The following is a 269,540-nucleotide window of genomic DNA, read 5'->3' on the forward strand; positions in this document are numbered from 1 at the left end:
TTCAAATATGTCATCTTTACCATAATGTGGAAGTCCAGTTCAGACCAGCACCGTTATTTACAAGATTTACTTGTTTTTGCTTCTGGGTGGATGATATGAGACAGTAACAACCCATATTGTGTTTGTGGGTCTTAGGGATACTCCTCTGGAGCTGAATGTGAAGAATCCTAGCCTTTAGTTTCCACTAGTGAGCTACTGTGGCTCATCAACCTTCAACGATAATGTGGAGCACAAAATGTCATAATTGCTCCATGAAAGCTAGTCCTCATGAGGATGTTGTCAGGAAGAGGAAATACGATGCATATCATTCTGAATCTCTATTCACATTCAAATTAGAGTGAGAGACCATTGGCTTAATAAGCTCAATTATTGACCTGCACAATCCTTTGAGCAGAATTCATGAATTCTTTGTGTTGAACAATCTGCCGGAATCAACTTCAATGCTAAATCATCCTTTACATTTGTTTCATTATTTTGTTTTTTAATCAGATTCTCAAGTAAATCTGTATGCACGAACTGTCTTCCTGAACTGCTACAGTCCTTGGAGTGTCAGTGCACTCACAATGCTGTTATGGAAGGAATTCCAACCTTTTGACTCAGTGACAGTGAAGGGAAAGGGATGTACTTGTAAGTCAGGATGGCTTGTGGCTTGGAGGAGGATTTCCATGTTGTGGTATTTCCATGCATCTGCTGTCCTTGATCTTCTAGGTTGTAGAGGTCACAGGTTTGGAGCTGCTGTCAAAGCAGCCTTGGTGAGTTATTGCGGTAAATCTCATAATTAGTACACACAACTGCCACATTGCACTGATGGGAAAGAGAGCAAATGTTGAGACTAGTAGATGGTGAGCCAATCAGGTGAGCTTCTTGAGTATTGTTAAAGCTGCATTTGTTTGGCAAGCGGAGAATATTTCATCACACCTCTGGGTTCTGCCTTGAAGATGGGTGGTCAGGCATTGATGAGACTGGATTTTTTTGTCCCCATTGGCAACTACTTAGAGTCATAGAGTCGTACAGCACGGAAACAGACCCTTTGGTGCAACCCATCCATGTCAACCATGTTTCCCAAACTAAACTAAACCCACTTGCCTGTGTTTGGCCCATATCCCTCAAAATCCTTGCCTATTCATTTACTTGTCCAATTGTCTTTTAAATATTGTAATTGGATCTGCATCTACCACTTCCTCTGCCAGTTCATTCCACATACGAACCATGTTCTGCTGAAAAAGTTGTGCCTCAGGTCCCCTTTAAATATTTCCCCTGTCATCTTAAAAATATGCCCCCTAGTTTTGAACCCCCTTAACCAAGGGAAAAGATCTTTGCTATTCACCCTATCTATGCCCCTCATGATTTTTAAACCTCTATAAGGTCGCGTCTCAACTTCCTATGCTCCAGTGAAAACATCACAGCCTATCCAGCCTCTCTTTATCACTGAAACCTTCCAAACCAGCAACATCCTGGTAAATCCATTCTGAATCCTCTCCAGCTTAATAATATCCTTCCAACAGCTGGGCGACCACAACTGTACACAGTACTCCAAAAGTAGCCTTATCAATGTCCTATACAACTGCAACATGACATCCCAACTCCGATATTCAAGGGTCGGAGCAATGAATGCAAGCATGCTAAACAGCTTCTTAACCACCCAGCCTTCATGTAATGCAAATTTTACCCCTAGGTCTCTCTGTTCTACAACATTACCCAGGGTCCTGCCATTAATTGTATAAGTCCTGCCCTTATTTGTTTTACCAAAATGCAATAGCTCGAATTAAGCTTCATCTGTCACTCCTCAGCCCATTGGCTCAATTGATCAAGAATCTAGATTAGAGTGGTGCTGGAAAAGCACAGCTGGTCAAGCAGCATCCAAAGAGCAGGAAACTTGACATTTTGGACAAAAGCCCTTCATCAAGAATGGAGGCAGGGGGGAGAGGAAATGCGGAAACTGGTGAAGTCCACATTGATGCCCTGGGTTTGAAGTGTTCTGAGGTAGAAGATGAGGCGTTTTCTTCCAGGCGTCAGGTGGTGGAGGCCCAGGACCTGCATGTCCTCGGCAGAGTGGGAGGGGGAGTTGAAATGTTGGGCCACGGGGCGGTGGGGTTGATTGGTGCAGGTGTCCCAGAGATGTTCCCTAAGGTGCTCTGTGAGGAGGCATCCAGCCTCCCCAATGTAGAGGAGACCGCATCAGGAGCAATGGATACAATAAAGGACATTGGTGGATGTGCAGGTGAAACTTTGATGGATGTGGAAAGCTCCTTTGGGGCCTTGGACGGAGGTGAGGGAGGAAGTGTGGACACAGGTTTTGCAATTCCTGCAGTGGCAGGGGAAGGCATCTCAGAACACTTCAATGCCAGGGCATCAATGTGGACTTCACCAGTTTCCGCATTTCCTCTCCCCCCACTTTACCTCAGTTCCAAACTTCCAGCTTAGCACCATTCTCATGACCTGTCCTACCTGCCAATTTCATTCCCACCTCCGATCCACCCTCCTCTCTGACCTATCACCTTCATTCCCCCACCCCCATCCACCCATTGTACTCTTTGCTACCTTCTCCCCAGCCCCACTCCCTCCCCATCCCCTCCTCCCATTTATCTCTCCACCCTGGAGGCTCCCTGCCTCCATTCCTGATGGAGTACTCACTTTTGCTCAATTGATCAAGATCCCATTGTAATCTTAAATAACCTTCTTCACTGTCAACTATGCTACCAATTTTTGGCATCGGCAAGCTTACTAACCATGCCTCCTAAATTTTCATCCAAATCATTATGTAAATGACAAACAACAGTGGATCCAGCACCAATCCCTGCAGAACACTGCTTGTCACACCCTCCGTCACCACCCTCTGTCTCCTACCATCAAGCCAATCTTGTACCCAATTGACAAGTTCTCCCTGAATCCCATGTGATCTAACCCTACTGACCAAATTAACAAATGAAATCTTGTCAAAGGCTTTACTAAAGCCCATGTAAAACAACATCTGCTGCTAATCCCTCATCTATCCTTTTGGTCATGTCCTCAAAAAAAACTAATTTGTGAGATACAACTTGCCTCAACATAACTATGCTAAGTATTCCTAATCAGTCCTTATCTCACTAAATGCATGTAATCCTGTCCCCCAGAATCACCACAGACAATTTATCTGCCAATGACATCAAACTCTGGTTCTGAGACAGTGATCTGTTATTATAAGCACAATATTTATTTGGCTGACCTATTCCATTTCTGGTCAACATTTAAAGTCCGGGTGTTGATAGAGGGGGATTCAATAATGGTATGAAGGTTGAATATCAAGGGGAAATGGTTAGATTCTCTTATTGTAAATGGTTATTGCCTGACACTTGTATGGCACAAATGTTACTTATCAGTTATCGGCTCAAGCCTGAATGTTGCAACTGTATTTATGTGGCTAGTTTAGTTTCTCATTAAGGTGATCATACACCCCCTTTTCCCCTCAACCCCACCCCAGGACGTTGATAGCTAACATTGAATATTAAGGCACATTGATTAGATTCTTCCTTATTGGAGATGGTCATTACTTGGCATTTGTGTAACATAAATGCTTCTTGCCACTTTTCTGCCCAAGCCTGGATATTGTGCAGGTCTTTTTGCATTTGGATATGCACTGCTTCAGTATTTTCAGAGTCACAAATTATGCTGAACTTTGTACAATCATCAGCAAACATTCCAATTCAGACCTTATGATGGATGGAAGTGCACTGATAAAGCAGCTGACGAGGGTAGTGTCTAGGATACTAAAGAGAGGAACTCCTGCAGAGATGACCTGGAGCTGAGATGATTGACTTTCAGCAATAACAACCATGTTCCTATGTGCCAGGTATGACTCTAGCCAGTGGAGAGTTTTCTCTCCTTCCCATTACTCTAGCTTTGCTAGAGCTCCTCGAGACCACCTTGATCAAATATGTCCTCGACATCGATGGCAGCCATTCTCACCTAATGTAGCTCTTTTGTCCATGTTTGAGGTCAGGAACTGACCAAGGCTGTATTGAGGTCAGGAACTGAGTAGCCCTGGCAGAAACCAAACTGTTCATCAATAAGCAAGTGCTAAGCAACGGCACTGTTGATGACAGTTACCTCATTTTACTAAGAATAGATTGATGGGGTCATAACTGGCTGAGTTGACTTTCTCCTTTTTGTGTACAGGGCATACCCGGGCAATTTTCCACATAGTTGGGCAGATGCCAGTGTTGCAGTTGTACTGGAACAGCTTGGCTACAGGTGAGGCAAGCTCTGAAGCACACGTCTTCAGTTCAATTACGGGAACGTTTGTCATGGCCCAAAGCTTTTGCCTTATCCCCTGCCTTCAGTCATTCCTTGATATCACGTGGAGTGAATCAAACTGGATGAAAACTAATATCTGTGATGCTGCAGAGCTCTGGAGGAGGCCAGGGCTAGTCATCCACTTGGCACTTCTGGCTGAAGGTTGTGAATGCTTCCGTCTTATCTTTAGTAGGTTCTCCATGAACAGGTTAGTTAGCTGCCATGGTGAGCCAAGTCCAACACCGTCAGGGTGTGCTGGAGAGGTGCATACACATGCACTCCATCGCCCAAACATTTGTCCTCAGATTAGAAGGCATGACAACAAGGGCACGGGGAGGTGCCCTTTCACAAAAGGACTCAGAAAGTGTGAATTGTTGCTTGTCACTGTAGGCAGTGTCCTTGCAGCAGTCTGTCAATGTTAGCTGCTAGTCTGCCCTGCAATGCAAATTCCTGTGCATCCTGCAGGTGGATGGGATTGGTGCCATGTTGACGTGTCGTGTGAAATGCCAATGTCAGTGGATGTGGAGTGCGAGCAGCTAGTGCCTATGGGTCATGCCCTGTGATGTTGTTTGATCCTGAGAGAAGCAGAGGCTCCTTGCAGTCAGCGGCGAGCTAGAGTCGCCAGGTACCTGACTTCCATTCGCAACATTTAGTTTGTTCAACACATTTGCAAAGATAGGAATCTGAATATTAATGAGGCTTGTCGAGCCATTAATGAGGCATTTAATAAGCTATAATCCTCTTAATTAGCAGCTCTTTGCTGCCTAATGGGAACCTCATATCATTGTGGGCAGTTGCATAAAAGATCTAATGAGTTACCCTTGGTGTTGAGATAGGCTTCACCTGATTTCCTGTGCAAATCCCAAGAATAGACCACATTGTTCAGGCCCCTACATGATTTCAGTGGCAGTGTCCAAAAGGTTTTACTTCACATGTTCAAGATGATTGATTAATCATTGTCTTCATCTAGCTATCATTAATCTTAATAATACAACAATCATACTAGTCCTCTACTGGAACCATTCTATGATATTTCATTCCATTGATGGCAATAGAACTGAATTGCACTCACATGATATAACAGTGAGGACATTTGATAACATTTACTGTGTACCACTGTTTGCAACAAATTTCCACCATGTATAATTGAAGTGTGTAGAATGGAACAATATGTAAATGTAGACAGCCACTATACTTTTTCAAGAATCCCTGACCACAGTTAATGCTAACGCCACTTTCTTCTTCCGTGCCAAGCTTATTTAATTATGGAGGATGAATGGATCTATTAGATCGTGGCAACTGTTCTGGGGCTACAAAGTGACTAGGTCAAGGCATATTATGCAGATCAGATATGCAAACAGCCATTTAAAAATGACACCAGCTCTTCTCGTTCACTTTCAACTATTACATGGTTTGACACATTGCTTTGCAGTCCTGTTCCTTGAGGAGACATTTGGTGTTAGACTAACAGGTTTCCTTAGCTGCAAAATTGCTGACTGCAGAAATAAAAAGCAGAACAATTAGTCATAGAGATGTACAGCATGGAAACAGTCGGTCCAACTCGTCCATGCTGACCAGATATCCTAAATTAATCCAGTCCCATTCACCAGCATTTGGTCCAAATCCCTCTAAACCCATAAATTCATATACCCATCCATATGCCTTTTAAATAATGTAATTGTACCAGCCTCCACCACTTGCTCTGGCAGCTCATTCCATACATGCACCACCCTCCGCATGAAAAAGTTGCCCCTTAGATCGGTTTTAAATCTTTCTCCTCTTACCCTAAATCTATGCCCTCTGGTTTTGGACTCCCCCATCCCACGGAAAAGACCTTATCTATTTAGCCTATCCATGCTGCACATTATGTTATAAACCTCTATGAGGTCACCCCTTAGCCTCGGAAGCTCCAGGAAAACAGCTCCAGCCTATTCAACCTCTCTCTATAGGTCAAACCCTCCAACCCTGGCAAAATCGTTGTAAATCTTTTCCGAACACTTTCAAGTTTCACAACATCCTTCCTACAGGAGGGAGACCAGAACTGTACACAATATTCCAAAAATGGCCTAATCAATGTCCTGTTCAGCGGCAACAAGACCTCCCAACTCCTATAAGCAATGCTCTGACCAATAAAGGAATTCCTTACTTTCTTAGTTCAATGCAGTCATAAAGGAATATTATGCTGTCAAAGGTGCCGCCTTTCAGAAGAGATATTAAATTAAGTTACTATTTTATCTCTCACAAGGGGCCGATAGAGGCCCATCAAGTCTGCACTGACCCTCCAAAGAGCCTTTCTTTCTTTTATGTAATTGTCTGACTTAGCAGCTCACAAACTGTGATTCAAACTGACATTTCATGCAAGTGTGTCCAGAGCAGGAAGGATCTTACTGGCATTTTTCCAAAGATCAAAAAGGAAGGAAGTAGGACAAATGCACGTTTTGGTGCTTTAATAAGGCTGAGAATTGTTGGTCAATATCCAACTAGGCTGAGCACATAATGGCACAAACTGATGTGGGGAACCAACACAATGTGCATTTTGTGCATCGGGGGAGGTGTGCTATATGGGGGGCTGTTGTATCTGATGATCTCAGCAGTAATGCCCTTCAATCATCAAGTTTCAGAAACAGTAGAAAACAATATTCAAATCAAAAGAAAATAAATTTCAGATGTTGGAAATATTCATTTTATTTGGCTTCTTTTTTATATTAATGGACAAATTTACTTGTGTCTTCTAGAGCTTGCAGACAGGAAGCTAAGGGACAGTGAGACCAGGTCCCATGACTGAGCCTCCCAGTTCCTTATTCATCATTCAACTGAATTTTCCTGTGTAGATTTGAAGTTCCTTCCTGCCAGCTTTCCTGTGTTAAGTCAAAATGAAACAACCTGAAAGAGCATGGAAATGTTACAATCAAAGCTGTAATGAAGAATGACTGCATAACTTTCAGCAAGCTATAATTCACAATTCATAAGGATTGAAAGACCCTTCTGATTGAGACTATTTCTAATGAATTGCTGGCTTGCGATATGTTAAAGGAGTTATGATTGGGACCATTAATAGTCCAGAGCAACGATTAAACTAGATTGCATTCCTTTGATATAGATAAATGCATACATTATTCCACATTGAATTGAAGACATCTGGAATAATAATGCAGTATACATTATCCCCATTTTGTGTTTCTTTAATTGGTTTTATAATTGTTGTCAACTCATGGTAGTGGAATCAGTGCCTAATGCAGAGGTTCCATGCAACTGATTACAACTTGGTAGTAAATCTGCTGTGAGTTTGCTGAGGCCAATGGCTATGAAGACCAACTAACACAGGCCCCTTAGCACAATTTACTGGCCTGAGTTGAAAATAGCCAAGAGACCTCTACTAATGGCAAGCCTGAAGGTTTAGCTTCTATTATCACTCTTTTCATGTTCAATTGAGTTAGTTGATGTCTTGTAGGACTGCCTGCTGATGTGTGGACACTAGGATAGGTGCACCTGGGCTTAGGAAGAATAAAAAATGTCAGAAGTCAGACAACCCCAGGTTATAGTCCAGTTTATTTGAATTCACAAGCTTTTGGAGCATTGTGATTGGAAATAAACTTGTTGGACTCTAACCTCATTTTGTCTGACTTCTGACCTTGTCCACCCCAATCCAACACTGGCACCTCTACACCAATAAAAAAAAAGAAACCTGCCTTGTTTGTTGGCCAATGCTTGAAAGTGTGAACACGTCAGCATCAAGTCAGTATGGGATCAGGACCAACTCTGGTGCCTTCTGTGATTAAATAGCCTGCCAACACTCAGGGTTAGGCTTCTACATGAGGAACTGGTGCTTGGATGAGACACCTGGGGCTTAACAGACTCTAGAATTCACCCATAAGTGCTTTACCACCTTCAAGAGAGGGGGAATAATTGGGGAAACATATAAAGGATGTAGAAAATCTGTTGTCTACAGAATTATATTAGTGGACATTTCTGAAGAGACTTTCTAAATCTTGATACACAGGCAGGAACAACACAGCACACTGTGCTAAATTCTGTGAATTCCTTTCTGAGTAGCAAAGGTGATTGCAACTACTTTAAACCATTCATTAAGGTCTGCATTCATTTGGTCAGGCCAACACAGCGCAGAGATAAATTCGCACTCCCTTCAATACAATGAAGCAAGATTTATTGACTCTGACATGCGAAGGAGTGGTAATTTTGTTCGGAGCAGAATCTCCTTCATTTCCTGTAGAGGGTGCTCTCAACCATCTTAATCCAGCCAACAGAAATTAAATAACAACAGAATTAATTCCCCTACAATGTGATGTCTGGTTTTCAGGAGTGCAGCATACTCTAAGTTTAGAATATGTTGAAAATTAAAAACAAATCATTTGAGTGTTCTGTCAGATTTTGAAAATTATGTCAAAGAATTGAAGACGATGAGCATGGCAATGTCGAAGGAATGTTACAGCACAGGCTTAGCACCATTCCAAATAATTCTCCATAAAACCAGAACAATTTCCCTAGGTTAGATTGAGTTACCAATTCTCATTGAGCTGCCAGTTATAGACATTACTAAATAAGGTTTGCCAGTAGACATTGTATTGCTGAGCGCCTTTAAAGGACTGCAGCATCAGCAGTATAAAGTGAGGTTTTCTACAGTCAAATAGGCGCAACCATTTGTATGCATTTTCTCCTGCCATTATATAATTGTGAACAAATAATAACAGCCCCCAGCTTTGCAGATAGCAATGGGGAAAGGTTTGTTTAGCACCACAGTACATCAAACCCAGAGGCAAACAATTCAGGGCACCTGGGATGATATATGCAACATCCAGAGAATTGTTCACCATGTAAGGACAAAGGTTTCAGGCTTGAAAATATCAACTAAGACAATGCTACAATGAGTAATTTATATCAAATAGATAAAGTATGTATGACACAAAATGTTGCATTTTATTATATTGCATGTAGTTGTCCCATACAATGCTTAGAATCTTATTTATTTCTTAACAGACCTGCTCATGATGCAAGTCTGTTGCAGTTTATAGTTGAAACACAAGCCTGGACTAATTAAAATGGCATCACGCACAAAATAACCTTCTAACAAAAGCAAACTGCCCATTATGATTGGGTAGTTCAGATTAGCACTGCTGCCTCACAGCGCCAGAGACCCGGGTTCAATTCCCGCCTCAGGTGACTAACTGTGTGGAGTTTGCACGTTCTCCCTGTGTCTGCGTGGGTTTCCTCCGGGTGCTCCGGTTTCCTCCCACAGTCCAAAGATGTGCAGGTCAGGTGAATTGGTCATGCTAAAAATTGCCCGTAGTGTTAGGTAAGGGGTAGATGTAGGGGTATGGGTGGGTTGCGCTTCGGCGGGGCGGTGTGGACTTGTTGGGCCGAAGGGCCTGTTTCCACACTGTAAGTAATCTAATCTAATCTAATCATGAAGACAATTGTATCCTTCTCATCTGTATTGTGGGCGGCACGGTGGCACAGTGGTTAGCACTGCTGCCTCACAGCGCCAGAGACCCGGGTTCAATTCCCGCCTCAGGCGACTGACTGTGTGGAGTTTGCACGTTCTCCCCGTGTCTGCGTGGGTTTCCTCCGGGTGCTCCGGTTTCCTCCCACAGTCCAAAAGATGTGCAGGTCAGGTGAATTGGCCATTGCTAAAATTGCCCATAGTGTTAGGTTAGGGGTAGGGGTAGGGGTAGGGGTAGGGGTATGGGTGGGTTACGCTTCGGCGGGGCGGTGTGGACTTGTTGGGCCGAAGGGCCTGTTTCCACACTGTAAGTAATCTAATCTAATCTAATCTAATCTAATTATCTTCAAATTGCCATGTTCTTGTCCAATCACTCAGTCTGTCCAAATCCTAGAATCACAGAAGTGCTTTGGTGTAGAAGGAAGTCATTTGGCCAATTGTGCCTGCACTGGCTGGTCAAGTGAGCATCATTACTGAGTGCCAGTCTCCTGCTTATTCCCCATACCCTGACATACTATTTCTATCCAAATGAACATCCAATGCCTCAATTGAACCAGCCTCCACCACATTTCCAGGCAGTGCTTTGCATACCCAAACAACTTATTGAGTGAAAAGATTTTCCTCACTTCACCTTTACTTCTTTTGCCGAACACTTTAAATCTATGCCCTCTGCCCTTGTTCTTTTTATGAGTGGAAAACATTTCTCCCTATCTATTCAGTCAAGCTCATTCATGGCTTTGAAACTCTCTGTTAAATCTCCCCTTCAGCTTCTGTCCAAGGCAAACAGTGCCAACTTCTTCGATCCATCTCCATAATTGTAGTTCCTCATTTCTGGAACCATTTTTGGAAACCACTTGTGGACTCTCTCATTAATTTTATTTATGCTGATGGGATATGGACTAGAATTATTGTTTTGTACACTTCTGAAATCTAACACTTTTGCAAAAGGTAGAGACAGTGAATTTTGTCTTAACTCAGGCAGTTTCTGTTTCTTTGGGATGGTGTACATTGCTCAGGGGATTTGATGAAGAAACGTCCAGATGAAAAGTCACTTCTGTCCGCGTGTTTGCACAATTCTTGGCATTTTTACTGCTTTTTGTGCAATTTTTATGTTTTATAAGTTTCAAGGCAAGTAGATTTTTTTTACAAGAAAAGAGAAGATTAATGAATTCAGATGATTTGTCATCAGTTTTCTTTCTGTGCTGTTCTTACTGACGTATGCGTTGCTGCTTACATTCCATGTCAACTGAGGTCTTTGAGACCTTTGATGATACAAATTAGAGTTTCCAAAACAGTTTTATTTTGATGGCTTTGGTTGCTTTTGATGCCTTAAGAACGCGAGAAAGAGAAGCAGGAGTGGGCCATTTAGCCTATTGAGTTCACACAGTGTGAGATCATGGTTAGCATTCAACTTTTAACACCATTTTTCAGCAATATCACCATATCCTTGACTTTTAAAAAATATTTTAAAATCTATTCATCTTGAACAGACTCGATGACAACCCTTTGAAGCAGAAAATTCCAAAGATCCACCACTCTTTTAGCATCAAAATGCCTCCTCAACTCATTTTTAAGTGGCCAGCACCATTCGGAGACTGTAACCCTTGGTTCGTGAAACCAGTCAGGCAAAACATTCTTCCTGCATTTACCCCATCAGTGTTCTCTGTAAGAATTTTACATGTCTGAATGAGATCGCTTCTCATCCTTCTAAGTTCCAGAGAACACAGGCCCAGTTTATTGAATCTTATGTCATAGGACAAATTCTCAGGAATTAGATTAGTAAGCCATCATTGCACTCTCTCTCTATGGCAAATGTAACTTTCTATAGGTAAGGAGATTGAAGTGGTACACAATATGGTAAAAACAAGGACTGCAGTTGCTGGAAACCAGAGTTTAGATCAGTGTGGTGCTGGAAAAGCACAGCAGGTCAGGCAGCAGCCAAGGAGCAGGAAAAATCGACGTTTTGGGCAAAAGCCCTTCGTCGGGAATAGAGGCAGGGTGCCTGCGAGAGAGGAAGAAAACTTCTTCAAGGCAGGCATCCTTGCAAGACGATTCACAGTAGGGTTAAAATCAACTAGGTAAAAACAAGGACTGCAGATGCTGCCTGACCTGCTGTGCTTTTCCAGCACCACTCTGATCTAGACTCTGGTTTCCAGCATCTGCAGTCCTTGTTATTACCTAGTTGATTTTAACCCTACTGCGAATCCTCTTGCAAGGATGCCTCCCTTGAAGAAGTTTTCCTCCTCTCTCTCTCAGGCACCCTGTCTCTACTCCTGATGAAGGGCTTTTGCCCGAAACGTTGATTTTCCTGCTCCTCGGACGCTGCCTGACCTGCTGTGCTTTTCCAGCACCACACTGATCTAAACTCTGGTTTCCAGCAACTGCAGTCCTTGTTTTTACCATATTGTGTACCACTTCAATCTCCTTACCTATAGCATGAGTCTGGGTTACTAGAATACTAGTAGTGACATTACCACTATCCCACCATCGTTCTTTAAGCTGTTATGATCGATTTCATTCAAATGTTACATTTCTTCTGTTGAATTCATTGTAATATTTTTAAGAGTTAGAGGTAGACAAGTTTTGTTAGACAAGGGAATTAAAAGAGATCAGGAATAATTAGGGATATGAATTTCAAAATACAAACAGGCCAGACATGATCTTATTGAATGGCAGGGTCTGCTCAGGGAGAGAATAGTTTACATCTGCTCCTATTTCACGTGGACAGAAGTTCATTGGAAAGCATTTGCCATGGAGCTTCTGAGTCGCGCTGACAATAACTGCAATGTTGTCTGTAATCTAAAGAGTTTCCCCACACCCCACTGCTCCCATTTTCCAAAGTACTTATGTTAAGCTATGATTTTCCCTTCCCATCATTAAACAGCTTGGAGCTTCATTTACTATCCAGTCTCACAATCAGACTATTGGAGGAGATTCTGGATTAATGGTGCTGGAAAAGCACAGCAGTTCAGGCAGCATCCGGGGAGTCTCGAATGCTGCCTCAACTGCTGTGCTTTTCCAGCACCACTAATCCAGAATCTGGTTTCCAGCATCTTCAGTCATTGTTTTTTACTTATTGGAGGAGATGCCTAATCTCCCATCCCTCAGTGTAAACCACCACTTTCTTGGGAAGACATAATAAACAGACAATTAAATAGCAAACATTATCCATTTATAGGGAAATAAAAAGGATTGTCCAAATTGTTAGCTGATAAACACTTAGACCAGAAGCTTCACTATTTAATTCCTAGTCTGTGTGAAAGTTTCAGCTTTCATCCCAGATGAAAGTAAAAACTCTACAATTGATGTGTGTTAGAGTCATTATTGACAACAGTGCCAAAGGTTATGGTGTTGCAGAAAGACAAGTAGACTGGGGGCCACAATCCAATGAGCCATGATTGCAAGAAACAGCAAGGATTTGAGGAACTGAAGAGCCTACTCCTGTTTCTAAATCCTTCTGGCCTTACTAGTCTTTGGACAAAATGAGGAGGTTCCAGTCTTGATTGCAATCTAGTGATCCTTATTACAAAGTGCTGACGCGTGACTGTTTTATCTTGTCCGTGCAATTAAACCTTATTTAATCTTTGAGGGCTCTTGTGGTGCAGTGGTAATGTCTGTCTTTCTGAGCCAGAAGGCCTGTGTTCAAGTCACACCTGCTCCAGAAGAGTATAATAACATCTCTGAACAGTTGCTACAGTTTAAAACCTCTTCTACATCAAGAGCTGTGAGTGACTGGTGCCAAATAAAAATGATTTAGAGATAATGTATACTGTGGCACTGAAATACCCATGCTTCTCAATGCTGATGTTGAACACCATCAGTGTTTTTAGAAGATCAGAGGGGTACCTGTTGAGCAAATGGCTTTGTTGAGCCATTTCCCCCTCCTGAACGCATTGTCACCCTACATTAATTAAAGAAGACAGTGGAAAAAAAAAATCAGTTCAGGTGACTTTCGGCCTTTCTTATGTTGCTGTGTTGTTATCATCAACGGACGCTAATGCATTTCTTCCTCAACTTCATACACGTGGAATATGTGTACATGGGGTGGCACGGTGGCTCAGTGGTTAGCACTGCTGCCTCACAGCACTGGAAACTGGGTCCAATTCCCACCTCGAGCAACCGTCTGTGTGGAGTTTGCACATTCTCCCAGTGTCTGAGTGGGTTTCCTCCGGGTGCTCCAGTTTCCTCCCACAGTCCAAAGATATGCACGTTAGGTGAATTGGCTATGCTAAATTGCCTGTAGTGTTAGGTGCATTAGTCAGGGGTGAACGTAGGGGAATGGGTCTGGGTGGGTTGCTCTTTGGAGAGTCGGTGTGGACTTGTTGGGCCAAAGGGCCTGCTTCCACACTGTAGGGGATCTAATCTAATCAAATTGATACACTTACCGATTATCATAAACACTGCAGACTAGTTTCATGAATACAGTTTGCCAGTTGCCCTCAGCTTTACATTAATGTGAGAAAGTGATCTGGATTTTATGTAAATTTGTGCTAAACAAAAAAAAAGGTCTAAATAAGTCATAATTTCACCAGTACTTTATCTCCACATTTAAGTATAAAGTGGAATCTGAATAAATTTGAAGGAAAGGTTCACTTCTTGTGCCTGGGTGATTTGGTTGCCTTGGTGCTATTTACCAGCAGATGTACAACTGGTGTGAATGTTCAGGAGCACATTCTGCTTCTCATTCACTCTCTTCCTTATTACTGTGCAGCAGAGGAGACGGTGCCAGAGTGAAATGGTCGAAATCAAAGCATCAGGACTGTGGATCATGTCCCGGTGATCATCCAAATGATGCATGAAAATAAGTGACCTGAAATTGGATTCAGCCAATTTTGTTCAGATGTCTCTGACATCAGCCTAAAACAAGTTTCAGAGCTGAGATTTTTGTCCATGTGAGTGAAAATGGGAGCAAGTGCACTTTGCAAATAGCCTTGACATGTGCTGATGTTTTCAAAGTATGGCTGGTCATGTAGGGCAAGGGGAATATGGGAGTCTATGTACCTCCAGTTAACTGCCAATTAGTGTCTTAAGTGTGGTAATAGGGTGACAAGTCTAAAAGCAATTTTCCAATCAGTGATTGGCAAATCCAATCTGGTTTTTCTATCACATCAGGTAAAGTATGGTGAGCCATCAGGCAATTCTCTCTCTGAGGGAAATGTTTTAGCAAGGAAAATCGTTGGCTGGATCGGGTGTCTTTGTGTTGGCTTCTTGGCCAGTCCACAATGGGGTCAGGTTGCTGGTCTTCTCCATTCTCCAAGGCAGTGATGTGCCCCATCATGGCTGCCACCTGCCTTTGAGGATGAGCTCAGCTGTCAGCTGCTACCTCCCAGCTGAGTTCAGCACCAGTTAGTGGGAACTGACCTCTCTGCCAACCCAATCAGAGCAGCTCCGCATGAAGATAGGTTCACATGAGCAACATAGACACCGTATGGAAATGGCACCTGGACATTTTACTCACATCGATTTCATGATCCCAGATTGACAATGAAGCCTTGGGTCAATTGTATCTCTCAATGAGGAGCTTAATCTGCTACAGGCATTTCTCCGTGAAATTCCGATGAGCAGACTAGGCATCAGGCTTACTTTGGTTAGGATTCTGTAGCACAGCACCCATCAACCAGAAATAAATTTCCTTGATTTTAATTTGTACAGAGACCATCCTGTGACACCAGCAAAAGCAAGAGTTAACGGTCATTTTGATGACTCCTGACTATAGCCATCATCGTGTGCTCTCTCTCTCCACAGATGCTGCCAGACCTGCTGAGTTTCTCTAGCACTCTCTGTTTGTTTTTACTGTTGATGTTCACTATCTGCACCTCCACCAGCTCCCCCACTACAGGAACATACCTTCGGCCTACAATCAAAGGACAGCAGCCTGACATTTTACACCTGTTCAAAGTTGCCGTGGAGGTATACCAGCCACTGGTCCCTCAGGTGTAAAATATGTTCCAAGGTCCAGTTTTGTGCTGGTCTTGGGCTTTCTTGCTAGGCAACCATTGAGTTGTAATTTAATGATGGAGTCTCGAGCATCTTTATGTGACGGAGCAGGCACAGCGTGTGAGAGCTGCAAGTGAAGAACATTCTGAAGGAGAGTCATACTGGATTCAAAACATTACGTCTGTTTCTCTCTCCATAGATGCTACCAGACCTGCTGAGTTTCTCCGTCACTCTGTCTTTGTTTCAGATTTCCAGCATCTGCAATATTTTGCTTTTCTTATATTATGGAATCATACAGCACAGAAACAGGCGCTTCGGTACAACCAGTCCATGCCCAACATAATCCCAAACAAAATTAGTCCCACCTGGCTGCTCCTGGCCCATAACCCTCCAAACGTTTTCTACTTATGTACTTATCTCAGTGTTTTTTAAACATTGTAACTGTGCCTGCATCCATCACGTCCTCAGGAAGTTCATTCCACGCCTGAACCACTCTCTGTGTGAAAAAGTTGCTCCTCATGTGTTATTTAAATCTCTCTCCTCTCACCTTAAAAATATATGCCCTCTAGTCCTGAAATCCTCCATCCGAAGGAAAGGATACCTACCATTAACTCTACCTATTTTCCTCATGATTTTATAACCCTCTGTAAGGTCATCTCTCAACCTCATACACTCCAGTATAAAATGTCCCAGCCTATCCAGCTTTTCTCTATCACTCAAACCTTCCATACCTGGCAACAATCTGGTAAATCTCTTCTGAACCCTCTCCAACTTAATAATTTTTTCCTATAACAGGATGACCAGAACTGGACACAGTACTCCAGAAGAGGCCTTGTCAATGTCGTTTATAACCTTAACATGACTTCCCAACTCCTCTACTCAAAAGGTGTGAGCAATGAAGACAAGTGTGCAAAACCACCCTGTCTATATGTGACACAACCTTCAAAGAATTGTGTACCTGAACCCATATGCCCCTCTGTTCTACAACACTACCCAAGGTACCACTGATTGTATGAGTCCTGTCTGTTTGTTGTACCCAAAATGCAATACCTAATATTTATCCAGACTGAACTCCATCAGCCCATTTTTAAAAAAACTGATACAGTAATTTTACTGCCTTAGCACTCAACTTTCATTCAAGTGGGCAAGATATTGATGTGCATTGATGGCATTAGACGAGGAACCCACAGAAGCATCCTAATACCCTGAGCATATGAGTTCAAATCCTACCAGGTCAGCTCGTGAAACTTACATTCAACCAACAGCATGGAATTAAAAGCTAATTTCTATGATTGTAATTATCATTTTAACTAGAATTAATTGCCTGAAAACCCTTCTGCCTTTTGAATCCTCTGTAAGCAGTGAAAACTGCCATCTTTACCTCATCTACTCAACATAGAATTCCTGACCCACAGGAACAGGATTCCCTCTCAAATGGCCAAACAAGGCATTCTGCTTAATTTGGGACAGGCCACAAGTGGTGGTTTTTCCAGTGACACCAACATCCCAAGTAAAAATATGTTTCAAAAGTTCCAACAGTAGAGCAAAAGGTGTAAAAGTTGAAGTTCTAAATTGGAGAAAGACCAATTTTGATGGTATTAGGCAAGAACTTTCAAAAGCTGATTGGGGACAGATGTTCGCAGGTAAAGGGATGGCTGGAAAATGGGAAGCCTTCAGAAATGAGATAACGAGAGTCCAGAGAAAGTACATTCCTGTTAGGGTGAAAGGAAAGGCTGGTAGGTATAGGGAATGCTGGATGACTAAAGAAATTGAGGGTTTGGTTAAGAAAAAGAAGGAAGCATATGTCAGGTATAGACAAGACAGATCGAGTAAATCCTAAGAAGACTATAAAAGCAGTAAGAGTATATATTTAAGAGGGAAATCAGGAGGGCAAAAAGGGGATGTGAGATAACTTTGACAAAGGAGAGACCAAAGGTTTTTTACAAATACATAAAGGACAAAAGGGTAACTAGGGAGAGCATAGGGCCCCATAATGATCAGTAAGGCGGCCTTTGTGTGGAGCCGCAGGAGATGGGGGAAGATACTAAACGAGTATTTGGCATCCTACTTACTGTGGAAAAGGACATGGAAGATATAGAATGTTGGGAAATAGATGGTGACATCTTGAAAAATGCCCATATTACAAAGGAGGAAGTGCTGAATGGCTTGAAACGCATAAAAGTGGATAAATCCCCAGGACCTGATCATGTTTACTCTAAAACTCTGTGGGAAGCTAGAGAAGTGATTGCTGGGCCTCTGACTGAGATATTTGTATAATCGATAGTCACAGGTGAAGTGCCAGAAGACTGGAGGTTGGCAAACGTGGTGCCACTGTTTAAGAAGGGCAGTAAAGACAATCCAGGGAACTATAGACCAGTGAGCCTGACCTCGGTGGTGGGCAAGTTGTTGGAGGGAATCCTGAGGGACAGGATGTACATGTATTTGGAAAGGCAAGGAGTGATTAGGGATAGTCAACATGGCTTTGTGCATGGGAAATCATATCTCACAAATTGATTGAGTTTTTTGAAAAAATAGCAAAGGGAATTGATGAGGGCAGAGCAGTAGATGTGATCTATATGGACTTCAATAAGGCGTTCGACAAGGTTCCCCATGGGAGACTGGTGAGATCTCATGGAATACAGGGAGAACTAGCCATTTGGATACAGAACTGGCTCAAAGGTAGAAGACAGAGGGTGGTGGTGGAGGGCTGTTTTTCAGACTGGAGACCTGTGACTAGTGAAGTACCACAAGGGTCGGTGCTGGGTCCACTACTTTTTATCATTTATATAAATGATTTGGATGTGAGCATACGAGGTATAGTTAGTAAGTTTGCAGATGACACCAAAATTGGAGGTGTAGTGGACAGCGAAGAAAGTTACCTCAGATTACAACAGGATCTGGACCAGATGGGCCAATGGGCTGAGAGGTGGCAGATGGAGTTTTAATTCAGATAAATGCGAGGTGCTGCATTTTGGGAAAACAAATCTTAGCAGGACTTCTACACTTAATGGTAAGGTCCTAGGGAGTGTTGCTGAACAAAGAGACCTTGAAATGCAGGTTCATAGCTCCTTGAAAGAAGAGTTGCAGGTAGATAGGATAGTGAAGAAGACGTTTGGTATGCTTTCCTTTATTGGTCAGATTATGGAGTACAGCAGTTGGAAAGTCATGTTGCAGCTGTACAGGATATTGGTTAGGTCACTGTTGGAATATTGTGTGCAATTCTGGTCTCCTTCCTATCGGAAAGATGTTGTGAAACTTGAAAGGGTTCAGAAAGATTTACAAGGTTGCCAGGGTTGGAGGATTTGAGCTGTAAGGAGAGGTTGAATAGGCTGGGGCTGTTTTCCCTGGAGTGTCGGAGGCTGATGGGTGACCTTACATTGGTTTACAAAATTATGAGGGGCATGGATAGGGTAAATAGGCAAAGTCTTTTCCCTGGGGTTGGGGAGTCCAGAATTAGGGGGCATAGGTTTAGGGTGAGAGGGGAAAGACATAAAAGAGACCTAAGGATAGGCAACTTATTCACGCAGCGGTTGGTATGCATATGAAATGAGCTGCCAGAGGAAGTGTTGGAGGCTAGTATGATTGCAACATTGAAAAGGCATCTAGATGGGTATATGAATAGGAAGGGTTTGGAGGGATATGGGCCGGCTGCTGGCAGGTGAGACTAGATTGGGTTGGGATATTGGGTCGGCATGAACAAGTTGGACCGAAGGGTCTGGTTCTGTGCTGTACATCTCTATGATTCTCTGAATCTATAACAGCAGCTCTGATATGACTTTGATTTGACAAATTTATGTTTTTATTTCATTCAATATATTTGCTTGAGATTGTGCAAAAGAGAATTTCTTTTAATCCCCAGCCTCTGAGTTGTGATGAGGAAATGTGTTTTTCCCATGGGCAGATTGATAATGGCACTAGTTTACTCCATATTCAACTAATAGCTGGAATGTGTTCCACAGTTTTAAGTGTAAATTGCACACAGCAACTGAATGGTGACGGATTTAATTGAATTGGTAATTAGTGCAGATTGAATCAAAACCAACAGGCTCTCTTTGTATCTCAGCTCATTGATTGCAAGTCTTTCTGCTTCACGTTTAATAAATGCAGATGAATAATAGCCCCAGCTGCAAAGGATGTACAATCGACAATCTCCAAGGCAGAATAACAACAACACTCGCCTGTTCAGATACCCAGGAGCAAGTCACAAGACTAAAATCTGATTGATGGACTCAGCCTTTTTGAAAAATATTAAAAGCAAAGTTTAAGTGGTTCATTACTGAGCTCCAAGATTATGGCAACAACCTTTTTGCTTCCTCCCTCATATTTGAGATAATAAAATGTCCTGGGGCTGCTATTTCTTAGCGGTCATGATTAAAATTAAATTGTAGATGTGAATCAGTTGTCAAATAAGCATATTTCTTTGAAATAAGTTTTTAATCAACCTGTTCAGGAAGGTTATGACACATCTCCAGTGCAAATGGGACTTGAACAAATGCCTGTGGGACTACAGGTACGGAAACAAACACTGCAACAAGACATTTACACATGTTTTAATACTCATAATCGAATTTAATTATGAGAATTGCATTCTTTGATCCTGTCCCGTTTTCTAGAAAATACTGAAGAAATAGTCATTGTAAGACATTCACTTTATTTCTAGACAAAATTGGGTACTGCAGATGCTGGAGATCAGAGCGGTGCTAGAAAAGCACAGCAGGTCAGGGAGCATCTAAGGAGCAGGAAAATCAATGTTTTGGCCAAAGCCCTTCATCAGGAATGAAGCTGGGAGCCTCGGGATTGGAGAAATAAATGGGAGGGGGTGGGGCTGGGGAGAAGGTAGCTGTGAGTGTGATAGGTGGATGGAGGTGGGGGTAAAGGTGCTCCGTTGGAGAGGAGGGTGGAGTGGACAGGTGGGAAGGAAGATTGACAGGTGGGACAGGTCATGAGGATAGTGCTGAGCTGGAAGATTGGAGCTGGGGTAAGGTGGGGGGGAGGGGAAATGAGGAAACTGATGAAGTCCACATTGATGCCCTGGGGTTGAAGGGTTCTGTGGCAGAAGATGAGGCGTTCACTTTATTTCTGATTGTCTTGCTGACCTTGCCACAGTCTTTTGATAATAGTGTTATTTGTTCCTTCTCTGACTTCCCATTTCCAATGGCATGGGAGATGCGTGTTTGTTTGTGTGACAGGTATGTGTATGTGTGTGTCTATGTGTGGGGAGGAGGGTATGTGTGTGTTTGTGTGCATGTGTGATGCGTGTGTGAGAGAGGTATGTATGAGCTCTTTATCTGGGTGTGTGTATATGTGTGGAGTCTGTTTCTGAAGCGTTTATGCACTGTTCAATCTAACACAACTTTTAGCTGCATTTTTCATTTACTAAATCATGGCATCTAAACCGATACAGCGTATAAGTCATCCCTATTTTATGACTTCAGAATCATGGTTTTGCGTGTACTCAGTATACAACTTGACTTTACTCACATGAGCGGTTATCTTCAACTTTTCAGCTACAAATGCAACAATTGCTAATATTTTAAACTTACTAATAAATACTTTCTAATCGGGTGCAAGGGATCATGTAATCACAATATGGGTTGCATTTCGAAGAGACAGCTCACTGCTTTGTTTAAGACAAGCATTGAATACTGAAAGCAATTCAGAATGGCAACTATGTTAGCAGTTCAATTTCATATTCAATATATAAACCCAACTGCATTTTCCAAGGGATTCTTCTAAGCATAAAGGTCAACTAATGCCTGAAGAATCATGGTATATCAAAGTTAGCAATCAAATATGAGAAAGTAAGTATGAATAAACCAAGACATAAATTGTAGCAATATAGCACAAATGGAATAAAAAAACAATCAAAATAAATCCTTAGGAAAAAGAAAGATAGAATCTGGAGGAAAACAGGAATTAAAATCAAGACATAGAATACTGTGCACAGTCTTTGTGATTCCAACACCCAACTAGACCCATGTTCAAACTAATTTGTGACATTGTTATCTTCAGTCAGAGGTGCAGGTGATCCTTCTTTAGCTCCTCATGATGTCTCCAGCACCATTGGTAGTAATTTTCATGACATTTGATTCACTCCGTGTGACATCAAGACACAGTTGAAGACACTGGTTAATGTAAAGGTTATAGGCCCTGACAACATCCCAGCGATACTCATGAAGACTTGAGCTCCAGAGCTGCCCATGCCCTTTGACAAGCTGTCCCACCACAACTACAACACTGGCATCTACTGGACAAAGTGGAGAATTGTTGAGGTCCAGTCACAGCAGGACAACTCCAGTCTGGCCAATTACCGACCTATCAGCCACCCTTTGCTCATCTGGAAAATGATGGATGGGAGGTTGCTCACAAATGCCTGTCTCTCCAGTAATACCCACACCTCAGGAAGGACAAGGAAATGAACTATCCGTGCACACAGCCCCAATGACACTGGCATCATATCCAAAACCGAACTGTACCAACAAGCAGAAGTGAAAAGCAGAGCCATCACACCATTCTATTTTTGAACAACAGGGACAAATTGGCATAATAGTTTGGACTTAGCATTATTTGAATTTTCTTGGATGACGTGGGAGCCACTGGCATTTATAGCCTAACACTAATAACCCTGGAGAGGATAGCGAACAGCCTTCCTACACCACAGCAGTCCTTGGGCTGTTACAAATGGAGTTCCCAGCTTTTGACCCTGCAGCAGTGCAGGAGCAGCAATATTGTTTGGTGTGTAGATTGAAGAGGAGCTTTTAGGTTATTTATGTTCACGCACTAGTGCTCTTGATCTTTTCGATGGTGGAGGTCTCGGGCTTGGACAGTACCTTTGAAGGATCTTGAGTGAGTTGCTGCAGTGCGTATTGTAAGTGGTACACACATGGCGTCGAACAATGTGCAATCATCAGTGAACATCTCCACTTCTTATGATGAAGGAAGGGACATTGATGAAGCTTTCTTCAGCACACTGAGGAACTCCTGCAATAATGTCGCCGGGACTGATGATTGTTCTCCAACAACCACAACCGTCTTCCTTTATACCAAATGTGACACCATCCAGTGGAGGACTTTCCTTTTGAGTCCAGTCTTGCCAGGGCTCCTTGATGCCATACTTTGCCAAATGCTGCCTGGATGTCAAGGGCAGTCACTTTCAGCTCAGCTCTGAATTTCAGCCCTTCTGTCCATGTAGGGCTGATGATGGAATGATATTGGGGTACCAACAATGAAAAGACTGACCATATAACCTATTTTTGATTGTACCAATTGGGAAGTAAGTTTTGGGCAAGATGCTGAGGTAGCTCCCCCCCCAATCCCGTTTCACAATATGGCCTCATTCATGTCCACCTAAGATGCAGACAAGACTTCTGTTTATCATCTCCCTTGATGCATCTCTGATCCAGCAAAACCTGCTCAGTCTTCTTCTTGACCAGAATCCATACATTGTGAAGGCAGGCCCACACTGACTCTCCGAAAAGCATCCTACCCAGACCCACCTCATCCCTGTAACCCATGGCTAATCCACCTAGCCTGCACATCCCTGGACATTATGGGCAATTTAGCATGGCCAATCCATCTAATCTGCACATCCTTGGACTGTGGGAGGAAACCACCCAGAGGAAACCCATGCAGACACGGGGAGAAAGTGCAAACTCCCCACAGATAGTCTCCCGAGGTTGGAATCAAACCCGCATTCCTGGTGCGTGGGGTAACAGTGGTAATCACTTAACCACTGTGCCACTGGATCATGGCTGACGCCCTGCCACTTTGACTTGGTGGGTCCTGAGAAAAAGTGGTTAAGAAGGTATATGGGATACTTTCCTTTATTAGTCAAGGCACTGAATTCAAGAGCAGGGTGATTATGATAGCGCTGTATACAACTTTAGGCCACAGCTTTAGGCCGTGTGCGACTCTGGTCATCACATTATAGGAAGGATATGATTGCAGTAGAGAGGGTGCAGAGGGAATTCAAAAGGATGCAACCTGGCTGGAGAGATTCAGCAATGGAGACAGTCTAGATAGGGTAGGATTGTTTTCCTTAGAACAGAGACACCTGAGAGGTGCACAAAGTTATGAGGGGAATAGATGGGATGAATAGGGAGAAACTATTCCCCTTAATAGATGGGTTAATAATTGGACAGAGAGTGTACAGTTTTAAGATAAGGAGCAGTGGGTTTGGAGGGGATTGCAAGAACCTTGTTCCCCCAGAGGGTCGACTGCATCTGGGACTCACTGCCTGAAAGGATGATCAAGGACACTCAAGATATTTAAGAAGTATTTAAATGAGCAGTTGAAATGCCACAGCAGACAAAGCTATGAATTTAAATGGGATCAAGATAGAATGTTTGAAGATTGGTATGGACTCAAAGGACTGAAGGACATCCTTCTGCGCTATGAAAGCTCTCTGAGTTTTTGACTCTGTGGCTGATAAGTCCAATGCATGGCCAGCAGACTCTGCCAGATGCCAGGCAAGTGGTTCTTGGAGAGTTGTGTTATTTGGAGCTTGGTATACTCTGACTCCTTGACTCCACCTTTTCCTGTTCTTGGTGGGTTCAACCTGAAGGAATATTCTTCATGAGCTGGTAGGGATGTTGGCCTCCTTCTGGGGTGCTTTGACAACCTCCATAAAGTATTTCTACTCCCCTCCAGGGAGACTTACATCGTAATCAAATTCTAAGCATAGCAGAAGTCTACTGTTAGACATATGAACATGTCCTGTACTGTGGCACTGGATTTGAATGACTAATGCCTCAGTGCTTTTGAGAGGATACTGCTGTTAGACTGCTCGTCTTGCCACCAGATTTGGATGAGACTGTGGAGGCATTGCTAGAATACCTCACAAGTGCTTTGAGTTGCTGCTGTTCATTGTTCAGTTATCTAAAGCATGTTCAGGTACTTAAGGGCTCTTGCTGAGGTCTGCTTTCAAGTCCCAGCAATGTGTAGTAGCATAGAATCCCTACAGTGTGGAAACAGGCCCTTTGGCTCAACAAGTCCACAGCGACCCTCTAAAGAGTAACCCACCCAGCCTCATATACCCCAGACTAATGCATCTAACCCACACATCCATGAAGACCATGGGTAATTAAGCATGGCCATTTCACTTAACCTGCACATCTTTGGACTGTGGCAGGAAACCGGAGCACCCGGAGGAAACCCACGCAGACATGGAGGGGATTGTGCAAACTCCACACAGTCAGTCAGTCACCCGAGGCTGGAATCAAACCCAGGTCCCTGGTGCTGTGAGGCAACAGTGCTAACCACTGAGCCACCGTGCATATCTGGTCATTAATTAGAACATATCTATCCAGGATCTCACACTCAAGATAAAAGCAAAATATTGTGGATGCTGGAGACCGGAAAAGAAAATAAACTAGCAATATTTGTGAAGAGAGAAGCAGAGCTGAGGATTCAAGTCCAAAATGATTCTTTGAGACTGAAGAGAGATGGAAACATTATACGTGTTATACTTTTGAGAAGGAGGGGCAGGCAAGTGGACCAGAAGGACAGGCTAGGGAAAGGTTAGGGGACATTGAACATCAACAACAGCTCATTAAGCAATGATGTTGTGAAGACAAGGCATAAACCCAGCATAGATGCTAATAACAGAAAACAAAACCATGAAAAATAATGCGATACAAACACCAGTGGAGGGCTAGGAGATGGGAGGGTGCAGAGAAGATGAAGAAAAAAGTATCAAATTGAAGGACAGAATTCATGGTCTGAAAAGTTTGAACTCAGTGTTGAAGCAAGAAGGCTACGTCTTTCAGTCAGAGCTTTTGGCTTTCAGATGAATCCAATATAGTTAATATCAGATGAACCCAACCACCTGTGGGCAGTTAGCCCTGCTTCCCTCTCATCCAGGCAAAAGTGAGGAAACCAGAGTCTAGATTGGAGTGGTGCTGGAAAAGCACAACAGGTCAGGCAGCGTCCGAGGAGCAGGAAAATCAACGTTTCGGGCAAAAGCTGACTTTTGCCCGAAACATTGATTTTCCTGCTCCTCAGATGCCGCCTGACTTGCTGTGCTTTTCCAGCACCCTTCCCTCTCATCCATCTCTGCAAAACTGACCTGGCATTGAGATAGAGCAGCTCACTGGCCCTTTTTTCAGCACCCACCTCTTTCCTGAGCATTCACAATCCTGCCCACACTCCCCATCTCCGGAAACAGATTTCATCTTGCTGCCCAGTTGACTTCAACTGTCTACAAATAGATTGACTAATTAAAAGTTTGTTAGAGACAGGCTATTAAAGAATTGCTTCAACCTCTGCATTCAAACCAGAAAATGCTAACCGTTTCAGAAAGAAAGAAAGAATTATCTGTAAGTACTCGCCCTTATCCTCATGCTTGTATTCAGTTTTATCCTTGCTCACACTCACTCTGTATCCTTTTTTTTAAAACGACTGCATCATCTCACTGATGATCATTTATATCATATTTCCCTTTTCCATTAAGTGGTTTGCAGGTGATTTAATGCACCCACACTCTTTGACTGGCGAGTCTATCAGTTCTCTTCCCACTCTTTTTACTCTTTATCATTTCTGACCTTACGAAAATGCCTGTCTGTCTTTCAGTCTTTCTCAAAACCTTAACCTGTCTTAGTTGTCACTGCTGTGTATTTTCTTGTATTTGGATTTCCAGTGCTTGGCAGCTTTTCTCCTTGACTTGACCGGCTTTTTTTTAAGAAAGCAATTTCATTGTTTCATTCCATGTTCATGGTTGTTTATAAGTTCCATCTTATTTTTTATGGGCTACAGTGAATCATTACACCTACTGCTGTTTATTTAGTGGCATGTATCTGACCTTTGACCTGTTATTTTTTCCCTATCTTGAGTGGTTTCTGCTCTATCAGTTCATCAGCTGTACTCTCCTACAATTACAGGGGATGGTGGAAATGCAGCATTTGCCTTTCATTAAACTGATGACAGCACAAAATCATCTCATCAAGGGTGGGTCGAAATTAATTATTTTAATGTGAAGTTGATGACCTTTCTCTGGCTTAGGCACCTCTGATGTAAGATGAGCAATGGATAAATGAATGTGTAGGGTAGAAAGGCAGGAAATTAGCCCAGGAAAAAGAAAGGATAAAAATATCTTCTCCTTACCAGGTCTAACAAGCCTACGTATTTTGCGCAGTCTCACTCAAGTTTCTGATGGGATCTGCACAAAAACACTGCACCAATGAGACATATTGCTGAAGATTTTCAGACCATCAGGACAAGTTCAAGAATATGAAATTTCAATTGACCACAACAATTTTTACCTCAGCAGGAAAAGGTGCTTATTGGTTTTGTGTTTGTCATGATGAGTGTAAGATGTTTGGCTTTTAGTAAGATGTCTCTCTTTTCATCTTTTTTAAATTGATGGTTACTAAATTGGTCATCTGAATTGCAGTGTGCAAAGGTGGCCATTTTGGAAAATAGAAATACCACAGGCTGCATTTTCAATCTGGGTTTAGGAACCTGGGTCATTTCCAAACAGTAACTGCCACAACCCTACCCATGCCAGTGAGGTGCGATCTTTATATATAAAGGCTCCAGCTGAGTTGGTGAGCTCAGCACTCAATTAATAGGATTAAGTACTGCTTGAAGGCTGAAGCTGGCTCTGCAAGGGGATTTGCAAAGGTGGACAAGCCATGACTGGTCTGCCACTGTCTTAAGGAATGGAGGACGCTGAAGAGTAGAGAGTCTGCAGTTCCATGGTCCTAACCAGTGCTCCTTCATGAAGTACTTACTGTGCTCTGATTAAGTGATGTCAATTTAGTACCAACATTTGCAGCACTTAAACTTAACTAGCCTTTCTTTACAAGATGCTAAAGCAGCAGCCGTAAAGTGTAATGGTTGTCTGTTAATGCTCCTAATAGCTACACACCAAGTGACCCAAATGGTTTGCTCTTCCCATTCTTATCTTCGACAATATGATTCTCCCACTCTCCAGCCCATTTACAAGTTTTTTGATAAGCTTAAAAGTAGCTTAATTTGGAGGTATACAAGTTGCTGTTGTCTCCTCATCTTTTTTTATAGCAGATGCCAATAAAAATGAAGACAGGTGTTATTTTCAAAATGTGCCCAAATCCACCCTCGCCCTCACAAACTACTGAAAATCCAGCCCCACCTCCCATAACTGAAGGTTTTTGGTGAAAGTTTGGGGCTATGGTGAACTTGAGTGAAACACAGATACATTTTACCTTCAACATAAAAAAAACGCAGAATCTAGAAATCAAAAACAAAAGCAGACAATGCTGGAAAACTTAACTGGTCTGGCAGCATCTGTGGAGAGAAAACAGAACTAATATTCATATCCAGTGATCCTTCTTCAGAAACTTGTTTTGTTTCACATTTTACCTTGCGTGTGCTCTGCTTGTTTGGTACATGCTTGATGCATGTACCCTCTACTGTGATCATAAAAATAAACCATCAGTAAGCTGCCAGAAGAAGTGGTAAAGGCTTGCACAATTATACACTTAAAAGACATTTGGACAGGTACTTGAATAGGAAAGGTTTAGAGGGATATGGGCCAAACACAGGCAAATGGGACTAGTTCAGTTAGGAATTCTGGTCAGCATGGATGAGTTGGGCCGAAGATTCTGTTTCCATGCTGTGCGACTCCATGACTCTATAATTTGAAAACAAAAATAACAGTTCAATGCTATCATATTTTACACTTGGAAATCCATTCTTGAGATTGTTCTCTTAAAGTGATCAAATTTGATTATAAAACTAGAAACCAGCTGGTAATATGTTCTGGTAATCATTCAGTGATCACTTCACTATTGCTTCCTGTGATCATATTGGAGCCAGTTTCCCCCACTGTTAGACGCCAGTTGTCCCAATTGTAAGGTTATCCATTTGCATTTCATGTATCTCAGTAATGGCATGAGAATGCTAGCCAGCAATAGTCCTTTAAGGATATCTTATAATTCTATCCAAGGATAACATTGTTGAACAGTGCTTCTCTGTGTTACGTTGCTAAGCAGTGGCCCATTCCAAAATGGAGAATTTTAGTTTGAGAGCACCAAATAATAGCACTAATGAATGATCCTTTTGTAAGTGCTAACATGCTGAGCAGCACGTTGTAGAGGCGAGGTTGAGCTGCTTGTTAACAACCTGCTTGAAGTTCCACTGACTGCTGAGCAGCATTGCTCAGTCATGGAGGAACAACATGGGAACATCAGCTAATCAATAGTACATAACAGGGGTCATTATTCTCTGACCTAATGATCATTTGGGAAATTATTCAAATCGACCAGTACAGTCAGGTGCCAATTTAATAACAATGTATAATAAATTAAACATACATAGCAACTATTTTCACATGGGATGTAGTGCCTTGAACATTTTGACATGGAGCCAAGAAAGCAATATTAGGAAAATGACCAAAACTCTTAGTCAAAAAAAAGACCGTTAAAGGAGGAGAGGGACATGGAGAGGGAGAGAGACTCAGTGAGGGATTTCTATAATTTAGGAGCTGGAAGCTGTAGCTACAACTTATCAAGGCATGGCCAATCCCAACAGAAAAGTGAAGATCTACAAGAAGGCAGGGAAGGAAGATCACAAAACTTTCCAAGGCTTGTAGTAGCTTACAGAGATAGGAAAGAAGACTGATATCATTTGAACACAAGGATAAACATTTTATATTTGAGGTGCCAATACTGACCAATAAGCATAGGAGTGTTGCATGTGTGGGACACTTTGCAGGGTATGATATCTAAAGCAGAGATGTGGTTGAGTTAATGAAGCTTGGAAGATGGGAGGTGTTCATGGAACATTGAATTAGTCAATTCTGGAAATTTCTGGTTTCAGGGGACAACTTGAATTTCCATTAATCACCGAGTTATTTCAAGGTTTCCTGAAATAGGGATTGGGCCTGCAAGGGTGGCACGGTGGCTCAGTAGTTAGCGTGCTGCTTCACAGCTCCAGGGACCCAGATTCAATTCCAGTCTCGGAAGACTGTCTGCATGTGTTTCCTCTGGGTGCTCCCGCTTCCTCCCACATTTCAAAAATGTATAGGTTTGGTGGAGTGTTCAGGAATGTGCAGGCTAGGCAGATTAGCCTGGGAAATGTGGGGTTATGAAGCTAGGGAAGGAGTTCTGGGAAGGTTTCTTTACAGAAAGTTGGTGCAGAAATGATAGGTTGAAAGGTCTCTTTCTGCACTGTAGGAATTCAATGAAGTGGGTTTTCAAGCTGAAATTTTGGGATCTTGAGCTTCAAACTCTCCATCCATCCTCACTCTAGTCAGTCTCCCCTCCCCTCAGCCCACTGTTACTGAGATGATGGGGCAACTTTGAAGCCTCAGGGTACAACTTTAATTTCCATTAATCACAGAGTTATTTCAAGGCTTCCTCAAGTGGGGATTGGGACTGCAAGGGTGGCATGGTGGCTCAGTGGCTAGCACTGCTGCCTCACAATACCAGGTATCTCTGGCGACTGTCTGTGTGGGTTTCTTTCGGGTGCTCCTGTTTCCTCCAACAGTCCAAAGATGTGCAGGTTAGGTGGATTAGCCATGGGAAATACAGGGTTACAGGGATAGGGTAGGGGGTGGGTTGGGGTGGGATGCTGTTTAGAGAATTGGTGTGGATTCAAAGGACTGAATGGTCTGCTTCCACAGTGTAGATATTCTATGAAATGGGGTCACGTTGTGAAAATGTTTGGAAAGCGCCGCAATAGTGCTCTAAATGAAATTGCATAAATTCCAAAATCTGATTGTGATTGTCACTTGCCAAACCAATGTCTCCTTTCTGTATTTGTTCCATGATCTTGACATTGACAATGAACTGTAAAGAATTTGTCTGCTCAAGGATCTGTGAACATCATTTAGAAGGATTGAAATTATTCTGGAATGATGCTTAATTTTAAAAGTGAGTCAGAATCATCTGATACTGTAATATTAAAAACAATACTGTAATATTACTAACCCCAAAGCGATGTGATTGACCTGTTATGTTAAGTATAGATCTGCTGTTCTTAATCAATGCCTGGCACTCTTCTGCAAAATTATCACATGCAGTTTGTTACCAAACTTGAACTAACAGCCAATGACCTGACAAAGCAGTGCTTTCTTGCTATAAAGAACATCATGTACCAATGCACAAGTGACAGTATTTCTATTTTTAGAAAGAATGTTTAGCAAATGTTTTGTAATGTCAGTACTCCACTCAGCATATAACAAGAGCAAAACGGTGTAATATTTTATCCTGCATACAATTTTATCCTTCATCAAATTAAAGGTTTGTTGCCTTGTCTTCTTCTCTATCCCATTTTCTCAACCCTGCAAAAATGTGACACTATTTACTTCTTGCAGATCCTTATTTATTTTGCTTTTGATGTTAACTGCGTTTTCATTATGCAAATCTCTCCCAATTTCTTTCACCGTGATGATGTTGTCTCCTGTGGATCTCAGCCCTTCACCTAGACCTGGCAATATACAAAATAATCAAAAGATGAAAAAGTTAAGTCTAGAATTTTAAAAGTAGAATGATTTGTTCAATAGCCATTCTTCGCAATACCACATTTGATATAAAATGAACGAATCACTTTTCAGAGCAACCTATGGACACTCAAATCCAAGAATCAAGTTCACCCCAAAGCCACCCGAACTCCAATATTTTGCTGTTTTTTTAAGATGATGCTGAACATACTGCCTTGTAATTCAAACTCTAATTAAAAATTACTTTAATGATTCTATATTGACCTCAGTCTCTGTTAACTGGTCTTCCATGGTCTGAAGAAAGGATTTGAACTGCCTTAATGTTGTTGTATTAACCATACAGGGGAAATGCTGCTGCAGAATTGCAATTAGGTAACAGCTTTAGCACAGTTATCAACTGTTCACCATCATCTCAGTTCTGGGGAGAAGCACTTTTAAATAATACTTTGATAACAACAAAGGTAAGGGAATTCAGTGATTGGCAACACAACAGCAATTAAGAACCATGTGTTGCCACTATACACGTGCAAATCCTTTATAGGTTGCAGCAACAGTAAGCAAGCAATACATTGACTGAAACAAGAGGATGCAAAAAAAACAAATGCAACTCATCTATTGCCATATAATTTTGCTTGCATATTTGAATAATAGGAAAGAGCTGAACTACATGTTCCCTGCAGCCATTATAATCATCTGACTAATGGCCATTAATTAGTAAATTCAAGATAAGTGGACAATTTGGCTATAAATACTAATTGAAATGAATTACAAACAGTTGCAGTTACCTAAATTATAATTAAGGAAAGAACAATACTTAAATTGTAAACACAGAATAGCATGAATTAACAGGAGCCATCATTTGGTAAAAATGTTGCAGGACATTGTACCAAGCTATAAATGGAGGAACACAATGGTATGATTGCTAGCACCTTATTAACTATGCTGCTGGAAATGTATTAAGAACCATTGTCAAGTCTGTGTGTTGGCAAACAGCTGAGGCCAACACAGCAAAGCATGAGTGGACATTTTGAAAATAATATTTTCAGGGAACCCTGTGTTAATATTCAGCCTGTCTCCCTAACCTTGAAATGAGGTAATAGCTATTTTCCCTTTCTTTTTTTTTCTTTTACTCTTTCTTTCTCACAGTCACTTATCTGTTTTCCTTTTCTCCCTTACAGTTTCACCACCATTATGTCCTACTCTGCTTTTCTCTTACCATGCCACTTGTGCAATTCCTCCACCACATGGCAATTTCTAAGTATCTAGTTTTATTTCTTTCGAGACATCAATAAATCTCTCTTGACAGTCAAAGTCAGTGGACACGCAGTCTCACTAGGATGGCACCATGCTCTGTAACCCACAGTTCCTACCTTTTCATAATTTGGAGACACCGGTGTTGAACTGGGGTATATACCAGGTTATAGCCCAACAGGTTTATTTGGAAACACTAGCTTTTGGAACACTGCTCCTTCATCAGGTGGTTGTAAAACACAGAATTTATAGCAAAAGTTTACAGTGTGATGTAACTGAAATTATCTATTGAATATATATATAATATATATATAGTTTCCAGGTCTTTTTCAATACATAATTTCAGTTACATTACACTGTAAACTTTTGCTATAAATTCTGTGTCTTACAATCTTATTCTCCAAAATCACCTGATGAAGGAGCAGCGCTCCGAAAGCTAGTGTTTCCAAATAAATCTGTTGGACTTTAATCTTGTGTTGTGTGATTTTTAACTTTGTACCTTTTCATAAACCTTCTGAAAATCTGTATCCACCAAAACAACCATGTTTCCTTTAAGTATAGTCATTTCTTCAAAATGTAACTTGTCTGTCACAATTCTGCAAATTAATTACCTTAATTATTCCATGCTTCTCGAATTACTCATTAATTTATCCTGAATTCTGGATTCTTAGAGTTTTCCTATGGTTGGTATTAGACTAATGGATTTCTCATTACCTTGTTTATTGTCTTTCTCTTCCACAAAGATGCTTACATTATGACAAAGTAATTTCATTGTGAAAATAAACTGAGATAGACAGAAGATGGCAAGCTATATGCATACTTTTCTTAATGTTCATAGAAAACTCCAGAAATTTAATTTGATTGAGTTCTTTATTACAAACTAATGCATTACTTTCTCTGTCTTCAAAAACAACCACTATAATTTTATGGAGCAAGAAATTAGCCTCCTTAAAACCACCTCAAAATGACAACATAGCTCCTTTAACCCAGCGAGCACTGATTTTATTATGCACTTTGAAGACATTAACAGAATCCCTTTGTTTCATAGCAACAAGAATGCTATTCTGTAAATTAAAATGGATATAAAATAATCAAAACAAATATTTTTAATGGAATAGAAATATCATGTATTTAACCTTCTGCATATGGCAAAAAATACTACTTGGACTTCAAAGAGTTTTGTATAAAGATAGCCTTGTATAGAATACAATTTTTTTACAGACATTTAAGCAAGGAATCTCGCAAATATATTAACATGCAAGTAGAATTATGACATTGAGACAATGTACTTTTTCTTCCCTGCAGCCTGGAGGGAATGTCCTCTACCTCTCACATTTATATCAGATGAACATAACTCAAAACATATTAAAAATATGTTACATTTTACATTCAACTGTCTTTTATATCATGAAAGAATTCTTTGTATTGTTTCTCCTACAGTGCTTAGTACCTTTCAAAGCAATTCTGCCTTGTTTGTTTATATTCTTTTCATATCAACTGGGTAAGCAGAAAATACCACATACATCTTTTGGTTTCGAGGTGCAATCTCTCCACAATGTAGGTTCCACGAGGCAATTTGCTGAACAGCCTCTCAGGATTACCACAGATTTACTGTCAAATAAACACCAGCATTTCACATTCATCCAACCCTGGCTCTTTGGATCCAGTTAGCCCATTTATAATTTATTCCTAGAATACAGAACATGGAACAGGCCCTTTGACCCACCCTGTCTGTTCCAACGATGATGCCATTCTGAGCTGTTTCCATCTGCCTGCAAAAGGCCCATATCCCTCTATTCCTTGCCTGTCCATGTGTCTAAATGCCTCAGCAGCAATGCGCAAAGTTCAGCTGCTCTGTCTACATTGCCTATAATAGCAAGATCCCCTTGAATACCAGCTAATATGCAAACCAGATGAATGAAACCAAACTGAACCTCACTGTGGGATGGGTTCATCTGTGGTAGATATACATTACCAGGGTTTTAGTTATCAAGTAGGTTCAAAATAAACAGATAATCTAAGTCCCCCTGAGATTTATATTTTTCCTGATTTAGCTTTCAATAGTTTTATTTGTCTGGGTATCAACATATGCAATTCCTGCTTTTTTTCATTTTGTCTTCCCTGTCCTTCATCTCTTTACAGTCTTCTGGCACCACTTGTGAACCAAGCCAAGCAGATGACCTGATTTCAAAGTTCGACAAACATTGTTTTGTACCCACTCAGCAAGAATAGTGTGGACTGAATTGTCTTCCTGTGTTACTTCCCTCCCTGTGGGTAAAAGGTACCCCATACTTTGGCATATCTGCCTGATTGGAACTGAGCTATGACTCTTGGCCTACCTCTCCATGCCAGTGCAAATTGGTACAAGACTCCACTGCAAAGCACCAGCTCACTTCCAAATTTTTTTTAACTTTAAATATAATTGTTTGCAGAGATCTGTCGAGATATAAGAGGTGAAACAAAGTATTTGTTCAGTTTCTGTCAATTAACCTGTTCTTTGAAGTAGGTTCTCAAATTCTTTGAATAATAATGCTGAAAAGGGCTTTAACTGAATGTTAATTACTTCCATCATGGTGTACTTTATTTTTGTGGTGGTTTGTAGGCAGGCGGATGAGTCAAACTTTGACTCGCTCAGTTCCTTGTCATAGAGTCATGGAGATGTGCAGCATGGAAACAGACCCTTCGGTCCATGCCGACCAGATATCCCAACCCAACCTGGCCCATATCCCTCCAAACCCTTCCTATTCATATACCCATCCAAATGCCTCTTAAATGTTGCAATAGTACCAGCCTCCACCACATTCTCTGGCAGCTCATTCCATACACGTACCACCCTCTAAGTGAAAAAGTTGCACCTTAGGTCTCTTTTATATCTTTCCCCTTTCACCCTAAACCTATGCCTTCTAGTTCTGGACTCCCTGACCCCAGGGAAAAGACTTTGCCTATTTACCCTATCCATGCCTCTCATAATTTTGTAAAACTCTATAAGGTCACCCCTCAGCCTCCGACATTCCAGGGAAAACAGCCCCAGCCTGTTCAGCCTCTTCCTATAGCTCAGATCCTTCAACCCTGGCAACATCCTTGTGAATCTTTTCTGAACCCTTTCAAATTTCACAACATCTTTCCGATAGGAAGGAGACCAGAATTGCACGCCATATTCCAACCAATGTCCTGTATAGCTGCAACATGACCTCCCAACTTCTGTACTCAATACTCTGACCAATAAAGGAAAGCATACCAAACGCCTTCTTCACTATCCTATCTACCTGCGACTCCACTTTCAAGGAGCTATGAACCTGCACTCCAAGGTCTCTTTGTTCAGCAACACTCCTTAGGACCTTACCATGAAGTGTATAAGCCCTGCTAAGATTTGCTTTCCCAAAATGCAGCACCTCGCATTGGGATTCCATTGCTTTCAAATCTGACCATGATGAACACACAACAAATTGTAAACTGGCACATGCACTGCGGAAAGTCAATCCTGAAACTAAGCAATCCATAAGCCCAGATAATCATTTTAGCATTCACTTTCCTAAATGTGTCATTTGTTTAATAGTTAGAAGTAGAACACAAATAAGGAAATTTAATCCAAACCACAAGGCTTATTTGCAAGCTATTATCTGGGCCTCTAATCAATACTCAATTCTTGATCTCAAGATATGCATTCATCGCCCATGCTTGTAGAGTTCAGCTCCATCAAATCCTCCTTAGAACTCAAGCCAGAAACAGCAGATAATGGGAAACACTGTTTAGAGCTTGGTGAGTTAAATATGGAGTGGCTAGGATTGGGAATAACTGAGAAGGATTGACAAATGTTTAGAGAGGTGGTCTCAGGCTGATAAGGTGTAGGAATGATTGAAATCAGTGGGCTGGGGGTTGGCGAGATTTGAACAGAATGCACAGAGTTTGAAGAGTTGTGAACAGGCTGCACGGAGCTTGAAGTTCGCAAAGCAGATAGATTCGCACCCGCAGTAATCAGAGGAGAGGTACTGGCACTTATAGATGGACAGAGAGAATGACAAGGGCTTGGCGACGTTGAAAGGTTGAGATTCTGGGATGCTAATGTAGGCTGCCCAGAAGGAGAAGCAGCAATGGAGCAACCACTGTTCCGTGAGACCGATCGAGCAACATTTGGAGAGCCTGCTACAGCTTGAGTAGGAACTCGATTCAAGTCTGAGTGATGCACTGGGCTCTTCCCCTGATCACCTGGAGGTATTTGATAATGAAATGACGCCACAGGACTTGAGACTGTGTGGAAACAGTTGACCGTTGGATGGTGAAGTTCTACATCCGCAGTCCTTTGGCATGATACAGTTGCCCTCACAGAACTCCCTGGATAGCATGCTGCAGTTGAAGGATTGCTGAAGTTCCAGGAGCTGGGAGTCCTTGTGTTTTGGCTGTGCTGAGTCCCAGTGATTGGGCCAGGCTGTGCATGTAGAGCAGATGGCTGTAAAGCATATGAGCATCTTGGTTGCCATTCAACCCCAGTGCTGTTTACAGAAGGAGTTGAGGATGAAACCATGGAGACAACATAGGGGGAGCAGTTCATTGTAGGGGTGTACTGTGGAGCAGCCAATTGCCTTTGAAGAAGGTGCATCATATGATGAAGCTCTTTGGCAAGCTGAGATACTTCCTGATTCAGATCATTCATCTGTAAATAGACAAGACAGATTCTTAGCAGCTGAATGATTTTTGTTGCGTTACTTTCAGAAGATAGCATTCTAATTCCTGCAGTAACAGGTGTTATTGAAATATTAATGCAGATTTAGCATTTGAACAAAATGCCAAAGTAAAATTAAAGTGGCTAATAGATCTCTTGAGCATTATAGGAATGCTGAAGGCATAAGTACAGGTCTGGAGAATTACATCTTTCGAGGTTTTTAAAACTTTGTGAAGTCTGTACCAGTAGTGTGCCATAGAGTATTTATTCCACAAAAAACAGCAAATTCAGAAGAAGTCACTACATCAGTCAATTTTTATATGACTTCATTTATTTCCTTCATATTCACATTTTTGACTTTCACCAAGAAACAAAACTACAGTGACAAGGAATGGAAAGCATGAAAGCTTTCAGCAACACCATAGCTGCTGTTCTTAGATTAGACATATGGGGAAAGATTTAATTCACACTCTTTTCCGCAGGGTACAAAGCATCATTGCTTGAGTGACTTAACTCTGTTCTGCAAAATAACATGTGGCCAATTAGAACAGGCAACAGACTGACAGTGCTCAAATACCAGGCATGCACAATAAAAATAGCTGCCAAGGGTGTGAATTCCTCTGGGGCAGTGCCACAGAAGAAGGGGATATCCTCAGGAGGGGGATGAAAGAAAATTGGCAAGAAAACTTGATGAGACTGGAACATTTCTGACATTACATATAAAATAGATGCCTTTTATGAAAGCAACAAAATAGTAGAGACATCATCCAGAGATTAGGAAACATCTGGGAATAATCTTCTTGCTACACACAAACTGGAATACAATGAACTCTAATTCCCACGTATATTTTGTGGAATTCAGCAAGCCTCCACCTAAGCACACTTTTCTGCATAAATGCTACTAATGATATCTCCACAGGACTTCAAATGTAGAGCTGCTATCAAACAAATGGGAAATGTCAAGTTTTCAAGTTGTTTTCTCTGTGTGGGTGTAATTGTTAAATGTAATTAGTGCAGTGAGTTAGATACTAGAGGATATTGCTTACTTAAATTCTTTTTACCTTTTGCCTTCAAGACATTCTGACTTTTCACATCACCTTGAGTGACCAATTTTTTGGGAGGCAAGCTGGAATACAGACGAGGCACCTTATCACAAAGAATGTGGTCGTCCCTCAGAACAAACATGACGCTTTGCTCTTGCCAAGAACCTGCAGTGAAGTCTTTTAACATTGGAAGGCTGCTGTGCTACCATATAGTTCTAGCTGAGCAGAAATCTCTCCCAACCTTACTGCCTGCCATAATGTTATGGACTAGACCAAACCCCCTCAATATATTTTAAGAAGGTAGCCCAGACCTGAACTTTTCTTTATTTTAAAGGTAGATGTGAAATGCCGTGTTCCAGATGCTATGTGACTGATCAAACTATTCGACGTTAAGCAAAACAAAATGTATTTAAACATTATAGTTAGAATACAAACAAATAAGAGGAATTTACAGTAACTTAATGATTGGACACCTTAACCGAATAATAGATACAGTCACTATTACTAATTAACTGTTCCAGTATAGTAATATCTCATAAACACATCCCTGGGCAACAAGGCAGATTCAGGCACAGTTTCTCTCATGCAGTTCTCCAATCCAGGAGGTAAAAACCATCAAGAGAAGATTCAGAGAGAATGGCAGCTAAGAGACATTATCTGAAGTTTCCAACTCTTTTGAGGCCCCAAATCGCTTCTGCTCAAAACGAAATCTAAAAACTAAAAAAAAAATGAGAAAATCTGGTCTGTCAGAGCTGGCCACACCCAGGCTGCTTCCATTGTTCCAACTTTAAAAAAAACCTTACAAATTGTTTACTTTCTTAGAGACAGCTTGATATCTCTGCCTTACAACCTCCCTTCAAATTAAAAGTCAAAATAACCTCTTAAAGTGACAGCATCATCACAATAGCAGTATAACTATGTGTGTCTGAACCTGGGGTGGTGGGAGAGAAATCTGTATAATAACCCTCTGACTCAAGGACTCAGACCTTAGGAAGAATAACCTGCACTTCTTTTCTAGGATAAAGTGAGGACTGCAGATGCTGGAGGTGATAATCAAAAAGTGTGGTGCTGGAAAAGCACAGCTGGTCAGGCAGCATCTGAGGAGCAGGAGAGTCAATGTTTTGAGCATGAGCTCTTCATCAGGAATGTTCCTGATGAATGGTTTATGCTCAAAACATCGACTCTCCTGTTCCTCAGATGCTGCCTGACTGGCTGCGCTTTTCCAGCACCACACTTTTCGACTCTGTCCTTCTTTTCTGAAGAGCAGTTTGAATTTTTGGGCCACTTATAGTGATGTTTAGTTTTAGTTTCCGTGAGTCTTGAAGTTGCAAAGACAACAACATTGTGGGGGGGGGGGGGGGGGGGGCAACTATCCTATTTGAAGTGGCACGGTGAACAATCTATTACAGACAATTCAGCTGTAACAAAAATCAGAAAGTTGTCAGAGTTTTCCACATACTTTACCTCCTGGTTAAGTCTGCAGATGTTCCGTTTTATTTCTTGTGCCTCAGCTGCCGCAGCTGGATTCACCTGAGATGCAGCTGTCAACAAAAGATAGAATCATTAAGGGAATATGGGGACAGAAAGGAAAGGGTTTAGAAAGGAGGCCTGAAGATATTGCATGATTAAGTCTGAGAGAACTGGATGTTTTCATTTTATCTTTAAATTTTAACTTCCAGATTGGTGTCATTATTTATAGAGAGAAAGATGTTTTGGATGTAAGTTTGCTCGCTGAGCTGGAAGGTTTGTTTTCAGAAGTTTCGCTACCATACTAGGTAACATCAGAAATGAGCCTCCTGTGAAAGTACTGGTGTTATGTCTCATTTTCTATTTGTTTCTTAGGGTGGGTGATAACACTTCCAGTTCCTCTTCTCAAAGGATGGTAGATGGGGTCCAAATCAATGCGTTTATTAACGGAGTTCTGGTTAGGCTGCCAGGCTTGTCCCACTCGAAGTGGTGTCCTTCTTCGTCTGTATGTAAGGATACTAGTGATAGTGGGTCATGTGTTTTGGTGGCTAGTTGGTGTTCATGTATCCTGGTGGCGAGTTTCCTGCCCGTCTGTTTAATGTAATGTTTGCTATAGTCCTTGCATGGCATCTTGTAAATGGCATTTGTTTTGCTGGTTGTTTCTATTGGACCCTTTAGGTTCATAGCCGATGTTTTAGTGTGTTGGTAGGCTTGTGGGCTACTATGATGCCAAGGGGTCTGAGTAGTCTGGAATTCATTTCACAGAAGTCTTTAATGTTGGGTAATGAGGCTAAAGTTTCTGGGCACATTCTGTTTGCTTGTTTGGATTTGTTGTCAAGAAATTGGCAGACTGTGTTTATTGGGTACCCGTTCTTCTTGAAGGGACAGCCAGGACTGTAGCAAACAATGCATCGGACAGATGGGCAGGAAACTAGCCATCAGGATACATGAGCACCAACGAGACACCAAAAGAGATGACCCACTATCACTATGTCCTTACATACAGATGAAGAAGGACATCACTTCAACTGGAATAACACATCCATCCCCGGACAGGCTAAACAAAGACACATATGGGAATTCATGGAGGCCTAGCATTCTAAGCAGAACTTCATCAATAAATACATCGACTTGGACCCCATCTACCATCCTCTGAGAAAAAGAACCAGAAGTGATATCATCCACCCGAAGAAACAAAGACACATAAATAAAAAGTGGGACATAACACTAGCGTTTCACAGGGGGCTTACTGATGATATTACCTAGTATGGTGACGAAACATCTGAAAATGAACCTTCCAGCTCAGCGAGCAACTTATATCTAGTATCTCAACCTGAGCTATAAATCTTCTCAAAGGAAGATCTTTGTTGGCCGAATTGTTTCCATATGCACCACTGCAGGTGGATTACGACACTCCAAATGGCTCCATATTCCATTGAGTCATGTAGATATGCCTCAATAATTGGAAATTATTAATTAAAAGTAATTGATACTTTCTCCAAATGTTTTTCAAAAAAGAATAATAAGAGTTTGAAATGGCAATACAGCCCCCATTTCAAAAACCAGAAGCAGATGTATCCTGGATCATGTGGCTGGTTAAAGCATAAGAGACAAGACAGAACTGGCCAGGGACCTGGTGAATTATGCTGTCCATCAAAGGACCACAAAGTGAGCATAGTCCAATCTTGTCCACCCAGATAATACTCCAGAACTGTTGCCATGGCCACAGAACTGCACATCTCTGGGAATTAACAAGAAGTTGGAAACATGGAAATAAGGGCTTATAAATCTCTATTGATGTTACTCCAAAATATAATGCATTGTATGAAATTGTTCTGTCTGCTGTTTAATGCCACTAATGCTGACACTTCTACTGAAGTCATGGACTTACAGATGCATTACACGTTTTTCCATGACTACCTTCGCCAGTAACTTCCAGACTAAAATTCTGAAGCGCACACTTCAATATAATTTGTCTTTTGGATTATAGCATCAGGAAGTTTCTTATAAACAGGTTTTAAGAGGTGCATCTGAAGCATTGTTATGGATTTGGGGTTGTTAAACTGCAACTCATTTACTACAGTTCAGCCTTCAACACTATTATCCCCTCAAGACTGATTATTAAACTTAGTGATCTCGGACTAAGCCCTACTCTTTGCAACTGGATCCTCAGTTTCCTGACCCACGGGCCACAATCAGTGAAGACTGGGGACAATATTACATCCTCACTAACACTCAACACTAGAGCTCTGCCCAGGGATGTGTACTCAGCCCCCGACTGTACTCACTGTATACCCATGACTGCGTCGCAAAATACCAGACTAATGTCATTTACAAGTTCGCTGATGACACCACCACAGTCAGTCAAATCTCAGATGGTGATGAAACAGATCACAGACGGGAGGTAGAAGACCTGGAAACATGGTGCACTGAGAACGACCTCGCTCTCAATGCCAGCAAAACCAAGGAACTCATTATTGACTTTCAGCGGGATGTTACTCATGCCTCCTACACATTAAGAGCACAGAGGCAGAACGAGTGGAGAGTGTCAAGCTCCTGGGAGTAGTCATCCACAACAAGCTTTCTTGGACTCTTCATGTGGATGCACTGGTTACAAAGGCCCAACAATGTCTCCTTCCTCAGGCAGCTGAGGAAATTTGGCATGACGGCGAATACCCTTGCCAACTTTTATGGGTGGCAGTCGAGAACATTCTGTCTGGATGTATCACTACCTGGTATGGCAACTGTACCATTCAAGATCAGAGACAGTTATAGAGAGTGGTGAACTCGGCCCAGACATTCACAAAGGCCAACCTCCCATCTATAGAATCTATCTACCAGGCCCACTGTCAAGGAAAGGCTGCCAGCATTCTCAAAGATCCATCCCATCCTGGCAATGTTTTACTACAACTCTACTATCGGGAGAAGGTACAGAAGCCTGAACACACCCACCAGTCAGTTTCGCAACAGTTTCTACCCTACTGTTGTTAGAATACTGAATGGACTCTCAAACTCTTAAAATTCGCCGCCGTTTACCTGTCATTTACTATCTCTGCTACTTAACTCTGTGATCTGCCTGTATTGCTCACAAGACAAAGTTTTTCACTGTGCCTCGGTACACATGACAATTAATTCAATTCAATTCAATTTAAGATTTACGGAAAAATAATTATCCAGCCAAGCACAAGAAGAAGATATTCTCCTCAAGTTCGGTTGTTATAATGGCATAATTATAATGATTATACGGATCTGATATAATGGCAGCAGTAATTCTAAAGTATTGGCATTTTAAATTATCTGGAAAGCAGGTGGATGTCTTACTAGACAGGAACTAGACAAAGTGGATACCAGGATGATATTTCCACTGAATTATCTAGACCTGAGCAGCCACAATATTTGAATTATGGTTTGACTATTTAGGACTAATAAGAAGAATATTTTTTCACTCATTGTGTCATGAATCTTGTACCTCAAGAACCTATTAACGCTCAGTCATTAAACATATTCCAAGACCGAGATCAAAGGAATTTTGGACATTTGGGAAGTTGGGGAACTAATTAGCTCAGATGGTTAGAGTGTGGTGAAGATAACTATCAACAGCAAGGGTTTAATTCTGCACTGATATACAGCATAATGATATCCTGAACAATTAGTTGCTGTATAGAGAGAGGAGGGATATACTGCAGGAAGGCGAAAGCAGATTTTCCTGTTCCTTGATGTTACCTGACCTACTGTGCTTTCCCAGCACCACACTCTCGACTCTATACTGCTGGAATGTAGAGTTGAGGTAGAATACCAAATATGATAGGCTCAAAGGGTCAATTGGCTTACTCCAGTTCTTATATCCTAGGTTTATAAGTCTGTTCATCAGAGCAAGCAGTTGTAGCTTTACAGGACTTCATATTAAGTGGAAGAAATTTCAAATTCAATAGATGCAGTCTGCTGGCAGATTGCAAAGCTGTTTCGGAAGCCACAACAGAGATGTTTCTATCATCACCAGCTGGGAGACTTAATAGAGAAACAACAATGTGGGCAAAACCCAATCAATAACTGCTCACGGTTAGGCCCAACATGGTTAAGCAGTGATAGGGCCAAGCAAGACAGAAACATTGAAAAAAGTCAACACAAAAAGCCCTATTTATTGACCTGGCAGTTGAGCATGTGGTGGAGCATAAAATTGAAAGGTTATGCTGAGGAGAAAGGTAATGCAAATGCAAGTATAAAGTGAATGGGCTGAATTGCCTCTTCAAGTGTTGCCTGTTCTGTTATTGCTGGAGGGGTGGGAGATGTTGGCTCTGCCTTTTTGTTCTGGGTGTGACATGTGCTTCTGCTGTAAAGAAAGCGACAGCAACCTCACAAATTGGAAATTTAGACTTTTTTTTTCCCCTCTAGAGCACTTCACTTCTGTGAAATGTTGTTTTCAGAATTATTCAAATATAAAAGCTAATAATCTCACAAGAAACAAAACATTGAAGATCAGCCACAACTGAATCAGGTATATATTGAATGACATGTTATTCCTCCAGTCTTTTGTTTACATCCCATTTTAATGCTAATAACACTTCAGGTTGCAACTGCACTGTAGCTTGGGCTCATGCACATGAGACAAATGAATGGGTTTGTTTAATTCCTGGAAGATGAAGCAAGAACACAATGTAAAGTAATAGGTGATGCATTATATATCACTCATCACTCCTGTGACTACAATAGAACTGCCTTCAGAAAACAATATGATCTGCATTCTCACTACAAATAATTTTCTTTCAATCATTATATTCATAGCATTGTACAAACTGTTCTTCGAGAGTATATTATGAGGCCTTGACTTATATCATGGTTTTTAATAAGCCAATGAATCACTATTGTTCATTGCTATTATTTGGTTACATTATAGCAATTTTATTATTGAGCAAGTACATTTTTAATTAATGGTTGATGAGCTAGAGCAAGATTTCCGTGACTGGAATTGTACGAAAGCTAACCCAATGGGAGAATATGGGGGTGTGGAGGTGTAATATGGGGCGGGGGGGAGCTTGTCTGTTGACTTTCAAGTATTGGGATTTTACCACTGGCATGGAAAAGGTGGCGGATTTCTGCACATCCCAGGTCAATTGAGGTCCACTACAATGATGTTTTAACAGCATTGAATGGTGACTTATTCACACCTTCAATTCACCAGCACACCCTGGGAATGTTCCTGTGGGCTCAGGAGGTGGGCCTCCTGAAAGAGCATCCTGTGACCCACAGAGGACCTCCTGAGTGCCAAAGGCTTCCTTAGCTGGAAGACCCCTTTTCTCACTCTGACCGAATGGTGGACACATCTCAATTGCCAGGGCTTTACAATTAGGCTCCACTGAGCTGTGATCTGGGGTTCCTGGGTTGGTGGATGTTCTGGGACTTGTTGCACTCCCGACAGGCACTGAGGTTCTACCCATCCCTGGTGTTGCAAAGGGCGGGACTGGCTTTGGCATCATGGAATACTCCAAATAGTTAGAGCATTCTGTGTGACTTGACCTTTGTGGAAATACTTGCAAGGAAAATTTGACCACAGGTCCATCAGGAAGTGGTCAGTTCACAATGTCCTTGAGAGCCTGCAGTAAAAGAAGAGGGACGATCCAATCACTGAGCAGACCGTCAAAGTCATTGGGCAGGATGCCTCATCACCAGAACCTTCCAACAAGCACCAAAGCATCGCTTGGTTAGTGATGAGAAGGGCACGACTTGTGAGGTCTTTCATGTATACCCGTGCTCTGTGTGCCATGCACGCTGTCCTCAAAGCAGCATTGGACCACTGAAGTGGCCCAATGAACAGTCTCAAAATGACAGTTTGGGCTGGTATTTGCCTACACTGTTTGCTTGGAATCAAAAATTTGCTGTTCTCCTCCGAGACTTCAGCACAGCAATCCAATATAATGTTGTTGCCAGTCTGCTTACTTATACACTATATGAAGAGCTTTGAAGTCTCCTAATTTGAGGAAGGATATCCTGGCTATGAAGAGAGTACAATAGAGATTTACCAGAGTGATTGGTTAGGACTATGTTCACTGGAGTTTTAGGGGGATGGAGGGGGATCTCATAGATGTCAATAAGATTCTAAGAAGACTTGACAGGGTAAATGCAAGAAGGATGTTCCCAATGACCAGGGAGTCCAGAACCAGAGGTTACTGTTTAAGGAACCACATAGTCCACTTAGGACTAAGATGAGGAGAAACTTCTTTTCCCAAAGAGTGGTGAGCCTGTGCAATTCTCTGCCAGAAATCCATTGAGGTCGAAACATTGAATGTCTTCAAGAAGGCATTAGAGATAGATCAGACGGCTAAAGAGATCAAGAGATAAGGGGAGAATGCAGGAACAGGGCACTGAGTTGGATGATCAGCCATGATTATGTTGAAGGGGAGAGCAGGCATGAAAGGCCAATAATTCCCTCCTACTCTGATATTCTATCTTTTTATGTTTTGGAATGGATTCTGACAGTAATATATGCAATTACAAGGTCTTTGGTTGACAGCTTTATGAGAAGGTCAGAGGACAGTGTAATCCAACAATTGTGGAATTTTTTTTTAATTCTTTCTGGAGACTACAGATCTCCAGAGTTCATGATTTCTCTGAGAAACTGCAAACCAAACTCACGAATGGATCCAACCTGACTCTATCAAACTTGCCAGAGAGGGTTTAAAATGGCCACGCCTTGCCAAGGCTAGGAACACTGCGTGGAAAGGGATGTGGATAACGAGTGTTAATGCTTAAGATCATCTCAATCTTCCAACTCAGGACTTCAAACATAACGAGCAATGCTTGATTTGCATTCATGAATAAGCTATTTTGAATTCCTTGCTGCACTGAGCAGCCAAACCCCTTGGTCCTGCAATTTTTTGTCCATCGAACCAAGGAGTTTGACCATTCAGTGCAACAAGGAATTCAAAATAGCTTCTTCATGAACGCATTTCAAGCATTGCACATCATGTTTGAAGTCCCAAATTGGAAGATTGAGGTAATCTTAAGCATTAACACTCATTATCCACACCCATTTCCCATGATGTCTAAGAATGTCAAGAACAGGAATGGAGACAGGAATCTTGGAAATGACTCCCACCTCCCATTTTTAAAGGTTGGCCAGCTTGGTGAAAGTCACAGATCAGGATCATCAGATTGGGATCAGGTTTCTGTAATATTAACAGGTTTTGCATTAATTTATGTGGAAATCACTTTGCATCAACGCAAAATGGCAATACAGCAGTAAATTGAGCCAAGCATTTGTTTGTATTTTTGGTTTATCCATTTTAAAAACAATGGATTAAAAATTTATGAACTTCTCAGAGAGACAACACCAAAACCTTTCGACATTTCAAAATGCAATTGAATATGCCCAAATCTTTTTGATCTCTCCTGTAGCAGCCAATTAACTTAAAGGAAAGCACTGGTTTAAAATAATTTCTGCTTTATACACAAGCCAATCATCCACTATCTGTTTCCCAGTAGTAAATTAAACTAATCAAATTCATTAAGACAATGTTAACAATGTTCAAAGTGGATGCTTCCGTCTCACTGACGAGCCATCTATTCTTACAACAAATTAGGCAAGAGATTATTCGCAGCTCCTTTTGTTGCAATGTCTATCTTTTTATTCCTGTTACACATAAATCTAGAAGTCCTGCAATTTGTCCATCAAACCAAGGAGGTTGGCTGTCCAGTACAGAAAGAAATTCAAAATAGCTTCTTCACGAATGCATTTAATGCTTTGCACATTATAGTTGAAGTCCCGAATTGGGAGATTGAGGTGTTTTAAGCATTAATCTCTCCCTAAAGTCAATTTATTATTTACATTTTGTAACTAACTAAATTAGTGTTCAAAAGGAGAAAAGCTACTGTTTCAAATAATTAAGTTTCTTCCATGATTTCTCTCTCAAAGCTGGTGTAACTAGTCAGTAAGCTAAGTTGCTCCAACAGATGTCTCTGCTTTAGCTGAGTGGAGTAGTGGTTTTTTTCGGAATATAAATACCTCCAGGCAAAAAGATTCAAGTTCAAGTCCAATCTTCCCTATCAGGCGTGTCATAACCTGTCTGGAGAGGTTGATTTAAGACAATTATAGATATAAATGTGGTTTCTGTGGCACAGTGGTAGTGTGCCTGTGTCTGGGTTCAAGTCTCACCTTCCCCAGGGATGTGTCATAGCATGTTTGAACAGGTCAATTTAAATCTATAAATGCAAGTGCCTCTCAGTGCTTGCTGTCTGCCCAGACTGTCAAAATGAGAGTTTGAGTTATAACATTGAAATATGATGCAACATTGAAAAAAAGTTAGTTAACATAATAAAGAAGGCAGGATTGATTGTTGTGTTAAAGTTGCAGTGTTTGCCCATGATAATCCATAGCAACCACATCAGTGATAAGTGTTGCTGCTTTAGCTTGGAGGTTTTTGAGCTGGAGGCTGAGCTACAAACATTGCAACATATCAAAGAGGGGCACTATTAGCTGGATGTTTTGTTCCAAAATGCAGTCGCACCCCTTGGTGGGAGTTGTTTGCAGGACACTGAACAGCAGTGATAATGTGAATTACAATATGAGTCAAAAAAATTAGAAATGGACATGACAAAGGTAATACAGTATTCATAAGGCACTCCAATTGAAATACAAACTTAGTAAACCTAATTAGCATAAATGTTGTGAATGACAGATGCTTGGTTTTGTTGAGCAGGGTTTTGAGAAACCTACTAAGCAACAAATAATCTTAGACCTAATACTGTGCAATGAAAAGGGCTAATTAATAATCTTGTTGCAAAGGATCCATTAAGGCAGAGTGGTCTCACTTTCTGATACCATTCAATATGACGTTTGAAGTGGTGTAGTTCAATTAGAAACCAGGGTCTTAAATCCAAACAAAGAAAACTTTAAAGTTCAGAGAGACAAATTAGTTATGCTGATTTGGGAAACTGTACTAAAACATATGACAGTAGGCAGGCAATCAATGGCATTTAAAGAGATGGTACATAGCATACAACAAAAATACATTCCTTTCAAGCAAGGAAGCTGTTCCAACTGCAACTAACAAATGAAACCAAAGAGTCTTAGAGCAAAGGAAAGAGCCTATAAAGTTGCCAAAAATATTAGCACTCCAGATTTTGAAGACTTTAGAATTCTTCAAAGGAAAACCAAGAAAAAGGCTAAGAATGGGAGAATAGAATGAGAGTAAACAAGTGTGAAACATTTTTTAAAATGTAAAAGCTTCTATAGGTATGTAAAAAGGAAAAGATTTGCAAAAGCAAATCTGGCTCCATTATAAGCAGAATGAGGAGAGTTTACAATGGGGAATAAAGAAATGACAGAGAAATTAAATAAATGCTTCGTGTCTGCTTCCACACAAAAAAAACTCCCATGATTAATTGAGAATTTAGGGATTAGTGTAAGCAAAGAACTGCAAAGTATTAGTAGAAAAGTAGTACCAGAGACAATAATGGGAGCTAAAGTGGATAAATCCTCAAGACCTAATGATTAACATCCCGCAGTGTTGAAGGAGATACTCTTATGAATATGTTCATAAGAAGATGCGATGACAATTTAACAGGATTTCTGAAGAGGCTAATAGATTTATAAAAAAATTGCAGATGGAATACAACATAAAGTAATGTGAGGCTCTGGAATTTGGTCAGGAGTTTGGAAATGCAGATTATTTCTTAAATGATAAGAGGTTATAAAGCATTGAACTTTAAAGGGTGTCATTGTTCATGAGACTCTGAAGGTTAACATGACCGTACAACAAGTAATTAAGAAGGCAGTTGGAATGTTGGCCATAATTACAAGAGAATTTGAGTACAGGAGTAGAGATGTCTTACCGTTATATCCTTCACCAAGTGGAGAAAGACCACCATCAAAAGTCTTTTGACCAAAGTATTGTGGGGGGCCTGTTCAGTTATCAAACCCTCCCGGTGCCTCGATTATATGTAAATACCATCTTGCATAAGAAAGAATTGCCTTCAGGTTTATTCGAACTGATGGGAAAGTTAAACTCCAATGTTTGTTTGTTCTCCATATGCAAAGACTGTACAGAACGAAACTGTTTTCATGACTTTATTGATAAAAATATCTTTATATATGTAAAGATATATATCTTTATATATTTTTGAAATTTAAAAAAAACATGCTGCACTAAGACATAGCTTGGCTGGTGGTGAGAAGGGCACTACCTGTGAGATCCTTCATTACATCTGGACTCTCTCCGCTACCGCACACTGCCCTCACAGTGGCTGTGGGGTGGGGGTACAGACTGTCACCCAACCCTTCTGGAATGTGCCTTTGTAAAGAAGGGCTGGACAAAGATGCAGCGGTTTTTGACGAGGGTTGTCCCAAGTAGCTCCGTGACATGGAACTCTGTGCTCTACGGTCTGTTTCCCAGGACATATGTCAAGCCAAATATTGACTGCGCCGGGAGGACCATTAACTCAATGAAAGGGGAATGACATTCTTTGAATCTGTCCAAACACCTGTTCGTCTTCCAGATCAAAGAGTTGACCTCAACAGAGTGTTACAGACTGGCATACTCCAAGGCCTAGGACTTCAGCAATATGGGGGAAAAAAAACACTGTCTACTGTCTTTTCTCCACAGTAAAATGGGGGCACATTCAGCAGTCAGACCGTCAGACCCTCTCATTTCCTCTAGTGTATATGTACATAAATAGTACAAAAGTAAGAACTGTCTTCGGCCTTTGCAAATGCAGAAATCGTCATATCCAAGGTTTGTTTCTCTTAATATGCAAACACTAAAGAGAACTGTTCTCGTACCTGCGTATGTATATGAAAATATTTTTCTGAATAAAGCATATTTTTATGATAAAAAATTATACAGTGCCTTTGTGAGACTGCACATGGAATATTGTGCACAATTTTGGTCTCTATGCTGAAGAAAAGATATATCTACCATAGGGCAGTGCAACAAAGGTTTATCAAAATAATTCTGAGGATGGAGGGATTGTCCAGTGAGGAAACGTTAAGTAGACTTGGCCCATATTCTCTGCCACTTAGAAGAATGAGAGGTGACTTCATCCAAATATACAAAGTTCTTACGTGCGATCAACTGGATAGATGCAGGAAGGATATTTTTTCCTGGATGGAGGATCTATATCCAGGGACAGAGTCTCGGAATAAGGAGCAAACCATATAGGACTGAGATCAAGAGGAATTTCTCAGGGGGAGTTCTCTGCCCCAGAGGACGTGAAGCTCAGTCATTAAGTCTTTCTAAGATAGATGTCAATTGATTTCTGCATATTAAAACAGCAAGGATATCGGGATACTGCAAGAAAATGGTGTTCGTGTAGAAGCTCTGTCATTATTTCACTGAATGGAAGACCTTCTTCTGCTCCTACTTGTTATGGTCTTCAACAGAATCTTCCAGCATAGAAGAAAGCAATTTGATTGTTCATGCATATGTTGGCACCGTGAAAAAACTAGCCGATTAATCCTACACCCTTACTCTTTCTTCAGAGAAAGCCTGGAAACCTTTTCCTTTTCAAGCCTATATGCAATGTGTGATTGAAAAGATTTATTGAAACTGAATTCACTTCTCTTTCAGGAAGCTCATCCCAGATTATAACAACTCACCATGTTAAAAACAAACTTTCACTTTTCTTCTTCTCTGGTTCTTTTTGTTTTAATGTTTGCCTACAGTTTAAACACGCAACTTATTTTTTCCCAGCTACTTTCCACTTGAGTGAGTCAAGGTCTGGGACTCTCTCAGTGCCTCAACAACCAGCTACAATAATTTATTACACTTAAGTCCCACTCAGTTTTATGTCTTCTACAGACTTGGATAATAGATTAGATTCCCTACAGTATGGAAACAGGCCCTTCAGCCCAACAAGTCCATCCTGATCCTCCGAAGGGAAATCCACCCAGACCCATTCCCTCATTTACCCCGACTAATGCACCCAACACTATTGACAATTTAGCATGGCGAACTCACCTAACATGTACATCTTTGGATTGTGGGAGGAAACCAGAGCAAACCCACACAGACACAGGGAGAATGTACAAACTCCACACAGTCAACCCTGGCACTGTAAGGCAGCAGTGCTAACCACTGAGCCACCATACTGCCCTAAATTCCACATCCAAATCATTAATATAGGTTGTAAATATCTGGAGCCCAAAGACTGATTCTTGTGATGTCCCTATATTCACAGCCTGCCAACCTGAAAGTGACCCATTTATTCTTACTGTCTGTTTTCTGTTTGTTAACCAGTTGTCAATCCATACCAGGATATCTTCTCAATCCCATGTGCTCTAATTTTATTTATCAGTCTCCTATTGATAGTCTTCTGAAGCTCTAAATATATTATGCCCACTAGTTCTCCCATATCTGTTCTGCTAGTTACATTCTTAAAAAAAACACCAACCGCTTTATCAAAGGAGGTCTCAAAAACACGCACATGATTGATTCTTTAATGACTGGCAAGGACTCTATTTTTACAAATCCTGTTTTTAAAAAGAAATTGCCTTCCAATGTCAACATTTCCAACTTCTCCATGTTGCTCCCAGTTCCACATAGAATCCATCTGGGACTAGTGGAGATCATTTCAATGGAGTTTAATCATTTCCTACACTACTTCCATCTGATATCACTGAACTATTTCGGAATCTTGGCTCATTATTTCTCCCCAGACCAAGTGATGGAAGCAAATTCTGAGTAGGGGCAGGCAGGAAAGTGAAAGGACCTCAATCAGGTCAGTCATGACCTGATCGAGTTGGTCAAGGGGGTGAAATGACCTACTCCTTCTCTATGTCTCCAGCGCTATCTAGTTTGATAGCAGCTGAACAATTCAGACAAGAAAATCAATTCATTTTAAACACAGTACAATACATCTGGCAAAAAAAGCCTGAGGACTAATTGTATTTAGCAAAGTTTCCTCTCTGGACACCATTTGTGTGAAAATTAATCTCCTTTTCTGAAACAATGACAATGAATGGAGAGCAGAAGGTTAAATATTACACTTCTATAAACAGAAACACTTACATTTAGACAATGACCCAAGATCACAAAGGCATCTTGACATTTTGAAACATTTAGTAGCCCATGCAGTGCCGTACAGAACATTCGAATGTAGTTAATGTTGTAATGTAGGAAATATGGCAGCCAATTTACACAAAGCAAGCTCCTTTGGACAGCAATGTGATAATGACTGGATGATTATTTCAGTAATGTTGATTGATGATAAATACTGACTGAAATCCCCCCCTGCACTTTCTTGAAGATCACCTGAGAGGGCTGACAGGATCTCAGTCGATTATTTCATTCAAACTTACAAAAAGAAAAATTAATAAAACTAATTTGGAGCCTGCAATTTCATTTTAATTTCAAGTTTCATTTCGCCACATCATTAAAAATTCCAAATAAGCCTTGGTACAGTCATTACATTTCTCAAATCTCTGTTGCCACAAGAAGCAAAGAGCTCATTATATTTATTGGCAAAGATTTCTCATTTACCACATTTGTTTTTATTTCAAAACAGCTTTAATATTCGAAAACATCTGTTTTCATTTTGTGTAAAGTTACATTATATTTGTTGCCAAAAATGTGGGTCCTGTTTAAGCTTTGTTTAGTGAAGAAATAATAGTTTTGTAAATCGAAATAATAGATTCACATCATGTAGAGCAGCAGATGGCTCAGTGGTTAGTACTGCTGCCTGACAGTGCTAGGGACCTGGGTTCGATTCCAACCTTGGGCTACTGTCCGTGTGGAGTTTGCACATTCTCCCTGTGTGGGCTTCCTCTGGGTGTTCTGGTTTCCTCCCACATTTCAAAAATGTGCAAGTTAGGTGAATTGGTCAAGCTAAATTGCCCATAGTATTCAGGAATGTGAGGGTTGGTTGCATTAGTCAGGAGTAAATATAGGTTAGGGGGAATGGGTCTGGATACGTTACTCTTCAGTGTGTTGGTGTGGACTTGCTGGGTCAAAGGGCCTGTTTCCGCACTGAGGGGATTCTAAAAGTAGTGAAATTAAATGTGCAAAGGAACTCAACAGGATAGTTACAGAAAAAGCATTTTCACAGGTGGGAAACCCAATGGGGCATAATCTTAAAATGATAGTTTGGCCATGCAGAAACAAAATAAGGAAGCACTGTTCTAGCAATGGCACCAGTGCCAATCCTCGGTCAGTGGGAATTTTTGGAGAGGTACATTAGAATCCATATTGTAACAAACAAGGCTCATGAAGAGCCTTGGTAAAGGCAGTTGAAGGAGGACACTGGGATTTTCTAGTTGGCCTCCAACTTCCCAAAGCAAAGGAATGAATGGACTTTAAGTGCCTGGTTGTGCCAGCCTGGGGAGCCTGGGCTCTGGCTAGGTCTAACTCTGCCCGGATGCTAGTGCAGCTAAAAGCTGCCCTCTAGATTCAAGAGACCACACTTCATTGTGCAGGGAACCTATACCGGAGGTAGAGCAGCTTGGTAAAAATCCTAAAGAGTGACTATTTGCCCGTTTGTGATTGAGTTTGTAATGCAGAAACAGTCCAGCACCTTTGAAGGAAGATTGTTCATAACTCCTGGAATTGCTGTCATTGCAACCTAGAAACCATTAAAAATCAGAGACAAATCATCTCAGAAGTAAGTCCTGCTCATAGGAAAGTACTGCTATTTTTTTCATCAAGCTAGATTACACTGCACAATAAAGGCAACATGAGGATTGCGTCTGGTCAATATGATATGCTTCAGAGACATGACAGACATTCATTGAGATCGGGTTGAGCCAGTCAATGGAAAATGCCAATTAGTGAATGAGATTGTAGGTGTAGAAGCTGGCCACTCAGCCCATTGAGTCTGCTATATTACTCAATGATATCGTAGCTGATCTGATGATCCTCAATCCCCCAATACCTGTGTTATCCCCACTATACTTAGTCCCCTTATTGATTAAATAGGTTGAGCTCAGCCTTGAATACACTGAACATCCCACCCTCGATAGCACTCTGTGGCAAAGAATTCCACAAATTCACTACCTTCTGAGAGAAGAAATTCCTCATCTCTGTCTTAAGTGAATGAGCCCTTGCTCTGAGATTATGTCCTCCAAACCTAAACGCCTGCACAAGGAGACACATCTTTCCACAACTACTCTGTCAAGTTCCTTAGGAATATTACATGTTTCAAAAAGGTTGCCTCTAATTCTTTTAAACTCAAATGAGTACAGGCCCATCCTACTCACCCTCATAAGACCATCCCTCCACATCTGGAATCTACCTAGTGAACCTTCTCTGGATTACAATAGACAATAGACTATAGACAATAGACAATAGATGCAGGAGTAGGCCATTCAGCCCTTCGAGCCTGCACCGCCATTCAATATGATCATGGCTGATCATTCCCAATCAGTATCCTGTTCCAGCCTTATCTCCATAACCCTTGACTCCACTATCTTTAAGAGCTCTATCCAATTCTTTCTTAAATGAATCCAGAGACTGGGCCTCCACTGCCCTCTGGGGCAGAGCATTCCACACAGCCACCACTCTCTGGGTGAAGTAGTTTCTCCTCATCTCTGTCCTAAATGGTCTACCCCGTATTTTTAAGTTGTGTCCTCTGGTTCGGCACTCCCCCATCAGCAGAAATATGTTTCCTCCTGCCAGAGTGTCCAATCCTTTCATAATCCTATACATTTCAATCAGATCCCCTCTCAGTCTTCTAAACTCAAGGGTATACAAGCCCAGTCGCTTCAGTCTTTCCGTGTAAGGCAATACCTCCAATGTCATTATATTTTTCCTTACATAAGGAGACCACACGTGCAATACATGCTGACTTCCCACATTCAGGAATGAACGTCATTCCTATTGGCATGATGAAAGCATTGCTCCATGATGGGTTGGAAATACACTGACCATATGGCAGTGGTATAACAATGATCTCCACACACCTCCAATCCTTTTCTTTCTCACCCCTTCTATCCTTGTGCCATGAATTGGATAAGAGTGATTTCTGCTTACATGTACTGGACTTAACTTTTCTTTTTAGATTACTTACAGTGTGGAAACAGGCCCTTCTGCCCAACAAGTCCACACCGACCTACCAAAGCGCAACCCATCCAGACCCATTCCCCTACATTTACCCCTTCACCTAACACTATGGGCAATTTAGCATGGCCAATTCACCTAACCTGCACATTTTTGGATTGTGGGAGGAAACTGGAGCACCCAGAGGAAACCCACGCAGACATGAGGAGAATGTGCAAACTCCACACAGAGTCGCGTGAGGCAGGAATTGAGCCTGGGTCTCTGGCGCTTTGAGGCAGCAGTGCTAACCACTGTGCTACCGTGCCGCCCAACTTCTTCGAAGGTGTGTCAGAATGGACAAATTGTTTTAAATAAGTATCCTCGAGAGGGTATTGGATGATTATTTGGATAGAAATAATGTGCAAAGTTAGGTGGGAAAGCAGGAGAGTAGCAGGAGGTGATGATGCTCAACTGAAGAGCTGGTGCAGCCACGTTGGGCTGAATGACCTCCTTCTGCATCAGAATAACTCCATGAATTTAAGCTGCTTTATTCCAAAGTACAGGGAAACATAAAACTGGGCACAGGAACTCATCACTTCATCAGGAAAGAGCCATAAACCAGTAATCCTGTCGCAACATCTTTCATCTGCTGATTTGCATTGGAAAGACTAGCAGTCACTGAAAGGAGTACAGTTTTTGGTGTTGGCAGGAGGGGAGGGGATCAGAAATGCCACTTGGTGAAGTAGCCTGGTTTCTGAGGTGCTGCCTTATGCAAATTTAACCGTACATCACAGCAACCTGCTGAACATAAATCTTCTCACTTTCTTCAGTGGTGTTACACAGAAACCTTAACACCCATGCTGCTTGCAGCTGCGCAAGTCAGAAAAATACGTTGGAATTCTGACAATTTCTCAACAGGACATTTTTAAAATACCCACCTCACCCCTTGAAATCATGACTACAAAGGGTTTCTTTCAAGGACTTTGCAGCTTGTGAGGATTAGAATTGCCTCAGATCCCCAGGCAAATGGGCAGGATCAGAGGCAGGGACTCACTGTGCCATGAGGTGGGCTCTACTTGTTGGATTAATGGCAGGGAGTACCATTAAGAAAAAAGTGATTGGGGATTTTCGTGGTTTTGCATGAGGCTCGTTTCAGGAACCTGGTCAAAGATGACTAATCTATGCTGGTGGATCGCAGGATTCTGAACCACAGAATAGAAGATTTAGGTGATTCATTGTAGAGCATTCATTGTAGGAGACTGAGGTGGATGAAGAGTTAGCCATGGTCCACCACCAATAGTGGGCATCATTGCCCGTTAGAAAGGGACCGCAGTTATCCCACTTCAGTGGCACGACTTTACATCAAGCATGGGTCACGACAAGGAAAGAAGTTTCCATGAACTTCTACAGTCAATATAGGGCTTGAACTTAGTCGATCAGAATCGTTCTACATCAAGCCAACAGAGCCCCCCCTCACCCTCGCCCCCCTCACCCTCACTCAACCCCCCTCACCCTCACCCCCACTCAATCCCCCAGGGCAAATGTGGACACCGGAGAAGGGCCTTAACTTGAGCCCAGCCAATGATCCCAGCAAATTCTGGTGGTAGAAGGTACTAGTAAGTATATCAATGCAATATTATATCATCCAGTAGTCTCTACATGTTGTTTAGAATATTCCTTTTGATCCATCTGTTTAATTAACTCAACTCTGGTGCAAACTTCCCTAAATACTCCCGGTTTGGATCAACCTTCCAAATGTTGAAAAACAGTCAGGCAGTCAATTACCTTTCTTTGGAGAAATTTTGGTCAGCTTCTGAAAATTCTGATCCACGTTAAAGTGAAATGTTGGTGTTTCATATGTCTTGCCATCATCTTCAATCCCATCAACAATTCTGCAAAATAAAATGTGAGAGATTAAATGTGAACTGCTTGCTCATGTGCTGACTATCAAGCTCATGTTTCACCCAGTTGGTGACTGCACCATTTCCAACTCACACTCGATCAGGAGCTGACTCGAGTGAATGTTACTGACTGACACCTCGACACACAGTAAGTAACAGATTCACCTTCAGAGCCGCATTTGATTCTACAGCCCCTGATAAGCTATCACATACCCTGTCACTTCACAACCACAGGTCTGCAGTGCCCGGCACTCAGTTTCTGATAACTTCAAATATAAAAATTATGACTGGAACACTTTCCTTAAAATGTATCAACCAGATGGAAATGTAATTTGTGACTTACATTGCCTTACACTGGTGGAAGGATCGAGCACTAAAAGTCACTGATTTAATGTAAACAGCAAAAGAAGTAATGACTGTATAAGGTTTTTATTCTTGCACAGCGAGAGGGTAAGATTTGGAGTCCACTGCTCGAGAGTATTCTAGCGGCAGATTCAATCAAAGCTTTTAGAAGATAATTGGCTATATAGCTGAACAGAAAATATTCACACAGTTATAGGGACAAGATAATGCAAGGTGGGACTCGGGTGTATTTCTCTTCAAGTGCTGATTGGCTTCCTGGACTATAATCATTCGATGATTTCAGAAGAGAGTGTGAGGAAGTGAACAAGAGAAATAAAATGAGAGGGATTTTTGGAGCCCAGAATGCTCCAATGGCTATACAGCCAATGTACTTCTGATATAAGATGACAAACAGCAGTTAACTAATTCCTGATGAAGGGCTTATGCCCGAAACGTTGATCCTCCTCCTCTTTGGATGCTGCCTGACCTGCTGTGCTTTTCCAGCACCACACACTCGGCACTGCAAGTTCCCTCAAACACCATGAAACCAATTGTATATTTTTGTAATTGTATACTATTTTAGCCACATTGTATATTTTAGTAATGTTGGCTGATGGCTAAACATTCTTCTTTACAATGATACCACCTCAGAAAGCTGGTGGAGCCTCTGCTTAACATTTTATTTCAGAGACAGCGCCTGCAACACCGCAGCACTAGCCTGTCTCACGTCTTCAGGCCTCTTGACTTGGACTTGAACGAAGACCATCCAACTCCAAAGAGAAGGCACTGTCCTTCTTGAGCTAAGAATTACATTTAAGAAGCAGAGGGAATTATAAAACTGGAATGACAGGATCATCATCAAGAGCAACAACAGAAAGGGAGGCAATGACAGAATGGCACAAGGAGAAAGTGGTAATCACTAAAGCTTTTGCAGTAAACCTGTCAGTAAATAGTAATGCTGTGAGCTTTCAATAAAAATTCTATTTACTTTATTGCAAATACTGATGTATTTCTCTCAGTCCCAATTTGCTCTTGTTGCAAATTGTGCTGAAGGGGAGAAACTCTACATTGAGGATAAATTCAGTGATTGCAAAATCATTGAGAAGTGGATACTTTGAGTACACAAATCCTGTACAGCAGCACCCTGGAGCTGACCATGCAGAGGCTGCACCGTGTAGCGGGAGTGGGGAATGACACCCATATTTCTGCAATCACTCTGGCAGCTGTATATGGCTACACCTTCACCTGGTTCTCAGCTCCTGACCTCTATTTTCCTCAATTTCTCTTTTCCTAAATTTCTACCACTAGGCTCTCCATTCTTTCAATAATATCTTCCCCTCACCATGAAAGATTCCACAGGTATACTTTTCCTCCTCTTTATGCTGCCTGGTTTCTAGGATCCACAGCTTCTCAAAGCGCACAGAGATGTCCCAGTCATCCAATGCCCCATATCCAGAGCTGCTGTTTCCCTGTGCCCCTCCAAAATCTCCCAGTTGACATTTCACTGAATGAATTCAGTGGTAATTAGTTTGTGTAATCCAGTGCAATCTCTTGTTGATTAGGTTTGTGCTGATTAAAATTTCAGATCTGAATCAGAGGAAAACAAATATTACCAATGCTGAAATAAAAATCAATGCTTTCTACAAGTACATGCATATAAATCTAACAAAAATGTTTAAATGGCTTTCTATTATATTTAAGGCTGTAATAGATTGATTCTTGAGCAGTCCAGGAATCAAGGGTTATGGGGAAAGGGCAGGAAAGTGGATTTGAGGAATTTTGAATCAGCCACAATCCTATTAAATGGTGAGCCAGGCTCAAGGGACCAAATGGCCTACTTCCTGTCTTATTTCTTATAGTCTTGTGGTTTTATTCAGAAAGAGTTAATCTCCAGCATGGAGGCTGGCTTGCCCTCTTATTACCAGCTAACGCTGCCTTTGACTGTAGTCTAGCTGCTGGGGAGTCTGGGCTCACTGAACTTATCAGGTTGTTCCATACATGGGAGGTTGTGCTGCCCCCAGTTGTAGATAAACCCTCTCATACAAACAAAGCTCATTTAGTGAAGCTCAAATGAGATTAGTGTATTCAAGTGATTGAGTTCAGGTTTGAAGATTAGCATCCAAGTGCGGTATAACTCATATCTCTTGCAATTGCCCAGGTGTAGAGGGTATTGATTTGCGAAGCCAAAAATGAACTTTCATCTCTATTTCTTTATTTTCTACTCATACCTAAGAAGGTCTGCAATGTGTAACCTTTAATTTTATTTCCTATGTTATGCTATAATTACTGCACTGTTTAACTTTTGACTTTGTTCTGTTTTTCTGCCTTGTTCTTAGGATTGTGTATCTTCTACCTTGTACAGAGGTAGCACTTTTTGTGGTGACATTGTACACGTTTCACTATACTCATGCACTTTTGTACTTGAGTAAGCATGACAATAAAATCAAAACCAAATCAAATCAAAATTCAAAAGCTGACATGGGAAATCAATGTTTCAGAAGGTGGATAGATTTAGCTTCACCCTGATATTATGGTGACCTTCAATTTAGATAAAAGGTTAATAGCGAATTTAAAGGTTTTTTTTACACCCCAGTTCCATTTTTGTTTCAGCTTTTTGGCATTATGATGTACTATTTACATTCCTGTTCAGCCAGTCTCCCACTAAATTTAATTCCTTTTCTGTCCTCTCCCAACTGCACACTTCTCTTGTCCAGATCCTCCCCACACCTCCATTTATATCCACAGTTGCTTTAACTCTTTCACATTCCAACTTTCATTTGGCATTATTCTCTCTCAATTATGCCATTCTCCATCAGCCACTGGGTGGAAACGAGCTTGCTCAGGTTGGGTGTGCACATGGCTGGTTGTAAATGGCCAGCAGTTAAACCATTCAAAACTCTTCCAATAGATTTTTATACCATTTCTTTTTACAACCAGAATCAAACCTTACTGGTGCAGCATGAAGGCACTCTGAAGTGTCTAGAAAGATAACAAAGCAAAAACACTCTTAAGTTCACACCTATACATCAGTAATTGTACTTTAGCATTCTTTGTCTGTAATGTCACCTAAGTTTTCCTTGCAACTTTAGCACCAGATAATTAAATATAATTAGCAGCTCATTTATTTTATTTTTCCACCCTCCCTTGACAATGACTCATGCAGTTTTCTAACCCACATTCCATGCTATATTCAGGATTAGCAAATAAAAATGCCAAAGGGTTTTATAAAGTATTGCCTCCTTCCATCCCATTCTTTTTTGCAAAAGCTCTGATGCACTTCAACTCTTTCTTCAGTATGAGGCGTTGCAGGAATATACAGTTCCTGTGTTGGATTGTAACTCAAAATGCAAGTTATTTTTGTTATTTTTAGACCTGACAGCATTGATACCTGATCAATTAAAGTGATACAGATCACAATAGCGATTAAATAAAATCAAGCTGTGCTTGATGTGTGTCAAAATAAGTATAGTAATGAGCAACTGTCACTTTGGTTGAGCATCAGGTAGTGGAGTTTGTACAATCCTAAAAACGCTTTAGACCTACAGTCCTTGTTCATGCTCCATTTTTCTTACTGTACAGAAAATAACTCATAATAGTGAAGAATATCAATAAATCATTAAAATCATTGATCATTCTGCTGCAGGAAATTTATTTCTCTTAACTGAGCAACAATTGTTCATTCTGACAGAGACACTGGACGGAAAGTCAATTCTGTTTCTCTTCCAGACCTGCTGAGTTTCTCCAGAACTTTCTGTGTTTCAGAACTCCAGTTCTTTGCTTTATTTTGTTTCAATTCTTAATGTTTGTTAACATTTACTTCAAAATACCTGTGACACAGGCAATTGGACACAACGTGCCTCATGAAACAAGTAGACAACCCTCAGGTAGCAAAATTATCAACACAAGGTCAGCTTTAAAAAGCTTGGCCAGGGTTTTCAGGCACGGTCAGTAGTGTCCCTTTCTCAGAGCCGGATGTTCACGGTTCAAATCCAATCCTGTTCAGGTGGTTTGTCATAACATAGAGTCATAGAGATTTACAGCATGGAAACAGACCCTTCGGCCCTACCCGTCCATGCCGACCAGATATCCCAACCCAAACTAGTCCCACCTGCCAGCACCGAGCCCATATCTCTCCAAACCCTTCCTATTCATATACCCATCCAAATGCCTTTTAAATGTTGCATTGTATCAGCCTCCACCACTTCCTCTAGCAGCTCATTCCATACACATACCACCCTCTGCATGAAAAATTTGCCCCTTAGGTCTCTTTTATATCTTTCCCCTCTCACCCTATACCTATGCCCTCTAGTTCTGGACTCCCTGACCCCAGGGAAAAGACTTTGTCTATTTATCCTATCCATGCCACCGATAATTTTGGAAATCTCTAGAAGGTCACCCCTCGGCCTCCGACACTCCAGGGAAAACAGCCCCAGCCTGTTCAGCCTCTCCTTATAGCTCAAATCCTCCAACCCTGGCAACACCTTGTAAATCTTTTCTGAACCGTTTCAAGTTTCACAACATCTTTCCAATAGGAAGGAGACCAGAATTGCACGCAATATTCCAACAGTGTCCTAACCAATGTCCTGTACAGCTTCAAGATGACTTCCCAACTCCTGTACTCAATACTCTGACCAATAAAAGAAAGCATTCCAAATGCCTTCTTCACTATCCTAACTACCTGCGACTCCACTTTCAAGGAGCTATGAACTTGCACTCCAAGGTCTCTTTGTTCAGCAACACTCCCTAGGACCTTACCATTAAGTGTAGAAGTCCTGCTAAGATTTGCTTTCCCAAAATGCAGCACCTCACATTTATCTGAATTAAACGCCATCTGCCACTTCTTAGCCCATTGGCCCATCTGATCAAGATCCTGTTTTAATCTGTGGTAACCCTCTTCGCTGTCCACTACACCTCCAATTTTGGTGTCGTCTGCAAACTTACTAACTATACCTCTTATGCTCACATCCAAATCATTTATATAAATGACAAAAAGAAGAGAACCCAGCACTGATCCTTGCGGCTCCCCATTGGTCACAGGCCTCCATTCTGAAAAGCAATCGTCCACCACCACTCTCTGTCTTCTACCTTTGAGCCAGTTCTGTATCCAAATGGCTAGTTCTCCCTGTATTCCATGAGATCTAACCTTGCTAACCAGACTCCCATGGGAAAACCTTTTCGAATGCCTTACTGAAGTTCATATAAGTCACATGTAACGCTCTGCCCTCATCAATTCCCTTTGTTACTTCCTCAAAAAACTCAATCAAGTTTGTGAGACATGATTTCCCATGCACAAAGCCATGTTGACTATCCTTTACCAGTCCTTGCCTTTCCAAATATATGTACATCCTCTCCCTCAGGATTCCTTCCAACAACTTGCCCACCACCGTCATCAGGCTCACTGGTCTATAGTTCCTCGGCTTGTCCTTACTGCCCTTCTTCAACAGTGGCACCATGTTAGCCAACCTCCAGACTTCCAGCACCTCACCTGTGACTATTGATGATACAAATATCTCAGCAAGAGGCCCAGCAATCACTTATCTAACTTCCCACAGAGTTCTAGGGTACACCTGATCAGGTCCTGGGGATTTATCCACCTTTATGCATTTCAAGACATCCAACACTTCCTCCTTTGTAATCTGGACATTTTCCAAGATGCCACCATCTATTTCCTGACATTCTATATCTTCCATGTCCTTTTCCACAGTAAATACTGATGCAAAATACTTGTTTAGTATCTCCCCCATTTTCTGTGGCTCCACACAAAGGCCACCTTGCTGATCTTTGAGGGGCCATATTCTCTCCTTGGTTACCCTTTTGTTCTTAACATATTTGTAAAAACCCTTTGGATTCTCCTTAATTCTATTTGTCAAAACTATCTCATGTCCCCGTTTTGCCCTCCTGATTTCCCTCTTAAGAAAACTCCTACTGCCTTTATACTCTAAGGATTCACTTGATCTATCCTATCTATACCTGACATATGCTTCCTTCGTTTTCTTAACCAAGCCTGAACAGATTGATTAAAGAAAATGATTTAAAAAGCATAGTCAGTCTGAAGTGGGATCAAACTGGTGGTGGGAGTAAAGTTTCATGGAATCATAGAATCCTTGTCATTTTTTAAAAGGGAGATGTTAATCAAGAACCCAGACAATCTCTCCTCTGTTTCTGAAGGCATGATTCAGTGGCTGGGAGGGAGCAGTGAGTTAGCTTCCTTCCTCCCCCTCCCAGTCAGTTGTGCTTTCTTTTTTACTGAAGTGTCCAATAACATGACTGTTCTGAGCTATGGAACGCTGCCATGCAGGTTCATATGACCTATGCTTCACCACACAGCAAACTCCTGGGGCCAAAAATATTCATGGTTCCCAAACCTGCCTCCAGGGAAATAGTTGTCTGAAGAACATAAGAACCAGGATCAGGAGTAGGCCATCTGGCCCTTCGAGCCTGCTCTGCCATTCAATAAGGTCATGGCTAATCTTTTCATGGCCTCAGCTCCACCTACTCACTGTCTCACCATAACCCTTAACTCCTTTACTGTTCAAAACATTATCTATCTTAGCTTCAAAAACGTTCAATGAGGAAGCCTCAGCTACTTCACTGGGCAGGGGATTCCACAGATTCACAACCCTCCAGATGAAGAAGTTCCTCCTCAATTCAGTCCTAAATCTGCTCCCCCTAATTTTGAGGCTAAGCCCTCTTGTTCTAGTTTCACCTACCAGTGGAAACATCCTCCCTACTTCTATCTTATCTTATCTATTCCTTTCATAATCTTATATGTTTCTAGAAGATCCCACCCCATTCTTCTAAATTCCAATGAATATAATCTCAGTCTACTCAGTGTCTCCTCGAGCCAACCCTCTCAACTCTGGAATCAAGCTAGTGAACCTCCTCTGCACCCCCTCCAGTGTCAGTACATCCTTTCCCAAGTAAGGAGACCAAAACTGTATATAGTACACTAGTTTATGGCCTCATCAGCACCCTATGCAGCTGAAGCATAACCTCCCTCCTGGGACCTGGGATTTTGATTGAGACTCCCTCTCAATTAGCACAGTGATTGGTTCCCTCGCCAATGAATGTGGGAATGAGCTCACAAATCTGGATGGCCAATCAAAAGCCGTTCAGCTTCAGCCAAGCACTTGACTCCACTACAAAGTAGGTCAATGAGAAATGACATCATCATGAAGGTACCCTCCCAACTACTTGTTAAAACTAATTTCAAGAACAGGTGCAATGATGGTGTCATGGCAATGTCACTGGCCTAGTAATCCAGCATGCCAGGCTAACTTCCCAAGCCTTCGGGTTCACACCTCAATATGGCAGTTAATGAATTCGATAAAAATGTTGAATTAAAAAGCTAGCCTAATGGTGAGTTACATTACTACAAACCCGTTGTTGATTGTCATAATCAAAGGCAAATTTGGCTCACTAATGTTCTTTAGGGAAGATATCTGTCACTCTTACCTGGTCTCACCTATTTGTGAATCCAGACCCACAGTAATTTGGTTGACTCTTAACTGCCCTCCAGGTAATTAGGGACAAGCAATAAATGCTGACCTAGTTAGTGACATCCACATTCCATGAATGATGTTTTTTTGAAAAATGCAGTCAGGTCACCTTTTGGGGAGAGGTGGGAGCCTTGATATGAGGTGTTTTTTTGCTGCACTATCACCAGGGATAAAGCAAGGGCATGCAGACCTGCCTACAGCCTGGCATCCTCACCTGCACTGGGTATCTGCCTCCAAGCAGTTGAGCTGCCCGGTACTGCCAACAGGGAGCTGAGAATCTGTTGACCCTTTCAGTCAGTCCCTGAGTTATTCTCAGCTACTGTGTGCATGTGTACGTGTGTGTGTGTACGTGTGTACGTGTGTGTGTGTGTGTGTGTGTGTGTGTGTGAGAGAGTCAGCACAGTTCATACCTTCAATGGGAATGGGTGAGTGAAGACTACATAAAGTAAGGCACTGTATCTTGGTACTTGTGTTGACTTCAGAACTTTAATAACTGTTCATAGATTGAAAGAAGCAGCAATAACTCTGTCTGGAATAAATTATTGGAGGACAAAGACAAATATTACAGAAATTGAAAGGAATTAGCCAAGCCTGAGAAATGAACAAGTTTGAGGTTACGGAAACAAAACTGTGGGTTCGGTGCATTGGGCAGGGGTAATGTAGAGTGGTACGGGAGTGGGTCTGGGCGGGTTACTCTTTGGAAGGTTATTGTGTACTTAGTGGGCCAAATGGCCTGTTTCCATACTGTAGGGATTTTGTGAAATTTCTATGAAAGGCTGGTTGTAATGATTTACTGACAACATTGGACTTGTAACATGAAGATCTGGACTAATGATCTACAGATGAGAATAGCCTAGGAAGTTAGTCCGTTATATTTAAGAAGGCAACTGGACCTTTCTCAAGGTCTTTTAGAGACAGGCAATAAATCCTGGTCTAGCCAGAAATGCCTATAAACTGCAGATGAATATAAAAAAGCCCTCTCACAATCATGCCCACTTGAACTGAATAAATAGGGAAAAAATGTTCACATTTGTGAAAGCATTGCAAAAGAGAGGGTAGAGATTTAAATTAGCAGAAGAAATAATAGTGATATGAGGAAAAACATTTCTACACAACATGTGCATAAGGTCTGAAATGCACTGCTTGACAGTGTGATGGAGCAGGTACATTCAATGCTTCCAATGGGGAATTAGACAGCTATTTGAAAAGGAATAATGTGCATCATTGTAGTGAACAGACAGGAGAATGGCATTGAGTGAGATGTTAATTTGGAGAGCTGGTGCAGATAGGGTTAGGTTTATGATGTAGAATTATAGAATCCCATTTGGCCCATCCAGTCCACACTGACTCTCCAAAGAGCATCCCAGTCAGACCCAGCCCCCTATCCTATCCCTGTAACCCTGAATTTCCTAATCTGCATATCCCTGGACACAAAGAGCAATTTAGCATGGCCAATCCACCTAACCTGTACATCTTTGGACTGTGGGAGGAAACTAGAGCACACAGAGTAAACTCATGTAGATAGTTGCCTGAGGGTTGAATCGAATCCAGGTCCCTGGCGCTATGATGGGCCAAATTACCTTATTTTGCGTTGTATAAATTCTGAGTGCTTCACCAAAACTGCACCCAGTCAGGTATCTGTTTCATCTCCTTTAAGCGGGTTCATATGATGATAGCCAGCTGTTAAGATCTAAATTATGTGCTGAATCCAAATATTCGAACATGCATATTTTATTAGTGCAGCATCTATTCAGCACTGGTTTCTATTCTCTCATCAAAATGAATCCTTTACATGGAGCCTTTTCCATTCTTATGAAGCAGAGTGAATCACAAGACAGTACCACGGAGCTATTACCACAATATTATAGAAAATTAAAGTTTATTTTCTAGCCAAGAAAGTAAAATGCAGTCAAGGACAGTCTGATGACTTATGAATCTCAGATTTGTTTGTTAAGATAATTAAAATTGAAAATATCAGTGTGGAAAATTATCCTGCATTTACTTCTTTACTTGGACAAGATACCTATAATAACACTGGTCACTGCCTTACAACTGAAAGACACAATAATCAACCTAACTGAATCCACAGTGACATTCCTCTTTTGAAGGGGAACAAAGGATTTTTTTTTCCTTTCTATTGGTGACTCACAAATGAAATTTCATCAAAATTGTACTTTTTGAAACTGGGCTTTGTTACAATTCTATTTATGACCCTGAATTATGGAGATTAGTCTCCTTTTTCTTAAAATGAAAAATTACACTCTCAAATGTCTGCATTTATTCTTAAACATTCTCTGATATCCTTTGTATGTGGAAAGAATATCCAGCTAAGACAGCCAGAAACAAAACTGGCCGAGTCATTTTTGGATTTGTTTCCGTTACTCAACAATCCTAGATATCATTTTAGACCTTCCTGGCATTCGGTTGAGAAGATTATCTGCAGAATTTTCTTTAAGTGCAGGCTATAATCCTAATGACGACAAAATAAAATAATTCATAACATTTGTATTATTATTCAGTATGAGCTGATCAACACCCAAATTTACTGTTAAATGTATGGTCCTGCATAAATATGACTGAGTGAAGTACAGTGGTTCAATAAGTTGTCAACCTGCGTAATATATATTGAGTAATCACATTGTCATCATATTTGGTTTGAAACATACCTCGGACTTAAATCAGGAGGTCCACAGCAGTTTAGGGATGGTAGAAGTAGTTTTGATGGTTTTCGTGCATTACTATTTCCATTACTCGATGCAGTCTCTTCCTTCTTATATTGGGGGCTTCCACCCCTCCTGCACTTAGCTGGTGAACGACTGCCAAGTCTTATCGTTGAGTAATGCTTAAGGTCATCTCCAAGCAGGCTCCCGAGCGACCCTCGCCGGATTGGGCTGTTCAAACCGGGCAAGGTGAGCTTCCTCCGGGTCTTTGTTGCTGGTGAGAGATGAGAATATTCACCTGGTTCATCCTCAGTTTCCAAAATGGAGGGAAGCTTCTTGTTGGAATTGTCACCACTCTCCAAGTGGTTCTAAAACAAAAAAAAAGACAAATACAGTGGTCTCATCAGACTGCTTTTTAAGTGAGGGGTACAGGGTCTCACTCTTTCATTTTTAATGAAATTGGCCAACCGATTCTCCTACTATTGGAGGTTTGTATGTTGTTATTTCATTTTCTGCAAAGCCGCGTGTCACATTGAATGGAATGCGTCTCTCCCAATATATTCCAGTCAATATAACTTTTCTCCTATTTCAATGTAAGAAAAACAACCACATTTCTGGCATTTGATTTAAGGTGGAAAGATTATTTGTTAAAGACTTTGCAGTGAGTTATCTATTAACACCTACTTTCACATCCCCTCTTTGCTTAGAGTTTCTAACTGATGCCAAGGATTTATTCTTCAAATGGCGGTATCTCAGAAAATGGCCATTATTCATGTGGACCTCTGGATAGAGTATGGAAAGACTTTACTTGAGTGTGAGCTCTACTCTTTTGTGACCCAACCTTCATATGTGTCTACATTTCTGATTTCCACCCTCCCTGTTTCAGATTCTACAGCGTCGTCGGCTGAGATTGGTTACCTCCACTGAGAAGAAGAATGGAACATAGGGAGTTGCTCACCTTTCAAAAAAAAACCATTGCAGATCTGGATAATTAGCAGCTGGAGTAAAAGTTAGTTGAATTAACTGAGCCAATTACTGGGAACATTCAGCTGTTATACACACAAATAAACCTCACTTATTGTATATGAGAAACATGTACATGAAAGCAAAAATGCAATGGGGAGAGAAAAGGCCCCTGAAAAAAATCAATGAGGTCATCTATGTGCTGAATCACAGGAGATAGGAGAGATACTAAATGTACTGTGGAGAAAGATGTGGAAACTAGGGAACTTGAGGAAATAAATATTGATGTCATGAAAACAGTTCACATTACAAAAGAGGAGGTGCTGAAGGCCTTAAAACACAAATGTGAATAAATCTCTGGGACGTGGTCAAGTGCAAAAAGCTAGGGGAGAGATTGCAAGCCCCTAACAGAGATATTTGTATCATCTACAGCCATGGGTGCGGTTCTGGAGGGCTGGAGGATGGCCCGTATTTGTTAAAGGTTGTAAAGAGAACACTGAGAACTATGGACCAGTGAGTCTGACATTGGTGGTGGGTAAGTTGTTGGAGGTGAGTCTGAAAGATGGATTTACATGCATATGGAGAGGCCAGGACTGATTAGGGATAGTCAACATGGTTTTGTGCATGGGAAGTTGTGTCTCACAAATTTGGTTGAGTTTTTTTGGGAAGTAACCAAGAAGATAGATGAGGCCAGAGTGGTGTTGTCTGCATGGACTTTAATAAAGCCTTTAACAAGATTCCACATAGTAGACTAATCAGTAAATCACATGGGATTCAGGGACAGCTTACCATTTAGATCCAAAATTTTGTCAGAGACTGGTGGTGGAGGATTGCTTTTTGGACTGGAAGCCTGTGACCAGCGATGTTCCATACGGATCGGTGCTGGGTCCACTGTCATTTGTCATTTATATAGGTGATTTGGATGAGAATTTAGGAGGCATGGTTAGTATGTTTGCGGACAAAACCAAAATTGATGGTAAAGTCAATAGTGAAGAAGATTACCTAAGATTACAAAATGATCTTGATCAATTGGGCCAATAGCCTAAGGAGTGGGGGATACCATTTAATTTGGACAAATGCAAGGTATTGCATTTTAGTAAAATAAACAAGGGCAGGACTTATATAGTTAGTGGTAGGTCCATGGATAGCATTATGAAATAGAGACCCAGGGGTTCAGGTGCATAGTTCTTTGAAAGTTATGTCACAGGTGGACAGGATCGTTAAGAAGGTGTTTAGCACACTTGCCTTTAATGCTCAGACTGAGTACAGGAGCTAGGATGCCATGTTGAGGTTGTTCGGGAAGCTGGTGAGGCCTGTTCTGGAAAACTGAGTGCTGTTCTGGTCATCCTACTACAGGAAGGATATTATTAAATTGGAGAGGTTTCAGAAAATATTTACCAGAATGTTGAGGACTGGGGGAGTTTGAGTTATAAGCAGAGGTTAAATAGGCTGGGACTTTTTTCAGTAGAACGTAGGTGGTTGAGGTTTATAAATTCAGAACGGGCATAGATAAGGTAAATAGCTAAAATCTTTTCTCTAGGGTGGGAGGGTTCAAAACTAAGGGGTATGTTTTTTAAGGTGAGAGGAGAAAGATTTAAAATGGAGCTGAGAGGCAACTTTTTCACACAGACGATGGTTCGTATGTGGAATGAATTGCCAGAGGAAGTGTGGATGCAGGTACAGATGCAACATTTAAAAGACATTTGGACAGGTATGTGAATAGGAAAGGTTTGGAGGTATATGGGCCAAACACAGGCAAGTGGGACTAGTTTAGTTTGGGAAACTTGGTTGGCATGAATGAGTTGGGCGGCACGGTGGCACAGTGGTTAGCACTGCTGCCTCACAGCGCCGGAGACCCGGGTTCAATTCCCGCCTCAGGTGACTGACTGTGGAGTTTGCACGTTCTCCCCGTGTCTGCGTGGGTTTCCTCTGGGTGCTCCGGTTTCCTCCCACAGTCCAAAAATGTGCAGGTCAGGTGAATTGGCTATGCTAAATCGCCCGTAGTGTTAGGTAAGGGGTAGATGTAGATGTAGATGTAGGGGTATGGGTGGGTTACGCTTCGGCGGGGCGGTGTGGACTTGTTGGGCCGAAGGGCCTGTTTCCACACTGTAAGTAATCTAAATCTAAAAGGGTTCGTTTCTGTGCTGTATGACTCTGTGATTCTACGAGAAGGTAATCGATTAATGCAAACATGATAGAATACAAAGGGTCAAATCATCAAATTCTTTTTCTTTTACATATGGAATAATGTTCCTTTCCAAGTTTAGTGGTTTCAGAAAAAAATACAACATTTATGAATTTCTGGACAGAGGTGAATTGAGATGTTTTGTTACAAACCTACTCAGGAAAAATGCTCATTCTTTTCAAGTTAGATATCCTAGACTGTCCACCACAATGGTATTTCAGTGTCGTGGTCTCTATTGGGGAGCCATAAACCAAAGGAGCCAGATTTGTCCATTGATCCCCAAATGAAGAAATTACTAACAAGATTTTACTTTTTGCAACTTTTAAATGATCATGAATCAGAACACTGCATAATAAAACATGAATTATACTTTAAATAGAAAGTTACATTTCACTTTAAAACGTTGACACATCAAATTTGCATCTAATATGACTGTAAGTATTTGCGTAATTCCACACAGACAATCCAACAGTACACTGTTCTTTATTCATGTAAGCTAGGTCTGACAACAGTTTTTATCTTCTGAGTTTCGTGGGTATGATTGGAACCCACAGGCGCATTTCCATGACGCCTCCTCTCCCTCCATTCATGGCAGCCCTGTTAATATAGCTTTCTGGATTTCCTTCTCAACCAACCAACCAATAACATCCCAGTTCACAGTTTGACCACTTTTGGCAAAAGCCCCAACCTTTAGCATCTCAGGAATTAGTGAAGATGGCCTTAAACCAACATATGGTTTATCACTTAATGGTGTACAACTCCAGTGTCCTGTCAAATTTGAAATGTAAATAGTTGAGTGAACCGCCTAAAGCTGCTGAGAGCTGACAAGGTCTTTGTTACATACTAACGGAGTGAATTAATGCTAATTTGTGTATTCTGCATTGCTTTGTACATATATGAAGCCACAAATGTTAAGAATAGGCTCCAAGGTAAAATTACAATTGCAGCCGTACTAATGAGACAATTCGATAACTGCCAGTTTAGATCAATAGCTCCACCACAAATACAGAACAAGCTTATCTAGAAGTTCCTTAGGATTGTCAACCAATTCTGTTTTTTCCAGTTTGTTTTATTGCTCATCATCGCCCTCATTTACACTACATGGTACGCACGAGAATATAACAGCCAACATACCTGGGAAAGTCTGGGGGATTTAGCGAACTTTGAGAATCCCTGTGAAAACAATAGATGCAATTAAGATTGTGCAATCAACTAGAACAGATCAGCAATCATCACAAGAGTGATCTATATCTGAATTTACATTTAGAGAATCTCGTAATGATTATCAAATCCAGGTAGCAACCATAATATCTGAAGAAAATGGTACTGGGATTGTACTTAAAACTTATTGTGGCAGACAGAAATATAATGGGTTTGTTCGGGTAATCACTGATGTTAACTGGTTAAAAACTGAATGACAATATCGACCTTAACCAACAAGGCATTGACCCATGCTGCACCCAGAATAATGGAAAGAAGGCATTCTTTAGATGCTAGACATTAATTAACATCAAGGTAAAAACAATGACTGCAGATGCTGGAAACCAGATTCTGGATTAGTGGTGCTGGAAGAGCACAGCAGTTCAGGCAGCATCCAAGGAGCTTCGAAATCGACGTTTCGGGCAAAGGGCTTTTGCCCGAAATGTCGATTTTGAAGCGCCTTGGATGCTGCCTGAACTGCTGTGCTCTTCCAGCACCACTAATCCAGAAATTAATTAACATCAATCTGAGCAGACCCAAGCTAAATTCTGAGAGGGTGGGCTTGCAGGACAAATGTGCCCTGGTATCAGCTGAAATAACAGTGACTCCAGTACAGAGTAAGCATGGCTATTGTGAGAAATGGGAATGCCTCAGTGAGCCACACAAATCCCCATGACAGCATTATTTTGAGAGGAGAAGGCACTAAAACCAATCCACCTCTGATCTATCTATAAAAGGAAAATACTGTCTCAATTACATTGTGTGCAAGCATCTTATGGTCACAACTGTCCTGTAAATTGCAGCATCCTAATGAGAAAAATCATCTCTCAGCATGTTTGACATCATCTATCAGAATCTGGGAAGGGTGGGTAGGGTTTAACATTTGCAGAGACATCTTGATGGATCTCATCAGAACTATTTCCTGACAATAGTTAAGTTATCTATTTGCATATTAACATTGTTCACTTTGTATATTAAGGTATCCTAGACAATCATTATTTTAAGAGTGATTGTTCCTGGAAAACAGATCGGGAGTTCCATTTTGATCAGTAATTATCTCAAAACAGGACAGATTCATTTATCACAAACATTACAGCCACAGCGCACAGAGAAAACTAAACGGTTCAATTCCTTCTACTTATTAGCAACTCTAACATGTTTATAAGTTATTGATTTTACAACACTGTGTGAGAAAAGCTGCTTTTTAAGCACTACATTTTTTTAGCATGAAAAGTCATGACCAGGGGCAACTTTTCCCTTCCTGTGTCTGATTAATATAATCTTCCCAGGAGTTGCTAACTGTTTCCTGTAGGCATTCGAGGAATTCTGACACTTGGTAATCCCACCAAAACAAAATGTGTTATTGATACCAAGCGTGGAATTTATTTTTGTTGAATCCTCCAATTTGTAAACCTCCTTTGTAGCATCAAGCTAACCGACATTCTGAATGCTTGAGAGCAACAAGTCTGCAGAGTGCAACTTTGGAATTAGTGAACAGCAGGCTGGGTTAATCTCCGACTAGAAGGCAATCATAAATTTGCACAAAGTGCAACATTTGACATGGAACATTGCTGCTATCTTTTGCAACAGCATGCAGCAAATGCGCACTTGCATTTGGTGTGCATGGCAAGATTCCAGCTTACACGTACTTTTAACATTCCAAGGAACCCGAGACGAGATAGCACATTGAATCTGCTCCATGCTACTGGATTGCTAACTCAGACCATGGTGAAAATTAAAGGGGGACAGAATTCCACAACTCTCTCTGCTGCTTACGTCAGCCAGGGTTTGTTTCATACTGGAATGTATGATACCACATAAGGCAAGGTGGTCCTTTCTGTACAAAACCTAATACTTGCACTTTGTTATTGTTATTATTGCCACACTCTAACTGCAATAAAAACCTCAATGGTTCAAGAAAGGTCAGGTAAGTTCTCAGATGCATTAAACATTTTGACTGTGATAGAGATTCCCCAAAATTTTGCACACAGTTGAGAAAATAGCCCAATTGTTAAAATGGTGTTTCTTGGGATTGAACAAAAATGTGAACAGATCTGTAGGGATTACACATGCAACACTGTCATCATTGGTGTGGGTTTTGAATGACTGGCATTACACATTAATGATTAACAAAATAATAAGTAATAATAAGGTAATATATAAAAATCCCGTGGGACAATGATGCAATGGTCATGTGACTGGATAAGTCATTCGGAGTTCTGAACTGACAATATATAACTGATTTGATGATTTTAAAGCCTTCTTAGATGCAATAATATGAATTACGTAACCGAGTATGCAAACACACTTTCAAATATACACACAATTGCATCCACCCATGCGTTCAGTCCTAAACATGCATTCAACCCTAGACACACACACACCTTTCAATTTTTTTGATAGTCAAGCCAAGTCTTCAAATCGTAAAATGATGAATTTTAAGCTATCATTGTAACTGGAATAAAATCTTTGTGGATTGAGTTTAGCAATTACATTTACATTCAAAAAAATTCAACTAGATTAGATCTTGAGAGCTGTTTTTACATGGAACAAAAACATCAGCCCAACCTTCTTACCCTGCATGCACTCTCAGTGCCTGTCATCATAACAAATGTTAGAGCACAGATATCTGGATTGTATTCCAGATTAGAATGCCCATGAGGTGACTCCTACATAAAAATAGTGTCCCATGTGATATGTTCTGAATCTGATTTCTGCTGTTGATTAAGTAGGGCACAATGTGATACATTAATAAACAGCTGGCTCTCAAAAGAAGTCACTGAAAAATGTGTTGCTGGAAAAGCGCAGCAGGTCAGGCAGCATCCAAGGAGCAGGAGCATAAGCCCTTCTTCAAAAGAAGTCCACAACACCACATGCCCTAAAAAGGATTTTTATAAGCATCTAGATGTGACAAAGTTTCAAGTCATCACTTTTTGTGCAAGTGGGCAAAATGGGTTTATTGCTGTGAAAGATAGCAATGGTCAATACTGTTATTGCATCCAGTCAAATTTCCTGCTAAAACAATACGTTTCCCATCCAGAAGCAGATAACACTTGTGTTCCAAATGGACATGTGTTTGTACATCCTGCACTAAACATGTTGTTTTCTTCAAACTGTGTTTTAATATACAGCAGATGATATTACTATGTCCAAACGTTATTGAAAAAGCAAACCAATTTGTCCACAGCACAAAAGGTAGACCACCACCATTAATATCAAAAATAAGCCATAAATATCAAACAACAATCTATAAAGATAACTGCAGTAGGTGATGGAAAGGCTTTGTATTGGTTCAATAGGGTTCCTCTTTGAAGGTGGACATTGCAGAGATAAAGTTGAGGGTATTTGCTGTAGTTAACTCGCTGCCAAGGAAACTGCTAGTGGACATCAAGAAAAGCTGGAGTTGCATTAGAATCCAGTCCAATGATATTTAATGCTTAATGAAGCCTTTACATTTTGCTGGTTTAAGAAGGCAGGCTCAATTCTATTCATGTTGCTTTTAGACCTTCTTTGATATTGTCCTCAGTTAATGCAGGGTTCTGGAGCACAGTTTTCATGTTCATGAAGCTGTCAGTCCCAGGACCCTTTCTCCCTACTGCTGTTACTCAGGTTGATCTCTCACCATTTATGCCTTCCTGTTGCTGGTCACGTTTCAAACATGCTTTGGTACAAGCCGCTAAATTGCTAGTTTATAGCTACTGTTTGTTAGTGGTTTTGCACTATGATTGATAAGGATGGAGAAATTGGAAAGGGAAGAAAAGATCTGCATGTATATAGTGTGTATATAATATATTTATGTATATATACATAAAATACGTGAATATTTTCACCAACCACCAGACCTCTCAAAGTGCTTTACGGCCAATGAAGTAGTCAGAAGGTGCTTCAGTTATACAGAAGCAAAACTTTGTTTTAAAATGACTGATAAGTGTTTCTGTGCTTAGTACTGTCAGGCAGACAAAGAAAACTTAATGGTAAGGTCCTAGGGAGTGTTGCTGAATAGGGAGACCTTGGAGTGCAGGTTCATAGCTCCTTGAAAGTGGAGTCGCAGGTAGATAGGATAGTGAAGAAGGCGTTTGGTATACTTTCCTTTATTAGCCAGAATATTGAGTACAGGAGTTGGGAGATCATGTTGCGGCTGAACAGGACATTGGTTAGGCCACTGTTGGAATATTGTGTGCAATTCTGGTCTCCTTCCTATGGGAAAGATGTTGGTGAAACTTGAAAGGGTTCAGAAAAGATTTACAAGGATGTCGCCAAGGTTGGAGGATTTGAGCTATAGGGAGAGGCTGAACAGGCTGGGGCTGTTTTCCCTGGAGCATCAGAGGCTGAGGGGTGACCTTATAGAGGTTTATAAAATTATGAGGGGCATGGATAGAATAAATAGACAAAGTCTTTTCCCTGGGTTGGGGGAGTCCAGAACCAGAGGGCATAGGTTTAGGGTGAGAGGGGAAAGATATAAAAGAGACCTAAGGGGAAACCTTTTCACACAGAGAGTGGTACGTGTATGGACTAAGCTGCCAGAGGATGTGGTGGAGGCTGGTACAATTGCAACACTTAAGAGGCATTTGGATGGGTATATGAATAGGAAGGGTTTGGAGGGATATGGGCTGGGTGCTGGCAGGTGGGACTAGATTGGGTTGGGATATCTGATCGCAATGGACAGGTTGGATCGAAGGGTCTGTTTCCATGCTGTACATCTCTATGACTCTATGACTCTAACATGCTTGCCTCTGTTTCCTTTGTGTAGATATGCATTACAGACACACATGGTCGAGAGGAGTTAAAGGTAGGAAACTGATCGCTGTATACAACATTGCCATAAAGCTGACATTACTGCAGTTGTTGGGTACCCTCGTGATTTAGCAATCTTTTAAGACTGTCATTAACTTGAGCTCAGACAATGTAACTTTTTTCTCTTTGTTATTGATCACATGGTTCTTCTTTAACATCAAACAGCTACAGCTGGATTTTTATTTATCATATCATTGAAAGTTCATTCTTCATATCTCTGCCCACTCACTCAAAAGAGAAGAATGGCCCTGAGGCTACATCAATCAGAAATTTACCTGTACCTCTATCAATGTCATCCACTGCACCCATTGCACCCGATGTGGTCTCCTCTACATTGGGGAGACAGGACACCTTCTTGCGGATCGTTTCAGAGAACATTTCTGGGACACCCGCACCAACCAACCCCACTACCCAGTGGATGAACACTTCAACTCCCCCTCCCACTCCATCAAGAACATGCAGGTCCTGGGCCTTCTCCACCTCCAAACCCTTACCTTCCTGGAGGAAGAACACCTCATATTCCATCTTGGGATAAATATGGATTGCACTAGCTTCCTCATTTCCCCTCCTCCCACATTATCCTAGTCTCAAGCCTCCAACTGGGTACTACCATCCAGACCTGTCCATCACTCCTGCTCCCCCCCCCCGACCTATCACCTTCTCCCTCATCTTCATCCACCTATTGCTTTCTCAGCTACCTTCCTCCCCAGTCCCACCCTCTCCCATTTATCTCTCAGCCCCGGCCCATAAGCCTCATTCCTGATGAAGGACTTTTGCCCGAAATGTCGATTCTCCTGCTCCTCGGATGCTACTTGACCAGCTGTGCTTTCCCAGCTTCACACTCTCGACCCCCAACATCAGTCAGTTGTCTGGCAAAAAGTTTTTGCATAGAAATTGATACAGATTGCAAGTAGTTCAAAGATTCTTGATGCTGAACTCTTAGGTATTGAATGATACATTAAATGCAGATTTATACTAGTGCCTTGTGGGTAATACACCAGGCCAGATTAGGATGGCTTTCAGCAAGATAAGACTTTGATAAATTGCCTAGTTACAAGGAAGTCCATGAGAAATGGGAATTTCAATGAGATGGTGAGGTAAGAATTGCTTACAAACTGAACCCCAGACAGAGTGATTTTAATAAAGGCTGCATCATGATAATGGGGTCATCTCATTCATCGATCTTTGGATTTCTTTCCCAATCTTGTTCTTGATAAGTTCCTTTCCTCAGGATTAAATTGACTGGATAATTCAGTAAATACAGGACAAAGATTTCTATAAGAAAAACTGCAAATGTGATGGTTTCTTTTTTGGGTGAAAGGATAATTTATTGAACCTGATGTGCAGTCACATAACAGCACAAGGCCGAAACGTCGATTCTCCTGCTCCTTGGCTGCTGCCTGACCTGCTGCGCTTTTCCAACAACACATTTTTCAGCTCTGATCTCCAGCATCTGCAGTCCTCACTTTCTCCTACAAGGCAGATACAGTAAAGGAAGACCATTGGACCATTCTTGGCTCATCCATCCAGATTCATCTTACAGTTTTTTTTGCATCTCATCTTCCATGAGCCCTTTGTAAAGACCATGTGTTTTTATTTTTCGTGTTTTTTAAAACTGTAGACTAAATGGGGAAATAACTGTTGTGAAACCCAGGGATTTACTCGGATGGCTGAAAGTTTTGAAAGCAAGAAACTTGATGATGCTCGTGAACCCTGTATAACTGTTGGCTCCAGAAGTGTGTAGATGAACAGGAGCTGCTGGGTTGTGTAAAAGTGAAGCTGAGTGGTTTGTTGACTGATTGTACAGCTAGGACTGTGAGCAAGACAGTGAGAAACTATTTCAGTCCATAAGAGAAACCAGCAGACCTGCAGAAGTCAAAAAGCTATTAGTTCTCTGCGGTAAGCCACTTTAAAGTTAAAGAAAGTCAACCCTTCTTTCCTTCAGCAGATACCACAAGTTGTAACATTGAATTGGATAATTCAGAGACCTTTCATAGTGAATCAGCCAAGTGTGCCTTTTGCAAACCAGGGGAAGCATTTGGAAAAAGGAAGGCCAAAGTAAACCTCTGCATCAGACAGAATCACCCAACAATTCTTGTGAACAAAGACCAGGGAATGGTTTTCACAGTTTCCACCCATGTGTTCTTTTTCCCTTGTTTATTTTAGCTCATCTCTGTGTGTAAAGGGAGTTTAAATAGGAGTTTAGAGTTTTAGTTATAGAGCTTACTTCATTTGGTTTGTTTGTTTGCCTGTAGCTAGAATCTAATGACATGTAATAAATAGTGATTTCTTGTTCATGACAGAAACTTGGTCCATGCTTTCTATCAACCTGGCTCTGACGACTTCAGGAATGGCAGGGTTTGATTTCCAGTCAGCTAGCCCAGTGAGTTGTGACACAATAAAAAAATCCCATTCTGGGCAGTGTTCACATTGTTAGAAAGAAACTGTTGTAAAAAGAATGCTACCATTATCCAACCAGATCATGGAGCTGCTCTCTCATTAGAGAGAGATAATTGATAGGCAAGTGGAGAGATTGAGTTGGTCACCTCAGCAGGAATTGAACACAGTCTGCATCATAACCCAGCCATCCAGCCAACAGAGCTAAGTGACTCCTTGTTGCTATCAGCTCTTAAGTGATCTTTTACTTCTTTAGTTACAGCTGTGAGCTGTAGATGCTGGTATTGGACTGAGGTGGACAAAATCAGAAGTCACCTGATAACGGAGCAGCGTTCTGAAAGCTTGTGATTTTAAATAAACCTGTTGGATTATAACCTGGTGTCATCTGACTTCTAGGTATAGCTGTATTCTGAGTTTAACTTGCTTTACCTGGCCATACTGTTTATTGTTTTAACTTCTAAGTCATACTATGAATCACTATAAGGTAATATAACTTTTCTTTTATTTCTCTATTTTGTATCTAAGAATGGTACCTACATATTTTGTACCTGTGATGGCGTTGTGAGGGGCAACATTGTAAACTTTTCATTGTACTCCTGTACCTGGGTACACATGACAATAAACCTAATGCTAATTCTAATTCAATGGCCCATGATTCTCCACAATGAGTGTTTGGGCCAGAATTGTTGAAGAAATTATCAAGATCCAATGATGTACTGTTTTCAAAATTATTTAGTTGCAGGCAGCTTTATGATGGATTAATTTGAAATTTGATACTTAATTCAAAGTGCCTGACACAAACTTTGAGTCAGATAGTGAAATGAGTGGATTAATACACATGGAGTGACACATTCATTGATGACGCACTCTGATAGATAACTTTAATCACTCATTATTGTTCAATCTTTGTTTTGTCTTTATGCTCTTTAGTCTAGGTTGGATTCTAATCAGCTTTCTTGGAAAAAAACAGTTGCTATTAATAATTATATTCATTCTTTGAAATGCACTGTGCTGATATACATTGGCAAAGGTTTATTCCATGAGTGTTACCCAGAATTTAGACCTGGAAGTGCAATCATATCAAGTTTTAGATTATATTAGATTCACTACAGTGTGGAAACAGGCCCTTCGGCCCAACAAGTCCACACCGACCCTCCGAAGAGCAATCCAGCCAGACCCATTCCCCTATATTCACCCCTGACTAATGCACCTAACACTACGAACAATTTAGCAAGGCCAATTCACCTGACCTGCACATCCTTGGACTGTGGGAGGAAACCAGAGCACCCAGAGGAAACCCACGTAGACACAGGGAGAATGTGCAAACTCCACACAGACAGTTGCCCAAGGTGGGAATTGAACCCGGATCCCTGGTGCTGTGAGGCAGCAGTGGTAACCACTGAGCCACCATGCATTTTATTCGATGTATACTGCCAATCCCATTAGAAGGTGCCCAAACTTGAAATGTAAAATGAGTGAAATCTCCTGATACCTGGACAAATACTCAGGAAACAACAAAAAGATACCATATTGTTTTTGAAATATAAAAATGTAAGTTTCAATTTTTTTCAGCCACCCATTCATGCACATCATACAGAACATACTAACAAATCTATGATCTTCAAATTTTAACATAGTTAACATTTTTATGCCACACAATACATTACAATACAATCAAAGAAACAAAGAATGTAGGACCATAATCAGAAATTGCTGGAAAAATTCAGCAGGTCTGACAGCATCTGTAAAGAGAAAGAATGGTTCACATTTTGGGTCTCATCACCCTACTTCAGAACTAGAAAAAGGTTGGTATATATTTTGAAGATGGAGTGGGGGTTTGGTGAAGGAGTAAACAATAGGTGGAGATGGAACCCAGAGAGAGAGAAAAACAATGGACAGACAAAGAAATGGGAAAGGCCAGCCTGGAAGAATCAATTGCTGCTAATGGGGACTATTAATGGCTGCCAATGGGTTGGTTATGGTAGCAGCCCATGTAAGGGCTAGTGTGGAGGGGGGTTTGGGTAAGGACATGGGAGAAGGAGAAAGTGTTCAGTCCCTAAAATTGTTGAACTCCATATTGAGTCCTGAATGTTGCAGGGTTCCCAAGTGGAAAATGAGATGTTGTTCAGCTTGCACAAACAAAGAATGTAGAATAGGTCTTGGGGGGTATTGAAAAAAAAATCAAAACGTTCCAACAATCTGGCAGGAAAAAAAAACACAATTGGAGATGTGATTTGGGTTGGGGTTACAGCTAGTCATGTGGTCACTGAACAATTTGGATGGAGGGTTTAATGGACAGCAGTAAAAGAGCAAGTAGATTCAGGAGCATTGTGACAATAAGAGAACTTGGGGTGGCAGGGTGGCTCAGTGGTTAGCACTGCTGACTCACAGCACCAGTGACCAGGGTCTGATTCCAGCCTCGGATGTCTGTGTGAAGTTTACACGTTCTCCCCATGTCTGCGTGGGCTTCCTTCAGGTGCCCTGGTTTCCTCTCACTGTTCTAAGATGCGCAGTTTTGGTGAATTGCCCATGCTAAATTGCCCATTGTGTTCAGGGGTGTGTAGGTTAGGTGCATTAGTTAGGGGAATGGGTCTGGGTGGGTTACTCTTCGGAGGTTTGATGTGGACTTGCTAGTCCAAACAGCCTGTTTCCACACAATAGGGATTCTATGACAATTTTGAACTCAATAATTTGCATTTAGATTATATAGGTTCTGGCTGAGCTGCAGATATATCTTCCAAACATCATGTCTGAACTTGAACATACCCAAAGAAGGCAACTGTGTTTCAAACATGATATTTCTAAAAAGTCAAATATTTTCAAAGATTTGCTCTTACCAATGCTTCACGCCCTTCTTCAAGGTTGAAGGTCAGGTCATGGTGAATGTCAGCGAGGAATTTGCTTGAATATTCAGGATAAAGTTGCAATACCTCACTCAGGCCTCGCAAACTAATGTATTGCAGGTCACAATAAGTTAATGCTTTAACATCTGCATTGGTTTTAATCACCTTGCCCTTGGTTGAAAGGTCTGCACCGATCAGATCTCCTTTACCTGTAATGGAAAACAGTGCAGAACATCTTTCAGTATCTGAAGGCATCAATTAAGTCGAAATACAAATCTTTCTTGTGGGTAGGAATTGGGGAAAATGATCATGCACAGAGGTAACCTGACTTATGTTGAGACCTAAAACAGGAGCGAAGACAGAACCACGATCAAAAGGTTGTCTAAAAATAGTTAAAGAGTATCAGGTGAGAAAGACTTGTACAAGGTTTAAACAGTTGGGCTAAATAACTTGCTTCTGTGCTGTAAATTCTATGCATGTAAACAATATTTATGTAGCATCCCTGCCTGTGAACCAGAAGGATTAGGTTCAAGCCCCACTCCAGAATTTGATGGCCAAGGAAGATGCATTTCATAATACAATCAAACAAGTTGAGTAACATACTGAAAATCCTTCTACACCAATGGCAGGCAGCACAGACAGTAAGATTCCTGGGCAGTCATGTGCTGGAAAGAACATTGGAGCATTTACTATCATAATCCTTAGCTTCAGAATGCATTGTGCATCCGCAAGTACATGTTGCCACAACAACTGACTCTTCCTCACTGAACGGTAACACACTACCACCAAATAAAAAAAATACAAACATTTCCACCAAATAATTATTAAAGAAAGTGAGACCAAGATATGATGCTTCAAAAAATCCATGTCTACCGTTACCAGTACAATTCAATCAAAACTCAAATTTAATATTTCCGCTTTGTCAAAAATGCTAAGATGGGGCAGAATAAAAGCACCGATGTTTGCAGTAACCATATGTGTCCTGGTCATCTTCCCATTTGGTGAAATCCCAGTCTTTGTCATGCTGTTATTTTGAGAGGTGACACAATCCTTCCTCACAGTGAACCAAGTTCTTCTTACATTTAACCAAAACTCCTCAACATTATATAATGTAGCTAACAATGGCCAGTCAGAAAATACCACCATTAAAACCTGATATTGGAAAATTGGATGGAAGATCTCAAGTAGGAGGCTTGAAACTTTCATAGAAAATGGAGCTTAATTTGGAAAATTACAACGTGTTTCGTGTTTGAGGCTTGTTAGCTCAGTTGGCTGGGAGGTTGATGAGTTGTGCAAACAATACAGATTCAATCCCTGCACTGGCTGTAGTTACCATAAAGTATTCTCCTTCTCAATCTTTCTCCTTGCCTGAGGCATGGGGAGTCTCAGATTAAACCACCATTAATCCTTTGTCTCTGTAAGAGAGCAGCCCTATGGTCCAGTAGAACTACAGTGACTACCTTTTTATTTGTAAATGTAGACTGGAAAAATCAATTTTTAGCTTATCCCACACTCGACTGCCCACTAATAATGCTTTGACTTTTTTCAAGACAATCATGAAAACTTGACTCTCAGACAAGTACCTCCAGTTTTTTTTTCACACTTTGTTGTTTGAGCTTGCACAAACATATTGTTTCCTCAGTATGGTTTGACTATTCAAGATCATCATTTTATTTTGTCTATATATATTTGATCAATGAACTGACTGAACTGCAAATGATCATTCAATTTAAAAATACATATCTTTGAAACAAGGATTTCTTCAGAAACTCTTTCAATTGACCATTAGTTTACACTAGCATTGCTTCACAATGGAGGTTGATTTTGAAAGCAGGCTGGAGACATTGAAAGGGTTCTCCATCTGTGAGCTATGAGGATCCTGCTTTATATGAGTTTCAAAGTCTTTTTTTTTAACCACTTCCTAAAGGTTACAATTTGGACTTTCAGAAAGCTTTTGATAAAGTCCCACACAAGAGGTTAGTGAGTAAAATTAGGGTGCACGGTATTGGGGGCAAAGTACTAGATTGGATAGAGAATTGGTTGGCTAATAGGAAACAAAGGGTAGTGATAAATGGCTCCATTTCGGAATGGCAGGCAGTGACCAGTGGGGTACCGCACGGATCCGTGCTGGGACCGCAGCTTTTTACAATATATGTAAATGATATAGAAGATGGTATCAGCAATAACATTAGCAAATTTGCTGATGATACAAAGCTGGGTGGTAGGGTGAAATGTGATGAGGATGTTAGGAGATTGTACAGGGTGACCTGGACAAGTTAGGTGAGTGGGCAGATGCATGGCAGATGCAGTTTAATGTGGATAAATGTCTGGTTATCCACTTTGGTGGCAAGAACAGGAAGGCAGATTACTACCTCAATGGTATCAAATTAGGTAAAGGGGCTGTTCAGAGAGATCTGGGTGTTCTTGTCCACCAGTCAATGAAGGCAAGCATGCAGGTACAGCAGGTCGTGAAGAAGGCTAATAGCATGCTGGCCTTCATAACAAGAGGAATTGAGTATAGAAGCAAAGAGGTGCTTCTGCAGCTGTACAGGGCCCTGGTGAGACCACACCTGGAGTACTGTGTACAGTTCTGGTCTCCAAATTTGAGGAAAGACATTCTGGCTATTGAGGGAGTGCAGCGTAGGTTCACGAGGTCAATTCCTGGAATGACGGGATTACCTTACGCTGAAAGACTGAAGCGACTGGGCTTGTATACCCTTGAGTTTAGAAGACTGAGAGGGGATCTGATTGAAACGTATAGGATTATGAAAGGATTGGACACTCTGGCAGGAGGAAACATATTTCTGCTGATGGGGGAGTGCCGAACCAGAGGACACAACTTAAAAATACGGGGTAGACCATTTAGGACAGAGATGAGGAGAAACTACTTCACCCAGAGAGTGGTGGCTGTGTGGAATGCTCTGCCCCAGAGGGCAGTGGAGGCCCAGTCTCTGGATTCATTTAAGAAAGAATTGGATAGAGCTCTTAAAGATAGTGGAGTCAAGGGTTATGGAGATAAGGCTGGAACAGGATACTGATTGGGAATGATCAGCCATGATCATATTGAATGGCGGTGCAGGCTCGAAGGGCTGAATGGCCTACTCCTGCATCTATTGTCTATTGTCTATTGTCAATTTTATGTCACCAGAACTGGTTGACAACTGCTATTTCAACATTTGTCATTTTGAGAGTTGAAAAATGTAACAAAATACATCAAGTTCAGTGAGAAGAATAAAATTGACGGTTTTATGATTTCAAAATCAGCATTTTTATTAGCATATTTGAAATTGTTAATTTATGTAAATACATTGCTTTCATCAATCCAATTCTTACTTTTACAGTTACGAATCATTTAAGTTGTTTGTCTAAACAGGCCAATTTAACATTGTATTAGTTTCTACTGAAGGTGTTGTATTTTGAGTTCCTTTGGGCTCTCTTTTCATTATAAGTAGCAAGCATTTTTTTTGTGAATCAATTTGTTATTGTTAGAATCTAGAGACGCCAAGTACCCAGGAGGATATTGTGAAGATGTGATGAACTAGTCTGTTTCTAATAAACTTGATTGAACCAAACAGAAAATCCCAAGATCCACATGAGTTGCAAAGAAAATTATGTCTCACTTCAGTCTTTTTTTATGAGTGCTGCAAAATCACGCAGCGCTGACAGGATTTGCTGCCCGCCTAATGTAGCTTTTGAATCATTAAGTCTTCTTCAGAACAATTTCCTCACTCACAGAAAGTACTGCAGAATCCCATTATAATCAGCTGCTGTGTCAGTCATTTCAGTAATGATGGGGAGGATAAAAGGGGAGTGTAGTTATTGTAACAAGGTCAGCCAGGTAGACCTCGTAGAATGTGAATTCACTGACTGGGGCTGCTAAACTGGTCCAATCAGGGAGCCATGGCTGACAGATTAAAAAAACGAGTTTCAGAGGTTTCTGTTCACTCTGAGAGCTGGCTCTGAGGGAGCTGGAGTAGTGTCAAGGACTCCCCATGTGTAAATAAAGGGTGGCACGGTGACGGGATACCAGCTTCTGTGGAGTTATTTCAGAGAGAACAAGGCAAATTGTTTAATATTTGAATAGGAACTAGAGAAGGGGTTTGCAAATAAAAAAAATTGGCAACAGTTCCTGTTTCTGCAGTACCTATTATACACAGAACCTCAACGAAAGTACTCTCTCCTACTCATATTATATAAATCTGTAGCTTAGCAACAGCAGAAATATTGATGCGGGTTTTCAGCACATAAACAAAATAAACTGATTGGTGCTTTGACAGAAATTTAACCTATTCCAGGGTCACTGTTGCTGAAATGAGGCAGCATTATTTTAAGGAGACTACATTTGGAATCTGATATAAAGAAAAACCACGACGGTTGAAAATTTATAAAACAGCCATCAGCTTTCTCACTGTGCTTATCCAATTGTTTTATATATAAATTCCGTCCAGTCAAGCGATCTAGTGGACTTTAATTTTAATGCTGAAATGATAATCATTTGCTTCATCCTTTCCTCACACTCTACACTTGTCAGCTTGGTGTAGCGTTGGCATTTTGGAATTGAAGGTTTGTGGGTTTAAGACCCACATTGGGATTTATGCATATAATCCAGGTTCACACATTACTGAAGAAATGGTACATTGTTAGGAATTATATGCCATTGTTTACATTGATGGGAATTGATACATTGTTGGGAATTATAAACCATTCAAGGGATATTTGATGGCTAAGTAAGGAACTTCTTTAGAATTCTATGTTTCAATTGTTTGTTCATTTCGCTTGCTATTTGTGGTGCAGTTTAGCTGCACATATAATGATGACTACACTTCCAAAAAAATACTGTAATTAATTGGATGTGAAACAAGTTGCACCATCCAAACTGAATTGTTTTGGCAGCTGGCACTGTAATTGAGCCATATTTTCTCTCAATCCACAGTAGTAAAGTGGCAAAGTTAATGCATGGAGCGTTCTGCTCTTTGCAAGTCCAAATCCTTCCTGTTTGCCAATAGCATAACAATAACAGAAATGCTGCATATATTGTTAATTTATAACATTGATGTTAAAATGAAACATTGAATTAAGGCATACAAAATAGGGTCCAAGTTTCTTTAGTGTATAGCCCAGCTATATTAAATAGGCTAAACTATATGCTTGAAATGAGACACCCTTGCCATAGCCAATCAGACGAGCAGTTAGCTGACAACAACAACCACCAAGCTTCCTATCGAAAACCAGTGGACACCAAGACACCATTTTTTGTACTTGTTTGTTCATGAGATGTGGCTGTCATTGGTTGGACCAGTATTTACTGCCCATTCCTAAAGATCATTTCAGAGCTTAGATAAACAAAAATGTTGTTGCAGATCTGGAGTCAGGTGTAGGCCAGACCAGGTAGCCTAAAGGAAAGAATAGACCGGCATTTATCTTCAGATTTTCATTGCATTTAAATTTCATCATGGTGGGATTCAGTCCTTCATTCCCAAAACACTGACTTGGGATTTTACATTCCAATCCAGTGACAACACCACAATGCTACTGCCTCCCCACAAACTACTAGTCAAACCAGCCAGTCCTCGCAATCCATCTGAGGTGAAATAGTGACATTTGGTTTCTCAGGTTACTGAAACACTGGAGGGAGTTTAAAAAAACAGTTAAGAGAAACTGGAAGTGAAGGTACAGGTGTTTCATTTTCATGGATACAAGATGAGTCGGACCAGTATGTATCAATACTAAGTTTCACCAATTTCTTTCCTTCTGTAACAGGGAAACTAACAGCAGGAAGGCAGTAACAGAAGCAAGAAAATCAAAGGAGGAGGAGAGGCATTGGTGTCATTTGTATCTTGGAATCATCAGGAGCGATTAATGCAGTTGAAAAAGAATGGGAGAAGTGGTAGAGGTAGCAATAAGAAGCATTAGATGCACCAAAAGTCAGCTGTATCAATTATCACACATTCTCCCCCAACTAACTGTGAATCACTGTTGTGTTGCCTCATCACTAACTACACATTCTCTGCTGTGTCTCTTGCTGTACAGTTTGTCAGTTTGGCGCAGGAGAGGAATTCTATTAGGTGGGAGCTTGAGGCATATAAAAAGACTCATAACAATCAAAAATAAATTTTTCTTCTAAAATATTTAAGTGGGTTCATTCTCTGTATCTGTGTGTCCTTCCAATCGCACCTTGCGAAGTCTTAGTTGTAATAGACTCTTTTCTCCCATTATTCCCTCAGTTCACAGAATCAATCTTTATCTGGTCCTGTTTGCTGCCACTTTGCTGAGAAATTTCATTCCGTCTGTTTGTCAAAATCAAACTGTTCTTGAAAGAAAATCAGGTCAAAAAGCAAATATTCAAAGTAATGGGCAGCGAGAATGGGAAATCAATGAGTGTAGGCAGCTCTTGTGGAGAAGATAGATGAATGAACTATGTTCACCCCATAATTTCTTAAATTCAATGCCAGGATGCAAAATTCCAACTATTGAAAACCAGGTCCACTGCATGAAAATCAGTGATCCAATAGCATTTCAGTTACCACGCATAGTTCCACACAAAGATCCAAGATGAAACAGCAGTCAACAGGGGACAATGACAACTGGAATAGGATGGACCATCCTTATAGTATTGAATTAGCTTTAGAACATAGAACATAGAACATAGAACAATACAGCACAGAACAGGCCCTTCGGCCCACGATGTTGTGCCGAACTTCTATCCTAGATTAAGCACCCATCCATGTACCTATCCAAATGCCGCTTAAAGGTCGCCAATGAATCTGACTCTACCACTCCCACGGGCAGCGCATTCCATGCCCCCACCACTCTCTGGGTGAAGAACCCACCCCTGACATCTCCCCTATACCTTCCACCCTTCACCTTAAATTTATGTCCCCTTGTAACACTCTGTTGTACCCGTGGAAAAAGTTTCTGACTGTCTACTCTATCTATTCCTCTGATCATCTTATAAACCTCTATCAAGTCACCCCTCATCCTTCGCCGTTCCAACGAGAAAAGGCCGAGAACTCTCAACCTATCCTCGTATGACCTACTCTCCATTCCAGGCAACATCCTGGTAAATCTTCTCTGCACCCTCTCCAAAGCTTCCACATCTTTCCTAAAGTGAGGCGACCAGAACTGCACACAGTACTCCAAATGTGGCCTAACCAAAGTCCTGTACAGCTGCAACATCACCTCACGACTCTTGAATTCAATCCCTCTGCTAATGAACGATAATACTCCATAGGCCTTCTTACAAACTCTATCCACCTGAGTGGCAACCTTCAAAGATCTATGTACATAGACCCCAAGATCCCTCTGTTCCTCCACCTGACCAAGAACCCTACCATTAACCCTGTATTCCGCATTCTTATTTGTTCTTCCAAAATGGACAACTTCACACTTGGCAGGGTTGAACTCCATCTGCCACTCCTCAGCCCAGCTCTGCATCATATCTAAGTCCCTCTGCAGCCGACAACAGCCCTCCTCACTGTCCACAACTCCACCTATCTTTGTATCATCTGCAAATTTACTGACCCACCCTTCGACTCCCTCATCTAAGTCATTAATAAAAATTACAAACAGCAGAGGGCCCAGAACTGATCCCTGCGGAACTCCACTTGTAACTGGACTCCATGCTGAATATTTACCATCTACCACCACTCTCTGACTTCGACCGGTTAGCCAGTTTTCTATCCAATTGGCCAAATTTCCCTCTATCCCATGCCTCCTGACTTTCCGCATAAGCCTACCATGGGGAACCTTATCAAATGCCTTACTAAAATCCATGTACACTACATCCACTGCTCTACCCTCATCCACATGCTTGGTCACCTCCTCGAAGAATTCAATAAGACTTGTAAGGCAAGACCTACCCTTCACAAATCCGTGCTGGCTGTCCCTAATCAAGCAGTGCCGTTCCAGATACTCGTAAATCCTATCCCTCAGTACCCTTTCCATTACTTTGCCTACCACAGAAGTAAGACTAACTGGCCTGTAATTCCCGGGGTTATCCCTATTCCCTTTTTTGAACAGGGGCACAACATTCGCTACTCTCCAGTCCCCTGGTACCACCCCCGTTGCCAGTGAAGACGAGAAGATCATTGCCAACGGTACTGCAATTTCCTCTCTTGCTTCCCACATAATCCTAGGATATATCCCGTCAGGCCCGGGGGACTTGTCTATCCTCAAGTTGTTCAAAATGTCCAACACATCTTCCTTCCTAACAGATATCTCTTCTAGCTTATCAGTCCGTTTCACACTCTCCTCTTCAACAATACAGTCCCTCTCGTTCGTAAATACTGAAGAGAAGTACTTGTTCAAGACCTCTCCTATCTCTTCCGACTCAATACACAGTCTCCCACCACTGTCCTTGATCGGACCTACCCTCGTTCTCGTCATTCTCAGGTTTCTCACATACGCATAGAATGCCTTGGGGTTATCCTTGATCCTATCCGCCAGGGATTTTTCATGCCCTCTCTTAGCTCTCCTAATCCCTTTCTTCAGGTCCCTTCTGGCTATCCTGTATCCCTCCACTGCTCTGTCTGAACCTTGTTTCCTCAACCTTATGTAAGCCTCCTTCTTCCTCTTTACTAGACATTCAACCTCCCTCGTCAACCAAGGCTCCCTCACACGACCATTTCTTTCCTGCCTGATCGGTACATACATATCAAGGACACGTCGTATCTGCTCCTTGAAAAAGTCCCACATTTCCACCACATCCTTCCCTGACAGCCTATGCTCCCAACGTATGCTCCTCAAATCCTGTCTTACAGCATCGTAATTTCCCTTCCCCCAATTGTAAAAACTTCCTTGTTGTGTGCACCTATCCCTCTCCATAACCAAGGTGAAAGTGACAGAATTGTGGTCGCCATCACCAAAATGTTCACCCACTAACAAGCCCACCACTTGTCCCGGTTCGTTACCGAGTACCAAATCCAATATGGCCTCCCCTCTGGTTGGACAATCTACATACTGCGTTAGAAAAGCTTCCTGGACACACTGCACAAACACCGCCCCATCCAATCTACTTGATCTAAAGAGCTTCCAATCAATATTTGGGAAGTTGAAGTCGCCCATGACTACGACCCTGTGGCTTCTGCACCTTTCCAAAATCTGTTTCCCAATCTGTTTCTCCACATCTTTGCTGCTATTGGGGGGCCTATAATAAACACCCAACAAGGTGACTGCACCTTTCCTATTTCTGACTTCAGCCCATACTACCTCCAGAGGCAGATCTCCCTCAAACTTCCTTTCTGCAGCCGTTATACCATTTGTTGTCATATGTACTCAAATGAGTACAGTGAAATGTTTACAGTCACCGCGTTATAGCACCATCTTAGGTTCAAAGGTGCCTAGGTACAGATACTTAAGATCAAATTCTCAGGAAAGTAAAATAAATTGGAAAAGTAAAGAAATAAATAGTCCAGTAATTAGTGAAATTTAAATTCCTAGCATTACAAGGAATGATGCCAGGTGTTGAACATTGTATGTCTACCCAAAATGAGATAAATTGACACAAATGCCACATTGGTTTAAGTGATGGCTTGCTGAAGTTGCTTAAAACGGACACACTGAGAATTGCAAAACTGATCTCTACACTAAAGAACACCTGCATTTAACAAGCCAAAATTAGGTCAAAGAAACGTCTTCTATTCTCTAACTGTACACAAGTACTGACTGTGCTGTTAGCTGCAGGGGGCTCTAGAATTCCCACCTTAAACTACTCTACTTCTCTCTTTTCCTTTATACAGGCCTTTTTGAACAATCTTTTGGTCACCTAATGACCACATTCAACTGAAGAATTTTGCAAGATACGTCAAATGGAATGTGAAAGAAAATGCCAACAGCTAAGTGCAAACTCTACTAGCTCTTACCAAGAATGGCCAGTACCATGTTGTCTTTGAGAACTTCCATTGAACCTGAACACACGAAGTAATTTGCCTGCAAGGCATCACCCTGTCTGATGAGGTACTCTCCTGGGGCACAGAAAGATGTTTTGATGTGGAGAGACAATGATCTCAGGCACCCACGACTGGCCGATACAAACAGGGGTAACTGCAGAATCTCCTTGTTCAGATGCATAGCAATGTCTGCGCGTAGCTCATCCGGGAAATCTCGTAAAAGCTGCAAAACATGAAGTGAAGATTTGAATTTCAAACCCAACATGTGTTTTCATACATTCCATACAAAGGAGTTAAGATAGAATTCTTAGGGCTAAAGAGATCAAAGGGTATGAGGCAAAAGGGTACTATGTAGTATGATCAGCCATATCATAGTGAATGATGGAACAGGCCTGAATGACCAAATAGCCTACTCCTGGTCTTTTATTCTTTAACAAGCTCAGAGATATTATATATAGCTCTGGAGAAGGATAGCCAAAGAACACAACAGATTCTACAATGCTACATCCAGTTTACACTACTAACCTGGAATATCACTGAGTAAAGTGATTCAGGTTATGTTTATAATTCCTGCTTTCTCAGTCACACTACTCTGAACAAGCATCAAATCTACATGCTACCACCTATGGGTACCTCACAGAGGCTGGTTCAGCAATTACATTAGTGCAATGGAATGAGCAAGTTAAACTGCATGTCCTATGAGCTAGAGTTGCTGCATGGCCTTAAGGTATTATACAATAAGTGTATCACTATATCAAAAATAACTAATTTGATTATGGCGGTTTCAATAAATTTAATCATGCCAAGAAAAAGAGATGCAAGATTCTTTAACATGTTTACAAGGATGTGCCAGGGATGGAGGATCTGAGCTACAGGGAGAGGCTGAACAGGCTGGGGCTGTTTTCCCTGGAGTGTCGGAAGCTGAGGGGTGACCTTATAGAGGTTTACAAAATTATGAGGGGCATTGATAGGATAAATAGGCAAAGTCTTTTCCCTGGAGTCGGGGAGTCCAGAACTAGAGGGCATAGGTATAGGGTGAGAGGGGAAAAATATAAAAGAGACCTATGGGGCAAATTTTTCATGCAGAGGGTGGTATGTGTATGGAATGAGCTGCCAGAGGATGTGGTGGAGGCTGGTACAATTGCAACATTTAAGAGGCATTTGGATGGGTATATGAATAGGAAGGGTTTGGAGGGATATGGGCCGGGTGCTGGCAGGTGGGACTAGATTAGGTTGGGATATCTGGTCGGCATGGATGGGTTGGACCAAAGGGTCTGTTTCCATGCTGTACATCTCTATGACTCTATGATCTCAAAATGGTGGATTTTTCCAATTCACATCTCTATGTTACAATACCAACACAATTAGCCAGGCCCAAAGTCAACCATTGATGCATCATTTTGGATCAACATTCATTCACTTCAAATCTTATCCAGCCTCAACAAAGATTTTCTTGTCTAGAGAAGCTATTTAATTTCTCAGAACAAGTGATTGGACAACTAACCTTCACTGAATTCTTTCAATACTTTGAAGCCCCTGCAATTTCTTATATTCAATCTCAGTCTCCAAAACTGCAATGAGAAAGTGAGATGTACTGGGGCAGTAGGTAGCACTAGTCTAAATTCAAGTTTTCGTTTGGAGGATAGAGTTAGTCTGAGTTCAAGTATTAGTGCAGTAAATATGACTCATCACCAGATTTGGCTGGACCATGATAAGTACTAATATCTCCAAAAACAAATCTCTTTTCTAGTTTCCATGGGTGTAATTTTTTTTCACTCCCTGGAGGTGGTGAGGGATGTAATGAGAAAGAGAAATAATGTGGTGAGTTAATCCTATTGTGAGTTAATCCTCATTCTCACCACCTCAACAATGAATATAATGAGTGACAAATTCCATTGGTGACTTTTTGGACTTGCTACCAATTAATGACCTTTAATGGCCTCATCTCACCATCTCCCTGGTTAGCTGCTTCCTCAGTGAATGTGATAGGTGAGTGGTGTTCTGACTGAGAAACCACAGTGACAGTCTGTTGAGTTGGGAGACAGCGGGGAGATCCCAATAGCCTTAATCTAGGGCAATCAGAGTTATCGGTAGGGTGCAAGCAGATGGCCTCTGAATGCCAGCCCCTGCTCTCACCTCAGACCCTCTTCTTCCAAGGAACCGCAGCCTGTGAGCAGAAGAAAATCCAAAAACTCATCTTCTCACTACTGGATCCCCCAAGGGGCAGGCCTGGAGGGACAGACTTTAGAATCCAGAAGCTACTGACCTTTTATTGGTGTCTGTATCGAGGCCTGTGATTTGGTGAGATGTTCACCCTCACTTGCCAGTCGGTTCTTAATGTTTATCTCATATTTTAAAAACATTTGGGAACATTCTCACCAATGTGTGTAACAGGGTTTTATTCCCAGCACTTTATAATTGCTTACTTAAAACTGCTACTTTGGGAGGAAAACCAGAAATGAAGAGCATTTCCTAAGTGTTGAGAAATGGACTGGGAGCTGTTGATGTCCATGGTACCTGGGTGTCCATGTTCATAAGTCATTGAAAGCTAACATGCAGATGCAAGAAGTAATTAGAAATGAAATTGGCATGTTGGCCTATATTACAAGATGATTGGCATACAGGAGTAAAGACATCTTGCTGCAGTTGTATAAAGTCTTGGAGACACCACACCCTGAAATATTCTGTGCAGTTCTGGTTTCCTTAACTAAGAAAGCTTATAGAGGGAGCGCTGTGAATGTTTACCAAACTGATTCCTGGGATGGCAGGATTTTCCAATGAGGAGGAATTGTGGACATGAAGCCTGTATTCTCTAGACTTCAGAAGAATGAGGGATGATCTCATAGAGGCAAATAGAATTCTTATAAGGGTCAACAGCATTACAGTTGCAGAAAGGATGTTTGGGGACTCGTCAACTGAGGTAGTATGGACTGAAGTTAAAAACAGGAAAGGAGAGGTCACCCTATTGGGAGTTTTCTATAGGCCTCTGAATAGTTCCAGAGATATAGAGGAAAGGATAGCAACGATATTTCTCAATAGGAGTGAGAGAGACAGGGTAGTTGTCATGGGGGACTTCAACTTTCCAAATATCGAATGGGAACACTATAATACGAGTACTATAGATGGGTCAGTTTTTGTCCAGTGTGTGCAGGAGGGCTTCCTGACACAGTATGTAGACAGGCCAACAAGGGGCGAAGCCACAGTAGATTTGGTACTGGGTAATGAGCCCGGCCAGGTGTTAGACTTGGAAGTAGGTGAGCGCTTTGGTAATAGCGATCACAATTTTGTTATGTTTACTTTAGTTATAGAAAGGGATAGGTGTTTACCACTGGGCAAGAGTTACAGCTGGGGGAAAGGCAATTATGATGCGATTAGGCAAGATTTAGGAAGCATAGGATGGGGAAGGAAACTGCAGGGGGTAGGCACTTTAGAAATGTGGAGCTTATTCAAGGAAAAGCTACGTGTGTCCTAGATAAATATGTACCTGTCAGGCAGGGAGGAAGCTGTGGAATGCGGGAGCCATGGTTTACGAAGGAAGTGGAATCTCTGGTCAAGAGGAAGAAGAAGGCTTATGTTAGGATGAGATGTGAAGGCTCAGTTAGGGCTTTTGAGGGTTGCAAGGTAGCCAGGAAAGACCTAAAGAGAGAGCTCAGAAGAGCCAGGAGGAGACATGAGAAGTTGTTGGCGGATAGGATCAGGCTAAACCCTAAGGCTTCCTATAGGTATATAAGGAATAAATGATGAGAGTAAGATTAGGGAAAATCAAGGATAGTAGTGGGAAGTTGTGTATGGAGTCAGAGGAGATAGGGGAAGCTCTAAATGAATATTTTTCAACAGTATTCACTCTAGAAAATGACAATGTTGTCGAGGAGATTACTGCGATACAGGCTACTAGACTAGGTATGATTGAGGTTCACAAGGAGGAGGTATTAGAAATCCTGCAGAGTGTGAAAATAGATAAGTCCCCTGGGCCGGATGGGATTTATCCTGGGATCCTCTGGGAAGCCAGAGAGGAGATTGCCGAGCCTTTGGCATTGATCTTTAAATAGTCATTGTCTACAGGAATAGTGCCAGAAGACTGGAGGATAGCAAATGTGGTTCCCCTGTTCAAGAAGGGGTGTAGAGACAATCCCGGTAATTACAGACCAACGAGCCTTGCTTCAGTTGTTGGCAAAGTGTTGGAAACGGTTATAAGAGGTAGGATCTAGAAAAGAATAATTTGATTAGGGATAGTCAGCAAGGTTTTGTGAAGGGTAGGTCATTCCTCACAAACCTTATTGAGTTCTTTGAGAAGGTGACCAAACAGGTAGATGAGAGTAAACCAGTTGATGTGGTGTATATGAATTTCAGCAAGGCGTTCGATAAGGTTCCCCACAGTAGGCTATTGTATAAAATGTGGAGGAATTGGATTGTGGGAGATATAGCAGTTTGGATCAGTAATTGGCTTGCTGAAAGAAGACAGAGGGTGGTGGTTGATGGGAAATGTTCATCCTGGAGTCCAGTTACTAGTGGTGTACCGCAAGGGTCGGTGTTGGGTCCACTGCTGTTCGTCATTTTTATAAACAACCTGGATGAGGGTGTAGAAGGGTGGGTTAGTAAATTTGCAGACAACACTAAGTTCGGTGGAGTTGTGGATAGTGACGAAGGATATTGTAGGTTACAGAGAGGCATAGATAAATTGCAGAGCTGGGCTGAGAGGTGGCCAATGGAGTTTAATGCGGACAAGTGTGAAGTGATTCACTTTGGTCGGAGTAACCGGAATGCAAAGTACTGGGCTAATGGTAAGATTCTTGGTAGTGTAGATGAGCAGAGAGACCTCGGTATCCACGTACACAGATCCTTGAAAGTTGCCAGAGTTGTTAAGAAGGCATACAGTGTTTTAGCTTTTATTAATAGAGGGATCGAGTTCTGGAACCATGAGATTATGCTACAGCTGTACAAAACTCTGGTGTGGCCGCACATGGAGTATTGTGTACAATTCTGGTCACCGCATTATAAGAAGGATGTGGAAGCTTTGGAAAGGGTGCAGAGGAGATCTACTAGGATGTTGCCTGGTATGAAGGGAAGGTCTTACAAGGAAAGGCTGAGGGACTTGAGGCTGTTTTCGTCAGAGAGAAGAAGGTTGAGAGGTGACTTAATAGAGACATATAAGATAATCAGAGGGTTAGATAGGGTGGACAGGGAGAGCCTTTTTCCAAGAATGGTGATGACGAGCACAAGGGGGCATAGCTTTAAATTGAGGGGTGATAGATATAGGACAGATGTCAGAGGTAATTTCTTTGCTCAGAGAGTAGTAAGGGTATGTAATGCTTTGCCTGCAATGGTAGTAGATTCGCCAACTTTAAGTACATTTAAGTCGTCATTGGACAAGCATATCGACGTACATGGAATAGTGTAAGTTAGATGAGCTTCAGGTTGGTATGACAGGTCAGCGCAACATCGAGGGCTGAAGGACCTATACTGACCTGTAATGTTCTATGTTCTATGTTATATAACAGGTGAGACACAGAAACACTATTTCCCTTGGCTGGGGAACTGAGATAAGGAGGAATTAAGGCTGGTTAATCTTTGGAATTCCCAATCCAAAAGAACTGTGGAAAATGAATTATTGAGTTTATTCATGATGGAGATCAATAGATTTCCACATATTTGGGATAACAAGGAATAGAGGGATAGTGCAGGAAATAGTAATGAGGCAGATCAACCATGGTTAAATGGCACACCAAATCCTGCTCATATTCCATACATTCCTCTGCTTCTAGTTCTCACAGCCAAATCTTTCTATGGCTTATTTATGTTTCTCTAAATCCACACCTGGGCTGAAGCAATCAAGCACAGTGAGCGTCGACATTAAACAGACTCACATAATCAAACATAGAACAACTGAACACCAGACTCAGCAAATGGACTGCTGGCTACGTTAAAGGTTCAACACTCAATGAATGCAAGAGCAGAATTCCAGGGCGTTTTACCTCGTTGGCATCAATCCCATTATTCACTGACCACGTCGTCTGGAAATACTCCAGCATTCGCTGTTTGAGCTGTCGAGGAAGGTGGTGAACTCGAATAAAGTCTTTCAGGTCCTTCATTCGGGTGTGATAGAGGGAGCGCCTTGAGTACATGCGCTGGATGATGGCGGTAACATTCCCAAAAACAACGGCATGCATTAGAGCTAGAAGGAAAGATGGAATAGACAAAGCTGTGAAAAGAAGTTAAATTCTGATTTATAATGGAGGGAAGAAAAACCAACTCACTTGAGAGTTCTTTTCCCCAACATTTTTACAAGCCGTTAGGTTTAATGGCCAGTTCAACAGCTGAACCACTTAACTGATGTGATATAGTCATCCATTATGATTACTATGTCAGCCTATGTTTTACATTGGTTTCAGTCAGAAAGCGCAGAAGTTTCTGTGGCCGGTTGATGGTTTTAGCCTATCATGAATAATCATATAAATTAATCATTGTCTTATCCTTGTGACAGAATGTCTATAATAACAACTTGCAAGCATGTATCCCCTGTACCATAGCAAAATGTCTTGAGGGGATCATGCATCATGGGAATGTAACCAAACAGAACAATACTGACCCAAAGGAGATAATAGGAGCTGTCACTGGAAGATTGGTGAAAGTGTGACCAATTGGATGTTGACTCATAGCACACCTTCACAAAGCAGCAAGATCAGTTCTTATTGGGGATAGGGACCACACTAAGTGATAAATGAATAGATAAGCAATCAATACATCTGTCAATGTAGTTTCCTAATCACTTGCTCAGCTCAGAGAGGAATTTCCCAGAGCTTTATGTTCTCCATCCAGACCATATCTCCCCATTGTCACTGGGGTTTTCTCTCTCCTAGTAGATCGTACAGCTGTGGACATGGGGCCGGGGCAAACAGAGTATAGCGGCTATCTTGTCAGGATACTTTACCTGTGAAATATGTGAAATTGGTTTGAAGAACTGAAAGATTTTTCCTGCTTGTTATCTTCAGATACTTGAATAGGAGAAAAATATGACTGGAACAAAGTTACCTACCTCCAATAAGCATTGTGCAGATTGAAAATATCTTCTCTGCATCTGTATTTGCTGAAACATTTCCAAAGCCGACGCTGGTTAAGCTGCTCAGGGTGAAGTAGAGGGCAGCAATATAGGCACTTCTGACAGATGGACCACCAATTGAGTTGTTTGTGTATGGCATCTCTAACCGTTTTCCAAGCTCATTTAACCAACCTGGTGAAAGGATAATTAGAAATTCAAAAAGTCACAAAATGCACTAAATCTCACGTGGGCAAAACATACACACAAACCTGCATTTAGACCTCCAAAAAAGCCTAACACTCAGGCATTCAGTAGGCTGTGACACCTAAAGAAGGAAGCAAGACATTAGGTGTTGGGAATAGCTTTGGACTGGTTCCTGGAAAATGAAAGAGACTTAAGAGACAGCGTGTTACTATGCTGGGGACTTTTAGTAATTTTTAAAAATTAACTAAGAAACATGTTTTCTTTTATTTAGAGTTGCCTCCTAAAATAGTGTTTAGTCAATGTCGCTTCTAATTTATTTATGACAATAAAAATCATCAAACTTGAAATCTTCTCACATGGTCTTTCTAATCCATCAGTGGAAATTTGAATAAAATGTTTAAAAGTGATTGCTCTCTACAGGCCCCATAACACATATTACAAGTAAAACTGAGAATATTGAAGTACAGACTACTAAAAACAAAAAAGTGGAAATCCCCATAGGCTACTTTCTCATTGGAAAGGAACAGCTGGTGTTGACATGAAGTTGAGGATCACAACATCTCAGGCCTGGGTAAGATTAAGGAGGTGAAGCTTTAATGGTGATCTCAATCAGGATGAGAATTGCAAACCATCCAACTGAACTAACCAACTCCCCAGTTACAAAGACCAAACCGTACCTGGGAAGGCTTTCAAAATACATTGGAATATAACTAATGCAATCAGTACGTGAAGAGATAAGAATTAGAAGAAGATACAAAACTTTGGTGGGAATGCATTACTGATTTACAACATAAGAACTTAATAATGGGTAGATGCATGTACAGATCAGGAAGGTTTCTATGAACAAAAGGAACACAAATACTCATTGTTAAACAGCTTGTTGATTAAAGAAGCCTGTCCGCTACTTCAAAGAAAGGACAATTTGGATCATAGCTCAAGGATTTATATTTCTTGCTTTTACTGCCTGTTTCCAAAATGAGTCAAAAGTTACTGGATTGACATTCTAAAGCTTGTGTGTGTTTTATTGTTTGTAAAGAGTTTAGAGTCATAGAGTCATACAGCATGGAAACAGACCCTTTGGTCCATGCCAACCTGACCTCCCAATCTGACCTTGTCCCATTGTAAGCATTTGGCCCACATCCCTCTAAACCCTTCCTATTCGTATTCCCATCCAAATGCCTTTGAAATGTTGTAATTATAGCCACCCCCACCACTACTCTGGCAGTTAATTCCATACATGCATCACTTTCTGCATGAAAAAGGTACCCCTCAGGTCCTTGTTAAATCTTTCTCCTCTCAACTTAAACCTATGCTCCCTAGTTTTGGACCCCACCACACCATGCTAGGAAAAAGACCTTGGCTATTCACCCTATCTATGCCCCTCATGATTTTATAAATCTCTATAAAGTCACCCCTCAGTCTCCGATGCTCCAGAGAAACATGCCCCAGCCTATTCAGATTCTCCCATTAACTCAAACCCTCCATCCCAGCAACATCATTGTAAATGTTTTCTGCACCCTCTCAAGTTTAACAATATCCTTCCTTTAGAAGGGTGACCAGAATTGCACACATTATTCTAAAAGTGGTCTCACCAATGTCCTGTACAGCCACAACATGACATCCCAACTCCTATACCCAATGTTGTGACCAATGAAGGCGAACATGCCAAATGCCTTCTTCACCACCCTGTCTACCTGCGACTCCACTTTCAGGGAACTGTGCACCTGCACCCCTAGGACTCTTTGTCTCCAGGACCTTATCATTAACTGTTCATGTCTTGGTTTGCAGTTTATCTTATAATTCAGATATTGTACCAACAGTTTCCTGCTGCTTTTGCCTGCATCTATATAGTTACAGATTTTTTTACAGATTACATTACAGTGTGGAAACAGGCCTTTCGGCCCAAGAAGACCACACCGACCCGCAACCCACCCGTACCCCTACATTTACCCCTTACCTAACACTACGGGCAATTTAGCATGGCCAATTCACCTGATCTGCACATCTTTGGACTGTGGGAGGAAACCGGAGCACCCGGAGGAAACCCACGCAGACACGGGGAGAACGTGCAAACTCCACACAGTCAGTCGCCTGAGGTGGGAAGTTATGCTACTTGTAAGTCAACTAATCCATTATTTTTATGCTGAATCTATAAGTTCAACAGTGAGAAACTGGAGATATCAGGACATGAGGTTTGTGGGTAGCACTGAGTGGCAAGTGCAGCAAAGAAAGCACAGAACAAGTGAATCTTGGAGATGGTGAATGAAGGTATAAGATAAATATGACATCTGGATTGTAATGTATGTGGCCTAGAAACAATCTTTAATACATTAAATTTGCAGTATCTGCTTCACTTTATTGTGCAATTCCGTTCCGTGACACAGAAGTCATAGAATCTAGAAATATCTGGAACTTAAAATTATGAATTGGTACAAAAACTCAATTAGTTCATTAAGGTCCCTTAGGGGGGGATCCTACCTCCTTACACAACAATGAAATAGATCAGTGAGCCCCTCACGTCTATTCTGCTGCCAACCTGATGATCTATTTGTGTTTTGCATTCCACATTTCCTTCCATCCCTGATAGCGTTTACTTCTCTTGCCTAGTAAGAATAAGCCCTGAGCCCCTCCACCCAGTACCTGTCCACCAGATGCAAGTAACAAGTCAGAAGTATAATGGAACAGCCTGAACGAGTGTGAGTTCAATAATACTCAAGGAACTCGACATCAACAAGGATAAAGAAATTTGCTTGATTGGAAACAAAAACAGAAATTGCTGGAGAAGGTCAGGAGATTTGGCAGCATTTGTGGAGTGAAAGCAGAGTCAATGCTTCGTGTCCAGCGATCCTTCTTCAGAACTGGTGATTGCTACCTCATCCACCAGCTTAACCATTCACTTTGTCCATTGGTCAGGTTGTTTTGCCTGCGTTGAATATAATCAGTCAACTAAGGCAGTTAACAGTTACTGCTATGTCCCCATGCTGACCAGAGTCCAATCAATCAGCACCACCTTCTTATGCTACATCACTTCTAAAGTTGGTTTTCTATGTGCTTTAGTTCTGATAAGTGTAAGATGAGAATCTTTGAATCTTTTTAGCAATGTCTAACTTCTGCAGTACTGACCAACATGATTGTTATTTTACTTTAAGTTCACTCTCTCATTATGTCCTCATAATTCTAATGCCCTTGCTGCCCAAAAATGTATCACTAAAACAAAGACTTAGCATTAACTGGGATTGAGAATTCCAAAATTCTATCACCCTCTGAGTGAAAAAAATCTTTTCCTCTGTTAGGTGATTAGTTAAAACAATGAACAGGTATATCTTTAAATACATAGGAACAGTCCAACTAATGATCCTTAGAATAAGTGTGGGTGTTTTCAATGAACACAAAAAATATTTATTGTAAAAGACAATGTTGGCTACAGTTAATTGGTTATTGTGAAAATTTGTCATCCATCAACAGGTACTGTCTTAAAAAAATGTGTTTTCCCTACACATTACTGTGCATGGGCCGTGCCTATTTAGCTATTGTGAGAAGACTACCTATTCCAATGGCACACACAAATATGGAATACTCAGAAAATCAAACAGTGAGAATTATTTTGTGTAACTTGCTTCAGTATCTCAGATCCAGTCTGGCAACATTTCCTGTCGAGTTAACATAGCTGAGCAAATATATTTCATGTTTTGAATTCAATTTAATGAAATTTTAATGGTGTTAAAAGGGATGTGATGCTTTTCACAATATGACATAAGGACTTAATTGACAATCATTGTCAGAAGGAACATTTTGGCTTAATTTATTGCTTCAGTGTTTTATGCCCAATCAATTTTTATTTCTCTGATTTGAAATTTGATTGCTGCAGGAGATAGACTGTAGCTAACAGACTTGGCAGCATTATGCTATGTCTTTGAATAGGTTCAATATGACAGTTGGATCATCACCATTCTATTGCTTTCTCAGAATCATAATATTAACCCTTGGCAAGACAACAAAGCCATTGAGATAAATAATTGAAAAAAATGGCAGTGTGCTGTTGTGTTGGCTCAGTGGCACTTTGGTAATGAATAAGAATGTCGTACATGCCTAGATTTTCCAACTGCTATAATTTCAATCTGTTCGATATAAATATGTTGTTACTGATGTTGAGTTAACACCAATAGGAAAATATGGGCATTGGCACCAACAGTACAAAGACAGATGCCACATGAACAAAATTTCTGTGTCACAATTTTCTTCTAAGTAAAGACAGTCAATTTTATTGCCAATTGGCTCTTGTTAAAAACCTTTAATTGACCTCAGAAAGACACAGCAACTGTTGGTGTTAAAGGTTACATACAATTTCATTTTAACATTATTATGTCAAACACAGCATAGCACTCATGGATTTCTAAATAAAGAGTACCCTCAGATCTGCAATAAGTCACAAATTAATTATCTATTATGATCTAGTTTTCTTCCAATTGACTAAATTGGACCCAATATTCAAGACATTTTTAAACAAGAATGCACCCAGAGTGGTTTATGCTCAGCTGCCAGTGAACAATTACTTGTTAAGTTTCAAGATTTACAGGTGTAAGTCAAATATTTGTCTAATCTTACCAATGTCCCATGTGTGTGGATCATTCATTTCCATCTCCCTCCTGCCAATCACATACCAAATGCAGGCCATCCAGTGAGCGAGCAGTGCAAACATTGACATTAGAAGTGTGAGGACCATAGCACTGTATTGGGAGTACCGGTCAAGCTTTTGTAATAAACGCAGCAACCGCAACAGACGCACAGTCTTCAACAAGTGAACCAGAGAGGTCTGGAAAAAAAATTAGAACAATTCCTGTCATGTTCTTTTTCTGATGTAATTGATTTTTTTTGATTGTGAGGGCTAGGTTTAAGCTGACACTTCATTAGACTTACTTTGAGTAAATGAATTATCAATAACCAAAACTTCTAAGTGTGTGTCCCAGGCACATATATCCAAAACAGAACAAACAGGATAGGGGGAGATTTCCTCTGTGCATGATATTTAACAAAGTCAGAGGGAGGTTTTAATGAAGAAGTACTTTTGTGTCACTACCAGTACACCAAGAGGCAAATAAGCCAATATCTCGACCACAACCAATCTCTGCGTAAATTGTAATTATGAGTCCGTTTGTTCTACCGTTAATGTGTGTCTGAAACTACTGTCCTGGATTTAATGTAGACTGTTCTCTATAAACATGGTTACAATTTTGTTGAAAGTATCACATGGATAACATCTTTTTTCATTTGAACAGTACACATCCTGGGTCATAAATGCAACAGGAATTAATTGTTGGCAGGGAACATTACTGAGTTACTTAAGTTTTTATTTTTCCATTAACTATTTTGTTTTCTAAATTAACTGGGGAACCAGGATCTTTAAATTCAAATTAACTAAAAGCAAACTAAAAATATTATTAGGAGGAATGTTGTTAAGACAACATAGTAAAGCTAAAAGCATCCAAAATTTATGGAGATATGATTAAGAAGATTAATTTACTGTTAGGAATTGGATTTTCTGGTCATTAGACTTCTTGTGTTACAATATACCTTCTTCCTTTTTATGAATCTTCTTGCCCTAAAACTCCATTAATTCAAGGAATCTGGTTTTCAACTTAACTTCAGGAACTTGACCATATTTGAATTTGTTGCAATCTGCAAGAACATGAGTGAACATGAACCCATGCGCTTTGATTTCCACTTTTATTTGAGAAATCAAGGCAATATTGATACTGCAACATGGTAGAAATAGTGGAAATAGGGTGTAGCACGTTGCTACATCTCATTCTATGCTACCAGAAGATGAATAATAATTACTTCTGCAACTCAAGGCAGTGGGAGGTTCCTTTTGTAAATACTATATTTGAATCTCAAAAACTAATTTCAGGATTTCAATAAAACAAGACATGGAGATAAGGTATTAGGAGAACTGATTACTTTGTGGCAAAGATGAGGATTCTGATCTCATTCATAGAATATTTTTAATGATATGGATTGTTTAACTTAGACTGTCATTGGTAGTCTCAGTTGTTATGGTGAAATTTGTCACACCAATCAAAATGTGATCAGAGTTTTCTGAACAGCTTGTTGGAAATAAATTACTCTGACGCCTCCTCAGAAAGATGGAAGCTCTTAATTCAAACATTTATTTCTTTGGCCTTGTAATTACATTATATCATCCAGGCAAGGAAAAGCCTCAAGGGAATGTGTGAAATAATAACAAGGTTGAGTTAGCACAAAATGTTACAGGTATTGTCCTCTACTGAGTTTCACCTACTCTTCCTATTGTAACTCTTCTTTTAAGACAAACATATATTTGGGCAAGATTTCACAATTTCCACATACTAATCTTGCTGAGGTGCAGTATTCTAAAAGACCAACTGTCCAGTCTTTCAACCATGTTTAACATTCATTTGCAGCCCAGCCAATGAAGGTTAGTGGACTATTTACTGTCAAAGTATCAATTTAAACTCATTCTTGCCATTGTCCAAGTGTATGTGAAATATTCTTGAACTTTGCTTTCCCCATTTCTTGCTCAGGGTTGTTAACAAGTCCCAAAGACTGCATGATCTGATATGCAAGATTTGGAGGTGCTGGTGTTGGACAGGGGTGGACGAAGTTAAAAATCACACCATACTAGGTTATAGTCCAACAGGTTTATTTGAAAGCACTAGCTTTCAGAGCGCCACTCCTTCGTCAGGTGGTGAAAGAGCAGCGCTCAGAAAGCTAGTGCTTCCAAATAAACCCGTTGGACTATAACCTGGTGTTGTGTGATTTTTAACTTTGATCTGATACCAGCCAATTCAGCAAAAATAATTGCAGTACTATAACTAGTGGTACCTTTAACTCCCAAAACCAGTCAATTAATTCAATGTTGAGAGAGATTTGAGACGTAAAACAGTTTTTTCTGCAATTTGTATCATGTCTATTTGAGTTGAATAGCCTTTCCACAGAATTGAAGTTTACCAATTTAACAGATTGGTAACAATCAAGACAGATCCAATCATATAGAATTACTTTATACTTTACAGATGGAACTCAGATCAGGTATTCTTACCTCATTTGTAAACCAAATGTAAACCAAAAACCATATAATTTATTTCTCCTTATAAACACAATAGAAAGTCAATGGTAGAAACTGCAAATTGTTGACATTTTATCATGTAAATTTTGCAAGTCCAAGAAAAGCTGAATACAAGAAATAGTATCTTTGCAAAATGCATTTGTGAAAATTAATGGTTTTGACTTATTTTTCTGCTTTTATAACAATATGTTAACCATTGCTGTGTTAACATATTAGATAGTTGTGTCGGGTAATATAGTAGAAGGTCATGAGGGCAGACATATCAAATTAGTCAATAATCACTTAGGGCAAACTTGTCACTCAATATGTGTTTTGTGTCCAACTTTCATATAACATTTCAGTGAAGAAAGAAGACATATGATCAGGCACAGCCAATACAAAGCTTTTATTCTCAACAACAAATACACAATGTTTAATGCAAGTAAAGCAATGTCTAGACATATAAGTCAGGTACACATTTTCATCTCTGCTGATAGTGAAAAAGTTGCCCCAATTGCATATTTGGGACTTTAAAGGTATTGAAAAATGAAATAAATTATCATTTGAGCAGTTAAATTTGGTGCATGATATTTTAGCGTGAAATATGCGATAAATGAATTATTTAGAACATTTGAACTTTATTTAAAGGGCAAGTTAAATCAGTGTATTAAATTTCAAAATATAAACTGAATACTCTTTAAATTGACTTGTGATGCTGTAAGACATGATGTTATTAAACCAGTAATACTTCCATTCACAAATTCAAATATTTATGTTTGAAACGTCAGACGGAGAATCTTCAATTAAGATGTTCCACATGATGATCTTTATGACAGAGGTACACATTTACCTCTGCTACCAAACGGTTCCCCAAACTCTCCTGAGGAAGGTCTTCAGCTGACTGATAGTTTTCCAATGGAGTGATGAATGGGTTTTGTACATTACAATAATGCGTACAGCACATCAAGCAGGGAAAAACAATAACCAGGATAATGCAAACAATAACCAGTTCCCAGGATAATGCAAAATGGTTTGTTTTCTATTTGTTTCCCTTTGGTTCTGATTGAACCAACTTGCATCTTGTTCTTGATTATAACTTTAAAGTATGTCTAAAGCATGAGGAACGTTCCTTTTGCACCTCAGGGTATGATAGAAGGGATTAAAGGACACAAATAAATGGTTGTGTTTGCATCATAAAGGATGTCCTTCCTGATAGAGTGGTCGTTCACAGCCTACACATTCACTGCATCTTTATAACTATGCCTCTCTGTTGTACCACACTCTTCATACTGGGTAGATGATCTTGTCAGCAGACCAAAAGATTGCTGTTGAAACATAAGGATGAGTTTGTTAAAATCAAATCAGGCTGTACATAAATTGAAGAACAATATCATAATAAGATTACAAAGAAACTGATCATCAAAGATAAAGGTATTCATTTTTTCGGCAAGGATGTAATAATGGGTGAAAATATATCTTGTGCCTATGGTTGAAACTAACCCAGAAAGATAAAAGTAGAAAATGAGGCATTGGCATCAAAACATTAACACTTTCTTTCCACAAATGCTGCCAGACCTGCTGAGCTTCTGTTTCTATTTTTACGAAGCCAAGACAGATATTTGACAGCACGCTCTCTCTGCTCAAGTTAGTCACTGTTCCTAAGAATCCCACTCAGCAAGGCAATGATATTATTCACATAGGAATTGAAAAACCTGGTCCATTATAAATGGCATATTAAAAAGAGGCAATAAAATAAGGCATAAAATTCTCCCAAGAGATTAACTATGAGCAAAGAGTGTGTGAAATTTAATGCATCTAGCCATTCCATACCTGTCACTGTGGTGCTTAGCATAGAAGTTGAATGAATTTATAAAATGGGAAAATGATCTGTTTTCGCGAGCTGCCATCCTTATGCCAATGCTCATTAAATTCAGCAAAACCAACATTTGACTTTACATAAAAACATCTGCTTATGGGCAAGATAAATTTAAATATTTTACTCAGAGCCCATGTAAATTATAATAATGCACATTTTATGCAATATTGAATGATAATAACTACAATTTTAGCATATATCTTGACAGAATAATGTTACACTCACCAAGATCCATGGTCAGAAAGGAGCTGTCTTTCCACATGGTGAATCATTTGGACTATCTTCATTTCCCAAAACTGAATTAGTTCACATTGACGAGTTTGAAGTACCACATTCCAACCTTGTTTAAGCTTCTGTTTTTGCCTGACGATACACTGTGAGCCATTGACATGCTTTCAACAATCCTTAAGTGGCTCCTCTAGTTTATCTCTCCACGCTTCAGGCTCACTGCCTTTATTCCTGATGAAGGGCTTTTGCCCGAAACGTCGATTTCGAAGCTCCTCGGATGCTGCCTGAACTGCTGTGCTCTTCCAGCACCACTAATCCAGAATCTGGTTTCCAGCATCTGCAGTCATTGTTTTTACCTCCATTTTTAGTCATGTTCTACCCTTTCTCTCGCTCTCCATTGTTGTCTTATAGCACCTAAAAATAAGCTTTGGAATTCTGTAAATTAGTTCACAAAACTAATTTACCTCAGAGCCCCATTTTTCCTGCACCTCACTGTCTGCATAAAATAGGGAAAAGTCAAAGTATTTATGCAATATTTAATGATAATAACTACAATTTTAGCATATATCTTGATAGAATAGTGCTACACTCATTCCTGGTCATAAATTTGTTGAAAAATTAAGCAGATCTGGCTCTTCATCAGAAGACTTCAAAAGAAGGGTTTCCGGACCCAAAATGTTAACTCTGATTTCTCTCCACAGATGCTGACAGACCTGCTGAGTTTTTCAGGAATTTCTGTTTTAGTTTTTGATTTCTAACATCTGCAGTTTGTTTTTATTTCCTTTTCGTTTATTTCCAATAGTGAGCATAGTTGTAACTGATGAAAACAACTGCCACAAGAATATGAGAGAATAGGAGATCTTATCTAATGTCGTTCCAACACAGCATGTTGAATTTTATCATAGAATCCTTACAGTGCAAAATGAGGCTATTTAGCTAATCAAATCTGCACTGACCCAGACCTGCACCCCTCCCCCGTGTCCACACATGAACCTAACCCATCTTTTCAACAACCCTATACACTATGGAGCAACATTTTTTAAGCATGGCCAATCCACCTAACCTGTACACCTTTGGACTGTGGGAGGAAACCGGAGCACCTGGAGGAAACCCATGCAGCCACAGGGAGAATCCATACAGACAGTCACCCAAGCTGGGATTGGCACTGAGAGGCAGCTGTGCTAACCACTGGGCCACCATGCCACCCATTTTCTACCATTCTAGCTGGCAATTTATTCCAAGAATTTCTAACACTGGGTTTACATTTATTAAATTAAATTCCAGAAAATAGCCTGGACCAGCTATATATAAATAATGTGGTTATATAAACATTTAGTGGCCAGTAACTCACTTCCTGACTTCCCAGTACCATTCGTATCTCTAAGGCACAAGTCAGGAGTGTCATGGAATACATCCTACTTGCCTGGATGAGCGCAGCTCCAACAACACTTCAGAAGCTCAGCAATATCCAGGATAAAAGAGTCCACTTGACTGGCACCAGATCTACCACCTTCAGATTTCACTCCCTCCACCACCCACTCACAGAGACAGCAACATAGGGCATCTACAACAACACCATTCTGGACTGAGAAGCCCAGGTTACTGGAACTCATTCAAGCTTTTCAACAGATTCACCACCCAGAGTTAGGCCACACCGGACCACAGAATCACAGAATTCTAGACAAGCCACCATTTAACCTTGGACTTTTAGGCTGAGGTGGACAACACTATACACTGCACAATGAAACAGAGAGAGGAGGTATCATAGATCCATTGCATTCTTTACTGAAGATCCCAAGAAGGCCAATGGCCTTATTGAACCTAATGAATGTCTGCCTGCTCCCCTATCAAAACACTCATCTTAAAGAATCCCTACATGGCAGAAAGAGGCCATTCAATCCATTGAGTTTGCATTGATGCTCTGAAGAGCATCCCATCCAGACCTAGCCCCCGATCCTATCCTGGTAACAACACATTTCCCATGGCTAATCCACCTCGCCTGCACATCCTCTGGACACAATGGGGCAATTTAGCATGGCCAATCCACTTAATCTGCACATCTTTGGACTGTGGGAGGAAATCAAAGCAAACTCACGCAGATACAGGGAGAAGATGTAAACTCCAAACTGAGGGGCTGCCATGGTTGGAATTGAGTGCAGGTCCCTGGTCCTGTGTGACAGCAGTGCTAAGCACCATGCCACTCCATTTTCACAATTAGAGATGCCCCAGGACTCTATACTGTAGCACAAAAACATGAGAAAACACACCCAACTGCATTGATATAATGATGGACTCATCTGAAGATAGCACATTAAGGAGAAAAACACTATTTAATTTTTTCACACTTAACTCCCAATATTTTTCAATACTTTCTTACTGTGAAAGTCCAGGCCACAGTAAGGTGTGAACAAATTGGAAATAAAGGATTTTTCACATTTTCGCTGCTTCACTATTTTTAATTGCAATTTAATTTTGACGTAGTGGGCAAATTTGGTCACATAGGGATCACCTTGCCTTTCTTGAAACTCTCCTTAACACAGATTTTTGGATCGATCGCCTCTGTGAATGTGCTACAGTTCTTTCTACAGTGTCTAGAGGCCCTGTTTTCTTCTCACACTTCTGTTATGCTGGCAATCCTTCAGGACTGACCTTTCGAAATTGAACATGAATCTTGGTAACATTGCTCTGAATGTCCAGGGCGAAACTACATGGAGCATTAACTAAAAAGGGTTTTTTTCTTTATCTCAACCGTTTGGTGCATTGGTTGTAAAACATATTGGAAACTGGATTTTTGATTGAGCGTCAACAATCATTCAACGGAATAGTGAAAGATACGTTTGTTGCCCAATTGCAGGTGGACATGTTGGTCAATGGGAGATGGGGGCAGCAGGTCATGTGAAGAGCTCTCCTTTGAGCTCTATGAGAACTTGTTCTTGGATCAGCATTTTGAATCATTCTGAAAATTGTCCAAAGCTGAAAGTAATAACAAGAGGTTGATGTCCTCCATGTGTGCCTTTTTATGAGCCGTTTTAAAGTATCCTACTTTATCTCCTCTACATCGGTGAGACTAGATGCCAACTTGCGAAGTGTTTCAGGGAACACCTCTGGGACACCAAACAGCTCCACCACTCTGTGGCCAACCACTTCAACTCCCCTGCCCACTCCTCTAAGTACATGCAAATCCTGGGCCTCATCCACCTCCAAATCCAAGCCACCTGACAAGTGGAGGAAGAATGCCTCATCTTCGGCCTTGGAACACTTCAACCACATGGCATCACCACTGACTTCACTAGTTTCCAAATCTTTCCTCCCCCTACCCCATCCCAGGTCCAACCCTCCAACTCGGCACCACTCTCTTGACGTGTCCCACCTATCCATCTTCCTTCCCACCTATCTGCTCCACCTTCCCCACTAAACTATCACAACTACTCCCCATCTGCATCCACCTTCCCAGCCACCAGCCCCCCAACTCCATCCCCATCCTCCTATTTATTTCTCAGCAGCACACCCCACATTCCTGATAAAGGGCTTATGCCCAAAATGTCGACTCTCCTGCTCCTCATGGGCTGCCTGACCTGTTGTGCATTTCCAGCGTACTGTAGTAATTGTCTTCTCCCAGACAATCCTTTGAAACTGAACAAAGCCACAGTGTTCAGAGATGGAACATCTGTGTTTGAAATTGTGTTAAAAACCTGAAGGATTACTGAGTTTTCACCACTTCAGAAAAGGCACATATTTGTTTGGTAGAATGCCAAAACTCTCAAGCCCATATGAAAATGGGAGGATAAGGAACCATTGCCAAGAATTCCACTCAACTAACAGAAACTGACTGATGTAGAAGTTTGCACGGGATGGGGTATATTGGCCTAAGACATATATCAATTGGATACAAAACAGTCAGTATGTGACCATGACACCTCTCCAGAATTACAGTCTTTAAGCAAAAGTTGTTCAAAGCTGAAAGTAATATCAAGAGATTGATAAAACTTTGCTTCCAACTGGAAGGAAGGAATAATGTTTTGAACAACAATCAATGACTCTCTGAGACAATGTATTTTGTGTAGTATAATGAGAAAGTATATGGTGAAATGGTGATATATATCATGATGCAGCAGTGACTTCAGCAGTCAACTGAAGAAAGAATGGAATCATCTATATGCATGAGACACGTATTTACAGGGAATAGGGTTATGTACAATAGTGTAAAAGAGCTTGCAGAACCAATAGTGTCAGGTAGCAATCATTGATGAGTAAGGGGCAACCATTACAGGCCACGAACTACCAACAGAAATAGTTATGTGTGCAGAAGGGAATCCCCGAGCCCACTGCAATGATTTTAATGAGGTCAGCCAGATGGACCTCATAAAATATGGGTTCCCTGATTGCGGCTTTTAATCTAGTCCAATCAGGTATACCTGGCTGACAGATACAACTAGAAGTGCCAGAGCTTTTTTTCATTCTGAGAGCTGGCTCTGAGGGAGCTGAATTAGTGTCAAGTACCATGAACATGTAAATAAAGGGTGACTTGGTGACAGGATACCTGCCTCTGTGGAGTTATTTCACCCACAGCCTCATGACAATACAAATCATTTAGCTCACTTCATATTTCAAGCAATCTATAGTTTACTATTGGAACCAGAATAAGTAGACTAAAATGTTCAACACCACACTAACCACAGAACAATGATTTAAGAATTTTAAAAATTACAGGAGGTAAATAGACACAATTTCATACTTAGCCTTTGGAGCAGCCTGAATAAACAGGAAAGCAGACACATAACAGAGTGTAGACAAATGCCAGAGGCATAGTTAAAAGGCAATTGAATTGTTTGCATTTATACAACGCATTTAACACCCCAGTACACTTTACAGAGATTCAAAGTGAAATAGATGTGGAAGTAGAGAACTATAAGCTAGGAACAGTGACAGAGAATTTAAGCAAAGACTTGGATTTTTAACAAGATTTACAGAACAAATTCAAACATTTAGAGCATGGATGAATAAAGGCATAAATCACCAATGGTTGTGCAATAAGCTGCAGTCAAGTGATTCGGAAAGTATTGTAGGGCTAGACGATGTAAGAGATAGAGAGACACTAGACCATGGAGCAATTTAAAGAAACGGAAGAGAACTTAAAATTTGTAAAAGTTGGGGACACCGCAAGATTCTTTGGGGACTCTACAGGTCAATGTGGATAGGTTGTTTCCTCATGTGGGCAAAAGTGAGGACTGCAGAGGCTGGAAACCAGAATTTAGATTAGAGTGGTGCTGGAAAAGTACAGCAGGTCAGGCAGCATCCGAGGAGTAGGAAAATTGATGTTTTGGGCAAAAGCCCTTCATCGGTCATGTGGGAGAGTCTAGGACCCAAAGCATAACCTTAGAGTAAAGGGTTGTACGTTTAAGACAGAGATGAGGAGGAATATTTTTTCTTTGGAGGGTAGTGAATTTGTGGAATTCCTTACTGCAGAGGCTTGGCGAGGTTGGATCATTAAATATATTTAAGTATGATATAGATAGAGTCTTAATCAGTAAGGGGATCAAGAGTTTATGGGGGAAAGGCAGGAAATTGGATTTTTAGGATTATCAGATCAGCTATGATCTCAATGAATGGTGCAACAGAATCAGTGGGCTGAATGGTGTCCATCTGTTCCTACATCTTATCAAGGTCAGAGATGATGTTTGCCAGTTGGTTATGGGTGAACTGAATTCTATGCTGATGAGATGATAGTGCACTATCCAGGTGTGAAAAGTAATCAAGTCTGGAGATGCCAAAAACCAATTAAGGACTCCAGTACCAAATGTGAGGTAGGCATGGCAATAAGACTAAGGTGGAAGTAGGTGATACTTGTGACTGATGGTATAGCTGTCAGTTCACAATTAAATTGTCGGCCAATGTTTAGATTGACCTGGAAGGCAAGTAATTTTCCATAACAGTCAGACTGTCTGAAATGCTGGTAAAAATGATGGCCATCCAATGCTGGAGATTGGACAAATGGGCTGATTGTACAGTTTGGTCAAGAGGCAACTGTGTATCATCAACATACATGTGGAAACTGACTTAGTAGTTGCAGATACAGTGACCAAGAGATGGCAAAGTGACGAGGAACAGTCAAATATTAAGAATGGATAATCAAGGAATTGCTGTAGCAACTGTGTGGGTGTTATTGCTGGAGATGATCTAATTGAACACAGGTCAAGTTGAAAACAAGCCATGGCTAACCCACTGAACTGAATACTGGATTAGTGGTGCTGGAAGAGCACAGCAGTTCAGGCAGCATCCAATGAGCAGCGAAATCCAGCACCACTAATCCAGTATTTGGTTTTCAGCATCTGCAGTCATTGTTTTTACCACTGAACTGAATAGCAGAGTAGGGGACTTTCGGGATGATAGCAGCGGAAAGGTTAAGGTGAATGTAGAGGGAATGCTTCATTATCACAGTTGGATTAGATGCAAAATAAACCAGGTGGTTCCATAATGGATGCAGATGGGTCATACACCACTTGACCTAACTGACTGACTGGTGTAAGTGGTACGAAAGTTCAGGATTATATCTGTTTGTTAAAACAGACACAGTAAAATAACCATCAGAAAGTAAAAGGGCAATATTAACTTTCATTGTGGCTGGTGACTGAAGAGAAAAATACACTTTCTTGTCGACTTTGATGACTGCTGTTCAGTCCTGTGGGAGGATATCAACCCTTCCTCGAAGGATTCCGAGACTGAGTTACAATTCAAGAAAGGAGGAACACAGATCACAAATAACTGAACACTAGGAAACCTGCATGTCCTAGTCATCTAACAGTGTAATGGTTGTTTAAAAATGAAATAGCCATTTAATCTGTGTGCATGATCAATTATATAGGCCAAAGTAATCTTCAACTACAGATAATTTAGTTAAGGCCTGTTGTAGCCATTTTATGTTCAGGCCCAGCAGGTTATTCAGTAAAGGCAGGAATTCACCAAGACTCTGCGTGAATTATGGCAATTACCCTGACCCAGGAAATTCTGCTGGTGTCAGACACCTTCTGTAGATTGCTCCAAGCTCCCACCCAAAAATGAAAATCTTGGTCTCTGTCATTTTGGTAGATGTTCTGCTGTACTGATAAAAAAAAGTAATTCATAGCATTAATTGACTTGCTACTTACTCTACTAATGAAAAAAAAACTTTTTTTCATAATGAAGTCAGAAACTGCTGCAGAAACTCAGCTGGTCTGACAGCATTTGTGGGAAGAAAGCAGACTTAATGTTTTGAGGCCAGACCAGAATCATTAACTTTGCTTTCTTCCCACAGATGCTACCAGGCCTGCTGAGCTTTTCCAGCAATTTCTGTTTTGGTTTCAGATCCCCAGCATCTGCAGTTATTTGGTTTATTTTATTTATTCATACTTGTTGTTAGAACACCAACTTGCTAAATAGGCACCGAGGCTCGCAGAACATTGAAAAACAACACAGGCTTCTCTATTAATCGTGATTAAGTCACTACAGAATTATTATATTGCAAATTTGTTAATTAACATTTTGGTTTCATAACAGTCAATTCCATTGTCTCATGACTGAAGCAATCCAATTGGGTATCAATTGCCAGAGTTACAGATGAATCAGACAAATTCAAGTTTGATTAAAGAGATGAATCAGTTTTCTACCATGGAATTAGAGAAACTTGAAACACCATAGAACATATAAGAATTTAATGGAATCTTAGTAAATAAGGTATTTCTTATTTGGCACAAGTAGCATTGGGCACCTGAACAAACATCTTGCAGGCCAAAATGGATGGTGATGCTCACTCATATATACTTGTAGCAAAATGGTAAAAGCTTAAACTTGTCTTGATATGAAATCTGGATTAGTGCTTGATGTATCTGCTGACTGTTATTTCACAAGGCAATCATCACTCTGAGTTACACATTGATGTTATATTGCAGAAGTATCTGCTCTCAGGAACTTTGCACAATGCTTTTACTTTACTGCTGCCTTCTGTTCCCTTTTCTTCTGTCCTACCTCCCCTCTGCAAAGGCAAAAATCTGAAAAGAGTTATGTGTAAAAGATAGATTCACAAAAAAGATGTGCATTCGTACAGTGCTTTTCACAACCACAGGTCATTCCCAAAGCACTTTACAATCAATGAAAGGCTTGTAAGATGTTGTCACATTGGAAACATGGCAATCAATCTACAAACAGTAAACTTGAATAAACAGCAATGCAATGAGCAGCCACTGTAATATTGACTGAGAAATAAATATCAACGAGGACTCCGGAGATAACTTTTCTTCGAAAGAGGGAGACCACACAAGGTTCTAGTATAACATCTCATCTGAAACTTTGTACTTCAGGCAGTGCAGCACTCCCTCAGTGCCTCACTGATTTTAGTGCTCAGGTCCTGGTGCAGGACTTGAACCCATAAACTCCTAACTCAAAGGTAAGGGTGCTATCAACCTATACTGTTACATAAACTGGGATAAGAAATGTTAGTGAACATCAAATCTCTCCATTCAGAAAGATCTGAGTCCCTCATTTTAGAATTGAATGTTGTCCATGAAGCTTGCCAACAGATTAGCATTGGCCATGTTAACAGGGATATTATGTTCAGTGCTTACTTACCACAGTGATGTTAAAGGCATAAAGAAGATCAAATGGCAATGCAGCAATTAGATCCACAATAAACCATGTGGTTCCATAATGAATGCAGATGGATCGTGCATCATACACCACTTGACCTGACTGACTGACGTACGTGGTACGAAAGTTCAGGATTATATCTGTGGGTTAAAAAAAACAGAGAAATAAGCATCAGGAAGTAAAAGGGAAAAATTAACTTTCATTATGGCTGGTGATTTGATAGAACAATACACTTTATTGCTGACATTTTAAGTAGAGAATAAATATCCTGTGGAGAGAATTACTTAACGATGTTGCCTCCTGCCAGCTAGTGTTGGTACAGGCATACATGAGTGTGGTATAAACTCATACAGGTCAGAGAGAACCTGGGCAGATCCTGATCTGTCCTGAGTTTGTTAATCTGCGCTTGAGCACAATATCACTAGGTCCTGGAGTGACACTAGAAACAGGTAGATTTCCTACTACTGATTGCTCTTCATTATCCTATTAAAACAACAAAACAAAAATGATATCAGCTCAAAATTTATTTGACAAATAGAACTGGCAGTTGATTTGAGCACAGTCTTCAATTTTTTTGATTCATTCACAGGGTGAGAGCACCACTGGATTGGCCAGCATTTATTGCCCATCCCTAGTTGCCCAGAGGGCAATTAAAATAAACCATACTGCTGTTGGTCTGAAGTTATGCATAGGCTAGACTAGCTAAGAATACCTGCTTCCTTCTCTCAAAGACATTAGTGAATCACTAGTGAATTTTAATATGGTGTTTTTCCTGTCGGCTATAGTCCTATCAACATCACAGGTTTGTTTTGTTTTAAGGATTAAACAGTAAAACTGTTTGCAAAACAATAAAGGGCATGTTTCAAATTCACAAGTGTAGCTCCAATTAAGAATGTCATCACATTAATTTGTTCAAGCAATTCTCATGAAACAGAATCAATGTTAAAGAAATTAGCTTGAGATTGGAAGATTATTGAGTAAAAGTGTTTCAGTTTCCTGATGATGACGGTGATATGTAACTGGAGGCTACAGACTAAAAGTTCAACTGTCAGCCTAAACCAAGTTCATTGCTCAGAAGCATAGTGCTGATATTTTCTAGATATCCTGTTCAGACATGCTATGTTTGACGTCTGGAGCAGGTAGGACTTGAACCCAGGCCTTCTGGCTCAGAGATAGGGGCACTACCACTACACCAAAAAAGCCCAGAGATACGGTTACCAGGTTGGCATGGTGACTCAGTGGTTAGCACTGCTGCCTCACGACACCAGGACCAGGGTTTGACTCCAACCTTAGACGACTATCAGTGTAGAGTTTGCATGTTTTCCCCGTGTCTGTGTGGGTTTTCTCTGGGTGCTCTGGTTACCTTCCACAATCCAAAGATGTGCAGGTTAGGTGAATTGGGCATGCTAAACTGCCCATTGTGTTCAGGGATGTGTAGGTTAGATGCATTAGTCACTGGTAAATATAGGATAACGGTAGGGGAGTGGGTTTAGGTGAGTTACGCTTTGGAGGATCAGCATAAACTTGTTGGCCAAAGGGGCTGTTTCCACAATGTGGGGATTCAATGATTCTATGAAAGTCCATTTATAATAAGCAGCCATGTTTGATTGCATAGGATAAGAACACTTGCATTAATATCAGTTACAAGTCAGACCCTTGAAATGGTGGTGAGGGACAATCAGGAACTGGAGAAAGAATGATGTTTGAAAATTCTATGATAAAGACAGAGTGTAATTTTCCAGTGGCTTGTTAACGCTCCATGAAGTATTCATTGAATATTGTAAAAAAGATAAGAGCGCTTACAGCGATCATACAGTGTGCTGAAGCCACTGGCAATTCTTCAATTAACTTGTAATTACAAATTTTACTACTGTCTCAATTAAAACCAGTAATTCAGCTAAAAAGTTGGGGCAACAATTATTAGGAAAAGTATGCAATGAACTAGGCCCAACAAATAGATGCTATGCAGGAATATGCAAATTACAAGCAGGGTTAAAAGATTTGGCTTCTCAATCCTGTTCTGTCATTCAATAAAATTGCAGTTGATCTGATTGTAGCCTCGACTCTACATTGCTGCTCTCTCCTGAGACCCTTTGCCTCCCTTGTTTATCAAAAACTATTCTGCCTCTGCCTTCAAAACATTCAATAACTCAGTCTCCACTGCTCCCTGGGAAAGTTCCACAAACTCACACTCTCCTGAGAGAAATAAGTTTCTCCTTCTCTCCAATTTAATTGGGAAGCTCATTAACTTCAAACTTTGTTCCCTAATTCCAATCTCCCTCACAAGGCAAAATATCATTTTAGCTCACACAGTCTGATATGACAGTTGGAAAGAAAGGTGAGTATTAGAAACAGAAATGAAAGAAGTTAGAAAATAGAAATGGTGAGCGATTAGTTTAATGAAGATTAAATGTTAGGATCCATTCAGTAAAATCTTGAGTAAAAGGAATTCCATGCTAAATGCTGGTGTTCCAGTGATGAGCACACGGAGTTTACTGTCAATTTGAAGTGATGTTTTCAGAGGGGATGTTCCACTTGAAGGTGTCATGGGTTGCACAGATAATGCACAAACATTTAGAGTGGAATTGAGTGCCCTCCCCAAAGTAAGTTGAGAGAGTGGCCAGGGGGTATTTAATCAAATGGGATGGTCATGGGTGAGGACCTTGTTGCCTTCTGCCTTTGCTCTGTTGAAGTCTGGGGCAGGAACACCCATGGGTCGATTTTCTTACCCCAATATCAATTGAGGCCCATAAATGGGCAATCATTGCTCATATAAAGGCTACACTGGGCTGGTAGTCAGCAATACCAACGCAGGGGGTATTCACATGGGAACACCAAGACAGGTTTCTGGAGAGGAAGGGTTTTCCTTGTCAATCTGCCTCATTGACAGATCCAGCCTCACAAAGGGAATTGAAGTGGTCCACTGAGAGACATCGCCCGTCCTTTCTTTCCACTACTGTTATCCCCTTCCACCAGCCAGCGTCAGCCCTCACCCTCACCAGTGACTGGGACCTTTGTTGATCCCGGGCTCTGGGTGGGTCCATGCCCAAGAGCTGCCAATGCTGCCCCGAGTGGTGATGAGAATCAGCTTCCCTCTGATTGACCGAGCACCCTCAGGAGAAAGTGAGGACTGCAGATGCTGGAGATCAGAGCCGAGAGTGTAGGGCTGGAAAAGCTCAGCAGGTCAGGCAGGATCCGAGGAGCGGGAAAATCTACATTTCAGGCATAAGCCCTTTTCAGGAATCTGATAAAGGGGTTATGCCTGAAATGTTGATTCTCCTGCTCCTCGGATGCTGCCTGACTTGCTGTGCTTTTCTAGCACTACACTCTCGACCAAGAGCTCTCAGGGTCCTTGATCCCAGGGAAGGCCCAGTACTGGCCAAGTGCTATCTCTACAGGAGGCAACATGGGGCTCTCACTGCTCGGTAGCTCTCCAGTGGGCGAGTTAACCATTCCCTGGCTTAAATAACATCCATGGGGCCCCTAGAATGGAGCAATGGCACAGAGACAATTCCATCATGTAACAATGCAATTACACCTTAAGTTACACTCTAAGCAAGTACCAAATGTTTTTGGCTTGACAGCAATCCTTAACAATGGTGCCAAACCAGCTGGCAAGGCCTGAACTACCCTAAAGCACAATTTACTGTCCAATGAGGCATCATCCAGGAACCTGACTGGCTTGATTCAAGCTGCAACTACACAAAAATTGGCATAAATTCAAATTGCTTCACCTGAAGCCACATACAGTTAAAGTCTGAATCGTCGTCTAAAAGATTTTTGTGCAGCTACTTCACCCCATTGCCTTGTTTCATTGGTACATTGAAGCTTTCATTTCTAACCATCCCTTTACCTGAAATAAAACCAGAAAGTGCTGGAGAAACTCAGCAGCTCTGTAGTGTCTGTATTAGACAGAAACAGAGTTAACATTTCGAGTCCAGTTCAACTCTTCTTCAGAACTGAAAAGAGTTGGAAAATCATGTTTTTTATATGAGTGACAGAGGGGGAGGAGGAGCAAGTGGAACAGATAGTAAGTGTGGCCAGAGCAAAAGACAAAAGCAGTGATAATGCTGGTAAAGCTATGATAGAAATGTAAAATAGATGTAATTGTTAGCTGTGAAACAGAGAAAATAGGTCTGCTGTGCAGAGAGCAAAGCCAACAAGACACAAACAAGACACTGCCAGAGGAGAGCGGGGAATATAAGAAAAATGGAGCGCAGAGGTCCTACTGTGAAAATGTGGAACTCAATATTGACCTGAGAGGCTGTAAAGTGCCTTCATGTAAAACAAGGTGCTATTCCTGCAGCTTTGGTGGAACATGTAGCAGGCCAAGAATGGAATTGTTAAGGTAGGAGCAAAGGGGTTCATTGAAATAACAAACAACGGACTTTAGTAAAGCCTTGGACAAGCTTCTGCCATGATAGACTAATTAGTAAAATTAGATCACAAGGGATTCAGGGTGAGCTTGCCAATTGGATACAAAATTGATTTGATGGTAGGAGACAGAGGGTAGTGATGGAGGGTTGTTCTTCAGACTGGAGACCTGTGACTAATGGGGTCCAAAGGGGTCGGTACTGCCCCTACCTTTGTCATTTATATAAACGATTTGGAAGAGAATATAAGAGATATGACTAGTAGGCTTGCAGATGACACCAAAATTGGTGGTAGAGTGGAGAAGGTTATCTAAGCTTACAAAGAGATCTTGATCAATTGGGTCAATGGGATGAGGAATGGCAGATAGAGTTTAATTTGGATAAATGTGAGGTATTGCATTTTGTTAAAACAGTCAACGGCAGGACCTATACAGTTAATGGTAGGTCCCTGGATAGTGCTGTACATTGGAGAGACTTAGGGGTTCAGGTACATAATTCTTTTAAATTTGCACCACAGGTAGACAGGATGGTTAAGAAGGTGTTTAACATGCTTGCCTTTGTTGCTCAGACCTTTGAGTATAGGAGCTGAGACGTCATGTTGTGGTTGTGCAGGATGTTGGTGAGGCCTCTCTGGAGTACTGTGTGCAGTTCTGGTCACCCTGCTATAGGAAGGATATTATTTAATTAGAAAGGGATCAGAAAAGATTTACCAGGATGTTGCCAGGAATGGAGGGTTTGAGTTATAAAAATATGCTGGAGAGGCTTGGGCTTTTTTTTCCTGGATCATAGGAGATTGAGAGTGACCTTATAGCGATTCATAAAATCGTGAGGGGCATAGATAAGGTGAATAGCAGGGGTTTTTTTCTCTAGGGTGGGCAAGTTCAAAAGTAGGGGGCATAATTTTAAGGTGAGAGAAGAAAGTTTTAAAAAGACATGGGAGCAACGTTTTTACACAATGAGCAGTTCATGAGTGGAATGAACTTCCAGAGGCAATGGTGGATGCAAGTAGAGTTATAACATTTAAAAGATGTTTGGATAAGTACATGAATAGGAAAGATTTGGAGGGAAATGGGCCTAATGCAGACAAGTGGGACTAGTTTAGGAAACATGGTGGACTAGTTGGACCAAAGGGATGGTTTCCATGCTGTATGACCCTATGATTCCATAACTGGATGGCCAGGGTCATTCCAATGGATAACACAGAAGTGTCTCACAAAGGGGTTACTCAGGGCATATCTACCTGCCCCAGTATAGCACAGCCTGAGGTACAGAGCACAGAAACAGGCCATTTGCCCCAAGTTGTCTGTTTATGCTCCACTTAGATTAAAATGAGGCAAGACATAAGTAAATTCATCAGTGAAACTTCATTCCCTCCACCCTTATACGCTTGACTAGCCTGTCCCAAAATGGATCTATACCATTCACTTCAACCACTCTCTGTAGTGGTAGTGAGTGCCACGTTCTTGTCACTCCTCAGTATTCCCTATTGGATTGTGATGGTTTTGGTGGGGGGGGGGTCAAGCATTTCCTGGAGAACCCCTGCACCGTTGTATTCTGTGCTGCAGCATGTGATAAGATTGAAATCGTGGCTTACCGAAAATGAAAAGCATTTCCACAGCGATGTCACTGACGGTGGTGCTGCGTGAAGCAGTGGAGCTGTCATCACTTTCCGTGAAACAAACGTTGTACGGGACAGTCACAGCAACATAAAATGTAGCCAATAAGATGAGCCAGTCCCACCCAGCTTTGAACATGCTGTAGTGCATGAGGATGAAGCGGGATTTCTGGATGGACGCCACTTTATATTCCGGGAGAGAGGACTTATTCTCAAACATATTCTGGCAGAGGAGAAAGTTACAAACTGTTACAAACATGACAGCCCACTGGCAACCTGTTGCTTTAGAAACATGAGCTTTGGGATACTTTTAGTGACCTTTTTGTTTCAGTTACTGGCAGTACTCTCATACCATCATCCTCCTGCTCCATTTACCAGGGAGCAGTATGAGCTATCCACAGCATTTGAGTCTGTGAATGATAGACTGTGGGGGAGATGGTGGGGTTGTGAAACACTTGCACATAAATATCTCAGTCAACATGTTAAGAAAATATTTTTAGTGAAAAATGTTGGAAACTGAGAAAGTACATAGGAGGACAGGTAAGCTATGATATAGATAATACAGTAAGGTTCTCAGAACTGCTTCGGGGAAAAAAGACCTGTTGCTGATTCCTCATGTATATATCATCAAGAAAGACTGCTTCAAGAAATCTGGCTTGATGATGGATGAAGAAGCCAGGAGTTCATCTTAAATCGGAACTGGTACCTTGGCATGTTGAATAGGTTATTGAAGGGATTCAATCATTGAGATCCAGGCAAGCTGGCAATCAGGGTGGTGCTGTAGGACTGATGTGTAAAATCTATGCGTGTTTTCTGAAAATAGTCCACAACAGTAGACACCACAGATGAGCTCACGGATCAGGTGTTTGAACAAAGGTCCACAACTACAATGCTGCCTGATCTGTTCTGCCCACAGATGCTGACTCATTTGCCGAGTTGTTCCTTTTCCGGTATTTCATTGCTTGTTTTGTTTTAGATTTCTGGCATCTGCAATTATTCTGGTTTCTGCATTTTCCAGACTGAAATTCGACCTCAAGAGCTTTGCTGTTCAAATAAATGTGTTTTTCAGAGAAAATAAGGGTACACATAAATATTGCAGTGATGGAACCAGTGAAAGGGATGAAAGATTTTTATTTTTCAGACATTTCTAAAACGTGAATTGCCCTTGAGAGAGAACTTTCCCAGAAACATCAATCAGTTTGAGTGTCAGTTGATTGGAACATTCAGAAAGTACTTATTATTTGGCATTATTTGATGGATTTGGCACTGACACACTGCACTGAAGTATGTACAACCCCTCAAATCATATCTATTTTGAATTAAAATGCTTTTAAATCACAGCCTCAAAACCAGACTAGTAAAAAAGAGTTCACCACCTTTTTAATAAATACTTCTCCTATCCATTTCTCAGCAAACTTTTTCCAGCAAAAATCATGCAGATTCACACTAAGACGTGCTTCCATGCACCCTAGGAGCCCTCCAGTACTTTGCCTGAGTGGCCATTATTCATGTGCCATCACAGCTAAAGACTATTTAACTGCAGAGGGCATCACAGTTCAATTCAATATTGTTCAGGATTCCAGATTATTTGTCCCCTTTCACATGATTTTTCAAGCCAATGGCAGTTCTTCGCCTGATGCTCTTCCTGACTTCAGCTTATTGAACACAGAATGTTGATAAATCTGAGAATTTACATTACACTTTTAGGCCTCAATTGAGGTGAAACTGGAGGTGTGCAGATAGTAAGAAAATACCATTGCTGATGTGTGGGTTCCCTAATTCTATTCCATCTCTATGCCGTTATTCCATTGGCTGAATTGACAAAGTTACCTTGCAATGGTGGTAGCTAGCCAACTGACCATGTGAAAAGGCCTGTATTAGAGCTGGACGACAATTTTCCAATCGCTAACAGAGCAGCTGCCTTGAAATGGCCTACTGGCAATAGATTGTAGGAATGACCAGCACTATGCAATCTTACAGGCCCTCCCTTTCTGCCTGGAAACAGCCGCTGTCTGCCCTCTGTAGGGACTCCTCCTCCTCCTCAATCATGGCCCTACCCCAACCCTTCATAATTTTATCCACTTTATTTGAGTCATCCCTCATTCTCCTTTCACCAAAGAAACATAGAAAACAGGAGCAGGATTAGACTATTCAATCCTTCGAGCCCCTGCTCCACCATTCAATAAGATCATGGCTGGTCATCCAACACCCTGCTCCCACTTTCTCTCCACACTCTTCAGCGCTAACAATTATATCTAACTCCTTCTTGAAAACATTCAAAGATTCAGAGTCAACCATTCTCTGTGGCAGAGAATTCCATAGGCTCACCACTCTCTGGGTGAAGAAATGTCTCCTCATCTCAAGCCTAAATGGCCTACCACATATCTTTAGACTATGATCCCTGGTCATCAGAAACATCCTTTCTGTGTTGACTTTGTCCAGTTAGAATCGTATAGATTTCTAGAGAGACCACAAAGATAAAGCCTGCCCAACCATCTTCCCTCACAACTAAAATTCTGCAGTCCTGGGAGTAATCTTGTAGATGATTTCTACACTTCCTCTCATACAATCACATACTGCCTCTCATGCATTGAACAGAACAGCGTGTAACACTCATTATTCTTAAATCTTGGTAAAGAAAAGAAAATAGGATATTATCTCCATTTTCTCTAAGATAGAAAAATCATTGACTAACATTTGATGTCCGTAATTTTCTCAACATATTAAAATTAGGGACAGCATTCTAGTAATTCATAATTTTGAACAGAGAAAGGCATAATCTTAAAATAAATTAAACTGATTAAAATTGAATTTTCTCCTGAAAAGTTCCAAGATTAGAAGATTGGATAATTAAAGTACATTCAAATCCCTGAAATGTGTAGTTCAAATGTGCTGTAAACTGGCCGTCCAATTCTTAGCCCACTAATGCAATGGTTGCTTTTAACCACAGACTGCCTACTTCAATTTACTTCCACCTCATTGAAGTTGATAGAACATTATATTTCCCCGTACAACTTACTAATGCAATCTGTCCAAGTGTAACAGGAATGAACTCAGTGCAAAAGGAACACAGAATCTTTACAGCAGCATCAACAGAATGTTGATTGAGATTGAGGTTGAGGAGAAGAGTGAGCAGCTCCCTAATCAAAGGCAGTTTGTCCTGGACATTTCACTATTGCAGAACTTAAGTGAAACACAGAAGGGTAACATATAGGTGCAGCAGGTAATCAGGAAGGTTAATAGAATGTTAGCCCTTATCTCAAAAGATTTGGAGTATAAGATTACAGACTATATTGATATCCACGAAATGTGAAGCACCAGGGCCAGTTTTAGGATTAAAATTAACTTTCTGGGAAAAATTTCTGATGCATCTGAGACCAGTATTGAATTTTCTATAATCTATGTCTCAAGGTCGCACAAACAAAGTAATTATCAAAGCAAACCAGACATGAATATGGATGTCACAGTGTGACTAAAGTGTTTAAAACCATCAACAAATCTGAATGCAGCATTCATAATTGATGCGCAATTCAATAACCAATTTAACCTTTTAGATGTTAAGGAGTTGTTTGAAATCCGATTTTCGGTTAAGAGCAAACACACTATCAAGCATCATATTGGAACAAAAGTCTTCACCCTTCACCTGTAACCATCATTGATTAAATAACGAAATTGATGAATTTGCAGGAAAGTGGTGTACTCACGTTGTTCAACGTGACTTTATTTTTGTCACGTTTCTGAAGATGGCTGGTCAGATGATAGAGGACAGTTCTGCCCTGTTTACGTGCAACACTAAAATGGGACCCACTACTCTTTTTGTTCTTCCGCTTTCCTTCTGTTGAGAAGAATGGAGTCAGAGAAAAAAACAAATCCCAGACAATATAAATGCTAATGCAAGGGAAGATAAAAACAAAAACTAAAACCATCCTCTCCTGTGGGTCTTTTTAATTGCTCTTTCATGATGTTATCCAGAGTGGCTTGAGGAAATACCACAAAAATCCAAGATAGATATGATTGAATGCGACCATTGACTTTCTTAGCTCATCCTTTCAAAAAGACACCGCAGACCACCAATGTTAACACTGAACTCTTAATGATTTCAGTGCTTCACTGTGCTACCTAGTGGTCCATTGCAAATATTGATTACTTTGTTCAAAGAAGAAATTCATAGTGCCCGTTCTTAGGTAACCGTTCATTTGTCTGAACCATGAACCTTTCATTACTGTTGCTGTTTAGTTTGAAGTTAACCTTGTCTACACTCTTTCGTCCCTTACACATTTCTTGATTGCCCTTTCTGAAGTTTCTCTTGTCTTCCTCATATCATTACTTTGATGCTAATTGATTTTAAGCTTGCCATATGCTTGCTGGTAATGAATTTTCTATAATCTACGTCTCAAGGTAGTACAAACAGAGTAATTATCAAAGCAAACTAGACATGAATATGGATGTCACAGTGTGACTAAAGTGTTTAAAACCATCAACAAATCTGAATGCAGCATTCATAATTGATGCTCAATGCAAGAACACAAGTTAAACGTTTAAGTATTAAAGAATTGATTAAAATCATGATTTTTGAAGTCCCATATAAAACCAATAACATTATAGAGATGGACCATTGTACTTCAATCAAAGCTGTTTCTCTTTCACCGTAAGTGGGAAGTGTTACATTACTTTTAAGCAAGTTGATAGTATTGACTTCAGAAAAAAAAAAGCAAATTACTTTTCCCTTAGTCATGGATTTCAATTATGTGTTGAATAAAGACCTGGAATATATCTGCTAATATCAGTCTGTGTTGAGAACATAAAGTTGAGTTCACCTTTGCAAAAATCAAGGTTTCTTCCAATTTCAGGAGACAGGCTAAGAGATTGCAAAACTTGCAAGTAATGAATAAGAGTTATAGTTAATCATTTGGAAGAATAAAGATTGAAAGACTTGCACTTATATCAAGCTTTTCCTGACCACTAAATGACGTAAAGTGCTTCATAGCCAATGACGTATTTTTGCAATGTACCACTGTTGTAATGCAAGAAACAACACAGTCAATTCACACATAAAGAGTATCCTCTAATTACAATGTGATAATGTCCAGATTTTTTTTATTAAGGGGTGAATGTTGTCCTGAGGATACTAGGGAGAACTCCCCACCCCCTTTTCTTTGAAACAGTGTATGATATTGATTCTTGAGGTGAGGGATTTATTTTGTAAAGAATGGTTGAGCAGGTTAGGCCTATATTCATTAGAGCTTAGAAGAATGAGTGTTGACCTTTATTGAAGCAAATGATTCTGAAAGATACTGAGAGGATGTTTCCCATCACAAGGAAATCTAGAATTTAGAGTATTCTGAATAATTCTGGGCCCCATACCTCAGGAAAGATGTATTGGCCCTGGAGCGGGTCCAGAGGAGGTTCACGAGAATAATCCCAGAATGAAAGGCTTAACGTATGAGGAACAACTGAGGACTCTGGGACTATGTTCAATGGAGTTTAGAAAGCTGAAGGGGATCTGACTGAAGTTTGTAGACTACTGAGAAACCTGGACAGAGTGGACATTGGGAAGATGCTTCCATTGGCAGGAGAAACAAGGACCCAAGGGCACAGCCTTAGAGTAAAGGGAAGACCCTTTAGAACAGAGATAAGGAGAAACCTCTTTAGCCAGAGAGTGGTGAATCTGTGGAATTCATTGCCACAGAAGGGTGTGGAGGCCAGGTCATTGAGTATATTTAAAACAGAGATAGATAAGTTCTTGATTACCATGGGGATCAAAGGTTACAGGGAGACAGCGGGAAAATGGGGTTGAAAAACTTATCAGCCATGATTGAATGGCAGAGTAGATTTGATGGGTTTAGTGGCCTAATTTCAGCTCCTATGTCTTATGGTCTTATAGAAGTATACAGGCCTAAATTCAAAATATGAGGCCTCCCATTTGAGACAAAGATAAGGAGGAAACTTTTCTGTCAGAGAGTTGTTAGTGTATGCAATTCACTCCCCCAGACATCAGTGGAGGTTGAGTCATGGAATGCATTCAAATCCATTTTAGAAAGATTTTTGATTGACAAGGAGTCAAGTATTATAAGGCATAAGGTAGGAGAGTGGAGGTAAGGTTCCCATCAGATCAGCCACAATGTTATTGATTGGTGGAATGGGCTCAAGGAGGGACTGGCTAACTCTTGTTTCTATTTCCTATGTTCTTATGTTCATCTGAGATATGGCAAAAAAAATTACAAAGAATAAAATTCATCCTTGACTGCTCATACTGAACTCCATTCTCTTGCAGCTTAATCCACACTGAATTGTCGCAACGTAATAGAAAATACCATTGTGACTGCTGTGGTGAAATTATTCCTTACAACATTAACAAACCAAATTTCTTAAACTGATATTTTAATGGAGATGTTAACACTAGCATGTTATAATATTGGATACATTCTGAAAAATTCATTAAATGTTCAAACATTATTGTAAAATTCCACTCCCCCAAGAGTCAAATAAACGTTAAGGATGTCATTGAAAGAAAAAGAATATTCAATTGAATTCATGGTACTCTCTAGTATCCTTTGACTTTCACAGTCTATTCTTAATTCCAAGTATCTCGGTAGTTAGGGACATATCACATTGTAGCACTACTTGCTGATGTTGGGACCTATGAACTGCCACAGAATGGTGTTGAAAATGTTGCCTTAAAACCACCACACTGTGTATGCTGTTCCATAATCTGCAAGTCCCATCTTGGAAGTGATAGTTTCAAAGTGGTCCTGGAATTTTGTTTTAAATTAAAAATGATAATTGTAGCACAGTTAAAATAAAAAGTAGAGCAAAAACAAAGTTCTTTGACCAAGAAACTTCCAGAAAGTCAACTTTATAAATATTTTAATATTTGGAGCCTTGAAATAACAGAACAAAGCATTCAACTATTCTGAAACTAGCCATAATTTGGGAGGGGGGAGATGTTTAGGTGTAATTTAAAATGGAGTGACAACATTATCAAGACATGGATGTTATCACAACATAAATAATATCAAGTTCTAGTGAGTTTTGAGAAGATTTGTAGCTCAGATTGAGGTTCGGTATGTATGTTTGTTCGTTGAGCTGGCAAGTTCATTTTCAGACATTTCATCACCACACTAGGTAACATCATCAGTGAGCCTTGAGTTTTGCTTGTTGTCTGTATGGGGTATTGCAAGTTCATTAGCTGCTGTTTTATGGGGTTGGTGGGATTGTGGGCTACCATGACTTGGACCCCATTTACCACCCTCTGAAAAAAAGAACAGGAAATGACATCACCAACCCAAGGAAACTTAAATACATAAACTGAAAGTGGGTCACTAACTCCAGTGCTTCACTGGAGGCTCACTGGTGACATTACTTAGTATGGTAACAAAACATCTGAAAATGAACTTGCCAGTTCAGCGAGCAGAGTTACATACATTATGTCAAGTTCTGTTTCGATGTATAATCCAATGTGATATCCAGTACCATCTCTACTTATTATATTTATTGAAATAACTGCACAGAGGCTAGCATCCTGTCACCAAGTCACCCTTTATTTACTTGAGCACAGTACAACGGCTGTAGCCCACCAATTGGGAGTCAGTCCTCTGAACTGAAAAGATTCTCAACCCTCTGTTTTTCTTTCATGTTAATATTATTTCATTAAACAGTACAAGTTACAAACAAACAGTTAACAATGAACAGCAGTTTACAAGAAACAGCAATGTACAGGGAAAGGGATGGCAAAATCCCCTGTTTATATTGGTCAGCCAGGGCTTTCTGATTTGCTCAGGTTAACAACCCCAAGAAAAGACCTCATAGTCAAAGACATCCACCTGGTTCCAAACACTACATTTATCTTAAAGGGAGAAAAAAATTCAAATTTTACCAGCAAAAAAGTATCATTCCTAAGAGTATTGAATTGATTGCTGTAAGATTAATCAGAAACCAAAACCTTTGTATATTCTTGGAGTTTATTTTTCTTTGATTCCAGGGGGAGTGGAATTGTGCATTAACCTTTGTATAAAATCAAACAATGTGCAATCATATCAAGTTCCATTACTGCCTTTACCTTCTTTCCCATCTCCTGGGTGGTTAATGCCTCGGGTATCGGTGACATCCTTAAAGGAAACCAGGAACAGTACAACCTCCCCCTTCTCATTTTTAATGGGTACAATGTCAAGCAGACACCAAAATGCAGTGCCTGTGAACGAAGAGCAGAGAAAACGACAATGAAGATAGCAATATGCATTCAACAACCTTCCAGGGATATGTCAGAAATATCTATTTTCTTATGATAAAGGAACCTGTACAAAATATTGTCTTATGTATTCCATCCCAAATTTTATTTATCCCATAATTATAACATATTAAATGATTTAGTGTAAGTCATCCATAAATGTCACATCAATTCAGATCAATGACATCCTTTAAAGATTTTCCCTGGAGTGAAACAACTTCCTAATTAGTTCCATCGCTGTCCCGCTGACTTTAGATTAGATTAGATTACTTACAGTGTGGAAACAGGCCCTTCGGCCCAACAAGTCCACACCGCCCCGCCGAAGCGTAACCCACCCATACCCCTACATCTACATTTACCCCTTACCTAACACTACGGGCAATTTAGCATGGCCAATTCACCTGGCCTGCACATCTTTGGACTGTGGGAGGAAACCCACGCAGACACAGGGAGAACGTTCAAACTCCACACAGTCAGTCGCCTGAGGCGGGAATTGAACCCGGGTCTCCGGCGCTGTGAGGCAGCAGTGCTAACCACTGTGCCACCGTGCCGCCCAACTTCCTACAAGTTGCAATTGTAACCTACTCCTCTGTATTGGGGGAAAGGATATTCACTAGAAAATAGTGGTTTTCTTCCTTAAATACACAGATCAAGATTCAACTATTTCATCTGTTTGCTATTTTAAACAGAGATTTGCGAGGGGAAATTAATTGTGGCTTTTCCACCATGTTAACTTAGTAAGAAGGGAATTCAGGGTCTTAGGGAGACCCATGAATGGATATACTTTAAATCTTCTTGTGGAACCAGAATACATAGAAGTCCCCTGCTGTAGGCTTGGACTCCTTCCCCAATCGCAAAAACCCATACATCATCTTTCCTGGGGTCATGATTTGGAGGTGCCAGTGTTGTATTGGGGTGCCGGTGTTGTATTGGGGTGGACAAAGTTAAAAGTCACACAACAGCAGGTTGTAGTCCAACTGGTCTATTTGGAAGCTCTAGCTTTTGGAGAGCTGATCCTTCATCAGGTTGTTGTGGAGTATAAGACTCCACAACAATCTGATGAAGAAGCAGGGCTCCGAAAGCTAGAGCTTCCAAATAAATCTGTTGAACTATTCCCTGGTGTTGTGTGATTTTCAAGTCTTTCCTGGGGACATACGTGACTCTATCAATCATTCTTATAGTGCGCAGTAGTGGCCTCATGGTGGCCAGTGACTATTTTCAAAGGGCATAGAATGCAAAGAGCAAACATAAAAAGTAGGTTCTAAAATAAGGAAGATGGTTTGAATTAAACAAAAAAACCAAGATTGAACAAAAAAGAGATTATTTTGTCTGGTTACCATGTCGGTGAAGAAGGATTATCCATTAAAATGACCACAGCTGGAGTTAGGAAAGAGTTTGGATGAAATGCTTTTGGAACAGGGTTTTTGGAGCACAGGGGGTGATTGTCCTGAAGACCATTTTATTTAAGGAACAATAACAGAAATATAAAAGGGAAGAAAGCAGGGAAACAAGATTAGTATCGGTACATTAATAAAGAATCTGCACAGACATGGTGGACTTCCTCTTTGCTGTGGTACATAGCTAGCCTAGCTGCTTAATAGATAAAAGATTTGGTTTATTTGTTTAGTTTGGTTAAATAAATATCAAACTATTCAAATCGGAATGTTAAAAAATATGAAACAATTAGCCCCTCATAAACAAGTATAGCCATTCAGGAGGCACACAGTGTTGATAACTCTGATTGAAAACATACTCTGTGTCCCACCATCAATATTTCCATTACAATCCTTGTTGATTCTAGAATTGTAAAAATGTTAAATATTTAGCTTGTATTCTTGTTTGCTCATGTACAATGAGTTCAATGAATCAAAGTAACTTTGGCTTTTGAGATAAGACAGATTGACCAGTTTAGGAATTTAGAAGATTGAAAGGAGACCTAATTGAGGTAAATAAGATGCTAAAGAGGATTGACAACATAGATGCAGAAAGGATGTTTCCTCATTTGGGCAATCTATAATGAGAGGTCATAGTTTTAGGTTCACTATGACTGTGAACTATAGTAAATGCCAGATTCTCATTATATTATAGTAAATGCCAGATTCTCATTATATTACAAGGTAAGGATAGGTTTTGCAGTAAAGCCTGCTTACGTTGAATACATTGTTTCAGAAAAAAGTTCCTTGCAGAAATCCCTTTTGTCTCTATCCCATTGGAAGCTGCTTAATAAAATGAATAAAATGTTTGAATGAACTGCAGAAGTCTGGATGTACTCATCGAATTAAGTGTTGTTTTGCCTCACTGAAGTCCCTTTTGCCAATATCTGTACTGAGTTCTTTTTCCAAGCATTTTGACAAGGCGTGAAAATTACTTTGTACTTTAAGTGATACAGTGATGTTTCAGAGTGTTTTTCACCTCATTGTGTTTTGGAACGCAAGTCTCTTGGCAGTCAATGTAAAGATTGCTGCTGTTTACGTGTGAAAATGCCTTATAAGGTATTAATACGCAAGTTTTGTAATACTTACAATTTACTCATGTTTTAGCGCTATGCAAATCAATTGGCTAAAACTCTGGTACTATGAATAATGAAAACACCACCTCAAAAGAAACCCATTTTTTCTCCTTCTGACAAAATGGAAACAATTGCAATGCTCAAAAGTTTCCTAGATTCCAGAGTGAAATCTGTAAATAAGTTGATGCATCTCAACTTTTTTATTTTAAAGTTGAATGCATCTTTATTGTTAAGAAGCAGTGGAGTAGGTTAAAATGCAGAAATGTTTTAAAAAGAATTTTATTTGAAAATCAGTTTGTATTGTTAAGTTTTGACCAAAATTAATGTGATACATAAAATGGATAAAATAATCAAACTGTTGAATTAATAAAGATGCTGGAAATACTTAGCAGATCCGACAGAAGTTCTGGTGAAAAGTCATTGACATGAAACATTAACTTTGTTTCCTTTCCACAAATGGGGTGGTACGGTGGCTCAGTGGTTAGCACTGCAGCCTCACAGGTTCGATTCCAGCCTCGGGTAACTGACTGTGTGGAGTATGCACATTCTCCCTGTGTTTGTATGGGTTTCCTCCGGGTGCTCTGGTTTCCTCCCACAGTCCAAAAATGTGCAGGTCAGGTGAATTGGCCATGCTAAATTGCCCAAAGTGTTAGGTGCATTAGTCAGAGGGAAATGGGTCAGAGTGGGTTACTCTTCGGAGGGTCGGTGGGAACTGGCTGGGCCAAAGGGTCTGTTTCGATACTGTAGGGAATCTAATCAAATCAATTCTACTTGACCTCTTGAATATTTCAAATATTTGCTAAAATACTTCATATTTCCTGATTGGTTTATACAGTTGTATGAATAAAATCAGTTCGCAAAGTATAATTCATTTAACAGCTTCTTGTCTGTTGAAAATGTCAAGAGAAAAAGTGTCGCTCTGACATCTCTGAAGGATGCAAGAAGCACCATAACAACTTCTGGGACAGCACAAAAATTCTGGGGTTAAGGGTAATTTATTAGCTTGGTTAATGGATTGGCTAACCAACTGAAAGCAGAAAATCAGGGATAATTGCTCCTTTTCTGATTGGCTAGACATAATTAGTAGGGTTGAAAAGGGTGGCACTGGAAAAGCACAGCAGGTCAGGCAGCACCTGAGGAGCAGAAGGGTTGACATTTTGGACTGCAGCCCTTCATCAGCAATGCCTGAAACTGACTCTCCTGCTCCTTGGATGCTGCCTGACCTGCTGTGCTTTTCTAGTGCCACCCTTTCTGACTCTGATTCTCCAGCATCTGTGGTCCTCACTTTCTCATCATTAGTAGACTGCCTCAGGATTTGGGTCCTCAGGCCCCAACTAATGATAATCTATATTAATGACTTTGATGTCAGGATAGAAAGTACTATTACCAAGTTTGCAGATGACACTAGAAGAGGTGTGAAAGTAAATTGCAATAAAGAAATAAGCAATTTATAAATGGGTATGTATAGGTTAGGTGAATGAACCAAACATTGGCAGATGAAGTTTAATGTGGATAAATGTGAGGTTATTCATTTTGATCAGAGGAATAAAAAGGCAATTTATTATTGAAATGGAGAGAAACTTCAGAGTGCTTCAGTGCAGAGGGACCTGGGTGTTCTTGTTCATGAATTGCAGAAAGCTAGAATACAGGTAAAGCAGGTAATAAGGAAGACAAATGGAATTTTGGCACTTATTATGAAAGGAATGGAGTATGAAAGCAGGGGAGTGTTGCTTAACTGTACAAGGCATTAGTGAGACTAAACCTTGTGTTATGGACAATTTTGGTCCTTTTATGTGAGATGGGATGCAATTGTATTGGATCCAGTTCAGACAATCACTAGATTGACTCTAGAGATGAGGGGTTTGTCTTATGAAGAGATGAATGGCAGGAGATCTCAAAGTGACCACCCAAGTAGATAGGCTGGTAAAGATGGCATATGGCATGCTTGCCTTTATTTGTTGGGGAATTGAGTACAAGAAATCATGATGCAGCTTTATAAGACTTTGGTTAAGCCATACTTAGAGCATTGTGTTCACTTCTGGTCGCCACATTACAGGAAGGATTTGGAGAGGGCGTAGAAGAGGTATACCAGGTTGCTGCCTGGATTTTGGAGTATGAGCTAGAAGGAGAAACTAGAAAAACTCAGACTGTTTTCTCTTGAATAGCAGAAGCTGAGGGTACACTTGATCAAAGTCTATAAAATTATGAGATGCATAGATAAGGTTGACAGTCAGAATGTCTATTCCCACAGGTGGGGTGAAAGGTCTAATACTAGGGGGCATGCATTTAAGGTGAGAGGGGAAAGTTCAAAGGAGATGTGAGGGGCAAGTTTTTCACACAGATGGTAGGAGTTTGGAACATGCTCCTAGGGGTGGTGATTGAAGCAGATATAAGGGCATTTGAGGGACTTTTAGATAAACACATCAATATGCAAGAAATGGAGGGATATGGATCAATGCAGGCAGATGAGACTGCCTGCATGTTCAGCACAACATCACTGGCCAAAGGGCTGCACTGTTCTATGTTCTATCTGACTGAGGTATATAAGATGCTAAAGGAGATTAAAAATGTAGATGCAGAAAGGATGCTTCCTCACGTGAGGCAATCTATAACAAGATATCATTGTTTTAGGAAAGGTTTAAAACAAGAATGAGGAGAAATAACTTTTCACAACGAGTTATAAATATATGGAATTCGCTAGCCCAGAGTGTGGTGGATTAGGGCTGGAACATTGAGTAAATTTAAGGGGAAGATAGATTTTTAGTTAGTCATGGGCTGAAGGGCTGTGGAGAGCAGGCAGGAAAGAGTAGTTGAGATGGAGACGAGATCAGCAATGATCATATTAAATAGCAGAACAGGCTTGAGGGGCTGAATTTTCTCCTCTGTTCCTAGTTCTCATGCTGTAACAGGATTCAAAAGTTAAAGTTTGCAAATCAATGAGCAGTCAGTGATGGAATAGTTTTGGTCAATTCAACTTGAAAATAATACAAATCAATTCAAAAGGGGTTAGGATAACTAAACACGAGGAGGCCAACTGATCAGGAAAAGCTCAGCGACTGAACATAATAATATTCACTGCAAGAAATTCCTGGAGAAGGAGTGTGATTCAAATCATTTCACATCTTTGAGAAGGTGCCATATAAACATCCATTGAGAAAAGGGGGCAGATTATTGAGAAACTGAAAGCTCTACTTGATTGTTTATTAGACAAATCAGAAATGGAAGATAATCTACCATCAATTTATTATTAGCAATGGAGTGGCATGAAGGAAAATTGAGTCCATTGTAGGATAATAATGGGCGGCATGGTGGCTCAGTGGTTAGCATTGCTGTCTCTCAGCACCAGGGACCCGGGTTTGTTTCCAACTTTGGGTGACTGTCTGTATGGAGTTTGCACATTCTTCCCCGGTGTTCTGGTTTCCTCCCACAGTCCAAGATGTGCAGGTTAGGTGAATTGGTCATGCTAAATTGCCCATAGAGTTAGGTGCATTAGTTAGAGGCAAATATGGGGAATGGGTCTGTGTGGTTTACTCTTTGGAGGGTCGTGTAGACTAATTGGGCTGAAGGGCCTGTTTCCACACTGTAGATAATCTAATCTAATCATAATAAATGTAGAAACGGGACAATACGGGCTTGATGAGGGTCAATTCCACAACCACAGTTCTGAAGAAGAATCAAATCAGACTCGAAAATGTTAACTCTGTTTTCATCTCCACAGATGCTACCAGACCTGCTGAGTTCATTACATAATTTGGAATTCAGATCTCCAGTATCTGAGCAATTTTGATTTTATCTGTAATCCCAGCTAATGCTGTGGGCTGAAAAAACAACAAACTGGCTTTGCCAGATGTTGCTCAGTAATATCACTGAAACACAATACTGACACTGCTAAGCGCAGGCAGTGAGATTTAGAGAACCCCACAGGATATCACGAGCCTGTAACCTTTAAACACTTTGACCTTTTGAGATGTAAATCAGCAATAAAAATGTTGGAATCTCTACTGAAAAGCTCAAAACTGCTTCATATAAGATTTAAGATTTTGGAAATGTTATTTAGGGATGAGAGCAGTGGGACTATATAATATTCCAGAATGAAAGTGCTTGAACAAAGTATGAATAATTGATAGAACGGTGTTGATCCAACAGCTTTGGTGATTGAAATGAAGGGTTATTCACTTTATCAGGGAACTCTCCTCAATAGGCAGCAGTTATGATCTCAGGCAGATTTACAGTTGTCTGGTATATTTGAAATGTGAACTGAAAATGGCATTTTCTGGCAATATATGCATGATCGCCTAAAAATGGAGATGCCAATGAAATATTTTCTTCCCATTAACCTTGCTTGATAGCCCAGGTGTTAATAAACTGTGCATTATACAAAGAACAACAAAGAACAAAGAAAATTTACAGCCCAGGAACAAGCCCTTCGGCCCTCCAAGCCTGGGCCGATCCAAATGTACTGTCTAAAACTGTCGGTCAATTCCTAAGCATCTGTATCCCTCTGCTCCCCACCTACTCATGCATCTGTCCAAGTGCATCTTAAATGAATCTACCATGCCTGCCTCTACCACCTCTGCTGGCAACGCGTTCCAAACGCTCACCACCCTCTGTGTGAAGTACTTACCGCGTGTATGCTCCTTAAACTTCCCACCTCTCGCTTTGAAAGCATGACCTCTGGTTATTGAATCCTTCACCCTGGGAAAAAACTTGTCTCTATCCATCCTGTCTATACTCTTCATGATTTTGTAAACCTCAATCAGGTCCCCCCTCAATCTCCTTTTTTTTCTTGTGAAAATAAACCTAACCTACTCAACCTCTCTTCATAGCTAGCACCTTACATACCAGGTAACATCCTCGTAAGCCTTCTCTGAACCCTCTCCAAAGCATCCACGTCCTTTTCGTAATGTGGTGACCAGAAATGTTAGTACAGACACAAGCTTTGATATTTACTAAACTCCCTTGGAACATTGCCATTAAAAATTTACTTAACCAGATAAAATGTGGAATAAATTCATCTCAAGGTCTTTGTTTCAAAGGGAATGGTGCATAAAAGTAGGAAGGTTTTTCTGAAACTATACAAGCACTAGTCAGACCACAGATGAAATACTGTGAATAGTTTTAGGCCCCTTGGCATTGGAAGCTGAGTCCAGGTATAGATGCATTTTGTGGAGAGGCTGAATTGCTTTTATACTCATTGGAGTTTAGAAGAATGTGAGGCAACCTTAGATTAGATTAGATTAGATTACTTACAGTGTGGAAACAGGCCCTTCGGCCCAACAAGTCCACACCGCCCCGCCGAAGCGCAACCCACCCATACCCCTACATCTACCCCTTACCTAACACTACGGGCAATTTAGCATGGCCAATTCACCTGACCTGCACATCTTTGGAGTGTGGGAGGAAACCGGAGCACCCAGAGGAAACCCACACAGACACGGGGAGAATGTATAGAATGTATATAATTCTTAGGGGACTTATCAGGGTAAATGTGGAAAGATTGATTCCCCTTGTGGGGGAGTCTAGGACAAGAGGAAATAATCTCAGAATAACCATGTTGCAGTTGTATAAGACTCTGGTGCGGCCGCATCTGGAGTATTGTGTGCAGTTTTGGTTGCCATACTATAGGAAGGATGTGGAGGCACTGGAACGGGTGCAGAGGAGGTTTACCAGGATGTTGCCTGGTATGGTAGGAAGATCGTATGAGGAAAGGCTGAGGCACTTGGGGTTGTTTTCATTGGAGAAAAGAAGGTTTAGGGGTGACTTGATAGAGGTGTACAAGATGATTAGGGGTTTAGATAGGGTTGACCATGAGAACCTTTTTCCACGTATGGAGTCAGCTATTACGAGGGGGCATAGCTTTAAATTAAGGGGTTGTAGGTATAGGACAGACGTTAGGGGTAGATTCTTTACTCAGTGAGTCATGAGTTCATGGAATGCCCTGCCAGTAGCAGTGGTGGACTCTCCCTCTTTATGGGCATTTAAACGGGCATTGGATAGGCATATGGAGGATAGTGGGCTAGTGTAGGTTAGGTGGGCTTGGATCGGCGCAACATCGAGGGCCAAAGGGCCTGTACTGCGCTGTACTTTTCTATGTTCTATGTTCTATGTTGTAACCTTATCCCTTTAAGACACAGATAAGGAGGAATTTCTTCTCTCAAAGGTTCGTGGATCTGTGTCATTAATTACCACAGTGGGCAGTAGAGACTGAGTCATTGTGTAAATTCAAGGCTGAGGTGGACAGTTTTTAAGCAGTAAGGGAATCCAAAGACTATGGGGAACAGGCAGAAAAGGGAAGTGGAGATGTGGATGATGAGATCAGCCATTGAAGGCGGAGCAGTTAATGGTCTAAATATCCTACTTCTACTCCCTGTGGTCTGATGAAATGGATGTAACACAAGCACACAACACTCAACACCGAAAATTTACCTGATTTCTTGTAGAATTGCACTTCTCCCTGAAACTCTTGCTTGCTGTCAAGTGCTTTTTCAATCTGCACAAAAACCTGGTCATTAGTCTCTGCTCCATGCAGGAATCGGCACCCACAATTCTTCTGCATGACTTCAGTGCGAGCATAGCCAGTAAGGTCGCAGAATCCATCTGAGCAGTACACGATGGGAAAGCCGCGGTACACCTGAGCATTTGCGAGGATAAAATTGCTGTCTGCAAATACAAAAAGGAAGAGATCAGTTGGAAATGTGATACTGAAAATTGTCTATGATAACTTAATTTCCTAAAAAATACTCACTGTTGGCTAATTAATAAGCATCTCTTCAATATTATTGAGCAGTGATGCTCATTTGAATAATTTAAGATATTTGAGACACATACAACACACAAATATTGAATATTTTATTAGAAACCAAGTCTGTAAATCTATGCACAAAAGCTGGAAATTATGTTACATTTAGAACACACCCATTGTGCAGAAAACTGTGTAGGAGCACTGCTAGTTTTACAACTTACCATCTGAGCAAGCTGACCACAGCAAAGGTAATTAATTGACAGGTCAGGAAAGCCCAACATGGAGGAAGCAGGGGCACCACGTGGTAATGCCACTGAGGTGCAAGTTAACCACTGTGTGAGACAGGTTCAAATCCCACCACAGCAGAGGTGGAGCTTAAACTTAACCAATAAACCTAGAGTTAAAAAGCCAGTGATGGTGCCATGAAAACATTATCAAACATCATAAAAACCCATCTGTTTACTTCTCCCCTTCAGGAAAGTAAATCTGCTGTTCTTGCCTGGTCTGCCTGTATGCAGATCCACAGCAATGTGGTTAACTTTTAACACAATTCGGAGATGATCCAGCAAGCTATTCACTTTAAGGGCAATTTGGGATAGGCAACAAATGCTGGCCTTACCAGCAATGCCAACATCCAATGAAGAAGAACGCAAGAATCCATTATGACTGCCCAACAATATGATGGCAAGAATAGAACATCTTAAGACTTTCATGATCCTGTGACAATGGCTGCGGTCTGGTGAGAAATAATTTCATGCTGGGGCTGATTCACAACCAGCCTACAACAATCTGAAGTCCAAAAGTACAGCAGGTCCGGCAGCATCCGAGGAACAGGAGAGTTGACATTTCGGGCATAAGCCCTTCATCAGGAATTGGGGGGGTGGGAGGGAGGGGGGAGGTGGTGGAGGGGAAGGGGGCTGCGAGATAAGTCGGAGGATGGGGGTGGGGGTGAGTTGGCTGGGAAGGTGAGGGATAGATGCAGATGGGGGGCTGATGGTGATAGATCAAGGGGAGGTTGGCGTGGTTAGGTGGGAAGGAAGATGGGTGGGTAGGAGAGGGCAGTGCTGAGTTGGAGGGTTGGATCTAGGATGAGGTGGAGGAGGGGAGATGAGGAAACTGGTGAAGTCAATGTTGATGCTGTGTGGTTGGAGGGTCTCAAGGCGGAAGATGAGACGTTCTTCCTCCAGGCGTCGGGTGGCTTGGATGTGGCAGTGCTGGAGGCCAAAGACTGGCATGTCCTTGGCGGAGTGGGGGTGGGGAGTTGAAGTTCTCCTAGTCACTACAATCTGAAGTGTGCCCCCCCTCCCCCACACCCCCATCCTATACCCACCATAGATTGTCTGATGAATTTTCAAAAGAAATTTAATAAGTAAGGATCCATTTCTCCAACAACATTAATTCCATTCAAAGTCAAAACAGCAATATGTTATTTGGAGTTGCATCAATCTGATGCATTTTCCAAAGTGAAGCTACAAGATGCATGGAATATCAACAATGTTACCTTAGCTAGGTTATTTTGATCATGTCTTAATCATAGTTTTAAACTGAACAGGTCCAATTACTGCATGAATCAGAGCTAAAAACAAAACAATTTGGAAGCATTAGCAGTCATTTTGAGTTCAGATGTGACAGAAAACAGGTTTTTGGAAATCAGGTCTGGATTTTTATGGACCTCAGAAGAAGAAATGGAGGAAGTAGGAGACAAAATGTGGTGTAGTGCTGGTGGCACCACGTCTGCCTCCTGTCCTGCATGAAGATGTATTACCAGTAGAAGTTAAGTGGCTGGAGGATTTCCTCACTTCTGAACAACTGAAGCCCCAATTGATGACCATCTAAGGTCACTGCTGAGACTTTTCTACAGGCAGGAAGGCCAGCACCGTGACTTCAGACTGCTGGGTAAATCCTGGAGAATGTGTCACCAGTAAGGGGTGTGGGTATTTGGAGTTAATTCACCCCACCTCGCTCTAATGACTATGGCTCTCCACCACACCCCTTTTCTCCTGGGCTTTCCAATTTGGTCTAAGAAAGACTGCTGATTTGCCTTTTTATTCCATACTCTATTGGTGTCGCCTCTTTGGGATTTCCTGCAGTCCCAGTAGTGGCCACTGCTCCCTGTGATGCTGCAGGGACAGGAAGCTGCTGCCCCTTTGATTGGACAACAGATTGCTGGGGCAAGACCTCCTTCCAGTGGGAATTGGAAAATCCACCTGAAGCCCACTAATGGTTCTATGATTCTAAATGGATGCAGGTGAGCCGAGCCAAGGAATGCAGGACTCACCACCAACGTTGGGAGGTAGAGACCTTGTCCAGGGAAAAATTTTGTCTATCTGCTAATTGTGCACTTTATCCAATTTTCATATACACTGAAGGAAAAGATTCAGCCAATTCACAACCACACCCAAACTCAAAAATCATTTCAATACCTTCCTATATTGGTTTAAATTGGTGCTGTTAGTGTGTTTTAAGTCTAGAAAATAACATGTTGAATTGGAACAAATAGTGGAAAGTAGCAGTAAACCTGCCTTCTTAAAAGAAAAACAATCACTCTTACATCACTCCGATGTAGAATTTATATAATTCTAAAGTTTAAGATTGGACCTTGTATCAGGACCACTTTTGAGAGATTATTGCAAAACAGTTTGGTGCTCTGGTCCTGACCAACATTCTTCAGAGATTGCGCCACACAAAATAAAAGAGATTACTAATCTGAATGACATCTGTGGGGCACAGGTGTAAGAATTATTTGTTTCTCTCCAAAACGTTGTTCAGTGTAAAATAAAGATTAGAGATGCTTTGACATAATAGACAAGAGCAAACATTATATTAAGCGTAAAGGCATTCATACAGTCCAGTGGTGCATTAAATTTGCTTTAAAAAAATTAAAAAGAAGCCAAGTCTCTGCTTCTACATTAACATTAACTACTATATTTCCAATCTTCAATTCTGTCATGGCATTAGATAATAGGCTCTCTTTTTACATGGTAAGATTGAGCTCAAGCCATACTCCAGCACTTGAGGTAAAGCTAAAAGCTGATATTCAATGTAGTACTGAGGGAGTGCTGTGCTGTCATTCAGATGAGACACTAATCTGACGCCTAACCCATTTCCTCAGATGAATGTAAGAAATTGCATGGTTCTGCTTCTGAAGGAGTTATCTCCAGTGACCTGCCTAATAAGTATCCTCCAATCAGCATCAGAAAAATGGCTACAGGTCATTGTCACATTGCTGTTTGTGGCAGTTTGCTGGGTATAGATTGGTGCTGTGATTCCAACATTACAACAGTGATTCGAGTGCAAAAGTAATTCATTAGCTGGGATGACTGATGCCTGCTGAGAAAAGTTGCTACGTAAATGCAAGTATTTTTATACTCTGCTTATTTGCAATCTGGCTTCATTGTCTGCATTCACATCCAGAAATGGACAGAATCAGCATGCCAACCATAACCATTGCTAGTAACACATTAAACACTAGCTAATACGTTGCAAAAACAACACCAACGGACAATCTCTCCATCTCTCCTTACCTAATCTCCAGGAAATACCTGGCAGGGTATGGCCTTGCAACATTGGTAAATCTGCATTCATTACCAATATCACACTACAAACGCATTAAATATGAGCTATGCACCATGCAGATTATGGTAATAACCGCTTTTACATTGGTCTGGAGTTATTGGCATTGATGGTAGAGGCTCCAACATTCTTTTCATCAACAGGAATATCTCCTGCTGTTGACAACTTATCATTGGAAAGTTTTGGAAGAATCTACAAGTTGATAAGCTGGTCGTGAAATGAACACATCTTCCTTGGTCATCATTAATAACAGGCTAGGACTCGAATCTAGGAATTCATGGCTATAAGCCACAAGTCTTCCAAAAAGAAGGAGGGGTGTCTTAATGCAATTATATAGGACGTTGATGAGACAGGTTCTGGAGTATTATGTGCAATTTTGACCTCCCCATCTCAGAGAATATATACTTGCCATAGTGGGAGTGCAGCAAAAGTTCACCAGAAGAGTTTGTCCTAATTTTCAAAGCCCATGAACAGCAGCAACTTCCAGAAATGGAGGTCAATGCCAATGCTGGTTATCACGTGAGGAACATTGGCATGGTTTTGTGCACAGCATAGAGAGAACATTGTTCACTCGGCTGATACTGGTAATGACAGGACTGTCCTGTGAGGAGAGGTTGGATTAACTGGGCCTATGTTCACTAGAGTTCAGAAGAAAGAGAGAGGATCTGATTGAAACATATAAAATTCTAACAGTGTTAAACAGACTAAATACAGGGAGGATGTTTCCCTGATTGGGGGAGTTCAGAACCAAGGGATCATAGTTTCAAAATAGGCCATTTGGAGATGAGGTAAAAACAATGACTGCAGATGCTGGAAACCAGATTCTGGATTAGTGGTGCTGGAAGAGCACAGCAGTTCAGGCAGCATCCAACGAGCAGCGAAATCGACGTTTCGGGCAAAAGCCCTTCATCAGGAATAAAGGCAGTGAGCCTGAAGCGTGGAGAGATCAGCTAGAGGAGGGTGGGGGTGGGGAGAGAGTAGCATAGAGTACAATGAGTGAGTGGGGAGGGGATGAAAGTGATAGGTCAGGGAGGAGAGGGTGGAGTGGATAGGTGGAAAAGGAGATAGGCAGGTAGGACAAGTCCGGGTAAGTCATGGGGACAGTGCTGAGCTGGAAGTTTGGAACTAGGGTGAGGTGGGGGAAGGGGAAATGAGGAAACTGTTGAAGTCCACATTGATGCCCTGGGGTTGAAGTGTTCCGAGGCGGAAGATGAGGCGTTCTTCCTCCAGGCGTCTGGTGGTGAGGGAGCAGCGGTGAAGGAGGCCCAGGACCTCCATGTCCTTGGCAGAGTGGGAGGGGGAGTTGAAATGTTGGGCCACGGGGCAGTGTGGTTGATTGGTTCTGTCTTTGTTACGGTTGGAGGGGTGGGGTCTGAGGGCGGAGGTGCGGGATGTAGACGAGATGCATTGGAGGCCATCTTTAACCACGTGGGAAGGGAAATTGCAGTCTCTAAAGAAGGAGGCCATCTGGTGTGTTCTGTGGTGGAACTGGTCCTCCTGGGAGCAGATCCGGCAGAGGTGGAGGAATTGGGAATACGGGATGGCATTTTTGCAAGCAGAACGCCCCTGGTGCTCACCTTCCACCCTACCAACCTTCGCATAAACCAAATCATCCGCCGACATTTCCACCACCTCCAAACAGACCCCACCACCAGGAATATATTTCCCTCCCCACCCCTTTCCACCTTCCGCAAAGACCGTTCCCTCCGTGACTACCTGGTCAGGTCCATGCCCCCCTACAACCCACCCTCCCATCCTGGCACTTTCCCCTGCCACCACAGGAACTGTAAAACCTGCGCCCACACCTCCTCCCTCACCCCCATCCAAGACCCTAAAGGAGCCTTCCACATCCATCATAGTTTTACTTACACACCTACTAATATCATTTATTGTATCCGTTGTTCCCGATGTGGTCTCCTCTACATTGGGGAGACTGGGCGCCTCCTAGCAGAGCGCTTTAGGGAACATCTCTGGGACACCCGCACCAATCAACCACACCGCCCCGTGGCCCAACATTTCAACTCCCCCTCCCACTCTGCAGAGGACATGGAGGTCCTGGGCCTCCTTCACCGCTGCTCCCTCACTACCAGATGCCTGGAGGAAGAATGCCTCATCTTCCGCCTCGGAACACTTCAACCCCAGGGCATCAGTGTGGACTTCAGCAGTTTCCTCATTTCCCCTTCCCCCACCTCACCCTAGTTCCAAACTTCCAGCTCAGCACTGTCTCCTTGACTTGTCCGGACTTGTCCTACCTGCCTATCTCTTTTTCCACCTATCCACTCCATCCTCTCCTCCCTGACCTATCACCTTCATCCCATCCCCCACTCACCCATTGTACTCTATGCTACTTTGTCCCCACCCCCACCCTCCTCTAGCTTATCTCTCCATGCTTCAGACTCACTGCCTTTATTCCTGATGAAGGGCTTTTGCCCGAAACGTCGATTTCAAAGCTCCTTGGATGCTGCCTGAACTGCTGTGCTCTCCCATTTGGAGATGAGACGAAGAAACATTTCTTTACTCAAGGGGTGGTCAATCAGTGGGATTTAGTACTACTGGAGGATGTGGAGGCCAGGTCACTGAGTATATTCAAGAAAGAGTCTGATAACCTTTTGATTTTAAATGCATCAAGGGGGTATGGACAGAATGTGGGAATATGAGATAGAGGATCAGCCATGATCATATTGAATTTCAAAACACACTGAAGGGCCAAATGGCTGACTCCTGTTCCTAGTTTCTATGTTTCTGCATTTCTTAATGGGTTGAGCATTCAATTGCAAAGCATTCCAACACAACCTAGTGATAGGAAGTAAGGATGAGGAGAGATTCCTGGTCAGACAAGGTGATGGATAGAAAGTTGGAGCCTTTACCTTTACTCATAGCAAGTTTTTTGTCATAGCAAGATGACATCCTGAGTGAATTGAAGCACACCACCAGCAAAAGGGTAGGTAATACTTTCAGATTTCTCCAGGATTTTTTTTAACACTATTTCAGAATTTAACAATGACATATATGTGGAATGAACTAAGACCAATTACTGAGCCGATGGGTATGTGGGAGGTGAAGAAGCAAACTTAGTTAAAATGACAAATGCCACTGACGTACTCCAGGATGCCCATTATTCAGTGGCACACTGCTTTTGCAGCTGGTTCAGCATCATTTCCAAACACTTTCTTTCCAATGAGGTCAGCAGCATTCAAATAAAAAACTATTCAAAGAAAAGACCACACAATAGAAAACACTCAAATGAAAAACAAAAATTGGGTCAGGCAGGAGGTGATTGATGTTACTGGCTGTGCAGTGGTGCAATGGAAAGATATGTCCTACAAAGGTTCTGGCAGATGATCAAGAAAGCAGATAAATTGAATGTGTGATGGGAAGTCGCAATGCGACTTAAACTATTTACCTACTTTAAACTAATAAAAGTTATGCAAGATGAAACTCCCATCTTTCACCCACCATAAGTATAATCTCATCCAAAACACTGCTACCCATATCCTAGCTCATGCCAATTCCTACTGAGCTAAGATGTCATCCTCAACTAACTAAATTACTCCCCGCTTACCTCAACTTTAAAAAGCGTAACCTTGTGTGTGAATGCCTCCGTGGCTTCACCCCATCCTTTCTCCGTAACATCCTGTAGAGTTACCAACCTGTGAGATACAAGATTGGACTGTCCTCTTACTTATCCCTGATTACTAGCATCCCACCATAGGTGGTGATGATGGCTGATCATCTATGTCAACGCCATATTCCTAGTTGTTGACTATGCCTCTTGATACCTTTAAGATCTAAAGATCAATCAATCCCTTTTTAGAATATATTCTGTGACCTGGTATCTACATGCTTTCAGTTGCTTAGGACTATGCTTCAGAATTACCAGCTTCAACCTCTCCAGGTCCTTTCCTCCTTAAAACCTACACCTTTGACAAAACATTTGGTCCCCTTCCCCAGTTATTGTCTTACATGGTTTCATGTCAAATCTCAGTTAGGATTCTGTGAAATATCTTGGGGGAGTTTGCTTTGTGGGTTTGGATTCCACTTTTGGATCTTATTGAACTTGTGGTCTGGTAAGAAGGTTACCTTTGGTGACTATAGCCCAACTCTTGTGCATTTCTGCAAAACCCAATTTATTTATTTACACTATCATACAAAGTCTGTTGTGAGACAGTACACCTCTCTCTCTCTGATATAGAATGTTCTTTCTCTATACTTTGAATCTAGCACATAGCTGCCAATTTTGCATAATTGTATACATTAGTATCTCATTCATCTACATGCTTTATGCATTCATGCATTATGTAAAGACATGTTGCAAAAGATGTGTTTCTAAGGTCAAGTGGTAAGGTTAGTCCTTCTCCCTCCTCATTTCACCAGAATGTATAGACCTGGATCAACATATCTGTAGGTGCACATATTAAAGGTTTCATATTAATTACGCTCTGCCATGAAAAACCTGTTATAATTAATAATTGGAAGCACCATGTTGAGTTCCATTTTAGTTTTGATCTAGTCCATGCATCAATAGTGGAAGGATTGTATATCAATACTGGTATTCATTCATATCACTTTGTGCTTTGTAACTAATGCACTAATTCTCCCATTCCCTTTGCAGTGGTGATGACTGGAAATTGTCCCATTAGCATGATTTGTCTGCTATTTTCAATCTGTTATTGTGGATGAAAATACATTTGATCTCCATACAAGGCAAGTCCTCCTCCTTTTACGAACTTCATAATCACTCAGATCTTTATAAGGTCCTTCTGCACAATATCTAATCAGATATCAGAGGTAATTGAATTATTCACCTCTGTGATCCCACTGCCAAATGCCAATTCACCATTTCTTTGACTTTGTTTTCTTAGATCATCTTCCCCCATTGTCTTTAACTTTAGTTTCCCAATTCCAGCCACCTGATTTATACATGATCCCCATCCAGCAATAACCTGTTGGACCAAATGTCCCCTTTTTTCTGAGCTACAATAGCAATTTCTTTCTATATTATTCACTATTCTTTGCCTTGTCCAATCTTAGGATCAATCTGAATCCAAAGTTTTCCTGTTGGTCACTGGTGCTTGCAGATTTTCCAGCCTCTATCATCTGCTGGTCTTCATACCCTACTCCTATGTCTGCCATAAACAACTGGTCTGGACCTATCACAAAACTCTCTAATTTGCCTGAACTTTATCTCTTTTCACAATCTCTCTTTGTTTTATTCTTTCCAAATAAAAGGCGTTGCTATGGGAAACCATGTGGGTTATGACTCTGCCTGTCTTTTTGGAAGATGTGTTCATTATCCTAGTCCCAGATAGGGCTCCTTCTTGACTTTCTGGTACCACTGAAAGAGAATCAACTTTCACTGCTGAGCTAATATTCCTTTACACTTTGTTTCTTTTAAAACTCCAATCAAATCAACCAATTCCTTTATTTTGACAGTTGTTATTGTATGATTCTGGCTTCTGTTCTGGAGCTTCTGAAATGCCCCTTTTCCTCATCCAAGGCTTCCTTTTAACTGTGGTCAATAAGCTAATAAAATGACATGGCATCAATAATCTTTTGTATGTGAGAAAGACACAGAACACTGGTCAAAAAAACAAACTCAAAAATCATCACTTCAGCCTTTACTCCTTATATTCCCTTCCCCTTCCTACATGGTCCCTATGCCCCATCCATGCCAACTCTGTTGCCTCTTATAGTCCCTATGCAATAAGATGCCTCTGTACTCCACGTAGTTCCTCATACTGTCTACCCACTCTGTCACCCTATGTATCCACATCCACCAATGAACTTCTTCTAGCCCCAATAACAATTTGGTGTCATCTCATGCCAGCACAAGCCAACACTCCCCATGCCATCTCTCCTGGTATCCAGTATGGGCAAACTCAGGAGCTATGTTAGCAAAAAAGACACCTGTATCTATTGATGATATCACTATTCAATAAAATCAATTATTTAACAAAAATATTCAATACATTGAAAATCCTTTAAGTAATCTCTTATCAAAACAAATACTTGCATTGAAAGTTCTTTGGCAGCTACAATTGATTTGTGCATTTTTTAGCTACTTTCACACCTACGTTCTGAAATCTCAAATGTTCCCTTGACTACTGCTCTCCCTCCAGGGTACCAAATCGCTACCCACTATAGAGTCCAGGGATTGTATCCACAGAGGTTCCTCACTTCGCCAAACTGGTGTTCTGGCAGTCTAAAAATAAATTTGGTGAAACCTGAACTCCCTGTAGTTGCTACATTAACTCTCCAAACCCACTCTCACCTCTCTGTGATTAGCTGCTCAGTCCATTTCAACCATCATAAGCACAAGTTCCAGAAACAGTACCTGAATTTTCTTGCAATGCCACGTAAACTTTCATTGCATAAGGTAAGAGCTCATGAAGTGAGAGGGGAGCAGACCAGCAGGGCTGGAAGATTGACTGACTGCCAGAAAACAAAGAACATGCACAAATGGCTCTCTTGCTGATTGGGAAAGTAACAGATGATGAGTGAACACCCACAGCGGTCTGTGTTTAAGGCCAGCTTTCTACAATTTATATCAATGACTTGGATGAGGGGAGTGAAGGCATGGTGGCTAAGTTTGCAGATCAAAACAATGATAGTTAGGAAAGTGTGCTGTCAAGTGGAGTAAGGAGGTTGTAAACAGATTTTGATAGGTTGAATGAGTGGATGAAAATCTGGCAGAGGAAGTGCAATATAGGAAAATGTGATGTTGTTGCCTTTGGCAGAAAGAATTTTAAAAAAGCAATGTATTATTTAAAACAAGAACAAGAACAGAATTGAGGTGTGGATGGATCTAGGTGTTCTTGTGCTTGAGATGCAAAAAGTCAATGTTATTGAATGATGGAGCATTCATGAGGGGCTGAATGGCCTACTTTTTATTCTTATACATGTGTGTTATGTCTTCTGGGTATTCTGCAGCTGTATGGTCTGAATGTTAGTTTTAATAACATTTCAGATATGTATCATTCATCAGAACACATTTCTGGTGAGGGAGGGGGATCTATATCCATGGTATTGCTTCTGTACTATGTTGCTCTTTGAGGCTGTTGGAACCAATGTTTGAACCTTGCTCTCATTTTGAACTCATCCTTGCAACAAATGTCCAAATTCCTCACGCTACCTCTTTCCCTTTTTTCTTGTGTGCATTTTTCCTTTGTTTGACAATTATATTTTGATTTTTAAAAATATCTGTCTATTGCATAAGAGTTTGATTCTTCACAGCATTCATTAGTTCCTGCAACTTCCTTTCTGCAATTCAGTGTAGCTGTTCTATTCCCCTACCCTCATGGTTATCTTTCAGTTTTCATTTCTAACAAAAAGTAAGCTATTCAATATATTAACATATTATTTGTCTTTGCAGCTTGTGATGGATCTACTGCTTTTCCTGCACTTGCATGTTTTTGCTTCTCTTTTGTCATGTGGTTTTATGCTCACAGCCATGGGTTTAAGTTCATGGACAGACTGGCTGAGGAGAAGATGAGGTCAAGAATTATCTTCAGGGGCTCAGGGTCCTTAATATCATTGTTTATTCCATATTAAGACTAAAAATGATAATGCCTGACATTCTAGAACAATTGCAGGCTCTAATTTTATTGTTACATTATCGAAAAACAATTCCATTCATGTTGTTCTCTCTAAGTACATCAATAACTCTACCCAGCTGTGCTATTTATGCCCAGTGAGGAGCAGCTCTGTGACATCATCACAAGTTTGCTCCAGCACGCTAAAGGTCTTACATGACTGTTACAAGCTGCAGCTTCATTTTGCTCATTACTTTATTTTTGCTTCATGATCAATGAATGAAGGTGGCCATATCCTTCCTGTGTTGAAAAGTGTGCCACTGGAAAAACATACCAACCAGCTATTAGTTGCTGCCAAGTATTACTACATATGCACACTTTGTTACCATTTCATCTTCCCTTACTACTTGGATAAAACAGCAATGTAAACACCACAAGCAATGAGGGGCAATAATCGCTTCTCAAAAGTGCTGGGGGAGAAAGGGTATTGATCGTGCAGAGTCGAAAAGTGTAGCACTGGAAAAGCACACCAGGTCAGGCAGCATCTGAGGAGCAAGAGAGTTGACGTTTCAGGCATAAGCCATTCATCAGGAATGTCCTTCCTGTCATCAATTTAAGCTTCATTATGGAATAGTGTTTTAGATGTTAATTTATAATGCAACAACAGCAACAGGCCCCAAACTGCTCAGTAAAAGAAGAACAATGCATTAATCTAAAGAAATCTGGACAGAACACTTAGGAAACTTGAAATAAAAAGGTTATCTTTATCTTGCACCAAGGGCTTTCACCATCTGATGAAAATAAAATTGATTGATGTCTGTTAGGATAAAATCAGAAGAGATACAACACCAATTTATAGTCCAACAGATTTATTTGAATTCACAAGCTTTCGGAGCACTGCTCTTTCATCACTTGAGGTGGAGGGAAGCACACAGGCACAGAATTTATAGGTGGAGAGATAATGCCAGGTAATGAAGAATGTCAAAAGATAGTATAAATGACGTCAACAGCCTGAATAACAAGTCTTTGCAGGTGATCCGAAGTGTCAAACTGTTTCTAGGGGCCAAGCAGAGATAAGGATTCTTTTCGATCTTGGCAGTTTGGTTCATGGATTGGAACGTAGAACATAGAACAGTACAGCACAGGAATAGGCCTTTTAGGCCACCATTTCTGTGCCATTCCAAACTAATCCTATCTACTTGTATATGGTCCATACCCCTCTATTCACTGTCTGATATAAATGCCTCTTAAATATTTCTATCATATCTGCCTCTACCACCTACCCTGGAAGTGCATTCCAGCCAGGAGAAAGTGAGGACTGCAGATACTGGCGATCAGTGTCAAACAGTGTGGTGCTAGAAAAGCACAGCAGGAGCAGGAGAGTGAACGTTTCGGGCATAAGCCCTTTATCAGTGCATTCCAGCCACCTACCACCGCCTGTGAATAAGACGTGGCTTACACATCTCCTTTAAACTTTCCCCCATCTCACCCTAAACCTATGCCCCCAGTATTTGATATTTCCATCCTGGGAAAAAGACTCCAACTTTGCACCCTGTCCACACCTCTCATAATTTTATATACATCCATCAAGTCACCTCTCAGCCTCCAACACTCTCGCAAAAACAATCCAGCTAATGCACTCCAACTAAGGCAACATCCTGGTAAACCTCTTTAGCACACTTTTTAAAGCCTTCACATCTTTCCTATAGTGTGGCGACCAGAACAGCGCACAATACTCAAAATGTGGCCTCACTGAAGATTTTTACTTTGATTAATTTGGTTTTCATTATGTCCTGACTGTATAATAAATAGGTGAGCAGGTTGAATATTAAATATGATTTCCACTGTGATAAACAATGCTACAGTTTATTGGTAGCCTCACTCAGAACACATGTCGATGCAATACGTTTTGCTTCACAGGCGGCATAGGTCTTTTTCCTGATCACTCAAATCTCAGAAAGTCAAAAGTGACAGCCCATTAAGAGAGTGTGGTGTTTTGGAGGTACCCGTTCTCACCTGAGCCATTAAATTTAAGGTCTATCTGCCCTCTTGGGTAGATGGAAAAGACCTTCTGGCTCTATTCAGAAGAGCACCAGGAAGTTATTGCTTGTGAATGGGGACCAAATCAATCAGCAATTGGCATCAGAAAAGTGATAGATTAATCGGTCATTCTCAGAACCACTGTTTATTGGCTGCCACAGTTTTTGTGTAACAGTAATGACTACACTTGAACAATTACCTCATTGGCTGCAAAGCACTTTGGTCATGTTCAGTGCTATGTGAATACAAATCTATCAAGCAGTCACGATGCCCTCATTTCGTGCCTTAGAACAGGAATACCTTTTTGATAAAACTGAAGTTTTATTTTGATTTCCATTTCGTGGTACAGACTCAGATGTGAAGTTCGGCTGTGACAGGGGGGTATTATTGTTCCAGATCTGAGAAAATATCCTTGTTGTATGTGTACTGTGCCTTTAAGAGAACCCACCTTTTAGGTCTCCATGTCCTGTGTGTATACAATGTTGTGATTCTGCCTGGGCAGTTAGTTGGCTATTGGTTTGTGCACTGTACAAACAGAAATCAGTTGGTATGCTGTAATACCTGCTTCATAGCTTGTAATGTGATTTACTGCTTCAAATAAAGAATTTCACAGAATTAATTAATATCAGATGAGTTATTGATGAATAGACAATTATTATTAACATGCCTATCCTTGATACTAATATTTGAGTGCTGTACAAGGGGTGTGCAAAGCCTGGTAAACAGGTCCAACCCAATTATTGTTGGGATCCTGCTATGGACAAGACCAAACCCCCTCAAAACATATCAAGGAGATAGCCTAGACCCTAACTTTCGTCTTATTTAAAGACAAGTGTAAGGCACTATGTTCTAGATGTCATTTGATTGGTCAAACTTCCAGGTTTTAAGCAAAATGCACTTTATTCTTACACTGCAGTTAAAATGCAAAAAAAAAAGAATTAGCATAAGTTTAACTCTATTGAAATACTTAATAAAAGAATATTTTACTTAACTACTAATCATAAACTGTTCCAAAATAATAGCATCCCATTAACACTCCCTTAGCAAAGACAAATTCAGTAAATCAGATTTTCTCACATGCGATCTCTAGTTTGGGAGAAAGGAACACTGAAAAAAAATCAATCTAGCAGCAGAGAAACACTTCAAACTTTTAGCTGCAACAGAGAGAGCTGTATCTAACAGTTTCAAACCCTAACTTCAACTGAAAGCAAAACTAAACCCTTGGGTCTGTATGAGCTCTCCCACTCATGCTCCCTTTGTCTCATGTTAAAAAGAAATACACTCAGGGAGCTCAAAACTGTTTATACACTGCTTCTCTGAGGCAGACATTCCAGTGCCACTGGCAACACCCCTCTGAAAGAGAAACACCTCAGAGAAAATCCCTCTTAAAGGCATAGTACCATCACACTACCTTTGGGCACAATTTAAGATGGTAAGCAATGAGGCAGAAATTGTACATGATCGGACTGGTGGGTACCAAGAGGGTATTCTTTCCTTTGCAATACCTCCATTACTGATTAGGTTTAGGGCAAGAAGACTTGTCAGTGGCCTCCCTGCACTGCAGTCAACTTGAAGCGCAACTAATATCAGGGCTTCATCTTGCTGCACATAAGGAACCATGATATATTAAGTTGGCTTGCTGGGTACTTGTGATGAGACTGCGAGGATATCCTTAGTTCAGGGCACTCAGTCCCTGTTTGAGGAGCCTGGCATCAGCAAAGGGAGGACCAGTTTGAGAGGTCCTGCCCTCTCAAACCTCCTCCTTCCCTTGCCTTCAAAGAGAAAATAATTAAATACCTCCCTGTGGAGTCAGGAACTCCCTAGCTTTCCTGCAATGGATTGAGGTTTCATTTGGTTGGGGTTCCTGGAGATCAAATTGGCTGAGATGCTGCTGGCTTTGTTGTTGGACATCAAGCCCCTTGCCACTCCTCACTAAATTCCACCCAGCTGTCAGGATACTCCTCCTGCTCAATGATTAGACCTGAACAAAAATCTAAAGAATTGCGGATGCTGGAAATCAGAAACAAAATCAGAAATTGTGGGAAAAAAACTCAGCAGGTCAGGGCAGCATCTGTGGAGAGAAAGCAGGGTTTACATTTCAGGACCAGTTCTGAAGAAGGATCACTGGATCTGAAACATTAACTCTGCTTTCTCTCCACTGATGCTGCCAGAACTGCTGAGTTTCTCCAACGATTAAACCTATGTCCCTACACATCCTATTACCCCAAATCCACAATTTTCAGCATTTATTCCATTCTCTTGAGCTGCCTTAATGCTCCTACCACAGAGTTCTATACAGCTCAAGGTACGTCAAGCATGTGGGTGTATCCTGGTTAAAATAAACTAACTAGAATAAAGTACAAAAGCAAAATACATACAGGGACCATCTGTCTATTCCAGTGAGAAACTACAGTGCTTCACCAAGCAACACATGCTGCAAAGATGCTAATATATCCTGAAGAAGGACATAAGAATTGTTATTTAGCATTTGATTGGACAGCTTTCACACTTCTCAACCTGCAATAAGCTCAGATCTACATTCATGTTCAACAGCTCAAACGTGGTGGATTTTCAGAACTGAGTGTCAGATTAGGATCTCAGGAGAGCATCAACATACTCCTCCTGACAGGTGCTTGAGATAATGTTCAGAAAATAAATGGCACAAGGACCTTGTAATGCACAGTGAGTAATACACAGCCGTTTCCATTAGCATCAGTATTAGCATGTGTCAAATTCCTACTTCAGTTACTGACTGAGTCATAACTACCTTTATGAGCTGAGCTTCAAACAATATTTTCCGTGATTTTTAAAAAAAAACATTTCTAGGTTTGTGGCAAAACATGATACCACTAACTTATTACGGAACTGAAATTCAAGCACAAGTTGACAACATGCTGGTCAAATGTATTTCCAGCAGGTCAGACAGTCCAACTGGTCACTGCTCTCTTAAAGTCTTATCCAGAAATGCAAACAATATGGTATAGAAGTTGAGACAACATAGACACTACCTCAAAGATACATGTAAAGCTGTGAAATGCTTTGGGACACCTGAGGTCATAAGAGGTACGATAGAAATGAAGAACTTCCTTTCTTCCTGGAAGGTTAGGCTCATCAGGATGTCCATTACTGAACCTAGTACTTCCCAGCATGACTTGCAAAGATAAAAAAGATAGTCAACAAACAAGCACTGTGTTCCACCAGCTTTAGTAAATACTAGAATCATAGAATCCCAACAGTGTGAAAGCAAGCCATTCAGCCCATTGAGTCGACACCGACCCTCAAGAAAGCATTCCACCCAGACCTAGCCCCCCACCCTAACCTTGTAACCCTGCATTTCCCATGGCTAACTCAGCTAGCCTGCACATCCCTGGACATTGTGAGCAATTTAGCATGACCAATTGACCTAACCTGCACATCTTTGGACAGTGGGAGAAAATCAAAGCACCTCGGGAAACCCGCACAGACAGGGGGAGAACATGCAAACTCCACATACACTCTCACCCAAGGGTGGGATCAAACCTGGATCCTTGCTGCTGTGAGGCAGCAGTGCTGACCACTGAGCCATCGTGCCGCCCATTCTAGACAAATACTAGACAAAAGGTAAAATCAAAGCTATGGACAATTTCAGAGATATCTTTGGGAAATACTCGCACGACTTCAAAAGGAAATCAAGGAGAAATTGTTCAGTGAGAAAACACGTTCAGGCAAGCTGAGGAGAGTGGAGGTAGATGGGGATTATTCACGCCTCTGGTTGAGGAAGAAGCCAAGAATTCTCAGCCCATCCTGGTGGGGAATAGATATCGAAGGATTGAACGTCCATGGTGAAAAGGAGGCATTTAGGGCCAGGACACTGGAAATTGGCAATATGGCAGAGGGCATCAGAGGAATCGTAGATGCAAGTGAGCAGGGTGTGGACAAGTGGTTTCCCACACACAGTTATTGACAGGACCATTAACCGCATCTGACCCATCCCTGTGCTTCCACCCTTGTTCCTTCCCATCACTCACAACAGCAGGATCAGGTCCCCCCTTGTCTTCACTTTTTATCCCATCACCCTCCGCATTCAAAGCACCATCCTCTGCTGTTTCAGACAACTCCAGCAGAATGCCACCAACAAACACATCTTCCCCTCACTCCACCCATCTGCATTCCACAGGGATCATCCCCTGAGATACCTTTCGCCATTCCTCGATGACCACTAACACCACCCCCTTCCCAAGGCACCTTCCCATGTAAATACAGAAGGTGTAACACCTGCCCCTTCACCTCCTCCCTGCTCACCTTCCAAAGGCCTAAATAGTTTCTCCAGGTGAAGCAACAATTCACCTGTACCTCCTTCAATCTTGTGTATTGTATTTGCTGAACCCAATGTGGCTCACACTACATTGGAGAAACCAACGCATACTGGGTGATTGCTTTGCAGAACACCTCTGGTCTATGTGCAAGAATGAACTCAACCTTCCTGGAGCCAGTCATTTTAACACAGTGCCCTGCTCGCACGCTCACTTGTCTGTCCTCAGCATGCTGCAATGCTCCAGTGAATCACAGCACAAACTAAAGGAACAACATCTCTTCTTCAGACTTCGCACTTTCCAGTCTTCTGGACTTAATATTGAGGTCAACATCTTCAGATTATGAACTCACTCCCATTTCTACCTTTGCTTTTAGCTTGACTTGTTGTGTTCTCTGTCACTACTTCCTCGCTCCTCTCTCCTGTGAGACTGTCTGCTCTTTCCAGTTTAGCAGTTAGGTGCACCATTGTTCTGCCATTTTCACATCCCTATTACTCAACACCCTTTCTCCTCCAACACTTTCAAGAAAAGGTTACTACACGTCATTGTGTGTGGTGTTTACATTGTTGCTTTATCCAAGCAGTAGGGGAAGATGGCATATCAACAAAGTGTGCATGCGGAGTAATATTTGGCAGCAACTAGTAGTTGGTTGGTGTGTGCAATTGTCATGGATATCAATCAACTGGATGACAAATCTTTGATTGGTTCCAGGACAACTGAAAGGTGAATGATAGAGTGAGAAACCTTTGGACTGCTGGAAGGACAGGTTGTCTGTGTCTTTCTTTGTCTCTGTTTCTCTAATAAAAATACTTTGAATCCAGAAAGAAGCCAGTTATCTTCTCCCATCAGTTACAGGAAGCTGTTGCCTTCAATAAGCAACAAAGAGACATTGCAGTTCGTGCATCAATCATCCTGTACTTTCTGCAGAGAAATAAAAGAACCTAGAGAAAGAAGATTGAAAATGACAAATCCAGGCAAGCAAAAAGGAATATCCCAATGAAATCTGGACTGGTGTTATTGAACTCTGTTTCCCAGATTTTGTTTCCCCTCTGTTCATAAAAAAATTGGTTTGTGTTTGCCCCTGTTTGTATGTGTGTGTGTCTGTGTGTAGTGGTCTTTAAAAGTAAGCTAGAGTTTTAATTAGTGCAGCCAGATGTTGGTAGCTCATAGCTGTTTGTGATTAAAATGTACTTATTTATAATAAACAGGAGATCTTGTTAAGTTTTGGATTTTAGTCTGTATATTCTGTTAACTTGATTTTATCGGACAGGAACTTTGTGTGCTTTGATAAAATCATTAACTTTTGTGATGACTCCAGGAGTGGTGGATTGACAATGAACCACTTTCTCAAGTGGGTGGTAAAAACATTACACAGTATCTCACAAAATTCCAGAAAGACTGGTGCCCGTCAGTTATTTCCTAAATAGTGGCCTCACTTTGCGAGGCTAGCTCTGTTCCCATCAATATTCCGTGATCTTTCTATAATGCACCAAATGTTCATTCTCTCCCATCACATCCAGAGAGCCTTCTGTTTACAAACCTTCTCCAGACAGTGCTTCTATCTTAACCTAATATCATTGAATGAGGAAATACAAATCCAGATGAAATCACCACCACCAGAGGTAGGTTTATCCAAAGGTCTGCAATTATTCCATTTAATTTCAATTGTGTGCATCTGAAGGAAAACAGTATGCAGTATTTTTGAAAGATAAATCCTGGAATTGTTGTACAGAGGCACCTCGATTATCCAAAGGATACTGGCGGGGAGTATTTTGTTTGGTTAATCGAATGTTGGATAATCGAATGCTGGATAACATAGTTTAGTTGAGCATTGGGACCTTGTGACCTGGCCAAATAATCAGAAGTTCGGATACTCGAATGCCAGGTAATCAAGGTTCCTCTGTATATTGATCTGAAAAAATTTAAACTCGACTGTATGTAATAAATAACTCTGATTGTGATGATGTCCTGTGGAATTGATGGGAGGGTAAAGTTCGATCTCGTAGGAGCCTGACCTACAGCTGTGTCTCTCAACAGTCTTTGTAGCAATGCAGACCCTATTCTTATAAACTGTAATTTGTTACAGAGATGCTATAAACAATATCTTGTTTACTCTATAAGGCTCTTCTCAATGCACCAGAAAGTGGCTATTTCTGGACTCATTAGACCATGTAAGCCCATAAAGAACTCACACACGTGAAACATACAGGTAACAGCAGACACAACATGGTGATCAGCGTGGGATCTGAAAATTTAATTTAGTAGCATCAGTCCCAATAAGGTAACTGGTAGTCTAAAAGACATCAAGAAAGACAGGTACGACAATGATTGCTGAGGACAACAAGCCTCCATAAACCTTGCAGCAACACTCAAAACTGAAGAATACTTCAAATAATTATCACGAAGCATATTAGATCTAACAACAGAGGCTTTGCAAGGGGAAAAAAATCTTTAACTCATAAAGATACAGGCTATATCATGAAGTAATGGTTGGAGGGAATATTTCCAAGCATGGGATTGAGCCATTGAGCAGTTCAGTCATTGGGCAAATAGACACTGGTGATTGCACGAGAATTCAGACTTAAACAGAATAAATATCTCACATTAGGAAACCCATGGCAACCCGACCATGACCAGGAAGGTTTAATTTCACAGAGGGGAATACAGAATACAAAATTAGACAACCTGGGGAAAATAATTCTTGACATACTGAATAATTTTTAAACTGGATACTAAATCAGAAGCTGAACAAGTAAATATATTTCTGTGCACAACTAAGAGTAAAGCAGTTGATGTTATTGCTCACAAAGGTGTAAAAATAAAACAATGGTACATTCAAAGAGTCTTTGATAATTATGTTAACTGTAGAACTCATAAAACTCTTTAAAGAGCAAGATTTAACAGAAGAATATAACATCCAGCTGACTCCATAAATGATATAATTAATGATCTCTAAAGCCTAGTGGAGAAATGCAAGCAAGGTGACTTAAAATCAGAATTTATAAGAGACCAGATTGCAGACACATTACTGATAAGTCCTTGCCAGATCTATCACAGTCAGAAGGAAAGCTAACTCTAGAGAAAAGCACACAGATCGTGAGAGAAGTAGAGGTCTAGAAGCAACATAAGTCAATCCAAAGTGGCAAAGATCATACTTGACACAGGAGCTCCTGGAATCTATTCAATTTGTAAGGTACAGAACCAGAAAAGTGACATGCCATAACCTAATGCAGTAGGTAGACAGACACCAGACACTAGAGGTCTTTGCCAATACTGTGGAGCAAAGCAACCTCACAGGCACAAACAATGCCTATCAGTTGAAACCAAATACTTTAATTATACAACATTAGGTTACTTTTATAAAATGTGTGAAGGAAGGAGCATATAACAATCAATACTGAGGTAAATAGTTCATATAACTGCATGATCTAGAGGGCACTACACTTTACAATAAAAGGTGTGCTACTGGTAACTCCACAAAATACTAGAAGAACTATACATAATTCAAAACAAGGAATTGTCTCTACTGAGTTTAATCTTATACAGAAGCTGGAAGAGGTTAAACAACAAAAAGCGAAAGTGAGGACTGAGATGCTGGCGATTAGAGCCAAGACTAAAGTGATGCTGGAAAAGCACAGCAGGTCAGGCAGCATCCGAGAAGCAGGAAAATCAATGTTTCGGGCAAAAACCCTTCATCAGGAATTTCCTGCTTTCCAGTCGATTTTCCTGCTCCTCGGATGCTGCCTGACCTGTTGTGCTTTTCCACCACCACTCTAATCTTAAATAACAAAGTTCAAGGTGCAGCTAGTCAACGAATGGATGATAAAAGATTTTATAGATGACAGTAAAATGAGAGGTATGTAGGTTAGTTTGATCTTAGAGTAGGATAAAAGGTGGGCACAACATCAAGGGCCGATGTGCTGTACTATGCTGTGTTCTATTTTACTAGGCTCTGTAAACTCATGGCTGTGCCTAAATGAAAAACCTTGAAGTTAATTAGTTGAAATAAAATAGTGTTTCATATCAGCATTGAGATGGAAAGTTATGACTATACTTGTTTGATAAAAATGTTTTCCACTGCTATCAACACTGAAAAAAGTTGACATTCCAAACGCAAAAAACCTTTGAGATGAAAAGCACCCAAAGTGGCAGCAAGTGAACAGTATGCCTGACTTGAAACAATTGAAGCATCTGCAACTGGATTGAATCCGATTTCAACACAGCACCAATAAACAACTAGTTATGACAAACTCAAGCCCCACATTAGATACCAAGAGGACTAAAATGGGAGAAGTTATAGAGTCATAGAGTCATACAGCACAGAATCAGCCAAACATAATCTCAAATTAAACTAATCCCACCTGCCTGCTGCTGGCCCATATGCCTCCAAACCTTTCCTATTCATCATCCAAATGTCTTTTAAACATTGTAGTTGTACCTACATCCATCACTTTTTCAGAAAGTTCATTCCACACATGAACCAAACTCTGTGTAAACAAATTGCCCCTCATAAATTTTTGTCTTTTATAAATCTCTCTCCTCTTACCTTTAAAAAATGTGGTCCCTAGTCTTGAAATTCTACATTTGAGGAAAAAGACAACTACCATTAACTCTATCTATACTCCTCATTATTTTATAAAGGTCACCTCTCAACCTCCTTTGCTCCAGTGGATAAAGGTCTCTGCCTGTCCAGCCTTTCTTTATAACTCAAATCTTCTATACCCACCAACATCCTGGTAAATCTCTTCCGAATCCTCTCCAGCCTAATTATATCCTTTCTATAACTGAGTGAACAGAACCAGAGACAGTATTCCAGAAGAGATCTCAACAATGTTCTGTAAACCTCAACATGACTTCCCAACTCTTATACACAAAGGACTGAGCAACGAAGGCAAATGTGCTAAACACCCTTTTAACTACCCTGTCTATGTGTGACACAAATTTCAAAGAATTATGTACCTGAACCCCAAGTCCTTCTGCTGTACAATACTATCCAAGACCCTACCATTAGTTTTATAAGCCTTGCCTTTGTTTGTTGGACCAAAATGCATTACCTCACATTTGTCCAGATTGAACTCCATCTGCAATTTCTCAGCCCATTGCCCCATTTGATCAAGATCCCTTTGTAAACTTCGAAAACCTTCTTCAATGTCTAATATGTCACCAATTTTGGAGTTGTCTGGAAACATACTAACCACGCCTTCCATATTCTCATCCAAATCATTTATGTAAAAGACAAACAAACACAGGCCCAGGACTAATCTCTGTCGAACACTGCAAATTTAAGTGGAATGTCTGACCTCAATAACTTCAGAAAAAGAACTCTAAACAACCATAACAAATATCATATCAAGGGAGCAAGAATCTTCAGCCAACATAATCGAGGAAGTAAACACATTGAATTACAGGTGAAATTAATCACTGAGGATGCATCGGAAATCCAAACTAATCAACAAGTTGAAGTAAAATATTTACCTACTTCAGCACATGTCTAACTGTGTGTTGTGCACAAAAATTCACAGACACAAACTGTTGGTGTGAGGCACGCAACTCCATTGAATCTCTATGATTCCAGACACTGCAAAGAAAAAATGTGTCTGTTCTAAGCAGGGATGACATCCTCCACAAAGAAATGCAAGAGTTTAAAGGATTTTTAGCTTAGAGAAGAATTTCCGATTTCAGAATGTCAAGAAGATAATCCAGGAAAACTACCTTCTACACAGCAAACTATGGTTCATCCAAATAAAACAGCACAAATCATTTAGATTTGTAAATTTAAAGATATGGGAGGTGATGGGATAGCGCTAAGTGTAATCACAGTATCAAATGTGTAACAATACTGGTTATCAGAATTATAGCTTGGGGGAAGTGTTGTATATGGCTCTAATTTAGAAGTGCAGATTAAAACTCTTGGGATATAGGTTCAATTCCCACTATAATAATAGGTAGAATTTAAGCTCAATTAGCAAAATCTGGAATAAAACCTAACCTCAGTAATGGCAACCATCAAACTATCTTTGATTTTCACTAATTCCTAAGGGGTACACTCATGTTCTTTAAGGATGGAAATCAACAAGTCTGGCGTACAAATGACTACAGATCCACAGCAACATGGTTGACTCTTAAATGCCCTCTGAATGGCCCCACAAACCACTCAGTTCAAGGACAATTAGGAATGGGCAACAAACTTTGGCCTTATCAGTGAAATCACATCACATGAAAGACTTTTGAAAAATTGCTCACAGGTAGCCAATTAATAGGCCACTTCCAGGAAGATAGCTCTGCCTGGTGATGCCAACAATCATGGCTCAGGATTCTGAACGTTATCCCAACATCAGGATCCTGAAGCGCACAGGGAAAGACTACCCATTATTTTTGAAACTTTCTATAAAACATGTATTTGCAAAAGGACACCCTTTAGAAGGACCATATGTGCATGGCTGGATTGACAAGGAAGCCATGACTTAAACAGATGCTGCAGTGTATCAGACAGAACAACAAATGAGAGTGCTGCTACACTTTTCCTTCAGGAAGAACGATCCAATGGCTATAGATTGTTACCTTGTCTTCCCATGATATGGAGGGAGTTTTAGGTGAAATAGAGAAAGATATAAGCAAGCATTTTCTGAAGGTTGCTTTAATTACCAGTCTCTACTCAGAAAAGAAGGTATTATAGGATATTGAAAAAAATATCTTTATGTCGGATGCCTCTTTTTTTTCTGCTGTGACAAGTCCCTGGGATTTATCACAGATTCAGGCAACCAGCTGTTTATGATTTTTATATTAAGGATAATAGCCATAAAATCATAAAGCTGCTTGATAGAATTTGCCATTAGATATTTTAGTTCACCAAGCTATTCCACCCTAGCTCTGAGAAAGTGCAAAATAAGCTTCTATCTACTGATTTAATCTACTTTCTTCTGTCCTGGTTGTTATATCAAAATTCTTATCTAAATTTCCTTTAGAGATGTCAGCTGTTCCATTAACAGCAAGCCTTTCAACAAAGTCATGAACTAAAAACATCTAAAAGCTTTTCAACTAAGTCACAATTTACAACAACTTGGCAGAGCCTCAAGAGGTTGCATTAACATGACTTTCAAACCCTCGCAATGAGCAAAGAGATGCTTAAACAAGGAGATTATCCACAGAAAGTCACTGTTCCAAAACAAATCCAGACGGTGAAAGAGTAATGAGAGGACGAGCATTGGCAAGACTTTTTATACACGTCACACAAACAAAGAATGAAAGCAATTCCTGGCACTGGGAAGGCTTTATTTTTTTAGCCATGTATGTGTTATTGAGTTACAGTGGTCCTTATATTGTTACAAAGAATGAAAACACTTTGGCATTAATGGGTGGGTTTCAGCAGTTTTCCCGATATTTATATTGGCAGGGGGTCAAACCAACCAAGTACAATGTCAATGTTAAATCACATGATCCATTAGCACAGGACAAAGCTGACATTAGGCTTTGCCTCTCCGTGATAGACTATTGTCTGGAAAACAAGGTATTTCCCTCAGACTCAGCAGCATTCATCACAGACTGACCTGATTCTACCAATCTGTCCATTATGAACATGTGACAAATGCTTTACAAATGATGACCTTCACAAATCTGCTGGCTCTTCATTTAATTACTGAATCTTTCTGACTCCCATACTCTCACTAAATGTGTTTTTTTTTCTGCATAATCTCTGATCATAACAAAATGGGAACACACTTTGTGGTTCATAAAGGTCTCCTTCAGTTCTGTAGAATAGTTAATCTGAGATCTGAAAAGTGTCATACTGAATTCTAAATGTTAACTCTGTTTCTTTCTCCATAGATGCTGTCAGACCTGCTATATTCTCACTGTTTGTTTCACATTTCCAGCATCTGCTGTATTTTATCTTTAACCTTTGTGCTGATTTTTCAGAACCCACTGTCATGAATACACACAAATAGACTGCCTTCAGCCATTAAAGTTAGCAAAAGGATGTTGGGTGTTAATGGTTCTTTTTTGATTATTGGTTAGACTGACATTTATGGATCTTCATTAATTGCCGTTGAGTATGTGGTGGGGTGAGCCATTTTCCTCACCCTATGCAATCCGTGTGCTACGGAGAATATTGAGTTACTTTGGTTCTGTGGGGAAGTGACTATTGAAGTTGTTTGTGACCAATTTCTTTAAGCTATTTATTACTGTCTAAATTTATTTTTAGTGTTCATTTGTTTAAATAGTTCTTGCAATGAACAAAATTCCAACATCCCGGAATGAAGGAAAAAAAGACATCTGGCAAAAAAATATACAGCTACCATTGTTGCTGGTTTATATTTAGAAAGCAGTTTAAATGTATTTTTCTTGTACAGGTGTGATTATCACAATAAAAGTAATGAACTCTGGGGAATACAATGTTTTTTTTCACTTTGCACTCCATGAGAACATCAAACATTTTTTGGTTAGATATATTCTGAGAAAGGTGTAATGATCAACATTACCCAGACCAGATATGTAAACCCAATGACTCATGTTGTCATCATGGAAGAACAGTTTAGTGTCCTGCTTTCTGTATCATTTAAGCCGTCTGTACCTAATTGTTAAATGGTCAGGGAAAATCACTGTAAACACCTCTATATTTTCTGATCACTGGATCCGCCCAACCTCATGATGTCAACTGTCAATTTGAAGGGCCGCCCATTCCAGTTGGTTCAGTGTGTATTAGTTCCAGCATCACAGAGATTTAAAAAACTTGTAACCGACTGCACCATTGGCGCCGGTCTTATTAGCGGAGTGTTGTAACATTCTCCATACACTCGTCTCTATACACATTTAGTTCAGCTCCATTGCAGTGTTAATTTGCAAATTAGTCTTTACTGATACAATAGAGATCAAGGCAAGGCAATATTTACATGAAGATTACAGTTATTTGCAGGTGGCACGATAAGATTAATACACAAAGTAGAATTTGGCAAACTAAAATAGGAAATGCTGTAAATACTCAGCAGATCAGACAATTTGGCAAAGTTGTGGCAGATGCTGACTTCATAACAAGTTTAGATTGGACATGAAATAAACTACTATTAAGGAATCCACAGCTATGTCCGTTGACTGCTGTTAGTACTGAGCAAAACAGACTAGGCAAATTTTAAGTTCATTTCCTGGTCTGTGTCTCGTCAGCTAAAACCAACCAGATAATTCCATGGGTGGAGGGCAAGGGCAAGGGGTTTCTTCAAATAGCTTCATCAATTGAAGAGAGATTTGAAGCCATACCTGGCACAAGGGAAGATGGCCATTGTTGGAGATCAGTCATCTCAGCTCCAAGACCTCTTTGCAGATCCTGAGGGTAGTGTCATTCATCCAACCATCTTCAATGATCTTTCCTCTGTCATAATGTCAGAAGTGGGAATGTTTACTGATAACTGCATATTTGTGACTCTTCATATACAAAAACAGCCTAAAGTCAACAAGACATGGTCTTATGAGGAAAGGCTAAGAGACTTGGACCTGTTCTCATTGGCAAGAAGAAGGCTAAGAGGGGATTTGATAGAGACGTACAAGATGATCAGAGGATTACATAGGGTAGACAGTGAAAGTCTTTTTCCTAGGATGATGACGTCAGCGTGTACGAGGGGGCAGACTACAAATTTGAATGCAGATTTCTCCAGCTTCCTCATTTGCCCTCCCTCCCCACCTTATCTCAGTCCCAACCATTGGACTCAGCACCGCCTTTTTGACCTGCAATCTTCATCCCGACCTCTCCAGCCCCCCCACCCCCTCTCCGGCCTATCACCCTCACCTTAACATCCTTCCACCTATCGCATTCCCAACGCCCCTCCCCCAAGTCCCTCCACCCTACCTTTTATCTTAGCCTGCTTGGCACACCCTCCTCATTCCTGAAGCAGGGCTTATGCCCGAAACGTCGATTCTCCTGCTCCTTGGATGCTGCCTGACCTGCTGCGCTTTTCCAGCAACACATTTTTCAGCTCAGATAGATTTAAGACAGACATCAGAGGCACGTTCTTTACGCAGAGAGTGGTAAGGGAGTGGAATGCCCTACCTGCCAACGTAGTCAACTCAGTCACATTAGGGAGATTTAAACAATACTTAGATAAGCACATGGATGATTTTGGGATAGTGTAGGGGGACGAGCTGAGAATAGTTCACAGGTCAGCGCAATATCGAGGGCTGAAGGGCCTGTTCTGCGCTGTATTGTTCTGTGTTCTATGTTCTATGGACAATATCTAAGTTTGGACTCAAAAGTGACAAGTGACATCACCACTAACATCACTGAATCCATCACAATCAATAACCTTGGGAGGTGTAACCATTGATCAGAAACTGCATTGGACTCGCCATACAAATACTACAGTTACAACAGTCTGTCAGAGGCTAGGAATCCTGCAGTGACTAACTCACTTCCTGACTCCCCAAAGTCTATCCACTAACTACAAGGCACAAGTTAACAGTGTGATGGAATGCTCCCCACTTGCCTGAGTGTGTGAAGATTTAAAAACACTCAGAAAGCTTGACACCGTCCCAGAAAAAGCAGCCCTCTTGATTGGCACCACATCCACAAATTTACTTCCTCCATCACTGACTCTCACTTGGAGCAGTGTATACTATTTACAAGATGCACTGCAGAAATTTACCAAGGATCCTTAGACAGCAGCATCCAAACCTAGGACCTTTACAATCTAGAAAGATGTGAGCAGCAGTACATGGGAATATCACCATCTCTAAGCCACACACCATCTTGGTTTGGAAATATATTGCTGTTCCCTCACTGTTGCTGGGTCAAAAGCCTGGAACTCTCTCCCTGATGGCATTAATGATCCACCTCTAGTAAATGAACTGGAGCAGTTCCAGAAGGCAGCTCCTCACCACCTTCTCAAGAGCAACTTGGAATGGTAAATAATTGCTGATCCATCCAGAGACACCAACATCCCATGAATGAATAAAGGACAAAAATATTATGGGAAGAAGAGACACAGGTTCTCACGGTTAGTTGTCATCTTGTGACCCCTATGAAAATGCAAATAAGTATAGGTCATATCATTCTGTGACACCTTCAACACAATCAGGCATCCAGAAACACTCATTACTAGAGGAATGCATGAAGCTTGCCTGGTTAAGAGCTTCCAGACTGTTACCATTGACCAGAAAATCATTTAGCAGCAAACTTAAACTCCTCCAGGACAAAACGGAATCTCAAAATAGGGAAGGAAGATTGATTTTCTAAAGCTCTCTCCATTATGTAATCTCCACAAGATGCTGGTAAAATTCTCAATATGCTATTTCCATTTTACACATCGTTGAAAGGCAAGGCAAATCAGTTTTTGTTTCCTTCTAACAAAAGTTACGTAAAGCTGGATAAACCATCATTTTGCAAGTTGTTCAAAACATGTTATCTGACCCCCCCCCAAAAACATAGACCTTTTAACTGTTTAGTGCATCCTGCCTTGTTTCATCCAGCAATCCTGAAATCCTCAAGATATACTATCAACCAGACCTGGCAAATTTTTACTCCAGGAAATATAGCACATACAATCCCTCAAAAGGAAATTGAACCAATGCTTCCCTAAAGGTCTAAAGGTTCAAGTTTGCAAAATCTGAGTTGCAGCCTTATCTTCAATCCCCATTTATCACTGGCAATCACTTGCTAATGAGCATGATTATCCACGAGGAAATTGTGTGTCACTGGCGATGGGTTCAGTGAGTCCTTGTGTGCCTGATGAGCCTAATCCTGAAGCTGCCATCTCTGACCACACATTTGCCAGGGGTTTCTGGGAGATGGATTTGGTCCTTGCCCTCAAGCTCACTGGTATCACTTTCTCCAATTCCATTTCTATCGTTCTTCTTACTGACAGATGTTCTCAAAGAATTGTCCCAGCATTCAGGAGGTTCCATAATCCACTGATAATCCTGATCTCCTTCTCCCCTTCATAAACATATCCATATGTATTTACTGCAAATTGCAATAAGGGCTATTATGAGATATTATTGCAAAAGGAGGTGAAAGGTCTTCTTAATACTTTTACAGTTTTAAAATCATCAACATTGTATTTCCTTGGTATTTCACAATTGCAAGATACCTTGATTTGGAGTGAATTCCCTTTTCAACATGCCAGAAACATATTCAACATTTGTAAAACCGCCTTTGCAGATTGCCAAAATGAAAAGAAATAAAATCAGCTAGTTTCCACAACATTCTACTCATCCATTCAATTTATGTCCAGTGAAATAGTGACACATTGAAATGTTGTAGCCAATTTGCACACAGCAAGTTTCCATAAAAGATCATGAGGTGGAAGATTATCCAATAATTTTATAGTGCAACTGATTGAGAGATAACTGCTAATGAGGAAGACTTCCTTCATTTTTTGGTGTTGTATCAAGATACTTCTTATATCCACTCAAAACTGTTTATTAATTCTTTAGGACCACACAGGGCACTATCAGATGAGAATATGGATGCAAGTCTCTTAAATGGGACTTGAACCCATAACCTTGCTGACTCTGAAGGAAAACAAAACAGCATTCTATTTATAGTTTTCTCCTTTGTCAACTACCCTGTGGCAAGATAAGTCACTTCTTCATGAGCTGAGAAACATAGCAATGAATCGGTACACACAGAGGTACATAAGCCCAATAGGCATTCGTTAGCTCAGTTGGTTAGATGGCCATAGAGAGATACGAAATATTACCAACAGCACGAGTTCACTCCCAATACTAGCCCATGTAGGCTTTCCTCCTTGCTCACCAAACTGGATCACTAATGTTCTTTAGGAAAGCAAACTGTTGTCCTCAACTAATCTGGCCTACATGTGACTCCAGACCCACAACAATGTGGCTGACTCTTAATTGCCCTCTGTCCAATTGGGTATGGGCAATGAATGGGGTGGCATGGTGGTACAGTGGTTAGCACTGCTGCCTCACAGCATCAGAGACCCGGGTTCATTCCCCGCCTCAGGCAACTATCTGTGTGGAGTTTGCACATTCTCCCCGTGTCTGTGTGGGTTTCCTCCGGGTGCTTCGGTTTCCTTTCACAGACCAAAAATGTGCAGGTTAAGTGAATTGGCCATTCTAAATTGCCCGTAGTGTTGGGTGAAGGGGTAAATGTATGGGAATGGGTCTGGATGGGTTGCTCTTCGGAGGGTCGGTGTGGACTTGTTAGGCTGAAGGGCCTGTTTCCACACTGTAAGTGATCTGAATGCTAGCCAATCAATGACTCCACATACCATGAATGAATACAATCTTTTTTCATTCTTTGTTTCCTTTGCTACCTCTCTGACTCTTCCTCCCTCCATTCGGCTACATCAAAAATCTGTTTGTTTCCCTTTCGGATTCAGATCTTGCAGTGAATGCGGAGTATAAATGTTTGAAGCCAACCATTTAACAGAAGTGGTTTGTCTCACTGCTCTCGACTGATGAGTAACCAAGACGCAAATACTTGGATTACATTCCTACTGTAAAGTTGGCCAAGTTACAATCACTGAAGTGAATCAAATCAAAAGAATTAGGATTAATTTATCACATCCCATGCTTCCTAGAAGACCGCAACATTATGTAAATCTTTAATGTTGCCTTACCTCTTTTTGTTCGAAAAAGATTTTCTTCAAGAAAAAAAACTTTCATTTTTTTTATTCACTTGTGGGACATGGGCATCACTGGCTACCAGCATTTATTGCCCATCCCTAGACAAGAATAAACAAGAAAATAACACAATACAAAAATAGAGCTAGTCCTTACAAAAATAAAATTAGGAAGCTTTTCCGCATATGGAGTGTGATAGAAATGTGGAACTTTCTTTCATAAATATCAACTGATATTAGATAAACATTAAAACCGGGAATTGATAGACTTTTGTTAACCAAAGCTATTAAGGGATTAAAAGCAAGAACCAATATGAATAATTAGGTTGTACGGCAGATCTGCCAAGTTTTTCCAGCCACTTCTGCTTTTGTTTCTCATTTCCAGCATCAGCAGTTCTTTCTGCGTGTTTTGGTGAATGGCAGCATGGGTTAGAGGGGCTGAATGTCCTTTCTAGCTCCTTTAAAATTTCATGTTTCTGAATGAGCGTGAGTTTTCACTTGTAATCATTTATTATTCCACCTGAAAAAAACATGTTCTTCGCTAATTGTTCATTTCTCTCTCCCTTACATAGGAAAGAAAATAGTGTTGCTTGTTTGGAGGTGTCAATACAAGGTATTCTGAAATTCCTTGTGCATGGTGTGCACACGTGCCTGTTAATAGGTCATAAAACACATGAATTTTGAAGAGAGGCAACAAAACTTCTCTGCATCATAAATTCCAGTGATGAAGAAGTCCATAATTCTATATCCCATTTAAAACTTTACTCAATTAATCTTCCCGTCCACTAACAATCTGCAGGCTGTGAATCTCAAATTAGGCATTTTCTAATCATTGCCACATCGGATATTTGCAACTTTAGCAACAATCTTTATTTTGCTGGGCTTTCAAGACTGAAATGCCACACTTGTAGAGGTGAGGACAAGTCAGGAGCTGACTAAAGTGCCATCAAATGATTTGTCTTAAATTGACTTTCCTGGCATTACCTTTTAAGAGAAGATCCCTTTAAAATAAACAGAAAATGCTGACTCAACTAGGTTATTATATCGAATGCAGAACTTTAGCATTGTTATAGAATTATTATATGGGATTAACAGTTGCCCCAGTAAACCGTGACCTGACCCAGAAAAGAAAATACAACAAACTGTCCACCCACACACCTGCTAGTTTGTGTCTACACAAATCTGCACAATCTATTTATTAAAGTGCAGAGATGCTTATAGCTAAATCAAGCTAATCCTAACAAACATGAAACCGATAAAAACAGTCTTGTAAAACATTTGTTTTCATAATTACATTGTTCATGGCAGAGCTATGAAATTATTTCATACAGTTGTGAGTAATTTTGCCCTCCAAGCAATACGTGCCATAGACTGACAAAAGAAAAATCACTGAGGGTTGCATGAGAGAATGGAGATCTCGCCACAGAGTATTTGTAATCCATCAAGCATACATTTGACTTCCATTTCCAGTTTTCTGATCTTGCACAGACCAACTGGAAGGCTCAGACCTGAAGCAAAATATTCTAATGAAGGGAAAGGAGGAACTCAGTACGTAATTAACCCGCACATCTCTCAAGCACAAACTGGAGAGCACGCCAAAACAGTGCATGGATGATTACAATGTTAGAAAGCTGAAAATAATTTTGAAAAGCCGTGATAAAACCCAAATCAAGGCATCTCAATATTGTGTAGTGGATTATTTTCTGAAAAGATAAAACATGAAACAACTAAAGAACTGGATGCTGGAAATCAGAAACAAAAGCAGAAATTGCTGTCAAACCTGAGCAGGTCTGGCAGCATCTGTGAAGAGAAAGCAGAGTTAGTATTTCAGGTCCAATGACACATCTGCAGAACAGACCCTTCTGAAGAAGGGTCATTGGACCCCAAATGTTAACTTTGCTTTCTCTCCTTAGATTATTTTTGACATCCATTGAGCATTCCAAAAGTCACCCATGACATTGATGAAGTGTGAAGCAATTTTTAAAAGTATTTATTTGTTTGTGGCAAGTGAGGGCCGTTAGAAAAGTTTGTTGCCAATCTCTGATTGCCTCGGAGTCAGTTAGCCATCTTCTTAAGCTGCTGCAGTCCATATAGAGTAGGGACACTCAAACTGCAGGAAGATAGTTCCAGTATTTTGATCCAGTACCACTGGTGGAATGAGGATGCATTTCCAAGTCAGATTGATGTGTGATTTGGAAGGAACAACTAAGTGGTGATGCATCTCTTGGCTTTGACCTTCAAGTGGCAGAGATGGCAGGTTTGGAATGTGCTGGTGAAGGAGTCTTGATACATGTTGGAGACTGTACACAGTGCTACCATTGCATGTTGGTGGTGAGGGAAGTAAATGTTTATGATGGTTCCTTTGGGTGCCCAGTTCTCATTAATCTCTAACCTCAGTGAAGTGCCTCTTCCTGCACCAATATTACTTCTTCCAGTTTCATACCTTATGCCCTTTAAAACAGGCCCATTTGATACCAGATAACAAACAATGTTGCATTTCTAACTCACTTGTGCGTTAGAAAACCACCCCATTGCACTTTGCAAGCAAGAAAGAGAGGTTGACCGTTAATCCATCAGCACAGGCTAAACTAATCCCAGGTCTTCGAGTTTAAAAGTCATCTACATAGGTTATCATTTTAAAATGTTATAATTATTATTTACAACCATGAGGGTAAGATATTTTATACGTCACTCTCTAGCTACATTGTGGCCTGAACACTTCTGCGGCTAACTCACATTAAAAAAGGACAGTATGTGTTCCAATTGAAATATTCACAGCAAATTAAAATTAATTTATTTTAATTATGGGTATTGAAAGAACAATATGGATCATCTTGTACAAAAAGTCATTGAGAATATTCCACAATTAATTCCAATGAATTTAAAATGTGCTTCATTGATAACCAGCTGTGGTTTGCCACAAATCTAGACTGATACCTCTGTTAATAATAATTTAAGGACACCTCTTTTTGATTGATAGCAATGCTGGCCATCTGATACTTTAGATATTAACATTTTAGGTGTTAACTTTGGCCTCTCTTACAATGGTAGTAGTTTCATGTCTTTTTTTGGGCCAGTGGATTGCCTAAACTAATCTGAAATTCCTCCCGCCATTTCACTTTCTCTACTGTGCCAATGTATGTCCCTATACATCCGTCGGTGGTTCACCTGGAAGTGGCAACACAAGTGGATAATTTAACTAAGAAGGCATATGGAATGCTTGCCTTCATTGGTCAGGGCACAAAAATTGGCAAGTCATGTTGCAGTTGTACAGAATTAGTTAGGCCGCATTTGGAATATTGTGTACAGTTCTGATTGCCACATTACAAGAAGGATTAGATTAGATTACTTACAGTGTGGAAACAGGCCCTTCAGCCCAACAAGTCCACACCGCCCCGCCGAAGCGTAACCCACCCATACCCCTACATCTACATCTACCCCTTATCTCACACTACGGGCAATTTAGCATGGCCAATTCACCTGACCTGCACATCTTTGGACTGTGGGAGGAAACCGGAGCACCCGGAGGAAACCCACGCAGACACGGGGAGAACGTGCAAACTCCACACAGTCAGTCGTCTGAGGCGGGAAATGAACCCGGGTCTCCGGCGCTGTGAGGCAGCAGTGCTAACCACTGTGCCACCGTGCCGCCCACAATGTGGAGGCTTTGGTTGATTTAATTTGATATACTGTAGTCACATGTACCTAAGTACAGTGAAAAGCTTTGTTTGCGAGTAGTACAGGCAGACCATAGCAAACAAGGACATATAGATCATAGGGTGCAAAGGCAGAGTGCACACTGCACAGGAGGTGTGCAAAGTAAGAATTCCTGATGAAGGGCTTATGCCTGAAACGTTGACTCTCCTGCTTCTTGGATGCTACCTAACCTGCTCTGCTTTTCCAATGCCACACGTTTCGACTTAGAGGAATATGGATTGCGTAGAGGCAAAAGATTTTTAGTTTGGAAAGGCCTAATGCGTTATCACAGGCCTGGTGTACCAAAGATCCTATTCCTCTGCTTTGCTTTTTGGAGAAAGAGGTTTATGAAGAATGAGCATGAAAGAGCAATGACCTCTGATTTCTCTTTGTACTGATACTGTAAACACCTTGCTAAGTTGTTATGGAAAAAGAATAGGGGATTGGACAAATTTTCAAAGAGCCACCATTGCAGTAGGATAACTAGCACATGTAATAATCACTCGCAATGAGCAAGGTATACTGGATTGAACAATCTGAACGAAACATGCCTTTACATTACACCTAATATTATGCTTATTGTGTGAGCTCCTGATGTTTCAGATCTCATGCAGCTGGCTGAGACCTGAAACACCTCATTCAGGATGTTGCAGACCGGGACTGGCAAGATGCAGAAAAAACAGGTTTGATAGTGAAGGTATTAAATATTCACATAACAAAAAGAGTCAGTCCTAATTCCTGCCTAACATTTGCAGAGGAATGAATTAGACCATTTCCTGGTTGATAGATTATTTCAAGGAAGCATGAGTGCTGGGAGGGCAAAGGCTATAAAGCATGAGAGTTTCATGACCTTCTTGCTTTGAAGCCTGGAGAATATAGCACCACTGCTCAGTCACTCACTGGCTGTGATATTGCAAACGTACACAAGTGATTCAAGCACAGAGTGGCTTTTGTTTAATAACCTGGTTTGCATGAATATCTCTTTGACTCCATTTAATACATTATGCATGCCTCCAGCTTCTTCTACATTTAAATTAAAAATAAATTACATTTCTGTTTTTTTTCTTAATTTGTTTTTGAAAAAAGTCTTACAAATAAAATATAAGCCAATATATGTCTCCCCAAAGAAATGTTAAAGGTGAAGTATCTTCAATGAAAGTAAGTGTGAAATGTGTCATTGCTCCACAGAAGGGTCATACCAGACTCGAAACATTAACTCTGTTTCTTTCTGCATGGATAATGCCAGACCTGCTGAGTTTCTCCAACACTTGCTGTTTTTTATTTCAGATTTCCAACACTGGCAGTATTTTGTTTTTGTGCAAAACATTTCAGTTGGTTTGTCCACATGGAGCTTTCCACTCTAGTGACACAAAGAATGTCGAATGTAACATTGGGCAAGGGTCCAAAATTCAGGACATGACCATTGAGATAAACTTGAGGCAATTGAGCTTTCCCTACTCAAAAGGCAAGTCAACCTTCTTGCCAGCCTTCAGCCCAGTAAGGTTGCTGTCTTTTGTCTGGCTAGTGAAATGTTGTCAGTGTACTACAAAAGATAAGGCAGCAACTGGTGATGGAAGTACCAATGCGAAAGGGGGCTATGTGAAGCTGGAGGACATGGTGCTACATTAACATTAGAGGTGGTGCTTGTACCAAGTATTGCAATGCAACAAACAGCAGTGCATGTAGATGAAGAGCATGAAATATGTGAAAAGGAAAGTGCAGTCAAAGGTAGTGGTGCCAAGGTGGGCGGGTTGGACCGAAGGGTCTGTTTCCATGCTGTACATCTCTATGACTCTATAACTCTTGCTCCTCTGTTTAAGATGGGCAACAGGGATAATCTGGGAAATTACAGACCTGTGAGCTTTACTTCAGTCATAGAGAAATTACTGGAGAAGATTATTGAGGATAGGATTTACTTCCATTTGGAAAAATATGGATTTATTAGCATTAGGCAGCGTGGCTTTGGGTGGGAAAGGTTGCCTCTCACAAACTTGAGTTTTTTGAGGAAGTGACAAAGAGGATTGATGAGTGCAGGGAGATAGATATTGTCTATACGGATTTTAGCAAGGCTTTTGACAAGGTCCTTCATGGTAGGCTGATAGCCCAAAGGTGAAGGCATATGGGATCAGCAGTGAGTTCTGAAGAAGGGTCACTGGACCTGAACATTATCTCTGCATTTTCTCCACAATTGCTACCAGACCTGTTGGGTACTCCCAGCACGTTTGGTTGTTGTTTCTGATTTCCAGCATCTGCAGTTCTATGGATTTCTGTTGTTATGAGTTTGGAAGGTGCTGTTTAAGGAGCCTTAGTGAATGTTCAACATCTGCCTTCAATTCCCACTTAAGCTGCACACTTTCCAATCATAGCCTGATCTCATGAAGTTCTGAGTGAAAGTACATTCACTCAGAATGACACTTTGTGATGCATCAGTTCTACACGAGTCAATGGAGCAAGGGATATTCCCTCAGTGTCTCATCTTTCTCATTAGAGATGGTAGAAGGTCACAAGGACTGAAATTATAACCTTGCAGCTTTCATGTATTGACAGACAAGACAAAGGATGGTTGATGGGCCCTAGTGTGGTTAAGTTGTGGTGGGAGAAGGGTAGCTTGTGGCAGCTGCTTTATGCCAAGGTTACACAGTCCCCTTTTAGGGCAACAAAAAAAAAATTCAAAAACAAACACAGAATACTGGATAAACCCAGCAGGTCTGGCTGCATCTGTGGAGACAGAAACAGAGTTCACATTTTGAGTCTGGTCTGACTCAAAATTCTTCAGAACTGTCAAGCAGACTATAGTGCATCAGGGGGAGTATCATCTGGGTAGAAGGTATTTCAGTCATGTTAGATGCCTCTAAACATCTGTGATAATGAGGCCAAGAATCTATTCTGTCCAGCCACACAATGTTGCAGCGGATTGGCTAGGTGCAAGACCAACATCTCAGGGACTTACTCAAGAACTTTGTGGGAAAGGATGTCATGGGAAAAGTGTCCCATTAATAGGACCATGTATTTCTCTTACTGTTCTCACAAATTTCCTGAAAGGGAAAGGACTGTAGCGCAGATCAGTGGTGCCAAATCTTTCTTGGGCTCCATCAGCTGCAAGAGAAGTGCTGTGAGTTCCACCAAGTATAGCAACAGCAGCGATTCCTGTCAGCTATGGCATGGCCAGCAGAGGGAGACGGGATCGGATATGGGACACCACTTCACAGGAGACAGCGCGGTTGCCTCCTGTGCACACCGTGCACTTCACAGCGTGCTTCTCGCCAAAGCAGTGAATAGGACACATCTGGGTGTCCCAAGACATATCTTACAGCAAACAAGCCATTGGACAAAGACCTGTGACTACAGACTGTGTGGTAATCCCATCCTGGTAACCACAGAAGGTAACAGTTGCCATCGTAAGTGTATCCAAAATGTCACTCAAAGTGAGAGCCCACAGAATCATCTCTTTTCCCCTTTGAAATGGACAGTCAGGAAGCTGATGCACTCAATTTTTCTGCCATTGCTGGCCTTCTGCAGGTCCAGGGTACAATCGATCGCACTCACACATCAGTCACAGCATTCCATCATATACTAGCAGTCTCCATCAATAGAAGAGGATTCTAGTCTCTTAATGTAAAAATAATTACAGCACAACTGCCAGATAAGGCTGGTCAACACTAAATATGCAGGAAGCTGCCATGACTCCTTTATCCTTGGGCACTCACAGAATTTTTTACATGGCAGAAGGAAGCCATTCAGCCCATCACTTCAGCACCAGTTCTATTACGTGGTGCCAAATTCTGCCTCTTGCCCATATCCCTGCACACCATTTCTATCTGAATAACCATCCAATGCCCTCTCCGATGCCTCAAATGAGCATGAGTCCACCCAGTTCCAGGTCATGCAATTCACATCGTAACAATTTGCTGAGTGAAAACATCTTTTCTCACATCACTCTTGTTTCATTTACACATCCACAGGTGCCCATAATAGTGTGATGGGGTTACAGGGGCATTCCCTCAAATATGGCTGATGACAGTTCGCAGAAATCTTCAACTTGAGACCAAGGAGAGGTACAACACTACACATGCTTCCATTGGAGACACTGTAGAGCAGACCAGAAGCCTCCTGAAAACCAGGCAGGTGGTATAATGCAATATACTGCAGACACAGAGTCCCCACATCCTGGTACTGTACTGTTCCCTCCACAACCTCCAGGCTTGCAGTGAATGAAGTAGTTGTTAAACATGGTACCAGAAGCTTTTGACCTTGGTGGGTCCTGCCTGAGGCAAGAATGTCCAGAACACTTACCACAAATGATTTGCTGAATCACTCACACAGCATCTCACCAGGCACCTCACCTTGGGCCAGGACAGAGACATCAACCTTTAACCCGCTTGGCATTATCTTTAAACTCCAAAATGGAAAATCCTGGTCTTAGATTTAGATTCGATGTAGGTTTTGAGGCAAGGTAAGAATATTTGGTTCTAAGTAGTGTGCTGTTATGAAAATGCAGAAGGACACTCAACAAGTCAATCCCCATCATTCCACACACTAGGTCAGTTGGTTGCTGCCTTGTCTCTGACTCAGAGGGTTGTGAGGTAGAATTCCACTCTGACACTTAAAAATCAATCTAATGCAATATTAAAGGTAAGGTGCCCTTTCAGGACAGCCATCCTTTCAATGGTGCTATATAGGGAGATCTCATCCCATTCTACCAAAGGTGGAGGCATTAGAGTAGTGAGGTATCCTTTAAATCTTGGTCAATATTTATCCTTCAAACAATATGAGAAAAATAGATTATCTTGTTGTTATTGCATTTTTCTTTACAGGAACTTGCACATAAATTGGTTGTCATGTCTGCTACATTACAACAGTACTTCCAAAGTGTTTAATTAGCTGTGGAGGGCTTTGGAGTACTCTGAAATCATGAAAGGTTCTATATAAACACAAGTCTTTCTTCCTGCAATGGATTCTATCTGAAACTACTTGATTGTCTGTAAATATGTTTTCCAAAGTTTGTTACAAAATTCTCCAAAAGAGAAATCAAACCAGATTCTGGAATGCTTGTCCAAACTTATATTCTACACAATATGTCCTAGCTTAGTTGTCTCCATTGACAGTGTGTGTCACACTGTAGCTGGAAAACAAGTATCCACCACTTGACTTAGAATTTATGCTGCAAGTTATAACCTACAAACTGTAGTAGTATGATCAGAACATAAACATAAACATAAATTGCAAGTGGGAACTTGCTTTATTCCTGCATATTACTATGAACTTCTTACTGAATTCAGCTGGGTTCCTCTATTCTTATAATTTTGTCCTTTTTTTCAAATTTTAAATGCAGTTGAGATCTACTCAGAACAAAGTTTTCGAGGAGAAAGTGAGGACTGCAGATGCTGGAGATGAGAGCTGAAAATGTGTTGCTGGAAAAGTGCAGCAGGTCAGACAGCATCCAAGGAACAGGAGAATCGACGTTTCGGGCATCAGCCCTTCTTCCTGAAGAAGGGCTGATGCCTGAAACATCGATTCTCCTGTTCCTTGGATGCTGCCTGACCTGCTGCGCTTTTCCAGCAACACATTTTCAGCTAAGAACAAGGATTCTCAATCCCAAGAGGTTTGACCTGTACAATGAATTAAAAAAACACAATTACATGTACTCACCTTTTTATAAAGCACTGTGATTTAATATTGTACTGAATATGTAAAATAATTTAGGGTGTATGTTGTATTGCGCTCTATTTTTAAATTTTAAAATGCACATAAAATACACGTTGTCAGAAATGTATTTTGGTTCTTATCCTCAATGCAAGGTCATGCTCACAATTGGAGTAGAAAGCACATTCAGTTCTGATTTTGGTAAATCAAATTGCTCTCAGTCAGATTGCTTTATGTTGCAAAATGTTTTCTGATTTTCAATTGATAAATATTAAATAAATTAAAACAGGACATTTAGTAGAACAAAATCATATTCATAGAAGCGACATCAGTTTAAAAGCAATGCAGCACAAACTTTTAGTTTCTGTTTTCTGTATCCCTGTTATTTAGTGCTGGAGACAATCTATGTTTCTCGTCCCCACTGTGTTCTGCCATTCCAGTTTAACCACAGAGCTATGAAAGGGTTAAATACATCTTCACAAAATATCCCCAATTATACTGAGAAACATGGGACTTGATTCAGTGCTAGAAAATCATCGAGCTATGTCTGAACTTTCACCTGCATTGAGAAAAGCTGTTAGTTATCCTGCTGCAACAAAACCTACTGGGGAGAAGTCAAAATCATTGCAGGGCCTTTGACCTACTGATTGCCTTTCTCTTTTCACAGAACTCAACTAAAAAGGCTCTTGCAGTTCTTCTTCATTCTTCCATTTGACCAGCCCAGTATCATGAATTGCAACAATTAAGGCATGGCATTAATTATGATTAGGAGCTTTCGCTAATGCTGGAAAATAGATCTATAGAGAGAAAGATAATTACGCTCAGTACAGCTTGAAATTTGTCTGCTGTGATAATACTATCCTTAAAAGGGGTAGTTAAAGTGTCACTGTGATAATGTGAAGTTTTTTTTTATTATCCATTGTGCTTTTGTGGCATTTTTTTTCACGTAGTTTACTGTGGAGGAGGCTGAAAGAGGAAAAGCAACCTTTGATATTGGGTTGCACGTTTTGGGAAAAAAATTACCAAACACATCTCCCGTATTTTGAAAGCTATGATCTTTATGGAGATTGCTAACTTAGAAATAGGGCAATTAAAGCATAAAGAATAAGCATTGAATGAATGGTAAGTTAACTTTGTTATGAATAGGATTATCTTTATATGGCTCGATGCTTAACATTACCCCCAAACAGAGTCTCTTATTACACTATGAAGACAAAGTAAATGATTCAAATCCAGGCATATCTCTAAACATTAAGCACATAAAAGCAATAGCCAGGACTGCCCGAGCCCTCCAACACAAGGATACTAATATTTTTTGAAAGAATTTGCAAGAATTCTGGCATTCACCTACAAATTGTCAATGTTTCCTTTCTAACTAGGAAAATTCCAGATTTAAGCACATCACGTAACAGAAAATTTCATCCAAGCACAACATATTCCACCTAATGCTCAGGAGACTAAATATAACCAAGCAGTGCAAACTCTGCCCAGAGACAAAGGCACTGTGCCTTGGAAGCTGAATCATTCTTGCTTAAAGAGGAACTTAAATTATGCACTAGAATGGAGGGACCCTCCCTCTCCTCACTAATAATTGAGGCCCTCTCTATTTCGTCTGACACAGTGAGCTTTCAGCTCGTGCCTGTCCTATTTAGATGGCTTCAGGTCTCCATGCAGATAAAACCCATGCTTAAAGATAAGAGACACTGAAACACTGGCAGCTCAACTCCGGCTTGGTTTTCCAAACCTGCAGCTAAATATGAAACTGGCACAAATGCTAAATTCTATCAGGTGCTCAACACCAAAATAAAGACATTTATCCTGCCTGATCAAGACACCAAAATCCTTAAGACATGAAAAACTTACAATGATGTTTTAGCTGATTTACACAATTGTAAACAGAAATTGTTGGGTAGACTCATCAGGTCTGTGAAGACAGAGAGTTAATGTTTTGAGTCCAATATGACCCTTCTTCTGGTTTATACTAATTTAAGTTCTTGAATGAAATTGAGAATTCCAACCATAAAGTTTTTTTTTGTTTGGTGTTTCTTGTCATTTTTCTTTAGATTATATATCTGAAGCTGTAATTCAAAGATGTGAGCTTCATATATTGGCTATGTGGATCGACAGCTAATATAATTTCTGATACTGCATGTTGCCTGGCGCCAACAAAATGCACAGAACCACTGAAAGATTGGCACCTTTCCAATTCACCACATAGTTGGTTCCTGTTCTAGTCCTAGATTTAAGTCGTTTTAAGAAGCTATTGTGTGAGAGCAGGTACATACCCATTACAGATAGGAAATCAATTGGAAGGCAAGGCAGTTTTCATGTATTCCCTCAATGGAAAACTAGTAACTTGCATTTAAAATCAGAAGAATTCGCTTTCTTCCTGCCCAGTGAAGTCATTGAGGCTTTCTCAGTAAATATTTTTAAAGCTAAGATGTTTTGAACAGTAAATGAATTAAGGGTTATAGTGAGAGGGTGGGTAAGTGGAGCTGAGGCCACAAAAAGATCAGCAATGGCCTTATTGAATGGCCTACTCTTGCTCCTAGTTCTTATGTTTTTCTACTCTTCTTGAGGGATGGGGAGGAAAAATGATCAAAAGTAATGGAACTTGATTCATGGATATAAAACCTACTAACAAGCTTTCTTCACATAACGAGTGAAATCATTTAAGATCGGAAACGTATACCTTACTTCCCCCACCCCATAATGGAAGCTAATCAAGAGATGCACGTAGACACAATTATTCTGAAAAGATTAGATTATGCCTTGGTAAAGCACGTTGTCTTGTTTTTCTGCTTTAAATTTGTGAGAAAAATGCACATATTAAATTGAAATTCATGTCAGTTTATGAAAATTTCCTGAAGTTTCTCTGATTGTTGAGAGATTCGAAGGTGAAACCTGTTCCAGAATCTGAGCCACACATTGCTACATTTGCTGCCACGGCAACAAATTGCTGCAGCAGAAATCATATCCTTGATCTTCTTGTCAGGCACACACAACACATAAGGGCACCCAAGTCTAGCCTTTTAATTCCATGGGCCACATTTTCAATGGACAGCAGAGATGGCACCAGAGGCAGACATTGGTGAAATATCCAGTCTATTTGCCAGTCTCCCACTTTGTTCCCACTACAGGAATGTCCCTGTAGTGGTATTGGAGCTGCTGGGTGACTGGCTTTTAGATGATATTTGTCTGGAAGCAACAAGTGGCAAATTTGGTTCACAAAACCGCCTATTCAGGTGACTGTATACACAGAGCCATAGAGATGTACAGCATGGAAACAGACCCTTTGGTCCAACCCGTCCATGCCAACCATGTGGGCCATTAGACTTTTCCAGTCGCTGTGACTGGAATATATGAGGAATTGGGCCAACCATCTGGTGGGAGGACCAACACTCTACCTGTTTTGGCAAGTCCCACTCCCACACCTATTGTAGCCGTTGCTTACACCCATCTATAGCTGCTATTGCCCAGTTTAAGGATTGACAGTCCATGATAATGGATTGACTTTAAAAAAATCTAAAAGTCTTCAGTATGCCCTTCCATCTTGCAGCACAGAGGCCTTCTCTGAAAGGCATTGGCAGTTCCTACCTGTGATGGTGGTACTGCCAAACTCTCAGTGCTGCAGGGGGATAGGTTCCAAAAGGGGGCTACAGAGGCTTATCATCATGTTCCCTGCCATTTTCTTTACTTGAATACTTGCCAAAAGGAGCACCTGTAGATCTCAGCATTTATCACTCAAAGAAATGCAGAAGAGATGTCTTTACAAATAAACATGTGCAGCTACTCTAAAACTGTGAATGTACAGAGTCCTGAAGCAGGAGTGCACTCTTTTCATTGCTTTGCAGAAGCTGCCTTCATCTCCTAAGTCTGGTAATGGCAAGATTTCATTCCTGAATTGGTCTGATTCATTGATGGTGGATAGGAGTTCACTTACTGCATGCTAATGCCATGGTCAGGCAGGAAATATTTATTGGGTACAAATCTCAGCAATGTAGCCTACTTTGAAAGCCTTAATTGAACAGAAATTGCTCATTAAACAATTAGGCAAAGTCTGCAAGTGTGTGGAGGAAAAGGCTAGGGGAGTCATCATCAAACCAAGTTTTGTTTCGAAAAAGAATCAGAACACACACAGAATGAACTCATTCTCATGTGTACTTAAACAAAGGCATAAAGCCCTAGAGGGGAACCCAGGTGCATGAGGCTAATGCTCATTAATTATTGTCTATTCTAGGTCAAATATCACACCCAATGATATTGTTTGGTTAGTGGACAGTGGAAAAATACCATTTAAAGAACTGTGGATGCTGGAAACCAGAAATTGAGGAAGGGTCACTGGACCTGAAATGTTAATTCTGATTTATCTCTGTGGATGCTGCCAGACCTATTGAGCTTTTCCAGCAATTTCTGTTTTGCTATTGAATAATATCATTTAACTGGTTGAGCATGTGTCAAATTTGTTACTATTCTGGATATTGATGGAGCAACAATTTAATGTAAATATAAATTGTTGAGTAGTATAGAACTTGAGTATTACTGACAACATTTTATTGAAGTTTCTTACCTTTCGTCAGGATTATTTGCAAGAAATACAGGACACAGAGACACTATCCATTGAGCTACAAGACTCCCATCCTCCATTTACTTCAAAGTAGCAACATCAATATCAATCTAATCCCCATTCAAGGCAACTCTAAATGCATTCTGTACTTGTATATCAATCAAGACAGTTAGAGTATCAAACCTAAGTGCAAAAGGGAATGCTCTTCTCATACTCATAAGGTTAGGTGCAGGATAGCTGAGGAAATGTTATGTTCTGTCTGGGTCTGAGTCTGACAAAGCTCTAAGTTCTATCTTTATGTTGGGCTGAACAATCTGATCTCTGCCACAGCAGTGGTTCAGAAATCGCAATTGCTTCACTGTAAACAGGTATGGAAACATGGAGGAAAAAGGTACAAACTTCTGTTGCTATTGAATTGCTCGGAGGATAAACTTTGCATTACAGGGTTGAATTTAGCTGCAATCTACTGCCAGTTTGCCAACATTCACGAAAGAATACAAGAATACTCACTTGGTTGGTTGAGGCACTGGTGTATTGCTAAAACATGACAGATTTAAATCTAATTAGATTATAATTACTGATAATCAATCTTTCCTTCACATTTAAAATTTGTCATTATCTTAAGCTCAATAGTAAACATGTCATGTTATGTCCTCTTTCCTGCCATCCCTTCAGCAAGTGGATTAAGAAGGACGTCCAGATTCATGAATTTCTTCTGATCTGTTTCTTTGTAGAACTTCAGCCTTGGATAATTAAAATCCTTCCAAAATTAGTGTCTTTCCCTTTCATAATGCAGATTTTATTGGCCAAGCAATTCCATACAATATTTTTTATCCTATTACTTGATATCCATTACTTGTGATCACTAAACTCCTCCAGTGTCAGATTTCTACTTAAAACTAACGCAGTTTTTTTAAAATCGAATTTTCTGTTGATCATCGTCTAGCTTCCTTTTCCAGGCTTGCCCTCGTGCTAATTTTAACTTCCTTTTTCTCTTGTTTTGACCTATAGATAGTAAGTTCATTTTTAGGTGCAGTCTTTATGGTCAGTCTTTGTGTACCAATTTGGAAATTTAGTGTTAAAAGCTTAATAGCTCGTTGAAGGGGTAGCAGGGAGAAATCACAGTAATTTCATACACTGTCCACATTTCCGCAGCAGATCACTCAATAGTGATCAAAAACTGTTTAAATTTTCCCACTTCCTTTCCTGTATTACTGAGTCTAATTACAATCCATTAACACCACTCTGGCATTGAATCTGGGACTTCCTTATTTGTTGGGCTCAGTGCCACAACAGATGGTGCATTTACTCATTGAGACACACTTCCTCTTAACTTCTTTCAGTTAGTTTTATGTCCAAATATATCCATTTTCTTCATTCCTAAATGCTGAACCTTTATGCACTGTTTTTTGTTTCATCTGTGCAATGTGGCCGGGCATTCATTGTGCAACCCTATTTGCCGAGAGGACAGTTACGTGTTGACCACTTTTCTATGGGCCTGCAGTCATATATAAGCCAGACCATGTAAGGATGGCAGTTTCTTTCCCCAAAGGACATTAATGAACCAGATGGGTTTTTCCAGAAATTGATAGTAGTTTTATGGACAACATTAGAATCTTAATTTATTGGATTCAAATTCCACCATCTGCCATGGTGGAATTTAAACCCAGGTCCCCAAAACATTCCCTGGGTCTCTGGATAAATAGGATAGGGATAATAGCACTAGACCATCACCTCCCTTATTATAATAATAGAAAATGCATTTTACTTTATGAGTCATAAAATCTTGCTTTACCTCATATATGTGTAGTCTAAAAGCCAGAGGCAGCTCCATTTGGGCACAGATTGGGTTTTCTTATGTGACTGTGTCCTTCTCAACTCATTGCTTATGCATGCATGGGTAAAATGCTAAATGTTGTGGCTAAACAGGCAGAAGATTTGACCTCTGGTTGAAACAATCTGGGCTTCAACTTCCAGCCATCATCTTAAAAGCCATTTGGATAGCACCTCATTCTTTGCAACCCAAAAGCATAATTAAACCTTGGCTTATCAATTCCACTCAGCTCTGGATACTGCATAAACCAGGAAAAAAGTGACACCACATTGTAATGGTCCCTCCTCAGAGGCTTGTCTGAAGGCAATACAGGAAAGAAGACAAGTACTTTTCCCGAGGGAAGACAACAGACACAAAGGAGTCTTGCTTCAGTTGTATTGGATTCTGGATGGAGGTGGCTGCGGAAGTGAGCACCTGTTGGTGGTTCAATACACTCTAGTCCCAGTGCCACAAGAGGATGAATGACTCCATCAGGGTACGCAATACTTTGTGCTCCTGTGAGTGTGAATTAGCTTTGTAGTGTTGCCACTGCAGTGGAATTCTGAAGTTGGATGTGTCATGTACTAACAATGTCTGCTACCAGTGTGGCAGTACCAACAACACTGCATTACTGCCTTACACATATCTGCCATGGTTCACAGCCAAAACATAAAAGGAGTTAGGACATTAAGCAGTTCATGCATCATCAGCTACACTGGCTTTCCTTCACGATTAGAGTACATACACATCTGGTAGCTTCCAATCAAAAGGCTTTCATGGAACAAGGACAAAACCACAAAAGATGACATCAGGATGAATACCTCACATATACCTTGGCAAAGACATCAAATAATGCTTTATTGTAGCTCTTTGAAAACACTGAGCCACCTTTCATTCAGAACTCTTTGGCACCCAAGTTCCCCCATACCACTTTCTTCTTACTAGTTAGGCATGGGCAATCACAACCGTGAAGACTGATATCTCTACCCATAACCATCAATGCAGGCATACTGCTCATGTACCCATGCTAATGTCTCTTAGAGCTTCTCATTATCTGCAGGACAAGAACATGCAAACAAAGTAGGAACATGCTCAAACAGGTGTGTGTATGTGTGCGTGTGTTTTTGTGTGTATATGTTGTGTGTGTATGTGAGTGTGAGAGAGAGAAACCTCCCATGAGGAGTAAGTTACTGAGCTGTTAGGACAGCATGGGAGATGTATCTGTGCTGAAGGGAGATTCAGAAGGCAAATGGTACATTAGCCTTTATTACGAGAGGATTGTGTACATGAAGAAAGAAGTCTTACTTCAACTGTATTAGGTTCTGGCGAGGCTGCACCTGGAGTATCTGGACCCCTTGCCTAAAGAAGAATATATTTGCCCCAGGAAGAGTGAAGGTGGAGATTCCTGGGATGGTGGGATGTCCTCTAAGATTGAGGAAACTGGGTCTCTGCGGTTTATAAGAATGACCCTCTGTAGGTAAGCAAGCTCAGGGTCACATTCTGGTAAGCACCATACTGGCATGGACCCACAACTAGAAGAGGAAGAAATGGCAGAGATTTCTGACACTTAGGACTTCTGGAGAACAGGCCTCTGCTGTGCCCAGGACAGATAATGAGCTTGTGGACTGGGGCATGAAAGAGCTGACAGTGGTGCATGGGCCAAGGGAACATCTGGCGGGGGGAGGGGGGGGTTGGGGGGGAGGTAGGTTGGATTCACAGATCATGCACTGACCATGTGAAGGTTCTGTCTGGTGTTCTGGTGCCAGAATGTCACCACATGGAAAGGGTGGCAGCTGCCATGGAGAGCCAAACCTAGCTGAACAATCGGTATCTGCCAAATCTGTGTGGGGACCTTTAATTCATTGCTCTAAACAGGGGAGCATTCATTCACCAACTAGGTGAAAGATGGTCTGATATCCCTCTTCCTACTCCCCCATATCCTTAAGAGGTGAGGGAGATGTTATTGCACGCTGACAGTGACATGGAGTGACTGACAGTCACCAAGATATTGCCAGCTCAGGCACCCCAGAGGGTGACCTCCCCTCTGCCAAGTACTCCAATGCCTTGCTCAGATCAGGCGGAGGAGGTTGCGCCTACATGTCTTGCAGCCCAGAGCCTTGTAGGCCCCGAACCACGAGAGGAAACCCACCAAAGTCATCTGGGCAATCTGGCAAAACTCTCATCAGGTTTTCTCAAATTCAGCTACAGCTGCTGAGGTGACATGAGGTCAAAATGGTAGGCGGAGACAGATGAAACAATAATTAATGTCATTATGGGTGCATAGCTAACAACCATCTGTACAACCCGACACTTGACCACAGTATAGCACTTCGTGCAACAGTCTGTGGTCTCTTTCAATCTGTTAAGACTTTTGACTATTTATGTTTTTCATATGAGTAATTGTATCTGTGGGAACTTAGTCATGGCTGTAAATCCAATGGCTCAGTCATTTGGGTCCATGGTGAGCTAGAAAAACTGTATTACTCTCTCATAAAAGGCACTAGTGAATTCATGAATGCACTTGTGGGCTATCATTTCCACACACGTCCTCAGATGACATTTGAAAGGAGCCAATGGTGAAGAAGTTCAATTCCGCTGTGATCTTCATTTCCACAGGCTTGGTACTGCCTCTTAAGTTTCCCAACCACAGCTCTGCCGCTCTGGGTGGCAGATATAGGGACAGTATCCTGAGTCATGTGATGATGTTCTAGCTCTGGCCTTTCTGCAGGTAGTTGTAACATCTTCTGCACAATTACAGGATATGGTTGGGATGTTGCTGTCAGGGGTAGATAATTTGTGTTTTTTTTCAGCAGTGGGTGCTTCCTATCCCTGTGCAAAACACTTAGCTGAGTATTGGTGCAATAGTATTTTTCAGTTTCTGTTTCCATTCCCTCAGTTGGCTGTGTTTGTGTTGTGCAGGAACCCTTGCAAATAAACCTTGGATCCCTCCCACTTGTATTGGTCAATCACTGTGAGGCCTTCTTTTGTGTTCCCTTTTAGTGGTAATTGTCAAATTTCATCTCATTCATTGCCTCTCTAAACTTCACTTACACTACAGATTTCCTCTGTCGTGTAAATGGTCTACTCCTTTCTCCTGATGTCTCCTCTGTTCTTCCTCAATCTCTCCCATGAATATTGAACCTTCCACTATATCGTCTTTGATATTCTTGCTCTTCCCCAATCCCACTCCTGTACAGCTCCCCAGCCTCATCCTTTAATCTTTCACTGTCCCTTAATTAATCCACCTGCTCTTTCTTCCCCTCTTCAGCAAACCTAATTGCCCCATTGTTTATCCCACCCTAAATATCCAGGTCTTCCTTTCCCGCAAACACTGACTCTCCCTCTGCTCCCAATTTCCCCATTCCATTCCCCAGGATCTTCCAGTACCCCTGGCAATCATTCCCTTTAAGTCCAATCCACTACTCTTCCTTTTTGTCTAACACACCTTTATCTGAATCTTTTGGTTCTTGCCTGCTGTGGTCAGGTTTTGCTGGTGTCAGCCAACGTGGCTTCCTCACCCTGGGCTTGTTAACCTGGTCAGGCTTTACTTCTTAAACTGTTGGTGTTTATGAACAATAAGAAGGATGTGACAGAGACTTGTCCTCAGCTGGTTAACTTTAGTCAGGCTTCACCCCTTATACTGGACGTGTTTATGCAAAGAAACAGCTTAGTTCTAAAGGAGTTTGTACTCATTGGAGCATTTGGAAGAAGTCTGTTCCACAGGCACATTCCTCATCCGTAGTCAATTGAGAATACATGTGTTTTCCCCTATTTCCTAACAAGATTACACCCAAAAGCATAATTCCCCACAGGCGGGGAGGTGTTAATGAATAGTCATACATGCTCATACATTCTCACTATTTGTTTGTGGGATGTGGGCGTTGCTGGCGAGGCCAGCATTTATTACCCATCCCTAATCATGCTGGAGAAGGTGGTGGTGAGCTGCCTTTATGAGCTGCTGCAGTCCATGTGGTGTAGGGATACCCATGTAGGAAGGGAACTCTAGGGTTTTAACTAACAACAATGAGGTAATTGGTTTACAGGTGGTGATGTCCCCTGACATCTTTGGCTTTTGTCCTTCTAGACTGTAGAGGTTGCGGGTCCGAAAGGTGCTGTTAGAGGAGCCTCAGTGAGTTACTGAAAATCTAAAACAGATTCCTAATCTTCATGGTTGAGAAAGCTGACCCATCTGAAAAGGGTCTGAGAACTTAATAACAAAACTTTAACCTGGAATTGGGAAACTGAGTTGCTGCATCTCACACAACGAGTTCCTCCACAGACCCCTCTGTCAGCGCCGGCTGAGGATTCTGCCCTATGCGTTGATTTTTATTCCTTCTCTCATGGACATTTTGACTCTTTAGTCACAATGTTATTGCTACAGCCATGCTGCATTTAGTTCTTTTTCTCTTCTCACTATACATCTAGTGTAAAATTTTCCAATTGCAGTGCAAAAAAACTATCTCTGGATTTCCAGTTCTTATGATTTAATAATAATAAAAAAAGGAAGTGTAATCCAGTTAGCTCCACACCCCCATCTTACTATATGTCCCTCATTATTTTTCTCCTTCAAGCATTTAAGAATTCTGTTTTGAATTGCACCTATTTCTAGTAGCCTATTGGTAAATGCATTCTGAATCTGAACTGCTTATTGAGTAAGAAATGCTTCCTATTGTGCTACCTTATGTTCTTTTACAAATCTTAAATCTGTGCCGTTCAATTATCAACTCTCACCAATGGAAACAGTTTCTCCTTAATTACTTTATCTGAACTCCAGTTCGATATGATCAATAATTAAGAGGCCATAACTTCAACAAGTTCAACTCCATTTTTAATTTACTTTGGCATCACTATGCTCTTCTCTTTATTCTTTGTTTGGATAGGGGTGAAAGTCAGCATTTGTTGCCCATCCCTAATTTCCCTTGACAACTGAATTCCTTGCTTGGCCATTTACAAAACAAACTTAGATTGTAAGTTTATGTAGACCAATCCAGGTAAAGACAGCAGACTTCCTTTCGTAAAGGGTATTGTCAACTTTTTTTTTTAAAACAATAATCAGCTTCAGGATTACCATTACTAAGGGCTAGCTTCCTATTCCAGTTTGGAATAATTGAATTTAAATTCCACCAGCTGTCATGATGGGATTCAAGCTCATATCCGTAGAGCATTAGTGTGGGCTTTATGGATTACTAATCCAGCAACATTACGACCATGCCAACTCCCGACTATATGTTAAAGGTAGGGCTCCTTTCTCATTTACAGCATCAGACACAGGGTTATGTCTTCAAATTGTAACATCTCATCTATTGGGTATATTCTTGCTTTACGGTTTTTGTGAATTCAACGCTCACCATTCAGACTCATCTCACAAAACAGAGAACGCTTTACCTTGCCTGGCCTTCACTGCCTCCTGGTTTTTAAAACTCAAAATTGGTGTTACCTAATCACTGCCTGCTAATTTACATAATCTGTTTTACTCTTCTCAATGTCCGTGAGTCATGTTTTCCCATTTCTTTTATACACTTCGCTTGCAACAAAAAAAGAAAAAAAGCTAAAAATAACGCAAGCGATGTTGTGTTGAGTGCATAATATAAACTGCAAGTGATTTCTGTATCCCTGACAATTCCATTATAGAGTTTGAAATTTAGCTAATTTTAATACTATTAAAATCAGTTCGGATTTATAAAATCACATCAAGAATGACAGAGCATCATGGAGCTCCTCCAATTCATTGCATTCGGATTGATTTAAGAAATCTGCAGGTTCCACTTTCTCTGTCATTCTTCTCTGTGATTAATAAATAATAATTCACCAAGAACCAGGAATGTCCAATTAGAAGTCTTATTTGACCAACTGCATATTATTCATTGCCTCAATGTCATACACAGACTGTTTTATGACAAGGTTCAAAAGTACTAAATGCATTCTACAAAAGCTGCAGTTTACAAAAACTACACGTTAGACATTGCGTCTTATAATAATTTGTGCATAAATACATGGAAGCTTCTTTTTTTGCTGTTATGTCAATTAATATTGTGAAGAAAGATTTTTATGTCAGACTAAAACATTTGTTGATCAAACTACTTTTTAGTGTAATGAATCCAATCATGTTATTAAAAAAAACAATAAATTATATTTCCTGTGCAAAGGGAGCATCAGGCAAAGAAAGTAAAGCATTTGTTAGGGTTATAGTTAAAAGGCAATCTTTTCACAGATATAGATGAACACAACATAATCGGAGGTGCAGTCAGAACCTGATTTGAATAATAGCTAGCTGTGTCTAATTTAGTAAAGAACTGATAGAAAATGACAAATTTATTTTCTTGCAGGTTTTTCTATTTTTCTGCATATTCATGAAGCATTCTCCAGTTTCTCCAAGCAGTGTGTTTGTTATGGAAAATTAGTCAAATGGCATTCCTGGTTTGAGGCAAAGGAGTTGCACATGTTCCCCACTGGGACAACAATAAAGAGACCAGTCACATGGGATGTTGTTACCTCCTCCACACTCCACCCCACCACTCCGCCGCTCCCCCCCTCCTCCTCCACTCCCATACCTGGATTTCTTTTTGTCAAATTACTGAAAGGTCCTTACAGGCTTATGACCTTCTGCGAAACGTACAACTAATTGTAACATGGCCTCTGTAAAAGTATTCAGTGTCACACAACAACACTTAAATGGTGACTGCACCAGGTGATTGACAGGACAATGGGGATATGTACGGAAGATTAAATGCAAAGAAAATTCTATTTTGATCAACAGGATGTCTCATACGTATGGAAACCTAGAAATCAGTTTCTTTACCTATTGGAGTATACCACATGCTCTGCTTATAGCAACACACTTGACTTACCAAGTCCAGAAGGTTGGCTGATATCGCCAAGATTTGAAAACTCTTAAGTGTACTCAGGGGATTCCTAGACTATGGAAACATAAAATCATGCAGCTTACCAGTCTAGAGCATTGGTAAACTCCCTCCAGCATCAAAAATAAATTATTACGACAATGGTTTGCAGATTGATCTTCAGTTGAATGAGAACCCTATCATTGATAATGCTATTCCATCAGGTTCCGATAGAGTGTAACTGATCAATTACCAATGCATGTCATGCTAACTCATATTTTATGGGAGATTTGCATTTTTAATGTTCTATGATCCTCAGCTTTCAACACACTTTGCACATTGTTTCTTAAAAGGATAGTCAGACATTTTTGTTTCCAAATCTAATGGCTTCTATCATTCCTTGTGTACTCAACAATCTAGGCCTTAAAACTCTGGATTCCTTCCCTAAATCATGCTGCCTCTCTATATCGTTCTCTGACTTGAAGACATTCTTTAAAACATGTTTCTTTGGCCAGGGTTTTGGTCTTCAGCCCAAAAAATACTGCATGTACCAATGGGGTCAAGTGGATAACATTCCTGTGAAGTTCCTCGGAAGGTCTTTCTTCATTGAAGAAATGATTCATTAAAGTTGTTGGAAGCAGAAGGAGGATGTTTAAGAGATTTTAGAAAGAACGATAAATGGTATGGTTGTAGAGTTGTGCTTTCAAAGGTAAGAGAAAGAAGAGTCACATGCTTTAAGGCAGCTGGAGGTCTGTGCTACCGATGAAGCAATGAGGTGGTCAGTACGGAGACAGAAGGAGAAAAACACAGAACACCCACATTGGAACAGATGAGGCTAAATGATAGGCCTAGGTAAAGAATGTATGAGCATGATGCACCAAGACACCACAAGGATTTTAAACAAAAAAGTTTTGTAAACTGACATAATTAGATGAAAAGTCTGCATAAAGTTGATGAGCAGGGGAGCATGCAGGATCTATCACAAACTGAGAATCAAATAGTTTCAAGTTTGATATTGTTTAGTCCTGTAAAATTATTGGGTTTGGAAGTCTGCAGAAAAATATCGGTCAATGTGTTACCCAAGGTATCTATATGGTTGCCAAGTAAACACATGAGCACACCATAACGGACCACTCCAATCCATTGCTGGTACAGTATTTGGTTTTTATACTGCTGCACTTTCAAACTGGATTAGGCTTCCTTCAATGTGAGCAAACTGCTCCTACAGAATTCCAAAGGGTCTTCCAACAGATTATCATTCTGTGGGAATTTCCTATCCAGTGCCTGGAAGTTTTAAACAATGTGTCCTACTTGTTAAGCAGAGGTATATCTGCTTCTGAAATTGGTCAAGTTGACCCAATTCCTTTTCAAATTATTTTTGAACCTTTCCAGCTAGACAGGCTCTCAAAACCAGCAACTCATTTCATCCTTTTTCACTGAACTGTGCCCAAACTGCTTTATAAGAGTTTTTTTCAAACACTTATTCACTTGCCTTTAATGAGATATGGATTCAGCTTCCATCATTGCTTCTAGTAGGGCAGGTATGTCCTAACAATTGCTACACAATGTTTTCTCTTACTCTCTCTCTTTGGTCTTTTGTTACTGATTATAAATTTATGCCTCCAAACTGACAACACATTGATGAATTTTATTTCTCACAATTTGCCTTATCAATTCAGTCATTGATCCATGTGAACACTCTGTTCTTCATTTCAAGAAGTTCAACTGGCTAACTACCTTCGATCACATTTCTTTGCAAGATGTGTTCTAGGTTTTCCTGTGAGACCTTGCCAAATTTTCATAATCATTACATACATCTGGAACTTTCATCCAATGCTTCTATTGCACTTTGGTATACTGAACAACCAACATTTTCCATTGCATTGTAGCACTGCCAACAGTACAACATCAATTATTTATATTAACACTTTGAATGTCTAAGGGAAGAAGTGCTTGCATTTTGGATAGATATCATTTCATCTAAAATAAATCCATAGCTAGAAGATAAATTGCATATTAAAAATTGAGCCATATTCTATTTCAAAAATGCATGATGTTTTGGGTCATATCTTCAAAGAGCATTGCACCCAGACCCAACTCTATCCCTGGAGCAGGAGAATTGACATTTCGGGCATTAGCCCTTCATCAGGAAGCAAACATCAATTCTCCTGCTCCTTGGATGCTGCCTGACCTGCTGTGCTTTTCCAGCACAATACTCTCAACTCTGATCTCCAGCATCTGCAGTCTCCAACCCTGTTCCTGCATTGCTCATAGCTAATCCACCTGACTAAACATCCTTGGACACTTTTGGCAATTTCTCATGGTCAATCCACCTAACGTGCACATTCTTGCACTGTTATGAGGAAACTGGAGCACCTGGAGGAAACCCATACAGACACGGGAAGAATGTGCAAACTCCACAAAGTTGCCCAAGGGCAACATTGAACCCGGGTGCCTAGCACTGTGAGTTAGCAGTGTTAACCACTGAGCCACCATGCCACCCCAATGTTCGAGCTCCATTTCTGAGCTGTTTCTTATGCTTTCCTCATCCAGCTCTCTTTCCCACAAATTTGAAAGTGAATGTGCACACATATCTGTGATATGTCGGTGTCACACCATAGACACCCTTGTGACCTGCAAAATACAAGGGCCTGTTACAGATCCAGTGAAAAGTAAATAATGAGATCCAGATTATATGGGTTATGTATTTGAAGCATTGTTTTATGTTTGGCTCAAGAACCATTTAAATTGGAGTTATGGAACTTTGATTGGTGCTGCATAAATCTAATTCCAAGATTAACTGGAGGCTTCATTAGAATCATTATTATGTAAAATCAAAAACCAGTTCCCTTATTGTGATAAGATTTAAAGGAATGTTGACATTTTAATTAGAGTTACTTTTCAGGCTATATGTTAATAGAATCTCCCATTATTCCTTGACTAAATGGGCAGCACAATGGCTCAGTGGTCAGCACTGCTGCCTCACAGCACCAGGGACCCTGGGTTCAATTCCAGCCTCAGGCAACTGTCTCTATGGAGTTTGCACATTCTCCCCATGTCTGTGTGGGTTTCCTCTAGATGGTCTGGTTTCCTCCCACAATCTAAAGATGTGCAGGTTCGGTGAATTGGCAATGTTAAATTGCCCATAGTATTCAGGGTGCATTAGTCAGGGGTGAATGGGTTACTGTTCAGAGGGTTGGTGTGGACTTGAAGGGCCTGTTTGCAAACTGTAGGGATTCTATGAAATGATTTTACATGTTGACAAGTTGTTCTCTTAGGTCCATCATAATTTATTCTCCAAATAGTAAACCTTTTTAATGACTACAGTTGAAAAGACAATTTGGTAAAATTCTAATTATTTTCCAAATTTATTTTGATGAAGGAAAAATTATGAGTCAACAAGACACATAACGCAAATGCATGTCTAAATATTATTCTTCAGCAATTAGTGAAATACAACTCAATATTGCCTTAACAACATACTGTAAAACAACATTACAGTGTGAACGATATGTTTGATTGTTATGTCAGGTCAAATCGTGCAACTCAATTGCTGGAGACAACCATTAGATTCAAATAGAAGTAAAAATTTCCAAATCTGCATGCAAATTATAAATAAGTCAAAGAAAACATTGACGAAACAATCATGTCTCAAGGTTTACATAATTAATCAGCTGCTCACATTATTTTGTTGTGATTCGGCATGTTTGCACATGTAAGAATATACAATGCTTTTTCAACCCATCAATGTTCAACTGTTCTCTAGTGTAAATATTAAATGCTAACAAGAAAATTCTGTAACTTCAGTGGTTCTCATGCCAAAACTAATCTAATCACATAGAAACGCAATACCTACAGTATATGATAAATCAGATTGCCTTTTCTGCACCAGATTTGCAAGCCACTCTCAATCTCATTAACCCTGCAGACATGAACCTTGACCCATCCTTGAATGGGTCAAAACAGAGTGTAAATATAAATTTTCAGAGTTGGTCATTTAAATATTCCACTTCCCACATGCATTGAAGGACAGACTCTGGAATATATTGAGCACTTCCCGTATCTTAGAAGTGACCTCTCTCAGGTCATCATTAATGAGGAATTCTGACAACAGATGAGTCGTGCCTGTTAATCTTTCTACAAAATGTGACAGCAAGTGCTTAACACCAAAAACTTTTCCAAGTCAACTGAAATCCTCCAGTTGTCACCAGATTCTGACACTGCAGTGACACTATATCAATGACACATAAGAATGCGAAACATTTCTTCCTCTGTCACATTCTCCAGAGTCAATGGCAGGACAGTTAAATCACATTAGTCTTGAATCCAGCTTTTGAACAAAACTTGTACAATGTCAACCACAATGAAGTTGATTCCATTCTATTGGGTGAAAACATCTCCCCTGGCCAATCTTGTTTTCTCGACTCTCAAATGGCCGATGTTCCAAGGGTTACAAAGAAAATGTGACAAAGACACTTGAAATTCTCCTTGAAGTTGGTAGCATTGATATTAATGACTGAGCTGAGCTTGATACCAAGTGTTCAAATGGCACATTATACACTTTAGATCTCACTACTTTGTGAGGCATCCTGCCCCATGGACTGTGGGTCAAGAATCAGCCTTTTCAGTCACATGACAAGTCATGATAGAAACTTTCAACCTTAAGACGATGTTATCCTCAAACAGAGGGACAGCTAATGGTGTACATTGGTAGCATTCTTCACCTTTACATAATCTGTCAGCCCTGGCACCACCATAACATCATTTCCACCCCACTTTCCTCGTGTGCCATGATTGTAGCCCTGTATTTTTCCCTTTAAAAATCTATAGTCGGATAGTATCCAATGATAATGTTAAAGGAGTAATGATTTGGAGATGCCGGTGTTGGACTGGGGTGTACAAAGTTAAAAATCACACAACACCAGGTTATAGTATAGTGTGCTTCCAATTACACCTGTTGGACTATAACCTGGTGTTGTATGATTTTTAACGTTAAAGGAGTAAACCTTCTTTTTTCATTCTGCGTTGTTAGTACTGAATTTGAAGCATGTAATCATAACTCTGAGGTGATATATGAACTCTTCATGAATTTTGCTTCATTCATTTTTGGAACTTACTGAAAAGGCCAGAGTTTTTAATCCACCCTGAATTATCCTTGAAAAGCTGACAGTGAGCTACTTTCATAGACTAAAGCAGTATGTGCAGTGAACTCCCAGTACTTTTTATGTAGCAGTTTGATACAACTGAGGCTTTCAGGGAACAGTTAAGAATCAACCTCAATACAATGGGTCTGGAGTTACATGTAGTGATCCAGGATAAGGATGGCAAATTTCTTCGTCTGGGGACATTCATGTGCCTTATGGACTTTTACAACAGTCCAGTGGTATCATGATCAGTTTTGGTGAGATTATTCCAGGTGCATTAATTGATTTGAATTCGCACAGCTGTTAAAGTGGGATTTGAGCCCTTGTCTCGGGACAATTCATCTGGGTTTCTGGATTGCTAGTACAATTCCTGTATCTTTATTTTTCTATCCCTCTGTTTTACAATATTACACCTAGCCCTGAAATGTATGATTACCTTCTTGGCACTGGGTGTTGGAGTTAAATTTTTTTAAGTGCCAGTAAAGTCAAGGCATTCTGCATTTGCAGGATTTCATTACTAACAATAGCATGGCACCACTAATTATAAAGGAAGAAATGAAGGATTTACATCTATGCAGAGCTTTCGTGACTACTGGAAATCATAAAGTGCTTTACAGCCTTTTTTAAAAAGGTTTTGGCATTATTGAAGTGTAGGAAATTTGCCACTCAGTGTTTGGTCATAGCAAATCCCCACAAACAACAATGACTATGTATCATGTTTTGTATTTGTTACGTTCTTCAAAGCTTAAAAAGTAACCGAGACACTGGGGATAAATTCCATGTTCTTCTTCAAAATAGCAGGATTTTTAATATGTCGACCACAGCCAGCAAATGGAGCCTTTGTGTAATGTCTTATCCAAAAATCAGCATCTTCAACAGCATTGAAGTATCAGCCTAGGCTTCCATGTTCAAGTCATGACTTATAACTGATTACAATGCATTGCACTTTTAAGGACAGTCATGTTGTGTCAATCCTGTTGTTTTAGAACTAAAGCTTTAAAAGGCATCCCATCAATGCAATGTGGAAATCATACTTTTGAAAGTCTCTGCAGCACTGACAACTTGGATGAGGTATGGGAGGAAAAAATGCTGGTCAGTTCCTTTTGAGAAAGTAGAACAGCAACTAAAATTAGAAAGAAATCAACAAACAACAGGTAGATGTGTTACCTATTATTAGGGCCACTGAAGAAATGCAGCAAATCAAATTCAATTAGATAGTTTTAGAAGGTGAGGCACAATGAACAAGCAACCTCCTCTGTTATCATTTCTGTGTTATACATTCTTCTATCAATAGGGATCTGGAGGGAAGCACAGAAAATGTGCTAGTTTCCAAGTGATATAAAAATATACTCAGAGTCATCCATATGAGATGCTGAAAACATTCTTCATCCTTTAGCTAAGAACATGAGTTAGAGCCCAAATATGTTAAGTGCCTTTGGAATGATTCATCAGTTGTAGAACCTCAATAGCCCTGTCCTCCAACTACCTCCTTTAATCTCAACCACCAAAGGTGTTAGAAAAGAAAATGTCAGAAATCACACGACACGCACTGATAGTCCAACAGGTTTGTTAGAAATCACAAGTTTTTGGAGGGCTGCTCCTTCATCAGGTGACTGGATGGTCATGTGACTTCTGACTTTGTCCACCCCAGTCCAAAACTAGCATCTCCACATCAGAAAAGAAAATGAAATAGGAAGAAGGAACAGGAGTAGGCCAACCAGACCCTCCAACTTACTCCACCATTCAATAAGATCATGACTGATCTGATTGTAATCTCAAATCTGCATTCCTCCCTTCCCCTGAGAACCTTACACTCCCTTGGTTGACAAGAATCTACCTAGGAACCGCCTCGGAACCCTCCAACCACAAAGGATGAACTCAGACTTCTCCAGTTTCCTCATTTCCCCTCCCCTCACCTTGTCTCAGTCCCAACCCTCGAATTCAGCACCACCTTCCTAAACTGAAATCTTCTTCTTGACCCCCACTCCAGCCTATCACCCTCACCTTAACCTCCTTCCACCTATCACATTTCCAATGCCCCTCCCCCAAGTCCCTCCTCCCTACCTTTTACCTTAGCCCACTTGGCACACATTCCTCATTCCTGAAGAAGGGCTCATGCCCGAAACGTTGATTCTCCTGCTCTTTGGATGCTGCCTGACCTGCTGCGCTTTTCCAGCAACACATTTTCAGCTCTGATCTCCAGCATCTGCAGTCCTCACTTTCTCCAAGAATCTACCTACCTCTGCTTTAAAAATATTCAAGGACTCTGCAATCCACCATCTTTTCAGGAAAAGAGTACCTAAGACTCAGCAATATCTGAGAGAAAAAAGTCACCTCATATCAAACTAAATCTCAAATTGTAATTGGAACAAACAGAAGTATGGGCAAAGTTTACTGGGTCCAGTTGACGATCTGATTTTATAGGAGTGTAATTTTATAGGAGTATGATTTGTCCAGATTCGCTGGAAAAGGTGTAATTGTTACTTTGCAATTTCAGCTGCATATTGTGCATCAGAAATGCTCGTGTATGAAACATGTTCGAGGGTTCATTTAATATCTTAAAATGAATGGAAGTTCTGAAGGTAACGTTTACTGAAAGAGAAAAAGAAGTGTTTTTTTTGTGTGGGTTGTCTGAGCACATTACGGTTAATTAAGCTTCTGCAATCCGCCTGAATGGGTCCAAACTACCGCATTTACTAATACAGGGGGCGCGTTGCTGTCCGTGGTGCTGAAGTACTGGACCTTTCACACTGTGTTGTAGATTGTAAACATGCCAATTTAACCTTACACCAGCAGGAGGGCGTGACCTGAAAAGCACCTCTCAAACTTTAATGGAATTGTAACCCTTAGATCTCACAATTTAGCTGGACAGCTCCTGGGAGCAGAGGGGGGAGCTGGAATCGATTTTAACCGAGGTTTCTCAATAAGTGCCCTGTTCGTATTTTGGAGGCAATGACATTGTGCTCACCCAGTGGCTTTGTGACTAAAACGCTACCCCCAGTCCCTACACCCAATGCAATCTGGAAAATGCAATTTGGAATATCGCCGAAGCCCTGAGCTTGTTTACCACCTACCGTCTCCCTGGAGACCACCGGCAACCAACAAACAACCAGTTTATTTTTCCAGTTCTGAGGGGCCGTGTGTTGTTTTATGCACAGCACATCTTGTCGAGATTTCACCTGGTTAAAAATCACACACCAGGTTATAGTCCAACAGAGTTAATTTGAAGCACACTAGCTTTCGGAGCAACACCTGATGAAGGAGCGTCACTCCGAAAGCGAGTGTGCTTCCAATTAACCCTGTTGGACTATAACCTGGTGTTGTGTGATTTTTTTAACTTTGTACATCCCAGTCCAACACCGGCATCTCCAAATCGAAATTTCACCTGGCACTATCGAGTTTGCATAACCTGACAGGGTCAGATTGTTCACGGTGTTACTCTATTGCATTAAAAAAAAGTCATAACTTTAGGTATAACAGAGAGTTGACACATTGGAAATTCGAGGTTTTTTTTAAGTTTAGCGCTTATCAGCAAAACCTACTTGAACCATGCAGCCTTTATAAACTTAGACTAACAGCCTCAAAAAAGATTGGGCAGCCAGTAATTCAATCCTTTTTTTTCTAGTGTTCTTTCTCTTTCAGACTTACGTGTTCCATCAAACCGCGTTGCTATGGTGTCTAAGAAGGTATTCTGAGGCGCTAACAAGCCTTTCATAACAGGCATTTTTCCCGTTGTTGATGAAGAGTTCCTCACTTTGGAACTATGCCATTGTGGATGATTGGAGTTTGTCTCGGTCGACAGGCCAGAACTTTGAGCGGGGCCACAGAACAGCCGGGGCCAGGGTCACGTCCCCGTTCCCTTCAACTCACACCGCGAAACTCAACCTGGCTTCCGAGATAGCAGCGCATTCCTTGGGACTGATCTAGCACATCACACGCTTCCCGTCCATCTCCATCGCGGCGATTAGTCGTTGGTTGCCCCTCGGCACAACAGCCCAGAGCTCTCCCCCTCTCCATTCTCCACTCTAACATTCCCAGTGTAACTCTTCAGTCGGTCCATTGGACCGAGCGGCAGTCTCTCGCACTCCCTCTACCAGCTTCGAATCCACTGGGTGGTTGCATTTGCCCGATGACAATGTGACACAGTGAGCGACTGCACAAACACTGCTCCTATTCCGGGTGCGCTGTACCATGAGGAGACTTCCTCCTCCTCCCCCCCATCTCAGCAGTTACAAACTCTGTGTGTGTGTGGTGGTGGGGGGTGGGGGAATCAAATTTCTTGTTCAAAAAAATAACAGAGGGATTTTCTACATGAAAGACGCCAACTTAAGTCTTTTGAGGCGAAATTACTCTTTTAAAGACAAGGCCAGTGAGATTGGCAATCCAACATTTCGACGGAAACCTCGTTTTATTCTTCGTTGGGATTACTCACAGAGAAATAATGAAGCGATCATTCACAGCAAGTTGAGGGGATGGAGATATCGGGTATTTGCCCCACCACAAGCAGTTCGCGTTCCGCCGAAACCCCTCCTTTCTGGCGTTGGAAAATAAAATTTAAGACACGAGTTCACTGAAAAGTGGGAGGAATCCCCCGGGTTAATTTCAGAGGGGAAAGAATCAGAATGGAGTGGAAAAATCAAGGCATCTGCGAGGCAGAGCTGGGAGAAACAGAAATAACTTCCCTGATCACAAAGAAACTTCAACTTCCAATTGACTGAGGGATTCAGTCCACATTCCTGTACCTTCCCTGAACAGAAAAAAAAACAGCCACTTGTGACCAAAACGTTAGGTGCTTCCTGTTTTATTACCTTTGGCACGTAGGAGATTTCGTTTTTACAAAATTTCACTTGAAAATATTTTCTGGTCTATATTGGAATGGTGTGAGGTTAGCTATCACTATTAGAAGGAGAAATTCTGCCTCAGTTCACTAAAATGAACATCTTCGATGGCATTGATTCCAAAGACATGGCGAGGGGACAGATTGTGGCAAATTGTGAGATTCCAGCTTCACCTTGGATTTCCATTGATTCAAAGGCAGATTTTCACCATTTTGGGAAATAACTGTCCCCCCTATTCATATCAATGATTATGTACTGGCCACATTAGGTCTTTCTGTGAAATAGGCAAAAGTAAGGACTGCGGATGCTGGAAACCAGAGTTTAGATCAGTGTGGTGCTGGAAAAACACAGCAGGTCAGGCAGCATCCGGAGAGCAGGAAAATCGATGTTTTGGGCAAAAGCCCTTCATCAGGAATAGAGGCAGGAAGCCTCCAAAGTGGAGAGATAAATGGGAGTGGGGGTGGGGGTGGGACTGGGTCTATTGTACTCTTTGCTGCCCTCTTCCCCCCCCCCCCCCCCCCCCCCCCATTTACCTCTCCACCCTGGAGGCTTCCTGCCTCTATTCCTGATGAAGGGCTTTTGCCCGAAAAGTCGATTTTCCTGCTTCTCAGATGCTGCCTGACTTTCTGTGAAATATCCGAGTTCTGGCCATGCTACTAGTTAACTAGTTTGGATCATGTTGTTTCTTGAACTCCTTCAACACAGCTCTCAATCTGTTTAAAATAAATGGACTGCAATAAATATTTCCAAACATATTATGGTTCACTCATGTACGACCGACCTTTCACTGGCATCTCCATGCAAAGAAAAGTAACTGCTGTTTGTAAGCAAATGAACTACCCTATGCATCTAGACAAAGGTTGATAATGCCCTCTTGAAATAGCAGAGCAATTAATGTTGTCGGTGCAGACCCCAGATAATTTTAGTCAATCTAATCAGACATGCAATGACATGTGAATGGAACATGTAGGATCCCAATCTATTTCTTCTATCCCAGAGGCAGGGAAACGTTAACTGCACCACAAGAGCCTTCCTTGGCATGGGCCTTGTATAGTGCTCTTTATCCCACTGCTGTTGAGTAATTTGGGTGGAGAAGAAACATAGAAAATTGGTGCAGGAGTAGGCCATTCAGCCCTTCAAGACTGCACCACCACGTCTAAAGGGATCAAAGAGTAGGGGGAGAAAGTAGAAATGGGATACTGAGATTGCATGATCAGTCACGATGCAATCTTAGAATTCCAGTTCCACTTTCTCCCCCTACTCTTTGATCGCTTTAGCCGCAAGGTCCACATCTAGCTCCCTCATGAACATGGGAGCCATATAATCACACAGGGATTGAGCACTTCTGTCGAGAGGAAGGTACAAATTCAGAAAATTTTACACAATTTGCTGTTATTGTTAAAACAAGAGATGGTCACCTTGTGGAGATTTTACTTTGGCCAACCATGATGTAGCAACAGTGTCTGAGCATTACCTGTGGACTCACATTTGAAGTATCCATTGAATTGCTACTGCAACTGATCCATCTGTGCCAGTTTTTCAACAACTCGCCAGTCACTGTCATCAAGGAGATGACTGGAATATATGAACGTGGTCTTCCTGCTGAAAGGCATGAAGGCATCAGGCTTGCCAACCAAAGATCAATTTCAAGAGAAACAAAGAGAATTGGCCTCACACTTCAAGGTTATTAACTTAGGGGGAGGAGATGGCATAGTGATATTGGATTAGTAATCCAGAGACATAGATCTGGAGAGCTGAGTTAGAATTCCACAAGGTAGATTGGTGCAATTTGAATTCAAAATACAAATCTAGGAATGGAAGTCTAATGATGACCATAAATCCATTGCAGGTTTTTGTTTTACAAACAACTGGTTCATTTGGAAATATGCTGTTCTTACTGGACCTACATGTGACTCCAGAACAAGAGCAATGTGATTGACTCTTAATTGCTCTCTCAAGCAAGATACTCAGTTATATTAAATCTAAAAGGCCTCTAGAAGAGAAATGAAATCAGACAGCCTACCTTGCACAGACCTAGACACTGGAAATGAAGGCAGCAAACTCAGTTCTGTTGAGTCTTCAATATCTTCCCTGCTGACACCTAGTGTCAAAATTGCAATAGCTATGATGTAATATAGTCATACTCAAGGAATTATACCTTACAGAGTATGTACCAGACAGCTCCATCACCATCCCTGAGTAAGTGGTGGTGCTGTGATACGCAGCCCTGGGAATCCTCAACATTGACACTCCTGCTGGTTACCATATATCACACCTCTCTCCTGCAAACAGCTGATGAATTCATCATTCCATATTGAACATCTTTTGGAGAAGGTACTGAGGGTGGCAAGGGTGTAGAGTGTGCTCTGGTCAAGAGGCTTCAATGTCATCATTAGCACCACTATTAGTCAAGTTCTAAAGAACATAACTGCTCGACTGGTTCTGTGGGAGCTGGTGAAGGTTTATTGAAAATGGATACAGCTCCTTATTTGATAAGAGATTTAGGCATCAAGACCAAAACATTTACGAACTGCATATATTTACCTATGCTTCTATCAAAATCCTAAGCAGCCACTCTAGTCAATTCCAATTCTGCACTGAATCATTTGAACCTTCTGCTGGGATGTTGCCTCAAGTATGTGACACTTTTATCTGCCTCCTTTATGTATGTACGTCCTCATCCCCTTCACTAAAATGTTAAGCTGTACCATATAGGTTTCTTTCTAAATCCTTTTTTCTTCAGCTTCTCTGACTTCAGATCATCCTAAAATATTGCACCTAGGTACATAGAGTCACAGAGTCTTACAGCACAGAAACATGCTATTTAGCCCAAATCATCCATATCGACAAGGTTTCTTAAACAGAACTATTCCATTTGCATGCATTTGTTCTTATCCCTCTAAACCTTTACTATCCATATACCACTCAAATGCCTTTTAAATGTTATAATTGTACCTGCCTCTACCACTTCCTCTGGCAGCTTGTTCTATATACGCAACAAACTTTATGTGAAAAAGTTGCCCCTCAGGTCCCATCTCACCTTAGACCTATGCCATCTAGTTTTGGGTTTCTCAACTCTGGAGTAAAGACTTTGGCTAGTCACCTTATCTCTACCCATCATGATTTTAGAAACCTCTATAAAGTCACCTATCAGCCTTCTACATTCCAGGGAATAAAGTTCCAGCCTCTCCTTATAATGCAAACCCTCCAGTTTCAGTAACAGCCTTGTAAATATTTTTTGCCCCTTTTCCAGTTTAATAACATCCTTCCCATAGCAGGACAATCAGATTAAACTCCTAATGTGGGCCTTACCAATGTCTTGAACAGCTGTAACATGGCGGCTCAACTCCTGTACTCAGTGCTCTGATTAATGAAAGCTAGTGTGCCAAATACCTTCTTCACCACACTGTCTACCTGCAATTCCACTTTCAAGGAACTATGTCTCTATACCCTTAGGTTTCTCTGCTCAACAACATTCTGCACCAAGTCACATATTGTAATAATGTTTTTCACAAGCTTCAGTGGGTACCTGTGTCAGAGTGAAATAAATGAGTTTTGTTTATTTCAATATTTCAATCCTGCAATAACATTTCCACTTCTCCAACAATACATTTCACTTTGCAGCCTTTAGTTTTCTCTTATTAATGCTCATTCCCCATTTTTCTTCATGTATGATTGTATGTCATATCAGCCCTCACTTTTTTGAAAATTCCTTATGATTGTTTCCTAATGTACAAAAATATTTTTTCGACAATGTTTTTTGAAAATTAGTTTTTAAAAAACTTTTCCCCTAAAAGTCAGGCATCCTTAAAAGTCTGAAATGTATGAGGGATAAAGTGGCCTCCTTTTTTCAACCGCTTTGGTTAACTGCAACAAAATATATTTCATTCTTTTTAGGTTGAGAAACACCCCTCTCTAACAAAAATGCTATTACCCTGCTATAGGATTGGCTCCTTAACACTGTTTTAATAAGGAGTCAATTATAAAGTTTTGTAAATGAAAGAAAGAGGAATTTTATTATCTCCTAACTTCAAGAAAAATAATGAAGATGTGGCATTACGAATACACACACAATGATACCAAGTTAAAAAGGATTGGTGTCCATTACAAACGTAATACCAAAGAAGTGCACAGTCTAAATACTTTAAGTGGTCCTGAAGGCATAATAGAATAGAATAGAATAGAAATTTATTTGCCTGTGCTTTTCTACATGAAAAATACAGTGAAAAGTTTGAGGAGCAGTCCCAGCATGACACTTATGTCAATGACTTTTATTATACATAATAAGAAGAAAAATGTAAAATTAAGACAAAGTTCATCACAGTTCAGTTACTGGCTCCTGGGTTCGGGAAAAGTCAATTAAGGAATGATGGAATACCCTGAAAACACAGCTAGGATGAGACCACCATTCCAGGATAAGACCAGTACACCAGGCAACTGGAATACTGGGCCGAAGCCTCCCCTGAAGAAGACCACCATGCTGGGCTGAGACTGAAACAAGAGTTGTTTTATTGACGTCTGGCAGTTACAAATATTTTAGTTGTCCTTAGAGTTTTCAATGGTCTGATGTTTCTTTTTAATCAGTTCGGTTACCAAACAATTTTCTGTCTTGAGAGACTAATAAAGAGAGCTTACTCAGGTTCTGCAGTCACAAATCCAACTCCTTTATTCCCCCAAAAGTAGTTTTTTTTAAATGAAAGCTTGTATATTTCACAGAATCACAGGATTGCTACCATGGAGAAGGGGGCCACTCAGCCCATCATGCCTGCAGTGGTTATATTTCCTGATGGCAATCTCCTGCCTTTGATTTCACACCCCTGCACACCATTTCAATAATCATCCTTTCAAAGCTTCAATTGAATTTTTCTTCAATTTCCACATTTCCAGGCAGGGCCTTCCATACTCTAACTACTTGCTGTGTGAATGTTTTTTCTACATCACTGTTGCTTCATTTGCATGTCATTTTAAATTGTTCTTTTGCTTTTTTATGATCGGAAACATTCTCCCTGTCTACCCTATTTGCAAACTTGATAATCACAGGCGGTGTCTTTCATCTCCAAAATGTGAAGCTGTTCATATAGTTGCAAATCAAAATAGGAGACAAGTATTTCTTATGCTGATTGGGTGAATTAGTTGCAGTGTCTGTTAATTTCGGTTCTCACTGTTGAATTTATTCCACGTTAATTTCATGAAGCTAAGTTAACTTGTGGTCAGCTGTTTGATGTGGCCATCTTAAGTTAGTTTTTTTTCCACCTGTTAAACCAATTCAGCACATGGCTGATCCAGATCAAAATTATATGATGGAATGCAAAAATAGCCTACATTCAACCACTATCATAACAAATGCTACATAAATGCAATTGTTGCTGCAACTGAGTTTTGTCCCAAAGTTAAATGTCTGGGACAATAGCTTTTTTGTAGCAAGGAGAGAAGTATTGGTAAGTAGTTATGAAACATGTAAGGTAAGGTTGTACTTCCCTAATCGAGAGAATTAATTGCTCTTGGCTGACCCTCAAGTACTTGGTAGCTTTTAATCAAGAACAGACTCAATGGGCAGAATCTTCTAGGGGCCTGAGCAACATGGGCAATGGTGAGATATGTGGCAAAACCATGTCAGAAGTCCAGCAAAGCCTATCTTGACAGAGAGAACAACTTGCTGCATATTTTAACTATGTTCTGGGCATCAAGGGAGGTTCTTACTGGGCAGCAGTGAATTGGCTATTAAAAGGGGATTATTGCTTGTGAATTACCTTACTAACTACAGATTTCACCTCATTAATATGCAACTTTTTTATCACATCATTTGCCAGGAGCAACTAGATACTGAGGACACTTGACCTGAAACTTACAGCAGGCACCTGGCATCTGACATGCTCCAACCTCGACAAACACACACGGCACCTGTCCAATTCATTTGCAGATGCTTCTGCACTTAAGGGTTGCAACTCAGGGGGCTACTAGCAACTATCACTGTAATGTTGCAGCAAGGACACTTTGTGTTCAGGGACACTCACCCAGCTCATGGACCATACCAGGCTGTATCTCTGGTCTGTTTGTTTGTTCTTTTAGCACTCACGAACCGAATGATTTGTGCCCTCTCCCTCAGCTAGCGATATCAGGATCACAGCACTGCTATGTTGTCATGCTGCTGAGACTAAACAATAAATTAGGAAACACGTCATGGTTGTCAGCACCCCTTATTCAAGTCAAGGGAGATGGCCTTCAGTCAGGGTCTTGTCAAGTCAGCCTCTAATAGCATCAATATGATCAGTTAGCTGCTGTAGGCAGTTAGAGACAGGACAATCTCTTCATTGGTGGTGAGAAACCGAATGTCAGGCACACCACCTTGTCTCTTTATGCCCTGTTGTGGATTGCTTTCCTTCTGGAGTGACAGAGAGGCAGGTATTAAGGAACATGTAACTGGGTGGCACAGTTGTTACTTTGGTGCAGTCAGGGACTTGGGCAAAGCAAGTGAATAGGCAGCACAAGAGCAATGTAGGGTTAGTGATGCCTAAGATTTGGGTGAGTGAAGGAAGATGTTGCAACCAATAGTAAGAATGGTAGAGCATAAGTATTGATGGGAGGTTGGAACAGTTGATATCTCAGGGCTGATGGAGGATTTATGATAACTAAGAATCAATTTGGTGAATTGTGTCTTTAATCAGGGTAAACAATGAATAGTGCAGTTCTGAACCGTGGATCTACTTTCACATTTTACTCTTGGACTATAACGGCATGAGAGGTAAATGAGTAAAGGACATTTATTGAAGTACGAGCGATCACTAGGCTTTGCTTGGTCATCTGTCACAACAACATAACAGAATGTTTGGACTAGACAATCCCAGCCATGATACTACTTGATACAAAAACATGCATTTGGCCATAAAATGAGCACACAATTCAACTGTTCAGAGAATCAATCTGATGTACTCCGTCTTAATTTGAAAATACTCAAAATCACAAGTTTATTGTAATCACCAAATTTCCTGATTCCTCTATATGATATTCACATTTTGCTTAAATACTTTTAGAATTTTCCATTGATTTATCTGGAAGTCTATACTATGCATCAATTAGTATTTATGTGAAGAATTTCCTATCATTAACTTTTTACTACTTTGACTCTGTGAACCCTTATACAACTTTCATAGAGTCATAGAGTCATTGAGCTGTACAGCATGGAAACAGACCCTTCGGTCCCACCCGTCCATGCCGACCAGATATCCTTACCTAAGCTAGTCCCAATTGTCAGCACCCGGCCCATATCCTTCCAAATCGTTCCTATTCATATATCCATCCAAATATCTCCTAAATGCTGCAATTGTACCAGCCTCCACCACATCCTCTGGCAGCTGATTCCATACATGTACCACCCTCTGTGTGAAAAAGTTGCCCCTTAGGTCTCTTTTATATTTTTCCCCCTCTCACCCTAAACCTATGCCCTCTAGTTCTGGACTTCCTGACCCCAGGGAAAAGACTTTGTCTATTTATCCTATCAATGCCCCTCATAATTTTGTAAACCTCTATAAGGTCACCCCTCAGCCTCCGAAGCTCCAGGGAAAACAGCCCCAGCCTTTTCAGCCTCTCCCTGTAGCTCAGATCCTCCAACCCTGGCAACATCCTTGTAAATCTTTTCTGAACCCTTTCAAGTTTCACAACATCTTTCTGATAGGAAGGAGACCAGAATTGCATGCAATATTCCAACAGTGGTCTAACCAATGTACTGTATAGCCGCAACATGACCTCCCAACTGCTGTACTCAGTACTCTGACCAATAAAGAAAAGCATACCAAACGCTTTCTTCACTATCCAATCAACCTGCGACTCCACTTTCAAGGAGCTATGAACCTGCACTCTAAGGTCTCTTTGTTCAGCAACACTCCCTAGGACCTTACCATTAAGTATATAAGTTCTGCTAAGATTTGCTTTCCCAAAATGCAGCACCTCGCATTTATCTGAATTAAACTCCAACTGCCACTTTTCAGCCCATTGGCCCATCTGGTCCAGATCCTGTTGTAATCTGAGGTAACCCTCTTCGCTGTCCACTACACCTCCAATTTTGGTGTCATCTGCAAACTTACTAACTATTTACTTTGAAGTAATTTGGTGGATTTATTGCAAAAAATTTTTCCTTACATTTTTAAAAAATATATTCTTTCATGGGATGTGGGTATCACTGATATGCCAAACATTTATTAACCTCCTCCTCACCACTGAGGAGCCTACCTGGCCATTTAAGAATCCACCACGTTGCCACAGACTTGGAGTCACATGTAGAACAAACCAGGGAAGACAGCTGATTGCCTTCACTAAAGGGCATTTAGTGAATCAGATGAGTTTTTGAGCAAATTCATGACAGCTTCAGCAGATTTATTAATTTGATTTTTAAAAATTAATCCCACCAGCTCCCATGGTGGGATTTGAATCCACACCTGCAGAGCATTAATTGGAGTCCCATAATTTCTGGCCTTATTACCATGGCATTATCTCCCAGCCTTCTGGAATGAGGGAGCAGCTTTTGGCCTTTTTGTCTTACCCATTCAGTTGCTGCAGAAAATTGAGGTTTCACTCGTTCAAACCCACCCTCTTGCACAAAGATAAAATCAAGCTCAATGTGTTTGATCACAGCATGACTTTGACCACCACTTTGCTGCTTTGACATTATCACCGTCATTCCATTTACTTTGTTTATTGTTCTTCTGCAGCTTTTTTGTCATGTTTGGCACTATGTTTATTAACTACATTAACAATAGTTATTTCACTTAGAATGCATCTTCCTCCAATATGGACCAACCTTTAACCGTATTAAGTTGCTTTTGTCATTGTCACATCTACTTTCAGAATAATTCAACATATTTTGCATTTTCTTAACTTACTACCCTTAATCCAATTTGATTAGTTTTAGAAAAAGACCAGTACCTGTCTGATCATTGTGTCTTCAGATATAACAGAGCAAAATAAGTCTTTGGCACTCTTTCTCAAACTGGTAACATCAGATAGAATTCTGATTTAGCTGCAACTTGTGTCTCCACAGTAAATGAGCCGATAGATGTTCAGAACAAGTAGGTAGCACAAAACGCAGGAAAAGAATGAAATAAAAATATGAAAGGTACAACTGTTAGCCAAAGGTGGCAAGTCATGCAATTGAAAGTAAATTATGGAACTAATAAGAAAATTTGCTGAGTAGAAGGAGACAGCAGGATTGGACTTTCCTCATATAGGCAGGACACAGGAGTTGGGGACTGGTTTCAGAGTTGAACCAGCCTCCAGTAGGACGTTGATTAAAGTCAAGATTGTCAATGTAAGTGAGCTCTTACTGGCATGGAAGTAGGTTCCCTGACCAATTCTGGGTGGCAGGCTGTCTCTCAAAGCTGGAGAGAACATCAGTAACCATCAGATTCAGAGAAAATCCAGGATGCAGTTCAAACGAGGTAGTTGGGAATGCATCTCAATGAGAAAGCGCCCTCTCAACTACTTTGTAATAAATCTACTTTAAAAGTGGCAAAAAGGAGCTAGGACACCAATGTGAGGAATATGGTTGGGGAAGGAGCCCCCCTCTAGCCCCTTTCACTGTACCCTTAACCAGGCAGAGGGTTAGATTCTGCCAGAAGCACTGATACCAGGCCTTATGCTGGGTGTTTATAACCCCTCTTGCATCAAGAAACCATATGCCCACTGAAAAACCGCATTCGGACCCATCACCTCACTTTTCATGACTCTTACAAACCTGTCTAACATTTGGAGGCATGAAATAGGATTGTTCAAAATAGCTAACATTGGAAGCAACAACAGGAAGTCAGCATGTCTGTCAGCCCCATAACATTCAAGCCTTATTCACATCCATTCCCAATTTTGGCTTGGCCCGAATGTTATAGAGGTCATAGAATCATGCAGCATGGAAACAGACCCTTCGGTCCAAACAGTCCATGATGAACAAAGTCCCAAACTAAATTTGACCCATCTGCCTGGTCCTGTCCCATATCACTCTAAACCATTCCTATTCGTATATCTATCCAAATATCTTTTAAACGTTGTAACTGCACCCGCATCCACCACTTTCTCAAGAAGTTCATTCCACACGTGAACCACTCTCTGTCTAAAAGATTTGGCCATCTGCCAGAGTGTAGAGAAGTGATGGGGGTTACTCTCATTGATGAGATTTGACCAGTCGTTTCCCCCAAGGATCTGTTTTAAGTCTTCAGTTGGTCACTGCAGTCATTATAAACTCACATGATATGACAGAAAGTCATATCTCCAAATGTGCCAATGACATAAATCTGGTTGGTAATGTAAGCTGAGAAAGAAACTTGTTGTTAAAGCTTTTCATCTTGCAATCATCAGCACAGATGCACTAACGCCAACATTTCAGAGTGAGCAACAAACCAGATCTGATTAAAGATCATCTTGAACTGAAACATCAACTCTGTTTCTCTCCACAGAAGCTGCCTAACTTACAAGCATTTCCAATCCAATGACACAAACTTATTTCGCAAAATATTTTTTACTGTGGTCCTGGGTCTGCTGCCAGGCTGACTACATTATAAGGTTGTTCTCTCATTAGAGAGAGATGACTGGTGGTGATTTAACCTAAGGGTCATCACACCTCAGGTAAAGAGAGAAGTTGAGACGGAGAGCCCTTCATGGTCACCTCAGCTGGTGCTGGAATTGCACTTACTCTGTTAGCATCACTGCAGTACAGACTTAAATGCATGAGAAATTGTTACAAACCATTTTCAGAGACCTGTGCTTCACTAGGAAATTTGAGCCTGGTTGTCACTGTCTAAATCTAAGTTATATTAATTAAAACAGAAACACTCTTTCACTATTTGTGGGATTAACTTGAGAAACATTTTTCCAAACTTCTTCATAGATCATGCTAAAGTTGTACCCATTTGCAATACTGAAGTCTCTGATTCACAGTGAGTAATGATATTCTCAAAATAGATAGCAGAATAAATACGAACATTTTAACATTATATTGGGATTCTTGTCTGTTTCCCTAGAAACTAAAGGATAACTGGTATAACAGCATCTGTGGGGAGAAGAATAAACACAATGTTTCAGATGGTGACTTTTCATCAGAACCAGCAAAAATTGGAGATAAAGTGTTGATCTTCACTTTATGGAAAGGTACTGTGGAAACTGGAATGGATGTTGGAGAAAGAACAGTCCCTAAGGAATGTTGAGAGGTGAGGCGAGGGGAGCACATGTTTGATGGTGGCATAACATGTTTAAAATGGTGGAAGAGGAATTTTTCAAAATTCTTCTTTTCTTAGTTAGCTCAGTTGTAGTTCTTAACTTGCTTGTCTCTTTAAGACCACTGCTCCTTGTGGACCAGTGACCTAAATTAATAAGTTCTGAAATCAATTAGGGTTTAGTTGTTGAACAAAGAATCTGTAGTTTCCTGTGGGTAAGTACTGATTTCTTGTCAACCTGCCGGGATAGAGTGAGCTTTAGGAAATGATTTGCCTTGTTCCCTTTTATATGTCATACTGAAGCACACTGGATGAACATGCAGAAGGAAGAGCTGTATTTGGATATAAATATATTGACAGTAGCAAAAGTCAGGCTCCATATAACTGGGAGCATTAATTAAAATAGGACTTCATTCATTTCGAAAGATCTTCATCTCATTATGTTGCATTTTAAAATACCAACACAGAAAAAGCTTAATTAGCTACAGATCCTTCACCAAGAGTTAATCAAAAGAATTCAGCTTGGTTTCTAGGTGTCATTGGAGCATGTTAACCATCCCAAGCATAATGATATTTTCGCCTGTTTAGAATATTGTTCTGTTTTCCCAGTTAGTTTGGTGATTTACAGTACATGGCAACATTGCAGCAAATTTCAATTGTAAGCACTGAGTACAATTATTAACAATGACAAAAAATCTTGCTTTTTTGGAACCTCTGATTCAAAAAAACATAAACAAGAACTAAGGCAATTCCAAGTCAACATCAATCTCAGAAAGACTGATCTGACAAGCTTATTCCAATCTTTTTAAAGTGAATCATAATTGGTGATGATAATGTAACTAATGTTCATTTTGACAGGCAGAAAATCTTTTCATAAAGGTCCGTCATGACTGTCTTGCAGCTAAAGAAGGATGTTGTAAATTCCGTATTGTATTTGCTTGTTAAAAGTGAGACAGTTGTCAACAGTAACAGCTCTAATCAGAGTGACCTGGCAAAGACTATATCCCACAGTTAGTTCTTAAGTGCATACTATTCATAATGACATAAAAAAGATTGATGTGGAGATGACATTCAGATCAGAGCCTGCATGTTATCAGAATTGTACAGTAAAAGAATATTTGGAAGAAATAAAGTAACATAATACAGGGATGCTGAAACATCCAGACATGTATAATATCTAGCTCAAAGTAATAAGCAAAGTCCTTTTGATCAATCTGGCGTGTTTAATTTCTTGGATGGTCCAGTACCTCTGCTGATTATGAGAATACTGTTAATGCTTAAAAATAACATCGCATTCCACTGCAAATATTATGCTTACCCTTTGCCCTGCATGTCATTAAAATGGCAATATTAAATGTTTATCTTCTGTCACTATTTATAATATGAATACACTTACTGCAAGGCCAGGTTACATATGAACTTTCTGAAATAATTTGCCAATCCAAGGAAAGACCTAAGCTATAGTACAGTATTGGGAGCTGGAGCATCTTTGATCACTCTCACTTTATCTTCCAGTGGGTGCAACCTAGTCTTATCAACTCTGGAGCCCATGTAGGGTGCCTGGAACACACATATTTGCCTTCTAAGGCATACGCCCACCTTGGAGAAATGTCTAAGGACTATGTTCAAGTTGCCTAAATGTTCCTTATTGATCTCCCCTGTTATTAGCATGTCATCCAGATAAATGGAAACCTTGTAAAATGTTCTCCATCATCAACTGAGAAATTGCATAGGCTAATGATACCCCTAATGGCACTCTCGAATATTGGTACAAACCCTCATGGGTATTAATTGCAGCATACTTCTGTGAATCCTCATCTAACCGAGTTGCAGGTACACATGGCTCATGTTCAGCTTCCCGAAGGAAAGCCCCCCCTTGCTAGCTTTGCGCACAAGTCCTCTATGTGAGGGATCGCAGCTGCGAGAAGCAGTTTACCATTTGTTTAAAATTCCCACAAAGGTGAACTGACTCATCTGACCTCAGAATCAGTACAACCGGTGCTGCCCATTCCACAACTGGACTGGTTTGATGATTCCCTCGCTTTCCAGCCTCCTGATATCTGCCTCTACTTTTGCCTGTAAGGCACTGGGCGGGCCTTGCAGAATCATGGAATTGCTTCCTGGTCAACATGCCAGGCAGCCACGGCTCCTTTGATAGTCCCTAGAGCTTCCTGAAAAACATCCGCTTGTTTAATTAGGACTTCGTTGAGACAGCCATTTTCTAATCGAAAACTGTTGAGCCAATCGAGGTGAATCTTTTCAACCAATTTCGTGCCCATCAGTTTGGGTCTGAGCCTTTTACCGCAATCAGTGCAAACTGAACGAGCTGCTTCTCATCAGTGACCAGGACCAAAGTTGTACCCTTAATCTGTAAAGGTTCCCTGGTATAGGTTGTCAGTCCACCTGAGACCTTAAGCAAATGTAAGGGTTGGACTCATCCACACTGAATTTTGTTAAAGACTGGTTCTGCAATTACTTAAACAGCTGCACCGGTATCAATCTCCATTAGAATTGAGTGACCATATAATCAGATGTTTATTTTGACTGGTTTGGATGTTGTTAAGCAATTGAACTGTTGCAAGCCAGACATGGATGGGCTTTCCAGGGCATGCACTCTGCTGAATACCGACCTATGAGTTCTCTTACTCAATCAGGCCTAGTGGGACTCTTTTGCTGTCTCAAGTCTGCATACCAGCAGCAACTACAATGACCTGCCAGTCCAGATCTTGATGAAACTTTTAACTGTTTTGCTGAGGCTTGGCTTTGGGGTTTTGCTCTGAGCTGATCTAGAGTCCCTCTGGTCAGGATATGTCCTGAGTGAGGCGATAAAATTGGTGCTCCCCCAAGCTCAGTCGAACTAGCGAGGGTGTCAACTTCCATCAACATACTCTGTAAATCATATGCTCCATTTGCCACATTTTATAATGACAAAGTGAGTTGTAGTGCCCATTTGAAATCCAGTTGGGCTTTAGCTAGTATGTTTTCTATGGTACTATCATTAATCCCACTCTCATCACCACTGAAATAACACCACAAAGGCTGGTATCCCATCACCAAGTCCCCCTTTACCTACAAATGGATAGTCCTTGACACTGACCCAGCTCCCTCAGCGTCAGCTCTCAGAGAGAACAGAACCTCTAACACTCCTGTGTATATCTGTCAGCCAGGGCTCCCTATTGCACCAGATCAATGGCCCTAATCAGGAAAACTCATACTCATGAGGTCTACCTGGCTGACCTCATTCCAACCCTACATCAGCCACATACTTTCTTTCCCCAGCTTCTATAACCCCATTGCAAGGAGATGACAGCAAAGTGGTATTGACACTGAGCTAGTATACCAGAGTGCTGGGCTAATGTCCTGGGGACCTGGGTTTGAATCCCATTGTGGCAGATAGCAAAGTTTAAAGTCTATAAAATGTGTCATTAAAAAAGCTACACTAATAGTGGCCATTTAACCCATGGTGAATCGCACAAAAGCTCACTTGATTCTCTAATACATGTTAGAAAGGGAATCTGCTATCCTGAACAAGTCAGGTATGCATTTGACTCCAGACCCACACAAATATGGTTGACTATCAACAACCCTCTGAAATGGCCTCCCAGATTAACCAGTGCACAGGTAATTAGGAAAGAGCAACAAATGCCAGCCTTGCCAGTGATGCCCATGTCCCAAATTTAAAAATTACACCATAGGCAATAACTGCAGAGCTATCAATAGTATTTAGTATTGTATATTATTTACTATGTAGGAAAATGATTTCATGACATAAGGAAGAATAGGAAACAGTCTGGATATGACATTTGGCATCAACACTGACTGTAAGAGCGTTAATATATCCAAACCATTGAATTATTAAGGAAGCAATAGGAAAAGTATGACCAGATTTATTAAATGTAGCTGAATCTACAAACATTTCACTGAGTGAACTTTGTGCTTGCTCAAGTCAATATGAATATTAGTTTATAACGCAGAAGATAGAACAGTACAGCATAGGCACAGGCCCTTCAACCCACTATGTCTGTGCTGAACCATGAGGTCATTCCAAGGTAATCTCATCTGCTTGCACACGGTCCATGTCCCTCTGTTCTCTGCCTGTTCATGTGTCTATTGAAATGTGTCTATCTGAAACTTTGCTGCCATATCTGCTTCTAACACCTCACTTCTCAGCACTTGCCAATGTGTTCTACCTACAACCCTCTGTCCTTGTACATCTCCTTTAAACTTTCCTCCTCTCACATTAAACTTATGCCCCCTAGTAATTGACATTTCCACCCTGGGAAAGACTATCCATCCTATCCATGTCTCTCAGCATTTTATATACATCTATCAGGCCACCCTTTAGTCTCCAATACTCCAGCAAAATAATCCAAGTTTGCCCACCTCTGCTTATAGATAATACACTCGAGTTTAGGCAACATCCTGGTAAACTTCTTCTGCACTTTCTTGAAAGCTTCTACATCCTTCCTTAGTGCAGTGACTAGGACTGCACACAATGTTCCAAATGTGGCCAAACTAATTTTACGCAGTTACATGATTTGCCAACTCTTATACTCAGCGGTCCGACTAATGAATGCAAGATGCCATATGACTTCTTTACTACTTTATCCACTTGTGTTACCACTTTCAGGGAGCTATCAACTTGTACCCCAAGATCTGTATATCAATGCCCCTAACAGGCCGGTCATTGACTGTATACTTTCATCTTCACTTGACTTCCCAAAATATACCATCTAGATCTAGAGGACATAGATTTAAGGTGAGAGGGGAAAGGTTTAAAAGAGACCTAAGGGGCAACTTTTTCACACAAAGGGTAGTGCACATATGGAACCAGCTGCCAGAGGATGTGGTGGAGACTGGTGCAATTACAACACTTAAAAGCATCTGGATGGGTATATGAATAGGAAGGGTTTTTGAGGGATATGGGCCAAGTGCTGGCAAATGGGACTAGATTCATTTAGGAGATCTGGTCGGCATGGGCGAGTTGGACTGAAGGACCTGTTTCCATGCTGTACATCTCTATGCCTCTAACTTACACTTGTCTGGATTAAACTCCATCTGCCATTTCACCGCCCAACTTTCCAGCTGGTCTATATCATGCTGAATCCTTTGACATCCTTCCTGACTATCCAAAACTCCACCAATGTTCATGTAATTTGCAAACTCACCAGCGATATTTTCATCCAAATCTTTTATCTATTACAAACAGAGAGATCTCAGCACTGGTCCTTACAGAACACCACTGGCCACAGACTGCTTTATGACAAATTCATCCATGACTCCAGTTTGTATTTACCATACAGAAAGTAGAGCCAGCTTTTTCAAAACTATTTCCACTTTCAATGGGCATGATAATGATAAGCTAGATTCAACAACTTAGATCTGCTTCATTAACTCCTTCAGAGTGGCTCATTTGTAAAATATACTGCCATCTAGTGTAGGAAAATTCACAGCTGAAATATAGGTTCATAAAGAGACACAGTGGGTATTTTTGGAAGAGGCTTTGCAGTAAGGTTACAATCAACTTGGAGAAAGTGAGGACTGTAGATGCTGGAAATCAGATGAAGAGCCTATACTCAAAATGCCAACTCTCCTGCTCCTTGGATGCTGCCTGACCAGCAGTGCTTTTCCGGCACCACACTTTTGGGCTCATAGAAACAGAGTCAGAGTTCATAGAATAGAATCATAGAAGCATCTGAAACAGAGAAACATAGGTATGGAAGAAACAAGGAAGGAAAATGCAGCCCAATATTTTTCCTCCTGGAATCACTAGCTTGGTCAGCATTTATTATCCAGAGGGCAGTTAAGAGTCAAATGCATTCCTGAGGGTGTGAGTCACTTTACACAAGATCAGGCAAAGATGGCAGAGTATTCCCCGCAACCTCTCCCCCATCCCCCAATAGTTACACAGTCACTATTAGGCCAATTTTATTATTCCAGATTTTTACTGAAATCTTACCATTTGCCATTTGACTTGAGCCTCCCAAGATCATCAACCTAGACTTTTCGATTATTAATGCCACAATATCCCTGCCTTCCAGAAAGAGTCTGACTGTTCCAATCAGACAAGATGTTTCCTTCATTCTTGCCTCTTATATGTCAATCTGGAATTTTTCAAATACATTCCAATTCCTACTGTCCTTTTCTCTGAACTAGAGTTTTATGTTTCTATTTTTGTCCAATATTTTCTAAAAGGAATGTTACTGCATTACCTCATCATTCTATAAAAGGCTTTAAGTATTAAAGATTTGTTTTTCTTCCAATATTCTCCATTCCCTTCCCAACAACTCAATGATAAATCATCAATGCATTTTCATCTGTGCTCGCAGTCAGTTGATCCATTTTTCATTCTTGCTCTGAACATAGAACATAGAACATTACAGTGCGGTACAGGCCCTTTGGCCTCGATGTTGCGCCGACCTGTCATATCAATCTGAAGCCCATCTAACCAACACTATTTCATGTACGTCCATATGCCTGTCCAATGACGACTTAAATGTACTTAAAGTTGGCGAATCTACTACCGTTGCAGGCAAAGCATTCCATACCCTTACTACTGTCTGAGTAGAGTATTAAACCAGCAGAAGTTAACATAGCAGACGTTTTCAATTTTTTGCTCATCACTCAACCATGCCCCCATGTCCTCATCCCCAAGCTTTTAAGCCTTTTAAGGACTCAATCAACTACAATTTTTCATTGTCCACTGCATTTTAGACACATTGGATGTGAAAACAGTTGGGAGTGTCTTACACCAAGATAGTACTAGGCTAAGAGAAATCCCTTGGTTGAATGTAGCAGCAAATTCTGCTGAATCTAGCACTATCTATGTCCTTTTAACTCTACTCTTTTCTTAATCTATGCACATTCAAGAAAACATAAATAATGATTCTGAGAGCAGTAACGTTTTAACGTTTAACCACGACTGACTTCTAGCTTGTGGCCATATCCTCCATGGCATGAATACCTAGTCTGAGAGCCGATTGGATACCAATGGCCTAACCAACTAGGTCCAACATAAAACTGGCTGAACAGTTTCTGCAAGCAAGGCCTAATGGAATACGAAGAGGCCAAGGTTACCACAGGTCAAAAGCCACCAAGGACCAGCCCAGACCTGTATTACATATTGAACAGAGGTGATTGATCTTAACAATGGGAGAGTTGTTATGACCTGAAACTCATTGGGATGTACTCAACCAGAACGTTATGTTTGTGCTTTCCCCAGTTTTGGCCAGTCCGTTTGCACTATGGAGTAATTATATCTTGGAAAGGGGATGGGTACACAGAGAATGACCTGACCTAACCACATTGGGCACTGTGATCTCTGTCCTGTGAACCCCATTGGCTGAAGTCAAAGAACATTCCAGAAGGGCTTGGAAAGGAAGGGGATAAGAAGGGCCACCAGGTGGCCATTCCCTCAGGAAAGACTCACCTTCGAACGAAGAAGACCCTCAGTGGACCCAGTCGATAGAGCTCAGTGAGTTGAATCCAGAACCCGAATTGACTTCACTGGAGTGGTTAGTATTTATGCTTTTCAGGCAGTCAGCTTAGTTTGGGAAAAGTTATCTTAATTTTTGTAAGAGTTGTTTTCTTTAACTTGAGTGTTTTATTCAGAAAATGTTTGAACCATAGTCCTTTGTTTGTATTGAGTAAGAGCAGCTGGGTAAATGTGTTTTATCAGCAATAAACTGGTTGAAGTGTCTTTGTAGAATATTCCACAGGTAAAGGTTGAGACACCACAATGCACTGATACAGCAGAATGAAATGGAATGGACATCAACAGAAGCCTGTTCTATGCTGTCAATTTCATGTAATTGTTCATAACAAAGAAATGAGGTTCAGGGCTTTTTGAAAAGGTGGATGGAGAATTGGTGAGGTAACAGTTTAAGGAGAGAATTTGGAGTGAGGGACTGGATAGAATGCCTAAGAGAAATAGGTGCTTAGTGCTGGGGGAAGAGACAGTGGCATGGTCATATTTCTTAGTCATATCTGTAAGGTTCTGGGGAATCAGAGTTCTAAATCCCACTCTGGCAATTGGTCAAATTTAAGCTCAATTAATAAGTCATAGTCATAGATTTCAATCATAGAATCATATTGTGGAAGCAAACCATTTGGCCCATTGATCCATACCGACTCTACGAGGAGCATCTCACCCACCACTCCATAACCCTGAATTTACCATGACTAAAAACACCCAACCTGCACATCCTTGGATTGTGGGGAGAAACCGGAGCGCCCAGCAGAAACCCACACAGTCACAGGGAGAATCTGCAAAGTCCACACAAATAGTCACCAAAGGATGGAATCAAACCAGATCCTTGTGACATGAGGCAGCAGTGCTAACCAATGAGCTGCCATGACACCCTACAGGGTGCCTCACAACACCAGAGACCTAGGTTCGATTCCTGCTTGGGTGAGTGTCTGTGTGGAGTTTGCACATTCTTTCCTATGTCTGTGTGGGTTTCCTCTGGGGGCTACGGTTGCTCCCCACAATCCAAAGATGTGCAGGTTAGGTCAATTGGCCAAGCTAAATTGACCATAGTGTGCAGGCTAAGTAGGTTAGCCATGGGGAATGCAGGGCCACTGGGATAGGTGGTGGGATGCTCTTCAGTGGGTCAGTGTAGACTTGAGGGTGGAATGGCCTGCTTTCACACTGTAGGGATTCTATGACATTCTGATTCTCCTGGTGCATCTGGAAACTATAAAGTGAGTTATAGTACTGCTGAAAAACAAATTATTGTTGATTGTTCACCAATGTCATCTGGTCCACTAATGTCCATTTGAGAGGAAATTTGCCCTTTTCACACAGATCTGGACTCCCACGTAGGCCAGATTAAAGCAATGCAGTGGACTGTTAACTGTCCTTTTCTACCAAGGACAATCAGGAATGCGGACTTTGCCAGTGATGCCCACATTCAGTGAAAGATGAAAAAAGCCTCACATGTAGGTTTAATTGTTTCCAACATTCATGACTTTTTCTTTTAAAAAAATAACGAGGATAGATTTGCATCTTTATAGGAGGGTGACGTCACAAGTTTAGGAGCCCTTTGAGAATCAACTTCCCCATGTCATGATATCCATGGTGATAATATTTCTTAAATGTTAATATCAATTATGGCCCTAAAATGAGATAATCATGCCCTCACAGAGATGTACAGCACGGAAACAGACCCTTCGGTCCAACTTGTCCATGCTGACCAGATATCCCAGACCTAATCCAGTCCCCTTTGCCAGCACTTGGCCCAAATCTCTCTAAACCCTTCCTATTTAAATACCCATCCAGGTGCCTTTTAAACATTGCAATTGTACCAGCCTCCATGTCCTGTTGAAGAAACTTTTTTTTCAGACCAGCTTTTGAAACAAGCATGAGATTCAAATTGGAATGAATCAATTCAGTGGGAAATGGCAGAACAAGGATTCTTCTTACTCTGATAGTTTTTTTTAAAAAACTCAGTTAGGCTGTTAGAGGAAACAGGATCCTTACTAGGACATTCTCTAAGGGGTAACAAGTCAAATTCACCACTTCTTAGGCTCTTGTGGTGCAATGGTAGCATCCCTTCCTCTGGGCCAGCAAGCCTAGTTTCAAGCTCTACTTACCATGGCATGATGGCTCAGTAGTTAGCACTGCAGCCTCACAGTGCCAGGGACCTGGGTTCGATTCCAGCCTTGGGCGACTGTCTGTGTGGAGTTTGCACATTCTTCCTGTGTCTGTGTGGAATTCCTCTGGGTGCTCCAGTTTCCTCCCACAGTCCAAAAATGTGCCAGTCAGGTGGATTGGCCATGCTAAATTGCCCATAGTGTTAGATGCATTAGACAGAGGGAAATAGGTCTGGGTGGGTTACTCTTGGGAGGGTCCATGTGGACTTGTTGGGCCGAAGGGCCTGTTTCCACACTGTAGGGAATCTAATCTAATCTACCTAATATCCTGTCCAAACAGATTTAAAATATCCACACTAACTGATGTATGGCAACACCACAATGTTTAAGATCCCCTCCAAGCCACTCACCATCCTGACTTGGAAATATTGCTTTTTCTTTACTGTCGCTAGGTCAAAATCCTGGAATTTCCTCCCTAATGGCATTGTGGGTCAAAACACAGCAGGTGGACTGCAGTGGATCAAGAAGGCAGCTCACCACCACCTTAAGGGTAATTAAAGGTGGGCAATAAAAACTAACCAGCCAGCAACACCCACATCCCAGAGATGAATTAATAAAAACACCAACTCTTGGACTTGCCTCGAAAGTGGCTGGGATCCTAAAAAACACTGCAAAATTAGTGAGATACACTTATCCGATAAAGGTCTCTCATAAATCTCATTGAACTGGAGCTCAAATGGAATCTTGCCAGACCTTCAAGATGCTATTAGACTGTGGGGCAATAAATCAGATTTAATCCCTATGTGCACCTAGGTAAGAGATAACACCGACAAATGGAAGGTCTGCAGTCCAGACCTGAACATTCATTGTTGAAAGAATTGGACTGGGGTGGATAGGACACCAGGTTTACTGGGAATCACAAGCTTTCAGAGCAATCCTCCTTCATCAAGTGAAGTCACCTGATGGAGTAGCACTCCCAAAGCTTGTGACTTCAAATAAACCTGGTGTCATGTGACTTGTGAGCATAGTTGAAAGAAAGCTGGCTGTTAAAAGACCAACTGAAACCACTTTTGCCAATTTTAGAATGTATTTAAATATCAATGTATTTAAAAATAGAAAATTAAGACACAAGATGTAACAGAAAACGTTTCTTTTGCTGCGGGTAAACTTTAAAGTTTCACTTTATTTTCAGAAGGATACATTTGTATAGATTGACATTAATGTTCGCAACACAGACATTCAGGCACAGGAAAAATTTCAGATTACTTTGCACTACAATAATCTTTGAAACTGCCATTTTTAAAACCAACAAACACTGATAACTATCTCCAAGATAACGGACAGAAACCATCCAAGCCACAGATATGGAAGAGCTAAGTCACTAAGGCATTACTGCTGTCCATACATACATAGTTTCAAAAGTTGGCTTAAACATTCTCTAGGGTTTAAACCTTTATTGCCCAGTTCGATCTCTGCATAGGTCTGTATATCTAGGTTTAGAACCCAACTGAAATATGTTTCCAGGAGTGAAGTAATATTTTGACATCTTCCCACTTCTTCCAGTGAAAGGGTCTGAGGTTCGTGTCTTTTGCCCATTGTAAGAATGCCAGTAGCCTGGTTCTCTAAGCCATGAAGGAGGTGATAGAGGCGGCTATGGAAAGGCTGAGCACTTGTCTTCCTCTTGCCCAGAGTGAGGATGCCAGCTGCATGGTTTCCAGCTCCCTGCAGGAGATTAATAACCTGGCAGGAGCAGGTTTGTTGACGACAACATTTGGGGATGTTGGGAGAGGCAAAGGCTAATGAGTAGAGCAGGACCAGAATCAGAATGGCACACAACCTCTGCAAGACAAAGAGAGAACTCTTAGAAGGAAGACACTGTTTTAAGATAGGCGTAAACAGGTGTCATCCAACACCTATCACTAATAACTCATTAGGAATCAAGCAAATGTCATTCATTAAGGTCTCTCTCTTTAGTTCTTCCTTGACATTCTGACGTCTGTAAGTATTTGTGTTTTTACTCCAGAATCTGCAGCATTTTGAAATAAGAACAAAAGACGTGGGAGAAATAGTCTGGCAACATCTGTGAAGAGAGAAAACCAGAAATAATATCGTCCAAGACAACTCTGCTTCAGAACTCAGCATTTTGCACTTATTGCTTGACCAAGTATCTATTTGGTTAATAAAATACAAGTAACATTGACCATCAGTGGCCATGCGAGCTTCATAGCTGGGGGGAGATGATTGAATAATGGCATTGCCACTAGATTGGCAATCCAGAGACCCGGGCTGATGTTCTGGGATGTGGGTGAAAATCCTGCCATGACAGCTCCTTCAATTTAAATTCAAATGAATCAAAATCTGGAATTGAAAACTCGTCTTGGTAATGATAATCATGAAACTACCAATGATTGGTCTAAAAACCCATCTGATTCCCTTAGTGAAAGAGATCTGCTTTCCTTAGCTAGTCTGACTGGCATGTGACTTGGGAACCAGAGTAAAGTGGTTTAGGGGGAGACAGTGGTCTCAACGGCATTATTACTAGACTATTAATCCAGAGATGCCAGCAATGATTTGGGGACCCCGGTTCAAATCCTGGCATGGCAGATAGTGGAATTTGGATTCAGCTAAAAATCGGGAATTGAAAGTCTAATGATGGCCATGAAACAAATACCAGTTGTTGGGAAAAACCCATTTGTTTCGTTAATGTCATTGAGGGAAGACTACTGCCTCAAATAAAGCTGATTTTATTATTTAACTTGGAATACCTACAGCGTAGAAACAGGCCCTATGACCAAGAAAGTCCACACTGACCCTCTGAAGAGTAACCCACCCAGCCCCATTCCCTTATTTCCTTGACATTTCCCCTACTACAAGTAATTTAGCATGGACAATCCACCGAACCTGCACATCTTTAGATTGTGGGGGGAAACCAGAGCACCTGGAGGAAACCCACGCAGATGTGGGAGAATGTGCAAGCTCCACAGAGACAGTCGCCCAAGGCTGGAATCAAACCTGGGTCCTGGCACTGTGAGGCAGCAGTGCTAACCACTGAGCCACCGTGCTGCCCTCTCTTGTATACCCTGTGCAATATTCCTGTATGCCTCTGTTAAAATCTTTTGCTCTGTACATCCTTGCTTACTATGATCTGCCTGTACTGCTCATAAAGCTTTTCACTGTACTTCAGTACATGTGACAATAAATAAATCCATTTGTCCCTAGTCCAGCCTACATGTAATTCCAGCAATGTGGTTGACTCTCAACTGCCCTCTGGGTAATTAGGGATGGGCAATGAATGCTGGTCTGGCCAGTGATGCCCGTATCCCATCAATGAATAAATAAAAGACTCTTAACTACTCACAAGCCATTCAGTTCAAGGGGCAAATCACAGGTGAGCAATAAAATACTAGCCTTCTGAGCTGAGCCTGGGCACAGAGGTCCCAATGACATTGGGGCCTGAGGAGGTTCAGGCAATGAGCAGCACCAGGGCCCATGATTTGTGTCTGTGCTCCTGCATACCCGTGATGCTCACATCCCATGAAAGAATACTTTTTAGAAAACCTCATTGCCCTGTATACTTTAAGCTTAGTACGTGGTGGTAACACGGCAAAGGGAAAAACAGGGTTGTCAAAGTGTTTGATTGTTGAGAGAGTGGTTAATTTACTTTATCACTGAACATTGTCTGAAATTTGTTCAACACATGCACAAACGAGTTACCTCAGCTGCAGGAAGGCAGTTCCTATTGAAGTGAGCGTCTGCAACTAAAACAACATTGCCAGAGCCACACCTGTGCTAGTCTGCAATTTTTCTAACCAATATGCATCAAAACCTATTATTTGTATTTCATGCCCCATATATTTATGAATGCAAATGCATTGAGAATTTTGCTCAAGGTTTATAATTGCTCTTCTCACAGAAGTAAGAGGGTTCATCTTAAACTCCTTTATAATATTCACAGCCATAGCTCCACCTCAATTATAATGTGCCTTTGGTTGTCATTTGACATTTTCCATGTGATAAGCGCATTCAAGTTGAATGTGCTTAATAACAATAATGTGAAAATCCTAACTCACTACAACTACCTTATTAATAACAGTGGAAATTAAGCCGTACCAATGGATCTTGGCAGGAACATGACATCAACATGCATCCCCTGGGGAAAAAGACGAACAAAGATAAGCAAACTGGAACACAGCCAGGACTAGGAGGATAAAGAATGCATGAAGGCGTAATAATATTTAAACAAGATAACAAACAAAATTCATTACTGTAGATACACAGGGAAAGTGAGAATTGGACAAATAGTCTGAAAATTGTCTTTACACAGCATAATAAGTGAATGATGACAGATATTTCAGAAGGAAATGGAACATTGGTGGCAAAGATACATGTAAATCAATATGATAGAGCAGGCTGGCTGGCTGACATGCAGAGGAATTAGAATTACTACAGAGTGGAAACAGGCCCTTCAGCCCAGCATGTCCACACCACCCTCTGAAGAGTAACCCACCAAGACCCATTCCCCTATTACTCTACATTTCCCCCTAACCAATTCACTCAACCCGCACACCTTTGGACTGTAGGAGGAAACACACACAGACACAGGGAGAATGTACAAACTCCACACAGACGGTCACCCGAGACTAGGATCAAACCCAGGTCCTTGGCTCTGTGAGGCAGCAGTGCTAACCACTGAGCCACCATGCCAGCCTGCCTTCATTAGCATAGAGATGTGCTCAGAAACTGATATTTTCCATACACCTTGATCCATTTTCCCATTGATTACTGCAATATTTGTGAAGCCAACTATAGTACACACATCCAGCATCATAATTCACGAAATGGAGTGCTGTGCCAAATAACTCGCTTTTATGGACAATCCATGAAATTATACTCACTTCATATCTCACAACTGGTTAGAATTCTGAGCATTTTCATCACTTAATAAAAGCAACTTGGAATGGATTTGCTGTTAAAAGCAAATTAAAAGAATTGGTTGAAAATGCTTTGTGGTAGCTTAATGGAATCTGACAGAAGACCATTCAGCTTCCCTTCAAAAGATCTCACTTTTCCCACAGGCACACTAACATTTCCATTTGAAAGCATTCCTCCCATTCTCTTTTCGAAAGTTGCTGTTGGACCCCCTTTCACTACCCTTTCAGGCATCACATCCACAGTCTTTGACAGAACTGATGTAACATTACATTCATGCAGATGTAGAGCAACAATTAAAATGCAAACATTTCACTTGAGCAACTCTGAACAAGCAGGGAGATTCTCATCAGCATCAAACAAGGTAACTTTCCACTCTCAGCTGCTTTAATGCTCGAAGTGCTGAGTGGTAATCAGATAATTCTCCAACAAAAAGAGAAGCAATGGGAAAATAGCAGCAATCCTCTAGAATTTGCTTCAGAGTCATTTCCAAGGCCTGATGGCAGCTCATTGGTCTGTCCTTATCATCTGGAGGATGAGTTGGGACATGTAGAACTTAAAAGAAATTGGGGTAAAATCAGTTTTAAACACACTGCAAGGAACAACACTTCTATTTCATAGATTCCCCATACAGTGTGGAAGCAGGCCATTTGGCCCATCGAGTCCACACTGATTGGCTGAAGTGCATTCACCCAGGCCACCCTAACCCTGTAACCCTGCATTTCCCATGGCTAACCCACCTAGCCCTGGATACTATGGGCAATTTAACATGGCCAATCCACCTAAGCTGCACACCTTTAGACCGTGGGAGGAAACTGAAGCACCCGGAGGAAACCCAGAGACGGAGAATGTGCAAACTCCATGCAGGCAGTCACCTGAGGCTGGAATCAAATCCTGGTCCCTGGTACTGTGAGACAGCAGCACTAACCACTGAGTCACTGTGCCACCTATGTCTGACAAATAAATTACATAACATAAAGCTGATTCCAACACCTAAACAGATTCCATAGAAAACAACCTTTAAAAGGAAGCCAATGTGTTAAGGAAGAAAACAAATGACAGTAGTTCTCGTCGTAAGACATTGCTAACTACAGGAAATATAGATATATAACAGAGGTAAATGCATTCCAATCCAACATGATTGCAATTCAGAAAGTGAACAATAAATGTCAAAAATCAAAAGGAGTTCTTCCACATTTTTCGTCAATTGTCTTGGCATATCTGGCCCCTCTATTTTATAAGATGAACAGAAGATGCTGAAAATACTCAACAGATCTACCAACATCCATGGAGAGAGAAACAAAATTAATGTTTCAGATCAACTACTTTTCTTTTTCAAAGAACCTTTCTTCTGATCATATCTTAATTTTTCCCCCCTTTCCAACTTTTACTTTACCCAACTCCCCAACTCATAAAAACACAGGTAAACATTACTTTCACTGAAATGGTTTCCATCTTGGTGAATGTGTTACAGCAGCGAGCACACACACATATACAGCATACACTTGACAGAAATGTTCCAGTCTTGCTGTTGCACTGAAGAAGAATTGGCTTCTAACTCCATATTTATATCTTCTTCCATTCCTAATATATCAGTATCTTTTGTCCATGGTCAATGGCACTATCAAAGCACACAACACATATCAATGATTCACACTATTTTCAACAGGTAGAGACTCTCATTAGCTATTAAGTCATTCATTAAAGAAAAGGAAAAATGGAAAGAAAACATGTAAACTTGGATATTATCTAAAATCACCATGTTACTGGAGAATTCACGCTGTTAATAGTATGCCAAGCCTTTGAGAACAGACCCAATTTGTTTCAGCTTTTAGTTTGTCTATTCTACTCATCACATTAGCTTTCATTTGATTTTACCTGAATGGACTGTGTCTGTAACCTGGCACTAATTAGCTTTTGATCACCAAAGGCATTTGCTTCCCTTCCTGGAGATAATAATTATTCAGTTTATAGTATTAATGCTTAAAATCACTGGTATTTCTTTAGTTTTGCAGAGAACGTCTCCATTTTAATCTTACAAAAGACTTGTACTGTCATCTGGCTATCATTTTTAGCTCCTGTCCGAACAAAAAAAAAAGCCTTAATTGCAGTTACATTTTGTTCTTAGCTTTGGAAAAATATATTAACTTTGATTTTTCTTCTCCGTACTGAGGTTTTCTTCAAGGATCTTTTGAAACATTAGCTTTCCAAAGAAAAAATACAAATTTCATTTTTATTTTCTGTCAGCTCACTGGGAAGGAAGAAATGTGAAGAAATAACAAACAGAGGCTGGGTTAATAATGGAACCACTAAAAAAGAGTACTATTGCATTTATCAGCTGTTGAGTGAGGGTGAGGGGCACAAGAGAGGTGAGAAATCTAATTGTCTTGCCCACAATACTCAGACCTCTCCATGCCAGGTGGCACGTTGGATCAGTGGTTAGTACTGCTGCCTCAGAGGACCAAGGACCTGGGTTCAATTCTACCTTCAGGTGACTGTGTGGAGCTTGCATATTCTTCCCCCTTTTGTGTGGGTTTCCTCTGGGTGCCCCAGTGTCTTCCCACAGTCCAAAACTGTGCAGGTGCAGTGGATTGGACGTGCTAAATTGCTGGTAGTGTCCAGGGATGTGCAGGCTAGGTGGACTAGCCAGAGGAAACACAAGGTTACAGGGATAGGTGGGGGGGGGTGTTTCTGAGTCAGATGCTCTTCAGAATAGCAGTTTGCACTTGATGGTCTGAATGGCCTGCTTCCACAGTGTAGGGATTTTACGATTCATGTCCTCTCCTCCCTGAAAATTACAATGAACTTGTTTGTCAGCTGTGTCCCAGATGTAGTACTCTTCCTGAAACCAGTGTCTGAGGTCTCATTCCAAAAAGAAACAAGTCTGATACTCCAGTGCAGTCTTTTGGATGCAACATTTCTTTTCTTATTCACTCATTGGTCATGGGCATCACTCGCTGGGCCAGCATTTAATGCTAATAACTAATTGCTGTTAAAAAGATGGTGGTGAGCTACCTTCCATTTGTTGTAAGTAGACTTGAAATGCCATTGGTAGGGAGTTCCAGGATTTTGACCCAGTACATTTTGAAGTCAGAATGATGTGTGGCTTTGAGGGGAACTTGCACATGGTGACATTCCTATGTTTTTGTTGTACTTGTCTTTCTAGATAATAGTCATTGTGAGTTTGAAGGGTGCTACCTAAGGAGCCTTGGTGAATTCAGCCAAGATATCATTTACGTGCTTCCATGAGAGCTTGAGAACCCATGGCATTATTTCAAAGAAGAGCAAGGAAGTTTTCCTTCCTGTTTCAATTTCACTAAACATCACAGATTACATAATCATTAAAACACTGCTGTTCTTGGGATTGAGCTGTGTATAAATTGGCTGCTGCATTTTGTAATATATAGTAGCAATTACATTTCAAAAGATCCTGACTCTTATATAGCATTTTTGAGATCACTCATGAACATTGCCATATAAATGCAATCCATACTTTAACAGGATTCTATATTGATCCAGGAGACAGTAAGGACTGCAGGTACTGAAAGGCAGAGTCAGTAGATGTGAAGCTGGAAAAACACAACAGGTCAGACAGCATCCAAGGACCAGAAAAGGAGTTTTGGCCCGAAACATTGACATTCCTGCTCCTTGGATGCTCTCTGACCTGCTGTGCTTTTCCAGCTCCACATCTATTGACTCTGTATTGATCCAGTTCAGTTTCAATCATTTGTTTTAAAGTTTACACTGTTGTAGTGTTCGAAGTAATTGTACTCTCTTCCTTTAGTACTCCAATGTAAGTGGAGTAAGTCACCTTTTGAAAGAAAATTAAATCACCTTTTAAAAAGACTTTGTCTTTTTTGAGCAAAGTGATGCTCATATACATCTAGCTCTCTCCCAGCACCAGGACTGTGATTCATAGTCAAGTAATTTGACAAGGATATAGTTGATTGTGAACCAAACTCTGCAACTACCTATCTCAGGGTGATAATACAGCAGCATCTTGTGTTTTGAGATGTATAACTATTTTAAGAAATTTTTTGATTGGTTTAAAGTTAACATATCATAAAAAAAGTTTGCTATCATCAGTCACAAGAAGAGCATGTAACCTTAGACAGCAGGAGCAGGTCAATCATCTCCTCAGACCTCACTGTTTCTTTTCAAAACCCACTCCCTTGCTCTTTCCTCATAGCCCTGTAATTTACTGGCCTTTTCATGTGCCTAATTCTCTTTTGAAAGTTAATATTGCATCAGCTTCCACCATCCTTCCAACCAATATATTCCAGCTCATAAGTATTCATTGCTTAATTTAAGAACAGAACTCCCATCCACCTTGCAGTTCTTTGTCAACTATCTTAAATTTGTCCTCTAATTTACCAACACTGCCACTGGAAAGAGTTTTTCCTTATTTCATTGTCAACTATCGTCAATCGTATGCAAAACCCTTCTTAATTGACTCATGTCCTTTAGGGAAGGAGATCTGTCATCTCACTCAGTCTGGCCTACACGTTGTTAAACACCAGACATTACAAAGGTTAGTTAGACAGAGTCCAGGCATACACTTTTCTAATCAGTCTTGTTTTAACTTGCATGTCACAAAATTCCAACACACCGATTACTTGCTCCCCATGTATACACACATTTAATTCTCATCCAGTTATTTGTTTATTAAAAATTCTGGCACTACTAGCAATATTCACATCCAATGAAAGAATAAAGAAAACACAAGGTGCAGGAGTGCCATAGCATTAAATAATCCTAACAGACAAGAATTTAATAAGAATCAGAAAAATTACAGAACTACAGGGAAAGAGAAACAAGTGGGCTTTGCAAACTGCCTCTCAGGCCCAACAGCATGAATGGCCTCCTCCTGTGCTGTAAGTGTGAGAGAGAATGTAGCAGTAGTTTTGCAGATCTCAATATAAAGCTTATTTATTTCACCTAGCCAGCATTGAAATGCATTATTTGTTTGGAATGTCCTAGTCGGTGAACAAGTTTGAAGCAGCAATAATTGAATCAGGAGATGGTTAGTCATGCAAGAGGGAATGGGGGTCGTTTCGAATGGAGGAGTCAAGGCAGGGATATAAAGGTTGGATTCTCGGGACAATCATGGTCAAGAATCCTGGGGACCAAAGCTTGAACCCAAAAATCCAGAAATGTGCAACGAAATGTGACATGTGCTCTCTGGGTCCATCTCCCAGACTTATCCTTGCATCGAACCCTGCATCAGAGACTCAGTGACAGACCAACTGGTCTGAGACAAGTCAACTTGGTGAGACAGGTAATATAGTGTTTTAATTGAGAGGTTTGCATGTTGTTTGTAATTGGCTTGTTAGATGATTTATTAAAAGAAATACGTTGTACTAACTATTGGTGTCTGTCACATTTGCTACTGTTACCTTGCTATGTTTTAATGTTGTTGGTCAGGAGTTAGACAACACAAGGTTATCTGGTGTTCAACATTTTTGCTCTGGATGGAGAGCAAGATTGCAAACGTATGTTTACTTTTAGTAAACAGAAAATGTGATGCAATGTTGATCTCTCTCAAGTACAAGCTGCTGCTTTGACATTGCACAATCAACCTGAGACAGGTAAATGCACAGTCAACAAGGCCTTTGTCAAATTACCAGGCTGAGAGTCATATTCCTGCTGCCAAATGAGGGCTGTGTATTTTTTTGGATGCTTACAGATATCAGTGATATATATTCTCTAGACAACAGCACAATTTTATGATAAACAATTTTGAAACAAATTTGCTTTTTTCACTCATTCTAGACCATGTTTATTTCTAAGAAGACTCAAGATTAGGAATCCAATAGAATTGCACAAGTTTAGAGTCATAGAGATGTACAGCACGGAAACAGACTCTGAGGGTTAACTTGTCCATGCCGACCAGATATCTCAACCTAATCTAGTCCCATTTGTCACCACCCAGCCCATATGCCTCTAAGGAGAAAGTGAGGACTGCAGATGCTGGCGGGTAGAGTCGAGAGTGTGGTGGTGGAAAAGTGCAGCAGGTCAGGCAGTATCCAAGGAGCAGGAGAATAGACGTTTCGGGCAAGGTGAAGGGCTTGCCTGAAATGTCTATTCTTGTGATCCTTGGATTCTGCCTCAACTGCTGTGCTTTTCCAGCACTACACTCTCGACCCATATCCCTCTAAACCCTTCCTATTCATATACCCATCCAGATGCCTTTTAAATGTTGCAATTGTACCAGCCTCCACCACTACCTCTGGCAGCTCATTCCATACACTCACCACCCTCTGCGTGAAAACATTGCCCCTTAGGTCTCTTTTAAATTTTTCCCCTCTCGCCCTAAATCTATGCCCTCTAGTTCTGGACTCCCCCACCCCAGGGAAAAGACTTTGTCTCTTTACTCTATCCATTCCCCTCATGATTTTATAAACCTCTATTAGGTCACCCCTCAACCCCGAATGCTGTAGGGAAAACAGCCCCAGCCTATTCAGTCTCTCCCTGTAGCTCAAATCCTCCAATCCTGGCAACATCCTTGTAAATCTTTTCTGAACCTTTTCAAGTTTCACAACATCCTTCTAATAGGAAGAAGACCAGAATTGCAAATAATTTTCCAAAATTGGTCGAACCAATATTCTCAACAGCTCCTCCCAACTCCTATACTCAATGAGCTATCCAATAAAGGAAAACATACCAAACGCCTTCTTCACTATCCTATCTACCTGCGATTCCATGTTCAAGGTGCTATGAACCTGCATTCCAAGGTCTCTTTGTTCAGCAACAGTCCCTCGGATCTTATCATTAAGTGTATAAATCCTGCTGATTTCCCATTCCAAAATGCGGCACCTCACATTTATCTAAATTAAACTCCATCTGCCACTCCTCAGCCCATTGGCCCATCTAATCAAGCTCCCATTGTAATCTGAGGTAACCTTTGTTAATGTCCACTACACCTTCAATTTTGGTGTCATCTGCAAACTTATAAGTTTGGGAGAAGATTTGTAGCTTGGGTGCTCGTTGTTGTGGTTCTGTTCGCCGAGCTGGGAATTTGTCTTGCAAACGTTTCGTCCCCTGTCTAGGTGATATCCTCAGTGCTTGGGAGCCTCCTGTGAAGCGCTTCTGTGCTGTTTCCTCCTGCATTTATAGTGGCCTGTCTCTGCCGCTTCCGGTTGTCAGTTTGAGCTGTCCACTGCAGTGGCCGGTATATTGGGTCCAGGTCGATGTGTTTGTTGATAGAGTCTGTGGATGAGTGCCATGCCAAGCAACATGACAAGCCACGACAAGCAACATGAATTCGACTGGGACAACACTACCATTATAGGGCAAGCCAAACAGAGAACAGCCAGGGAATTCCTAGAGGCATGGCACTCATCCACAGACCCTATCAACAAACACATCGACCTGGACCCAATATACCGGCCACTACAGCGGACAGCTCGAACTGACAACCGGAAGCGGCAGAGACAGACCACTATAAATGCCGGAGGAAACAGCACAGAAGCACTTCAAAGGAGGCTCCCAAGCACTGAGGATGTCACCTAGACAGGGGACGAAACGTTTGCAAGACAAATTCCCAGCTCGGCAAACAGAACCACAACAGCAAACTTATAAACTATACCCTCAATATTCACGTCCAAATCATTGAAATAAATGCTGAAAAGTAGAGGACCCAGCACCAATCCTTGTGGCACTCCACTGGTCACAGGCCTCCAGCCCGAAAAACAACCCTCCACCACCACTCTCTGTCTTCTATCTCCGAGACAGTTCTGTATCCAAATGGTTAGTTCTCCCTGTATTCCATGAGATCTAACCTTGCGAACCAGTCTAGGAACCTTGTTGAATACCTTACTGAAGAGCATATGGACCATATGTCCACCACTCTGCCCTCATCAATCCTTGTAACTTCTTCAAAAAACTCAACTGACTTTACACCAGTTTCCATTGCCAGTGAAACTCTGGTACAGTATTGGGGAGTGTTGCATGGCTGCAGGTAGCACTAACTGGATTCAATTTGAAAACATTGATCTACTAGCCAGTTTAGCTGGATGTTGAAGTTACACATTGTGTTATACAAAGACCTTCAGAGTCCACTGGGTGGACAATCACCTAACTAAATGCACGAGAAACAAATGAACTGTCCATTATTTCATTTAACATTTATGAAACTTTTGTAAAGGGTTAACCATACGTTTACTCTAAGGACAGCTATTGAGCATACATGTAAGGAGTTGTGTCATAGTGATCATACAGGCATTGTAGAGTTCAGAAAATACCTTCTCTTAACAGTCAAATGCTGGCAAATGGGACTAGATTAATTTTGGAATATCTGGTCAGCATGGATGAGTTGGACCAAAAAGTCTGTTTCCATGCGGTACAACTCTATGACTCTATGCATATTCTGACTCTGAGTACAGGATAAAGCAGAATTGAGGTATAAATACTTGCGGCTTCAGGAGAATTTAGTATGGAAGCTCGGAAATATTACCAGTTAGAAACAAAAAGGGTGAAACTACAAACATGGTCGAAATAAAACAGGCAGCCTGTCAAAAAAGAATGAACTTATGAACTTATTTTCACCTATTGAGCAAGCACATTGTGTAAACTATTTATAATTTATATCTATAGACTGTTGGATAGCACCACCTGGTGGATTTGAGCATTCACATTCTCACACTATTGGCCATAAGGAGGATACCTACAAAATCAAATGCTTTCAGATCATGATGCCATTTGTTGAATAAGTGGAAACTACTATTAGCTGAATCTAACATCAGTGATTAATTATAACAGCTGTAACTGGGAGGACTGAATATTTCTGTGTTCTGAAGCAGGGTCACTGGTCCCGAAATGTTAACTCTGCTTTCTCTCCAGACTTGCTGAGTTTCTCCAGAAATTTGTTGTTGTTTCTGCACTTTTTGCATTTAATGTTTGCTTATTACAAAAAAAGTGTCTTTTCTTTAAATAGAAAGAGGTAGCAATTATTGATCCATTGAAAGCATGTTTTTTTTCTAATGCTACAGCCGCATTGGTGTGCACCTGGGCCAGGGGACATGAAGTGCCAATATCCACAGCATGTCAAGATACAGCTTTCAATCACAATTATCTGCGAGAAAATATAGTCCTTTCTACCAAGAGAAGGTTTCACTAAAGTGAGCAGAATGCATTATTAAATGCTGTCCCTATCCTGAGCAGTAATACATTCAAGTACATAACTGAGCAACACAAAAGCAGACAAGTCTCATACTGGGGTTTATGAAAACACATATATTACATCCATCTCCTACAGTTATATTCTTAATGTTAAGTCCTCGTGTAACATCTAAAGAAAAATTATAATTGTTTGCTTGTAGGATTCTTACAAAGTCTACAGTCATTCAAGAAAATGGAGGGTAGCTTAAAACCAAAGCCATATAAACAAACTTATTTATAAGTTATATTTAAAGAACAGCATATTAGACAATTAATGTACAGCACAAGTACGGTAGTGACAAAGTTTCATCGTTCACAAAAAAAAATAATCTAGCAATTACTTTAAAAACAGACACAGAAATTACAGATTCAGTGATTCTTCTTCAGAACTGATTGTGGCTAGGAAAAAATTCATATATATGTTGACGATGGAAATTAGGGGGCGGGGGGGGAAGCAGGGAAAGAGTAAACAAGAGACGGAAATGAGGCCCAGAGAGAGAGAGAACATGCGTTGGAAAGACAACTGCATGGGTAAAGGTTAGCCTGGGAGAATCAATAGATGCTCCTTGGGACTAATGTAGCTGACAATGTGTTGTTTGTAGTAGCATGCCATTGTGATGACAAGGCCTGGTGTGTAAGGGTTGGGGTAAGGATGTGGGAGAAGTAGCTCAGACCCTAAAATTATTCAACTTGATATGGAGTCCTGAAAGCTGCAGGGTTCACAGCAGAAAATGAGTTGCTGGTACTCTGCACTGCAGCAAGCCCAAGACAGACATGGTGACCCGGGAACATAATGTGTTGAAGTGGCAGGCAACTGGAAGCTCAGGGTCATTGCTGTGGACAGAACGTAGATGTTCTGCAAAGCAGTCACTCGGTCTGCATTTTGTCTCCCCAGCGTTGTGGAGACTATGTTGTCTGCAGCAAATACAGTAGACTAGATTGAGTGAAGTGCTGGTAAATCACTGCTTCACCTGGAAGGTGTGTCTGGACCCTTGAATAGTGTGAAAGAAGAAAGTAAACAGGCAGCTATTACTGTGGTTGCTGTGATTCCCTCAGGCTGACCTTTACCCATTCATAGAGTCATAGTCATACAGATGTACAGCACTGAAACAGACCCTTCAGTCCAACTCATCCATGCCGAACAGATATCCCAACACAATCTAGTCCCACCTGCCAGCACCCAGACCATATCCCTCCAAACCCTTCCTAGTCATATACTCAACCAGATGCCTTTTAAATGTTGCAATCGTACTAGCCACCATCACTTCCTCCAGCAGCTCATTCCATACACATACCACGTTCTGTGTGAAATAGTTGTCCCTTAGGTCTCTTTCATATCTTTCCCTTCTCACCCTAAACCTATGCCCTCTAGTTCTGGACTTCCCCACCCCAGGGAAGAGACATTGTCTATTTATCCTATCCATGTCCCTCATGATTTTATAAACTTCTATAAGGTCACTCCTCACCCTTCGATGCTTCAGGGAAAACAGCCCCATCCTATTCAACCTCTCCCTATAGCTCAAATCCTCCAATCCTGGCAATAACCTTGCATATCTTTTTTGAACCCTTTCAAGTTTCACAACATTTTTTCCGATAGGAAGGAGACCAGAATTGCACGCAGCATTCCAAAAGCAGCCTAACCAAAGTCCTGTACAGCTGCAACATCACCTCCCAACTCCTGTACTCAATACTCTGACCAATAAAGGAAAGCATACTAAACGCCTTCTTCACTATCCTATCTACCTGTGATTCCACTTTCAAGGAGCTATGAACCTGCACTCCAAGACCTCTTTGTTCAGCAACACTCCCTCGGACCTTACTATTAAGTGTATAAATATGCTCTGATTTGCCTTTCCAAAATGCAGCACCTTGCATTTATCTATCTGCCACTCCTCAGCCCATTGGCCCATCTGATCAAGTTCCCGTTGTACTCTGAGGTAACCTTCATTGCTGTCTACTACACCTCCAATTTTGGTGTCACCTGCAAATTTGCTAACTGTACCTCTTATGATCACATCCAAATCATTTTTATAAATGACAAAAAGTAGTGGACCCAGCACCGATCCTCGTGGCACTCCACTGCTCACAGGCCTCCAATCTGAAAAACAATCATCCACCACCATCCTCTGTCTTCTACCTTTGAGCCAATTCTGTATCCAAATGGATAGTTCTCCCTGTATTCCATGAGATCTAACCTTGCTAAATAGTCTCCCACAGGGAACCTTGTTGAACTGAAGTCCATATTGATCATGTCTACCACTCTGCCCTCATCAATCCTCTTTGTTACTTCTTCAAAAAACTCAATCAACTTTGTGAGACATGATTTCCCACGCACAAAGCAATGTTGACTATCCCTAATCATTCCTTGCTTTTCCAAATACATGTACATCCTGTCCCTCAGGACTCCCTCCAACAACTTGCCCACCACCAACATCAGGTTCATTGGTCTATATTCCCTGGCTTGTCCTTACCACACTTCTTAAACAGTGGCACCACATTAGCCAATCTCCAGTCTTCCGGCACGTCACCTATGACTATCGATGATACAAATATATTAGTAAGAGGCCCAGCAATCACTTTCCTAGCTTCCCACAGAGTTATAGGGTACACCTGATCATGTCCTATTCCTTTTTCTGTCCATTGTTTTCTCTCTCCAGACTTCCCATGCAGCAACTGCACTAAGCACTATGCAGAACAAACAGGCAGACAGCTAGAGGTCCACATCCATGAGCACCAGCCAGCAACTAAGTGACATGACCAACTCTCCCTGGTATCCCCACATGCAGTCCACAAGAACTATGATTTTGACTAGAACAACACAATGATACTAGGACAGGCTAAACAAAGAACAGCAAGGGAATTCTTGGAAGCATGATACTCATCCTCAGACACCAATCACAAACAAATTGACCTGGTCCCAATATACAAACCACGGCAATGGAAAAACAAGAACCAGTGCCAACTGGAAACGGCTCAAACAGAACCACATCAATTCAAAGTGGAACAGTACAGCAGCACTTCATAGGAGACAATACTGCAGTGGTGGTGTCACCTAGATAGGGGGCAAAATATCTTCCAAAAACCTACCAGCTCGGCAAACAGACTAACAACAAATCCAACCAGCTCCTGAGCTACAGATCTTCACAAAAGCTTTAAACTTCACCTCTGCAATAACCTCTCAGAGGTCGGTATCCCATCACCAAGTCACTTTTACAGTGGAAAATCCTTGACACTGATCCAGCTCCCTCAGAGCCAGCTGTCAGAGTGAACAGAACCTCTGACACTCCTGTCTACATCATGTTTCCCTGATTGGACCAGATTAACAGCTCGAATCAGGGAACTCATATTCTATAAGGTACACCTGGCTGACCTTGTCACAACCTCCACCTATTGTTTACTCCTCCCTTCCTTCCCCCTCCCCATCTTCAGCAAACCTTTCCTAGCTACAATCAGTTCTGAAATGAGTCTCTGGATCCAAAATGTTAACTCTGTTTTCTCTCCACAGATGCTACCAGACCTGCTGAGTTTTCCTTGCAGGTTCTATGTTTGTTTCTGATTTCCAGCATCTGTAGTTCCTTGTCTTTTTTACTATATAATAGGTACAGCTGTTCACAACACAAGGCAACATGTTTATGAAGATCTAAAGGACGAGTCAAGCATCAGAAATTTAAGTAAAATCCAAAAGATTTTCCAGCACCCACAGTATTTCTTTTGCAGGCAAGGCTGTTAATCATAATTCCAGATAGAAATTTTGATGTTCGACATTGAAATAGATACAAATTTTCATCATGCACTTTATGGTAACGTCCTAGTGGGTGCTGCTGAACAAAGATACTTTGGAGTGCAGGTTCATAGCTCCTTGAAAATGGAATCGCAAGTAGATAGGATTGTGAAGAAGGAGTTTGGTATGCTTTCCTTTATTGGACAGTGCATTGAGTATAGGAGTTGGGAGGTCATGTTGCGGATGTACAGGACATTGGTTAGACCACTTTTGGGATAATATGTGCAATTCTGGTCTTCCTATTGGAAGGATGTTGTGAAACTTGAAAAGCTTCAGAAAAGATTTACAAGAATATTGCCAGGGTTGGAGGATTTGAGCTATAGGGAGAGGTTGAATAGGCTGGGATGTTTCCCCTGGAGCATTGGAGGCTGAGGGGTGACCATATAGAAGTTTATAAAATCATGAGGGGAATGGACAGGATAAATAGACAAGGTGTTTTCCCTGGGGCAGGGAGTCCAGAACTAGAGGGCATAGGTTTAGGGTGAGAGGGGAAAGATATCAAAGGGGCAACTTTTTCACACAAGAGGGTGGTACATGTATGGAATGAGCTGCCGGAGGAAGTGGTGGAGGCTGGTACAATTACAACATTTAAAAGGCATCTGGATGGGTATATGAATAGGAAGGGTTTGGAGGGATATGGGCTGGGTGCTGGCAGGTGGGACTAGATTAGTTTGGGATATTTGTTCGGCATGGACGGGTTAGAGTGAACGGTCTGTTTCAGTGCTGTTCGTCTCTATGACTCTAAATACCATAAAGGTTCCATGGTTTAAATCAGAAGGGTAAACACAGACAGTTTAGAATGTTAGCTTATTTAAGACTTCAGCTTTTTGGTTGAGTGTCAAACCTACAGATGTTCCACAAAGCCAACCAAAGATTATGCCCAGATCGGGGTGGCAATGGAGAATATTAATCCAGAAACTCAGCTAATGTTCTGGAGACCTGGGTTTGAACCCTGCTACAGCAGATGATGGAATTTGGATTCAATAAAAAAAAACTTTGAAGTAAGAATCTACTGATGACTGTGAAACTATTGTCAATTGTCAGAAAAAGCCCATCTGACTCATCAATGTCCTTCAGGGAAGGAAATCTGCCATTCTCACCTGGTCTGGCCTACATATGACTCCAGACCCACATCAATTCGGTTGACTGTCTACTCGGAAGTGGCCTTGCATGCCACTCAGCTGTATCAATTGCTACAAAATCTCACCAAAGAAATAAAAATAACCAGACCACCTGGCATCAACCTGGACTCCAAAAAGAAAACAATGGCAGAAAAAGTCCTGTTGACCCTGCAAAGTCCTCCTTACTAACATCATGGGACCAGTGCCAAAATTGAGAGAGCTGTCTCACAGACCAGTTAAGCAACAGACTGCCATGGTTCATAGTCACAGAAGCATACCTTACTGATACTGTCCCTGGCACCACCATCACCATGCCTGGATATGTCCTGTTCTACCGGAAGGACAGACCCAGCAAAGCTGGCAGCACAGTGGGATACAGTCAGGATGAGGTTGCTCTGAGAGTCCTCAACATTGACTCCCGACCCCACAAAGTTTCATGGCTTCAGGTTAAATATGGGCAAGAAATCTCCTCCTGACTATCATGTACCGTCCTCCCTCGGCTGATGAATCAGTACTCCTCCATGTTGAACAACACTTGGCAGAAGCTCTGAGAGTGCTAAGGGCACAAAACATACTCTGGGTGGGGCATTCAATGTCAACCACTAAGCGTGGCTTGGCAGCAACATGACTGGTGGAGCTGGTTGGGTCCTAAAGGCCATAGCTGCTTGTCTGGGTCTGCAACAATTGCTGAGGGAACCAACAAGCGGGAAAGGCATACTAGACCTCATTCTTACCAATCTGCAGGCTGTCAATGCGTCTGTCCGTGACTGTACAGTAAGAGTGACCACTGCACAATCCTTACGGAGACAAAGTCCTACCTTCACATTGAGAGTTGTGTGGCACTAGCACTGTGCTAAATGAAACAGATTTCAACCAGATCCAGCAACTCAAGACTGGGCATCCATAAGGCACTGTGGGCCATGAACAGCAGCAGAATTTTACTCCAGCACAATCTGTAATCTCATGGCCCGGCATAGCCCCCACTCAACCATTATCATCAAGCCAGGGGATCAACCCTGGTTCAATGGAGAGTGCAGGAGGGCATGCCAGGAGCAGCACCAGGCAAACCTGAAGATGAGATGTCAACCTGGTGAAATTACCAAACAGGACTACTTGCATGCCAAACAGCCTAAGCAGTAAGTGAAAGTGCTAAATGATCTCACAACTAACGGAGCAGATCTAAGCTCTGCACTCATCATTTCCAGTCATGAATGGTGGTGGACAATTAAACAACTCACTGGAGGAGGAAGCGCTACAGCAATCCCCATCCTCAGTAATGGAAGAGCCCAACACATCAGTGCAAAAGACAAGGCTGAAGCTTTTGCAACAATCTTCAGGCAGAAGTGCCAAGTGGATGATTCATCTCAGTCACCCCCAGTAGTAGACAGCATTACAGATACCAGTCTTTAGACAATTTGATTCATTCCCCATGATATCAGGAAATGGTTGGAGGCACTGAATACTGGTTTTGGGCCGTGACAACATTCAGGCAATAGTACTGAAGATTTGTACTTTAGAACTTTTTACTCCTCTAGCCAAGCTCTTCCAGTACAGATACAACAGTGGCATCTATCTGACAATGTGGAAAATTGCCCATGTATGTTCTGTACACTAAAGCAGGACAAATTGAGGGTGGCTTATTGGTTAGTACTGCTGCTTCACAGCACCAGGGATCCAGATTCAATTTTACCCTCAGGTGACTGTCTGTGTGGAGTTTGCACATTCTCCCCTTGTCTGTGCGTGTTTCCTCAAGTGCTCCAGTTTCCAAGATGTGCACTGAGGTGGATTGGCAATGTTCAATTGTCTATAGTGTCCAGCAGTGTATAGGCTGGGTGGATTAACCATAGGAAATGCAGGGTTATAGGGTGGGGGTGGTTGGGGCTGGGGGTGATACTCTTCAGAGGGTTGATGTGGAATTGGTCCAAATGGACTGTTTCCACACTGTAGGGCTTTTATGAAATCCAACCCGGCCAATTACTCCCCCATCAGTCTACTTTTGATCATCGAGAAAGTGATGGAAGGTGTCATCAAACTGCTATCAAGCAGCAGCTGCTCAATAAAAACCAGGTGAGGTGGATTGGCCATGCAAAATTGCCAATAGAGTCCAGGGATATGCAGGCTAAGTGGACTAGCCATGGGAAATTCAGGGTTAGGGTGGGTGGGGGGAGTGGGTGGGGTAGGACTCCTCAGAGGGTCAGTGTGGACTCGATGGGCCAAATGGATTGCTTTCACACTGTGGGAATTCTATGATTCTAACCTGCTCAGTGCCCAGTTTGTGTTCTTCCAGGGTCATTCAGCTCCTGAGCCCATTACATAGCCTTGCTTCAAACATGGACAAAAGAGCTGAATTCCAGTGGTGAGGCGAGAGTGACAGCCCTTGACATCAAGGCTGCATTCAATCAAGTGTGCCATCAAGGAACCCTAGCAAAAACTGGAATCAGTGGTATCAGGGGCAAACTCTCTGCTGGTTGGAGTCATACCTGGCACATAGAAAGATGGTTGTGGTTGTTGGAAGTCAGTCATCTCAACTCCAGGACACCTCTTCAGGAATTCCTTAGGGTTGTCCGAATCATCTTCAGCTACTTCATCAATGATCTTGCCTCCATCATAAGGTCAGAAGTAGGGATGTCTGCTGATGATTGCACAATGCTGAGAGTGTGGTGCCGGAAAAGCTCAGCAGGTCAGGCAGCATTCGAGGAGCAGGAGAATCGACGTTTCAGGCATAAGCTCTTCATCAGGAATGATTGTACAATGTTCAGTATCATTCGTAGCTCGTCAGATACTGAAGCATTGTTTGTTCAATAATACCGGGACAATATCCAGGCTTGGGGTGACGAGTGGCAAGTAATAAATGCCAGGCTATGACCATCTCCAAAAAAGATCAATCTATTCACTGCTCCTTTACATTCAATGGTGTTATCATCACTGAATCCAACACTAACAACCTCCTGGGGATTGTCATTGACCAGAAACTCAACTGGACTCACCACATAAACACAGTGGCTACAAGATCAAGTCAGAGGCTAGGAATCCTAGACTGAGTAACTCATCTTCTGACTCCCTAAAGCCTGTCTACCATCAACATGGCACAAGTGAGGAGTGTGATGGAAAACTCCCCAGTTGCCTGGATAAGTATAGTTCCTGCAACATTCAAGAAGCTTGACACCATCCAGGACAGAGCAGCCCGCTTGATTGGTATAATATCCACAAACATCCACTCCCTTCATCACTGACGTTTGGAAGCAGCAGTGTGTACTATCTACAACATGTACAGCAGAAATTCAACAGAGATCCTCAGATAGCACCTTCCCAACCCATGATCACTTACACCTAGAAGGACAAGGGTAGTAGATACATGAGAATCCACCACCTGCAAGTTCCTCATCAAGCCATTCACTATCCTGACTTTTAAATATATCAACTTTCCTTCACTGTCACTGTCACTGTCACAAAATCCTGGAAATCCCTCCCTTGTGGCATTGTGAGTCTATCTACAGCAGGTTGAAGAAGACAGCTCACCACCACCTTCACAAGTGTATCTAGGGACAGACAATAAATGTTGGCCCCATGACGCCCATATCCCACGAGTGAAAAACGAATAAATGGGATTGCAAGGTTATATGATGCGTCTTAATTATTGTAGAATTTAATAAACTTCATAGTCAATGAAGGCTGCAAAATGAGTACACAATACATCTCTTAGAAACCTAACTCCAGTAATTTCTTAACTGTCTGAGAGTGAAAATTTAACACTGCTGAGAATATATTCCTGTCAAAGAGAAGTAATTAGGGAAAAGTGATTGCAGTGCAGAATGGAGAAATTAATATTTAGAACAAAAGACATAGTCTAATTAACTCTTCTCTGAGTCCAGTTTTTTTTTCCTGCATTTTGAAAATTAACTCTGTAAATTACATATTTTGTTTTTTTTTCCTATTTTCATCTTTTCCATAAATGAATGGAGCCAAACACTTAAGGAACCATAGACACTCTTCAGAACAGTCACATGTTCCAGAATGTTCTAGAGGGAGATACAAATTTGGACCTTCTCTTTATCACTTCTTGTCCCATTTTAAAATTGAAAACCGCTAAGGGGCATCCTGAGAGGAAATATTTGTGTTGAATTTTGCCCACATCATATGATCATTTTCCTTTATAATGTAAAATGCAGTCTGCAAGTCATAACTGAATTTTAAAGCTGCATGTCATTATTTAATTTAAATGAGAGTTTCCAGGATATGCAGTCTTAAAATAATTTTGTATATTTGTAAAAACTAGTAGAATTTCCTTGGCACTGATCATATCAAATTAAAAGTTTTGTACTGTTTCCAGATAATGATGATATTATACCATGTAACAACATATGATTATTCTGCTGCTCAGGGGCACTCCTGTGTAATTAAAGAGAATCTTGAATATGATTAGAAGATGAAATTCCAGGCTAATCAAATTGCAAAACACATACTTCAGAAAATAAATAGATCAATCGAGATCTCTGACATCTCCAAGGTAATTGGAAGGTGTTTTCTCTGCTTTGGTTATTTGGAGGTTGATTGACTGAAGTAGTTGCTAAGACCACTTAGAAGTCAGGCTGGCCTTTTTTATATATTCAAGAATGACTCAGAAATCAGTACTAATGACAGTTGCAACCATTTGTACCAGATACAGCATTTGTTTGAGTTCAATCTGCGGTATATTAACCTTGCACCTACAACACTTTCCATCTGCAAAACCTCATTTTCCTCCAACCCTCCAACAGAAATTTTTAACATCCTTGTTTATGATAGAAATTGCTAATTTAAGCAAGTCACAACATAATTACATCTTGCTACAACTACTGGCCTTGTCACACAGCATCTCAAAGCTTCAACTGCAGAGTATTCTCCAACTTCACCTTCCCAAACTGCACTACTACAAATAGTGACATATAATAACAATTGCATAATTACAAATAATATAAAACTAAAAATAAATTAGGAATATTAGCACATCTTAGTTCAATTGTTCCAACTCTCCAAGAATACACCTCATCTAAATTTCCTATGTACAACCCCATGGGAGATACTTACACATATGGTTTTGGAATTTTTTAAAAATTAGATTAATCTCTCAAAAGATCCACTAGAATATATTTCTCCCTCTGTATGACTATGGGTCAGAAACAAAAGAGTAGTAGCAAGCTATTTAGCCCATCGATTTTCCCCTCCTTTCAGTTCAACCCCATCCCCATAACCCTGTCCACCATTGGTAATCAGACATTTACCAATCCCAACCTTAAACATACTTAAAGACTGTGTTTCCACAGCCTGCTGTGGCAAAGAATTCAAAGATTAGTCACCCTCTGAGTAAAAAAAGATTCTCCTTATTCCAGACCTAAGTGCATTCCTCTTACTTTTAATTTGAGTCCTATATTCTTCAACGTTACCTGTATCCACTCTGACTACTATTTGACTATTTTGTAAGTTTCAATAAGGTCAATTTTCATTCCTTGAAACTCCAGAGAATCCAGGCCCAGTTTGCCTGATCTCTTATCATTGGGCTATCCTGCCATCCCGGGAACAAGTCTGATAAACGTTAGATTTACCGATCTCTTAGTTCACTGGAATACTTCAAAAGGTCCCATTGAAAAGGTATTAATTTCACACGGAGGAAAGGTCTCAGGTTTGAAGGCTTATTAAAAAGGGTGAAATGTTCATATTTCTATTTTGGGGATCTCAGAATACTGAGACAACTGGATGGAGTGGATGTGGATAAGACGTTTCCATTAGTAGGAGAGACTGGAACCAGAGTGAAGGAACATAGAACAGTACAGGCGCTTCAGCCCTCGATGTTGTGCCAGCCTTTTATCCTATTATAAGATCAGACTAATCTACTTACCCTTAATTGTAATATCTTCCATGTGCCTATCCAAGAGTTGCTTAAATGTCCGAATGTATCTGACTCTACACCACCACTGGCAATGCGTCCCATGCACCCACCACTATGTGAAACGAATCTACCACTGACATCTCCTCTAAACCTTCCTCTAATCACCTTAAAATTATGTCCCCTTGTGATAGCCATTTCCACCACGGGAAAGAGTCTCTGGCTATCCACTCCATCTAAGCCTCTCAACATCTTGTAAACTTCTATCAAGTCGCTTCTCATCTTTCTTCTCTCCAGTGAGAGAAGCCCTAGTTCCCTCAACCTTTCTTCATAAGTCATGCCCTCCAGTCCAGGCAGTATCCTAGCAAATCTCCTCTGCATCCTCTCTAATGCTTCCACATCTTTCCTATAATGAGGTGACCAGAACTGAACACAATATTCCAAATGTGGTCTAACCAGGACTCTACAGAGTTGCAGTATATCCTTACAGCTCTTAAACCCAATCCCCCGCTAATGAAAGTCACCACACCATACACCTTCTAAACCCAACCTTATCAACTTGGGTGGAAACTTTGAGGGATCTATGGGCATGGACTCCAAGAGCCCTCTGTTCCTCCACACTGTCAAGAATTCTGCCTTTAACCCTGTATTCTACATTCAGATTGGATCTTCAAAGTGAATGACTTTGCTCTTTTCCAGGTTAAACTCCATCTGCCACTCATCAGCCCAGTTTTGCATCCTGTCAATGTCCCATTGCAACCTACAACAGCCCTCCACATGTTCCATAACTCCACCAACCTTTGTGTCATTGCCAAACTCATTAACCCACCCTTCCGCTTCCTCGTCAAAGTCATTTATAAAAAATCACAAAGAGCTGCGGTTCCAGAACTGATCCCTGCGGAACACCACTGGTCACCAAGCTCCAGGCTGAATACTTTCCATCTACTACCACCCTCTGTCTTCTATTGGCCAGCCAATTCTGTAAGCAGACAGCCAGATTTCCCTGTACCTCATGCCTCTTACTTTCTGAATGATGCTACCATGGGGAACCTTATCAAACACCTCACTAAAATTCCTGTACACCACATCCACTGCTCTACCTTCATCAATGACCTTTTAGAATCGAGAGGAGGAGGTATTTTTTCAGCCAGAGGGTGGTGAATCTGTGGAACAGACGCAGAGGGCTGTAGAGGAGTCATTGAGTGTCTTTAAGACAGAGCTATGTTATTGATTAGTAAGGGAATCAAGGGCTATGGGGAGAAGCAGGAGGATGGGATTAAGTACCATATCGGCCATGATTGAATGGCAGAGCATACTCTCTGGACAGAATGGCCTAATTTGGCTCCTATATCTATGGCCTCACTCAGAAAAAATAATGGCAGATCTGTTGCTGAATATGTACATTAATTCCAGAGGTAAAGAAATCAGCACTTACTGTAAGCATCCAAACAAAAGAATTGCTATAAAGGACTGCACACACAATGACTCACTTTGCACATTCATTCACTCTAAAATACAAAGATATGCGATATGTGTGTACACCAGGTATAACTGCATAGTTTCTATTTGGGTAGCTGATGGGCTCACCCATCACAGAAACAGCTTTTTAATGAGACTTTGAATATGTTATCCAAACCAGCCACACTAAGTTGATTTCCTTATATTTGACTCTGGATTTCTTTTTCTTTTGTTCCATCCCTGAGGAATGAATTTAATCAGAAAAATATGTTGCACTAAAAGCTAATTACATTTAACTGGGTTTAACTGCTAATGTACACATGGAAAAATAATTGGAAGATTTCTGCTCATCATCTGAAAATATTAGTAATCAAATTGCTGATACCAATTTTTAGAAGTGAGATTGAAAAAGTAATTGCCGAGCAGAATCGGAATTGGTCAAACAAATGCAAAGGCCAGCTTGAACAATAGCCTTTATAAAACAAGTTTGCTTCTAATCAAGCAAGATTCACAAATCAAATTCTACACAAAGGAGCTATCACTTCTTAATGAGTCTTCTCCCTACTCTTTTGAAATAAAGTTAAACAAGTTAGATAGCCCCCAATGGGGCACTATAACAAAATCAAAATCAAATGCTCAGTAGAAACATATAGAGCTGCAACAGAAGCTTGTCAACATTCAATCAAAATGTCATTATCTGGGGTAATAATGCACTCCAAGGTAATGATACACCCAGCCTCTGCATGCCCACTGGTCATGTGGACACTACATTCTCCCTCTTAACAGCAATCTCAGTGCCAACATAAACCGGGAAGAGGGCCAGAAAACTTTGCTCTATGAGCCCATCCACACCTGGTGCCCTGGACGTGAATCTTCCTTCTATCAGCATTCAATCAAAGCTCTTCATGACCTAAGAAAATACAACAGGTGACCTTTTTGCAAAATCTGATTGGTCCCTCACAAGATTAAAAACTAGTTGAGTCCATGAGTTTACCATGTAGTCCTGGTTGACTAAATATCAACTCTTGATCATAATTTAATTTGATAATTGGAACCTGTGTGATCACATTTTGAACACACATGTTATGGACTCGGCCAGATCACTCAAAACACTCTTAAATAGGCAGCCCGGACGGTAACTTTGCTATTTGTTTTGGTTAAGTGTACAGTGAAAATTACCCAGAGTAGGTTAGCTAGTTTGGCTACCAGGTTTTAAAACAGACAATAATTTATTCATAAAATTATGGAATGAAACACATAGAATAGAATAAAGAACACCAACAGAACTCAGTCTATCCAAACCAGACTTACTGATGCTGTTCGGAATGTACACAACAATCCCAATAAACACAGCCCTTAAACATAGATAAAAACTGAAACAAAAGCTTACAGGTCAAAGTTAGAAGGGCAGAAGGAAAGCGAGTCAAGCAGCCTGTTTCTACATAGCCCACTGTTGCACTGAACTAACTAACTACAAGAATTCAGCTTTCAGGACTGACCACTCTCCTTTCATTGTACGGGTTACTTCGAAAACATGAAAGCTGTGGCCTAAAGTCTCATCTGTTTATGTATAAACAAAAATCCTTCCCAATCCTTTTTCATCTCTGTACCAACCCAGGCAATTCAGAACCCGGACTGTTTTACAACCCCTCTGAAAAGAAATCAGGCATACAGTATTCTTGAGAAAAAGAGCAGCATTTAGAAAAACGGACCAGCTTTGTGACACCTCCTCCTTTAAAAAAAAGAACCATCTCTAATACACACATATACACAGCACTCACTGTACACATGCAAACATGCACAGCCACATTCAAAATTCAGGTCGTGGCACACCTGCCACCGAACGCCTCCTTATCTCATTTGAGTCTCGACAACACATTGGCAATCACGTTTTCATGACCTGCCGCATGCACAATTGTCAAATTAAATGGCTACAACCACAAACTCCATTTAAACAATGTGGCAGTTTTGTCCTTAAATTTCTCCACAAATGTCAATGGGTTAGGATCAGTGTGCACGATTGTCTCAGATGCATTACACTGAAATGTGGTAATGCTAACACCAAGTTCGAAGTCCCTTTCTCAACTTGATAAACATTCAACTTCCTGGAAAAATACCCAATGGGCCTTTTATCCCCTCGTCATTCTCCTGCAGGAGCACCACACTGACACCACATCACTGGCATCGATAGCTACCTTGAAAGGCTTCAGGTAATCAGGTGTGGCTAATACTGGGGCAGTGGTTAACAGTCTTCAGGCTGTCAAATGCCTTTTGACAGTCCACTGTCCACTGAAACGTCTTGCCCTTTTTTAACAATTCGGTGAGTGGAGCAACCACACTGCTAAAACACAGCACAAACTTTCAGTAAAATCCACTCAATCCCAGGAACCATAGTACTGCTCTTTTCATCGACAGTGTGGGAAATTCCCCAATTACTTTTAGTTTTGCATCCGGTGGGGCCATTTGTCTGTGCCCAATAACATAGCCCAGGAAGGTGAGTTGGGCTTTGGAAAATTCACTTTTAGCTAGGTTTACATTAAGCCTGCCTTCTGAAGTCGACTGAACAAGTCCAATAAATGCTATAAATGTTGCTTCCACGAGTGACTAAAAATCACCAAGTCGTCAACATACACCACACAGTTGGGTAATCCAGTAATTACCTTATTAGTTAGTCTTTGAAATGTGTCTGGAGTATTTTTCATACCAAATAGTCCATTGAACTGATATAGTCCATTTGGCATTACAAAAGCCAAAGTTGCCTTCGCTCTTTCTGATGAAGTGACCTGCAGTAGCCTCAATTCTGAGAAAGTCTAATTTAGAAATGTAAGTTGCTTGTCCCACCTTTTTGACACAGTCCTCCAACTGCAGAATTGGATATGCATCAGTCTTTGTAACAGCATTGACTTTTCGATAATCCACACATAACCATTGGGTACCATCTGGCTTAGCACCATGTAATCATGATCACCTTCTCCTCTTGCTTTCCTTCCCTGTCACAATACCTTTTGAGCAGATTCACATGACACACTCTGTGAGTTTTCTTCCTTTCTGGAGACCCTATCAAGTAGTTCACCTCACTCAATTTCATCTCAATTTGATAAGGTCCACTAAACCTTGCTTTTAAAGGTTCACCTATTACTGGAAATAACACTAATACCTTGTCCCCAATGGCAAATTTGTGAATTTTTGATTCCTTATCTGTTTCCTGTTCCCTTGTGTGCTGTGATACTTTTAAATGCTGTCTCGCCAACTCCCCAGCTCTATTTAGTCATTCTCTAAAATTTGACACATAATCCAAATGAGTGATCTCTGAATTTTGTTTTATTAATTTCTCCTTAATCAATTTTAATGGTCTTCTTACTTCATGCCCAAAAGTTAATTCAAATGGACTGAATTTGGTCAATTCATTTGGAGCATCTCTGATCGCAAAAATGACAAACGGAACTCACTTACCCCAATCATCTGGATAGTCCTGACTATAAGCCCCTAACATAGTCTTTAGTGTCTGACGCCATCTCTCCAGCGCTCCCTACAATTCTGGATGGTACGGAGTAGATGTGACTTGTTTTATTCCCAAGCTGTCTATAACCTCCTTGAATAGCTTGGATGTGACATTTGACCCTTTATCTGATTGTATTCTATTAGTAGTCCGTATCTAGTAAAAACTTTTGAGTAATTCTTCTCCAACCCTTTTAGCAGTGATATTGCATAATGGGACTGCCTCAGGAAATCTAGTCGATACATCCATTATTGTTAATAAATACTTATTCCCACTTTTTGTTTGAGGTAGGGGACCCACGCAAAAAAGCTCTCGACGGCTGAAAGAGCCATTGCTATCCCAAGCTTTGTCTACTCAACCAAACCAACATCTGAAATAGAGACACTCACTGTTTAAATCCCCCAAAGAATCCCCAATCTGTTATGGGCTAGACCAGACCACTCAAAACATTCTTAAACAGGCAGCCCAGATGATAACTTTGCTATTTGTTTTGGTGAGTGTACAGTGAAAATTAACTGGAGTAAGTTAGCTAGGTTGACTACCAGGTTTTAAAACAGACAAAAAATTATTCATAAAATTCCAATATGAAACATATAGAACAGAAAAAGAATACCTACAGAACTCAGTCTATCCAAACAAGGCTTAATGATGCTGTTCGGAATGTACACAACAATCCCAATAAACACACCCCTTAAACATAGAATAAAACTGAAACAGTGGCTTACAGGTCAAAGTTAGAAGGGCAGAAGGAGAGAGAGCTGAAAATGTGTTGCTGGAAAAGCGCAGCAGGTCAGGCAGCATCCAAGGAACAGGAGAATCGACGTTTCGGGCATCAGCCCTTCTTCAGGAATGAGGAAAGTGTGTCCAGCAGGCTAAGGTAAAAGGTAGGGAGGAGGGACTTGGGGGAGGGGTGTTGGAAATGCGATAGGTGGAGGGAGGTCAAGGTGAGGGTGATAGGCCGGAGTGGGGTGGGGGCGGAGAGGTCAGGAAGAAGATTGCAGGTTAGGAAGGCAGTGCTGAGTTCGAGGGATTTGACTGAGACAAGGTGGGGGGAGGGGAAATGAGGAAACTGGAGAAATCTGAGTTCATCCCTTGTGGTTGGAGGGTTCCTAGGCGGAAGATGAGGCACTCTTCCTCCAACTGTCATGTTGCTATGGTCTGGCGATGGAGGAGTCCAAGGACCTGCATGTCCTTGGTGGAGTGGGAGGGGGAGTTGAAGTGTTGAGCTACGGGGTGGTTGGGTTGGTTGGTCCGGGTGTCCCAGAGGTGTTCTCTGAAACGTTCCGCAAGTAGGCGGCCTGTCTCCCCAATATAGAGGAGGCCACATCGGGTGCAGTGGATGCAATAGATGATGTGTGTGGAGGTGCAGGTGAATTTGTGGCGGATATGGAAGTATCACTTGAGGCCTTGGAGGGAAGTAAGGGGGGAGGTGTGGGCGCAAGTTTTGCATTTCTTGCGGTTACAGGGGAAGGTGCCGGGAGTGGAGGTTGGGTTGGTGGGGGGTGTGGACCTGACGAGGGAGTCACGGAGGGAGTGGTCTTTTCGGAATGCTGAGAGGGGAGGGAAGGGAAATATATCCCTGGTAGCAGGGTCCGTTTGGAGGTGGCAGAAATGACGGCGGATGTTGGTGGGGTGATAGGTGAGGACCAGTGGGGTTCTGTCCTGGTGGCAGTTGGAGGGGCGGGGCTCAAGGGCGGAGGAGCGGGAAGTGGAAGAGATGTGGTGGAGGGCATTGTTGACCACGTCTGGGGGGAAATTGCGGTCCTTGAAGAAGGAGGCCATCTGGGTTGTACGGTTTTGGAACTGGTCCTCCTGGGAGCAGATGCGGCGGAGACAAAGGAATTGGGAATATGGGATGGCGTTTTTACAGGGGGCAGGGTGGGAGGAGGTGTAGTCTAGGTAGCTGTGGGAGTCGGTCGGTTTATAGTAAATATCCGTGTTGATTCGATTGCCCAAGATAGAAATGGAAAAGTCTAGGAAGGGGAGGGAGGAGTCTGAGACGGTCCAGGTGAATTTGAGGTTGGGGTGGAAGGTGTTGGTAAAGTGGATGAACTGTTTGAACAGTCGATTCTCCTGTTCCTTGGATACCTGCTGCGCTTTTCCAGCAACACATTTTCAGCTCTGATCTCCAGCATCTGCAGTCCTCACTTTCTCCCAGAAGGAGAGAGAGTCTAGCAGCCTGTTTCTACATAGCCCACTGCTGCACTGAACTAACAACAGGAATTCAGCTTTCAGGACTGACCTCTCTCATTACACGGGTTACTTCTAATATATGAAAGCTGTGGCCTAAAGTCTCATCTATTTATAAATAAACAAAAAGGCCTCCCAATACCCTTTTTATCTCTGTACTAATCCAGCCCCCGATTCAGAGCCCGGACTGTTTTACGACCCCTTTGAAAAAAAATCAAGGACCCTTGAGAAAAAGAACAGCCTTTAGAAAAAGGGACCAGCTTTGTGACACACGACCACTGATAAATAATTTATAATGTTTTCCCAATTGCATTTCTTTGAAATTGCAAAGAAACACATGTCATCAGAGAGTGTGTCTATGTGGACACATGAGGTGAACAAACCAAGTTACTTAAATGATTCTTCATATATTATGCCATTTAGATGGGAAAGGGATATTGGAGCCCAGATAACAAATTAGCAATAACAGGAGACAGATCCAGATGAGCGAAGCTGATGTGTCAAGGTTATGGTCCTTCCGAGGAAGTACAAAAATCACCTAGAGAGAGAAATCTTGCCTCCTGTGAAGCAAAGTGAGTGGGGGATTCTCTGGTTATTCAGATCAAAAACTTGCTGTATTGTTTTTTGTTTAACCTATTTTCGTAACCAACCTGTTCAGAAGTTCTATTACACACCTCAGGCGCAGGTAGAACTTGAAGGTAGGTCTTGTAGTTCAGAGGTATGGACACTACCTCTCTGCCACAAGAGGGCCCTTCATATTCTATTGTACTACCTCGGAGACAGCTATCCTGATAATGGGACCAAATGAAGGAAACAAATGGCTTAAGAGATCATGACATTTACATCTAAGCAATGTTCCAATCATTACATGTTGCAAGTATGATTGAATGACAAGATTTCATACAATAAATTGTGATGTAAGAATAAAGAATTCATTTTAACTTTAATTTTTGGACCTAAGTCAGTTTAAAAAAAAAGAAATGATTTAATAGCCTTGAATAATTACAAGATCCATTCCATTTACAAGCATGATTTCACTGAATTCATTAAGACTAACCTAAGAAATACAAAATAAATGATACTTATTAAGGTAGTGGATTCAGTCAATTCTTAATTAAATAAAAGCAAAATACTGCAGAAAGCTTACAGAAACTTACAACATACATAGCACTGAAAAACTATATGCAGTGTACATCAAACAAGGTCAGAAATCAGACAACACCAAGTTATAGTCCGACAGGTTTATTTAAAATCACAAGATTTCGGAATGTTGCCCCTTCAACAGATGACTATAACCTGATGTCATCTGACTTCTGACCTTGTCCACCCCGTCCAACACTGGCACCTCCACATCATGCATAGTGATAATCAGTGTGCATTCAGTTGATATAGTCTTGAGCAACGAAACTCAAAAGAGGATTAAGCAATCTTAAAACTAATCACACACAATTATACATTGTAATTCAAACAAAACATTGAGCAATAAATTATGGCTTTTCTCTCTTAATCACTAAAATTAAAGCTAAGCCAAAGTAGAACAAAGCATTTATTTTCTTTATTCCCACTTTACACAAGAAGCCTTTTCAATGATCCCCTTATAATGACAAGGCCAGGTACTAATAAAGATTTGCTGATGTGATTTGATGCAAATTCCACCATGACGTGAAAGGATGTAAACTTGCTCATACAACCTTTAACAGTTGCAAATTCTCATTCTGTGATGTGAAAACAACTGCAGCAGGACACTCCTGTTACACTGACTACAAGTTAGTCAGAATATAATTTAATTCCTCACTTACTTAATCAGTTCAAATTATTGAAAAAATAGTTCAATCCTATAAGCTAAAGTCTCTTTCTCACTGCAGAGATAAAATATCATTTATTATTTGTGTAGTTGTTTGTGGTTTTGCAGCTGCCAAGCAACAATATTGGGTTGATTCTGTTTCTGAAAAAGTAGAGATTTTTGTTAGAAATGGCATTGTGTAGACTATTATTTCAAAATAACTTGCCCATACAAGAGTAATAGGGGCAACAGTGGGAAGATACAAATTCAGTGTACTGTTCAATTCACTTTCTTCTCTGTGTGCTAAGATACTGAAAATGAAGATGAAATGTCATAGGTGTCCTGGCTACTGACATGGACCAGTGATTGCAACGGTCTCCTAGTTGCAGACTGCCCCTTGTCACAATGCCAAAACTTGTGTGTATCAAGTCAAGACCAATCATTTGTGAGCTGACAGTAGCTGAAACTCTCTGCACATTTGTCACAATAAACATGTTTTATTCAGCCAATCCAGAAAAAAATAATGGCTTGGATTTTGCAATCTGCAGTGAAGGGGGATGCTCACCACTGACCTCAAAAAATTGTCCACAAAAATTTAGTAAACTCCAGCTTATTAGTTTCTTTTGAGATGATGTGCTTTTGAATTTGTCGCCATCTTTGATATGTAACAACTTTGTAGACAGCAAATTCGTCAATTGACCAATGACAGACTGCAAATTAGGAAGTAAATCAGGTTTCATAGTTAACATTTCAATCATTTTATAGAGAGCAAACTGAAGTTTGGAATTGAGTTGGAAGATAAAATTTCATCTATGAAGTTATACAATGTTTTGTATTTTGCAAAATAATGGAACTTTTAAATGTTCTCCTAAGGGGATGAGACTGCACACTTGTTAAAATTGCTCATTAATAGTCATTATATTGTTGATCATTAAATATTCATTTACTCCTCATTCAATGTGCCTTTTCAATAAATTACCCACTGAGGGTCATGTCAGTTTGCTGATCCTATACTTATTGCATTTGCAAAGAAGCATCTATGTATCCTGTGAAGAATAGAATATCACTGTCAACAATTTCCAGATTTCTATTTTTACCTGTGCATGTGTGGGTGCCAAAGATTGCTGTCACCATAATGACAGTGAGCACCAGCATTTTACTGCCATTTTCAGTGCACATTTAGGCCATTGAAAGAGTCTACTACATTACTTATCTAAGAAGATGAAATGAGGTAAGAAGATTTATTCCAATCTGAGCTTGAAAAATGACTGGTAAAACTAACATAATCATACATGTTACTAAATCCTGCACTGGATATATTGTGATTTTCTCTTTGCAGTCATTTCAAAGTCTTAGTTAATTCCAATTCCTTTATGCAAATCCATGTCTAATGTGCAATTATTCATATGCATCGTCAACATCCCCTGTTATGCCTCAGGGAATTGGAATAGGCTGAGTGTTGTGTCACTGAGCACAGCATTTGTTTGTGCAATCATGTTTTGTTGATTCTTTTTGCGTTGGAGTCTCACGGGTTCTTTTCCTATTCATCATTGCAATATAAATAGTGAAGTTTGAAATCCCACACACAAACACATCAGCAATAGGGATAGCGGAGGTGGAGCAAATCAGCTTCTGAATCCCAATGGATCTTTATTGAGCTTTCTACATTTCCAAAACAATATTTATTTTATTCATTCACGGTATGTGACTAGACTAGCATTTATTGCCCATCCTTAATTGCCCAGAGGGCAGTTAGGAGTCAACTACCCTGCTTGTGGGTCAAAGTCACATGTAACCCAGACCAGGTAAGGATGGCAGTTTCTTTCTCTAAAGGGGATTAGTGAACCTGGCTTGTTCTCCCCAACAATTAACAACAGGTCCAGTGACTTGAAGGTGCTAGTGTTGGACTCGGGTGGACAAAGTTAAAAATCACACAACACTAGGTTCTAGTCCAACAGGGTTATTTGGAAGCATTAGCTTATGGAGCGCTGCTCCTTCATCGGGTGATTGTGGAGCTTAGTGCTTCCCAATCAACCTGTTGGACAACAACAGTTTCAGGTTCATCATTAGACTTTTACTTCTGGGTTTTCTTTTTACTGAATGCAAATTCCACCATGGCAGGATTCAAATCCAGATCCCCAGCATCTGCAGTCCTCACTTTCCCCCAGAACATTAGCCTAGAACTAATACCCGAGTGATAATACCAATAGGCCACCACATCTCCCATTGTCTAAGAAGTCTAGAAACATACCACCCCATGTGACTTGACAGCTGATTTTCTTGGACATTGGCAATTGTTTAATTAATTTTCTAAGCCAAATTTTCATCCAACTATTCACATTGCATCGTAATCTGGGATGAAATACCTTTAATTTGTCAGGCAAGTTAATGGGGAGAATCCAACCATCTTTTTCTCTCCTCACAAATATTCATCTTTTACAGTTCTCACATCATCAAAAATCATTGGTCCACATGCAAATGTCCTTTAGGGAAGGAAATCTGCCATCCCTACCAGTTTGGCCAATGTGTAACTACCCTCCAAAATTACTTAGAAAGCCAATCAGCTCAAAGGCAATTAAGGCTGGGCAACAACTCTTGGTCATGCCAGTGACTCTCTCATCCCATGTAAGAAAGAAATAACTTTAGTGGAAAGCCAACCTTGATGTAAAGTGCTTGATGCTCAATAGGCAACACATTTGATGAATAGGTGGGGATTGTCAGTAGGATTTTACAATTCACAATTTTAACAGAAAATGTGGAAAATACTCAGCAAGCCACAAAGATTATATGAAGGGAGAAGCAGTTAATATTTCAAGTCAATGATCTTTTAACAAAACACTTTTAATGTCAACCAAGATGGAGATCTGAGTGGCAGACCAAGAGATTTTTTAGATATAGTCTAGGCAGCTGAACCAATAACAGAAGTAAGACAAAGAGTGAGATGACATTGTTGTGCGCAATATTCTGATGCTTAGTTAGCCAGGAAATAAAGTGAAGAATGCAAGTAGGATCTGCATGTGTCACCTACCATTCTGTCCGTGAGTTGTAAAAAAAAAGACATCTCTAAGCTCTTCCAGGCACAAAAACCTCTGAAATCTCTCTGCCCTTCAAATTCAAGCCTTTTGATCATCTCCAACATTCCATATTCCTTAATTGATTATCTTCATCTGCCAAGACCCTGGGCTCTGAAAATCTTTCCCTGAATCTCTTCATTTCCCTCCCTCTCTTTCCTCCTTTAAGACCCCATTAAAACCTAATTTGTTGAGTAAGCTTCTGGTCATTTGCCCAAATATCTCCTTACTCAGTATCAAATTTTGCTTCATAACACTCCTGTGAAGCACCATGGGATATTTTACAATGCTAACATTACTCTATTGCTATAATATTGTTATGGGTGGCACAGTGCCTCACTGTGCCAGGTGCCTGGATTTGATTCCATCCTTGGATGAATATAGGTGTGACATTCTCCCAGCTTGGATTTCCTCCAGTTTCCAGCTCTGGTTTCCTCCCACACTCTAAAGATGTGCATGTTAGTTGGATTGGCCATGCTAATTTGGTCATAGTGTCCAGGAATGTGTGGGTTAGGTGGATTAACTGTGGGAAATGTAGGGTTACGGGGATAGGTTGAGAAGACTGGGTCTGGGTATGATGTTCTTCAGAGGGTCAGTGAAGACTCAATGGGTTGAATGGCCTGCTTCCACACTGTAAGGATTTTATACTAATTCAAGTTGTTGCTGATCACTGTAATGCTGTCCTAAGTTAGATTTAAAAGACATTTGGTCCGGGATATGGATAGGAAAAGTTTAGAGGACTAAACAGGCAAATGGGACTAGTTCTGTTTAGAAACCTGGTCAGCAACAGCGAGTTGAGCCAAACGGCCTGTTTTTATGCAGCATGAACCTAAGTCAAACACTTTCAAAAATTGACTGGAGGCAGATGTTCACAAGTAATGGGACAGCTGGAAAATGGGAAGCCTTCAAAAATGAGATAACAGGCATGCAGACTATGTTCCTGTAAGGGTGAAGGGCAAGGCCAGTAGGTGTGAGGAATGCTGGATGATGAGAGAAATTGAGGTTTAGGTCAAGAATAAGAAGGAAGGCACAATCAGCAGATATCAAGTGAATCCTTAGAAGAGTATAAAGGCAGTAGGAATATACCTAAGAGGGAAATCAGGTGGGCAAAAAGGGGACATGAGATATTTTTGGCAAATAGGGTTAAGGAGAATCCAAAGAGATTCTACAAGTATATTAAGGAGAAAAGAGTAACCAGGGAGAGAATAGGGCCCCTTAAAGATCAGCAAGGACTTCTATGTGTAGAACCACAGATGGGGGAGACACTAAGCAAGTGTTTTGCATCAGTGTTTACTGTGGAGAAGGATATCAAAGATAGAGAACGAGGGGAAATAAATAGTGACCTCTTTAAAAATGTCCATATTAGAGGAGAAGGTGCTGGACGTCTTAAAATGCATAAAAGTGGAAAAATCCCCAGGACCTAATCAGGTGTCCCCTAAAACTCTGTGAGAAGCTAGGGAAGAGATTGCTGGGCCCTTTGCTGAGATTTTTGTATCATCAATACAGGTGAGGTGCTGGAAGATTGGAGGTTGGCTAACATGGTTTCCACTATTTAAGAAAGGTGGTAAGAAAAAGCCAGAGAACTATAGATGAGTGAGCCTGACATCAGTGGTGGGTAAGTCATTGGAGGGAATTCTTAGGGACAGGATTTACATGTATTTGGAAAGGCAAGGACTGATTAGGCATAGCCAACATGGCTCTGTGCATGGGAAATCATGTCTCACTAACTTGATTGAATTTTTTGAAGAAGTAGCGAAGAGGATTGATGAGGGCCGAGTGGTGGACGTGACCGATATGGACTTCATTAAGGCGTTTGACAAGGTTCCTCATGGTAGACTGGTTAGCAAGATTAGATGACATGGAATACAGGGAGAACTAGCCATTTGGATACAGAACTGGCTGAAAGGTAGAGGACAGAGGGTGGTGATGGAAGATTGTTGTTTGGACTAGAGACTTGTGACATTTTCACGCAGACGTTGGTGCGTGTATGGAATGAGCTGCCAGTGGAAGTGCTGGAGGCTGGCACAATTACAACATTTAAAAAACATCAGGATAAAAAACATGAATAGACAGGGTTTAGAGGGAGATGGGCCAAATGCTGACAGGAATTTGCCTTTTTTTAGGACATCTGGTCGACATGGTTAAGTTGGGCTGAAGGATCTGTTTCTGTGCTGTATACCAGTCGTTCTGCTAGTACACGACAGTTGCTTTCCTCTGCAACCTCGCACTCTAGACAATTGCTATATCCATTCAGTAGAAAGTTTGCATTATCCAAACAATGTCGACAATTTGTCAATCGCATTATAGTCAATGTGTGATGACAAAATGCACGTTAAACCAGAATGACCTGTATCTCCAAGACCCTATTACTTTTGACATTTGGCTTTTGTTCATTCAGTAAACCATCCGCAGGGATATTCCTATCATTGTTGCACTTAGCAGCTACTATTGGAATGTTGAGACCATATAGAGGATTCATAGGTATAACAGAGAAGGGCAAAACCTATTCAAGCCATCACATCCTCCAAGTGAGGACGTCGATCTCCAAATATGGAATTAAAAGAGAAACTTTAGTACTTGCCAGATCTCAAATACAGCTGTAATAAAGTAACCATCAATTCCTATTCAAGATTTTTCATGGCATTTCATCAACTTTGGAATTCTGACTGCTTATATAATCTTGAATTTGTATAGTAGGATGTCTACTTAAACTAATCTTGTTCTGGCAACCTCAGGCTGAAAACAAATAAGTAGAGAATAATGGCAAAAAATAGTTTTCCACTGACGTACAATACTGCTCTGATAATATCTAAGATTCATCAGGATAGATGAGTAAGAGGGTTAGTTTCTTGACTTACATCTTAATAATGTGTAATAAGATGTGTTATTTCAGATTCTAGACAATGTTATATTAAAACTGAGGGACACAATAACAGGATAAATGTAACTGGGTAACTGCAATAAGCCTTAACATTTCTACTTAACTCATTCGCATTGTGTGTATCACATATCCTTTATTAAAGCTGAACCATTCATTGTTTGCTAAGTCCAGGGAACATGTATTGTTCTAGACTGGAAATGAGACAGACAGAACTCTTTAATCTCTTCACCTTACCCCCAGTAAGCAAAGTGGTTTTAATTTTTAATTCTTTTCTTCCTCATTTGAAACAGGCTGTCAAATGTTTTCCCTAACCCCTTTGTGAAATCAAATTTTAAAGTCGCTTTACAGGACATTGGTTAGACTACTTTTGGAATACATGTCTTTCTGGTGTAACATGCGTTTAGTCAACACGAATTGGCTAAAGTATGATTGACGATTTGTGGATGTTGGTTTGGATAATGAAAATGTTTTACTGAACGGGTCTAGAGATTTCCTTTAGCGATCCTCTACAGTGCAATTTTCCTTAGTGCGAGGTTGCAGAGCAATGCAACTGTCGCATTACAGCAGAACAACCTGTACTGCATTCAATCCTGGCCACCCTGCTATAGGAAAGAGCTAGTGAATTTGAAAGGGTTAAGAAAAGATTGACAAGGGTGTTGCCAGGGTTGGAGGATTTAAGCTATTGGGACAGGCTGAATAGGCTTGGGCTGTTTTCCCTGGAACGTTAGAGGCTGAGGGGTTATTGGGGTTTAGATTAGATTAGATTAGATTACTTACAGTGTGGAAACAGGCCCTTCGGCCCAACAAGTCCACACCGCCCCACCGAAGCATAACCCACCCATACCCCTTCATCTACATCTACCCCTTACCTAACACTACGGACAACTTAGCACGGCCAATTCACCTGACCTGCACATCTTTGGACTGTGGGAGGAAACCGGAGCACCCGGAAGAAACCCACGCAGACACGGGGAGAACGTGCAAACTCCACACAGTCAGTCACCTGAGGCGGGAAAATCGTGTGTTTATTACACATCATGTGTTTATAAAATCGTGAGAGGAATAGATAGAGTGAATAGCAAGGTCTTTTCACCAAGGTAGGGGAGTTCAAAACTGGAGGGCATAGGTTTAGGGTGAGAGGGGCAAGATTTAAAAAATACCTAAAGGGCAACATTTTCACACAGAGGGTGGTGCATGTATCGAATGAGCTGTCAGAGGAAGTGACGGAGGCTGTTACAATTACAAATGTAAAACACATCTGGATGGGTAAATGAATAGGAAGGATTTAGAGGGTTTATGGGCCAAATGCTGGCAAATGGGACTAGATTAATTTAGGATATCTGGTTGGCATAGATGAGTTGGACTGAAGGGTCTGTTTCTGTGCTGTATGTCTCTATGACTTGATGATAGCAAAATCCTTTTAGGGTTAAATCAGAATTATGATTTGGTTCTGCATTCAGACTCGAGTGTAAAAGAATGATTATTGCAACACGTTCACGCACAAGCACAAAAGGACAAAATAAACAAAGAAAAATGATAAGAAATGAGTTTACTAGAATAACATAGAATAACATAAAGATTCACTTGCATGCCAGGATCCAGTAAGTTAACAACCAGAAAATTGTTTCCCATAATAACTCAGATTCAGATGGATTCAGCTATCTCAAAGTCAGGAGCTGCAGGATTATTTTTCATTGTGACAAAAGCATAGCAATATGAGGTTGGTGCACAGCTACTTGGTCCACTTTTCAGGTGATGACAGAAATTTCAAGAGGAACAGGGAAATTTAGATTTGAGGCAGAGTGAGCTATCAGCCTGAGGTATGGCTGTGTATTACCAACTGGTTAGATTCTTAACAGAGTCAATGTTATCAGCAGCCTGAAGAGGGTGCAATGAAGCTTTTCAGGGACAAGGATAGTTTTCATTATGTGTCATGATGATTACAGTGTTCATTTCACCGCAGTTAGTTTTGATCTCTCTGGTCAAGGGTTCATTGCTCACTTTCGGAGCTATCTGGGATTATTAGCATCTCCCCAACAATAACAAGAAGAACACCTACTGGGGAGACACATTAGCTGCTGTGCTTTTGTGTTTGTTGATTGCAATGTTCACCCAATGAAAGGTGTGTGCTCTAGAAGGACAGTATCTAACTGCACTAATTACTGTTGGAACTTTCCGGAACTCCTCTCAGCTCACATCATGTGATTGAAGTCAGCCATGTTTCATGGCCAGCAAGGTTCATTAAAAACATTGTTTTAAAAACAATTTATAATGTCTGTCATGACTAGTGGATGACTTGGAATGCCGGTACTGGACTGGGTGGAAAAAGTTAAAAATCAAAAAAAACACCAGGTTATCGTCCAAAAGGTTTATTTAGAAGCACTAGTTTTTGGAGCACCATTGCTTCATCACGTGGTGATGGAGGCTAAGATCATGCTCACAGAATCTATAGCCAAAGAGTCCAACCACCTGATGAAGAAGCAGCGCTTCAAGAGCTAGTGCTTCCAAATAAATCTGGACTATAACCTGGTGTTGTGTGATTTTTAACTTTCTCAAGATAGCTCAGCTTTTTAAGCAATAGCTGTGAAGTCAGTCTGTATCCCAATGCTATGTCAAACTGACATACCCTCTGCACAGTTTTACAGAGTTTTACATGGATTCATGCAGTTTTTGAGCAAAATAAAATGGAATTCTGCAAAACCAAATTCACCCCATAAGCTTAAATGTGTGCACCTGTGGGAATGACAGATTGAGTGTGCATGTGTGTGTGTGTGAGTGCACGTAATACAGTGTGTATATGTGTGTGTGGGTAAGCTTGGTTAAGTGTGAGTGTGATGGGGTATGAGGGAGGGTCTGCGTGGGTGCGTGAGTACATAGGAGTGTCTGTGTGTGTGAGAGAGACAGAAGAGAGAGAGAGTGTGTATCATGCAGTGGGATCACCTGTAGATTGACATGAACCCAAGGTCCTGTTGAGGCCATTCCCATGGGTACAGAACTTTGCTCTCAGCTTCTGCTCGGCCACTCTGCATTGTTGCTTGTCCCAAAGCCCACCTTTGACTATAAATTATGTCAGCATAATCTTAACCTCCACAACCAACTGATAAGGAGCGGTGCTCAGAAAGCTAATGCTTCCAAACAAACCTGTTGGACTATAACCTGGTGTTGTGTGATTTTTAACAATGTCTTATGGATGTGACAGTAAAAGGAAATGAAATATTAATCAATGGAAAATGGAAAAGAGATATGTTCTGCAGACATCAGAGATATTATGACTCTAAAAGAAATGAATGGTATGTCTTTGTTTCTGGTTTCTTTTGTCTAAGAATTGGTCCAAAGTGATATTAATCATGGCTGCAGGTTAATTCATCTTCATTTCTGGGACTGGAAAAACAGGAAGGCAACATGGGGAAGAAAATTAGTGAAAAATGTGGTGCGGATCCTAATAAAAAATGAAATATACTCTCAAAAAGAACAGATTAAATGTAATAGTCAATTCTCTTGTAAATGAGAGGTGCAGCAATTCGAGCTAGAATTGAGATGAAGAATTCGCAACAACCTTCAGCCAGAAGTAGATGATCCACCTTGGCCACCTCCAGAGGTCCCCAACTTCACAATCCTCAACAAAGTTGACTAACTCCACATAACATCAAGAAATAGCATGAGGTACTGCATACTGCAAGGGCTATGGGAACTGTCAACATTTCAGCAAGAGTACTGAGAACTGTGCTTCAGATCTTGTCACTCCCCTAGCCAAGCTGCTCCAGTACAGCTTCAACACTGGTATCTCCCTGACAATTGCTAAGCTATGTCCATACACAAAAAGCAGGAGCAATTCAACCTAACCAAGTTCTGCCCCATCAGTCTACACTTGATCATCAGTAAAGTGATGGAAGGTGTCTTCACCAAAGCTATTAAGTAGCACCTGCTTAGCAATAACCTGCTTACTAATGCTCTGTTTAGGTTCTGCCAGGTGCACTCAGCTCCTGACCTCATTGCAGCCTTGGTCCAATCATGGAAAAAAATAGTTGAGTTCCAAAGGTGAAGTGAGAGTGCCATCGGTTAATGGTGTTAGTATCAAGGAGCTGAGCAAAACTGGAGTCAATGGGAACCGGGAGAAAACTTTCTCCTGTTTGGAGTTATACCTAGCAGATAGGAAGATGGTTATGGTTGTTAGAGGTCAATTATTTCAACTCCAGGATATCTCTTCAGGAGTTCCTCAGGGTAATGTCTTAGGTCCAACCATCTTCAGCTTCATCAATTACCTTCCCTCTATTATAAGGTCAGAAGTGGGTATATTTGCTTATGATTGTACAATATTCAGCACTGTTCAGACTGAAGCAGCCTGTGTCCAAATACAGCAAGACCTGGACAAAGATTCAGGTAACAAGTAGTAAGTTACAGTTACATCATCCAAGTGCCAGACAATGATTATCTCTGCGAGAGAATCTAAATAATACCCCTTCATATTCAATGGTATTACCATTACTGAATCCCACACTATCAACATCCTGGGTGTTACCTTTGTTTGGAAGCTAAAATGGACTAGTTATGTAAGTACTGTGTCTACAACGACAGGTCAGGAGCTAGGAATCCTGCAGTGAGTAACTCACCTCCTGACTCCCCCGAGCATGTATCAGAGGTGTGATGGAATACTTTCCACTTGCCTGGAAACAATGCAGTTCAAACAATCTTCAACAACTTGACACCATCCAAGGCAAAACAGCATGCTTGATTGGTACCACATCCATAACCAGTCACCCTCTCCATCACCAATACACAGTATGGGCAGTGTGTACTATCTACAAAATAATAT

At 40.9% G+C, this 269,540-nt stretch overlaps 1 protein-coding gene across 2 annotated transcripts; it reads right to left on the reverse strand.

The window, feature by feature from the left end:
- Positions 1–33,516: 33,516 nt before the first annotated feature.
- On the reverse strand, positions 33,517–203,493 carry kcnh4b (potassium voltage-gated channel, subfamily H (eag-related), member 4b). Of its 2 annotated transcripts, none has more exons than XM_072561492.1 (16): positions 203,014–203,493; positions 140,340–140,573; positions 131,237–131,368; positions 126,882–127,012; positions 123,157–123,400; positions 117,172–117,329; positions 103,988–104,195; positions 99,176–99,370; positions 98,115–98,314; positions 92,116–92,365; positions 82,250–82,464; positions 72,156–72,194; positions 67,880–68,241; positions 57,257–57,363; positions 39,507–39,583; positions 33,517–36,990 (listed from the first exon to the last, which is right to left on the reverse strand). In XM_072561492.1, the coding sequence occupies exons 1-16, from the start codon at positions 203,087–203,089 to the stop codon at positions 35,992–35,994; spliced, it is 3,627 nt and encodes a 1,208-aa protein (XP_072417593.1). In that variant the 5' UTR covers positions 203,090–203,493; the 3' UTR covers positions 33,517–35,991. The 2 variants fall into 2 exon arrangements, with proteins under 2 accessions (XP_072417593.1, XP_072417594.1); XM_072561493.1 differs by having other exon boundaries at positions 36,888–36,990; positions 39,502–39,583.
- Between the last annotated feature and the right edge of the window lie 66,047 nt (positions 203,494–269,540).

This window comes from Chiloscyllium punctatum, chromosome 42 (genome assembly GCF_047496795.1).
Source record: "Chiloscyllium punctatum isolate Juve2018m chromosome 42, sChiPun1.3, whole genome shotgun sequence".
Lineage (NCBI taxonomy): Eukaryota > Metazoa > Chordata > Chondrichthyes > Orectolobiformes > Hemiscylliidae > Chiloscyllium > Chiloscyllium punctatum.

Excerpts from the sequence above, each read along its gene's own strand:
- kcnh4b (XM_072561492.1), bottom strand. The coding sequence starts at position 203,089 with ATGCCTGTTATGAAAGGCTTGTTAGCGCCTCAGAATACCTTCTTAGAC. Across the intron at positions 131,369-140,339 it reads GCAATTCTACAAGAAATCAG|GCACTGCATTTTGGTGTCTG; the intron begins GTAAATTTTCGG and ends CTTCGTTCACAG. Across the intron at positions 57,364-67,879 it reads CCTCCTGATTTAAGTCCGAG|AATTGTTGATGGGATTGAAG; the intron begins GTATGTTTCAAA and ends TTTATTTTGCAG.